Here is a 243,793-nt window from a genome sequence, read left to right as displayed (position 1 = left end):
ACTGTTTAATTTTCCTTTTACTTTGTTTGAAACTTAGTTGTTATTTGTAATCTTTTATTGTAACGTTTCTTTTAAATTCATAATTAAATCAGTAATTGATCACTCAGTTTGTGCAAATAATTTCTTTTATCCATAACAATCTTACAAATTATAAACCCATTACAATACAGGCGATCATGGGAGACTAACTATCCAGATATTTGTTGGGAATCCCTCTCAGGCAAAAGTACTGGGTGCAGAAAATTCTTATATTTTCTTGCTGACAACTTTATCTTTCAAAAGGTAGAAGGGAGAACAAGAGGATCTGCAATCTTGGACCTATGTCTTACCAACAGGGAGCAAATGTTTGAGGAAGTAAATAGGTGGCGGGGAATTTAGGAGACCGATAGTTGTTATCCTCAAATTTTGGATTACAAGAGGAGGAAGACCAGCGAGGGCTCAGACTTTAAGGTTGGACTTCAGAAAGGCAGATTTTAATGGACTCAGAAAGAGGGTAGGAAATGTCCAATGGTTGGATGTTCTAAAGGACAGAAATGTCCAAGAAGGCTGGGAAATTTAGCTAAATGAATTTCTCACCGCAAATTGGTAACAATCCCAAAAAAGAAGGCTGAACTGGAAGAATTTAAAGAGACCATTTGTTAAATAGGAAAAACTAAATGTATATAAAATGGAAATAGGGGGCATATCTAAAGAATATAATGCTGTTTGCAAGGAATGCAGGGCAAGAGGTAGAAGAGCTAAAGCCAGCTAGCTTGTAAGGGAGACCAAAAGCAGTAAAAAAAGGATTTGGGGGTATGTCAAAAGCAAAAGAAAAGTCAAAGATGCTATAGGATTTTTACAGGATTAAAAGGGTGAAGTGGTCAAAAATGATGTTGAGACGGCCAAATTGTAAAATTTCTATTTTGCATCTGTGTTTTCTAAGAAAGCAATTGTAACATCAACTGACCTACACGGTGCAATTGAAGGAATGAAAGAATCCACACTATCTATAAACAGAGATATGGTGGGGGAACACTTAGCTAATTTAAATTTCCTGGTCCAAAAGAATTACATCCTAGGGTACTGAAAGAGCAGAAATTGCAGAACCACTAGACAGAATCTTTGAAAAATCCTGGAAAACAGGAGAAGTCTCAGAATATTGGAGAAGGGCAATTGTTTTCCCTATCTTCAAAAAAGGAAAGAAGATGGAGCCAGGAAATTACAGGCCAGTGAGCCTTACTTCTATACCAGGAAAGATATTTCAAATTATTAAACAGCATGTATGTAAGTACTTGGATAAGAATACAGTAATTAGCCAGAGCCAGAATGGGTTTGTAGCAAACACGTCATGCCAGACTAATCTAAGTTCCTTCTATGATGTAATCGGAAATGCGGTAGGTATAGTATATCTCAACTTCAGCAAGGCATTTGATAAAGCATCTCATATCCTTATTGAAAATATGACCAAGTATGGGATTGACAAGGCTACGATTAGGTGGATTCATAACTGGCTCACTGATCATACTCAAAGAGTGGCAATAAATGGTGCACATCCAATTGGAAGATTGTTTCAAGTGGGGTACCACAAGGCTCTGTCCTGGCCCCAATGGTGCTATTTTTATAAATGATCTAGATAAGGGAACTGAAGGTAAACTAATCAAATCTGCAGATAATTAAAATCTAGGAGGGATACCCAACACTAAAGAAAACAGAGAAAGGATTCAGATAGAATTGTATTTAACAGGGAGATATGCAAGATTCTACATCTGGGCAAGAAAAACAAAAATTACATCTACAGAATGGGAGGAATAGAACTAAGCAACAGTACGTGTGATAAAGATTTGGGTATATTAATAGATCACAGACTGAACATGAGTCAACAGTGTAGCAGCACAAAAAGGCAAACACCGTTCTTGGATGTATTAAGAGAAGCATAGAGTGCAGATCGTGTGAAGTAATTATCCCCATCTGCTCCTCCCTGGTCAGGCCTCATCTGGAATACTCTGTCCAGTTCTGGGCACCATATTTTAAAAAAATACATTGAAAAACTGGAGTAAGTTCAGAGAAAAGCTACTAGGATGGTGAGCAGACTGCAAAGTATGTCCTACGATTAACGGTTAAAGGATCTGGGAATGCTTAGCTTGCAAAAAAGGGTAAGAGGAGACTTAATAGCCGTCTACAAATATCTGAAGTCAAGTCACAGTATAGAGGGATCATACGTATTCTCATTTACACATGGAAACACGAGAAGCAATGGAATGAAACTGAAAGGGAGAAGTTACAGATTAGATATTAGAAAAACTTTTTGACAGTGAGGGTGATCAATGAGTGGAACAGGCTGCCACGAGAGGTGGTGACATCTGTCTGAGATGGTTTAGTGAATCCTGCATTGAGCAGGGGGTTGGACACCATGACCCTGGAGGTCCCCTCCAACTCTACCAGTCCATGAATCTATGAATGTGAGCACGTGGCCTTATTGGCAGGGCTCCTCCATGAGTGTACATACAGATGGACCTCTCCATCACCTGGAGGAGCACATTGTTGAGGCTGGCGGGGGCATCACTGGACTAGTCAGACCTCTCCCTATACTCTCTAGCTGGATTATCAAATTATGTTTTCTTTGAAACAACAGATCGTTTAAGAGTAAAACAAAGCTACAGTTGTTATTGACGTGAACTCGCGCGTCCTGGGATCTGAGCAGCATGAGTTGGAACAGGTTCCCGTTAAAGGGGTATTCCAGAAACAGAAAGTTATTTAGTTGGGCAGATCAATTTGTGGGGCTCCAGCCAGTTGGCCAGGTCCGTAGTCTGTTGCTGATGGATAGGAGGATCGCGGATTTCTTACCTTCCGGGGTCCCCTGCACTGCTATTAGCCAAGCTGGCACATCAGCATTGCGGCATAGATGACAGCCGGCTAATCAAAGACCCCGGAAGGTCAGAGATCACTGACCCCTACGATGGATCGGAGCCACGCCAGTCAGTCCGCCCAAGTATATATATAGTATATAGCTACTACCTGTCCTGGAGATGGGCTAGTGCCCCGTGGTCAGACCCCAGCAGGCTAGAAGTCATCACCTTTCCTGTGGAATACCCCTTCAATTCTACCCTTACTATTCATTGGGACCTTTAAGGACAGCAGCAAGTCTGAGGTAGTGAGAACTATAATGGGAGGACGGGGCATCACATGAATGCACAGAGGACACATCTGCAGAGCACACTGCGCACCCGTCAGGCCGAGCCGCCAGTACTCTCCGACTCTCTGACTCTCTGTTCGTTTTGTCCCTTTTGAATAAAGCTTAGTGAGGAGAGGGACTGCTGGGGAGGGAGAGCAGGGCCGGGGGAGGTGCAGACAGAAGGCGGGAGAGACAGCCGCCGTACGGAGGAGGGGACAGACGACACACAGGAAGCGGTGCAGGGGACACGGACCTCCCGGACCGGCCGCTCGGAGACGGTTGTGCTTGTGTTGTCGCTCGTACATGACAAAGGCCACACAGTGAACTGCGCCGTCTGCTGACACCGACTGGGAGCAGGGTGTCACACTGGGAATGCTGGGCTCAGCCTGGGAGAACGGTGAGTGGTCGGGAGCTAATGTGTGCGGCAGCGCGGCTGTGTAATGTGACCACTGGCCTGGGATGACCCGCACTCCCGCGGGCGTACACCCTGCTCCTAGCTCCTCCCCCTGTGCCCGCTGCAGGGCTGCTCCACAAGCGTGACCAGTGCAGAGCTGTCAGCCGGCCACGCTGTAGTGTCAGGCCATCGGCTGCCTGCCCGGTGTCACTGCTGCCTGTCCTGTCACTGCTGCCTGCCCTGTGTCACTGCTGCCTGCCCTGTGTCACTGCTGCCTGCCCGGTGTCACTGCTGTCTGTCCTGTCACTGCTGCCTGCCCTGTCACTGCTGCCTGTCCTGTCACTGCTGCCTGCCCGGTGTCACTGCTGCCTGCCCTGTGTCACTGCTGCCTGCCCTGTGTCACTGCTGCCTGCCCTGTGTCACTGCTGCCTGCCCTGTCACTGCTGTCTGTCCTGTCACTGCTGCCTGCCCTGTGTCACTGCTGCCTGCCCTGTGTCACTGCTGCCTGCCCTGTGTCACTGCTGCCTGCCCTGTCACTGCTGTCTGTCCTGTCACTGCTGCCTGCCCTGTGTCACTGCTGCCTGCCCTGTGTCACTGCTGCCTGCCCTGTGTCACTACTGCCTGTCCTGTCACTGCTGCCTGCCCTGTGTCACTACTGCCTGCCATTGGCTGCCTTTCCTGTCACTACTGCCTGCCCTGTGTCACTACTGCCTGTCTCTTGTCATCGGCTGCCTGCCCTGTGCCACTACTGCCTGCCATTGGCTGCCTGCCCTATGTCACCGCTGCCTTCCCTGTGTCACTGCTGCCTGCGATCAGCTGCCTGTCCTTTGTCATCGAGGGCCTGCCCTGTCATTGGTGCTTGCCCTGTGTCACTGCTGCCTGCCCTGTTTCATCGAGGGCCCATCCTGTCACTACTGCCTGCCCTGACACAAATGCTTGCCCTGTGTCACTACTGCCTGCCCTGTCATGTCTTACTGCTGTCTGCCATCGGCTGCCTGCCCTTTGTCACAGCTGCCTGCCATCTGCTTCCTGTCCTGTCACTACTGCATGCCATCTGCTGCCTGTCCTGTGTCATCGAGGGCCTTTTCTATGTCACTACTGCCTGCCCTGTCACTGCTGATTGCCCTGTGTCACTACTGCCTGCCCTGTCCTGTGTTACTGCTGCCTGTCCTGTGTCACTACTGCCTGCCCTGTCCTGTGTTACTGCTGCCTGTCCTGTGTCACTACTGCCTGCCCTGTCCTGTGTTACTGCTGCCTGTCCTGTGTCACTACTGCCTGCCATTGGCTGCCTGCCCTGTCACTGCTTCCTGCCATTGGCTGCCTGTCCTGTGTCACTATTGCCTGCCCTGTGTCACTGCTGCCTGTCCTGTGTCACTACTGCCTTCCAAGAGTTGCCTGCCCTGTGTCACTGCTGCCTTTCCTGTGTCACTACTACCTGCCATCAGCTGCCTGTCCTTTGTCACGGCTGCCTGTTCTGTGTCACGGCTTGCCATCAGCTGCCTGTCTTGTGTCACTGCTGTCTGTCCTGTGTCACTGCTGCTTGTCCTGTGTTACTACTGCCTGCCAATGGCTGCCTGTCGTGTCACTGCTGCCTGCCCTGTGTCATTACTGCTTTCCATGAGCTGCCTGCGCTGTCACTGCTGCCTGTCCTGTGTCACTGCTGCCTGCACTGGTGTATTTGGTTCATGTGGTTGTGATATGAATCTGTCCCCAGGTTTATTCTGTGAGACCTAAGAGCAGCTGCTACTGACACACGTTGGGGTGCGGATTTTATTGCCGCGGATGTGTCCGTTGTGGACATACCCTAGCTGAGCATTTATAAGGCTGGGGCTGCATGACCACTATGGGCTCTGGCACTGGTCGTGTGGCCAAAGATCACTGTGTGCTGCTGCCACATCGTAGCGTAATACAAGTGAGAGCAGTCACATTGCCACCCACAAGGTGCTTTGACAGTAGCGAAAAGCCAGGAGCCACTTGGATTTTTTTGTGATTTTTCTCGCCACGGTTGAAGTACCTAGCTGTACCCTATGCTGCAGCATACATCAGTCTCTAGCCGGGTGACCTGTGTCACGTCCAAGGTCACCATGTAGCTCCAGCCTGATACTAGTGCATGAAGAGAGGGGTCAGAGAATGGCAGAGATCTCTGCAGAAAGACCATGCCAGCCATGCCCCCTGCACCAGGCAGAACACAGTTGTTGCCTACATTACTGTAAATAACAAACTAATCTTTACTACTAACACATTAATGTTCCAGCCTCGCCTTTTCTGCTCTTAAATTCTTTGGGGACAGAGTTGTAGACCTACAATGTGACTGCTGCAGCCATTCACTAGCATCATCGGTCTCGTGCTGTCTAGGTTTGCATCACCTTTGACCCTAGTGATTGGCTGCAGTGGTCACATGATATGTACAGGAGGTCGCCGCTGCAGTTCTGTCAGCAAACACTAAGGGCTTGTTCACACTTTGCAGATTTTGCTGCGGATTTTTCTGCAGCGGATTTGGAAAAACCGCAGTGCAAAACCGCTGCGGTTTTCACTGTGGATTTTCCTGCGGTTTCTTCTGCGGATTCCTCTGCGGGTTTTCAACAGCACTTTCCTATTGGTGCATGTTGAAAACCGCTGCGGAATCCGCAGAAAGAAGTGACATGCTCCTTCTTTTTTTCCGCAGCAATTCCGCACGGTTTTTAAAGGGATTTTCCGCAATGTGGGCACAGCGGTTTTTGTTTTCCATAGGGTAACATTGTACTGTACCCTGCATGGAAAACTGCTGCGGATCCGCAGCGTCAAATCCGCTGCGGATCCGCAGCAAAAACCGCAAAGTGTGAACATAGCCTTACAGAGCAGTGGTGAGGCAACACTAGAGCAGAAGGTGATTCAGCAGGAAGGGAATGTTTTTCATGCATTTCCAGCCTTTGACTTTTTTTTTTTTTTTTTTTAATAATAAACTGCCCCTTCAGTTTGCTTTAAGTAGGTTTTCACCTCCAGTTAGTGCAAGTCATACGATATTGTGTTCTTCTTGATTTGAGGACACCATTAGAAGAAAAAGTGGTGTGGGAAAAAAGTCCCCCCGCTGCTCCCAAATTTTTGCAAATGCGCGGTTAGCAATTATTGTTACACGTGTCTGTGCTGTCACCTCTGAAACGAGAAGGTGCACATGTTTATCATTTATAACCTGCTTTGATTAGTGCAATGAAGAGTAGGGTAAATTGAGCTGCCAATAATTAAGGGTGACTTTCTGGGCTGAATGTTGTACCAGGCTACAGTTTATACACTGTACACAAAGCCCATATATCAGTTTCATTGGAGCAACGTAGACCCGTCATCTTGTAATGTTGATGTATTCAATGTTCTTTGTATAGTTAAGAGACGCTGGTGACATGAACCCGAGATGTAGCGGGCTTACATTTCTGTTTATGGCCTGATTGTTCAGTATCTTATGTAGGATGCTTGGCTGAAGATCAATGGAGGCCATGTATGTTCTTGCACGTCACCATAGATGTGCAAAACCTGTGATGTGAGAAATTACTCGTCTGTTCCAATGCACAACTCTGGTGTCACAACTCTGTTGTTGGGTATCCCGGGAGCAGAGGCTCCTTCACTGTCCCTAACGCTAGGGACGCCCTAGCTCGCCCTGCTTACCAGATTACTTCTGACAGTGAAGACGCCAGGGCCATGTATCTTGCCTTAGCTCCTGAATCTGCCCTCAGTCTGTACCCTTCCCCCACCCAGGGAAGAGGGGAGTATTAGTGTACTGTAATACACCAACCAGACTAATGCCTCTTTCACACTTCCGTTTTTTACAATCAGTCACAATCCGCCAAAATGTTGAAAAGATGGATCCTGTGCAGATTGTAAAAAAGGATGCATTGGATCCGTTTTTTTGACGGATCCGTAGCGTTTTCCAAGCGATCTGAAGCATCGCTTGGAAAACTGATTGACAGGTTGGTCACACTTGTCAAAAATAGTGTTTGACAAGTGTGACCAACTTTTTACTATTGATGCTGCCTATGCAGCATCAATAGTAAAAAGATATCTTGTTAAAAATAATTTAAAAAAATCAAATCTTGATATTCTCACCTCACCTCCCTCGCAGCCTTCCCGATGCTCGTGATGCTCCTGTTCCCAGTAATGCCTTGCGAAATGACCCGATGACGTAGCGGTCTCGCGAGACCGCTATGTCATCTCAGCGTATTGTGACAGAAAAAGAAAGACAGAAGTGTGAAAGAGGCCTAACAAGGTAATGCAAACAGGGATACAGGAAAATACCAAACATACAAATATACACACATAAACAGCAGAGGTAAGCATCGGGGAGTGGAGGATGGGGAAAAGCCAAAGTAGGAGAAGAAGGGGATTAGCACACACCCAAAGTCTCGCAACAGTTTCCGATAAATCCACCAAACGCCTTCTCAAACAACTACATCAAATCACCATTTCCAAACTATGCAGCGGGAAGCTATCTCTGGCAAGGAGTGCTTGTCAGGGCCCATATTACATAAGAGATGAGTGGCTAACGGTGAACAGCTGAAAGCCTTAATGCAGGAGAGATGAGTGGCTAACAGTGAACAGCTGAGAGCCTTAATGCAGGAGAGATGAGTGGCTAACAGTGAACAGCTGAGAGCCTTAATGCAGGAGAGATGAGTGGCTAAAAGTGAACAGCTGAACGCCTTAATGCAGGAAAGCTTCCGCTCTCAACTGAGCAGATTAACCACTGTACAGCTAAAAGAAACCTGCACTGTTTAATATGAAGGTGAAGTGCTTGTAATCAATGCAGGAGTAGGAGAAATCGGACACTGCCGTCTTCTGGCTCCTCTCTGTCGCGGTAAACCTGTGACAGCTGGTTAGTTGGTAGCTAGTGATGAGCAAGTGTACTCGTTGCTCGGGTTTTCCCGATCACGCTCGGGTGACCTCTGAATGTTAGTGTTCGGAGATTTAGTTTTCATCACGGCAGCTGAATGATTTACAGCTATTAGCCAGGCTGAGTACATGTGGGGGTTGCTAGGTAATCTCCACATGTAATCATTCTGGCTACTAGCTGTAAATCATGCTGCTGAGGCGATGAAAACTTAATCTCTGAGCAGTCATAAATACTCAGAGACCACCCGAGCGTGCTTGGGAAAACCCGAGCAACGAGTACACTCGCTAATGACTATTGGTAGCCTGTAGATTTGACTCCTGCAATTCTGATTTCTCCATTTCAATATGTGCATTTTCTTTGCTGATTATATATCCAGAAGATAAAATAGTTGTCTCTTCTATAAACTATATCGCCAGATTCACACCCCAGATGAGGATCTTTTTACTGATGAAGCTCAGTGCTGTTTTTTCCTATTTCTCTTTTCAGACCATCATATGAAGCTCACTTGGGTTCAATGCCAATAGTGATGAGCGAATATACTCGTTACTCGAGATTTCCCAAGCACGGTCGGGTGACCTCCGAGTATTTTTTAGTGCTTGGAGATTGTTTTCTTCACCTCAGCTGAATGATTTACATCTGTTAGCCAGCTTGATTACATGTGGGGATTCCCTAGAAACCAGGCAACCCCCACATATACTTATGCTGACTAATAGCTGTAAATCATTCTGCTGCGGCGATGAAAACTAAATCTCCGAGCACTAAAAAATACTCGGAGGTCACCCGAGCGTACACGGGAAATCACGAGTAACGAGTATATTCGCTCATCACTAAACGCTACATTTCAATGTCTTTTGGTGGCTTTTTCCATTCTTTTTTTAGGCTAAGTGCACACGTTGCGGAATTGACCCGGAAATTTCCGCGGCAGTTCTGCAACTCCTACCGCGGGTATATCGCATGCGGAATTGGCATTTTTTATAAACGCTAAACACTAGCGTTTTGCAAGCGTAATTAGCTTGCAGAATGCTAGCATTTTCCAAGCGATCTGTAGCATCGCTTGGAAAACTGATTGACAGGTTGGTCACACTTGTCAAATATAGTGTTTGACAAGTGTGACCAACTTTTTACTATTGATGCTGCCTATGCAGCAATAGTAAAAAGATCAAATGTTAAAAATAATTAAAAAAATAGTTATTCTCACCTTCCGACGTCACCCGATCTCCTCAGCGGTGCACGCGGCGGCTTCCGTTCCCATGGATGCTGTGTGCGAAGGACCTGGGATGACGTCACGGTCACGTGACAGCGACGTCATCCCAGGTCCTTCGCACAAAGAATCCCTGGGAATGGAAGGCGCCGTGTGCACCGCTGAGAGGCGGGAGGACTCCGGGGCCATCGGAAGGTGAGTATATCACTATTTTTTATTTTAATTCTCTTTTTTTTTTAAAACAATTATATGGTTCCCAGGGCCTGGAGGAGACTCTCCTCTCCTCCACCCTGGGTACCATCCACACATGATCCGCTTACTTCCCGCATGGTGGGCATAGCCCCATACGGGAAGTAAGCGGATCAATGCACTCCTATGTGTGCGGAACTCCTGCAATTCAAATTAATGAACATGCTGTGTTTTTTTCCGGAATGCGTTTCCACTCAGGAAAAAAACGCAGCATGCGCATACAAATTGCGGATTGCATTCTTTTAATAGGATGCTTAATGTGAGCGTTTTTTTTCGCGGTTTTATCGCGTTTTTATAGCGAAAAAAAACGCGAAAAATCCGGAACGTGTGCACACAGCCTTAATGTTTTGATCATTATTCTTTTTTGTATTTTTTTGTCATAGGTGATTTTATCTTTTTAAATGCAGCATGCTCTTTATAAAATGTACACAATAAAAAAAACACACAAACCCAAAAGCCTAAACATTTGAAATACATGATGTTTTTAAAGTGGCAAAAAATGGTATGAAGGAACATATAAAGGTGGTTTTCCACACTTGTGACATATTGATTGGATCTCCATTACATGATAAACTAGTAGAGCTGACCTTCCATTCTAGCCACATCTCTGCTCCAAACAAGACATGTGACATTGAGTGCACTCTGTTGCCCTCCTGTCAAATCAAGGGTCATGTCTGAAAAAAAGCTTCTCAGTAAGGTCTCCAATTCTGCATTATACAATCCTCAACATTGAGATTGCAGCACCAAGAAGGAAAATTCGTGGAGTTATGGAAATTATAGAATTAAGACATGTTAATAGTATACAAATTATGAAAAAATGGCAACAATGTTTTCAAAACATCTAAATTTATTTAGTATTGAGTATAAACACCACATTCAGAAATGCACTTCTTTGCATGGTATAAAATGAGATTTCAATTTATCCTATTTCAATCAGGTTATTAATGGCTGTCTGTGGACTGGTCTGCCATACTGAATGCACTTGGGCACACAAATCGTCAAGATCCACTGCTGGCAGCCCCCTTTGCAATTGCAGGTCAATGACGCCCCAGAAGTACTCTATGGGAGGCAAGTTCAGAAACACTGTAGGCAGGGCTGTGGAGTCGGTAAGCCAAACCTCAGACTCTTCACTTTCCCTGACCCTGACTCCCCAGCACTGCCTCACTACTGAGCATGTACATAAAGTGCAGCACAGATTCATCTCGCCTAAACCACTGACTCCCCAGCGCTGCCTCACTACTGAGCATGTACATAAAGTGCAGCACAGATTCATCTCCACTAAAAGCGGAGATCAGGAACAGAACAGACATTTATAGGACATTTCATAACTTTCCCAAATTCTTATGAAAACCTTTACAGCACATCTTGGACTGTACTACTGTACCCAATTTTTTTTATATATTTTAGTAGTTGGTTAATTTTATATTGACTCTGACTTCACCATAATGAACACCGACTCTTACTCCAACTCCACAGCCCAGGCGTTTGGCTATGAACCAGACATCCAGATACAGGTGTTCCATTGACCTCACCCCACCGCATTCAAAGACTATCATTGTGCATAGCATGTCAGCAGTGGAGGCTGGAATGAAGGTCTGTCCTCTTCTGTAATGAATCCTGCTTTTGTCTTGAATGCAATGATAGCTGGAGATTGGTCTGGAGACCACATGAGCAACACCATGAAGAGATCTTCGCAAGGGAATGTGAAAGATGCTGACCTCATCATTTTGGGCTGACTAGCGCTCTCTGCTGCAGTCCAGGTGCCACAATGTTCAAATTCATTACAGGAAGGAGGGAGCAGCGTCTCCTGGACTTCTCCGCAGGCCTGGTATAGAGGCTTGATGAATCGTCATCTCTAAGATCTCTACAGCAGCATGCACAGCAGGCAGCATTCGCTTGCCTTCTGCACATGATCGCAATGCATAATTGAAATCAGCAGGGCGCCACCCCCTGGTCCTGCTGGTGTCAGCTCTCCAGTGCAATCATGGTGGGCAAGGCGAGCTAATGCTGCCTGACATGCATGTTGCTGAAGAGAGAGTGGAGGGGACCAAGCAGCCCACTACAGGGACCGGCCCTTCTGGCATTTGCCCGATAGCCAGTCCGGCCCTGCTATCAACCCATTAATTTCCATAATTACGCCACTTTTCATTGTGTTGTAGTTTCAATGTTCAGTAGTGTATAAAGGCAGGATTGGATCGAGGTGGAGACTTTGAGCTCAGGACATAAAGTTCCCTGCTTAAAGAGGCCGTGTCAGCAGATGATAAGTATCCAGTCTTGCTCCTATTTTACTTAGACTGCAAACTATTGAGAGCAGCATATTTTTTTAGTTTTTAAATCCGTCTTGTGGTTCCAGAGATACAAGCTTGTTTAATTATTGCTCAAAAATATTATGGTCTTATGGTACAACAAGGCAAACCAATATTTCATTGTGTAAAGGAGACTTAAAGGGGTTATGACAAACTAGGAATAGATGATAATTGTATGATTGCTGGTGCATTGCAGTCTGGACTCCTTTTGACGACTTGAATGGGTGTCCCTTGACCATTATTCCTTCATTGACCACAGATCGTAAACCTTTTGAATGGATCAGCATATGCACTGGCATGACTAGGGGGTCGACTGAAGCAGCAGAGCGATGTACACAGGTGCCTCCCTCAGTCCAATAGTCTTTGAATGGAGCAGAGCCAAGGGACGGGACCTCTGCACCCCTCTTCCAGTGATCAGTGGTGGTCTCTGCAGTGGGGATCTCAGCGATCACATATCTATTACCTATACTGCAGATTAGAGGATAAATGCTTTCTATGGCATAACCCCTGTTAGTGCTTTCAGAATGAACAATTCTTAAGGAATTAGTACATTAAGGCATTGAGGAGAACATTCTTCCTATTAAATTGCTAGTATTCCCGTCTAATCTGCATTTACATAGAAGATTCAGCAATTTTAGTTTACGTCAGAAAAAGGCACGTTGTCCAAGAGTGCATGTGATTTACCTGCCTTTTCTTAAGCCAAATATGCTGATAAGCAAGGGCATATTACCTGGTATGGTCCAGCAGTGGGCAATGTATTGCCCAACACAGCACACCCTGACCATTGCACCACTATTCCCCGCTGGGATGACAACACGTGGGGATATGCATCAGATAACAGTGCTGATTATCTGCGTCCTTGTAGAATAGTATAATATAGAAAAAATCTGAACACTGGCACATTTCTCTCTCCTGCCACAGGGGATGTGTTCTCTGTAAAAAAAAAAAAAAAAAAAAAGAAAAAAATAACATATATATAATATCTTGGAGCAATTTCTGCAATGTTATTCCTTCCAGGCAGTTTCTTAAGCATAGAATGGATTGATGCAGAATTCCATAGTAACTGGTACAGTGCGAAGATTATGTCATTATAGATAAAGATCTTTTTAGAGTCACCAGATAGGCAGGAGGGCAATGAGGATTTTTGCCAGAGCTTTCCAGGAGCACAGGAGTCATTCATTTCTAATAACAAATGGATTTATCCATCTTAAAAATTGGATTGAATGCACTGAAATGCCTTGTTTTTAATGTACAATTATTATTTTTTTTTTATATAAAATAAGTTAACTCCTCTGATGCTGGGAAGCATTGGCAAATCTCTTCCAACTTTCTTCTGTCTATCTAGTAACTGATCCAGTTCCTGTTTAGGACCCTGGGGAGAAAACCAAGCTGCTAGCCATGCAAAAGCCTGCTCCTATAAATCCACTATGGGGTTGTGTTCTCAACAGAAACCAAGTTGGTGACTGCATCTCGATATAGACCTACTACTGGACCATGATATTGCAAATAGTTAATTCATGAAAGGGTTCTCCAGTGAAATAAGTTTTCACCTATCCAAAGTCTAGGTGATAACTTGCTGATCAGTGGAGTCCCGAACACTCTGGCCGGCACCAATCAGCAGAATAGGTCACTTATATCTCTGTTATAATGGAGCAGCAGTGTCCATGCTCAACAGCATTCCATCCCTATGGGCAGTCAGTGCTGCGATCTGCTTTTTCCAGCAGCCCCATAGAAAATAAATGTCGCTGCGGTCAGTGCGTGCACTCTGCCAGTTTATTCTAATGTGCCCCGTTCTGCCAGTCAGTGCATGTCCTAGCTGTCGGACCACAACTCATTAATAACTTGTCATCTTTCCTTTGAATAAGTGATAATTTATTTTACCTGACAACCCCTCTAATTAGCCAGAGTGAAAAAATGGCTACAAAGATGTGTCTTGTCTATGTATAACACGACAGCCTATTAATTTCTATGGGCAGAATGGCGTTCCCCTGTTGTGGAGTCCTGGAGAATTGAAAACTTGCTACTGTTCCCTTTAATTGCGGGAGGACCCAGGAGCAAGACACCCTGTAATCAGTAAGGGGACTTCATAAAGGAGCAGTTACTCTGCCATAAAAGTCGGACTACAATGCATTGCCTGGCAGGCGGCTCTCCCAACCGGAACCTGACTTTTTCATATATGTCTATGGAGCTGTCACTCTCGGGTCAGGAGAGCCGCAGCCAATTCATCCATTGCGGTGTGTTCTTCCTCCAATTTATATGGCCGTCTAACTGCGCCCTAGCACACAGAAATTGTCTGCAGCAGGAGAGCTCAATACTTAGGTGATGTGTGCCGAAACACTATGAAATCCTCCTTTCCATTTTCCTATGACTTGTTCACAGTGCAAATACTAATAATTTTGTCTGATATCATGGTTATTTATCAGGAAAATAATTTTAGCACATTTCTCATAGTATCGATTATAGCTATGAACTCTTAGTTTCTTTTTACTTGGCAGGACCTGCACAATGCGTCGAGGAGGGTGGCGGAATCGTGCCAGCAGCGATGATGGCTGGGGTGCCTGCGTATGTCACACTCATTTTTTTTCTTGTATTTTGGGAGTCTTGACTCTCGTTTGGTTACAGCCATTGATCAAATACCGATAATTAAAAATGGGTCCATCTGCATTCCCCTTGTATTCTAGGGATACATTGCGGCTAAGTCACTGAAATTAGATCAGCAGTTTCGAATAGATGCCCCGCTGCAGCAAGAGAAGGATGGAACCGCCACTAGCATCTTTACTGGAGTTTCCATTTATGTGAACGGTTATACAGGTATGGTCCTTGTACTCTTTTGTGGTATATTTTGTAGATGTAAATCAAAGCCAGTTTCCCACCAGAGGACTTTTTGTGCCATTTTATGTAAACTCACCACCTGGATGCTGTTGAGGCTTTTATGTCACTGGTGAGATGGCACAAGGGTTTCCTGCAGTGGCGAGGTTGGAAGACGTTCACAGAAGTCTGTGTCTTTCCTGCATATTTCTAGATACAGATCAGTGATTTCATGGGCATTATTGGTTATCTGCAAATGCCGTCATTCAGAGAACATACTGATCCGTATGGTATAAATGAGATAAATCAGTGCAGTAAAGTAAAACCTAGCACATGTACACATACGCCAAACTATGTGATACAAATGCTGCAAGTAAAAACGTTACATGCCTAGGCATTAACACACATATGGCAAACATGCAAATGTTATCACTGGCCACCATTTCTCTCTTACTTGCCCTGTATGGTTTTTTTTTTAAGCCCCCAAATATATTTCAGCATTATTATTGCCTATGTACAAGGAAACTGATGTAAATCTACATACATCAAAACAAGATTCTTTGTTCTCTGCTGTCCATAAGAGATCTGGTGGATCACTTAGACTGATCTTGGCAATTATCAGCAAATATTTAGTGATCTTTAGCAGGAATGTAAGAGAAAGTAGTCATTGATCATTTACAAAATGTTTTTTTTGTCCATATTCCCTTCTGGTATTTATTGATTAGGTAAATAATAATTTGTATAAATAGATGGGATTGTTTTTTCCCTCTTTTCTGTGCTCTGTAGTTGTGCAGGCTTCCTTGTTGTAAATACTGGGCTTTGTTCAGTTTTCCTATAGCATTGCTGTTTCTCCCCTCCTGATGTGAGTGAAGACTGAATTACATACAAGTCATTGTCACTAGGCTGCGCAGAAGCCGCTGCTGGGTTTCATTCACAATTTTTCAGTGGGCAAACTCCGTATCTCTCTGTAGTACACATTCTGCATGCATCAAACACTCGGCTGCCTAGCAACCCTCGCACAGCACATCCTGTGTGTGACTGCTCATACAGCCCTCGTATTATGTGCTGCGCCTGGAATATTACAGAACAAAGAACACCACATCAGGACATAAGGAAGCCAATATAATACAGTTTACTGTAGCACATCCATATATACATTGGTGTGAGAAATAGTCATTCTCGTTTCATATATATCTTGAACTTAACTGTTGGGGTGTAAACCACTTTTACTGTGTAGTTTTGTATAAGAAGACATTGTATAATGCAGAGGTGTCAAACTGCATTCCTCGAGGGCCGCAAACAGGTCATGTTTTCAGGATTTCCTTGTATTGCACAGGTGATAATTTAATCACCTGCACAGAATGATTCCAGCACCTTGTGGAATGCTAAAGAAATCTTTAAAACACTCATGGTTTGCGGCCCTCGAGGAATGCAGTTTGACACCTCTGGTATAGTGTATATGGATACCACTTGGGGTACGGCCAGATGAAGGAGCACTGACACCACTCAGTTTTTAAATTGGTTGTTAAAAGGGGTCATGATTTTGGAGGAGAACAGCTGAATCAGCCACACTGTTTTGCTAATGAACAGCTGTTCTGCAAAATCATGCATTCCTTTAACATGAAGCTGACACATTTCAGTGTGTTATCTGGCCTTACTTACCTTAATAGTGGGTCCCAATTCATCCACATCATTGTTTAACTGCATAAAAAAGTATACATACATCGATGTAGTCTTTAAACAAATATGGGCACCATTTGTCATTACAAGTTGAGAGCAGGAGAAGGACGGGTTGCCCAGGTGTTGTTTTTGGTAACATAGATAAAATGTGTCCATCTGAAACTGGCCAATGTTCAAAGGGAATCTGTCAGCACAGAATGACTGTTGAAACGAAGAGCAAGCACTTGGTGCCCCTTTGCGTGGCCAAACATCCTAGTGCACCTGCCTACTTATTTGATTTCCATCTGTCTATGCCATTTTCTGGCTCTAAAGCCAGAGCTGTCAATCAAAGAAGAGAGGTCGGTGATCGAGGGAAAACAGGTAGGAAGGTGCTTTTAGATGTTTGGCCACGCCAAGGGTGCACTGAGTGCTTGCACTTGGTTTCAACAGTCATTCTTTGCTGGCATACTCCCTTTAAAAAAACCTCCCATCAATATTTTTATCCTCTTAATATATTGCAATCATCATACTATATAGAAATGTGTGCTTAGATTTGCTTATTTTCCTGTTCTACCCAGCTAATTCTTTTCTATTAGGTCTATGACATCATATGATTAAAAAGTGACTAGCTGAATCCTTCTAAGATCTATATAGAAACAGGAAGTCAATTTTCCTTGTATAAGTCATAAGTCACTGCAAAAGTCCCTGGGGAGGAGGGAGTTACTGGGTCAGGAGTTGAAGATCGGAATGATAACTGCAGGGAAATCAGACTTCCTGTTTCTATATAGAGCAGAGAAAAGAGAAGAATTAACTGGGTAGAAAGGCAAAATGAGCAATTGTAAGTTGTGAAGCATGGCACCGCTGCCACCACATGTGAAGAACCCGCACCTCGCCAACCCCGCCTGATGTCACTATTGCGTCCGAGGGATCACATGGTGCGCTCTCACTTGCTCAACATGACATTCCTCACCCCCTGGGGACACGTAAGGTTAGCTTGGCACAGTTTTACGGAGACACTCCCTGTCCACACGGGCCCAGGGAGGCACGGGGAGTGAGAGGATGCAGCCCACACAGTCACTGACTTGCCACCAAACTCGCTCACAACCCTGATAAGCTGAGAGGCCCCTTTAATTAGCACCAGTGACACATCGCCTTGCCAGCCCAGTAAGACTGCCACTGGGTCCTAGTTGGATATAATCCCGGTCCGTTAATGGGATTATATTGGGCCAGAAACCAGCCCCAGTAGTATGGAAAGTTAAGCCGAGAACACAGACATGTGGATTGAGATAAGAGTAGCCCAAGGTTAATTATATATTTACTCTCCTTAAGGGCACACTAGACAAAACACTATGTTCACAATGGTTATACTTATACAGTGGTCGAGTATGGAAATAGAAATAGTGGGATTACAAAGTATGCAGAATATGAGTCTGTTACTAGTCAGATGAAAGGCCTGGCTTGTGGGGGAGGGGTTGCCAAATGGGAGGCTGGTGGTCCCCTTTATTACTTCACTTCTCTCCACAGGATATGTTGTCTTGACCTCCCCGGAAAAAAAGCAATAGGCCATGCTTTACATGAGAATTTAACACCTTATGCTCACTCTCCTCTTGCCACCTGGACTGGACCTAAATCCTCTTCCCTTGCATCTAGCAGCTAAAAACTCCAAAACCTAAGATGGTCCTAGCAGGCGGTTTTGGCACCATCCGATCCGGCCAGGTCCCTGCTACATGTTGAGACCAAACATGGCTTTGCTACCTGGCTCCTACTAGTCATTTTACGTATCTTGCCACCCTGGGGTGGTAGAACGTATTGAGAGACTGGAAGACTTTCACCATGTTCTAGGGATCTCGGAAATATGCACAATGTATGGCTAGAATGTATAGTATCTCCATAACTCCTTATGGAATTATGTTTCTAGAATGTTCTAGAAGGATTCTTTGGTAGTTTGATTCAGCATGACTCAATATTGCAAGCAAGCCTTTGTTCTGAGCTTAGCTGGCTCAAGGTGTGACATCTGTCACTCACAGCCTTTTCAGGTTTGATCACCTGCACAGCTAGGTGCCAGCCTTCTCCTTGAGGCTTTTAGATTGCTGGATGACCTGCTGAGCCAGGTTTCCTGTCCCTGCTGCACAAAGGAAGGGAGTTTTATAATACCATGCCAAATAGGATAGAAATGATTGACATGAAATTATATCTCCAATAGTCTTCACATAAGTATACAGTGCTATACTTATATAATATGATGATTTCAATATCTTAAGAGGATAAAATCTTTGATGGGAATGCTTCTTTAAATGTGGAGTACATCTGCTGAAATATTTAACCATGTCCATAATTTTTCTGCATTGCAATAATCTGTATCGAATCAAATGCATGTTTAATTTTCTGTTCTATAGGTTTTGCCGCTAAAGCTAATTTTGAGAATGTTATTACCGTAATTCAAATGGGGGTATTTTTGGTGCCAAAAGTGGATGCACATAAAACATATAGTAAGGGTTGGAGCATTGAATGAATGACTACTCTTTTATCTTCGTCTCCTATAACATTAAAACCCACATCGCAGTAACGGTACTATCAAACAGCGGACACCAGTGGCGGCCTAATGGATCCCATCAGGTTCCACACAGGTGTTTTTATCTTTTAATATGATGGTGTCTGATATCGGTCAGATACTTACTGCTCATGTACGTAAGGATCCAGGATCCCAGTTGAGCTACTATGTTTTCTGGAGATTTTTTTTTGTTTTGTTTTCTTCCAAAGATTATACTTTATACACCTAAAAATAATATACGTTAAGTGATGTAATTTATTTGTTATATGAAAAAAAGGGATCATATTGTCTGCATTTAGGCAAAATTCCATGTGGGGGTATTTAAACCCCAAGTTTCTCAGTCTTCTTCTGATGCAGCATTTTGGCTTCTAACAGAGACACCATTTATTACCCACTAGTATTAACATAGAATTTTGCCTAAATGCAGCCAATATGATCCCTTTTGTGCCATGATTTGTATGTGTTTTAGATGTTTTTATATGTGTATGTGCACTCTTTGTTGCTCCAATAAAGTATTTTTTCCATATATACATTAGGTGTGTGCACCCTCATTGCGTCTTCTTTTTCTCTTCTTTCTTTACCATGCATGTTTAAGACGTAAAGGTAGCACCCTGTATATTATTTATAGATACTTACACAGTAGCAGTGCCCGCTTTCTTTCTTACATTGTAATTTATTTGTTGTTACAGATCCAACTGCAGACCAGCTAAGACATCTAATGATGCTTCATGGAGGCCAATTTCATGTTTATTATTCACGTTCTAAAACAACCCACATTATTGCAACTAATCTCCCAAATAGCAAAATCAAAGAGCTGAAAGATGAGAAAGTGGTCCGTCCTGAGTGGATAACAGATAGGTAAGGTAATTTTATTTCCCTTGTATGCACCATTCTGGAAAGCTAGTAAAAACACAGCCAAGTATTGAGTGGTAACTGTACAACAAGTAACATCCTGATTTGCATTTTAACTCTAAAAAAGTGTCTCAAAGTGGTATTCCAACCTTAGATATTTTATAGCATAGTCTGTAAATGTCTGGAGAGATGTGGGTCTCACCTCTTGTCCCATCTGGTGAGGAGACTGCTGGCTGCCATATCCAGGTTGAAAACTAATAAGCGTTGGAGCACACATTCACTTCTGTAGGAGTCACAGAATCAGCCAATCTCTGATGAGAGTTTATGGAGAGACCAACACACATGCATGTCCCTTCCTTCATTCTCCACCTGAAGATGCTATCTGGCTGTGATTTGGGACAAGGGATGATTGGGATCCCTCTTCTGGAGATCAGAGCAGGTCTCACCGATGCTTCCTACATCTATCAGACACTTAGACACATCATGTGGCTATGACGTAAAAGGTTCAGTATACCATGTTTTGCCGTTGAGTTTGCTTAGCTTGTCTATACATCCATTTCTCTCCCGATATACTCAAAGCGTGTCTTGATTTGTCCGCACTGTATTTGGCTCATACTGCTTCAAAATATCTGTAATCATTCAGGAATAAAGTGTGAAATAGTGCAGAAGACAGGGATTCTATTTAATCGCACAGAAGTCTATTGTTCAAAATATCAATCATATGGTGAAAACTAAATAATGGTGTCCGTTGTTATTGACACTGTTTCAATATGAAGCAACCACCATACATTCATGGTATAGGTACAAGCAATTTAGCTTTCTCTCTCTCTCTCTTTTTTTTTTTTTTTTTAAAACAGCATCAAAGCTGGACGTCTTCTTTCTTACGTTCCCTACCAGCTTTATACAAAGCAGTCCAGTGTTCAGAAGAGCTTGAACTTCACTTCCAAATGCAAACCAGAAGACCAATTCCCAAAAGACAGCAACCAAAAGTTGTAAGTATTGTTAGCAATTCGTAATGAAGATTGTAAGTAATACATGTAGCTGTGGTAATGTACTTTTTTCACATAAAGGCAGCTTGTCCTACGCTTTCCGCCTTCATAAATTGGGATGCCAGTGTCACATCACTCATGAAGCTTTGTTACCAGCGCTCTTTACTCCCCACTTATTATAAATTGCCAGATAAATTGTATGCAACCACAATTACTTCTGTGAAGAGCGAATTAGCTGCTAAAAGCTGCTGCCTTGATTAATGCTGTCATAACGTCACACAACTGTGGCCCTGCATGGGACAATGCCAGCACAGACTACTTGATGGAATAGATGAGCAGAGGATTATTACGTAATTTACGATCATGAATTTTAAAGAACCAGATAAGCCCTTTAAGTGTAGGATTGTGTTCAGGCTTGGAAATGCCATTATAGCGTTCTTATGCTTTGTTTTTATGATTCCTCCTTAGAAGCCATTCTACGGAAAGCACCATTCAGGCAAATGGAACAAATGGTTGGGAAGAAGATTGTCAAAAGTCTGATGAGGAAAAAGATTTTAAAGTAGATGGTCTAGAAGATTTTTCTGATTATACTAGAGAACAGAACTGCAAAGACAGCACTGTTGTCATCAATGGACACAACTGTAGCCCTAATGGTGCCTTAAAGCCACTGGATATCTCAGTGCATTCAATTAACTCTTCTACAAGTAGACGTCAGTCAACAAGTCAGCAGGAAAAGCCTAATGTAGGCTGTACGGACTGCACTTTAGAGCAATTACAACCAAACAATGGACACCTAGATACTTCATTGGATCTTCACAGGACAGAATCAAGCTCAGCCTCCTCCTCACATTTGCACAATAAAACTAAACTCAATGGTGCTCACCACTTGCTCCAGGGGCCTTCAAGCACAAAAAGCACCTCCATACACTTGCTTAGTAAGGCAGCCTCTCCACAACTGCCTAAAACCACAGACTCCAATTTTATTTCAGACTTTTATTCTCACTCTAGACTGCATCATATCTCGACATGGAAGTGTGAGTTCACAGAGTTTGTACGTGAGCTACAAAGTCAATATAATGGCAGCTTTCCAGGTCGAGAAAGGTTAAAAAGAATGAAGACAGGTAAAATTCGTTACTAAATATTTTGTGGAGTTCTTGCGCTTTGGATATATTACTCTCTATACTTGTTTCCTTTGTAGTAAACTGCGTATAGGGGTTTTATCATGATCAAAAATTCATCCCATTTAAATGATCTGGGAAATACACATTTTTGATAGAATAAAATTCCAGACATGCCCCCTTTTTCTATATCAGGCTATTTAGCCTGATCACTGATCGTCTAGTTTTCTTCTAATCGCATAGTTTCTGCAAACTTCTGCTGTGGCTGAGTGCGTGCAGATGATATTTGTAGTTGAGTGCAGACGAAGAGCGCACATGGGCCCAGGTAATAATAATTTTATTTATATAGCGCCAACAATTAAATGGGGACATGTACAAACATACAGACATCACAAAATGACACATAGTTGAACAGTTACAGGAGGAGTGAGTGTCCTGCTCTCAAGTTTACAATCTATAAGGAAATAGGGGGGACACAATAGGTAAACGTGCTGGTTATGTATGGTCCAGCCTCCATGGATGCATGGAGGATGTAGACACAGATGAATAGGAGGGACCAGATTCTGAGGAAAATGGAGAAAGATGGAACAGGGAGAGTTAGGTTAGTGAATTGAGGTTATAGGCTTGTCAAGAGAGATGTCAAAGCATGCTACAAAGCGTGGGTGCTAGATATTAGTCAGATAGGCCAGGGTAGTGCATTCCAGAAAGCTGATGCCGCCTGAGAGAAGTCTTGGAGATGGAATTGGGAGGTTAGGATTATGGAGGATGTTAGTCTTAAATTAGTTGCAGAGCCGAAAACACGGGTAGGGTGATAAATAGGGATGAGGGAGGAGATATAGCCCTGTGCAGAACTGTGGAGTGCTTTGTGGGTGAGATAGATAAGTTTGTATTGTATTCTGTAGCAAATGGGTAACCAGTGCAATGACAGGCACAAGGTGGAGGCATCCGTGAAGCAGTTGGACAGAAGTACGACCCTGGAATCCACATTCAGGATGGTTTGGAGAGTAGAAAGTTTGATTACAGGAGACTGATCAGTAGAGACAGTGGAAACCAGGAAGGATTTGTGTAGTTGTTAGCGCTGTTCATGATTGAAGATGCCAATTTCAGAGAATTAATTAAACATGGTTTTATTTGACACATTTCGAAGTATAATGCACGTCTTCCTCAGGAAAAACCATACATGGTGGAGACAGATGAGGTCTAACCAAGGAGGAGTAGAGAGGATAATTATTTCATGTGTTATAGACTCTATGCTTCTCTTAAAACATCCCAGAACTGTGTTTTCCTTTTTGTTGCTGCATCACACAAGTCTTTTTCACGCATGCTGTTTCTTAGTTCTATTCCTCGCATTTTGTAGATGTCATTTTCGTTTTTCTTGCCTAGGTGTAGAATCTTGCATTCCTCCCTGTTAAATTCCATTCTATTAGGCTACGTTCACATTTGCGGTCCTCGCCGCAGCGTCGGGCGCCGCAGCGGCGCCGCATGCGTCATGCGCCCCTATATTTAACATGGGGGCGCATGGACATGCGGCGCACTTGCGTTTTGCGCCGCATGCGTCGCTGCGGCGCCCGCGTCCGGGCGCAGAGGACGCAGCAAGTTGCATTTTTGCTGCGTCCAAATTCAATGAAAAAAACGACGCATGCGGCGCAAAACGCAGCGTTGTGCATGCGTTTTGCTGCGTTTTTATTTGCGTTGTGCGTTGCGGCGCCGACGCTGCGGCGCACAACGCAAATGTGAACGTAGCCTTAGTCGCTGCTCATTGTTCAAGCTTATCTAGATCCTTCTGAATCCTTTCTCTGTCCTCTCTAGTATTAGCTATCACTCCTAGCTTTGTATATTTATGTAACTTGCTTTCATTTCAATATAGAACAACCGTGTATGTGCAATAATTGGCTAAAGTGGCAAGCCATGAAATGTGCTGTTGTGCCACAGACAAAAGAGGTTTCCATATCTCACACTAAAGCAGCTGTGGGATGGTTAAAAATAAGATGCATAATCTAAGTCTACCTTATGAAAAAAAAATCATTTTCATTTATTTTGAATTTTGAATTGAAGCTCAAAATGTTAATAGTGTTTAAATCCTTTGCACATTGGATTTTTCAGTTTTTGAGTTTCCATTTTTTGCTTAATATTTGGTGGCAAAAGCCTTGTTGGCAAGCACAGCAGTCAGACATTTTTTGTAGTTGATAATGAGGTTTGCGCACATGTCAGGAGGAATTTTGGTCCACTCCTCATTGCAAATCATGTCTAAATCATTAAGATTTTGAGGCTGTCGCTTGGCAACTCGGAGCTTCAACTCCTTCCATAAGTTTTCTATGGGATTAATATCTGGAGACTGGCTAGGCCACTCCATGACCTTAATATGCTACTTTTTGAGCCACTCCTTTGTTGCCTTGGCTGTTTGTTTTGGGTCATTGTCTTGGTAGAAGACCCAGCCACGACCCATTTCTTAATGTCCTGGTGGAAGGAAGGAGGTTGTCACTCAGGATTTTATGGTACATGGCTCCATCCATTCTGAAGTAGTCCTGTGCCCTTAGCAGAGAAACCCCCCCAAATCATTGTTTCCACCTCCATGCTTGACAGTAGGATGGTATTCTTTGGGTCATAGGCAGCATTTGTCTTCGTCCAAACACTGCGAGTTGAGTTAATGCCAAAGACCTCAATTTTTGTCTAATCTGACCACAGCACCTTCTCCCAATCACTCCCAGAATCATTCAGGCGTTCATTGGCAAACTTCAGAAGCATCTGCACATGTGCTTTCTTGAGCAGGGGGACCTTGCGGGCAATGCAGGATTTTAAACCTTTACAGCGTAATGTGTTACCAATGGTTTTCTTGGTGACTGTGGTCCCAGCTGCCTTGAGATCATTAACAAGTCCCCCCCCCCCCCCATGTAGTTTTAGGCTGATCGTTCACCTTCCTTATGATCAAGGATACCCCATGAGGTGAGATTTTGCATGGTGCCCCAGATCGATGTCGATTGACAGTCATTGACAGTCATTTTGTATTTCTTCCATTTTCTTACTATTGCACCAACAGTTGTCTTCTTCTCACCCAGTGTCTTACTTATGGTTTTGTAGCCCATTCCAGCTTTGTGCAGGGTTATGATCTTGTCCCTGACATCCTTATAAAGCTCTTTGGTCTTGCCCATGTTGTAGAGGTTAGAGTCTGACTGATTAATTGAGTCTGTGGACAGGAGTCTTTTATAAAGGTTACTATGTAAGACAGCTGTCTTTAATGTAGGTAACGAGCTGATTAGCAGCGTCTAACTGGTCTGTAGGAGCCAGAACTCTAAATGGTTGGTAGAGGATCAAATACTTATTCCTCACTGCAAAATGCAAATAAATGTATATAATTTATACAACGTGATTTATCCTTCACCTCATTGGGGGACACAGACCATGGGTGTATGCTGCTGCCACTAGGAGGCTGACACTTAGGCCACGTTCACACTTAGCGTTTTTTCCCGCGGATCCGCGGCGATTTTGATGCTGCGGGTCCGCAGCAGTTTCCATAGCATTTACATTAACATGTAAACCCTATGGAAACCGCAAACCGCAGTGCACATGCTGCGGGAAAAACAGCGCAGAAACGCAGCGGTTTAAAACCCGCAGCATGTCACTTCTTTGTGCAGAATCGCAGTGATTCTGCACCCATAGGAAAGCATTGAACCGCTTACTTCCCGCATGGGGCTGTGCCCACGTTGCAGGAAGTAAGCGGCTAATGTGCGGTTGCTACCCGGGGTGGAGGAGAGGAGACTCTCCTCCAGGCCCTGGGAAGCATAAATAGTGTAAAAAAAAAAAAAAAAAAAGAATAAAAATAAAAAATCATGTTCTACTCACCTCTCAGTGCTGCACGCGGCCGCCCGGTCTCAGTTGCTGTGCGAACAGGACCTGCGGTGACGTCACGAAGGTCCTTCTCGGCACAGCATCTTTTGGAACCGGAGCGCCGCGTGCAGCGCCGAGGAGATCCGGACATCAGAGGGTGAGTATATAACCAATTTTTATTATTATTAACATTACTATTGATGCTGCATATTGCTGCATATGCAGCATCAATAGTATAGGAGTAATCCCGCAGCGGAAACCGCGGAACAAACCGCGATAAATCTGCAGGGATAACCGCAGCGGTTTTGCCCTGCAGATTTATCAATTCCGCTGCGGGAGAACCCGCAGAGGGACGCCGCAAAGTGTGAATGTGGCCTAAGTGATACAAAGAAAGTTTGCTCCTCCCCTGCAGTATACCCCCTCCTGCTGGCTCTCCACTAACCAGTTCTTGCTTCGTGTCCATAGGAGGCACATGGACGGGTCTGCTATTCAGATTTTTTCCCCGGACGAATGGGGCGACGGATCTTTTCAAGGTTCCGATCACCCCGAACCATCAACAGGCGAGCACGGAAAGTGTCGCCTCTCCGTATCCTCTCCTGCGACGTGCCACGCCTGGGCTGATTCTTAGGGACGACGGGTCCCTTCAAGGGCACCGATCTCCCCACACCCTGAACGGACGAGCACATGGAGTGTCGCCTCCACGTTCCCTCTTCCCCAGCCAGGACTATTGCCGGACAACTGGCCCTGTTCACCCGGGGGCTGAACTCCGTGGATGCACAGAGGCCCCTCTCTTCGGCGTCCGAGCAGCCCCCACTGTCTCACCACTGTTAAAGCGGATGGTACAAGGAGACGGACGGTTCCTCTCCACCTCCCTAACAAATGGATGGTGGACTAAGGTTTGTCTCTCTATCCCTGCACCGTCCACGCTGCAATACCTGACCTGCAGCAGAAAAATAGAGTGCGCGCGCTTTCCTCAGCGCTGAAACCCAGTCATCCTCAGCGCTGAAACCCAGTCATCCACAGCGGCTCCATGCCGGGAAGCGCACCGATGGTGAGTGGATCCAGTCAGCGGTGGGCCTCTGCAGTGGGATATTCACATGCTGACAGGCAGCATCAGCTATGGCTTCCCTGTGGCCCACCTCCCTGAGGTAACGCTCCGGCCGGCTGCAAAAATTCAACCCCCGGCTTCGGCCGATGTGTAGGCCGCATCCCGGAAGCCACACCCGCACTATGGTGCGCTAAGGCGGCTCAGCCCACCTTTTCTGGCGCTTCTCACCTGGCACAGGAACTCTCGCTTCTCTCGACCAACCAACAACGTCCCTCTATTCCTACCCCTGGTATTGCTCCCTCCGGCTGCAGAATTTAGGCCCCGGCTTGGGCCTATTCATGGAGGTCACAGGGGTGATGGTTTTGCATTGGAGGGGCACATGCAACCGGGTAAGAAAGTACTGCTCTCCCCCTGCATCTTCCCCCTGTGCTTAAAGGCACACAACCAGTATTCCCTAATCTTAAAGGCACATGACCAGTTTTCTTGGTCTTAAAGGCACATGACCAGTTTTCTTGGTCTTAAAGGCACATGACCAGTATTACCTGGTCTTAAAGGCACATGAACAGTATTCCCTGGTCTTAAAGGCACATGACCAGTATTCCCTGGTCTTAAAGGCACATGACCGGTATTCCCTGGTCTTAAAGGCACATGACCGGTATTCCCTGGTCTTAAAGGCACATGACCGGTATTCCCTGGTCTTAAAGGCTCAGGACCGGCATTCCCTGGTCTTAAAGGCTCAGGACCAGCATTCCCTGGTCTTAAAGGCTCAGGACCAGCATTCCCTGGTCTTAAAGGCACAGGACCAGTATCCCCTGGTCTTAAAGGCTCATGACCAATATTACCTGTCTTAAAGGCACGTGACCAGTCTTAAACCGGTCACCCTAAATGAGTTCAGGAGCCCTCCGCCGCTGATCCCAGCTTATCCCAGAGTACCTAATTCCCCTCAGTGGGCTTCGTCACTGCCGCAAACCCATGGCTTCTCTGACCAAGAGATTGAATCCCTTCGTGAACCCTCTGTGGCTCGGAGTGCTCGCAGGACCGATTATAGATGGTTCCTCTCCTTCATGCGAGCCGTCGGCTAGCAGGGGCCTCAAGTATTCTAGAATCATACATGCGTCTAGAATCGTACAGGCGTCTAGAAAACGGAAGTTTCATTTTCTGATCCCTCACCAATGATTTGCTGAGGACAAGACTCCGAAAACTGTTATTGCCTTGGTTCTGGCTTCACCAGAACTTCAGAAAAGGATGGATTCGCTTATTTATTTATATCATCAACCAATCTCTGTAGATTGACGAAGACTTCAGTTCTACTCTAGATCACTTGTACAAATAGTCCCCAAAACATAATTATAATACAATTATTATCATGCACGTAGTTGCATATTAATGCTAAATTGCATTATAAAATATAGGGCAAAAAGCGACTCAAACAGTAATTAGCGAAAAGGAGAAAAAATAGAGTCAAAATGCCAGTACTTGCAAAATTTAGTAGAAACTTTATTCAATAGTTGACACAAACATAAAATCAATATGGTGCACACAATGTGCACACAATGTGCACACAGCCGTGAGCAATACAGTAATGAAGTAACACCTAAAGAGTGGTTAAAACGACATTCCAAGAAAACAGAGAGGAAACGGTACACCTAGTCAGTAAAACTGGGTCCTAATATGAGTGTGGCTCATATGTGTATATATAGATCCAAATTTAGGCATAAGGTATAAATAGGGCGCTACATAAGGCTGGTGGGTAGTAGCATATTGGACAGGCTATATTAGAAAAAACTATATGGCAATTGGTCATATCCAGTAGTAGCCCAACACCTGCTGCTGCCGGCCAAATACTAATACTGGCCAAGAGTCTCTAACCAGTCCGTAGTAGCCAAATAGTTATCCCCCAAATGCCAAGATGGAAACATAATATAAAATAATCACAGCCTAACATAAGTATTTACCCATGATGTATCATGGACCGGCGCGACCGTGCTCTCACCCCAACGCACGTTTCGGTGCGGGATCACCTTCTTCAGGGGGCGTCCTTTGGATCTATATATACACATATGAGCCACACTCATATTAGGACCCAGTTTTACTGACTAGGTGTACCGTTTCCTCTCTGTTTTCTTGGAATGTTGTTTTAACCACTCTTTAGGTGTTACTTCATTACTGTATTGCTCACGGCTGTGTGCACATTGTGTGCACATTGTGTGCACCATATTGATTTTATGTTTGTGTCAACTATTGAATAAAGTTTCTACTAAATTTTGCAAGTACTGGCATTTTGACTCTATTTTTTCTCCTTTTCGCTAACTACTCTAGATCACGCAGTGTCCCTCATAAGGAGACTAAACTCCCAGCAGAGCATTTGCCATTCACCCGGACAGGGAGCGTCTGGATAAGCGATTCACTGGACAGAAGCCTCTGCAAGCACGTTATCCTTTTTCAGCCAATATGCGAACACGTGGGGTGTCCCCACGTATACCCCACTAGGACGTGGGATGCCATGCCTGGTCTGATTCTTAGGGGCGACGGGTCCTTTTAAAGGGCACCGATCTCCCCACACCATCAATAGACGAGCACATGGAGTGTCACCTCCATGTATCCTCTTCTGCAGACAGGCCTAACGCTGGACAACCAGCCCTGTCCACCCGGTGACCTAAACTCTGTGGATGTACAGAGGCACCCTTTTTGGCGTCCGAAAATCCCCCTCTGCATCACCACTGTTTAGCAGATGATGCAAGAAGGCGGACGATCCCTCTCCACTTCCATGTTAAGAGGATGGTGGATTGAGGCTTAACTCCGCACCGTCAAAAGAGAGCGGATTGCAAGAGACTTTTTTTCTGACCTTCCGAATGCAGCCGCTCATTCTGCCACTTGGCAAATTAACCGGGTAGAATCTCCTGTGGTATACCTTCCAGTATCCTTGCCCGATGGGTCATCAATTAAAAATACCACAGACTGTCAGATAGTAAATCTGGTTAGTTCCGTCTTGCGGCCTCGGGTTCAGCGCTCTACCCTTCATTAGCCGCCGAATGGGTTGCTACAGCAATGGTCTCCTGGTCGGAGACCTTAACTTCCTTGATTCACATCATTAACATTTTCCCGAAGACAGTACAGCTGGTCAATCAAATTTCTTGAGTGGGAGACTAGCTGCTTCACGCCTCTCGGATGCGACTATTTGTGCGGCTACCAATCTTGACAAGGTCCCACTTCTTCAGATGGAGTTCCTCCGCTCAGCCACTACTTCAACGGGAAAAGGTGGAGTTTCTGGCATCCAACGAAATTCAGGATGCTTACCTTCACATTCCTATTTTTTCCCTCTTCAAAAATTCCTGTGCTTTTCCATTCGCAAACAGCATTTTCAAATCACGACCTTGTCCTTCGGCCTTGCTACCGCAGCCAGAGTGTTCGCAGGGGTTATGACAGCTGTCATGTTCCTCCTGCACCCTAGAGGCATGGTTTTCCTGCTCTATCTGGTCGACTTTTTAGCCACTCTTCCAGGACTGTGCTAAGTCGTCTATATCTCTTGCGATACCCTTTCTCACCTGGGCTGGCAGCTAATCTTGGACAAGTTTTTCCTCATTTCCAGCCCAGCAGATATCCTTTTTGAGGATGATCGTGGACACTTCCAGAAGGTTGGTAATTCTCCCTTGAGACAAGGCCTTGGCCCTTCAACAGGGAGCTTGCGCACTTGTTAACTCATCCCTTCATTCCATTCGATTTGCTAGGAGGGTTCTGAGGGAAAATGGTGACGACAATGGAAGTGGTTTCCTTTGCTCCCCTCGTTTTATGCAGGTCAAACAGGCTTTCAGAGGGTAGTCTATGAGCTCCTTCCTCAACCAGGGGAGATACTTACTTTCTCCCGGTTCAATGGTTATTAGTGACTGCTGATGCCAGTCCTCTTCTCCTGATCATTGTTCTGGGGATCCGAACGGTACGGCAAATTCTACAGCAGATCCACTGCCTACTGGCGGATCACCCGATCCGAATTGAATCGGAAAATGCCACGGCAGTGCCGTACGTCAATCATCTTGCAGGTACCCACCGTCAGGCGTCATGGTCGGGGTACCTCACATCTCGGCACTACACATCCCAGGAGTAGAACTCGAGGCCGGATCCTGACGGCAGTGAGTGGGAACTTCACCCGGAAGTCTTCCATCAGATCTGCCTTCTCTGGAGCACTCCAGATGTAGGTCGGATGGCGTCCAGACTGAACGCCAATGTACTCTAGTTCATGGTTCGGCCTCGCAGTGCATGCTCTGGTTCTTCCATGGTATCAGTTTCCCTAACCCCTCTTCCACTACTTCCGAGAGCCTGATCCCTAATCGCATGCCACGGCGATTAGGGATCAGCTGACGCCGCACAGTCTGAAGAAGGTGGAGGGAGATGAGTGAGAGGCGAAGATATGCACTGCGCATGCCCCGGAATCCCAGCCCCGCAGTGTGAATAAATCAGAAGACACTGCAGGGCGGGATCTCGGGCAGCGTGGCCGCACAGGCGCAGTCAGTCTGACATCAAATGATGTCAGAAGACGGGCAGCGCTAACTGCGCATGCCCAAGGGATAACATAACAGCACAGGCTCCGGGACAGATTCAAACAACGCTGAGGAGGCGGCCCCGGCGCCAAGGGGGTATGAATGACAGCTGTGCTGCGTCTGATTAGGAAGGAAAGTCCCGCCTCCCTGGCGATTTCACGGTATGAGGGGGCGCATTTTATAAGTGTTTATTTCAGCATGTGCAAGGAGCATAACTAAAAGAGCCACCTTGTCCAAATGCAGCATTAGTGCTGCACAAGGTGGCTCTTTTAGTTACAAATGCCTGGGGGGGGGGGGTGACAGGTTCCCTTTAACTGTAGTGGAAATCTCTGCAATAACATTGTCACACTAGTAAGGTTTTTTACAATACCGTAGGTAGCGATGAGCAAGTGCACTCGTTGCTCGAGTTTCTCCGAGTATGCTCGGGTGGTCTCCGACTATCTCAGCGTGCTCGGAGATTTAGTTTTTGTTGACTCCAGCTGCATGATTCGTGGCTGCCAGACAGCTTGAATACATGTAGGAATTCCCTAGCAACCAGGCAACCCCCACATGTACTCAGGCTGGCTAGCAGCCGTAAATCATGCAGCTGCAGGTCGACAAAAACTAAATCTCCGAGCACTCACAAATACTTAAAGACCACCCAAGCATACTCGGGGAAAACCCGAGCGACAAGTATACTCGCTCATCACTAGCCGTAGGACTACAGTTTCAGAGCAAATGTGCTGGAACCAAATTATCCCGGCATATCACTCGCTGCCTGTTTTTGCTTTCACTTGATCTATTTGCTCCCCCCCATTTCTCTGTATATCATATGTTTATGTGTCTATCTGCTTTGCATGTACCTGCTTTATCATAACATCACATAATGGTAGAGATTGCTTCTGGGGTAAATCAAGTACAGTCCCACAATTAGTTAATGGAACAAAACCAGAAATGTAATAACAAGCACAAAACTAGGAGGCCCCCAGAAGTACACGATTGATGATCTTGCACTTTTTTATTACCGTACATGATCTGATTGGGGCAGGAATTTACTACATTTTTTGTGACGCTAATTTAAATTTTATATCTCAAAGTATAAGGTATTTAACATACATGTTTAATGGTAGGCTCTGTTCACAATCTGCATGCTTGGAAAGCCATAGGCCAATAATCACTCAATAGAGACCAATCTATAAACTAACTAGTCTAAAAACTGGTCATCTGTCTTTCTGTTCGGAGGTTTCCAGTAAAAGGAATAGTGTACAGAATATATTCTTCCATGGAAGCCTATGAACGATGTATTCCTATAAAGTGGCCTCCCATCATATACAGAGTCATTGCTGAAAGTGTTGGCACCCTTGATATTGAAAAGTAAGTATTTCTTCCAGAAAAATTTTGCAATTACACGCTTTGTTATGCACATGTTTATTTCATTTGTGTGTATTGGAACTACACACACACAAAAAAAAAAAAACAGAAATAAAGCTAAATTGGGACATAATTTCACATAAAACCACAAAAATGGGCACGACAAAAATATTGGCACCTTTCCAAAATTGTGGAAAAACAACTTTGTTTCAAGCTTGTAATGCTCGTTGAAACTCACCTGTGGCAAGCAACAGGTGTGGGCAACATGAAGATCACACCTGAAACCAGATTAAAAGGGGAGATGTTGACTCAATCTTTACTTTGTGTGTGCCACACTAAACAGGGAGAACAGAAAGAGAAGAGAACTGTTTTATGACTTGAGAGCCTAAATTGTAGAAAAATATCAACAATCTCAAGGTTACAACTCCATCTCCAGAGATCTTGATGTTCCTTTTTCCACGGTGCGCAACGCAATCAAGAAAATTGCAACCCATGTCACTGTAGCTAATCCCCCTGTAAGTTAACAGCATAGAAAAACTGATGAAAGGTTGCAATGCAGGATAGTCCTAATCAAGTTCCAAAGAAATTCAAGCTGTCCTGCAAGCTCAGGGTGCATCAGTGTCGAACTATCCATCGACATTTGAATTAAATGAAACACTATGGCAGGAGACCCAGAAAGGACCCCACTGCTGACACAGAGACCTAAAAAAGCTACATTGAAGTTTGCCAAAATGTGAGTAAGCCAAATTCCTTCTGGGAAAGCATCTTGTGGGCAGATGATACCAAGATAGAGCTTTTTGGTAAGGCACGTCACTCTATTGTTTACTGAAAACTGAATGAGGCCTATAAAGAAATGAACACAATACCTCCAGTCAAATATGGAGGATCTTCAAACATTTTTTGGGTTGTTTTGCTGCCTCTGGCACTGGCTGCCCTGATTGTGTGCAAGACATCATGAAATCTGAAGATTATAAGAGAATTTTAAGTTGCATTGTAGTGCCCAGTGTCAGAAAGCTGAGTTTGGTCCTAGGTCATGGGTCTTTCAGCAGGACAATGACCAGAAACATACTTCAAGAAGCACCCAGGAATGGATGGAAACAAAGCGCTGGAGAGTTCTGAAGTGGGCAGCAATGAGTCTGGATCTGAATCCCATTGAACACTGTGGAGAAATCTTAAAATTGTTGTTGGGAGAAGGCTCCTTCAAATACGAGAGACCTGGAGCAGTTTGCAAAAGAAGAGTGATCCAAAATTCCAGTTGGGAGGTGTAAGAAGCTTGTTGATGGTTATAGGAAGTGATTGATTGCAGTTATTTTTTCCAAAGGGTGTGCAACCAAATATTAAGTTGAGGGTGCCAACAATTTTGTCCGACCCATCTTTGTGGTTTTGTGAGAAACTATGTCCAATTTGCCTTTTTTTTCCCCTCTGTTGTTTTGTGTTGTTCCAATACACACAAAGGAAATAAATGCGTATAACAAAACATTTGTAATTGCAATAATTTTCTGGGAGAAATACTTAATTTTCTGGAACAATTTCATGGGTGCCAACACTTTCTGTTGTGACTGTATCTCCGACAAAAATCTGAACAAAACCTTAGTTTTGTGGGGGTTTTTTGCCCCCCCTTTTGTCAGCAACACTATTCATTATACTATTTGATCCTTTTTTCAAGTATAGTTTATGCATGCCTTTGCCTATGTGTGTTTTCTTTTTTGTTTTTCCGCTTTGTGGACAGAGTGTAGCGATTCCAAATGTTTTCGCCTAATTCAATTGCGACTTTTTAAATCCAGATCAGGCCTCCTCTGGTGTATTTTTTTTGTGGCCAGTATTTTGCCACAATTTTTGCTGCATTTTGCAGAAAGTGAATTTTGGCGCCAAAAAGTCATAAAAACAGTTCAAGACACAAACTAATACCACAATACAAATCGGAAAGGGATTTACAAAAAACTCCGCAAATGATGAATCGTGACCTACATGGTTTATTTGTTTAATCACTGTGATCCTGTTTGTTTGCTTTAATGAGGGTTATCTGGTAGTTCACGTCAACAGGGAAGCTCTTCTTCTATGGGGCTGCTCTGTCAACAGGGATTATCTGCTGACGGCATGCAGATTGACAGTCTTCTCTCCGCAGTTAGGCAGCAGGGAGCCCCGTCAACAGAGCAGAGTAGAAGCAAAGCATCTGCTTTGTTGACATGTCACGGGAAGCCATAGGATCTCCAGCATGAGTTGTCCATAACCACTCTTAGCTGGCAGAGATCATACTACTTGTGTGCAAGTTCTTCGCTCATAAAATAAAATTGATGACTCGTTTTAATATAAAATGAAGAAGGCTCTATGCATGTTAGCATCATAACTTATAACTTGCGTAACAGCCATGACATCTGTGATGATCTGAAGGGACCTGTGGACTAGCGGTGACATTCGATTTCCATTTCTTATAACAAGAATAGCAATGGAGGAGTTCTGATTTTGCCAGGAGAGCCACTGCAGAGCCAAGACCACAATCACAAACAGCACATTTCTCTGATAACATATAGTCCAAAGTTTCTTATATTTGCTTGCATTATTCATTTATGTGACGTTTGTCTCAGACCTTTCAACAATCTAATTGTCCTAGAATTCTTATTGTAAATGTCGGTATATAACGTTGATCCAAATGCTTTTCAGTCCAAATAAATGTTGTTTTTTTACATTTTTAGGAGCCATGCCTGCCTCTGCGAATTCCAAGTGCCAGAACTGCATTATTCATGTTGATATGGATTGCTTCTTTGTGTCTGTTGGTGTTCGCAACCGACCAGATCTAAAAGGTAACGAGTCACAATATCTCCCAAGCAGGCATGAAGTCCTGCTAAACGTGGTCTTAGGGTATTAGAGCCGCAGCGTCAAACACGCAGCGTCCAGATGTTACAGCATAGTGGAGGGGATTTTATGAAATCCCGTCTCCACTATGCGTGGTAACACGCACCCGGCGGCCCTGCGATTCCGGACATGCGGCGCGACTTTTTAGATCGCAGCATGTCCGTGTACCTTGCGGCGCCGCTGCGCCGCCGCAAGGTAAATCACAGGGCCCTATGTGTGGGGTGCGATGATGCCGGATGTGTGCAATGAACACATCAGAAATCATTGCGTCTACAGAAGGGGGCGGAGCTTAGGACGGAGCGGGTTTGCCGCTCCGTCCAAACCGCCAGCCATCCTGAAGGTGGAAACATACCCTTATTGTAAAATGTCATATGTGTTTTATAGTATTTTGCACACAGAATTCCTGTTATGTGAAATACACATTTTATTTTTGATCATTTGGTTTCATAAAAAAAAAAATCACAGAAAAAAGTCAGCCGTATTTACCAACACCAGGTCACAAATCTAAAGCACTACAGGATGCAGCAGACCCACATGATGTAGGCAGAGGCAGAAGCGGTGCAATATACTGAAGAAACCACCACTCACACACCTACCATTCATGTAGCCTATAATTATAAATGCACATGTAGAGGCGTAATGCTCAGTGTCTGCCCAGCAGCCTATTGGTCAACAATAGTTTTGTGTTGAATTTTTTCATACTAATAATGTGTGCATATTTGTTGTAGAACAATACATGGAGAAATTACATTTTCTATATGCAACAATGGCCCATATTTATCAAAAATGTTATATATTTGCACCAAATCTGTTGTGTATTCACTTCAACTCTACCGTCCTTATTTATCAAATGTCTTGTGTTCGTCACTTCCATCCACCATACACTTACAGCGGGAGTGGGCTTATAAGCTAAGCCAACACCATACCTATAACAGAAGAAGGCAGGTTGAAGTTCATGAGGAAACTAACAGATACTGTAAAAAGGAAAAAAAAGTGCTTTAAAAATGCAAATTGCCACCCTTTTTCCCCATTGTTAAAAAAAAATACACGTGGTATAATTTTATCCATAAAAGTGTAATCTATCAAACTATAAAATGCCTTACAAAAATGATCAAAATGCCAAAATTGCTTAAAAATAAAAAATGAAGTAAAAAGCAATCCCATAATGTTATCAATATAACCTCTGGTCACCCTGCAAAAAACAAGCCCTCGCACTGCTCCATCAGACGTAAATTGTACTTACCTGGAGAATCTTGATACCAGGTCATTTGTATTACATAGTGAATGTACAGTGGTTTGCAAAAGTAATCACCCCCTTTAGCTTTTTACCTTTTTTTGTTACATTACAACCTATGATTAAATATTTTTGTAATCCGTTTTGTGTGAGATGAAAAATGTAGGCATTTTATTTAACGGTATGAACATATATTTTAACATCCTATAAGAATGAATAACGAACAATAAAGTGATTGAAAAGGAACAGAGATCAGAGTCGAATATTGAGATTTTCTATGTATGCAATAACATTCTCCTTTCCAGTGTAGAAATCTTTCTTGTCACCAGTGTAAGATGTGAGGGGACATTCCTCAACAATGTGCTGAATTGTTTGACGGTCAGCTCCACAGTCACAGGCAGGAGAGTCAGATTTTCGCCACTTATGCATAAGATCTGCACAGACACCAAAGTTTGTTCTGATACACTTCAGAGTAAGGCTGGTTTCACACTTGCGTTTTTGTCTGCAGCGTTTTTTGCACAAAAAACGCATGCGTTTTTTTTTCCTATATTTAACATTGAAAACGCATGCGTTTTTTTGCACATGCGTTTGGTCGCGTTTTCAAACGCATGCGTTTTTTGTCTGCATGCGTTCATTTTCAAAAATGCTACCTGCAGTATTTTCTTGCGCGTTTTTTTGCCGCGAAAAAACGCATGCGTTTTTTCGCGGCAAAAAAAATGCATTGCTGTTTATGTAAACGCATGCGTTTTTAAGCACATGCGTTTGTTTGCGCTAAAAACGCATGCGTTTTTATAGAAAAAAACCAGAAAACACACTGAAAAGCCACCCACCACCATCAAGGTGATAAAGGGATCCAAACCCTAACCCTAACTCTACCCCTAACCTCACCCCTAACCGTTTAATGAACATTTTCTGACAGTCATATTGCCACGTATTTAAGTGCCACGTATCACGTATTTCAGTGCCACGTATGCCACGTGCCACGTATTTAAGTGCCACGTGCCACATATTTAAGTGCCACGTGCCACGTATTTAAGTGCCACGTGCCACGTATTTAAGTGCCACGTGCCACGTATTTAAGTACCACGTATTTCAGTTGCACGTATTTCAGTGCCACGTATTTCAGTCACGTTTAGGGTTAGGGGTAGGGTTAGGGTTTTCTTGTTTTTTCTTGTTTTCTTGTGTTTTCTTGTGTTTTTCTATAAAAACGCATGCGTCTAAAAAACGCATGCGTTTTACCGCGTTTACATGCGTTTTTCACACATGCGTTTTTTTAAAAAACGCATGCAGATAAAAACGCAAGTGTGAAACCAGCCTAACCCAGGTTTTCCTTCGTAGATTGAAGCCTGGTGGTGGATTTTGTAAGTGAGGAAACGTTTTAAGCTCACCATCTACTGCACTGACCCAAAGTTTTCGCAATTTCTCTTCTAAATTAAAATTAAAAGGTATAGTGTGAACGCAGGATTACCGGGGGGTTGTGGCAGAGGTGTGGCGATGCTGCGGCGGTGGGTGGAGGCCGCGCGTGCGCAGATTGAAATCTCGGCGGCACTCGGCTTCAGGAAAATGGCTGCCAAGATCTCAATCTGTGCAGACCCGGCCTCCGGCGGCCATTTTCCTGAAGCCTCCGGTCGCCCACGGCTGCAGGACGATGGCTGCAGGGAAACCGATGATGCGCTCGGCTCTGCTCACCGTGGACATCGGGTCACAGCGCCGGCATCCTGATGAAGGGACCCTGCTTCATGCTTTTCCTCACCGCCGACATCGGACCCACAGCATCTCGCCCTGGGACTGCAGCTTTACCACACTTCTGTCGCCGCCGGCTTCTTGAGGAAGGGACCAACCCTTCTGTGACCCTGCTGTACCACCACCAGCCCTCAGGTAAGATACCTTAAATTCGGACAATAAGACGGATCCCCATCTTCCCAAATTTATTTTTTTTTCTGCTATTTTCCACCCCAAAATTTGGGGTGCATCTTATGGTCTGGTGCGTCTTGTAGTCCGAAAAATACGGTACATCTAGATCTGCTGGTCAATATATTTTACATCATATTTGATTATGTAGGCATAAATTAAATTTATGGGAGCAAATGAGTATAAAAATTGGTATGTGATTATGTATTCACCACTTTTGCGACGAAGCCCCTAAAAATTTCTGGTGCAAGCAATTACCTTCATAACTTGAATGTTTAGTGAAAGGAAGTCCACCTGTGTGTAGTCTAAGTGTCACATGGTCAGGTTTGGGTTATATATATATATAAAAAAAAATCCCAATCTCTGATGGTCCCCCCGGAGCACCATCAAATCCATTATCAAATGAAAAAAAACATGCTTCCACAACAAATCTGCCAAGAGAAGGCCCGCCACCAAAACTCTCAGCCTGGGCAAGGAGGACATTATTGAGAGAGGCAGCACAGAGGCCAAAGGTAACCCTGAAGGAGCTGCAGAGTTCCCAAGCAGAGACTGGAGTATCTGTCTATACGACCACAATAAGCCTTACTCTCCATAGAGATGGCCTTTATGCAAGAGTGGGCAGAAAAAAAGCTTTTACACACACAAATTGTAAGGCTCGTTTTGAGTGTGCCCAAAGACATGTAGGAGACTCCCCATATGTATGGAGGACCAAAATTCAACTTTTTGGCCATCAAGTTAAATGATATGTCTGGCTCCAAAACAACACCGCTCATCACCACTAGAACACTATCCCCACAGTGAAGCATGGTGGTGGCAGCATTATGCTGTGGGGATGTATTTCTGCAGCAGACAGGGAAAATGGTCCGAGTAGACGGGAAAATGGGTGGTGCAGGGATATTCTTGAGCAAAACCTGTTTGTCCTTCAGTGATTTGAGACTGTGATGGAGGTTCACCTTCCAACTACAATGACCCAAAGCATACTGCTAAAGCATCACTTAAGTGGTTTAAGGGGAAACGTGTAAATGTTTTGGAGTGACCTAGTCAAAGCCCAGACCTTTAATACAATTGAAAATCTGTGGTTGTGGTCAGACTTGAAGATTGCTGTTCACCAGAAAAAAAAACATTTAACTTTAAGGAGCTGGAGCAATTTGGCCTTGAGGAATGGGAAAAAATCCCAGTGGCAAGTTGTGGAAAGCTCATAGAGACTTATCGAAAGCAACTAGCAGCTGTAATTGCCACAAAAGGAGGCTCTACAACGTACTGTAAAATAGAATGTCCGAATTGGATTTTTTTTTTCAATTCTACTTAATTTTTACAGATGGTGTTATGTTTGCATCAAGAATTTGTTGAAATTTTATTGAATCCGTTCTTCCCTCTGCCAGTGAAATGTTCCCCTTCCATTGGCTGCCACACAACCCCAAAGCATGGTTCATCCACCCCCATGCTTAATGGTTGGTGAGATGTTCTTTTCCTAAAATTCTGTGCCCTTTTTTTTCTCTATACACATACCTTTTGATCATTGTGGCCAAATAATTCTATTTTTACCTCGTCGGTCCACACCACTTGTTTCCAAAATGAATCAGGCTTGTTTAGATGTTCTTTTGTATACTTCTGATGCTGAATTTTATGGTGAGGACTCAGGAAAGCTTTTCTTCTGATGACTCTTCCATGAAGGCCATATTTGTTCAGGTGTCTCTGAACAGTAGAATAATATACCACAACCCCAGAGTCTGCTAAATCTTTCTGAATGTATTTTGCAGTCAAGCGGGGGTTCTGATTTGCCTCTCTAGCAATCCTACCAAACCACTTCTAACAGGTGGCGCTATAGAGTTCAAGTCCTCTTTTTCTCTGAAGAGGCAATTTGCATAGCAATCCTAGGAGCAGCTCTCACTGAAATTTTTCTTGGTCTTGCCGACCTTATCTTGACCTCCACTGTTCCTTTTAACTATCATTTCTTAATTACATTTTGAACTGAGGAAAAGGCAACTTGAAAACGCTTTGCTATCTTCTTATCACCTTCTCTTGCTTTGTGGACCTCCACCAGTTTCATTTTCAGGGTGCTAGGCAGCTGCTCAGAGGAACACAAGGCTGCTGATTTTGGCATAAGGTTAGACGAGGCTAGGTTTTTATAAAGCTGGGAAATTTGCATCACCTGACTTTTCCTAAATATGATGGTGAACAAGCCATAACCCTAACAGGCTAATTAAAGTCTGAAACCTTCCTCAAAATTAACTGAGCACACAAATCTCCAATGGTGCCAAAACTTTTGCTTCAGCCCACTTTCCTTTTTTTTGTAATTTTTAAAATGGAAAAAAATGACTTTTCTATATCATTTGCCTAAAATACAAATTAAATGTGTAATCTTTAACTTTAGCTTTTTCAGAAATAATTTCAGCTTGCTTAACTGTTCACAGGAACAGTAATTTTGACCAGGGGTGCCCAAACTTTTACATGCCACTGTATATAGGAGAAATTATTTACTTTGTCAGTGCAAGTCAGAGACATTTCTGACATAAGCCAAAAGGCTAACAAATAATGTGGTGTGACTGATAGAGGGATTATTTATGAAGCCATGTGATACAATTTTACTTTGATCTTCTTATGAAGGTCTGGGTACAAGGCTGAAAACGTTCAACTTTATTATAATTGCAACAATAAAAGAAACTCTATTTCACCGTTCATCAGTTTGAGTGCCAAGTCTTTGTCAGTGCAATTGTACTTAGTATTGCATGTTCGGGCCTGAGATGGCGGTTTCTTTTGGTCACTCTGAGATGATGCAATACTGATGGCTCAATAAACTACTAAAATAAAGTTAAGCATTATTTTCATTTCAGCACTCTAAAGTTAATTAAGTTTAACTGTTTCTAACTCTGAACCAATTTGGCTGTAGACCAGTGTAATGATTAATTTGGCGAAATTATTCTCGTACATTTTATGCATAGTAGTATACTGTCCAGTATGAGATAAGAGCCTGAGATCAATGTGTCAAATGTTCACAGAATTGCATCTTTTTATGTATGTTGGTTGGTGCACTTCCTAAAACTACTGAAGAGGAAGACCAATGTGTCAAATGTGGCACTTTAATGTAGAATTTGGCCCAAATTGTAACATATTATGCATGTTTATTTTTTTATTATTTTTTTTTTAAGACAGCCATGACTAGTCTAGAATATGCAATGTTTTTGTAAAGTTTCTGTAAAAATGCAATCCTAAATATAGCGTACTTCACCTCAAATGGTTATTCTCGCTTGTTGTCAAGTTTGGGCGTAACTACTAAACAATTGTCTAAAGAAATGGTATAAAACAATGATAAATTTGTAGTGCTGTGGAAAACAATTTGTAGGACCTTATTTCAGCTGCCACATTGGTGCTCCTTGGCAATGGGACCAGAGGACTCTGAACATCATGATGCCGGGGCAGAGATGCCGACAGGCTGTAGGAAGTTCACAGTATTCTGGTCTGGCTGCTATGGAGCACAATATTTGCTGCTGGACCAGGATCCTGCAAATTGTTTTGCTCGACTCTACAAAGATGGCTTAGGCATTTACAACAATGAAATATTGCTAGTTGAGCATAACATTTTAGTACAAGCGAGATGATAAATGTTCCCCTGTGTAACATTGTGGCAGAGAACCATGTAAGTGTTTCGTGTTGGTCCGCCATTATGGCTTTTACCCCCTTAACTGCCGATACGCATTAAAACCGCCGCTGCTGAGGGGACTCACAGTGATCAAAATCTTAATAATTTCTAAATCATTGCTGTGTCATCCCCTTAGATTAATTTTTTTAATTTGTTATAACTTTTATTTATTTCAATATTTGCCATTAGGGTTGGGCTTATGGTTTTTCAAAAGTAAAAAGAAAAATTATGATATGACAACTAGTGTTGAGTGCAAGTGCTCCTCAGGTACGCATCAAGTATCGCGAGTGCTCAGGTGACACCCTCAAATCCCCCACCCTGTATGTTTAGTTGTTAGACACCCAGAAAACATGCAGGGATTGTCTGCCATACACAGGTAATTCCTGCATGTTTTTTTGGGTGTCGAACAGCTTGCGGGGCAGGGACTTGATCGAGCATGTCATTCAAGCACCCACTATACTCTATTCATACCCGAGCACCCTAGGGACACCCAAGTAGCGAGCGCTTGCACTCAACACTAATGACGACATATTCAATATGATTACCTAGTGTTCTCAATTTCTGTGTAGTACTTTTGTGTTCAAAATCCTCACTTTACCCTAGATAAAATCCTTGATGGGTGTAGTTTCCCAAATGCGGTCATTTGTGGGGGGTTTCTGCTGTTTAGGCGCCTTAGGGGCCCTGCAAATGTGACATATCGCCCGCAATCTAGTTCAGCCAATTTGTGTTCCAAAATTCAAATGGTGATCTTTCCTTTCCAAGCCCTGACATTTGTCCAAACAGAACTTTTTGACTACATGTGGCTTATCGCTGCACTTGTAAGAAAGTGGGTAACAAACTGCGGGGTCCACTTTTTAGTGTTACTTCTATGAGAAATTGCTGCTAAATGTTTAATCCCTCTAACATCCCAACAAAATAAAATAAAGTATGAAACTTGATGCAGATGGAAAGGAGACATACGGGAGATGTTTTTAAATTATTTTTTATAACTGGTTTAAGGATATAAAGATTGAAAGTTTGAAAATTGCAATTTATTTTTTTTTCTACATTTTCCCCCATATTGTGATATTTTCACAAATAAACGCAAGTCATATCGAACAAATGTTATCACTATCATGAAGTACAATACGTTATGAAAAGGCAACCACAAAATCATTATGATACGTTGAAGCGTTCCATAGTTGTTGCCTGACAAAATGACACTGGTAAGATTTCAAAAATTTTGCCTGGTCATTAAGATCAAAATTAGTTTGATCACCAGGGCCGGACTGGCCATCTGGCAATTCTGGCAAATGCCAGAAGGGCCTGTCTGGTCATGGGCTACCTTGTCTGCTACATTGTTAGCAGAATCGGTGTTCTCAAGATACCCATACTGTTAAGAGTTATGACGGAGCACAAAGTTGCTGACTCCGTCACTTATTCCAGCAGGCCACAGGTATCAATAGAAATATTGGTCTTGTAGTAAATCTTCCTTTCCTCCATCCAGGGTAATATTAGTGATATATCTCATCTGGTTCATGGGGACGGGGACAGCATTGGCCTGTGTGATTTCAAATGCCAGGACTGAATTTCAGCCCCAGTCCGTACCTGTTGATCACTAAGGGGTTACTATCGGCAGGGCTCTGGAGTTGGAGTCATGGAATCAGTATAACATAAACTGACTTCAACTCCTAAAAAAAATACTGGATTGTACTACTGTACCCAATTTATTATGTGCTGTAAAAGTTTTTATAAGATTTGGGAAAGTTATGAAATGTCCTATAAATGTCTGTTCTGTTCCTGATCTAAGGGTCTTCACTTTTAGTGGAGATGAATCTGTGCTGCACTTTATGTACATGCTCAGTATTGAGGCAGTGCTGGGGAGTCGGGAGTCAGGGACATTGAGGAGTCAGATGTTTGGCTAACCGACTACGCAGGGTTATATTTTTGGTCCCGAATGTTTGTTGTAGATAATAGGGGTTTGCAGTTGGATTAATCTGTTCTGCAGTAGATGATGCCTGCTGATAGGAGGCTCAGATCGAATGCTTGATGTGTCTATGAGCAGAATACTAATGGGAAAAAGCCATCAATAACCTTGATCTTGCCATTCTGAGCGTGGGTAAATACCTTTTATATTTTCCCTTGTTCTGATCTAAACATGAATGGCAAGTGCATAAAATAAGAAGGTTTGCTTATAGGGGTTGTCCAGTCCAAAACAATAAGTCTGCTGTCACTCTGTGTGACTTCAGATTTATGATTCTCCCCCAGCGCATGCACTGTGTGTTGCGGGATTCACCGGTTCTGAGTCGCGACCTGAGCGTATGTAGTGAGTTATACATACTTCAGCCAGTGGCCACGGCCTTGCTTCAATACACTTTTATAGATCAAGGCCACGCCCACTTGACAGCCGTGTCACTAGATGGGGTGAGGTCCAACTCAATACAAGCATTGAGGCCAATACCACTAGGTGGCTTCTGCCTGGGAGTATGTTTAAGGCATACATAGTAACTTACCTTCTGGGCCCCACTCAGAAACCGACGAGTCCCTCAGTGCGCAGTGTGTGTGCTGGGGGGATTCATAAGTCTGCTTTCACACATAGTGACTGCAGACTTATCGATTTGGACTGGGCAACCCCTGAATTACACGAACAGCAATTAATTCATATGAATTAAAATGCTAATTACCGTACTTGAGAATGCAGTTACAGAGGGAAAATTTCAAAGTGTCATTGGAGTTTGCTTTTAAAGACTTGAATGCCCAAATGTGCGGTTCAGGGGTTGATCTTACTGACAAGATTTCTTTTAAAGAAGCACTCCCATGAAGGTTTTTTTTTTCACTAGACATGTGTATGTGCATGTGGTGTGTTACTATACTCCCCTCCTGCCATCTTCTCTGGGATCCAGCGCCGTTCTGCTCCTCTATCCAATGTAAGTCTACGGAGCTTCGTTGTGAGCGCACTGTGACCCGGAGCGTCTGTAAAGCGGTGAGGTCACTCAGAAGAGGAGAGATTGGCACTGGATCCTGGAGAAAGTGGCTGTAGGTACGTTTATTAATATACACTACATTATATGCACATAAACACAGATTTATTAAAAAAAATGTTCGTGGGAGGGCCTCTTTAAATTCTATGTCAGTAGGTTTTTTCCCCCCTCCCAGTCATGTACTATTCAATACCATCTCTGGCAGATGACTTTTAAAGGATTTTTCTTTTTTTGCTATAGACAAACCTTCATATATGGCTAACTTAGATTGCGTGACTATACTAGAGGGGAATCCTCTGCTCAGCCCCCTTTCTGACACGGACAATAAATGCAGCACTCCCCTGGAGGAGCTTGGTTCTCTGTTTGATTTTAATGGTGGTAATGCTTCATTGTCCCTGCACTGTCACTGCAGTGGAAAGGAAACCTGACTAGCCACTTTCCCTGCAGCCTAACAGCTAGCTATTGGGGAATCTGGGCAGTGAAGCCACAGAGATCATTTTTAGGCCTTTTCATATGGGCAGATAATCATCTGAATGCTCATTCCCCGTCATTGGCCGGTGTACACAAGCTGACAAACCCGCAAAATGCATATTTGTGGTTTACTGGATTGTTTGTGGGCCAACATATCATGGCTTTTGCCAGGATATTTCTGTATGTAAACTTAGGATGTGCTGCTGGCAATATGCATACTGTATGGAGACAGATCATTATTGTTCTGTCCCCATGCAGTTTATATGCCTTTAAAGGGATTGTCCACTACTTGGACAGTCCCTTCTTGATCTAAATGTTTGGCTCTGATAAAATAAAAAAACCTATATATTGACCTCCCATGCTATTGCCCGTTCCATCATTGTCAGCACTCGTGGCTTGAGTGGTTGTTGTGACCTGTGACCCCAGCGCCCAATCAGCACCTGGCGTCAGTGTCCCCGCCTTTGGACAAATCGAACATGATGAGGAAATCCCGGCTGCAGCTGCTCTCTCACTTCTTCTTCATGTTCAATTCGACAGGCGACGGGGACAGTGACGCCAGCTCTGATTGGGGGCATGGTCACGTGTCACAAGGAGTCCCTGGGGAGAATGAGTGCCGACATCATGGGAACGACGCCAGCACAGGAGGTGAGTATAGGCTTTTTTATTTTATCAGGGCCAAGCGAAGGGGTATGAGAAGAAGTTGTCTAAGTAGTGGACAACTTCTTTTAAGACCTTCAGTCGACTGGTTACACTGTATTTTCAGTCATTGCATGTGGGTCAACAATTTGTCTGTGTAAATGTATCTTCTATAATTGGTGGCTCTTCATTCGAATAAAGGCTGACCAGAATGGACAAAAGCAGCATAAAAGTGTACGAGCTATGGATTTTTGGCAGCTAACTGCCTTTCAGGGGCTACAGTAAGGACTCGCTGCTGTTCAGGAGCCTCAAAGTACGTGGCACAGCTTATTTTTAATATGTAATTGTAGTGCTCAAAACTGACTGAAACTAAATTAGGGGCAGATGATACCTGCACAGCGGTGCCATCCTGCAGGCTGCAATGTCTACTACGTGTTAGATAAGCACACCAACTTAATCGTGTGGCTCCAGTCTGGCACCCGAGTGTGTCACTGAATTCTAGAGACTCGTTTAGTAAGGAATTGGAGATCTTCAGCCACAGGTATGAGGCCCATGAGCCATGTGTGGCTCCACTATGGTTAAATATGTAGTGTGAGTCAATGACCGAAATTTACCCTGTGCCAAGCCTTTAGAAGATCCCAATTGCCAGGGTTGCTAGAAAGTGGCCCGACAACACAGAATTAACCCCATAAGAATGAGAATAAGCTGTAAAATTCTAAAACTATCCCATTTTTTTCACATGCTGTTACTTCTTTTGATCTTTTGGGTTTCTGTAGGTAAACCAGTGGCTGTTACAAGCAATAGAGGTAGTGGTAAAACCTCTTCCCGGGAAGGAGCCAACCCTCAATTAGAGTTCCAGTACTATCAGAAAAAGTTCATGAGAGACAAAACGGGTAAAGCACCGGTTATTTTCCACTTATAGTGATGCATAAAATAGATGAAGGAAATCTAAATATTATACTTTTAACAGTGTGCAGCAAAAAATGTCGCTGTTATTTTGTTACAATGCACTTACCTTGTGTTCGCTTTTCCTGCCTCTTTTAATGCAAATAAGGTTCATTTGGGTCAAAATAAGAACTTTAATGTGAACATGTCAGGTCGGATAGTGCTATTAACCTGCAGATATAGGGTTCATCTGTAAGTTAACAGGGTTTGGAAGGTGCTCATCCGCTGTACTGAAAGTGCGACACCCGGGAGAAAATGAACTTTATTTCTCCCTGGGAGCCGCCAGCTATCAGTCATGCAGGTGAGGTCAGTCACGCAGGTGAGGTCAGTCACGCAGGTGAGGTCAGTCACGCAGGTGAGGTCAGTCACGCAGGTGAGGTCAGTCACGCAGGTGAGGTCAGTCACGCAAGGGAGCCCAGAACAATTAGTCACCGCTCACAGCACTGAGAGCAGTGAATGTAAGCACGCCACGTCACGGACTGACAGCCGGCTCTGCAGTGCATTGGTGCTTTGCCTGACTGTCAAAGTATTTGGGAATACTTACAGCTGCTGCTCTCAGTGCTGTGAGCCGTGACTGTAATTACTCTGGCATGACTGAAAACTGTCAGCTCCTGGGAAGAATAAAGCTAATTTTCTCCTGGGTGCCTCACCTTCAGTATGGCGGCTGGGGACCTTCCTAATACTATTTACCTGCAGATTAACACTATATCTGCAGGTAATAGTCTTATCCAACCTGACATGTTTCTTTGTAGATACTTCTCCACCTCCAAACCATTTATATGTCTGTGTAGCTTTTTAAAAGATAAGCAAGTTGATCTTTTTATGACTCCAAAGCAATGCAGTGCTAAAGGTTGATTAACAGGTCCTTGGCTCCTCTACATGGCAGGGAATACAGCGTGAGACTGAAGAGCTCTAAGTGCATCGTCACACCCAATGCACTTCCGGACATATTTATTCAGAACTTCAGAATGTGATTTCTTTCTTCTAGAGCTGTGCTTTGGGATCATAAAGAGATCAGCTTTCTTATCCTTTCAATTGCTACACTGTCATATAAATGTTGATATAATGGAATATAAATGTTTTGAGCATTTTTTTACATTTAGAAATAAGTATTTGTTTTTATGTCTGTATGTGCATTATCAGACCTATATCAGATGGTTTTAGAAAAGAATAAAACATTACTAAGTCTTCTTTTTCTGGTCTTGTGAAATTCCATGTTACATTGTGCTTTGGAAGTGTGGGATTTTCAGTCTGCATATAAATATATCAGTATAAGCTATTTTTCCCTCTTTCTATTCCATGTTTAGATGAAACTTCACTGGACAATCCAAATTCTGCACAAGAAAATGGACACAATGTGGATTTCTCTTTATGGGATCATCCAGATCTTGCAAAGAAAAATGGCCTGGATATAGATATCTCACAGCTGTCATTAGCTGAAATTGCATCATGTAGTTATGAGGCGAGGTAGGAAACCACAAGATATCATTTTTTTGCATAGAGACTTCAATAATATCCATCTGTTCATCTCTATACCTATCTATCTAATCATGCATATTTCTTACCCGCTAGACTTTTCATGCATTTCTCCTCATTATCCTCCAGGCAGGCTGGTGTGAAGAATGGAATGATGTTTGGTAAAGCAAAGCAATTGTGCCCTGACCTTCAAGTTGTTACTTATGATTTTGAGGCGTATAAGGAAGTTGCCATGACTTTGTATAAAACACTGGCAAGGCAAGTTGTTTTTTTTTTTTTATTGTTTTGCAAAGTATAAATGCATGCGATAGACCAGAGCTAATTTGGTTGCTACTCAACTCGCACTCCTCCGTACTGCAGATGTGCAGTGAAGGGAATGAAGGGGCTTCGGGACCACCATCTGGGGGTTAATAAGGTCCCAGCCTTTGGGCCATCGTGAGCAGTTTTCTATCAGTTGTCACGTGAATAGCTAGTAAATGTCCATTGAACCTATCAATATGCTGCTTATTCTTTGGGTTTCCCATCATTTATGATAATGTTTGTCCTTCTTTGTGCCTTTCCTCCAGCTATACCCATGACATTGAAGCTGTAAGCTGTGACGAAGCCTTGGTGGATATTACAGAAGTCCTTATCGAGACCAAGCTCAATCCAGATGAAGTTGCTAGTGCGATTCGAGCTGAAATTAAAGAGAAGACGTTGTGTGCTGCGTCGGTTGGAATGAGTTAGTATTCACTTTCTTTTGTATCTGTTCATGACATGACCTGTTCTTTGCCCAAGTCTAATAAACCTACACTAAACTGCATCATCCTATTAGCTTCAGCATTGCGCTCAGTCCCTTTTATTTTTGTTTTATAGCCCTTTCTCTAAAATCTTCAAGGTGTACGTATCATTCCAGGTCCTTTTTCAAAACGTCTTTTGTGGTGTTAAATAATCATGGTATTCTAATAAAGAAAGTAGCGCAGATCTACAATAAAAAGTAATTTTGGTAAGTGGCATAAATACATCTTAAAAACAGTGCTCTAAAGCGGCCAATTTAAAGGGGGTCTGTCAGCACCAAAATCTAGAAGTCAACACAGGTCCTTCTAGGAGACCAAGCACTAATAGGAGCCATACCTTTAGTTTAAGAATTGTTTCGGAGAAAATATTCTTTCGGTTCATATGCAAACGAGGTGCTCAAATCATTGTGGGTGGGACCACAGACTCCAGAGAACCCTTCCAACAACAGTTTTGCTGGCTATCCCTACTGCAGCTTCATTGATTGACAGCTAATCTATGAGAGGAAGGATGCTTAGGACCTCACAGTCCCATCCATGGTACTATCAGCCCTTTATTTGCATTGAGTATAAGAATGTTTTATCCAAAACTATCCAGTGGATTTTTAACCAAAGGATATGGCTCCTATTAGGACCTGTGCTTGCTTACATATGAATTCTGAAGCTGACAAAGATAGTAAGTAATCCCCTTATCACAGGACGCGAGCATTACTGATCACTGCGACCCTCAATGATCCTGACAATGAGGCTCTGAAACTTGGGAAGCAATCTCTGCAGAGCCCCATGTTGATTGGACTGGGGGTGCACATGCTTAATCTCCATTCCATTCATAGTCTACGGGAGTGCAAGAGAAAGCACTCCCCTAATTCTGGCAATCCTAGATGGTGCCACAATGGAGTTGCAGATTTTTCAACATTTTCATGATTGTATCGCTGTACCTGATGTTCTCATGTCTTTTGCCTTCACTTTGTATTATTGTGCTGTAAATAGTATGACTTTTCACAATTCTGTTAAATATTTGTGTATGTTGTTCTGTAATGTCTTTGGAATATAAATCTTAATAATGTTATTTTTTTTCTTCCATTTTTAGGCTCCAATATCCTTTTGGCTAGAATGGCAACCAGGAAAGCGAAACCAGACGGACAATATCATTTAAAACCCGAGGATGTTGATGATTTTATTAGAGGCCAACTAGTTAGTACATTACCAGGTATTTCTGTCTTACAAAATTACAAGTCAGTACCTACTGCCCTGTGTTGAATATTTATTTTAAAATGACTATTTATTAACTAGATGGTGGCCCGATGCAAATGCATCGGGTATTGTAGAGTATGCATGTCCACGTAGTATATTGCCCATTTACGTAGTATATTGCCCATTTACGTAGTATATTGCCCATTTACATAGTATATTGCCCATTTACGTAGTATATTGCCCATTTACGTAGTATATTGCCCATTTACGTAGTATATTGCCCTGCCGCGTAGTATATTGCCCTGCCGCGTAGTGTATTGCCCTGCCACGTAGTGTATTGCCCAGCTACATAGTATACAGCACAGCGACGTAGTATATTGCACAGAGCCACATAGTATATTGCACAGCTTTGTAGTATATTGTCCAGCCACGTAGTATATTGCCCAGCCTTGTAGTATACAGCAGAGGCACGTAGGATATTGCCCAGTGACGTAGTATATTACCGAGGCACGTATGTCACAGGTCCAAAAAATAAAAAATAAACATACTCACCTAACGATCCGAGGGCCCCTTGTAGTGTATCATACTCACCATTCTTGTCGCTGCTCCTCTGCGTCCCGCCTCTCCTCTTCCTGGGATCCTGTGCAGATGGTAGTGCTCGGCTTCAGGAAAATGGCCGCGGGATGCCGCGCGTGCGCAGATCGAGATCGCGGCGGCCATTTTCCTGAAGCCGAGTTCCATTGCAAGTGCCAGGGCTGGTGGGAGCAGGACCTATGAAGACGTTGCGGTCACATGACCGTGACGTCACGGCAGGTCCTTGCCGCACACCAGCCCTGGGACGGGACCTCACCGCAAGCTGACTCTTGTAATGGAGCGGTCCGGGGAGCGTGGCGAGGAGCGAGAAAGGCGGCGGAGGGTAAGTATAGCAGGTTTTTTTTTTTTTTATTATCATTTTTAATATGCATATTTTTACTATTGATGCTGCATAGGCAGCATCAATAGTAAATAGTTGGGGGACACACAGGGTTAATAGCAGCGGTAACGGAGCCCGTTACACCGCGGGCCGTTACCGCTGCCATTAACCCTGTGTGAGGGAGATTACGGAGCGGGCGCCGGGCAGTGAGTGCAGGGAAGTAGGGGAGGGACTAATCGGACTGTGGCCGTCGCTGATTGGTTGCGGCAGCCATGACAGGCAGCTGCCGAGACCAATCAGCGAACGAATAACGGTGACAGAAGGACAGAAAGAAGGAAGTACCCCTTAGACAATTATATATATAGATATGTATTTTAAGAGACGATAGTGCAAACCAGAAAACTCATACACTCATTTACTCAGAATAAATGAGATTCGCAATATTTTATGAAACTATGTGAAAATGTCATTGTTATGTGAGAAACTGGTTTTATTATAGATCTAAAACTATATTTTCATTGTCTATATTTTCTAGGAGTTGGTAGATCCATGGAATATAAATTGTCATCTTTATATGTAAAAACCTGTGGCGATCTACAAAATCTTTCAATGTCAAAACTCCAGAAAGAGTTTGGGCCAAAAACAGGCCAGATGTTGTACAGATTCTGCCGAGGGTTAGATGATCGGCCGATTATAAAAGAGAAAGAGAGAAAATCTGTATCAGCTGAAATCAACTATGGTATCCGGTTTACAAAGGTATTGTCTTATGTTAACATCCTTGGATGTTGTTCTTGAGGGTATGAGTCTTAAAAGGGTGCTCCATTTTGACCATTAATGGTATATCGACCATAGGTGCTACAACTATCCTGAAATGGGGCCGTATTGCTTTTATTCAAGAATGAAGTAGTGGGGGGGCTTTGCTATGGCGGCATGAGGCAGCTTGGCTAAGGAGCTCCGTTGTCCCTTCTACCTTTTTGCTGTTTTCCATGCCTAATCATCTACAGTGATATCTGGGAAAAGAAAAGTCGCAAGCTTTGATCATTCACTTCCGAGTCTACGCTTTGGTGAGTCATCATGCAACAAAGAAAGATACATTTCTTCCTCGGTGTCTGACCTACTTTGATCATCCAGTAATGGCACCACTGGTTCCTTACTTAGCCCACGCAAGTGTGCATCCTCAAAGAGGTTGAACACCACTGATCACAGATGAGTGTTGCAACAAGTTGCCCATCTACTTCTGTCTCACCGGCCTTCTGTATTCGACTCCAATCATTTGTGGATTATAGCACACTCTGCAGTATGTTGTTCTATCACATCAATATAGTGGCATAGGGTCCACACAGGCCATCGCCTATTATCCATCCTGAACTACAGCTTCTACGAGACCTAATTTATATGCTTTCAGCCAGACAGGATTCCTAGATGGCAATCCTCTCATTGGCAGGCCCTGGACTCGTTCAGGAAGGAGAATAATGTTCTTTCCTCCAAAACATCTGCTATGGAGGCCACTTCAAGCTCTCTTTTATAAATTGTGTGCTGTGCTCTTTGGAGAATGAAGCAGAACAGTATAGACTTGCTTATAGACGATCAAGAAAACAAGGGGCATAGAAATAAAATCTGTACAAAAAAGGTATACTTGAACAATAAGACCTGACACATATAGTTATCATTATCTTTAGAAGAAGCGCCCATTGGAGGTTTCCTATATTATTGACAGGGTGGATCCTTTTAACCCAGAGATGTCTTGTGTATGCTCCATTACTATATCTGACGCTGTATTGGAGAGGTCTTGGACTGCGGGATCCCTTGTCCCTGAAGGTGTAGAGATAAAAGTGTTCCCTGATGGCTGCAGTCGTACCCTCTCTTTACTAAGATTTGCAAATGTGCTTCTTCCTATAGTGAGGACATGCCTTTCACTTTATTGTCCATAAAGATGGCTCGTCCTTTCTTATGAAAAATCATGCAGATCTGGCTGAACAACTCTGGCTGAATAATTGTTCGTTAATTGTCCAGTGCTGCTACTGCAGAAAGTTAAAAGTCGAAACTGGAATCCTGAGGAGCATACAGTACAAAGTTCAAGTACAATCAATCTACATCGCTCTTACAGTCTGTTCCAGATTTTCCTTCTCCATTTGATCCTTCTCAAAAGATCCCATCAGAACCTTAAATGACTGTCATATGAGTTCTTTCAGTCTGAGTCTAGTAGTGTGTTTCCATTTGGCATCATGACCAAAGACGTTATTTGGGGTTTTTACACTTATACATTATCGTTCTGGGTGGGCATTTAGTGATGCTATATTTCCTGTCAAATTGGCCCTATTCACATGAGAAGACTTAGGAAATAACCAAATTGCTGAAGATAATTGGAGACTTGGAGAGGTTGCATAAACGTACAACAGCTGACGACCTTAAACTTTAACACAAAAAAAGAGATGCTCTAATTTACTCAGTTAAGCAAAAGTTACTCTTTCTAAATATTAAGAAAAAACACAAAAATTGAGCTTGGTTTAAGTTAGTATACATATCTTCCCGGTCAGGGTCACCTTGTCGACAGTGGGATGGCTTTTATTCTATTTTTGATCAAGAACATTATTACTAAGAACCTTGTGTTCTTTAAATGCACTTTTGCTTTTTACTTATCTAGTTACAGCAGGGTCTATGTTTATTCTGCTTCTTGTAGGTTTTGGATCTTTGCAAATATACTGGTCATTATTATGAAAACAGTAATAAAAGTGGTGGCTCCCTGGCTAAAGCACTTGGTGTCCAGTGAGCTCAGCCGTATGTCCACCTCTAGATTTGGTCAATCTCAAATGCACAAATTTCTTCTGCCAGATATAGCTGAGACTTTTAAAACCTTTCTCCTCACTATATTGGACAGATTCTTCTAATCCCACAACCCAGTGAGCAGATTTCCGTTTACTTATACAAAAAATATTTTTTATTAAGGCCTATCGGACTTTACTGATGTGATCTTCTGAGGCTCTCTGGTCTCCAATTTCGGAGATAGTGCTTTGTGCTGCTATCTAAAACACCAAGTCAAAGAAGGCCCCTGGGCCAAATGGTCTTTTGCTGCCTTACTACAAATGTTTGCTGACTTATCCAACACCTTCTTTCTAGTTTAATACCCTCTTAAACATTCCATATTCCCTATAGATTTTTATGGGCTTATATTTCGGTCATTTATAATGATGGGAAGGATCCAACTCAGTGTGCCAGTTACATGCCAATATTTCTCCTCAACATGCATGTGAAATTATTTGCTAAGATAATTGCAACCAGAATATCTCCTCTTCTATCGGGTATTGTTCACCTGGATCAGGAAGGCTTCATGGTTAATAGGGAGGCCAAAGATAATACTATGAAAGCCATTTCCCTTATTTACAGAGTCTGAGTCCAAACAACAACCACTGATGATTCTTTCCACCAATGCCGAAACAGCGGTCAGTGAATTGGGTTTTCTTAGCTGAAACTCTGTTAAGAAGGACTGAGACCTAATATGTTGAAGAGGGATCTTGCTTAGTATAGACTATCAGCTTGTGTCCGGTGAATGGTGTTCTACTGGAGGAGTTTGAGATACATAATGGAAACAGTCAGAGTTGTTCCCACTCTTCACTAATTTATATTCTCACTTTGGAGCCATTCCTGAGAGCTTTAGAGCTTTTCAATTTGCACATTTTTACAGTCATTGCCCATTAGATCTAACTATAATAATAACCTGTTGAAATTACATGTACTTGAAATTGAATTTTACGGCACACTTTAACCCCCAATTCTTTAGTGTTTATGCCAGAAATCTGGAGTAAAACAACTTGTAAAGTTACAAAACAACATATTTGCAACTTTTCTCTTTTTGGTCGCCAGTGTCAGCCAGCTCCGCCAAAATGGAGGGGCTGAAAGGGGGCATTGTGATGTACCTTACATCACAAGTCTTACTTTAGTCTCCACTTTTAACAAATCTTGTGCTTTTGATTCCAATATGCCCCCTCATCTAGAATAGCGACTGGTTTTGAAGAATGTCTCTCCTATTTACCTCTAAATGGCTCTAATCTGCAGCTCCCTTATTTTCTTACGAAATGGAAAACTGATTTGGGACTTTTGCTAACCAATGAGCATATTTGCTGGTGGAAAAACCCTGCTTAGTACAGTATGAAGAAAGTGGATGAGATTTTAGGAAATTGCACTTCAGGTTTGAAATCTACAGCATGTTAATTTATGCTGTGGATTTCACAGTTTGCATGATTGCGGTGGAAAGTCTTAAGTGGATTGGCTTTAGTTTTGTGTAAAATAATGTTGTTCTGTCTGATGAAGCTGGCTTACATCTATCAGAATCTATAGTTTTTGTGCCATAAATAAACCCAATTCATTAGAAGGATAATCCTCGGTTGTTGCCAACTTTGGATGGTACCTCTTTTCCTAGGAGATGCATTTATACTTATTGAGCAGTGCTCAGTACTTCTAATTTAGTTACCTACATGTCAGATGTCAAATGTCAGTGGTGGTTTGGATTTGCTTTTTTGACCAGTTTTGGTCTAGTTTTTTCAGACCCAGGTGACATTACATTGGGACATTATTGTGTTTCCTCACAGTGATTGAATATTTCCAACTAATAAAGTGTTCATTCTTAGACCAGAGAAGCAGAAGCCTTTTTGATGAACCTATCAGAAGAAATCCAGCGAAGGCTAGAATCTGTTAAAATGAAGGGCAAGAAACTTACTCTGAAGATTATGGTGCGAAAAGCCGGGGCACCCATTGAACCTGCAAAATTTGGTGGTCATGGAATATGTGATAACATTGCAAGGTGAATGTCCTAATTGTATTAAACTTGCATCTTTATTGTGATGTTCTATTCTATATCAATAGCTGCTGGCTATTTGCCATTAAAGTATCGTAATAATGGCCATTCAGGAGACTGGAATATAGAATCCGAGAGGGCTCAAATCTTATAATGCAAATACCTCCCCTGAATTGCTTCAACTGGTCGTACTGGCAGAGATAAGTGAATTTATTTGAGTGGAAGTGAATTCTCAAATATTATGAAAAATCGTATTCTACTAAATGCAATTCTTTCTGTACAAATTCAACAATATGGCTTCCACCTGCTGAAGCGTATAGGGCCAGCAACAGGCTTGCCTCACTGCTCCTCTGTGCTGCCGCTCCTGTAGCCTGTCGTCCGGTCATATGGGATTTTTCTTTTTGCCTTCCCCAGTCTTCTATGACTTTCTTGACTCTTGGCCGGGACTTTTGCTTCAACAGTGCCTCCGACATCTCTGCATGTTGTGTCGTTGCAGCAGCACACAGAGGCACTGACTAGGCCTCAGATGATACACATTGCGTTGTGTGCTTTGATCGCAAGCGTGCAGTAAAATCAGAGGCATGGTCGAGCCGCAAGTACTGGCCCAGACTTAAGATGATCTAAGAAGTTGTGGCAGGACAGGTAAACTGTGAGATGAACAGAATAAGGAAAGACATTCAATTTGCAACTATTAACTTTGATGCAAATAAAATTTCCCTGTAAAATCCACATGATTTGCCATCACTCCTAGCAAAAAGCAGTTTCTACACTAGGGCCTTATAGCTTGCTGATACTCCACACAGAAGTAATTATACAAACGGGCACCAGCTATTTAGCATTCATTATATAGCAGTGCCCAGAGAGTACCGGTAGTTACTTCTTCAGGTTTTGTTTTGGTACACCGCTCAGGGTGGTTCTCTTACTTCCGGTTAGTGGCAAGTTGTCTCTGACGGCTTGTCCCTATATAGGCCACAAGGGGCTTCCCTTGATTTTTAAGTTTGTATGTGTTTCTTATAAGGTTTAGGTAGATTTTAATGCCATAGTGAATGAAAATGATCTTATATGCATTTTAACTTCCTTTTCAAGTATTTGCTTCTGCTGACGTTTTGTCTTTTGGTTACTCAGGTCAGTGACTCTGGACCAAGCCACAGATAATGCCTCAGTGATTGGCAAAGAAACGTTGAAGATGTTTCAGTCAATGAAACTGAATGTTGCAGATATGAGAGGGGTAGGTCAATTACACCATAGCACCATATCCCTCCATAGCATATATTGTGTGTATGTGATTACTAACATACTAATAATTATATTTATCTGGCAACACGTATTGTGTCATATCTAGTTTAGGCTTCAATTTCCAAGACGATTTATAAATTAGAACTTCTTGTCTTTATAAGGTTGGACTTCAGATGCACCAGTTGGTTCACACACATGTATCGAATGGTAGTTCCTTGTTATCAAGATCCAGACTGTTACCGGGAGGGTCACGTTCACTAATTGATATGTTTCAAGAAAAAAGGAAAAATAAGCCAGCCCTGGAAGAAGATGGCAAGAGAGGTAAACACTTTCTGACAGTCATCCGGTCAAAATATAATGGGTAATAGCTGCACAAAGCAAGATCTTTCTACGACAGAAGGTATTTTCATCCTAAGGACATCCTCAAGGGCAATGGTTGGAGACATTCAAAGTGTTGCTTAACCTCTTCTTGACCGGAGGCATTTTCGTTTTTGCATTTTCATTTCTTAATCCCCTTCTTCCCAGAGCCATAACTTTTTTATTTTACCGTCAATATGGCCATGCGATTGCTTGTTTTTTTACGGGCTGATTTGTACTTTTGAACGACACCATTGGTTTTAACATATCATGTACTGGAAAACGGGGAAAAAAATCCAATTGCGGTGAAATCACAAAAAAAGTGCAATCCCGCAGTTGTTTTTGTTTTGCTTTTTTACTATGTTCGCTAAATGCTAAAACTGACCTTCCATTATGATTCTCCTAGTCATTACGAGTTCATAGACACCAAACATGGCTAGGTTCTTTTTTTTATCTAAGTGGTGAAAAAAAAATTCCAAACTTTGTTTAAAAAAAGAAAAAAATTGCACCATTTTCCGATACCTGTCTCCATTTTTCATGATCACGAGTTGGGTGAGGGCTTATTTTTTGCGCGCCGAGCTGACGTTTTAATTAATTACCATTACCATTCTGGCTCAGATACGATCTTTTAATCGCCCGTTATTGCATTTTAATGCAATGTCATGGCGACCAAAAAAATGTAATTCTGTCGTTTTGACTTTTTTTTCCTTGCTACGCCGTTTAGCGATCATGTTAATCCTATTTTTATTGATCAGGCGATTCTGAACACGGTGATACCAAATATGTGTATGTTTGATTTTTTTTTTTTATTGTTTTATTTTGAATGGGGAGGGGCGAAAGTGGGGTGATTTAAACTTTTTATTTTTTTCATATACTGTATATATATTTTTTTTTTACTTTTTTTTTTTTTTTTACTTTTGGCATGCTTCAATAGTCTCCATGGGAGACTAGAAGCTGCCATAACCCGATCAGCTCTGCTACATATAGACGATGATCAGATCGCCTGTATGTAGCTGAATTACTCACTTGCTATGAGCGCCGACCACCGGGCGGCACTTATAGCAATTCGGCAGTGACAAGCATAGAGGTCTGCAGGAGACCTCTGGTTGTCATGCCAACCTATCAGTGATCCGCGATCACGGGGGTCACCAATGGGCGAATTTCTGGCGAGCTTGCAGGAAGCATGTGTTAAATGCTGCTGTCAAGAGATTGACAGCAGCATTCAACAGGTTTGCCGCCATGGGAGGATCACGATTCCTCCCGCAGCTGTTAACGGCACATGTCGGCTGTTCAAAACTGCTGACATGTGCCGGATAAGATGTGGGCTCACCGCCGGAGCCCACATCAAAGGGAGGGTGTCCAACATTATTACGCCCGATGTCAGAAAGGGGTTAAAGGAAATCTGTGAGTAAGATCAACCCTCATAAGCTGTCTATATGAGCATGTAGGACATAGAAAGATGAATAAAATGATACCTTGTCATCTGCAAACCAATGTTTCACTCACAAGAAATCTACATTTTTTAAATATGTAAATGAGCTATTATCTATCTGCCAGACATATATATATACTCGAGAATCTGCCTCCAGAGCTTTAAATTAAAGGAGTCGTTACCAGTGTGAGACATGTAGATTTGGAGAGCAGACTGTCAGTCATTACGTGTCTTACTGTGGTAATGACCCCTTTCTTTTAAAATAAGCTCTGGAGGCAGATTCTCGGGGAGATCTTTGTCCGGCCCATAGATCTTAACAGCTCATTTACATATTTTGAAAAATGTTGATTACTCAGGAATAAAACATTGGATTGCAGATATCAAGATATAATTTTATTCAGCTTCATATGATGTACATGCCCATATAGATGGATAGGAGGGTTGATACTACCCACAGATTCCTTTCAATTGGTAAAGGTAAAATGCTATATAGTAAATTACTTAGAAATTTTGAGCGCTTACTGTTAATAATTGTTGTAATGCTTAATAGTTCTACTCTGGAATATCTGTAAAAGACTACTCCTATATTTCCTGATTTTAAAGGGATTGTCTACTACTTTGCAACAGTTTCCCTTTTCTGCCCTCTGAGTTAGCACATATAAAATGAACTGTGCCCTGGCTTCCTGTGATGTTTAGTCCAATGATATTTCCTTACGGCCTCCTGTCCTGGATGGAAAGTCACTGAGAGGCTGTCTCAAATATACTTATGTTCCATCATCTTTGCATACTGGCCATTTTTTGAGGAGGACTGCCCTTCAGAAGACTAGTTGTAGCTATTGTAGTCTCTCCCAAAAAGGTACAGAATCTTGAACTTTTGTTTCCTTACTGTCATGGCAATGCTTCACGTAGTTTAATATAAAAATGTCGTGTGTATATTTTTTTTTCTTGTGCTTCCAGTCATTGTCGCTGCTTTCGATGTTGAAATTTCATCGGCCTCAGACACATGTGATTCAGTTTCATCTGTCCACAAAAATCTCGCTTCTAGTCAGGATCCAAGCACTAGCAAAGCAGAACCTCCTGGAAGGAGAAATGGTTTTCATACCCCAATTAGCATGAAATCAAGAGTTAATTTTACCATTGAGGTTCCATCTCCTTCACAAGTAAGTTATGTCCGTGTGTACAAGACTAGTATGGTTATATATTTTGGGTATTCTGACATTTGCAAAAGCTATTTGAAGTTGATACTTTACAACATTTCTAGGTTTGAAAACAAGATGTGATAAAAATCTTGTATTACAGGTTGACCCATCTGTCTTAGCAGCGCTGCCCCCTGATATTAGGGAACAAGTTGAGCAGACATTTGCCCTCCAGCGCAAACTACACATTAGCGAAGGCAAAAAAGAAAATGGCTGCAGTGCTATTGGGTTGCAAGAAGAGCCAGTCGCAACCGTCCTTCTACAGATCCCACCACTTTCTGATCAAACAGAGTCTGGAATTAATGTTATTGCCCTCCCAGATTTTTCACAGGTAAGCTCATAGCCTCTATGCATTGCATTGTGGAATTATTCTGGTGAAGAACTAAGATTTGAGCCATTTCATGAATCTGAAAGTTCTTGGTGAAAAGATTGATAAAATCTGTTTCCCAAGCAAGGAGGTTCTCTGCACCCAACAGAAGTATCCACTAAATTGAAAGATATACAGTAGTTCAGAACATGTGCTGTAAACCAAATGTGTAAAATAACTATCTGCATATAAATCACTTTCGCCAGGTGGATCCCGAAGTATTTGCAGCCCTCCCTGCTGATCTCCAGGAGGAGTTAAGAGCTGCTTATGGTCAACGAAATAAATCCGAGAGCGGTGTTAATCTGAACCCAACAATAGGTAAGGCAAAGTGAATATTTCTCCAAGATACTTCTTAACCCCTTCATGACCTTGGGTTTTTCCGAGTTCGTTTTTTGCTCCCCTTCTTCCCAGAGCCATAACTTTTTTTTTATTTTTCCGTCAATATGGCCATGTGAGGGCTTATTTTTTGCAAAACAAGTTTTACTCTTGAACGACATCATTTGGTTTTAGCATGTCGTGTACTAGAAAATGGGAAAAAAATTCCAAGAACGGTGAAATTGCAAAAAAAGTGCAATCCCACACTAGTTTTTGTTTGGCTTTTTTACTAGGTTCACTAAATGCTAAAACTGAGCTGCCATTATGATTCTCCAGGTCATTACGAGTTCATAGACACCAAACAAGTCTAGGTTCTCTTTTATCTAAGTGGTGAAAAAAAATTCCAAACTTTGCTAAAAAAGAAAAAAAATTGCGCCATTTTCCGATACACGTAGCGTCTCCATTTTTCATGATCTGGGGTCGGGTGAGGGCTTATTTTTTGCGAGCTGAGCTGGCGTTTTTAATGATAGCATGTTGGTGCAGATACGTTCTTTTGATCGCCCGTTATTGCATTTTAACCCCTTCCCGACCTTTGACGCATACGCTGCGTCATGAAAGTCGGTGCCAATCCGACCTGTGACGCAGCGTATGCGTCATGGAGGGATCGCGCTCCTGCAGATCAGGTGAAAGGGTTAACTCCAATTTCACCCGATCTCCAGGAACAGGGGGAGTGGTGCTTCAGCCCAGGGGGGGTGGCTTCACCCCCTCGTGGCTACGATCGCTCTGATTGGCAGTTTCACTTTCAACAGCCAATCAGAGCGATTTGTAATATTTCACCCAAAAAAACGGTGAAATATTACAATCCAGCCATGGCCGATGCTGCAATATCATCGGCCATGGCTGGAAAACCTAATCTGTCCCCCCCACACCCACCGATCTCCTCCCCAGTGCTCCGTTACGTGGTCCGCCCCCCTAAGTGGTCCTGTCCGCTCCTCCGTCCTGCTGTCCGCTCCCCCCGTGCTCCGGTCCCCCATCCCGGTGCTCCGGTCCCCCCCCCCCGTGATCCGATCACCCCCCTTCATACTTACCGGGCCTCCCCGTGTCCGTCCGGCTTCTCCATGGGCGCCGCCATCTTCCAAAATGGCGGGCGCATGCGCACTGCGCCCGCCGAATCTGCCGGCTGGCAGATTCATTTCAGAAGTATTTTGATCACTGCGATATAGCCTATCACAGTGATCAAAATTAAAAAAAATAGTAAATGACCCCCCTTTATCACCCCCATAGGGACAATAATAAAAATAAATAAAATATATATATATTTTTTTTCTACTAGGGTTAGGGTTAGAATTAGGGTTAGAATTAGGGGTAGGGTTAGGGGTAGGGTTAGGGCATGTGCACACAGTGCGGATTTGGCTGCGAATCCGCAGCGGATTGGCCGCGGATCCGCAGCGGATTGGCCGCTGCGAATTCGTAGCAGTTTTCCATCAGGTTTACAGTACCATGTACACCTATGGAAAACCAAATCCGCTGTGCCCATGGTGCGGAAAATACCGTGCGGAAACGCTGTGTTGTATTTTCCGCAGCATGTCAATTTTGTGCGGATTCCGCAGCGTTTTACACCTGTTCCTCAATAGGAATCCGCAGGTGAAATCCGCACAAAAAAACACTGGAAATCCGCTGTAAATCCGTAGGTAAAACGCAGTGCCTTTTACCTGCGGATTTTTCAAAAATGGTGCGGAAAAATCTCACACGAATCCGCAAAGTGGGCACATAGCCTTAGGGTTAGGGTTGGAATTAGAGTTAGGGTACCGTCTCACAGTGGCACTTTGATCGCTACGACGGTACGATCCGTGACGTTCCAGCAATATCCATACGATATCGCTGTGTCTGACACGCAGCAGCGATCAGGGACCCTGCTGAGAATCGTACGTCGTAGCAGATCGTTTGGAACTTTCTTTCGTCGCTGGATCTCCCGCTGTCATCGCTGGATCGTTGTGACAGCGATCCAGTGATGCGTTCGCTTGTAACCAGGGTAAACATCGGGTTACTAAGCGCAGGGCCGCGCTTAGTAACCCGATGTTTACCGTGGTTACCAGCGTAAAAGTTAAAAAAAAAAAAAACGTACATACTCACATTTCGGTGTCCTTCAGGTCCCTTGCCGTCTGCTTCCCGCTCTGACTGTCTGCCGGCCGGAAAGTGAGAGCACAGCACAGCAGTGACGTCACCGCTGCGCTCTGCTCTCACTGTACGGCGGCACTCAGTCAGAGCGGGAAGCAGATGGCAAGGGACCTGAAGGACACCGAAATGTGAGTATGTACGGTTTTTTTTTTTTTACTTTTACGCTGGTAACCACGGTAAACATCGGGTTACTAAGCGCGGCCCTGCGCTTAGTAACCCGATGTTTACCCTGGTTACCCGGGACCTTGGCATCGTTGGTCGCTGGAGAGCGGTCTGTGTGACAGCTCCCCAGCGACCACACAACGACTTTCCAACGATCACGGCCAGGTCGTATCGCTGGTCGTGATCGTTGGTAAATCGTTATGTGAGACGGTACCCTTAGGGTTGGAATTAGGGCTAGGGTTGGAAATAGGGTTAAGATTAGGCTTGTGGTTAGGGTTAAGGATAGGATTAGGGTTGTGTTGGGGTTATAGTTGTGCGTAGGGTTGGGATTAGGGTTAGGATTAGGGTTAGGGTTGGATTTAGGGTTACGGGTGTGTTGGGGTTAGGGTTGTGGTTAGGGGTGTGTTGGGGTTAGGGTTGTGATTAGGGTTATGGCTACAGTTGGGATTAGGGTTAGGGGTGTGTTGGGGTTAGTGTTGAAGTTAGAATTGAGGGGTTTCCACTGTTTAGGCACATCAGGGGTCTCCAAACGCAACATGGCGCCACCATTGATTCCAGCCAATCTTGCGTTCAAAAAGTCAAATGGTGCGCCCTCCCTTCCAAGCCCCGACGTGCGCCCAAACAGTGGTTTACCCCCACATATGGGATACCAGCGTACTCAGGACAAACTGGGCAACAACTATTGGGGTCCAATTTCTCCTGTTACCCTTGCAAAAATAAAAAATTACTTGCTAAAACATAAATTTTGAGGAAAGAACAATTATTTTTTATTTTCACGGCTCTACATTATAAACTTATGTGAAGCACTTGGGGGTTGAAAGTGCTCACCACACATCTAGATAAGATCCTTTTGGGGTCTAGTTTCCAAAATGGGGTCACTTGTGGGGTGTTTCTACTGTTTAGGCACATCAGGGGCTCTGCAAATGCAACGTGACGCCCGCAGACCATTCCATCAAAGTCTGCATTTCAAATGTCACTACTTCCCTTCCAAGCCCCTACGTGCGCCCAAACAGTGGTTTCCCCCACATATGGGGTACCAGCATACTCACAACAAACTGGACAACAAATATTGGGGTCCAATTTCTCCTGCTACCCTTGTGAAAAAAAAATTGCTTGCTAAAACATCTTTTTTGAGGACAGAAAAATGATTTTTAATTTTCACGGCTCTGCGTTGTAAACTTCTGTGAAGCACTTGGGGGTTGAACGTGCTCACCACACATCTAGATAAGTTCTTTGGGGGGTCTAGTTTCCAAAATGGGGTCACTTGTGGGGGGTTTCTACTGTTTAGGCACATCAGGGGCTCTGCAAACGTAACATGATTCCCGCAGACCATTCCATCAAAGTCTGCATTCCAAATAGTCACTACTTCCCTTCTGAGCCCCGGCATGTGCCCAAACAGTGGTTTACCCCCACATATGGGGTATCAGCGTACTCAGGAGAAACTGGACAACAACTTTTGGGGTCAAATTTTTCCTGTTACCCTTGGGAAAATTAAAAAATTCTGGGCTAAAAAAATATTTTTGAGGAAAGAAAACACATTTATTATTTTCACGGCTCTGCGTTATAAACTTCTGTGAAGCACTTGGGGGTTCAAAGTGCTCACCACACATCTAGATAAGTTCCCTTGGGGGTCTAGTTTCCAAAGTGGGGTCACTTGTGGGGAGTTCCTACTGTTTAGGCACATCAGGGGCTCTGCAAACGCAACGTGACGCCCGCAGAGCATTCCATTAAAGTCTGCATTTCAAAACGTCACTACTTCCCTTCCGATCCCCGACGTGTGCCAAAACAGTGGTGTACCCCCACATATGGGGTATCAGCGTACTCAGGAGAAACTGCACAACAACTTTTGGGGTCCAATTTCTCCTATTATCCTTGGGAAAATAAAAAACTCTGGGCTAAAAATCATTTTTGAGGAAAGAAAAATAATTTTTTATTTTCATGGCTCTGCGTTATAAACTTCTGTGAAGCACCTGGGGGTTTTAAGTGCTCACTATGCATCTAGATTAGTTCCTTGGGGGGTCTAGTTTCCAAAATGGGGTCAATTGTAGGGGAGCTCCAATGTTTAGGCACACAGGGGCTCTCCAAACGCGACATGGTGTCCACTAACGATTGGAGCTAATTTTCCATTCAAAAAGTCAAATGGCGCGCCTTCCCTTCCGAGCCTTGCCGTGCACCCAAACAGTGGTTTACCCCCACATATGGGGTATCATCGTACTCAGGACAAACTGGACAACAACATTTGGGGTCCAATTTCTCCTATTATCCTTGGGAAAATAAAAAACTCCGGGCTAAAAATCATTTTTGAGGAAAGAAAAATAATTTTTTATTTTCATGGCTCTGCGTTATAAACTTCTGTGAAGCACCTGGGGGTTTTAAGTGCTCACTATGCATCTAGATTAGTTCCTTGGGGGGTCTAGTTTCCAAAATGGGGTCAATTGTAGGGGAGCTCCAATGTTTAGGCACACAGGGGCTCTCCAAACCTGACATGGTGTCCGCTAACGATGGAGATAATTTTTCATTCAAAAAGTCAAATGGCGCTCCTTCCCTTCCGAGCCTTACCATGTGCCCAAACAGTAGTTTACCCCCACATATGAGGTATTGGCGTACTCAGGAGAAATTGCCCAACAAATTTTAGGATCCATTTTATCCTGTTGCCCATGTGAAAATGAAAAAATTGAGGCTAAAAGAAATTTTGTGTGAAAAAAAAGTACTTTTTCATTTTTACGGATTAATTTGTGAAGCACCTGGGGGTTTAAAGTGCTCACTATGCATCTAGATAAGTTCCTTGGGGGGTCTAGTTTCCAAAATGGGGTCACTTGTGGGGGAGCTCCAATGTTTAGGCACACGGGGGCTCTCCAAACGCGACATGGTGTCCGCTAAAGATTGGAGCCAATTTTTCATTCAAAAAGTCAAATGGCGCTCCTTCCCTTCCGAGCCCTGCCGTGCGCCCAAACAGTGGTTTACCCCCACATATGAGGTATCAGCGTACTCAGGACAAATTGGACAACAACATTCGTAGTCCAGTTTCTCCTTTTACCCTTGGGAAAATAAAAAAATTGTTGCGAAAAGATCATTTTTGTGACTAAAAAGTTAAATGTTAATTTTTCCCCTCCATGTTGCTTCTGCTGCTGTGAAACACCTGAAGGGTTAATAAACTTCTTGAATGTGGTTTTGAGCACCTTGAGGGGTGCAGTTTTTAGAATGGTGTCACTTTTGGGTATTTTCAGCCATATAGAACCCTCAAACTGACTTCAAATGTGAGGTGGTCCCTAAAAAAAATGTTTTTGTAAATTTTGTTGTAAAAATGAGAAATCACTGGTCAAATTTTAACCCTTATAACTTCCTAGCAAAAAAAAAATTTGTTTCCAAAATTGTGCTGATGTAAAGTAGACATGTGGGAAATGTTATTTATTAACTATTTTGTGTCACATAACTTTCTGGTTTAACAAAATAAAAATTCAAAATGTGAAAATTGCAAAATTTTCAAATTTTTCGCCAAATTTCCGTTTTTTTCACAAATAAACTCAGAAATTATCGACCTAAATTTACCACTAACATGAAGCCCAATATGTCACGAAAAAACAATCTCAGAACCGCAAGGATCCGTTGAAGCGTTCCTGAGTTATTACCTCATAAAGGGACACTGGTCAGAATTGCAAAAAATGGCAAGGTCATTAAGGCCAAAATAGGCTGGGTCATGAAGGGGTTAATGCAATGTCGCGGCGACCAAAAAAAACGTAATTCTGGGGTTTCTAATTTTTTTCTCGCTACGCCGTTTAGCGATCAGGTTAATCCTTTTTTTTATTGATAGATCGGGCTATTCTGAACGTGGCGATACCAAATATGTGTAGGTTTGACTTTTTTTTTTTTAATTGATTTATTTTGAATGGGGCGAAAGGGGGGTGGTTTAAACTTTTATATATATATATATATATATATATATATATATATATATTTTTTTTTTTTTACTTTTGCCATGCTTCAATAGCCTCCATGGGAGGCTAGAAGCTGGCACAACTCGATCGCCTCTGCTACATAGCAGCGATCATCAGATCACTGCTATGCAGCAGAAATGCAGGTGTGCTATGAGCGCCGAACACAGGGGGCGCTCACAGCAGGCCGGCATCAGTAACCATAGAGGTCTCAAGGACCTCTATGGTTACCATTCTGACGCATCGCTGACCCCCGATCATGTGACGGGGGTCGGCGATGCGCTCATTTCCGGCCGTCTGGCCGGAAGCGCTAGTTAAATGCCGCTGTCAGCGTTTGATAGCGGCATTTAACTAGTTAATAGCGGCGGGTGAATCGCGATTTCAACCGCCACTATTGCTGGCACATGTCAGCTGTTCAAAACAGCTGACATGTCCCGGCTTTGATGCGGGCTCACCGCCGGAGCCCTGCATCAAAGCGCGGTATCTGACCTCGGACGTACTATCGCATCCGAGGTCAGAAAGAGGTTAAACTTATTATTACTGCTATCGTGACTTCATACAGCTGATGCGAGTTGCCAATTTTAAGGTATTTTACAGTATATTTTTTTAAACTCCTCTTTTGCAGTTTCCAAAAATCCTTTATTGCAGCTCAAAAAGCCTGCACTGAAAGCAAAGAAAAGAAGCAGAAAGAAAAACCAAGTCAGTCCAACAAAAAAGCTGCATAGTCCTTTAAAAAACAAACTTTTTAGTAGCCCTGCTAAAAACTTTGTAGCAAATGGCAGTCCTCAAAAACTGAAGGAGTCTCCTCTCAAACAAGAAGCCATACCTCTAAGGCATTCTCAGGTAAGCTGGGTTATGGGACTTTTCTATATGTATATATGTGTGCTTTGCTTGTGAAAGACTTCCACAACCAGTGCTGCCTCACTACTGAGCATGTACATAAAGTGCAGCACAGATTCATCTCACCTAAACCTCCGACTCCCCAGCACTGGTCACTACTGAGCATGTCAGAGATGTAGCTAGGGTTTTGGTTCGGGGGGGGGGGGCGAAGCTCCTGAGTGGGCCCCTAACCAGGTAAAGCTACTTTCACACTAGCGTCGTATGACGCACGACGCAATGCGTCGTGCCGATGTACCGACGCATGCTGTGAAAAAAAAGCACAACGGGGGCAGCGGATGCAGTTTTACAACGCATCCGCTGCCCCATTGCAAGGTCCGGGGAGGAGGGGGCGGAGTTTCAGCCGCGCATGCGCGGTCGGAAATGGCGGGTACGACGCACAAAAAAAGTTACATGTAACGTTTTTTTGTGCCGACGGTCCGCTAAAACTCGACGCATCCGTCGCACGGCGGATGCAATGTGTGGCAATGCGTCGCTAATGCAAGCCTATGGAGAAAAAACGCATCCTGCGGGCAACTCTGCAGGATGCGTTTTTTCTCAAAAACTACGCATTGCGACGTGCGTCGTACGACGCTAGTGTGAAAGCACCCTAACCTTCATTACAATTCGGTGATGCGCCCTAATAGTGGAGGAGAACCTCAGCCGATGACCGCACTATTACTGAAGATAATCTCTATATAAAGACCAATATTGATATTACCGCCATATGGTCAGTGGTAGATACCAGCCCTACAGAACATATAAGAGATCACAGCACAGTTACAGATAATGTCTTACAGCTGATGTTCTCTGATGGAATCGTTCACTTTTCAACTGACATGACAACTTCTTCCAGCCAGGACTCTTCTGCAGACTACAACAAAGACACATTTCACTTCTCATATTCCAGCCCCATCACCATCTATTACCTGCACAAACTCCTCATCCTGCTGATACCCCAATACTGAGCCGCTGCTGCCGAATGTGTCCCTATTACTGCCCCTGATACCCCAATACTGAGCCGCTGCTGCCGTATGTCCCTATTACTGCACCTGCTGTGTGGTTCTCTGTGCCTTCTAAATTCTTAAGCACCCCTCGATAATATAGTAATGCCGGGTGCAAGTGCACTAGAAAACAGTGCCCACATTTTGCTCCCTAGAAAGTAATATTGCCATGTGTGCCCCTTTGATAGTCACATTAACCTGAGATCCCCTATAACAAGAAGTGCCCACTTTACATTTAATAATGTCCCGAGTCTGCCCCTCTGTACATCTCCCCTATACAGTATAATGCCCCCTCACTGTATAGTACCATCCACACAGTATACTGACCCCTTAGTAGCCCCCAAACTGTTTGATGGCCCCTTCACTGTAATCTCCACACTGTATGATGGCCCATTAGATGACCTCCATATAGTATAATGCACCAGATCATCCTAAATATAGTATGATGCAATCCCCATAGGTCTCCATATAGTATAATGCACTCCCCATAAGCCTCCATATAGTATAATGCACTCCCCATAGGACTCCATATAGTATAATGCACTCCCCATAGGACTCCATATAGTATAATGCATTCTCTATAGGCCTACTCTATAGCACAAGACAGCACCCCCATAGGCAGACCGTGTAGTATAAGACCGCACCCCATAGGTAGACCCTGTAGTATAAGACAGCACCCCATAGACAGACCCTGTAGTATAAGGCAGCACCCCATAGGCAGATCCTGTAGTATAGGGCAGCACCCCATAGGCAGATTCTGAAGTATAAGGCAGCGCCCATATAGGCAGACCCTGTAGTATAAGGCAGCCCCCCATAGGCAGACTCTAGTAAAAGGCAGCACCCCATAGGCAGACTCTAGTAAAAGGCAGCACCCCATACGCAGACTCTAGTAAAAGGCAGCACCCCATAGGCAGATGCTGTAGTATAAGACAGCACCCCATAGACAGACCCTGTAGTAAAAGGCAGTACCCCATGGGCAGATTCTGAAGTATAAGGCACCACCCATATAGGCAGATCCTGAAGTATTATTCAGCCCCCCCCCCCCATAGGCAGATCCTGAAGTATAAGGCAGCCCCCTATAGGCAGATCCTGAAGTATTATTCAGCCCCCCCCCCCCATAGGCAGATCCTGAAGTATAAGGCAGCCCCCTATAGGCAGATCCTGAAGTATTATTCAGCCCCCCCCCCCCCATAGGCAGATCCTGAAGTATAAGGCAGCCCCCTATAGGCAGATCCTGAAGTATTAAGGCAGCACCCATAAAAAAAAACAATAAACAAATACTCACCTCTCTTCCTCCTGCTCCCGCTCATCTTCTGACAGCGGGCGCCGGGTGGTGACATCATGCCCACTGTCAGCGTCGCCAGACGCTGACAGGGGTATGATGGGAGAAGAAGCGCAGCGCTCCTTCCCTCATCAGTGCGGTGACGGGCAGGGGGCCCACTACTGGCATCGGGCCCCCCTCTTCCCTGCCTGCTCAGGGGCCCCATAGTGGGTGGCAGAGCAGGGAGATCAATTCTCCCTGCTCTGCCGCAGAAGGTAACTGTAGCGTAGCTCCGGGTGGGCCCCCTCTGAGCTCCGCTCCCAGGGTGATGGCCCTCTCTGCCCCCCTGGTAGCTACGCTACTGGAGCATGTACATAAAGTGCAGCACAGATTCCTCTCCACTAAAAGCCGAGGTCCTGAGATCAGGAACAGAACAGACATTTATAGGACATTTCATAACTTTCCCAAATTCTTATGAAAACATTTACAGACCCTCCTGCACTGAACTACTGTACCCAATTTATCATACATATTTTAGGAGTCGTTGCATTTTATACGGACTCCGACACCACAGCCCTCTGTCCACAACACATAAGAATAAGACCATATTCACATCTGCATTAGAGGCATGGAACTTTATTTTTCCCTTCAAAATGATAGACACCGTTAGTGGGGTTCGACAGCCACTTCTGATGTCAGCTATGCGAGAGATCTGGCAGAACATAGTAGCTTCCATTTGTTTAGTTTTATAGCAGATATTTTGTAAAAAGGGGTGAATCATTTTATCACATTTACTGTTTTTAGGTTGAAACCGCTCCCTCAACATCAAAAGCCCAAGGATCCATGACTGAAGGCTGCAATTCCTACAGGCCAAAAGCTCCTAATTTGGCGGGTGCTATTGAATTTAATGATGTGAAAATCTTGCTGAGAGAGTGGATAACTACCATTTCTGGTATGTGCGGCAGAAAAGACAAGCTCTTGAGAAAATCCTGCTTTTACATTTAATACTTGGTAGTATAGGTCTATTATATTAAGCAGGAACACACATATCACTTTTCTTAAATAAAATCCTTTGTATTTTTTCAAATACATGCTAATGTAGATAACGGTAAATCTGTAACTGTAAAGTTTTAGCTCCTAAATATTTAGAGCCTTGTGCATTATACCTGCTTCATGGGACCTAGTCACCCAGAGGTTAGCCTCTAAAAAGGAAGGTCACTAGGATCAATTCTTCCCCAAACTGCATATATGGGCAAGCAGGTCTTTGAAATGTAAATCCATAGATACCTTTATATATTTTATCTGTAGCTGCATTTTTGAGTATTTCACAGTTTAATTTGTTTATAAATGAGGTATTAAGTGCTCTGGGTGTAACAGAGCACTTAAAGAGTAACACTCATTTTAGTGTTTAGTGCATTAATTTATAGTACCAGTGAAAATAAGAAACTTTGTAACATATGACTTTTTGAACCCAAAATTGTCTGGAATCAATGGCGGGCGCCATGTCGCGTTTGGAGACCCCCTGAGGTACCTAAACAGTGGAAACCCCTCAATTCCATCTCCAACCCTAAAACAGCCCTAACCCCAACACACCCCTAACCCTAATCACAGCCACAACCCTAGCCCCATCACTACAACCCTAACTCTAACCCTAAGGGAAAAATGGATAGAAATAATTTATTTTATTTTATTATTTTTACCTAACTAAGGGGGTGATAAAGGGGGATTTGATTTACTATTTTTTTTTATTTTGATCACTGTTGATAGACCCTATCACAGTGATCAAACTGAACCAATAGGAAAAATCTCCTATTGTTACCGGGTGCCGGCTGGTAGATCTTGGTGAGCGCACTGCGCATGCACCTGCCATTTTCTTCCCGGAAGAAGACGCCCGAGGGCCAAAGTCGGAGGAAACCAGGGGGGCTCGGAGGACCTCATTTCTCTCTCCTTTGGTATGCTAGATCATATCAGAGGAGTGAGAAATAAATGGGAAATCTGACTTTTCTTTTTCTATTTGCGATCAACATTATTCAGTGAATATCGGCGATTGCAAAACTGGGCACGGTAAAAACCCGACCCAAATCATGTTCTCCGGGGTCTCAGCTTCCCCCGGTGGCCAAGACCCCAGAGATTTTTCGATACTGGGGGGCGCTATACCCTTATTTCTCAGCACTGTTAAAAAGTGGCGCAGAGGAATAAGTACCCTTAACTGCCGCCGTATAAGGCGTATCGGCGGTTGTTAAGGGGTTAAATTGTACCAATAAAAGACTGCTCAATAAAAGACAGCCTATAAATAAAAACAATCACTACTGTGATCTCATCATAATTCAACAGATCTTGGCAAGAAAGACAATCCCTTACATGGCATACTACTATGATATCACTCCAAAGAAAAGAGTCCAGGGAAAACAAATTGGCCTCGATTCATCTAGACCGGCGATTTTCTACCATGTCTTGATGAAGCGTCGTGGTGGAGTCAGATGCTCCTAATTCATGGAAAGGTGCATGCCTCTTCATGAATCTAGAGTGTCGTGAATGGCTTGAGCTATGCAGAAATCTTCAGTCAGGGACACGAGTGAGATTTCTGAGCGTAGGGAAAATCAGACAAATTGTGGTGTCACACCCCAGATCTGCCCATTTTGGCGGAGCTGGGAGAAACTGGCATTTAAAAATGACAAAAGTTGAAAAATCTTGACGCAACTCCAAGTTACACCAGCATTTTGCGACTTTTCAAAGCTTTTCAACTCTTTTTGGACTTAAAGGTTTTGATGAATTGGGGCCTTTGTATTTTTTCTGGTACATGCTAATGTAGCTAGTACACAGCCTAGCAATAAAAGCAATCACTAGTATGACAACAAAACAATTGGATACAACCTATGAATAAACACACATGATTTCATCATAAAGATGTCATAATGTCTGCTATATTTCTGAACAGATCCTATGGAAGAAGATATATTGCAAGTAGTAAAGTACTGCACCGATTTAATTGAAGAGAAAGATCTTGAGAAATTAGATCTAGTTATAAAATACATGAAAAGGTGAGTTGTTTTTTTTTTTTTTTTTTTTTGTAATTTCTAACATATAGAAACAGCTTGTGTAACATTACAGCGAGGGAAAATGTAGCTGGTGTTTTTTCTTCCACTTTTTGTTACCTCCAATTGAACTTTAGAGTTTTCATTAGTGGATGTACTTCTTCTGTCTGTATGATGTGGCCCAATCATAATAAGGTAGCAACACACAAGGAAAGAACACGCCCCACAACAGCTCAGAACAGGCTACTCCTTTATAACATTTAACGACAGCTTCCTCTTCTCTTACTGCCGAGCCTTTACAAGTTGATGAGAGCACAGCAAGAATTAAGTATGATTAGGGATACGTCAACTATAGACAGGTAGTGAGGGAGGGAAGGGCTTGTACGGTGACCGTGCTATAAGAGGAGGAGAATTCATAAAGGGGTTCTTAATGTGACACAGCTAACCTCAGCCGTGCTGTAATCTAATATGAAATGGTGTTAAAAAGTGCTGCAAGCAGAGCACAAATGACTATTAATGAAGGAGTTTAAGTCCGTCTGACTTTGTTACACACACACTGAGGAAGCTGCTCCAAAGCTTTTGAGGGGTGAGTGTTCTATTTCTTTTGTTGCGTACTAATGATTGGGGAACGTCATACAGGGGGAAGAAGTACACACCACAGTGAAAACTCTAACACTCCCTTGGTCGTAATGAAAATTAATTCATTAGGTGCCTAATAATTTCATCACTAATATCTCTGCAACAAAAAGGCTAAGTAAAAAAATTCCACTCTGCAACTACTATTAGAAAGGGAACCTGTCAGCAGAATTTTGCTAAGTAATCTACAGATAGTATCAGGCTGGCCCTGTTATACTGATTACAATGCTATGCAGTGCATAAAATAGGAGGCAGGTCACTGAGGGATCAGTGACCTGTCAGAAGCCATACACATGAATACCTAATCAGAGCACCCCCCACAGGCTGCCCTAGGGCACGAGCATGTCATTAAAGGGAATCTGTCACCCCATTTTAGGCCTATAAGCTTAGGCCACCGCCATCAGGGGCTTATCTACAACATTCTGAAATGCTGTAGATAAGCCCCCGATGTAACCTGAAAGAGAAGAAAAAAGGAGATTTTTGTGTACTCACCGTAAAATCTCTTTCTCTTAGCCTCTAATTGGGGGACACAGGACCATGGGTGTTATGCTGCTGTCCACTAGGAGGCGACACTATGCATAATCTGAAAAAGATTAACTGTGGCTCCTCCTCTGCAGTATACACCCCTGGACGGCATCAGCCTTCTCCAGTTTTGTGCAAAAGCAGTAGGAGGAACGTAACATGAATAACATAAGTATGCCTGTAAGAAGGCAACTATGTAACATGAATAACATAATTATGCCTGTAAGAAGGCAACTATGTACGAGCTCAAGAAAACAATATGAGAACTCAACAGTTACGACGGCCCGGAAAGGGCAACAGGGTGGGAGCTGTGTCCCCCGATTAGAGGCTAAGAGAGATTTTACGGTGAGTACACAAAAATCTCCTTTACTCTGTCGCCTCATTGGGGGACACAGGACCATGGGACGTCCTAAAGCAGTCCCTGGGTGGGAAGCAATGGACGAATATTGTGCAGACAGGCCCCTATACTTAGGGCACCACCGCCTGCAGGACACATCTACCCAGGCTCGCGTCCGCTGAGGACTGGGTATGAACCCTGTAGTGTTTAGTAAACGTGTGTAAGCTAGTCCAAGTGGCCACCTTACACACTTGTTGTGCCGAAGCCTGGTGCCGAATTGCCCAGGAGGCCCCTACCGCTCGTGTAAAGTGTGCCGTAATACCGGCTGGAAGAGGAGAATTCTTAAGGCGGTAGGCCTCTTGTATGGTGGATTTGATCCACCTGGCAAGGGTAGCTTTGGAAGCTGGCAGACCCTTGTGGCTGCCTTCCGGAAGGAGGAAAAGAGAATCAGACCTCCGGAAGGACGCAGTCCTAGACACGTATATACGCAATGCCCTGACAAGGTCAAGCGTATGCAGAGCCTTCTCCACTCTATGAACCGGAACCGGACAAAGGGATGGTAGTGAAATTTCCTCATTGCGGTGGAAGTTGGACACAACCTTCGGAAGGAAGGATGGGACCGTGCGAAGAACTACCTTGTCCTGGTGAAAAGCCAGGAAGGGCCGTCTGCAGGAGAGTGCTGTCAGTTCAGACACCCTGCGTAGCGAGGTGATTGCCACCAGGAAAACCACCTTCTGGGAAAGAAGGCGGAGCGGGACCTCCTTAAGGGGTTCGAAGGGTGGTTCCTGCAATGCTGTCAGGACCAGGTTGAGGTCCCACGTTTCTAGTGGTCGTCTGTAGGGGGGAACCAATCGGGAAACCCCCTGAAGGAAAGTCCTTACTTGCGGCTTGGTAGCAATGCGCCTTTGAAAAAGCACTGAGAGGGCTGACACCTGGCTCTTAAGCGAGCCCAATGACAGCCTGGCCTCCAGACTCGATTGGAGAAAACCAAGTACTTTGGGTAGGGAATAAGGGAGTGGGATCTGGCCACGAGATTCGCACCAGGTAAAGAAAGCTTTCCAGGTACGGTAATAAATCTTGGCAGAGGCTGGTTTCCGTGCTCTGATCATGGTTCCAATGACGTCCGTCGAGAGCCCTGCCTGGGTTAGAACCCAGGTCTCAAGGGCCACGCCGTCAAATTGAGAGCCCCTGAGTTCTGGTGGTAGAACGGGCCTTGTGATAGAAGATCGTGGCGGTCGGGGAGACGCCAGGGGGCGTCTGCTGTGAGTTGTACGATGTCGGCGTACCATGGCGTCTGGGCCAGTCCGGTGCAATTAGGATGGTTGGAACTCCCTCTTGTTTGATCTTCCTCACCACTCTGGATATCAGGGGGAGAGGTGGAAAAATATACAGAAGCTGGAACTGGGTCCAGTCCTGAACCAGAGCGTCTGCTCCGAGCGACCGCGGATCGTGTGTTCTGGCCATGAAGTTCGAGACCTTGGCATTGAAGTGGGATGCCATTAGGTCCACATCCGGGGTCCCCCAGCGGAGACAGATCTGTTGAAAAATTTCGGGATGGAGAGACCACTCTCCAGAGTCTATTCCTTGTCGGCTGAGGAAGTCTGCTTCCCAGTTGTCCACACCCGGAATGTGGACCGCCGAAAGAACCGACCCTGTGTCCTCCGCCCAGCAGAGGATGTGTGACACTTCTCGCATCGCCTGGGTACTGCGGGTCCCCCCTTGGTGATTCACATATGCCACAGCCGTGGCATTGTCCAACTGTATTCTGATGTGAGAGGCTGCCAGTAAGTGATGGAAGGCCCTCAATGCCAGAAGGATGGCACGAATTTCCAGGATGTTGATGGGCATGGTCGCTTCCACTGGGGACCACTTGCCCTGTGGTGTAGGTGCACCGCACCCCAACCCGTCAGGCTCGCGTCGGTGGTCAGAACCTTCCATTGACCTGTGAGAAAGGATTTCCCCTTTGCTAGCGAGGTTGGCTTGAGCCACCAGTGCAGGGACCTCCTGGTTGACGACGTTAGCTGGAACTCCCTGTCGAGAGAAAAAGGGATTCCTGTCCCAGGACTTGAGAATGGCTAGTTGGAGAGGTCTGAGGTGAAACTGGGCAAATGGGACAGCTTCTATTGCTGCTGCCATCTTGCCGAGGACTCTCATGGCAAACCGGAGAGATCGAGGGGGTTTGCGGAGGAGGGTGCGAACTGCTAGTCGGAGAGCCAGTGCCTTGTCCTTGGGAAGGAGCACTAGACCCCTGGAGGTGTTGAATAACATTCCCAGGAAGGTCAGGGACTGACTCGGGGTTGGTGATGACTTTTGTAGGTTGATTAACCAGCCCATGCGACTGAGAGTATCGGTTGTGATTGAGACGCTGAGCTCGCAGTCCTTGAAGGTGGGAGCCTTGATGAGTAGATCGTCCAGGTATGGAACGACTACTATGCCTCTGGAGTGCAGGACGTCCATGGTGGCTGCCATGACCTTGGTGAACACTCTGGGAGCCGTGGCGAGTCCGAAAGGGAGAGCCACGAATTGGTAGTGGTCCTGGCCTATTGCGAACCTGAGAAACCTCTGATTGGCAGGTGCAATGGGTATATGCAGGTATGCGTCTTGTATGTCTATGGAGGCGAGATATTCTCCCTTCTCCATGGACGCAATGATGGACCGAAAGGACTCCATGCGGAAATGACGGACCCGTACATATTTGTTGAGCTGTTTTAGGTCTAGTATGGGCCGTACGCTGCCTCCTTTCTTGGGAACTACGAACAGATTGGAGTAGAACCCTCGGAAGCGGTCGGTCGTGGGTACCGGTACTATGACTCCTGCTTGAAAAAGCGAGGAGACTGCTTGGTGGTAGGCACGAGCCTTGGCTGGCGGTTTTGGGGGGACAGAGAGGAAGAATCGGTCCGGTGGGTTGGAGATGAAGTCTATTTTGTATCCGGAAGACACTAGTTCCATGACCCACCTGTCTTCTGTAATAGGCAGCCAGACTTGATGAAAGAGCAAAAGTCGGCCGCCTACTGGTGTGGTGTCTTCCGGAGTCCGTGAGTCATGATGAGGAGAAAGTCTGAGATTTTCCTCCTCTGGGCTTAGGCTGGCCTGCTTTTGCCTGCCAGGTCTTGTCCGACCTTTGCGTCGATCGTGAGTTGTCCCTGCGTGGGGAACGGTTACGATTTTGTGCTGGACGCGAGACGGACCAGCCGGAGGAATCCCGAAAGGATCGGAATCGAGTTTGGTTACGCTTCTTGTAAGTGCGTTTAGGATTCAGTTGGGGAAGAGAAGTACTCTTACCCCCGGTGGCGTTGGATATCATAGTGTCCAACTGTTCACCGAAAAGTCTCCCACTGAGGTAGGGGAGGTGCGAGGGACTTCTTTGAGGCTGCGTCCGCTGTCCATTCCCGCAGCCAGAGGATACGCCGAATCGTGATGGCGTTTGATGCTATCCCCGCTACTCCCCTTGCTGAATCCAGAGCTGCATGGAGCATGTAGTCTGCTACAACTGCTATTTGAACCGCTTGGTCCGACAGCTCAGGAGCGGATGCTTGGAAAGCTTGTAAATTCTTTGCCCAGTCCAGAATGGCCTTGGCAGCCCAAACTGAGGCGAACTCGGGAGCCAGGGATGCCCCTGCTGCCTCGAAAATTGAACGAGCCATGCGTTCTACCTGCTGGTCTGCTGCGTCCCTGAGGGTTGAGCTATCTGGCAGTGAAAGGAGGGTCTGTGCTGCTAGCCTAGAGACTGGGGGGTCCACTTCAGGTGGATCTGTCCATTCCTTGGTGTCCTTCTGTGGGAAGGGGTACCTCGCCTCCAGATATTTGTGATTAGCGAATTTTTTCTCAGGCTGTGAGAGCTGCTTTTTAAGGATCGCCTTAAACTCTGGGTTAGAGAAAAACTTAGGCGGCTTCAGAGGTCCTTCAAAGGAAATCTTATGTTCTGGGGCCTCTGGTGGCGGATCAGAAATGTCCAGCACCCGATGGATGGATGAAATTATGTCCTCAACTAGCGCTGTATTGCTAGGAGGGATTGGGATCAGGGACCCCTCCGTTTCTCTGTCTGAGTCAGAGTCGCAGATGCCTTCTGAATCCTGTGTATCACTGAGGCGTCCCCTGCTGAGTGGGCCGGGGAGGAGGCCTCTGGTTGGGGATTGCGGAGATCTGCATTGTCTGTCCCTGGAATGGGACGGTCTAGATGACCTGGAGCTACGGTGTCTATCCCTAGAGGGGGATGACCGTGTGCTATGGGATGACGCAGATGGACTTGATCTATGGGTCCGCTTGCGTCCTGACCTAGACGTGGATGTATGGAAAATGGTGACCACGGCACTCAGGGTTTCTTGGGAGGTGCACAAGTTAGGAATCCAACCCGTAAATGTAACCGAAAATATACTTGGCACTCAGGAGAAATTCGTTGCAAAATTCAGAAATAAATTTTATTTCGGTGCATCCAGCTCAACATATAAACGTTTTCGGTCTCTACAAATGAGACCTTCATCAGATACAGTTGTGAATGCTGCAATGTATATACAAAAAAGACAAGAGAGATACTTTTAAACAAAGAAAATACTGATGCACAATAACAGAGAAAATAAAAAATGAACAGATGCGATCCATACTGTATTATTCAAACAGCCTGCATACAGATATAAGCAATGACATACAGCACGGGTGACGGACTGGGTGAATCCGGCCTGGAACTGCGTGAAGCGTGAATCCTGTTCAGAAGGTGCTGGAAAGTGTACACGTGTTAAGGTAAAACTAGGTGGAAGTAAAATGAACGGGTAACATGAAAACTTTCAAATCTGTGACCACGTGGTGGAACTATAGAATGAATTCGACATCCTAGGTGAAGGATACAAGATGTGGAATGCCCTTCCCCAATGACTGCGGGGATATGCGACTAGGGTGCACAGTGAGCTGCCTGTAAAGGAGAGAATAGGCATAAAAATATTCAGACCAATATGCTACACAGTGATGGGGCACGAGTGCCCTGCACGATACATGCCAGACAATCTAAGGGGTGACCACCAGAATACCCAGTATAACTTATGTGTACAGTTGCAAAAGTAATGGGCTGGACAAGGCCCAAGGGAGAATACCTGGAGACCATAGGTGGTGCGTGTGATTCGCACACTGGGTGTAATGCTAGCCTGGGAACGGGAGCGCAAGGCGCCTGCAGGGTGGAATAGAAATACACATGAAAGCTATAGGGCTGTCAAGGAAGGAACCAATATGATAGGTGTCCTGGGCCTAACCCTCATACCTGGGAGCATGCGGAGTGGTGTGAAGCGCTCTGGCAAAGCGAGGTACTCGCAGGGTGAGAGGCGCTGTGGGAGATAAGTATAGGCAGAGGGTTATCAGGACTGGAGCCAGGCTGGAGGTATAACAGAGCCAGCGCTGGGCTGGGATCGACCGCTGGTTTACCTGAAGGTCACCGATGCCACGGACGGTGTGGGCGCTGCGCTGCAAAGCAGGGAGACAATCCCAGGGCTGCTAGGAGGAACGCGGCACTTCCGGGTATAAGAGCGCGCTGAGGTGTGTCACCTGACGCCTGACGTCACTGGGTCATGTGACCGAGGGAACTGCGCATGCTCAGAAGGTCCGATGCAGATATCAGTGGGGATGAGCGCTGCAGAAGCTGGCGCTTGCGCGGTGGGCCCAGGGAGCAGAGCAGCTAGCTGTTACGCTGTATAGTGAGACACCTGAGTGTCCAGGCTGGGTCACATTGGGCCATAAGAACTGGGGAATCCAGCTAATGCGGGGGTGATAGAAACACCCCGTGGGTATCTGAGCAATGGTCACCCCGGCTATATAGAGAACTGATTAACCCTCTATATAGGCATGTGATGCATACTATACCGTGTGCGGTGCTCAGTGCGATGAGTGCATTTAACGGTTCTGTAAGGAAAGACAGACATGAACATAGATTAATGAAACGAGTATCATGTTATATTACAGTGTGCATCCAAAAAGCTGGATTCCCGAATTTCTCCTGAGTGCCAAGTATATTTTCGGCTAGACGTGGATGTGCCAGGATCATCTTGTTCCTGAGTCAAGCTCTCCCTTTGCTGGGTAACGGTCATAGCCGGGGCATGACCCTGCAGAGCCTGAAGCAATGTGGAGGTTAGGTTATCTATAGACTGCGTCATAGATTGCGATATCTGAGTAGCCCATTCCGGCGTGGCATTAGACACCGAGGCATTGGCAGGGGCTTCTTGGGGCTCTGACACATTAGTTTGTATACAGTTCTGACAATGCTGGTACAAGCTACTACTAGGGAGAGCAGTCCCGCAGGCTGTGCAGAATGCATAATAGCAGTTCTGCCTGGTTCTCTTGGACCTTGAGCCCGGCATAGTGCACAGAGTGCAGAAGTGCTGCCAGCAGAGGACCTTACAGGGGTAGAGAAACCTATAGGGGAGCCTTATAGGTAATATGGATTCACAGCTGAGTAAAAAACCCAGCTGTGATCTTACCCCACCAGTGTGCCCCTAGGTCCAGCGCCGAAGATCCACAGTCCTGTGCCCCCCGGAGACTGGCTGCCTGGTCCTGGAGACCGGGAGATGCAGGGTTAATCTGCAGCCGAAAATGGCTGCTGAGACAGAGAGGAAAGGAGGAGAAGGGGGCGGAGAGCTGGAAAAAGGCGGCAAGGCTGTGTAAAAACGCGCCCTTTCTGTCTCCATCCACCCACTTTATGACACTGTAGAGTGTCATATTTGTCATCCGGGGGGCGGAGAGGAGGCGGCAGCTTCAGCTAGGCCGAAGCCGGGGCCTAAATTAGATGCCTGAGGCCCAGAAGGGCTCCAGGCCGGCGCGAAAGTCCGGGAGGGGGTCGGATCTGAACCGGACCCCTCCGGATTTAAAGGCAGGATGGTGGTGGGGCTATAAGCGGAAGGGGGAGCCCGGTAGGGGTCTCCCTGAGGCAGTATAGAGCTGGTGCTGCCGCAGAGACAGGGGCGCGCAGGGAGCCCTGTGTCTGTCTGTGCCATGCCTGCCTGCACTCCCCCCAGCCCCAACAGGAGCCCGCAGCTGGGCTGGGGTCCCTGGATGCAGGCGCAGTGTGCTGGCCCATTGCTGGGAGCTGTACAGGCCCTACCTGAGGCGTCTCAACCTAATACCCCCAGAGGGGGATAGGGAGGGTGCTGTTGTCACCTTCAGGGGCCTTTATCCTCGCCTAGACCTCAACCCAGAAACCAAAAGGAATTGGGGAAGGAGGGGGGGTCTCGACTTCGAACCAGCACCCGAGGGACTGGGGAAGGAGCAACATGGGGAATAGCCATCTCTACTTCAACTGGGCACCCCATAATAGGGGGCCGAGGAAGGAGCCATGCCGGGAGTCTCACAGGAGACCCTCTTTTCTTCATCTGTAATCCCGTCGGAAAAAACGTAGTAAAAATCTTTTAGGTGTGCCTCCTATGCGACACTAAGCAAAAACTGGAGAAGGCTGATGCCGTCCAGGGGTGTATACTGCAGAGGAGGAGCCACAGTTAATCTTTTTCAGATTATGCATAGTGTCGCCTCCTAGTGGACAGCAGCATAACACCCATGGTCCTGTGTCACCCAATGAGGCGACAGAGTAACCAAGTTATATTATACTCACCCAGGGGCGGTACAGTCGTCCGATGGGCGTTGCGGTCCGGGTCCGGCACCTCCCGTCTTCATACGATGACGTCCTCTTCTTTGCTTGCTGTTGCGGCTCCGGCGCAGGCGTTCTTTGTCTGCCCTGTTGAGGGCAGAGTAAAGTACTGCAGTGCGCAGGTGCTGGGCCTCTCTGACCTTTCCCGGCGCACCACAGTACTTTGCTCTGCCCTCAACAGGGCAGATAAAGTACGCCTGCGCAGGAGCCACAGCGTGAAGACAAGAGGATGTCATCCTATGAAGATGGGAGGCCCCGGACTCGGACTGCAACACCCATCGGACCAGACCGCCCCTGGGTGAGTATAATATAACTTGTTTTTCTTCTCTTTCAGGTTACATCGGGGGCTTATGTACAGCATTACAGAATGCTGTAGATAGCCCCTGATGGCGCGCTGGCCTTAAGGTACCTTCACACTGAGCAACTTTACAACGAGAACGACAACGATCCGTGACGTTGCAGCGTCCTGGATAGCGATATCGTTGTGTTTGACACGCAGCAGCTATCTGGATCCCGCTGTGATATCGCTGGTCGGAGCTAGAAGTCCAGCACTTTATTTCGTCGCTTAATCTCCCGCTGTCATCGCTGGATCGGCGTGTGTGACACCGATCCAGCGATGTGTTCACTTGTAACCAGGGTAAACATCGGGTTACTAAGTGCAGGGCCACGCTTAGTAACCCGATATTTACGCTGGTTACCATTGTAAAAGTAAAAAAAACCAGTACATACTCACCTTCTGAAGTCTGTCACGTCCCCTGGCGTCCACACGCTGCTGCAGAGAGCTTTCCCTGCACTGTGTCAGCGCCAACCGTAAAGCAGAGCACAGCGGTGACGTCACCGCTGTTACTGCCGGCGCCGCTGACACATTCAGTGCAAGGAAAGCTCTCTGCAGCAGCGCGTGGACGCCGGGGGATGTGACAGACTTCAGAAGGTGAGTATGTAGTGTTTTTTTTTTACTTTTACAATGGTAACCAGGGTAAATATCGGGTTACTAAGCGCGGCCCTGCACTTAGTAACCCGATGTTTACCCTGGTTACCCGGGAGATGCAGGGGGACTTCGGCATCGTTGAAGACAGTTTCAACGATGCCGAAGTCGTTCCCCTGATCGTTGGTCGCTGGAGAGAGCTGTCTGTGTGACAGCTCCCCAGCGACCACACAACGACTTACCAACGATCACGATCGCTGGTCGTGATCGTTGGTAAGTAGTTTAGTGTGACGGTACCTTTAGCTTATAGGCCTAAAATAGGGTGACAGATTCCCTTTAATTTTCAGTTTTGGGTTAAACAGCCACAAGACAGATTTCATCAACCAAGGTATCATTTTAATCAGTATAACGGCGCCGACCTAACACTGTGTGTAGGTTACTTAGCACAATCCTGTTGACAGGTGCGCTTTAAATCATGCGTCCAGTTCGAGGTGAAAAATTTGAAAAGTCCTCTTTAAAAAAAAAAAAAAATCAATATAAGACATTTAGTATACAATGAAAGTGTAGCCTTGGCTCGATTATTGTGGATTATCTGTAAGAAAAAAAAAAAAACATTTTCTCCTGTGTTTCAGGTTAATGCAACAGTCTGTGGAATCGGTGTGGAACATGGCATTTGACTTTATTCTGGATAACGTTCAGGTTGTTTTACAACAGACTTATGGAAGCACACTGAAAGTAGTGTAAAAGGCAATGAGAAGCACCCCTTTCCCAGCTAGCTGGGACATAGGTGCTTGTGGAGTATTTGCATGATTTTAAAGATTAAAAACAATTTTAAATTTCTTTTACTGAATAATTTTGTACATTTTCTCATAAAGTGCCAAATTTGTCAGTATTGCATGTAAATATTTGTGTTTCAGATTCTTTTATTGTAGTATAGGCTATTTACAAATTGTTTGTTTATAAGAGTTTTATGGATTTTTACAGTGAAGTGTTCACAAGTGTTTAATAAAGAAAAGTGCTAACATCTGTTTTCTTAATTACTACATAGAAATGTCTAAATATAATTTTTTTTAAAGGAGTCCCTCAACGATGTTAATGTAACCAGGACTACACGGTGCCCGTTTAAAAAATAAAAAGTAATCACTCGAGTCTCCAGGGAACACTGGTACATTGGTATGACGTAAAGTAGAGGGAACAAGGGAGAACAATATCACCTGGTTTGTCCCATATGAGGTAAGGCCAGTACTGTTCAGCCCTGATATACAGCATTCTAATATGCTGTATATCTACCCCTAATTCGGCATGCAAGACAAGAAAAAAGACCTTTTATAAAACTCACCTACGGGGCACTCTGGTCCGATGGGCGTCTGTCTTGGTCCAGTCCCTTCTCTTTTCTTCCGATGCAGTCGTCCTACTTGCTTTGTGTGGATGACGCGTCCTCCTTCATCCAGTGTCCCCGGCTTTGCGCTCCTGCACAGGCGCACTTCTCTCTGCCCTGTCGAGGGCATTGCAAAGTACTGTAGTGTGCATGCGCAGGAAAAAGGCCAAAAAGCCTTGGCGAATGTACACTGCCGTACTTTACTCTGCCCTTGTCAGGGCAGAGAAGTCGCATGTACAGGAGCGTGATGCTGAGGACACTTTGTGGATGATGAGGAACGCCTCATCCACACGAAGCAAGGAGGACGGCATGCAAGAGAGGAGGCATTGGAATAAGACCAGCAACGTCCAACGAACCTGACCGCCCCTTAGGAAAGTATTTTATAGAAGATATTTTTTTCATTTTGCAGACCGGATTGGGGTATATATACAGCATATTCGAATGCTAGGAGGGTTTACAGGTACCTCATATGGGCCACAATCCACCACAACCTTCAGGACGCAGCATACGAAAAAAGCATCTGTAGATTTCAGTGAAGGGAACAATAGATGGCCACCCTGCACACAACTGGAGGGCGGAAGCCCCCACCACTAATGGAATTTGCAGTAAGATCTCATTTATTCATCAGTTCTTCACAGTCTAAGGGGCTGGACATATGTTCATGTATTTTTGTGAACCTAATTCTCCACATCAAAACACAGAGACATTTCTGATTTTGATTTGAGTTATGGCTCAAACTCAACAATACAAGGCTATGGCCCTGAATAATGAAAGCTTTTACACCAGAATTTTGACTCCAGCAAAAAATGTCTTCATGAATCTGAGCCTATGGGTCCATGAAAAAAAGATCTGACAGCCATCACTCTGACACCTGTGTGCTGTCCATGTTTCCACTAACAAATACCGGTAGCTTGAGCAACTTTTTTTAAATTAATTGTTTTAATATAAGAATAATCACTGACGACTGCATTACCCCTTTCTCGTATTTTGGGATCCTTGACAATGTGAATGGCATGGGAGGAAAGCAATCAGTGTAGGGGGAAATTGGGAGAAGAATCAATAGAGTGGTTCCAGTGAGAAAGAAGTGTGTGTACCCAGTATTCTCATGCACCTTGCTCTGATTTCTGAAGAGTGACTGATCTGAACAGAAATGTTCAGATGTTTGAAGTCCAGTATATCCAAAACTGATCCATCCTTCCTAGTACCACAAATTAATTGAGATATTAACACTAATCTATGAGGCCTGAATGAAGATTTTGGTTACGTAAACCCACAATAGACGTAAAAACGAGAGAGCAGCCTCTTGTATGCAAGGTACCTGACAGCTCTGCAAGTTTTGTTTGAACCAGACTCAGACAAGCATATGTAAGTCTGTTGTCATTTAGGATGGGTTTATGCTACTGTCACCAGGAGGCTGACACTAGGCAAAAAAAATTAGCTCCTTGGCAGGGTACACCCACCAGACACAAAGGTCGTCAGGGAAAAAGTAGTAGGAGAAGCAACAACAAATATCTACAGGCTCAACATAGGCATGAAACAAGGGTGGGTGCTGTGTCCCCCACTTAAGGCACCAAGACTTTTTTCTGTGAGTACCACAAATCTTTCTTTATCATTTCATTGGGGAACACAGGTAACCAGAGGCTGTCCTAAAGCAGTCCCAAGGGAGAGAATAGACTATCCTGCTCAAATCAGGTCGGGCAACAAACTACCGCCGCTTACATCATCTTTCTACCTAGGCCGGCATCAGCCAAGGCATAGGTACAGGTGCTTCTCACAAAAATAGAATATCAAAATGTTTATTTCAGTTCTTTAATACAAAAAGTGAAACTCATGTTTTATATAGAGTCATTACAAACAGAGTGATCTATTTCAAGTGTTTACCCCATATATTTTCTATGCGGTTAAGGTCAGGTGAGTTTTCTGGCCAATCAAGCACAGTAATACTGTTGGTTTTAAACCAGGTATTGGTACTTTTGGCAGTGTGGACAGGTGACAAGTCCTGTTGGAGAATGAAACTTCCATATCCAAAAAGCTGGCAGAGGGAAGCATGAAGTGTTCTAAAATTTCTTGCTAGACGGCTGCGCTGACTTTGGTCTTGATAAAACACAGTGAACCTACACCAGCAGATGACATGGCTCCACAAACCATCACTAATTGTAGAAACTCTCAAGCAGATTGGATTGTGTGCCTCTCCACTCTTCCTCCAGACTCTGGGACCTTGATTTCCAAATAACATGCAAAGTTTACTTTAATTGGAAAACAACACCTTGGACCACTGAGCAGCAGTCCAGTTCTTTTTCTCCTTGGCGCATGTAAGACGCTTCTGACGTTGTCTATTGGTCATGAGAGGCTTGACACAAAGAATGCGACACTTGTAGCCCATGTCCTGGATATATCTGTGTGTGGTGGTTCTTGAAGTAATGACTCCAGGAGCAGTCCACTCCTTGTGAATCTTCCCCAAATTTTTAAATGGCCTTTTCTTCACAATCCTTTCAAGGCTGCGGTTATCCTGGCCGGTTGCTTGTGCAAATTTGTCTACCACACTTTTTCCTTCCACTCAACTTTCCATTAATATGCTTGGATACAGCACTCTGTGAACAGCCAGCTTCTTTAGCAATTACCTTTTGTGGCTTATCCTCCTTATGGAGTTCTTCAATCAATGCCTCCTGGAAATCTGTCAAGTCAGCAGTCTTCCCTGTGATTGTGGAGCCTACTGAAACAAAGTAAGGGACCTTTCTCCAGTCACCTTCCACGACAGCCACTTCGGAGGTTGTCTTCCCCGCCCTAATAGGGGACAGGAACACACAGGTTAAATGCTCCTCCCCTTCCTGCAACCACCAGTGTGTTCCTGTCTCTGAAGGTGCTGCAGTGGCCGACAATTTCAGCACCCCACATATAGAAGCCGGGCAGCTGAGGTCGGGGGCTTCGGCTCGCCTCCTCCAGTGCTGCTCCCGCCTCCTCGCTCCGGCAGGACTCGGGACCTTCCCGCCCCTCCTGCGCTCCCTTCGGAGGTAAAGCAGGGCGGTGACATGCGCACACGGGGCCTCTTGCAGCTCCCCAGCTTCCTCCCCCGCTGCTGTTCTCGGAGCGCGTGCTGGCCAGGTGGCGCGCCCCCGATTCTGGGACTGTGTTCCACGCTGTGGTTCGCGTCACTTCCGGTTCCTTCCCAGATGCATTCCACGATGGAGCGCGCACCAGCCGGTGTCTTTTCCCCTGGGCCAAAGCAGCAAAGCCAGGGGCGTTCCACTGAGGTTTCCCCCCTATTGGGCCAGATTTCGGGGAGGAGGAGCACAGAGGACGCCGGACCCTCGATCCTATAAAGATCCGGGTGGGGAGTTACCAGGTAAGACCTACTCTCTGATGCTGACTGTGGACTGACAGACATGGACGATGACAAGCCCCCCTCCTACTGTAAGTAGCAGATGTTGGCCCCGGCTATCCAGTATTTAGTCCCACAAGCGGCTTAGTAAACCAAAGATCAAAAGGGTTTTCCTGTACATAAAAATATACAAAATCTGATTCTACATGAATGAGGCCTTCCTGAAAAAGGACTTAGCGTGCCCCCAGAATTAAAAAAACGCTTCCCCTTGGATGGGGATAACTCCTTATGGGAAACCCTTATCCAGGTAACTAAAAAAACAGCCCTTCCCTTTGAGGACTCCTCCCAGCTCAAAGATCTGATGGATCGAAAAATAGAGAGCTTGTTAAGGAAGTCCTGGGACACCTCCACAACTTTACTAAAAATCAATATAGCCTCCACATGTGTGGCCAGATCCCTGTTTATCTGGTTACGCAAACTGGAGGATCATCTGACACAAGGCCTGGGAGGAGCTGGTACAGTGCCCTACTGACAAGGCCCAAGAAGGCCCCTGGCTTCTACCTCAAAAAGTCGACCTCCTTCACCAAGGTCCTCTACTACACCCAGACCTACACAAACTGAACCTGGCCACATGGTTACTGAGGCCGAGATTCTGAGAGCCAAAGGACTCTCGGATAAAGTAATCCTAACTCTCCAAAAAAGCAGAAAGCCAATAACCAATGCCATCTATGCCAAAGTTTGAAAAAGGTTTTCGTCCTGGTGCTCCCAAAAAAACCTGACCCCTTCCACCCCAATATAGCACAGATCTTGGACTTTTTACAGAAAGGTCTACAAATGGGCCTTACCCCTAGCACACTAAAAAGTGCAAGTGTCAGCTCTTAGCACCTTTTTCGATCTTGACTTAGCCAGCCACCGCTGGATCAAACGCTTTATGGCATTGGCAACCAGGATTCGTCCTAAACTCCGTAGTCAAGTGCCTCCTTGGGATCTCAATATCATTCTTAACAGCCTAACCCAAGACCCATTTGAGCCTTTAGAAACTATGACCATAAAAACTTGACCCTTAAAACAGTCTTAGTCGCAATCACTACTGCTAGATGTATAGGAGAGCTACAAGCCCTGTCGATACAGGAACCTTATCTGACACTCACTGCAGACGGTATTATTCTAAGATTAGATCATTCTTTTCTACCTAAAGTGGTCTCAAACTTCCATAGCGATCAGGATATTGTACTGCCCTCATTCTGCCCAAACCCTGAAGAGCAGACCTTTCACACCCTCGACGTTCGTAGGGTGGTCCTATTTTACCTACAACAAACTGAAGCCTGGCGAATTAACCAGAATCTATTTATCCAGTTCTCAGGAAGGAAAAAAGGCGGCAAAGAACACGATCGCGAATTGGATCAAACAGTCTATTTGCCTGGCCTACTAATCACAGAAGCTGGATCCACCTGCTTCACTGAAGGCACACTCTACCCGTGCGATGGAAACTTCATGGGCAGAGAGGGGGAATGCTTCATCACAGCAGATATGCAGAGCCGCCACCTGGTTGTCTATCCACACGTTCACCAGACATTACAGGCTAAATTTCAATAGGGATTTAACATTTGGCAGACGAGTTCTGCAGGCCGTGATCCCTCCCTAGAGAAATTAGCTGTTGGTACTACTCCGAAGTGGCTGTCGTGGAAGGTGACTGGAGAAAATAGAATTAGTCTTACCGGTAATTCAGTTTCTAGGAACCTGCTACGACAGCACTAATTTCCCTCCCTATCTGATGTTCTTATTGGATGATTCCAGCACTTGTGTTAACTATACATGCTAGTGTGTCCAGGAAAACACTGGTGGTTGCAGGAATGGGAGTATTTAACCTCTTTGTGTTCCTGTCCCCTATTAGGGTGGGGAAGACAACCTCCGAAGTGGCTGTCGTGGAAGGTTCCTAGAAACCGAATTACCAGTAAGACTAATTCTATTTTTTAAATGCTTAGGAGGACCTTGCAGGTGTTTGTTAATTATTCTAGTTTACAAAGATTATGACTTTTGGGTTTTCATTAGCTGTAAGACATAATCAGCAGCAGAAATAAACACTTAAAATTTCTTGTTTGTTGTGACTCTATAGAGTTTCACTTTTTGTATTGAATAACTGAAATAACTTTTTGATCATATTCTAATTTTGTGAGAAGCACTATATAGGCATTATATACCTTGTAGTATCTTGCGACTGTACGAAGGGATGACCAGGTAGCGTCCTTGCAAATCTGGGTTGAATAGGCCTGGTTGCAAACTGCCCAGGGGGCTCCCTCCGCACGGATAGTGAGCACTCACTCCTGGAGGGGGTGGTCAATTCTTAACTGTGTGCCTCCAGTATAACTGAGTGGATCCAGTGGGAGATAGTAGAATTGGAATCATGAAGTCCCTTACGACAACCAGCAGGAATGACAAACCAGGTATCTGAAAGTCTGAAGGATGTGGTCTGTGAGAGGTAGAGGCTAGTGATGAGCGAGTTCATACTAGTTGCTCGGTTTTTCCAGAGCATGCTCAGGTGGTCTCCGAGTATTTGTTAGTGCTAGGAGATTTAGTTTGTGTCGACGCAGCTGCATAATTTACAGCTGCTAGCCAGCTTGAGTACGTGTGGGGTTTGCCTGGTTGCTAGGGAATCCCCACATGTATTCAAGCTGTCTTGCAGCCATAAATCATGCAGCTACGTTGACAAAAACTAAATTTCGGAGCACTAACAAATACTCAGAGACCACCCGAGCATGCTCGGGAAAACCCAAGCAACGAGTATACTCGCTCATCACTAGTAGAGACGTAAAGCTTTGACTAGGTCCAGCTTGTGGAAAGACCTTTCCAGGAAATGGGCAGAAGGACAGACAATATCCTCATTGATGTGGAGAACAAGGAAAGGAGAGCATCAAGAGAGAGCTGCTAAGGCTACATTCACACTATCAGTATTTGGTCAGTATTTCACCTCAGTATATGTAATCCAAAACCAGGAGTGGGTGATAAATACAGAAGTGGTGACGTGTTTCTATTATACTTTATAGTATTATCTAAATCCATCTGGTTCAGTCCCCTGGGGATAAGAGCAAATCACAAGTAACTTGGTATAAAACAGACTGTGTCATAGGTGGACATGTCAGTGAGAGTAAACATCATATATGGGGCTGTCACCGTATCAATGTTTCAGATTCAGACCCTACTAAGACAAATCTAAGTCCCTCTGGTTCAGTCCCCAGGGGATAAAAGACAAGTCTAAGGGGACTAGTCAAAGCAGACCGTATATCATATACGAAGTCAATTTATAAATATTTTAAATTCAGAGTAATAAAAATTATTACTCCAGGAACCTCAAACTTCAAATCAAACTTAATTTTTGTGGCCTTAAATCAGAGTCATTAACTTTTTGTGCAATAACATTTCCCACATGTCTACTTTACATCAGCACAGTTTTGGAAACAAGTTTTATTTTTGTTAGGAGGTTATAAGGATTAAAAGTTGACCAGCGACTTCTCATTTTTACAACAAAATTTACATAACTTTTTTTTTTTTTTTTAAGGGACCACCTCACACCTCAATATATCAGAAAATACCCCAAAATGACACCCTTCTAAAAACTGCACCCCTCAAGGTACACAAGACCACATTCAAGAAGCTTATTAATAGTGATGAGCGAGAATACTCGTTGCTCGGGTCTCCCTGAGCACGCTCGGCTGATCTCCGAGTATTTGTTAGTGCTCAGAGATTTAGTTTTCGTTGCCTCAGCTGCATGAGTTACGGCTGCTGGACAGCCTGAATACATGTGGGGGTTGCTAGGGAATCCTCACATGTATTCAGCCTGTCCAGCAGCCGTAAATCATGCTGCAGTGGACAAAAACTAAATCTCCAAGCACTAACAAATACTCGGAGACCACCTGAGCGTGCTCAGAAAACCCGAGCAACAAGTATACTCGCTTATCACTATTTATTAACCCTTCAGGTGTTTCACGAGAACTAAAAGCAGTGTAGAAGGAAAAAAAAATGAATTTTTTTTTTGCCTCACAAAAAATTAACTTTGGAACCTAACTTTTTTTATTGTTACCAGGGTTTCAGGAGAAAATGGACCACAAAATTTGTTGTACAATTTCTCCTGAGTCCGCCGATACCCCATATGTGGGGGAAAGCCTGTTTGGGTGCATGGCAGGGCTCAGAAGGGAGGGAGCACAGTTTGACTTTTTGAATGCAAAATTGGCTGGAATCAATGACGAGCACCATGTCGTGTTTGGAGACCCCCCCTGATGTACTTAAGCAGTGGAAACCCCCCCCCCCCCCCAATTATCACTCCAACCCTAACACAGCCTTAACCCTAAGCTCCATCCCTAACCCTAGCTATAATCCCAACCATAACCTCCACCCTAGCCCTAAAGGAAAAAGAAACATTTTTTTTATTTCATATTTACCTAACTAAGGGGGTAATAAAGGGGGGGTTTATTTACTTTTTTTTATTTTGATCACTGTGATAGGGTCTATCACAGTGATCAAAATGAACCAATAGGAAAATTCTCCTTTTGCTGCTAGGTGCCGGCTGGCAGACCTCAGCGGGCGCACTGTGCATGCGCCCACCATTTTCTTCCCGTAAAAAGACGCCGGGGGACACAGCAGGTACTTGGGGGATCCAATTTCTCTCTCCCCTGATGTGCTAGAGCATATCAAAGGAGAGAGAAATAAATAGGAAATCGGACTTTTGTTTCGACGCACTTATTCCGTGAATAATGGTGATTGCAACACTGGGGTCCGTAAAAACCGACCCAAATCATGTTCCCCGGGGTCTCAGCTACCCCCGTAGCCGAGACCCCGGAGATTTTCCGACGCTGGGGGCGCTATAACCTTATTTCTCAGCGCCGTTAAAAAGCGGCTCTGGGGAATAAGTACCCTTAACTGGCGCCGTTAAAAGGCATATCAGCAGTCATTAAGGGGTTAATATTTAGGAGTACTATATGTTTTTTAATAATATATTAATAAAAGCTGGGGGGGCGGGGGGTGTCTAACTTTTCTGGTAGTCAAGTGTCCATATGCCATCAGTTGTTTTTCTGCATCCATTGCGTAAAATGTCTAAGCCAAAAATTGGATCAAAGAAGCGGATATTGCTATTTTTTTGCCTATTTAGGCAAGAGGTGAAGGCAGCAAGACTCTACAATGTAGAAAATGACAAACACTACTAATAAGCCCATGTACTTTATTTCTGGCTCTGTAGGTCATGAATACAGTGAGAAGTGTTGGCAGGAACTGTACAAGCACTGAAATGCTGCCCACGGTACACTTTACATCACCAATTAACAAGAAGCAGATACAGAGTAAAGCTTTCCTGCTAACCTTTATAAAATATGTAGGCACAAATCAAAAGAACAATGGAAAAAAGCACAGTCCTGGGGCAGGAAATATGCATAAATAGTGATTTTTTAATTAATTATTTTTACATCAGAAGATCCAAGTTTAGATGCTGCAGAACGTCGATGCTGCAATGCCAATTTTACAAGTAAAAAAAGAGAAAACCTGTAATAAAACATTGGGACTAGTTGTTTCCTTTTAAAACAGAAGCCAGTGTGTGAGTGGTATTTGGGTGGGCAGGCACGCCGGAACTCTGGGGATGTGTAAAATTGAGCACTGTCAAACCAGTGTAAAATTTCTTGGTTTCTCATGGAAAACAAATTTAAACTACGTTTATTTTCTTCTTCCAAACCACAGGTTCAGTATCCTTGGTTCTTCTCTTTGCAGCATTTCACCTCTTTACAAGTTAGAATTCCTCTGGTCTCCAACAGTTGATAAAAAGCCTTAAATGATTTCAAACACTTTTTTCAATTCGACTATGAGTTGCCAGTCTGTTTTCTGCATCTCATCTCTAAACCAATTTTTTAAAGCATCAATCGACTGCCGGGTGATCTGGAAAAAAAGCAAAGCAGAAAATTAGGAAAATACAAGAGAAGAAAGTTACACGAGACAATCAACAGCAACCTCTAGTTAAAGGGAACCTGTCACCTGAATTTGGCGGGACCAGTTTTGGGTCATATGGGCGGGGTTTTCGGGTGTTTGATTCACCCTTTCCTTACCTGCTGGCTGCATGCTGGCCGCAATATTGGATTGAAGTTCAGCAATATTGCCTTGCACAGGCGTGTACTCCGGAGGACAGAGAATGAACTTCAATCCAATATTGAAGTGTTTTCTACTTGAGCCTCAATGGCTAGACTATGGCGAAGCTTGGTCCACACTAGTGGTCCATGATCAAGTCAAAAGTAAAAAAAAAAATGTACATCTCATTTGTCACATGATCTAAGTACCATAATACAATGAGCCTAAAGTGAAGAAAATTAGGCTTTCTGCATATCTATATCCTTTCTGAATATTTACAGCTTCTTTTTTTTTGGTGTAAACCTCAAATGTATTCACATGGTTCCAATCACCAAACAGAGCACAAAAGTGTGAACTTTGGCTTTTATTGGGCTGTTATATTTTTTTCCTTAATCATAGAGATTCACTTTTTGAGCTTAGGAAGTTTAAACATCTCAGATTATGATACATAAGTTTCTATATTTTCAATGTGAGAACATACAGTGCAGTTTAAAAGCAGTGGCTGAGAAGTTAGCTTTAAAAAGTTATTTTATTCCCAAAGCACATGGGATAACTTACTGACCGCTGGGGTCTGAGTGCGGAGACCCTTCAGTGATCCCAAGAATGGGGCTCTAGATCCCAGGAGGCTATACTCTACTTTCTCAGACGCACAGACAATGAATAGCTCATAGGTCGAGCATGCACTTTTCTGCTCCATTTAAAACAAGACTCAGCAGGCCCTAGTTCTCTCGGGGGGTTCCTTACAGATAGGGGACAACTTAATTTTTGGATTAACCCTTTAAAATGACTGGGTAACACCATTGTTTAGCCATCCCAAATTAGCACATTTTTTTTGTCAGAATTATGAGGTATGTAAATTAAATATTGGATTTGTGGACCTGCAGGAATAGGAGTAGACAAAAATCTTAGATACTGAAGTTCTTTCCTACAGTATTTAAAATTGGCATTCTACCGCAATACTGCTTATACCCTGGGAAACTGCTACAGAACGGGACTTTGTAATCACGCTAACAGACTTAATAACTTACCTTGCTAACAAGGAAATCTGTAGCCTCAAAATGTCTTCCAAACATCTTTGGAGACTCCCCAGGGATAGGTTCTATTTTCACACAGACCTCTTGGCCCTTTTTTGCTGCATCTACAGTTTTGTGGTTAATCTCAATGCTGGTAACTATTCCGATATCTACAAACTAAAAAGACAAAAGACAAAAATCGACTTTATAAAGAAGACTGCCAAAACTGAATTTTTTACCAGGTTTTTGACACCTAATTTGAGAGCACCAAAATATAGAGACGGGGACCCTGATTTCAGTGATGTATACCTTACTGGGCTGCTTAGTCTAGACTACATAAAATCACTGAATTATCAGCACGACATTATCATTAAAAGGACTAGTAAACCGGCTGCCAGGAAGTCAAGCATATAGCAAAATCTCGGCACTCAACTTAACGTAAGACAGGTGATTTAATGGTGTCCACAAAATAACAAACATTTCGGTCCTACATCTGGACCTTCATCAGTCACAGTTGAATGTGAGGGAGCGAGTGGACCCACGCATGGACTAGCGGTAGTTTCCGCGTCCCACACAGGCACGGCACTTATGTCCTGATATTTTAAGGTATATCGCTTCATTTGGGCCTATACTGACCACATACAGGCAGCGCTCACACACACGTGTGATCTCATTCCACAATCAGCAATTCTGTGGGCCACTCGCTCCCTCACATTTATCAAATGTGACTGATGAAGGTCCGGATGTAGGACCGAAACGTATCTTATTTTGTGGACACCATTAAATCACCTGTCTTACGTTAAGTTGATTGCCGAGTTTTTGCTATATACTACGGTGTGGGAACCTACTCTGGCACCTCTTTACCGATGTGCACACGTCTATTTTTTCAGGTAGTCAAGCATATACATGAGCTCTACAGAACCACGCCCAAACCATTGATTGTCAGCTTTTAGTGTAATCTGTGTATAGGCAGAAAGTGACCAATCAGTGGTGTGAGCGGGATTATACAGAGCTCAGCATTCTAACAACTGCTGGATCTGCAGCAGATAATATACAGATTACGGTATATCAAAATGACAGCAAGCAACACAGTACGTAATACATCGCTGGAATCAGGGTATCTGCCCCTACATTATACTACTCTCAGATGGGGTACTAAAAACATGGTGAAAGATTCCACTTAAAGGGGATGTCGGTGCCTCTCAGTTCCGCATCAGGAGGTGAGCTGTACGTATAATACATCTGCACATACATGTCAGGACACATGCACAAAAGGAAAGCATTGCTCACCTATCCTAGTCATTAGAATATATCAAGTTTGCATGTGCACCAAATGTATCTAACTTTTAGGGCATACACTTAGCTAAGGTTCAGACAAACAGGTAGTGTGTTGTATACTAACATATCATCAAGTATCGAAATTAGGCACATGTTGTATGCAGAGTAATATTCAAGGCATGAGAAATTAGATATTTCAGGCAATTTTCTTTGCATTTCATAGATGATAGGATAGCATTCACATGAATGACCAAAATGTTGACTTACATTTTTACTAGGTACACATATGGGTGTTCCCTGTTTAAGCTGACCAGCTTCCACAATCACTCCCATGACAATGGGATCCCGAGAATTAAAGATGAACTGTGGAAGAATTCTGATTTTACATGGGAATACAGCAATATGTCTGAAAAAAAGGGTAAAAAGAAAAAAAAGTCACCTAGTCTATATATAAAAAAAGCCACCATTGCAATATCCAAAGCATGCATAACAATTGCTAATTGTGACAGAATAAAGCCATTTAAAAAGGTGCTTTCTATTGAAATCAAACTATTTTGAGAAAAAAAATATCACTTTTGCAATTCAATTTTATTAAAGGGAACCTGTCACCCCCAAAATCGAAGGTGAGCTTAAGCCCACCGGCATCAGGGTCTTATCTACAGCATTCTGGAATGCTGTAGATAAGCCCCTGATGTATCCTGAAAGATGAGAAAGAGAGGTTATATTATACTCCCCTGGGCGGGCGGTCCAGTCCAATGGATGTCGCGGTCCGGGGCCTCCCATCTTCTTACGATGACGTCCTCTTCTTGTCTTCACGCTGCGGCTCCGGCGCCAGCGTACTTTGTTTGCCCTGTTGAGGGCAGAGCAAACTACAGCAGTGCGCAGGAAAAGGTCAGAGAGGCCCAGCACCTGCGCACTGCAGTACTTTGTCTGGCCTGGTGATGGCAGAGCAAAGTACGCCGGAGCCACAGCGTTAAGACAAGAAGAGGAGGTCATCGTATGAAGATGGGAGGCCCCGGACCGGACCACAGCGGGACCGCCCCGGGGTGAGTATAACCTAACCTCTTTTTCTCATCTTTCAGGATACATCGGGGCTTATCTACAGCATTACAGATTTTGGGGGTGACAGGTTCCCTTTAAAAATGATGAGCCATATAGCAGCCATAGCTTCTATAAATCACAGTCCATAGGAAACCGCAAAATGCTGTTCATAACTAAAATTGTCATTTCAATAGGGAAGCTCAGCAGGAGTGGGCAAAGCCTATAAAGTAAACCTGTCATTTGCAATCAAATACTTGTAGTAGCATAGGGATGGGGATCCGCTTCTCCGGCCACTGGGCAGAATCCCGGGGACCGCAGTCTTCAGGCCGGCAGCAGAGTTCTGACTGCTTATGACCTTTTAGTTTCTTCTTATTCTGCGAGCACACAGTGTTCACTACTGAACATTGTGGCACGTGCAATGACAAATTACGTCCTCACACTAACCAGTGCCAGTCTTTGGTCGGAGTTAGAGGGCAATACACTCCCGTCCCATAGAGGAAGACCGCAGTGGCAGAACTATGTCTTCTGTGATATCTATGCCTCAGCCCCAGTCCAGCGTCCCCTGTGGCATCTATGCCGCAGCCCCATGCCTCTTGTGATCTATATACCGCAGCCCCATGTCTCTTGTGAAGTATATACATCAGTCTCAGTGTACCCTATGTGATGTGTACACGGCAGTCTCGGTGTCCCCTATGTGATGTGTACACGGCAGTCTCGATGTCCCCTATGTGATGTATACACAGTGTGCAGAATTATTAAGCAAGTTGTATTTTAGAGGATTAATTTTATTATTAATTAACAACTATGTTCTCCATCAACCCAAAAGACTCAAAGATCAAAGCTTAATATTTTGGGAAGTTGGAGTGGCTTTTTTTATTTTAGATTTGGCTATCTTAGGAGGATATCTGTTTGTGCAGGTAACTATTACTGTGCAGAATTATTAGGCAACTTAATAAAAACCAAATATATTCCCATCTCACTTCTTTATTTTCACCAGGTAAACCAATATAACTGCACAAAATTTAGAAATAAACATTTCTGACATGCAAAAACAAAAAGGAGATTTTTGTGTACTCACCGTAAAATCTCTTTCTCTGAGCCTCTAATTGGGGGACACAGGACCATGGGTGTTATGCTGCTGTCCACTAGGAGGTGACACTATGCATAATCTGAAAAAGATTAACCGTGGCTCCTCCTCTGCGGTATACACCCCTGGACGGCGTCAGCCTTCTCCAGTTTTGTGCAAAAGCAGAAGGAAGAACGTAACATGAATAACATAGACATGCCTATAAGAAGGCCACTATGTACGAGCTCAAAGAACAATATGAGAACTCAACAGTAACAACGGCCCATAAACGGCAACAGGGTGGGAGCTGTGTCCCCCAATTAGAGGCTAAGAGAAATAGATTTTACAGTGAGTACACAAAAATCTCCTTTACTCTGTCACCTCATTGGGGGACACAGGATCATGGGACTTCCCAAAGCAGTCCCTGGGTGGGAAGCAATGGACGAATATTGTGCAGACAGGCCCCTATACTTGGGGCACCGCCGCCTGCAGGACACATGTATCCAGGCTCGCGTCCGCTGAGGACTGGGTATGAACCCGGTAGTGTTTAGTAAACGAGTGTGGGCTAGTCCAAGTGGCCTCCTTACACACTTGTTGTGCCGAAGCCTGGTGCCGAATGGCCCAGGAGGCCCCTACCGCCCGTGTAGAGTGTGCCGTAATACCGGGGGGAAGAGGAGAATTCTTAAGCTGTTAGGCCTCTTGTATGGTGGATGTGATCTACCTGGCAAGGGTAGCTTTGAAAGCTGGCAGACTCTTGCAGCCGCCTTCCGGAAGAAGGAAAACGCAGTCCTAGACACATATATATGCAATGCCCTGACAATATCAAACGCATTCAGAGCCTTCTCCACTCTATGAACCGGGACCGGACAAAGGGAAGGCAGAGAAATTTCCTCATTGAGGTGGAAGTTGGACACAACCTCCGGAAGGAAGGATGGGACCGTACAGAGAACTAACTGGTCCTGTTGAAAAACCAGGAATTGCCGTGTGCAGGAGAGTGCTGTCAGTTCAGACACCCTGCGTAGCGAGGAGATTGCCACCAGGAAAACCACCTTCTGGGAGAGAAGGCGGAGGGGGACCTCCTTAAAGGGTTCGAAGGGTGGTTCCTGCAATGCTGTCAGGACCAGGTTGAGGTCCCACGTTTCTAGTGGTCGTCTGTAGGGGGGAACCAATCAGGAAACCCCCTGAAGAAAAGTCCTTACTTGCGGCTTGGTAGCAATGCGCCTTTGAAAAAGCACTGAGAGGGCTGACACCTGGCTCTTAGGCGAGCCCAGGGACAGCCTGGCCTCCAGACCCGATTGGAGAAAAAAAACAGGTAGTTTGGGGAGGGAAGAAGGGTCTGGCCGTGAGATTCGCACCAGGTAAAGAGAACTTTCCAGGTACGGTCATAGATCTTGGCAGAGGCTGGCTTCCGTGCCCTGATCATGGTCCTAATGACGTCTGTCGAGAGCCCTGCCTGGCTTAGAACCCAGGTTTCAAGGGTCACGCCGTCAAATTAAGAGCCCCTGAGTTCTGGTGGTAGAACGGGCCTTGTGATAGAAGATCCGGGTGGTGCCAGGGGGCGTCTGCTGAAAGTTGTACGACGTCGGCGTACCATGTACGTCTGGGCCAGACCGATGCGATTAAGATGGTTGGAACTCCCTCTTGCTTGATCTTGGCATTGAAGTGGGATGCCATTAGGTCCACATCTGGGGTCCCCCAGCGATGGCAGATCTGGCGAAAAATTTCAGGATGGAGAGACCACCCTCCTGAATCTATTCCTTGTCGTCTGAGGAGGTCTGGTTCCCAGTTGTCCACACCCGGAATGTGGACCGCCGAGAGAACCGAGCCTGTGTCCTCCACCCAGTGGAGGATGTGTGACAATTCTCGTACTGCGGGTCCCCCCTTGGTGATTCACATATGCCACAGTCGTGGCACTGCCCGATTGTATTCTGATGTGAGAGGCTGCCAGTAAGTGATGGAAGGCCCTCAATGCCAGGAGGATGGCACGAATTTATAGGATGTTGATGGGCATGGTCGCTTCCACTGGGGACCACTTGCCCTGTGCCCTGTGGTGTAGGTGCACTGCACCCCAACCCGTCAGGCTCGCATCGGTGGTCAGAACCTTCCATTGACATGTGAGAAAGGATTTCCCCTTTGCTAGCGAGGTTGGCTTGAGCAACCAGTGCAGGGACCTCCTGGTTGACGACATTAGCTGGAACTCCCTGTCGAGAGAAAAAGGATTCCTGTCCAAGGACTTGAGAATGGCTAGTTGGAGAGGCCTGAGGTGAAACTGGGCAAATGGGACCGCTTCTATTGCTGCCCCCATCTTGCCGAGGACTCTCATGGCAAACCGGAGAGATCGAGGGGGTTTGCGGAGGAGGGTGCAAACTCCTAGGCGTAGAGCCAGTGCCTTGTCCCTGGGAAAGAGCACTAGACCCCTGGAGGTGTTGAATAGCATTCCCAGGAAGGTCAGAGACTGACTCGGGGTTGGTGATGACTTTTGTAGGTTGACTAACCAGCCCATGCGACTCCGTGTCGACTGTGATTGAGACGCTGAGCTCGCAGTCCTTGAAGGTGGGAGCCTTGATGAGTAGATCGTCCAAGTATGGAACGACTACTATGCCTCTGGAGTGCAGGACGTCCATGGTGGCTGCCATGACTTTGGTAAACACTCTGGGAGCCGTGGCGAGTCCAAACAGGAGAGCCACGAACTGGTAGTGGTCCTGGTCGATTGCGAACCTGAGAAATCTGATGGGCAGATGCAATCGGTATATGCAGGTATGCGTCTTGTATGTCTATGGAGGCGAGATATTCTCCCTTCTCCATGGACGCAATGATGGACCGAAGGGACTCCATGCGGAAGTGACGGACCCGTACGTATTGGTTGAGTTGTTTTAGGTCCAGTATGGGCCGCACGCTGCCTCCTTTCTTGGGGACTACGAATAGATTGGAGTAGAACCCTCGGAAGCGCTCGGCCGTGGGGACCGGTACTATGACTCCTGCTTGAAAAAGGCTGCGTCGGCTTTCCATTCCCGCAGCCAGAGGATATGCCGAATTGTGATGGCGTTTGATGCTATCCCCGCTACACCCCTTGCTGAATCCAGAGCTGCATTAAGCATGTAATCTGCTACAACTGCTATTTGAACCGCTTGGACTGACAGCTCAGGAGCGGATGCTTGGAGGCCAGCTTATACATTTTTGGCCTAGGCCAGAATGGCCTTGGCAGCCCAAACTGAAGCGAACGCGGGAGCCAGGGATGCCCCTGCGGCCTCGAAAATTGAACGAGCCATGCGTTCTACTTGCCTGTCTGCTGCGTCCCTGAGGGTTGAGCTATCTGGCAGTCAAAGGAGGGTCTGTGCTGCTAGTCTAGAGACTGGGGGGTCCACTTCGGGTGGGTCTGTCCACTCCTTGGTATCATTCTGCGGGAAGGGGTACCTCGCCTCCAGATATTTGTGATTAGCGATTTTTTTCTCAGGCTGTGAGAACTGCTTTTCAAGGATCGCCTTAAACTCTGGGTGGTTAGAGAAAACCTTAGGCGGCTTTAGAGGTCCTTCAAAGGAAATCTTGTGTTCTGGGGCCTCTGGTGGTGGATCAGAAATGTCCAGCACCCGATGGATGGAAGAGATTAAGTCCTCAACTAGCACTGTATTGCTAGGGGGGATTGGGATCAGGGACCCCTCCGTTTCCTTGTCTGAGTCGGAGTCACAAATGCCTTCCGAATCCTGTGTATCACTGAGGCGTCCCCTGCTGGGTGAGCTGGGGAGGAGGCCTTCTCTGGTCGGGGATTGCAGAGATCTGCACTGTCTGTCCCTGGAAGGGGGCGGTCTAGATGACCTGGAACTACGGTGTCTCTCCCTAGAAGGGGATGGCCGAGTGCTATGGGATGACATAGATGGACTGTGGGTCCGCTTGCGTCCTGACTTAGACGTGGATGTGCCAGGGTCGTCCTGTCCCTGAGACAAGCTCTCCCTTTGCTGGGTAGCGGTCATAGCCGAGGCATGACTCTGTAGAGCCTGAAGCAATGTGGAGGTTAGGTTATCTATAGACTGCGTCATAGATTGTGACATCTGAGTGACCCATTCTGGCGTGGCATAAGACACCGAAGCATTGGCAGGGGCTTCTTGGGGCACTGACACAGTAGTCTGAGTGCAGTCCTGGCAGTGTGGGTACACACTGCCGCTGGGGAGAGCGGTCCTGCAGGCTGTGCAGAATGCATAATAGCAGTCCTGCCTGGTTCTCTTGGACCTTGAAGCCGGCATAGTGCACAGGGTGCAGAAGGGCTGGCTATGCAGAGGACCTTACAGGGGTAGCTATGCAGAGGACCCTATAGGGGAGCCTTATAGGGAATATGGATTCACAGCCAAGTAAAAACAACCCAGCTGTGATCTTACCCCACCAGTTTGCCCCTAGGTCCAGCGTTGAAGATCCCAGTCCTGTGCCCCCCGGAGACTGGCTGGCCTGGTCCTACTGACCGGGAGATGCAGGGTTAATCCTTGCTGCAGTAGAAATGGCCGCCGAGGAGAAGAGGCAGGGGGAGAAGGGGGGGGAGAGCTGAGAAAAAGGCGGCAAAGCTGTGTAAAAACGCGCCCTTTCTGTCTCGATCTGCCCCTTCTATGACACTGTAGAGTGTCATATTTGTCATCCTGGGGCGGAGAAGATGCGGCGGCTTCAGCTAGGCCAAAGCCGGGGCCTAAATTTTGATGCCTGATGCCCAGAAGGGCTCCAGGCCGGCGCGTAAGTCCGGGAGGGGGTCGGATCTGAACCGGACCCCCCGGATTTAAAGGCAGGATAGCGGTGGGGCTGTAAGCGGTAGGAGGATCCGGTGAGGGGTCCCCCTGAGGCAGTATAGAGCTGGTGCTGCCGCAGAGACAGGGGCGCGCAGGGAGCCCTGTGTCTGTCTGTGCCATGCCTGCCTGCACTCCCCCCAGCCCCAACAGGAGCCCGCAGCTGGGCTGGGGTCCCTGGATGCAGGCGCAGTGTGCTGGCCCATTGCTGGGACCTGCAGCGTGCTGCCTGTACAGGCCCTACCTGAGGCATCTCAACCTAATGCCCCCAGAGGGGGATTAGGGAGGGTGCTGTTGTCACCTTCAGGGGCCTTTATCCTTGCCTCGACCTCAACCCAGAAACCAAGAGGAATTGGGGAAGGAGGGGGGGGGGGGGTCTCGACTTCGAACCAGCACCCGAGGGACTGGGGAAGGAGCGACATGGGGAATAGCCATCTTTACTTCAACCGGGCACTCCGTAATAGGGGGCCGAGGAAGGAGCCATGCCGGGAGTCTCACAGGAGACCCACTTTGCTTCATCTGTAATCCGTCAGAAAAAAACGGAGTAAAAAATCTTAGGTGTGCCTCCTATGCGACACTAAGCAAAAACTGGAGAATGCTGACGCCGTCCAGGGGTGTATACTGCAGAGGAGGAGCCACAGTTAATCTTTTTCAGATTATGCATAGTGTCGCCTCCTAGTGGACAGCAGCATAACACCCATGGTCCTGTGTCCCCCAATGAGGCGACAGAGTAACCCCAAAAAATTAGTGACCAATATAGCCACCTTTCTTTATGATGACACTCAGCAGCCTTCCAGCCATAGATTCTGTCAGTTGCTTGAACTGTTTACGATCAACATTGCGTGCAGCAGCCACCACAGCCTCCCAGACACTGTTCAGAGAGGTGTACTGTTTTCCCTCCCTGTAGATCTCACATTTTATGGAGGGATCACAGGTTCTCTATGGGGTTTATATCAGGTGAACAAGGGGGCCATGTCCTAATTTTTTCTTCTTTGAGACCTTTACTGGCCAGCCATGCTGTGGAGTAGTTGGAGACATGTGATGGAGCATTGTCCTGCATGAAAATCATGTTTTTCTTGAACGATACAGACTTCTTCCTGTACCACTGCTTGAAGAAGTTGTCTTCCAGAAACTGGCAGTAGGTCTGGGAGTTGAGCTTCACTCCATCCTCAACCCGAAAAGGTCCCACAAGTTCATCTTTGATGATTCCAGCCCATACCAGTACCCCACCTCCACCTTGCTGGCGTCTGAGTCGGAGTGGAGCTCTCTGCCCTTTACTGATCCAGCCTCTGGCCCATCCAGAGTCACTCTCATTTCATCAGTCCATAAAACCTTTGAAAAGTCAGTCTTAAGATATTTCTTGGCCCAGTCTTCACGTTTTATCTTATGTTTCTTGTTCAAAGGTGGTCGTTTTTCAGCCTTCCTTACCTTGGCCATGTCCCTGAGTATCACACACCTTGTGCTTTTTGTCACTCCAGTAACGTTGCAGCTCTGAAATATGGCACAACTGGTGGCAAATGGCATCTTGGCAGCTTCACGCTTGATTTTCCTCAATTCATGGGCAGTTATTTTGCGCCTTTTTGCCCAACACGCTTCTTGCGACCCTGTTGGCTATTTGCCATGAAAGGCTTGATTGTTCGGTGATCACGCTTCAAAAGTTTGGCAATTTCAAGACTGCTGCATCCCTCTGCAAGACATCTCACAATTTTGGACTTTTCAGAGCCCGTCAAATCTCTCTTCTGACCCATTTTGCCAAAGGAAATGAAGTTGCCTAATAATTAAGCACACATATATATATATATATATATATATATATATATATATATATATATATATATATATATATATATATATATATATATATATATATATATATATATATATATAGGGTTTTGACATCATTAGACAACACCTTTCCTCATTACAGAGATGCACATCACCTGATTTACTTAATTGGTAGTTGGCTCTCAAGCCTGAACAGCTTGGAGTAGGACAACATGTATAAAAAGTTATCATGTGATCAAAATACAACTTGCCTAATAATTCTGCACACAGTGTATACAATAGTCTCCGATACGATGTGTATGCTGCAGTCTTGGTGTCTCCTATGTGATGTATATACAGCAGTATTATTCTCCCCTATGTGATGTATATACCAAGACCTCCCATTGTTTGAGTTCTATAAGAAGCAGCTCCAGCCATCCCCTTAGGGGCGAGTTAATTAAATATTTTGTACAAAATTACCCTGCTATATTTGGTCAAAGAGCCCTTGGCAAAAAAAAAAAAAAAAAAAAAGATTCCCCTCTTTTTTTTCTTTTTTTTTGGAGGAGCAAATTTTTCTGGAGATTTTTTGCCCTGTCATAAGCATTTAAAAAAAAATAAAAAATGCAGAGACGATAAGCTGTGGCACTCACCCAACTAAAAATATTAATAGACTTTATTCTAAATTTTCAAATAAAAACAGCATGTAAGTCAGTAAAAACTGGCAAAATGTGGACAACAGACATTTCTGGGACCAGGAAGAAGTGCCAGTTGGGCGCAAAACTTTTGTTGTCCATTTGCAGGTCTATTGATATTTTTACTAGGGTGAGCTTTGCAGTTTATCCTCTCTACAATTCTCATATTGCTGAACTGCCTATATATATGCTGAACACCATGAAATCTAGGGCATGACTGTATATTGTGTGCCGGTATTTCTCATTACCTCAATTTAAAAATTTTTTTTTAAAAAAATTCTTGACGTATGCAGAATAACAAATGATGGCAGGCCCACTTTACGCTTCTCTGCATTCATCATAGTGGAATTCATTTGAACAATATGCTCTAGATTTTTCCCTGTTAAACCTCTGATTAGACAAGTTTGACATTCACACCATTAAAAGTACCGTATATGCTTGAGTATAAGCCGACCCGAGTATAAGCCAAGGCACCTAATATCACAAAAAAACTGGGAAAACTTATTGACTTGAGTATAAGCCGGGTATGCATCATCCCCATCTCCTGGTCTGCGTGGCTCTGTCATCCCCCTCCTGGTCTGCGTGGCTGTCATCCCCCTCCTGGTCTGCATGGCTCCGTCATCCCCCTCCTGGTCTGCGTGGCTCCCTCATTCCCATCCTGGTCTGCGTGGCTCCCTCATTCCCATCCTGGTCTGCGTGGCTCCCTCATTCCCATCCTGGTCTGCGTGGCTCCCTCATTCCCATCCTGGTCTGCGTGGCTCCGTCATCCCCCTCCTGGTCTGCGTGGCTCCCTCATTCCCATCCTGGTCTGCGTGGCTCCCTCATTCCCATCCTGGTCTGCGTGGCTCCCTCATTCCCATCCTGGTCTGCGTGGCTCCCTCATTCCCATCCTGGTCTGCGTGGCTCCCTCATTCCCATCCTGGTCTGCGTGGCTCCCTCATTCCCATCCTGGTCTGCGTGGCTCCCTCATTCCCATCCTGGTCTGCGTGGCTCCCTCATTCCCATCCTGGTCTGCGTGGCTCAGTCATCCCCCTCCTGGTCTGCATGGCTCAGTCATCCCCATCCTGGTCTGCGCGGCTCCCTCATTCCCATCCTGGTCTGCATGGCTCAGTCATCCCCCTCCTGGTCTGCGTGGCTCCCTCATCCCCATCCTCGCCTGCGTGGCTCCCTCATCCCTATCCTGGTCTGCATAAAGTCCCATCAGAAAAACATAAAAAAAATAAACCATCCTACTTCTCGTTCCTGCGCTCCCTCGCAGGGCCTTGTTCGGTTGCCAGCAGCTGCAGTGGGGGGAGGGGGCGAAAACGTGTGCCCGCTACTAAAGAGAAATTAATATTCACTGCGCTCACAGTGAATATTCATTCCCTTAAGCAGCGTACACACTTGATCGCCCAGCCACTGCTGGAAGCCGGCAGCTGCGAATACTGTGTCCGCTATTAAAGAGAAATGAATATTCACTGCCAGCGCAGTGAATATTCATTTCTCTTTAGCATCGGGCAAAGGCTTTAGCCGCAGCAGCCGACTCCTGCCTCGTGTGACCTGCTCCACAGCTGCCCCTCTGTCTTCTGGGACCCTCACTTGAGTATAAGTTGAGGGGGGTTTTTTCAGCACAAAAAATGTGCTGAAAAACTCAGCTTATACTAGAGTATATACTGTAACAGTTATTTTATCTATAAAGAATAAAAAGTATACCTTTCCACAAAAATATAAGTGAGCAGAGCCCAATTCTTGTTAGTGTCATCAATATATTGTGAAGGAGAGAATGGTTAATGAAATCAATTATTAACTTTACATAAGCTAGTAATATATGTGGTGTGGCAAGATGGCGTCTACATTCTGGAACTACGCCCTGGATTCCTTGGAATGTGAGGTGGATACACTGAAGACCAGAGGTGTCAAACTGCATTCCTCGAGGGCCGCCAACAGGTCATATTTTCAGGATTTCCTTGTATTGCACAGGTGATAATTTAATCACCTGCACAGAATGATTCCAGCACCTTGTGGAATGCTAAGGAAATCCTGAAAACATGAACTGTTGGCGGCCCTCGAGGAATGCAGTTTGACACCTCTGCTGTAGACCATATATGGAATAGACCTAGCAGGGACCTAACAGACTGATACAATGGCTGCTGAGAAGCAATGCCCTCTTCTTGCCTGTTACATGATCTTTTGTTTATACTAATGAAGTCTAGTTCTGTGCCAGCTCTTGCTGAGAGAGGAGTGCACATCTGACCCTGCGTCCAATGTCTTTCTTTTATGCATGCACTTGGCTCATATTTATCGGGTCAGGGGCAGGCAATCACTAAGATCTCACTTTAACCCCTCTGTGACCTTAGACGTACTATCCCGTCGAGGTGACCTGGGCCTATCTGACCCTCGACGGGACAGTACGTCATAGCCGATCGGCCGCGCTCACGGGGGGAGCGCGGCCGATCGCGGCCGGGTGTCAGCTGCATATCGCAGCTGACATCCGGCACTATGTGCCAGGAGCGGTCACGGACTGCCCCCGGCACATTAACCCCCGGCACACCGCGATCAAACATGATCGCGGTGTACCGGCGGTATAGGGAAGCATCGCGCAGGGAGGGGGCTCCCTGCGTGCTTCCCTGAGACCCCCGGAACAACGCGATGTGATCGCGTTGCTCTGAGGGTCTCCTACCTCCCTCCTCGCCGCAGGTCCCGGATCCAAGATGGCCGCGGCATCCGGGTCCTGCAGGGAGGGAGGTGGCTTACCGAGTGTCTGCTCAGAGCAGACACTTGGTAAGCCTGCAGCCCTGCACAGCAGATCGCAGATCTGGCAGAGTGCTGTGCACACTGCCAGATCAATGATCTGTGATGTCCCCCCCTGGGACAAAGTAAAAAAGTTTAAAAAAAATTCCCCACATGTGTGTAAAAAAAAAATAAAAAAAATATCCTAAATAAAGAAAAAAAAAAAAAATTATTCCCATAAATACATTTCTTTAGCTAAATAAAATAAAAAAAACAATAAAAGTACACATATTTAGTATCGCCGCGTCCGTAACGACCCAACCTATAAAACTGCCCCACTAGTTAACCCCTTCAGTAAACACCGTAAGAAAAAAAAAAAACGAGGCAAAAAACAACGCTTTATTACCATACCGCCGAACAAAAAGTGGAATAACACGCGATCAAAAAGACTGATATAAATAACCATGGTACCGCTGAAAACGTCATCTTGTCCCGCAAAAAAAGAGCCGCCATACAGCATCATCAGCAAAAAAATAAAAAAGTTATAGTCCTGAGAATAAAGCGATACCAAAATAATTATTTTTTTCTATAAAATAGTTTTTATCGTATAAAAGCGCCAAAACATAAAAAAATGATATAAATGAGATATCGCTGTAATCGTACTGACCCGACGAATAAAACTGCTTTATCAATTTTACCAAACGCGGAACGGTATAAACGCCTCCCCCAAAAGAATAGCTGGTTTTTGATCACTCTGCCTCACAAAAATCGGAATAAAAAGCGATCAAAAAATGTCACGTGTCCGAAAATGTTACCAATAAAAACGTCAACGCGTCCCGCAAAAAACAAGATCTCACATAACTCTGTGGACTCAAATATGGAAAAATTACACCTCTCAAAATGTGGTAACGCAAAAAATATTTTTTGCAATGAAAAGCGTCTTTCAGTGTGTGACAGCTGCCAATCATAAAAATCTGCTAAATAACCCACTATAAAAGTAAATCAAACCCCCCTTCATCACCCCCTTAGTTAGGGAAAAATAAAAAAAATTAAAAATGTATTTATTTCCATTTACCCATTAGGGTTAGGGTTAGGGCTAGAGTTAGGACTAGAGTTAGGGCTAGGGTTAGGGTTAGGGCAAGGGTTAGGGTTAGGGCTAGGGTTGGGGCTAGGGTTAGGGCTAGAGTTAGGACTAGAGTTAGGGCTAGGGTTAGGGCTAGGGTTAGGACTAGGGTTAGGGCTAGGGTTGGGGCTAGGGTTAGGGCTAGGGTTAGGGCTAGGGTTAGGGCTAGGGCTAGGGCTAGGGTTAGGGTTAGGGCTAGGGTTAGGGCTAGTGTTACGGCTAGTGTTAGGGCTAGTGATAGGGCTAGGGTTATTGCTAGGGTTAGGGCTAGGGTTAGGGTTGGGGCTAGGGTTGGAGCTACAGTTAGGGTTGGGGCTAAAGATAGGGTTAGGGTTTGGATTACATTTACGGTTGGGAATAGGGTTGGGTGTGTCTGGGTTAGAGGAGTGGTTAGGGTTACCGTTGGGATTAGGGTTAGGGATGTGTTTGGATTAGGGTTTCAGTTATAATTGGGGGGTTTCCACTGTTTAGGCACATCAGGGGCTCTCCATACGGGACATGACATCCGATCTGAATTCCAGCCAATTCTGCGTTGAAAAAGGAAAACAGTGCTCCTTCCCTTCAGAGCTCTCCCGTGTGCCCAAACAGGGGTTTACCCCAACATATGGGGTATCAGCGTACTCAGGACAAATTGGACATCATCTTTTGGGGTCCAATTTCTCCTGCTACCCTTGGGAAAATACAAAACTGGGGGCCAAAAAATAAGTTTTGTGGGAAAAAAAAGATTTTTTATTTTCACGGCTCTGCGTTGTAAACTGTAGTGAAACACTTGGGGGTTCAAAGTTCTCACAACACATCTAGATAAGTTCCTTGGGGGGTCTAGTTTCCGATATGGGGTCACTTGTGGGGGGTTTGTACTGTTTGGGTACATCAGGGGCTCTGCAAATGCAACATGACGCCTGCAGACCAATCCATTTAAGTCTGCATTCCAAATGGCGCTCCTTCCCTTCCGAGCTCTGTCATGCGCCCAAACAGTGGTTCCCCCCCACATATGGGGTATCAGCGTACTCAGGACAAATTGATCAACAACTTTTGGGGTCCAATTTATCCTGATACCTTTTTGAAAATACAAAACTGGGGGCTAAAAATCATTTTTGTGAAAAAAAAAAAAGGAATTTTTATTTTCACGGCTCTGCGTTATAAACTGTAGTGAAACACTTGGGGGTTCAAAGCTATCAAAACACATCTAGATAAGTTCCTTAGGGGGTCTACTTTCCAAAATGGTGTCACTTGTGGGGGTTTTTAATGTTTAGGCACATCAGGGGCTCTCCAAACGCAACATGGCATCCCATCTTAATTCCAGTCAATTTTGCATTGAAAAGTAAAATAGCGCTCCTTCCCTTCCGAGCTCTGCTATGCGCACAAACAGTGGTTTACCCCCACATATGGGGTATCGTCGTACTCAGGACAAATTGCACAACAACTTTTGTGGTCTAATTTCTTCTCTTACCCTTGGGGAAATAAAAAAATGGGGGCAAAAAGATCATTTTGTGAAAAAATATGATTTTTATTTTTACGGCTCTGCATTATAAACTTCTGTGAAGCACTTGTTGGGTCAAAGTGCTCAACACACATCTAGATAAGTTCCTTAAGGGGTCTACTTTCCAAAATGGTGTCACTTGTGGGGGGTTTCAATGTTTAGGCACATCAGGGGCTCTCCAAACGCAACATGGCGTCCCATCTCAATTCCAGTCAATTTTGCATTGAAAAGTCAAATGGCGCTCCTTCCCTTCCGAGCTCTGCCCTGCGCCCAAACAATGGTTTACACCCACATATGGGGTATCAGCGTACTCAGGACAAATTGCACAACAATTTTTGGGGTCCAATTTCTTCTCTTACCCTTGGGAAAATAAAAAATTGGGGGCGAAAAGATCATTTTTGTGAAAAAATATGATTTTTTATTTTTACGGCTCTGCATTATAAACTTCTGTGAAGCACTTGTTGGGTCAAAGTGCTCACCACACATCTAGATAAGTTCCTTAGGGGGTCTACTTTCCAAAATGGTGTCACTTGTGGGGGTTTTTAATGTTTAGGCACATCAGGGGCTCTCCAAACGCAACATGGCATCCCATCTTAATTCCAGTCAATTTTGCATTGAAAAGTAAAATAGCGCTCCTTCCCTTCCGAGCTCTGCTATGCGCCCAAACAGTGGTTTATCCCCACATATGGGGTATCGTCGTACTCAGGACAAATTGCACAACAACTTTTGTGGTCTAATTTCTGCTCTTACCCTTGGGGAAATAAAAAAATGGGGGCGAAAAGATCATTTTTGTGAAAAAATATGATTTTTATTTTTACGGCTCTGCATTATAAACTTCTGTGAAGCACTTGTTGGGTCAAAGTGCTCAACACACATCTAGATAAGATCCTTAGGGGGTCTACTTTCCAAAATGGTGTCACTTGTGGGGGGTTTCAATGTTTACGCACATCAGGGGCTCTCCAAATGCAACATGGCGTCCCATCTCAATTCCAGTCAATTTTGCATTGAAAAGTCAAATGGCGCTCCTTTCCTTCCGAGCTCTGCCCTGCGCCCAAACAATGGTTTACACCCACATATGGGGTATCAGCGTACTCAGGACGAATTGTACAACAAATTTTGGGGTCTATTTTCTCCTGTTACCCTTGGTAAAATAAAACAAATTGGAGCTGAAACAAATTTTGAGTGAAAAAAAGTTAAATGTTTATTTTTATTTAAACATTCCAAAAATTCCTGTGAAACACCTGAAGGGTTAATAAACTTCTTGAAAGTGGTTTTGAGTACCTTGAGGGGTGCAGTTTTTAGAATGGTGTCACACTTGGGTATTTTCTATCATATAGACCCCTCAAAATGACTTCAAATGAGATGTGGTCCCTAAAAAAAAATGGTGTTGTAAAAATGAGAAATTGCTGGTCAACTTTTAACCCTTTGGTTCCAAAATTGTGCTGATGTAAAGTAGACATGTGGGAAATGTTACTTATTAAGTATTTTGCGTGACATGTGTCTGTGATTTAAGGGCATAAAAATTCAAAGTTGGAAAATTGCGAAATTTTCAAAATTTTCGCCAAATATTCGTTTTTTTCACAAATAAACGCAAGTTATATCGAAGAAATTTTACCACTATCATGAAGTACAATATGTCACGAGAAAACAATGTCAGAATCGCCAAGATCCGTTGAAGCGTTCCAGAGTTATAACCTCATAAAGGGACAGTGGTCAGAATTGTAAAAATTGGCCCGGTCATTAACGTGCAAACCACCCTTGGGGGTGAAGGGGTTAAGAGATCACCCCAATATTCTATATTATTCATTGAAGTAGAACTGGTCAGTGGGTTGGAGGGAGGACATCGGCCGTGGAAAGAAGACGACTGCTAAATAAAGTACGGCACCAAGTTATGGTAGGAACGGCTGAATATTGGGAGCCTCGAGGACTTACTTGAACTCTTCTTGCTTCTGTTTCTTGTAATCCTGTCTATATTTGGTAAAGGCATCAAACAAGTGATAGATGATTTCAGCACTAAAAATCCGTACGCCTAGACTGTCCGCCATTTCTTGAGCTTCTCTTTCAATTCTTACATCAAAGGCTAATATTACAGCATACCTGTGGAGGAGAAAAAAAAAAAAAAAAAGACAGATTCAATGCCATACTATGTAAACTCAAAAACAAACAATTTGCTATAATAGAATTTGCCGGAGACTCATAACATATTTTCCCATTAAATGAATAGCCAATAGCCATACTATTGCTTGCTAAGTGAGAGGAAGCAATAAAAGGCACGTATTGAAATTAATGAGTCAAAAAAGTAATAGACAGAAAACACTTCTTCATAGTGAGATACGTGGCCAGGACTTTACGTTCTACAAGCGTCTCAACGTTTGGGATTCTCCTCTAGAAAAACGTAAATGCCTTAACTACTCCTTCCCGAACCTGACAACATTCCTCCCAAACCAATTGATCATATGTGAACTATTCCATTACAAACTATTGTAAAGTCATGGCGAAAAATTGAGAGACTGACAAATTTTGATTCACAACATTTGCTGCTTCCGTGGTTTTAGTGCAAAAAAACAATTTCACAAGTTTTGTAGAATTATAGAAAAACAAGGTTTATCACTGTAATTGACTTTTTACAAATATCCAAGAAGTATTAGCATGGCAAGATGAGGAGACTTAAAGCCGCAATGCTCCTCAAGGAAATATGCCAATTATGCAAATTGTCTCTTCGGAGAGGAAGAGAACTAGAACTCTAGTGCCACCTATTGGAAGGTAGCAATCCTACAAGTCAATGCTGACTTTTTACATAAACTTTATGTATTTCCCATTAAAGTATCACCCATCCATTCTATAAACTGTACACAAAACATGCATCGAAACTTACTGAGAATCATGCTCCAACATCACAGAGGCCTTCATGACATCTTTTTTATGTACAGGTCCAATATTAATTCCAGCATACTGTATGGATGGAAAAAATGGACATACATCAGATGAAAAATCTACTAAACTAAAACTGCCCACTACAAAACATCATGTAAACCGCAGCCTGTTATAGCACATGAACCCAAAAAAAGGCATAGGAAATAGATGGAATGGTCAATTAAAGGGACTGTCCCATGAAGAAGTATTAAAGTAGCACTCCCATGAATCTGTTTATCTTTCAGTCCCTTTATAACTGTTATATAAAAAGTGCTGCTGTTAATATCCTTTTTTTCCAAATCAGATAGATTTTTATTAACGAAATTCAAACAAGGAAACAGAGTCCAGACATTACAATGTCCAACAAGGTCACATATTTTCAATTACAGCACATCCCCTCCCTCTCCCTTATAGAAACATCAGCAACAAATACTCAGAAGTACATCCTTCCTTTCGGGATCATCGTCTTTCCACCCACAGTGTCCACAATGCATTGAACGTTTTTTCCCTTTTTCTTTTGGCGTAAATACCTTTTTCCATATTTACAATAAAGTCTGATTGTCTAAAAAATTATTGTATCGTTGGCGGTTCTTCATTTATCCAATGCCTAGCTATTAATTTACATGCAATGTATAACAACCTAGCTATCGCCAATATGAACTGATTTTGTATCTGAATCTCCTCCACATAACCGAAAATACAAACCACAGGATCCCTCAATTCTACAGTCATACACTCCCTCTATAGTGTTAATAAGCGTTGTCCAGTATGAGTCCGGTGAGAAGCACTGCCACAACATATGTAAGATCCCAGCCTGACAACGAGGGCATACAGAAGTCTGTCTCGGTCCTGCCCTATATAGTCTTTCAGGGGTCCTGTACGCTCTATGGAACATATATTTGTGAGAGTCTACCTGGCTCACTCAGTGACAATTGGGGTATGTATGCCATAATCACCTCCCACTTATCCTCTACTATCGGTCCCAATTCGTCTTCCCACTTCTCTTTAGCCTTAATCGGGTAATTGATTAAAAAGGTGTGCATTAAGTCCTTAAAAATACCTGCCATAACTCCTTTTGTTCCCCCATCACTACACACATAGTCCACCAATATGTATTTTTGACCATCATAGAAACAGTCTTACTCTGAGCTATGTAAGCGTGACGGAGATGTCTATACTGGAAGCTACAGGTCTCAGATAAACTACAGGAGGAATATGAGTTCTCAAAAGTCACTAGTCCCCGCGAGTCCTGTAATTGGGACAAGTATTGAATTCCTTCCCTCGTCTAGTTTTTAAATTCCCCCATTTTGTCAAATTAGTATAATTAGTCAGGGCCTCCACTCCCGTTATCCTTTTAATCTCCTCCCACACCTTGTGTACCAGGGCCAGGGTGGGGCATGACAGTCCCAGTTTCCTAAAACTACCTGCCTCCAGTCCTTGAACCAATGAGTCTCTCCCCAGTACCCGAGTCAATATCAGCCACATCGAACCCGTGCCATCTGTCTCTCTCCATCCCATCAGCTGTTGGCTGATAATATACTTACCATAGTCACCATAGTCTCCAGTACGGTTCCTACACTGACTAACCGGAATACACAGCATCCCGTGTGCGGAAGGGTAATTACTAGTGATAAGCAAACGAGCTCGGATAACAGGATTTTTGGTTGCTTACCGTAAAATCTGTTTCACGGAGCCTTCATTGGGGGACACAGTAAACCATGGGGTGTATGCTGCTGCCACTAGGAGGCTGACACTATGCAAATAAAAAAAGTTAGCTCCTCCTCTGCAGTGTACACCCCACAGACAGGAAGTAGGATATTCAGTTAGTGAGAAAGCAGTAGGAGAAGCAACGTGTAAAAGAGAAAGAATAATAATATAATAATCTTTATTTATATTGCGCCAACAAATTCCGCAGCGCTTTACAGTTTAACGGTTTAAAACACTCAAAGAGTGTTCAAAGAACTCAAACGTTAACAGTATAACACAATAAACAGAGCTGTTCAACTTGGGAGGGTGCTGTGTCCCCCAATGAAGGCTCCGAGAAACAGATTTTACGGTAAGCAACCAAAAATCCTGTTTTCTCTATCGCCTCATTGGGGGACACAGGAAACCATGGGACGTCCCAAAGCAGTCCCTGGGGCGGGAACAGCAGTCCACTCCAATCTAGGTCAGAGGAACTCACCACCGTCGCCTGCAAGGTCTTCCTACCTAAGCTGGCATACGCCGAAGCTAGGCATGGAAGTTTCGCAACATGTGGAGGACCGATCATCGGTCTGTAGAGGTGCAAGGCAGAAACCCTATATGTGCACTGCCGGAAGGCGCCCACTGCCCGGGTAGAGTGCACCTTAAACTTGGAAGGGAGAGCTCTGCTCTGACCTGGTAAATCTAAACATTGCTGACCGGATTTTGCGGGCATACGTTGATTTGGAGGCCGGAGGGCCTCTACGCCGAGCCCGTATACTGAAAAGGTGGGCCTTAGCTGGATAGATGCACCTCGCCCTGACCCGGTAGCGTGATGAGCGAAAGCTACGAAGGATGAGTCCGAGCAGGACGAAGGGAAGGGAATCAAGAACGATGGACAAAGCCATGGAGAACCTCGGCAAGGTAAGGGCAGAGCACTGAACCTGTGATCCACAGAATGTACAAAACTTCTGCCAGAGACTCTGGAAGTGGTTGAGAGCCTGAAAGGAAGGTATAAAACAAAAATGGACCTGCCCCTCGCAAAAATGCAGGAATGTCCGACGTCTTGAAGAAAAGGAGGGCCTGGAAAAATGCTTTCATAAAATAAAGGAAAGCACATGCGGTCCCAGGAGAACAACGAGGTTTAGACTGAGGAAGAAGAGAACTTGTCCCTCCGATGACCGTCTAAATAATTGGTTCAAGTTGGAGCCAAACTGACAGAAACCCTCGGAAGGCAAGCTGGTGAGGGACCTCCTAGAGGATAAGCCCTGCCACGCCTTAATCAAAGGGGTCCTTCAGATGGGCAGCAGATTGCTGGATGTCCAAGCAGCACCTGCAGCGGCATCCGCGAGGGCGGATACCATGTACTTCCTTGCAAGAGTAAATTAGTCCGCAAGGGAGACAAAGGCAGGGCATAATGTAGCGGCGGACACTTCAATGGTCGACTTCACCATGGACTATTAGTCCGCCATTGGTATCCTTGAGGGATGCTCTCTCTGGGAGAGGAGGACTATCGGTGGAAAATCTGGAAAACGGAGGGTCCAGAGACGGGGAAGAGGTCAGCTCGCAGTAAGTTCAGAAGAGAGGGAATATAGGAAACCGAGACGCTTCCCTCTTTGGAACGGCTGGACTAAGGATTCCAAGAGAAACCCCAGAAAAGACCATGAAATTGAAATGACAAGAAAGGACTTGAGAGTAGGGTACTGAGGACCTGCTAGAGAGCAAAACGCTGAAGACGTACTGAAAAACCTTGGATCTCAACCTAGCAATGTAGGCTCTGCTACATCAACAAAACGGCTCAGAAAGGGAGAACCGTTTGAAGAGACCACCTCTTGCCCATCTAAGTAGATAGAACGGAGACTACCGGAAGATTCCGCAGACTCAGATCCATCAGGAAGCTAAACTTAAGCGCACGGGGATGAAGGTGGTTAACAGGGACTATGGAAAATGTAGACAAAATGGGCATTGATAGGCACAATCGGATATGAGCAGTCAAAGGAGTAGAGTCCATGGAAAACCTGGAGAGTGTCAATTCCATGGGAAGTTGGCCCTAGGAAGGAGTACATAGGCCCCAGAAAAAAACTTGACTGCCAAAAGGAAGATCCTTACCAATGACGACATGAGTGACCCTATCCGACCCGGACCCTTTGGAACGGGGAGAGGGTTCTAGAGTGTGGATCTACTTACCTAGGTATAAGACACCACACAAAAGAGAATAACGGTGAAAAGGATACGAATCCTGCTGAAGGAAGGAACGTATTATCACCAAAACCCCATCACCGGATCCAGGCGTGGAGCAGCCTTCTACACTGGACGATGCTTGCACAGAGTAAGATCCAATTCCTATCCGAGGTGGGAGAACCTGTTCCTGCCATGGTCAGAAATAAAATCCCGAAGCTGCTCGAGGTTTAATCCAGTGTCTGTAAGAAAGAAAAGGTAAGTACTGACACATAAAAGGGAAGCTCTGTATTGAGGTAGTTCAAAGACCTCTAGAACAGTGCAGTGAGCAATCATGAGTCAAGGTATTATATGAGCTCTGACTCCGTAAGAGACAGCCTGAACGTATACTACTGTAAATCATATATGATATGAGTAACGCACTGGATAGTGCAGATAGACCTAGGACAGCACTGTAAACTGACCTACTGGATAGGTAGTGGTAGGCCCGAATAACCAGATGGAGAGGAAGGCCCCTGGGGAGCAACACGTAATTAAGGCCCAGTGCGTGGCTGAAGAAAAACTGTGACCAGTCGGTACCTGACACCTGTCCGACCTACCTGAAAATGGACAGGCCACTTATGCTGCCACTGCGGTCCACCTTGTGGTACGTGGTAGATCTTCTGTACAAGTGCGTCACCGCGGCCTGCAGTGTCCGCCTGCCCAGACTCACATCTGTGGAAGTGTGGGAATTATAGTGCTTCAAGAATGCATGCGGACTGGAGGAATTCGCAAGCTTGTGGCCGTGCTTGCCGATGTCTGGTGTCTAGAGCCCTCAGACAGGGAGATAGGCTGACATCTAGCACGGAAGGACTCCTGGATGGTCAAAAGAATCCACCAGGCTAACATGGCTGATGAAATGGCTAAACCCTTCCTGTGACCGTCAGGAAGCAGTCTTACCATCGAGAAGCCCAAGTAAAGTGTCCAACCTTCGGAAGGACGCCGTCCTCGATACGTACCCACTCAGAGCACTCACTTCTTCCAGATTATGGAGAACCCATTCCGTTTTGTGGACTGGAGCCGAAAGAGATGAGAGAAGGAAGATGCCCCTGCGACAGAGGGAATACAAAACCACCTTGGTAACGAGGGAAGGAGATGGCCTGAGGGCGACCTTGCCTTGATGGTAATAAGGAAAAAAGTCTGAAAGAACAGAGCGGCAAGCTCTGAAGACTCATCAGGATGACAGGAACGCAGAGAAAAAAGGGGAGCGACCTTCCCTGATAGTAAAGTCTGTCCGGGTCAAAAAAGGAGTCTACTGTAAGATCCCCAGGACCATTAAGGTCCCACAGATCTAACGGTACGCGGTAGGGAAGAACTACAGGTGAAGACTCCCTGCTAGAAATTCCATATTCGCAGTTTTGTCGCAATAAGACGGAAAAAATACTAGTACGGCAAGCGAGAGAACCTGACATTGTCAGTGCGGGTCTCCCGGGATCACTGGGGCCCTTCCTGCTTCCAAAAAGATCTCAGAAGTAGTGGAAGAGGGGTTATGGAAATTGGTACCATGGAAGAACAGAGCATGCACTGCGATGGTCTTGGATCTCGAGGTCGAACCATGAACTGGAGTACATTGACCTACATCTGGAGTACTCCAGGGAAGGCAGATCGGATGGAAGACATCCGAGTAAAGTTCCCACTCACTTGAGGAGAAACCCTGACGGCTGAATATGTCTGCCGCCCAGTGTTCTACTCCAGGGATATGTACTGCTGAGATCACAGAGTGATAAATCTCGGCCCATCAGAAAGTGCGAGGTACCTCGGCCACGGCGCTTGACTGTGGGTACCTGCTAGATGGTTGACGTATGGCGCAGTCGTGGCATTATCCAATTGAAGACGGATGGTTGACCCACCTGAAGGCAGTGGACCTGCTGTAGGATCAGCCGTACCGTTCGGATCCCCAGAGCAATGATCGGGAGAAGAAGACTGGCATTGGTATTCACTAATAACCATTGGACCAGGAGAAGGCTCTGGATGAGGAAGGAGCTCAGAGACTGCCCTTTGAAAGCCTGATTGACTTGCTGAAAACGAGCGGAGCGAAAGAAACTGCTTCCATTGTCGTCTTTTTCCCCAGAACCCTCCTAGCGAATTGAATGAACCGAAGGAATGAGTGACCAAGTGCACGAGCTCCCTGTTGAAGGGCCACGACCTTGACTCGAGAGAGGATTACCATCCTTCTTGTGCAGGATCATCCTCAAAAAGGATCTGCTGGGCTGGGAATGAGGAAAAAACTTGTCTAAGTTTAGCTGCTAGCCCAAGTGAGAAGGTATTGCAAGTGAGATAGACGACTCAGCGTAGTCCTGGAAGAGCGGCTAGAAAGTCGACCAAATAGGGCAGGACGCTTCTGGGGTGCAAGAGGCACATGACAACCGCCATGACCCTTGCGACCACTCTGGTGCGGTAGCCAGGCCGAAGGGCAAGGTCGTGACTTGAAAATGCTGTTCGCGAATGGAAGGCGAAGGGATTATTGTAGAGGGGAAAAACAGGAATGTGAGGGTAAAAATCCCGAATGTCGATGGATGCCAGAAACTCCACATTTTTCTGTTGAAGTAATGGCTGAGCGGAGGAACTCCATTTGAAAAAGGAGGACCTTGTCAAAGGTTGTTAGAAGTTTGAGGTCCAGGATCGGTCTTACTTTTCATTCCCTTTTTGGAACCAAGATCCCTTAGATCTAGACTGTCTTGGACAACGCTTCCACTGCTGGTTGGGTCTGTAGAAAAGATAAGATCCCTTGTTAGTCTCCCGCTCAGAAGATGCCAGCTGTACTGTCTTCGGGGAAAGGTTACTTGTGTGAATCGAAGTAGTTAAGGTCTCTGACCAGGAGACTATTGGTCCAGCAACCCATGTGGCGGCTAAGGAAGGGTAGAGCGCTGAACCCGAAGCCACAAGACGGAACGAACCAGATTTGCTATCTGACCATCTGTGGTATTTTAATTGATGATACATCTGGCAGGGACACTGGTAGGTATACCACAAGAAATTCTACCTGGTTAGTCTGCCAAGTGGCAGAATGCGGGGCTGCATCCAGCAGGTCAGGAGAATACAGTCTCTTGCCATCGTCGTACAGAGTAGAAAATTAGGAACCCTCGATCCACCATCCTCTTAACAGGGAGGAATCGTCCGCTTTCTTGCAACAGCCGCTAAATAGTGGTGATACAAAGGGGGGTGCTCGGACGCCAGGGCAGGTTGTCTGGCGATAGGCCTGGATGCAGAAGAGGATACATGGAGGCGACACTGCATGTGCTCGTCTGTTGATGGTGCGGGGGGGGGGGGGGGAGAATCGGTGCCCTTTAAAGGACCAGTCGCCCTTAAAAATCAGACCAGGTATGGCATCCCACGTAGAGGCTTCTGTCCAGGGAACCGCTCGTCAATTTGTTGATGATATAAATAGGCGAGTTCCTCTTTTTCTGAAGCTCTGGCAATCCAGGGCAATATCTGATCCATATTCAGAGCGTTGTTCTCAACAAATCATAGGGGAGAGATCAGGAAATGAAAACTTCCGTTTTCTAGACGCCTGTACATTTTAGAATACTTGCGGCCCCTGCTAGCCGACGGCTCCCATTGTAGGAGAGGGACCATGTATATCGGTCCTGCGAGCACTCCGAGCCACAGAGGGTTCACAGAGGGATTCAATCTCTTGGTCAGAGAAACCATTGACAAAGTCCACTGAGGGGACTAGGTACTCTGAGATAAACTGGGATCAGCGGCGGAGGGCTCCAGAGCTCAGTTAGGGTGACCAGCTTCGGATTGAACATGTGCCCTTAAGACCAGTGAATACTGGTCATGCGCCTTTAAGACTAGGGAATACTGGTCGTGCGCCTTTAAGACCAGGGAATACTGGTCTTGTGCCTCTAGGGGGGCATACTGTTTATGTGCCTTTAAATGGTCATGTGCCTTTAAGAACCAGGGCATACTGGTCATGGGCCTTTAAGACCAGGACATGCTGGTCATGTGCCTTTAAGACCAGGGAATACTGGCCATGTGCGTAAGACCAGGGCATACTGGTCACGTGCCTGTAAGACCAGGGCATACTGGTCACGTGCCTTTAAGACCAGGGCATACTGGTCACGTGCCTTTAAGACCAGGGCATACTGGTCATGTGCCTTTAAGACCAGGGCATACTGGTCATGTGCCTTTAAGATCAGGGCATACTGGCCATGTGCCTTTAAGACCAGGGCATACTGGTCATGTGTCTTTTTTCTTTTTTACGCCAGAGGTGAAGCCCCTTGTAGGGAACTAGGTACTCTGGGAAGAGCCGGGATCGACGGCGGAGGAGGGCTCCTGAGCACATTTGAACTAAGTACTCTGGGAAAGGTGACGGGCTTCTGGCTGGTCATGACTTAAAGAGCAGAGAATGCTGGTAATGTGCCCCTTTTAAACTAGGCTGGTCATGTGTTTTAACAAAGCCAGGGAAAGCTGGACATGTACCTATAAGCCCGCGACTACTGGGCATGCGTCTTTAAGACCAGGGAATGCGGTCATGTACCCTTAAGACCTGTGCCTTTAAGACCGGAGCTTGCTGGACAACCAGAGATTGCAGGTCTTAAGTATTAAAAAATAGGGAACGCTAGTCCCTTTATGCTGCCGGGGTGCGTGCGGGGGAGGGGTGCGTGCGGGGGAGGGGTGCTGAGGGAGGATTCTCCTTACTGAGATTCTGAGTCCCCCGTCTGGAATAGCGCTGTCTTCAGCGCTGAGTACCGCCGGTGCGATGCAGCAGCCACTTCCGGATGAGCTCGTGTCCGGAAATGGCAGGAGGATGAAGATGGCCGCCGAGAATAGAGTTCTCATCCTGAATGAGAGGCGCCTGAATAGGGGGGCGGAGCCTGAAGTGCGGCCTAGCATGGGCTGGAGTTCCGGGTTGCGGCCTATACAAACCCGAAGCCGGGGGCTAAATTTTGAAGCCAGCCGGCGCCGAACGAGGGAAAATGCGCAGAGCCCTCCAACCGCTCGAGTCCCGGCACTTACCCCAGTATGCAGCTCTGTTCAGCAGGTCAGAACGTAGAAAAAGATCCTGTGCTGTTGCTGCTGTTGGACGGTGCAGGGATAAGAAAAAACCCTCAATCCATCGTCCCTTTAGCAGGGAGGAGGAGAGGAACCGTCCGCCTCCTTGTACCATCCGCTCTTAATAGTGGTGGTGCAGTGGGGGCTGCTCGGACGCCACGCTGTAGAGTGCCTCTGAACAGCCGAGGGTAAAACCTGGTGGTCAGGGCTGAATGTCCGGCAATAGGCCTGGCTGCAGAAGAGGATACTGGAGGTGACATACCAGTGCTCGTCTGATAAGGGAGGGGGGAGATCGGTGCCCTTGAAGGGGCCCGTCGCCCCTAGAATCAGCTCAGGCAGTGGCTTCCCACGTCGCAGGAGAGGATACGGAGAGGTAAAACTCCCGTGCTCGCCTGTTGATGGTTCGGGGGAGATCGGAACATGAAAGAATCCGTCGCCCCCTTCATCCGTTGTAAAGGTAAAAAGGTAAAAGTAAAAAGAGTTCTTTGGGTCTGAATAGCAGACCAGTCCGTGTGCCTCCTACGGACACTAAGCAAGAACTGGTTAGCTGAGAGCCAGCAGGAGGGTGTATACTGCAGGGGAGGAGCGAACTTTCTTTGTATCACTTAGTGTCAGCCTCCTAGTGGCAGCGGCATACACCCATGGTCTGTGTCCCCCAATGAGGCGTAGGAGAAAATTCCTTCCCGACTCCACATACAGCAATCAGACTAGTTCCCTGGATCAACGCCCTATCAAGGAATCTAGTGTATATACCCTGTAACATTATACTTTTCCAGAAAGGTATCCAGTTCCCTCTTAAATTTAAGTAATTAATCACTCATTACAACATCATACGGCAGAGGGTTCCATAGTCTCACTGCTCTTACAGTAAAGAATCCGCATCTATTATTATGCTTAAACCTTCTTTCCTCCAGTCGTAGAGGATGCCCCCTTGTCCCTGTCACCGGTCTATGATTAAAAAGATCATCAGAAAGGTCTTTGCACTGTCCCCTCATATATTTATACATTAACATAAGATCACCCCTTAGCCTTCGTTTTTCCAAACTAAATAGCCCCAAGTGTAATAACCTATCTTGGTATTGCAGACCCCCCAGTCCTCTAATAACCTTGGTTGCTCTTCTCTGCATCCGCTCTAGTTCAGCTATGTCTTTCTTATACACCGGAGACCAGAACTGTGCACAGTATTCTAAATGTGGTCGAACTAGTGACTTGTATAGAGGTACAATTATGTTCTCCTCATGAGCATCTATGCCTCTTTTAATGCATCCCATTATTTTATTTGCCTTTGTAGCAGCTGCCTGACACTGGCCACTGAATATGAGTTTGTCATCCACCCAGGTCTTTTTCATTGACGGTTTTGCCCAGAGTTTTAGAATTAAGCACATAGTTATACATCTTATTACTTCTACCCAAGTGCATGACCTTACATTTATCCCCATTAAAGCTCATTTGCCATTTATCAGCCCAAGCTTCTAGTTTACATAAATCATCCTGTAATATAAAATTGTCCTCCCCTGTATTGATTACCCTGCAGAGTTTAGTGTCATCTGCAAATATTGAAATTCTACTCTGAATGCCCCCTACAAGGTCATTAATAAATATGTTAAAAAGAAGAGGGCCCAATACTGACCCCTGTGGTACCCCACTGCTAACCGCAACCCAGTCCGAGTGTGCTCCATTAATAACCACCCTTTGTTTCCGATCCCTGAGCCAGCTCTCAATCCACTTACACATATTTTCCCCTATCCCCATTATTCTCATTTTATGTAACAACCTTTTGTGTGGCACCGTATCAAAAGCTTTTGAAAAGTCCATATTCACTACATCTACTGGGTTCCCTTGGTCCAGTCCGGAACTTACCTCTTCATAGAAGCTGATCAAATTAGTCTGACATGAACGGTCCCTAGTAAACCCGTGCGGATACTGGGTCATGAGGTTATACCTCTTCAGATACTCCAGTATAGCATCCCTTAGAAAGCCCTCCAGGATTTTACCCACAGTAGAGGTTAAGCTTACTGGCCTATAATTTCCGAGTTCAGTTTTTGTCCCCTTTTTGAATATTGGCACCACATTTGCTATACGCCAGTCCTGTGATACAGACCCTGTTATTATGGAGTCTTAATGGTCTATCAATGACTGTACTTAATTCCTGCAGTACTCGAGGGTGTATCTCATCCGGGCCCGGAGATTTGTCAATTTTAGTGATTTTTAGACGCTGCCGTACTTCCTGCTGGGTTAAGTAGGTTACATTTAATTGGTAATTTTTATCACTAGTCATTTTGTCTGCCATGGGATTTTCTTTTGTAAATACTGGTGAAAAAAAGTCATTTAGCATATTGGCTTTTTCCTCATCCTCATCCACCATTTCACCCAGACGATTTTTAAGGAGGCCAACACTATCATTTTTTAATTTCTTACTATTTATGTAGTTAAAGAATATTTTGGGATTATTTTTACTCTCTCTGGCAATGAGTCTCTCTGTCTCAATCTTTGCTGCCTTGATTTGCTTTTTACAGAATTTATTTAATTTTCTGTATTTATTTAATGCCTCCTCACTACCTACTTCCTTTAATTCTCTAAATGCTTTCTTTTTGTCACTTATTGCGCCCCTTACAGCTCTATTTAGCCATATTGGTTTCCTCCTATTTCTAGTATGTTTATTCCCATACGGTATATACTGTGCACAGGTCCTATCCAGGATGCTAATAAACGTCTCCCATTTTCTTTGTGTATTTTTATGTCTCAGGATATCCTCCCAGTTAATTGCACCAAGATCCTCTCATCCGTTGGAAATTTGCCCTCCTGAAGTTTAGTGTCCTTGTCACCCCTCTACTACACATCTTATTAAAGGATACACGAAAACTTATTATTTTGTGATCACTATTCCCCAAGTGACCCCCAACTCTTATATTTGATATGCGGTCTGGCCTGTTGGTTAATATTAGGTCTAGCAGTGCCCCCCTTCTTGTTGGGTCCTGAACCAGTGAACTGTTAATAGACCACAGACGATATTGACCCTGAAACAAACGGTAAAAGTTGCGCCTCTGACTCACCTGAAAGCGGATTGTAACCGCTGTGGCAGCCAGCCAGAAGTGATGGATACCGGGCACCTCTCTCTGAGTGGTGACTAGAGGAGAGCCTAGGAAGATTCTGCAAAGGACCCATAAGAGCGTGATAGAGGGTGTTTCTGACTCACCTGACTCTGGGGCAAGAGAGCAGGACCAATGCAGTACTCGATCTCGGGCATGTCTAAACCACTGGAGAGACAGCAGGTATTGACTAAATGTGTCTGGAAGATGACATCTGGAGGGAAACCTGGAGAAGGGTATCATAGAGAGCCAATTCTGTGTTGCGGTCTAGGTCTGGATACCTGACGGCATTAGGCAGAATAATCGTTTCACGTGTAGAAGGCCGCACCACAAAGTCTGTCCTGAAGCATATACTGTACAGTCAGTTCTCCAGAAGGACGAGCTGTAGGCTTGGAATCAGAGGGAGACTAAACTCTCTCTGTTGTGCACCTGGGTTAAAACCCTTGGGCCTGCGATTTGTGGTCAGCTTCTTTATCCACTGAGCCACGGCAGACATGCTGGAGAATACAGACCTTTACACAGCTGGAAGTTGATCCCCCAACACTGCAATCGTGAAGGGGTAGAAGCAGCTCATCTCTCTGCTTGTAGAGTAACGCTAGCATCACGAGAGGGCTGAGTTGAGATGCAGGGAGGGGGCCTGTTTCCATGCTCCGCTGAACTCATGTAATAGCAGAATTCACAACAGCAGTGTGACGTATCAGAAATATCTGAGAGGAGACTGCAAGGGAAAATTCTACAGAGCAAACGGCATATGGCAGGACTTATAAAGGCCCCTCTCACTGTGGAGGTGCAGAGCTTGGGGAGAACTGCAATACCCGTTGCTGTTGACTGCCCGGTTCTAGAACACTCATTATATGAGCTACTGCATTGCTCCAGAGCATTTAATACACCAGTCACACACTGCTCTATAGTACCTATTACCCCAGTGACTGCCCGGCTGTAGAGCACTCATTGTAAGAGCGACTGCACTACTCCAGAGCATTTAATACATTACACTAGTGACTGTACGGCTCCATAGTACTTATTACCCCAGCGACTGCCTGGCTGTAGAGCACTCATTATATGAGCGACTGCACTACTCCAGAGTATTCATTGCACTAGTGACTCCAGAGCACTTAGGGTACCGTCACACAGTGCCATTTTCATCGCTACGATGGCACGATCCGTGACGTCGCAGCGTCGTATGATTATCGCTCCAGCGTCGTAGACTGCGGTCACACTTTGCAATCACGGCGCTGGAGCGATGCCGAAGTCCCCGGGTAACCAGGGTAAACATCGGGTTACTAAGCGCAGGGCCGCGCTTAGTAACCCGATGTTTACCCTGGTTACCAGCGTAAACGTAAAAAAACCAAACAGTACATACAGGTCCTTCTCAAAAAATTAGCATATAGTGTTAAATTTCATTATTTACCATAATGTAATGATTACAATTAAACTTTCATATATTATAGATTCATTATCCACCAACTGAAATTTGTCAGGTCTTTTATTGTTTTAATACTGATGATTTTGGCCTACAACTCCTGATAACCCAAAAAACCTGTCTCAATAAATTAGCATATCAAAAAAAGGTTCTCTAAACGACCTATTACCCTAATCTTCTGAATCAACTAATTAACTCTAAACACATGCAAAAGATACCTGAGGCTTTTAAAAACTCCCTGCCTGGTTCATTACTCAAAACCCCCATCATGGGTAAGACTAGCGACCTGACAGATGTCAAGAAGGCCATCATTGACACCCTCAAGCAAGAGGGTAAGACCCAGAAAGAAATTTCTCAACAAATAGGCTGTTCCCAGAGTGCTGTATCAAGGCACCTCAATGGTAAGTCTGTTGGAAGGAAACAATGTGGCAGAAAACGCTGTACAACGAGAAGAGGTGACCGGACCCTGAGGAAGATTGTGGAGAAGGACCGATTCCAGACCTTGGGGAACCTGAGGAAGCAGTGGACTGAGTCTGGTGTGGAAACATCCAGAGCCACCGTGCACAGGCGTGTGCAGGAAATGGGCTACAGGTGCCACATTCCCCAGGTAAAGCCACTTTTGAACCATAAACAGCGGCAGAAGCGCCTGACCTGGGCTACAGAGAAGCAGCACTGGACTGTTGCTAAGTGGTCCCAAGTACTTTTTTCTGATGAAAGCAAATTTTGCATGTCATTCGGAAATCAAGGTGCCAGAGTCTGGAGGAAGACTGGGGAGAAGGAAATGCCAAAATGCCTGAAGTCCAGTGTCAAGTACCCAGTCAGTGATGGTGTGGGGTGCCATGTCAGCTGCTGGTGTTGGTCCACTGTGTTTCATCAAGGGCAGGGTCAATGCAGCTAGCTATCAGGAGATTTTGGAGCACTTCATGCTTCCTGGCACCTGCTCACAGTGCCAAAACCACTGGTAAATGGTTTACTGACCATGGTATTACTGTGCTCAATTGGCCTGCCAACTCTCCTGACCTGAACCCCATAGAGAATCTGTGGGATATTGTGAAGAGAAAGTTGAGACGCGCAAGACCCAACACTCTGGATGAGCTTAAGGCCGCTATTGAAGCATCCTGGGCCTCCATAACATCTCAGCAGTGTCACAGGCTGATTGCCTCCATGCCACGCCGCATTGAAGCAGTCATTTCTGCCAAAGGATTCCCGACCAAGTATTGAGTACATAACTGAACATTATTATTTGATGTTTTTTTTGTTTGTTATTAAAAAACACTTTTATTTGATTGGACGGTTGAAATATGCTAATTTATTGAGACAGGTTTTTTGGGTTATCAGGAGTTGTAGGCCAAAATCATCAGTATTAAAACAATAAAAGACCTGACAAATTTCAGTTGGGGGATAATGAATCTATAATATATGAAAGTTTAATTGTAATCATTACATTATGGTAAATAATGAAATTTAACACTATATGCTAATTTTTTGAGAAGGACCTGTACTTACATTCCGGTGTCTGTCCCCCGGCGTTCTGCTTCTCTGCACTGTGTAAGCACCATAGCCGGAAAGCAGAGCGGTGACGTCACCGCTGTGCTCGTTTTCCGGCCGGCAGGCGCTCACAGTGCAGAGAAGCTGAGACGCCGGGGGACAGACACCGGAATGTAAGTATGTACTGTTTGGTTTTTTTACGTTTACGCTGGTAACCAGGGTAAACATCGGGTTACTAAGCGCGGCCCTGCGCTTAGTTACCCGATGTTTACCCTGGTTACAAGCGAACACATCGCTGGATCGGTGTCACACACAACGATCCAGCGATGTCAGCGGGTGATCAAGCGACGAAAGAAAGTTCCAAACGATCTGCTACGACGTACGATTCTCAGCGTGATGTCTGATCGCAGTAGCGTGTCAGACACAGCGATATCGTAACGATATCGCTAGAACGTCACGAATCGTGCCGTCGTAGCGATGAAAATTTCACTGTGTGACGGTACCCTTACACTGTGTTCCAAATTATTATGCAAATTGGATTTAAGTGTGATAAAGATTTAATTGTTTTGTTTTTCAAATAAACTCGTGGATGGTATTGTGTCTCAGGGCTCAATGGATCACTGAAATCAATCTTAAGCACATGGGATAATTAGTTTTCCAGGTGATGCTAATGAAAGGAAAACTACTTAAAAATGATGTTCCTCATTATTAAGCAGGTCACAGTTTTCAAGTAACATGGGAAAGAAAAAGGATCTCTCTGCTGCTGAAAAGCATCAAATAGTGCAATGCCTTGGTCAAGGGATGAAAACATTAGATATTTCACGAAAACTTAAGCCTGATCATCGTACTGTTAAGAGATTTGTGGCTGTATCTGAGCACAGATGTGTTTGTGCTGATAAAGGCATAATGAGGAAGATTTCTGCCAGGCAAGTTCATCGGATTAAGAGAGCAGCTGCTAAAAAGCCATTACAAAGCAGCAAACAGATATTTGAAGCTGCTGGTGCCTCTGGAGTCCCTCGAACCTCAAGGTGTAGGCTCCTTCAAAGTCTTGCTGTGGTGCATAAACCTACTATTCGGCCACCCTTAAAGGGACTCTGTCACCTGAATTTGGAGGGAACAATTTTCAGCCATAGGGGCGGGGTTTTCGGGTGTTTGATTCACCCTTTCCTTACCCGCTGGCTGCATGCTGGCTGCAATATTGGATTGAAGTTCATTCTCTGTCCTCCGTAGTACATGCCTGCACAAGGCAATCTTGCCTTACGCAGGCGTGTACTATGGAGGACAGAGAATGAACTTCAATCCAATATTGCAGCCAGCGGGTAAGGAAAGGGTGAATCAAACACCCGAAAACCCCGCCCCTATGGCTGAAAATTGTTCCCTCCAAATTCAGGTGACAGAGTCCCTTTAAACAGTGTTCACAAACAGAAATGGTTGCATTGGGCCCACACATACATGAAGACTAATTTCCGAACATTCTTGTTTACTGATAAGTGTTGAGCAACCCTGGATGGTCCAAATGGATGGAGTAGTGGATGGTTGGTGGATGGCCACCATGTCCCAACAAGGCTGCAACAACAGCAAGGAGGTGGAGGAGTCATGTTTTGGGCCGGAATCAAGGAGAAACAGCAGATAGGGCCCTTTAAGGTTCCTGAAGGTGTGAAAATGACCTCTGCAAAGCATATAGAGCTTCTGACTGACAATTTTCCTCCATGGTATAAAAAGCAGAAATGTGCCTTCAGGAGCAAAATCATCTTCATCCATGACAATGCACCATCTCATGCTGCAAAGAAAACCTCTGAGTCATTGGCTGCTATGGGCATAAAAGGAGAAACTCATGGTGTGGCCACCATCTTCCTTGACCTTAACCCTTTAGAGAACCTTTGGAGTATCATCAAGCAAAAGATCTATGAGGGTGGGAGGCAGTTCACATCAAAACAGCAGCTCTGGGAGGCTATTCTGACTTCATGCAAAGAAATTCAAGCAGAAACTCAATGGATGCAGGAAGTGTGAAGGTGATATCAAAGAAGGGGTCCTATGGTAACATGTAACTTGGCCTGTTAGGATGTTTTGGAGTTAAATAGCTTTTTGATCAGTGAATGTGACCTCCTAATGCTGCAAATTCAACAAATGAGCATTTTCAGTTCTTTAAAACATATCAAATGTTTAGAAATTCTACTGTGCCTAATAATTTGGAACAGTGCATTTTGAGTTTTTATTCATATTGGAGATTATACTGTTATCATTGGAAGTTTTTTTCAATAAAATTCGATGTATACTCTAACGGGTGATGACTTTTATTAGACTGACTGTCATTTGCACTGACCATTTAGGAAAATCAGAGACAAATGTCATTTGCATAATAATTTGGAACATAGTGTATTTTACCAGCCCCAACAGGAATGATTGTGACTCTCAGTAATAACTGAGCCTGCAGATAGAGTTGCCCGTACAAACTGTATCCTGCTGTGTCTGGCTTTTATACTTTGTACCCCGTCTGTTACCTGGATCAAGTGCTGCCTTCTGGGTCCAGGTGCCGGGAGATGTTCTGCTGCCAGGCTGTAGGGCAATTAGCGCTGAAGATGTAGGTCCCGCAGGAAGAAGGCCATTGTCCGGATCCACAAGCCGGAAAAAGGGCAACCCCAAGAAGACTGACAAGGACCGAGAGGGCAAAAAAGTGTGCCCTGCAGAGATGTACTCTGAAAGAGCCTGATCTGAAGCCGGAGGGGGGCGGAACCAAGCGCTGGCTCCAAGCAGAGAAATGGAGCAGAGAGGGGGGCGGGTCCGAAAGGAAGAATCAAGCGACGGGCGTAAGAGAAGCCCCGCCTGAATTGCAGAGAAGGGGGGGGTGGAGCCAAGCGCCAGGTCCGAGTAGGGGAAACATGGCGCCGGCTTCAAAGAAGCTGAGGGGGCGGTTCCGGAAGGAAGCAACAAGCGACGGGCGGGAGAAAAGCCCGCCCGAAGTGCAGGGAAGGGGGGCGGAGCCAACACCGCAACTAGGCCCGAGTGAAGCCGGGACCTAGATTATGGCTGGTAACCGCAGGAGCATAGGAGAGCGGCGCGGAGCGCCATACAAAACGCTGGAAAAAGGTTTAGTGCCCCAAATACCCCCGCATTTAAGGAAAGAACCCCCAATGGCCCGTGCTGCATCTAGGCCCGAGAAAAGCCGGGACCTAGAGTACAAATGGTGACCGCCGGAACACAGGGAGCGGAGTGGATGGCCCTAAAAAAGCAGCAAGGGTACACGTGAATTAAAGGGGATAGACACCTAATGCCCTCTATTAAAACAAGGAATTTTTTTTTTTTTTTAAATCTTCTTATCTTCTTGGTGTACTGGAGGAGAGGGAGAAAAAATACCTCTTTATCCGGGATAGATTGGACGTCCGATAGTCCAGCATAGTGGGAAGTCCACGTCTCCTCGAACCGACAGGCTCTGGTGGGCGAGTGGGTGGGAGACGGAGGCAGGCCCGGGTCCGAATCACCTGAACACGCTTCTGTGTTAGGGGCTGGGGTCCTGCCAAGTAGACGTATGAGGATACGGGGTGGCAGTGCACGCCGTACTCAGTCTCTTTGTGGGAGTACAGGTGTGACTGTTCACCCTGTATCCCTCCGGAAACCTGAAAAGAAACGACGCACATTGAGGTAGATAAGGGTCTAAAGAAAGACTCATGTCCACCTCCTACTGACACTAAGCTACACTAAATATCCTACTTCCTGTCGGAGTGTGTACACTGCAGAGGAGGAGCTAACTTTTTTTGCATAGTGTCAGCCTCCTAGTGGCAGCAGCATACACCCCATGGTTTCCTGTGTCCCCCAATGAGGCGATAGAGAAAAGGCGTTATCAGGGAACCTTCAGGTGATAAGAGTGTACTCGGCATGCTCGAATACTATGTTCGAGTCCCCGCGGCTGCATGTCTCGTGGCTGTTCAACAGCCACAACACATGCAGGGATTGCATTAAAAAAAGCAATCCCTGTATGTTGAACAGCCACGAGACATGCAGCCGCGGGAACTCGAATATAGTATTCGAGCACGACGGAGACACTGTTAGAACCCAAGCATGCTTGGATAACATTATCAGAGAACGTCCGCTTATCACTAGTAATTCACTTTTTCCAACGCATTCTCCTGACAGCCTTGTTTAGATTCTAGTAGGAATGCACTGAAAAAGAAACTGTCCACAGAAGATGCCGAGTGCTCCATCGAGTCACAGTATGGGTCAACTTGTGAGGATACGGACTAAAGTGGCGCTGGTAATATTTCGTGTAGGTAATAACCCCTTTAAATTAACCATCATAACCATTTCTTAGGCCTTTTATGAGTTCATATATGAATAAAACCATAGCAGAGTATGCTGTATCTACAGAAATTGAAATCCTACAGAGTACAGGTTTTGTGATTAAGCCGTTATTTGTATATGCACAAGAGGTTTTTTTGCGCAGCATAGGTATGACAGACCGTATAGAATATAGAAATCTTACTGGCACTTCTGAGGTTTTCAGAAATTCAAGCAGAGCCTCCAAGGAGCCCAGAGTGGATGCTTGCACATAAACTCCCTTCTCTTCCAACTTGATAGCATTCAGTGTCTGCTTCAGCTCATGGATGAGCTCATCCTTACAAAAGACACATGGTTATAGCTCTTACCATTGGCTCTGAGACACAAGGAATAATCGGAAAGTTGCCTAATGGAAATGTGATCATTTCCAGAACGAAACTTACCCTCAGGACCGGGACTTCATCGTCTTTATGAGCAACCAAAAGTGGCAAACCTGCCAATGTTTTCTCCAAGTCCTTGCCCAAAATCTTCACTCCCTGAGCAGCAAGCACCTCTTTGTGCTTTTCATACTGATTCTGAAACAATGAAGGGAGACGTCATCAACCATCCGGAACCGATCTCACAGTTTCATTCAAGGTGAGACAGACCGGTTTTATGGGGTGATTTATAAACCACGTGGTGTACATGTTAAGGTTATTCTGCCACTAGTAGATATTGCAACCACATTCAAACAGCCAAAACCTTACTTTTTTCTGGCAGCAGAGCTATGCAAGAACATGTTTTTATGGAATAGGCTGAAGTTTTCATTGGATCCATTTTGGGGTACGTATATAAATTGCTTTATTAATTTTCTTTTTTTGGGGGGGAGGGCGTCAGGACAAACAAAACACAGCAATTCTGAAATATTTCACAAACATGCATTAACAATACAATTGCTACAATAATACACAGCAAAAAATCACTTACCTTTACTCGTAATTCTTTCATTGGAGGAGGAAGCAAAAGTCCTCTGATCTGTGTGACAATTGGCCCTTCTACACCTGGAACAATAACAGTATCTCCTTCTTTTAGGCGTCCATTGATCAAGATCACATCAATGGTAGTACCCATGCCAGGAAGAGCCTTCACCTAGTGAAAATATTACATTTGTTTAAAAAGAAGTTACATCTTTTACAATAAACAAGATCAAAGGTAGTTTGTTTGTTTTTTTTTGTTTGTTTTTTAATTTACCTCCATTACTTGAGCTCTCAGCTCCTCTGAATGGGCCAGTCTCTTATTAAGCATAGTCTGAGTGAGATCCACTAGGAGGGAGATCAGATTGCCCATGCCATCTCCAGTATGAGCTGAGGTTGGGACCAAAGACACAAATGTGCGTGGATCTTTATTCTCATAAAACAAGGCGGCATTCAGGCCCTGGATTAAAACAAGAACTGCAAATTACTCCAGAGTTTAAGTTAATTACACAAAAAATAACCATAACTCAAGAAGTCAAATGACACAACCAGCAACCCAACTTACTGGTTCATTGTGTTGTCATATCTGATGCGAATGACTTGATGTTAACCCAATCTGCTGGTATGTCAATGGAGTATAGCCTATTTAAACAGGCTGACCACAGTCATAATCCCCTCGTTTAATAGCCTGGTTAGAACGACCAACCACACTTCGATGAGCACAGAACAATAGCTAAATTGATTGTTCTTTGCAAATAATACATCTGTGCTGCTGAGAACGATTATTTTTAAGTTTGCTTAAAAATCACCTCACAATCAAGCATTTTTTGCCTGTTCGTCAGGCGATTACAGGCATTTCTAGGAACGCTTGTTCCCAATTCTTAGCCTTTTTAAATGGGTCCAAAGTCAAGTCAAATAAAGGGTTGTCACAACAGGAAGAGACATCAAATTATACATTTCTATGAGTGAATACATTTAGAAAAGAATCCCTGTCTGGTGAAGCCCTGCAAGTTTCACCTAACTGCTAAACACATGGTTTAAGTGGGAACCAGTGTTACATGTTATCCCATTTTAAAGAGAATGTCCCACTAAAATCACAATTCTCATATCATTTTTTTAAATTTGTAATAATTAGAAAAAAAATAAATAAATACAAGTTATTGTGTCTCTACTCAGTAAACCTTTTTATTCACCTGCTGTGCAAATTCCACAATAATGGCCTTGGTGCGCTCTTCAAACTCATCCTTAGTATTTTTTTTCTGTTTTTTTAAAGTAGCAGCCACGTCAGTCTCTGGACTTTTCTTCCAGTCGTACAACCTATCAACCTGAAAGACGTGTCACCAGAATTAGAAATATTACAAAATTCTGGCCTCTAATTCAAGGCATAAAATACACCGCTAAAAAAAAATAAAGGGAACACTTAAACAACACAATGTAACGCCAAGTCAATCACTCTTCTGTAAAATCAACCTCTCCAGTTATGAAGCAACACTGATTGTGAATCAATTTCTCCTGCTGTGCAACAGGTAGAAATGATAGGCAATTAGCAAGACAACCGCTATAAAGTGGTTCTGCAGGGGGTGACCACAGACCATTTCCCTGTTCTCATCCTTTTTGGCTGTTTTGGTCACTTTTGCATTTTGTTATTGTTCTCACCCCTAGAGCTACAGTAGCATGAGGCAGTGTCTACTGCACAATCCACAGAAGTTGCTCAGGTAGTGCAGCTCATCTAGGATGGCACATCAATGCGAGCTGTGGCAAGAAGGGTCTGTTAGCACAGTGTCCACAGCATGGAGCAAATTCCAGGGGACAGGCCAGTACACAAGGAGATGTGAAGGGAACTGTAAGAGGGCAACAACCCGGCAGCAGGACCGCTACCTCAGCCTTTGTGCAAGGAGGAACAGGAGGAGCAATGCCAGAGCGCTGCAAAATGACCTCCAGCAGGCCACAAATGTGCATGTGTCTGCACAAATGGTTAGAAACAGACGCAATGACGGTGGTATGAGGGCCCCGCGTACACAAGTGGGTGTTGTGCTTACAGCCCAACATTGTGCAGGGCGATTGGAATTTGTCAGGCAACACCAAAATTGGCAGATTTGACATTGGCACCCTGTGCTTTTCACTGATGAGAACAGGTTCACACTGAGCACGTGACAGAGTCTGGAGACTCTGCGGAGAACGTTCTGCTGCCTGCAACATCCTCCAGCATTACTGGTTTGGCAGTGGGTCAGTAATGGTGTGGGGTGGCATTTCTTTGCAGGGCCGCACAGCCCTCCATGAGCTTACCAGAGGTAGCCTGACTGCCATTAGGTACCGGGATGAGATCCTCAGACTCATTGTGAGACCATAAGCAGGTGCACTGGGCCCTGGTTTCTTTCTGATGCATGACAATTCTACGCCTCACGTGGCTGAAGTGTGTCAACAGCTCCTGCATGATGTAGGCATTGATGCTCTGGACTGGCCCGCCCGTTCCCCAGACCTGAATTTAGTCAAGCACATCTGGGACACCATGTCTCATTCCATTCACCAATGCCATGTTGCACCACAGATTGTCCAGGAGTTGACTGATGCTTTAATTCAGGTCTGGGAGGAAATCTCTCAGAACATCTGTTGCATCATCAGGAGCATAAGGAGATCATACAGGCATGTGGATGCCACACACACTACTAAGAATTATTTCCTTGTCTTGAGGCATTTCCACTGAAGTTGAACCAGCCTGCAATTTGATTTTCCACTTTGATCTTCAGTATAATTCCAACTCCAGACTTCCAAGGGATATTCATTTTGATTTACATTGATCATTTATGCTTTATTGTTTTCATCACCTTAAACTACGTAATGAACAAAGATTTGCAACTGGAATATTTCATTCAGGGATATCTAGGAAGTGGTATTTTAGTGTTACCTTTATTTTTTGAGCAGTGTATAAACAATAGAAAAGTAAGAAAAATAAAACAAAACACATTCCTTACCTTATTTAGCGCTACAACAAAAGGACACTTCTTAGTCTTCAATAAATTTAATGATTCGATTGTCTGTGGCTCCAACCCATGCATGATATCTACTACGAGGATGGCGATGTCACACAAAGAGCTTCCACGGTTCCTCAGATTACTTGAAAATTAACAAACAACATGGTGCGAATTAGTTACATCAGGACCTAGAGGCATGCACAAAGAAACCGAATCAAGGGAAATAGTTCAGGTGCATAACAAATATCACAGCTTTGTCTTCATTGCATACAATTTCGACTAGCTCAAAACAGTAGCAAGAAATGGGGATTAAAGACGGGCCATACACAAAATATGACCGTCATCAGATCGAGGCCTCAGATTATTGCATGGTCGAAAGCCATCTCCTCATACATAGGTATAGACCAGTGCTCATATGTTCTCTAATAGAACAACCGCCGACAGACATGTCTGCCAACAGCTTATCAACAGGAGATCAATACAATCAACAGTCCGAATTTGGACATCACCTATCGACACCTCCATAAACATTAGGGAGTCAGCCGAATACTCCATATTGGAGGGTTCGGCAGAAACAAGTCTGGTGTGTATGTGGGAGGCTAACCTGAGATTAGAAACACGACTGTTTTCTTCCACAAACATTACTCCATGGGCCAGATTCATTAAAGCTTTTGTCAGTATTCTACCACAAAAAGCTTTGAAAAGTTGCATAATTTTGGTGCAACTGGCAGCGGCGCTAAAATTCTGCAGCTAGTGGCGTTCTCACGCCATCTTGTCAGAGCTGCCACAAATCTTGATTCAGAAGGGAGTAGGATCCGTGGTGAGGCGCATACAGAGGTCTACACCACTCGTCCGGCGCTCCCAAATCATGAAGAGGCGTACTCCTCTTCACATATCAGGAGTGCATGACTCCAACACATCTCATCAAGATGGCAAGAACGACGCCCCACCTGTCTAGTATTACAGGAACACACTTTTCTGGAAGAAGGTAGCTATTTTGAGGACAGGTTAGATAACTTTGCGCCATACTATGCTCCCAAGCCTTATCTAACCTGGATGACAGTACACTTTAGTACAAGTCAGAAGCAGTGGACAAGAGGATACCTGAAAGACTCGTGACCTGGTGTATCAATGATGAGCATTCCTGGAATCTTCATATTCTCCTTATCAAACTGAATTAAAGATGACAACATTTAGAAATCCGTTCACTACAGAATGGGTATTAATTAGCCAATATATACATGAATTGCTCAGATAGTTTAATGCAGCTGTCATTTCAGGCAGTACTTACATTTTTAACCATTTTTGTCTGTTCTTTTATAGCATCCAAGGGCACATTCGTGGCACCTATCTGCTGAGTGATCCCTCCAGCTTCACTGTCCTGGACATGAGTGTGACGCAGCTAGAAATTTTTAAAGAAAATACAAAATTTACATTGGTGTGTAGAAATTAATATATTATGGGCTATGATTTTCTTCTCCGAAAAGAGTAAAACTCGGGTTAACATTTTCTCCATATATACACATCCTGGTCAATTTAGATGGTGAGTATTTTTCCACAGAGTGACCATAAGTTGTTTTTTTCCTTTTAAATTCTCATGTGCAAATTCTTATGTATTCCTATACCGGTTACATATCAACGGAATAGCAAACAAGGTTTCAGAAGAATATTCTCATCGCATTTCTGATACCCAGTTCTATTGATCCAATTAACCGACTTCTTTCTAATTGGGATTTTTAGGGCCTTCAAAAGCAAATATTGTTCTAATTATAGTTTTCAGAATATTTCTCTTTCTTTCGTTCCATGACCAATTGCTATGCTATGCTCTGAAACATGGCAACTTAAATTACATTATCATCCCCCTTTCCCTACATAAAAAAAAAATAAAAAATGGTGCCCACTAAGATTTAGCATTGCCACTGAGCACTGGAGATGCAGAACACATAGGTGGCATACGTTTGCTTTGATGACAGGACTGTCAACCACACAACTAGGTTTCCCCCAGCCACAAAAAACTTAGAGCAGGACATGTAAATGTCATAGTCATTATCACTGATAAACTTATAGGGGTTGTCCACTTTTTGTAATGAGAAACTGTCATCAGGATTGTATACCCCATGCTAACTGCATGTATGTACAGGTGCTATAATGCCAAGTAAAAGCTTCCAGTGTTTAAAGAAAAATATTTAGAATTGAGAGTCCTCAGTGGTTGATACCTTTTAATGGCTAACTGAAAAGATGGTAACAAATTGCAAGCTTTTGAGACTACTCAGGTCTCTTCATCAGGCAAAGACAGTCTATGCCTGATGAAGAGACCTGAGTAGTCTCGAAAGCTTGCAATTTGTTACCATCATTTCAGTTAGCTATTAAAAGGTATCAACCACTGAGGACTCTCAACTCTAAATATTTTTCTATCTACTGGCTAACACGGTACCAAGATACATATCTTTCCTATATCCAGCGTTTATAGAAATACGTTTTGCTGTTTGAGATATCCATGGTTGCAATTGTCTGCTAATGTAAGTGCAGTGGGGCGGACTCTGCACTTACATCTCTCCTGCTCTCTCCCTACTCTCCGCATGTTCCCTGCCTCCAGGTCACTCATGTTCCAATTACCTGTCAGTCATAGTGTGAAGGAACAAATTAAGAAAGATTCTCCATTTTGTGCTTTTCGACTCCATTTTGCTGTTTTAAGATAAATTTTGTTACTAGGCTAAAGTTCACAGCTGTTATGAGACCTTGATTGAGCAATCTGGACAGGACATGAGACTGAGGGTGTATTGTTCTATGAGACTTTGACGTACAGACTGTTCCTGCATTCTTATAGGTTAAGAACTGTGAGCGTGTTCTTATGCTGATTGGTTGAAGTATAATTTCTATGATGATGAAAAAGTTATACACAATAAACGGGGGCTCAGAAATCTGCTTGATCCCCCCCAAACAGAGACACACGTCTCCGTCTGGTCATTTTCAGTTGCCGGCATCGCCCTGTAGATTAATTTGGACATCACCGAGTTAACCGTGAAGGATCACTTTAGATCCTCCCTCAACAGTAGATAGGGGGCAGAAGGCAGGGAAAAGGCAAATAAGGAGAGCTGCAAGTGCAGAGCTCGCCCCAATGCACTTGCAACTTATTAGCATGCAAATACAACTATGGTTTTCTCAAAAACCAGCAAACAAATTTCTACAAGATCGATAAGGATTTACTCAACAGTAAAGCATCTCTACATACATGTCATAAGTCTGGGGTATAAAGTCCTGATGACAGGATATCATTAAATGAGGACTTATTTTATTATACTTATTTTACTCCCTTATAAAGGGCCTTGGTTTCCACAGCACACTACAGACATCATCATTATCACTGTCCCCACTGGGGTTCACATTTCCCTATTAGTATGACTTTGGGGTTTTGGAGGAAACTCACACAAACGCAGGGAGAACAAATTCCTTGCAGATGTTGTTCTTGTTAAGATTTGAATTAAAGACCGCAGCGCTGACCACTCAGCCACCATGCTGTCCATCCTTAAAGATCATGAATATGAGGTCAGTGGGGGTCTGACACCCACACCCCAATGAACACATGTTCTCACATCCAGCAGCAGCAGTATGGTATCAGTGTACAGAGCAGGATCGCAAAGATGGTAACATCTGGCCCTCTGAAAAGCTAATAACGAGTAATCGGTGGGGTGCTGGGTGTCGGACCACCACTGACTTTAAATTCATGACCTATCCTAAGGATTGGTCATCATAAAAATTGTAGTGGACAAACAATTTAAAAACAGGTGCATACCTTGTCAAGGATTTTAGTCTTTCCAGTGTCCACGTGACCAAGGACACATATAACTGGTGCCCGGAGAACTTGTGTGTTTATGGTTTTCTGGTTATCCAAACGTCGTTTCTAAAATAAGACAAGTCAACTCCGTTCTAGATAAGACTTGATAAGAGTGGCACTTACACAGAAGTAAACAGAGGAGAACCACTGCACATTTTAAAACTAAAGCTAAGTAAAAAGGTAAAAACAAAAAACACGGTTTAAAAAAACACCACAACGGAAGACTGAACTACAAGCTACTAAGTCAATGCAAACATAAGTAAAAGAAGAGTAACAATGTCAAGTACCTCTATTCGCCTCTTTGCTTTATCATATGCCCGTTCTTCTTTGGTGCGGTCGTCATCAGATTCGGACTCAGACTCAGAACTCTGCTCTACCTTAGACTTTTTCTCAGCTGGTTTGCCTCCAGCAGAGAAAGACACTGTTGGCTTTTCAGGTTTTTTCTCTTCTGAAGATTTTTCATCCTCACTGCTATCAGCTTCGTCATCATCATCGTCATCATCCTCCTCCTCACTTTCTGCATCATCATCTTCATCATCGTCGTCGTCATCCTCATCATCTTCATCCTCGTCCTCTTCTTCATTTTTCTCCTGAACTTCTATGTGAACTTTTTTTGGATCTGTCAAAGAAACACACTAGTTTTATTTTGGGCAGAGTATGTATTCAAAGACGTAAGCTTTCTGGCCAGGTTATTCCCAATTATAAGGGTGGGATCAGCAGTTGAAGATTGAGGGAGCAAAGTCTACACACAAAATTTCCAGCAAATTTACAGTGCAATGATGGTAGATTGGATTTTCCAAACCCTCATTTACGTATAGATTTTTAATCTGCTGCAGATTTGAGACCCGGCAGCATGACTTACATTGCACGTGTGCCATTGATCTTCATGTTTTGCAATTCATAAGGTGAAATCAGAAGCAAAATCCACCAGAGGTATGAGCCTAACTTTACAGTGATCCCAATGTGAACTGTTACAAGGGCACATCTAGATTAATGTGGTGAAAAGGCCTAGTGTTCAATGGAACCACCCTAGAAGAAATATAGATTGCCATCTAAGAAGTCTAAGCTCCTCACAAGATTGCACGCTTCCTGAAGGTTTAAACTCGATTCTGAAGATTTAACAGAATAAATTATATAACTATTGAAACTAATCAAGAAAGCAAATCAGGGAAAAAAATACCTTTCTCTTCATCGCTGATTCTCGCTTCCCAGTCATCTACACCAAAGTCATCTTCAATTTCTAAGAGTAAGAGAGAATATAAAAACCACAATTAGAGTATGATCAGGAATGACACAAATAGAAAAATATTACAATAAACTGTTAAGAGCAATTGGCTACCATGTTTTGCTATCCCATCTTAGAGCAGCATGATGTAGGAGCAGAGACCCTGATTCTACTGCAACTTTGATAAAATCACAGTTTTATCTGCTGAAGATCTACCAGCTCTCTGAATGCTGAGCTCTGCGTAACCCCGCCCACACCACTGATTGGCAGCTTTCTTTGTCCCCGGTGCATATGCAGAAAGCTGCCATTCAGTAGTGGGGGTGTCACCTGGCAGCAGGAAAACAAGTCTTCTAGTGATATTTTCCTGCTCATAAAACAATGATTTTATGAAAACTACAGCAAGCAGCCCAGTAAGTGATACATCACTGGAATCAGAGTCTCTGCTTCTAGAATTAAGTGGCAAAAACCAGGTGACAGATTCCCTTAAAGAGCAAACAAGAGGACTTAAATTATTTACTAAAACTTGTAAAGTCTCCTATAGCCACAAAGGTGTAAGCGGAAACACTCTGCATACTCTACAAAAAATATGTTTTATCCAAGTAATTAGAAAATAGGGATTTTTGTGTTACTCACCATAAAATCCTTTTCTCCGAGACGCTCATTGGGGGACACAGGACTGTGGGTGTATGCTTCTGCCGCCAGGAGGCTGACACTAAGTAAACGTGAAAAAAAGTTAGCTCCTCCTCCGTCTTATACACCCTGGCACTGGCTACCGAAGAATCCAGTTTGGTGCAAAAGCAGTACAACAAAACACAAGAAATAATGTAACAGCATAAATACAGAAAACTTATGTCTAGAAAAGGTCCTACTGACTAAATAGAATCCGAAATAACCAAAGCAGCCATAAGGCTACCAGGGAGGGAGATGTGTCCCCCAATGAGCGTCTCGGAGAAAAGGATTTTACGGTGAGTAACACAAAAATCCCTATTTCTCCTTCGCCTCATTGTGGGACACAGGACTGTGGGATGTCCTAAAGCAGTCCCTGGGTGGGAAATTAACTCACCAGTAATAATTCATCCAGATAACGGTTTTCTATAAGTGTGCCACCGCCGCTTGAAGAATCCTTCTACCCAGACTTGGATCTGCAGAGATCTGAGAGTGGACATTATAATGTTTGACAAAGGTATGCAGACTAGACCAGGTCGCTGCTTTGCAAACCTGTTCTGCTGAGGCCTGGTGCGAATCGCCCAGGAAGCCCCCACTGCTCTAGTGGAATGAGCCTTGATTCCGTCCGGAACCATCACGCCCTTGGCGCGATAGGCCTCCTGAATAGTTGCCCATATCCACCTGGCCAGGGTGGATTTCGAGGCCGCGCAACCCTTCCTGCGGCCTTCCAGAAGGACAAACAGAGCACCCGTCTGGCGAAAAGGAGCCGTTCGGGAAATGTATCTTCTCAGCGCTCTCACCAGGTCCAACATATGGAGAGCTTTTTCTACACGGTGCGTAGGCGCCGGGCAAAAAGAAGGAAGAACTATATCCTCATTAATGTGGAAAGCGGAAACAACCTTCGGCAAAAAAGAGGGTGCTGGTCTGAGCACTACCTTGTCCTGATGAAAAATTAGAAAGGGGGAATGACAGGAGAGGGCTGCCAGCTCTGATACCCGCCTTATGGTAGTTATGGCCACTAAAAATACGACCTTCCAAGAAAGGAACGTTAAGGAAATATCCTGAAGAGGCTCAAAAGGGGCTTCCTGCAATGCCCTTAAGACCAAATTAAGGTCCCAAGCTTCCAAAGGAGTCCTATACGGAGGGACCTTATGTGCGACTTCCTGAAAAAAAGTCTTGACCTGACGGTTAGTAGCAATCGTGCGCTGAAAAAGGACCGATAAGGCCGAAATCTGCCTCTTAAGAGTACTTGGAGCAAGCCCTGAATCCAGGCCTGCTTGAAGAAAAGCCAGAATGTTTGGGACGGAAAAACGCAGAGGAGGCAGGTTGCGTTCTCTACACCAAGAAAGGAAAACTTTCCAAGTGTGATGGTAGATCCTAGCTGAAACAGTTTTACGTGCACTGATCATTGGTATTTGCCACCTCTTGGGAGAACCCTGCCTGAGTCAACACCCAAGATTCAACGGCCAGGCCGTCAAACGTAGGACCCCTGAGTTCTGGTGGTAAATCGGCCCCTGAGATAGAAGGTCTGGACGATCGGGGAGCTGCCATGGAACTCCGGCGAGAAGCTGTACTAGATCTGCATACCAGGTCCGTCGTGGCCAATCCGGGGCGATCAGAATAGCAGGTACTCTCTCTGATTTGATTTTCTTGATTACCCTCGGGAGTAGAGCCAGAGGAGGGAACAGATAAGGGAGATGAAATTGGTTCCAAGACAGTACTAGCGCATCCACGGCTATAGCCTGTGGATCCCGGTACAGAAAGACAAATCTGGGTACCTTGGCATTGCCCTTGGACGCCATTAGATCCACGTCCGGAGTCCCCCAAAGATGGCATATCAGCAGAAAAACCTCGGGATGGAGGGACCATTCCCTGGACGATAGACCCTGATGGCTTAGGAAATCTGCTGCCCAGTTTTCTTCAGCCGGAATGTGGACCGCCGAAATCACAGAGTGATTTCTCTCTGCCCAGAACAGAATTTGTCTTACTTCCTGCATGGCTGCCTTGCTGCGGGTGCCCCCCTGGTGATTTAAGTAGGCCACAGCTGTGGCATTGTCCGATTGAATTCGGACAGGGCGACCCGCCAGAAGATGGTGGAAATGTTGCAAGGCAAGCCGAACTGCCCGAATCTCTAAGAGATTGATGGGGAGATCTGATTCCTGAGGAGACCAGCGTCCTTGAGCTGTGTGGAGAAAGAACACAGCTCCCCAACCCAGACGACTGGCATCTGTTGTAACCACTAGCCAATTGGTTGGGGGAAAGGGCTTCCCCCTGAGTAGGGATGAGCTGTTCAACCACCAAGAGAGGCTCTGCCTGACCTGGAGAGACAACCGAACACGGCGGTTGAGGGAGAGTGGATTTCTGTTCCACACTGCTAGGATTGCCTGTTGGAGAGGTCGAAGATGGAGCTGTGCAAATGGTACTGCCTCTATAGTTGCAACCATCTTTCCTAACACCCTCATACAGTACCGGATCGTGTGAGAGTATGGTTGCTGAAGAATCCTCACTTCCTGCCGAAGGGCAAGGACCTTGTCCTGAGGAAGGATTGATAGGGCTTGAGAAGTGTCGAAGATCATTCCAAGAAATGAGATCCTCCGAGATGGTTGAAGGGATGACTTCCTTAAATTTACTAGCCAACCTAGACGAGAAAGGGTGTCTAGAGTGATGCCGACATTTTCCCTGCAGGATTGAAAAGTTGGCCCTTTGATCAGAAGATAGTCTAGGTAAGGCAAGACAACTATGCCTCGGGAGTGTAGAATGGATACCACCGTCGACATGACCTTTATGAACACCCTGGGAGCGGAGGCTAGCCCGAAGGGTAAAGCCGTGAACTGGAAGTGCAGATTGTTCAAGGCAAACCGGAGAAATTTTTGATGAGGAGGAAAAATGGGAATATGCAGGTAGGCATCCTGAATGTCTATTGAGGCCAAGAACTCTCCCCTTTCCAGTGAGGCGATGACTGACCGGAGCGATTCCATCCGAAAGTGACGAACGCGGACAAACCTGTTTAAGAGTTTTAGATCTAGGATAGGTCTTACTGTTCCATCCTTTTTGGGGACTACAAAAAGATTGGAATAAAAGCCCTGAAACCTTTCCTCCCTTGGGACAGGAGAAATGACTCTACTGAGACAAAGGGACTCTATGGAATTGTACAGGTCTTGTCAGAGGGACTCGGACCTGGGAAGACGGGATGGGAAGAACCGGGGAGAAGGCAGACGGACAAGCTCTATCTTGTAACCTGAAGATACGAGCTCTCCCACCCACCGGTCGTGGACCGCTTGAAGCCAGACTTGGTGAAACAAAAGTAGACGTCCGCCTACTCTGTTGGAGGCACTCAGAGGAGGCCTCCAGTCACTTGGCCGAAAACCTTTGAGTCCTAGATCCTCTGGATCTAGTTGACTGGGAACGCATTCTTCCTCCCTGGTTGGCCGTATAAGAGAACCGAACGTCTCGGTCCTGATTGGGTCGACCCTGCGCAGCAGAGCCCGATGTTGGGGCCCATCTAGCATTGCTAAAGGGTCTGAAACGGGCCAGAAATTGGTGGCGAAAAGGCTGTCTAATCCTCTGCTGAGGAAGAAACTTACTTTTCCCTCCAGTGGAGTCCGAAATCAGCTGGTCCAGTTTTTCTCCGAACAAACGACCTCCCTGATACGGTAGGGTTGTAAGCGACTTTTTAGAGGTAGAGTCAGCCCGCCATGTTCTTAACCAGAGAGCCCTTCTAATAGCAACAGCGTTAGCAGCAGCCGAAGAGGCACAATCTGCAGCATCTAAGGATGCATTAATCAGATAACTACCAGCGAGTGCAATCTGAGAAGACATTTCCACCAATTCCGCTGACAAATCCCCTTCTTGAAGAGCCTTTGTTAAAGCCTCTGACCAAGACATCATAGCCTTGGCAACCCAAGTTGCCGCGAAAGAAGGAAAAAGTGCCGAACTTGAAGCCTCAAAAACTGAACGAGCCAAACTCTCTATAAGACGATCCGTAGGATCTTTAATCGCCGATCCATTAGGGAGAGATAGCAACATGTTAGAGGCTAAACGGGACACCGGAGGATCCACAGCAGGATTTTCTGCCCATTTACTACAAAGCTCAGTAGCAAAGGGATACCTAGCCTTCAGAGCCCTTCGCCCCGAAAAACGCTTGTCCGGGTGCTCCCGGTTACGTCGGATCATGTCCTCAAATTCAGGGTGAGAAGAAAACACCCTATGGGCCCGCTTAAATGAGACCTTATGATCTGAGGAAGAGGCGAGCTCGTCCTCTATCCCCAGGGACTGATTGACAGCCTCAATCAGGCTATCTACCGACTCTTGTAAACCAGGATTTTCAAAATTAAGGGACCCTTCTGACTCATAATCTGTCTCAACCTCCCCACTCTCAGCTGGGGAAGGAGAACGTGACACAGAGCTCCAGGATGCAGAAGCACCTGAGGGCCTGGGCGACGCTGTGCGAATCCGCTTTCCACGTGTCTGCCTAGTGCGAGCGCGGCCCCTGCAGGCCGAAGGCTCCTGAGACCCCCAAGGCCCTCTCTGAGGCGGATGGACTTCTGGCCCTAACAGCCGGGGTCTGAAGGGATTTGATCGCTTCAGTAAGGGACGCCATGGATTGCGTCAAAGACGTAACCCATTCCGGCGGAACCGCCCCAGCCTCAGAGATTGCTGGGGAGCTGGCAGGGGGGGGGGCTCCTGGGCGCGTTCCGAATCGCAGGCCTCGCAAAGAGGGTTACTCTGGGCACGCGGGAATGAGACACGACAAGCTGCACAACCGGTATATAGAACCGTGTGAGCTTTAACCCTTCTAGACATAGTGATCCGTAAGGCTATACCCAGGGCCTGAGACTGGGACAAAAATAGTGCTTCTGTCAGCAGGAGGGAGAAGCACTTACCCCAGTCCTGTGTCCCCACGATTACAGCGACGGATCCGAATGCACGATGCGGAGCGAAATGATGCAGCCTTTATCCTCAGACTACTTCAGGGGGCGGAACCGCCATGCTGCGATGCGGCCTGTAGTAGGCCTAAAGCCGGGGCCTCAATTTCTTCTCTCTCTGAGGGAGGAAAGGCGGAACCGGAAGTGGATGCGCCGGAGCCCAACAGCGCGGTCTGCTGGGCGGAAGTCCGGGCCAAGAGCTACCCGGAAATTTTCCCCACGCCTGCCGGAGACCAGGCAGAGCCTGGGAAGGACCACGGTGCCGCCGTACAATACCGCAAAGCCGGCCGCCGAGAATAGAAAACGGCGCCGGCGGTACCGCACTGCCGCCTCACCACACTGCCGCAGCACAACCACAGCCGCGGCCGACACATGAAAGAACCGCCACACCGCAGAGCACCTGCTATCCAAGATGCCTGCAGCGCCAGGTAAATGCATAGTGCGCCCTGTCAGGCGCTCCCCTCTCCCAGAGTAAATACAGCGAGGGGGAGGCAAATAACGGTGCAGGAACCCTATCTCCGTTATCTACCAGGATAAGGAGAGGGACCGTCCACCACCCCATCTATCACCGCAGCAGCAGCAGGGGTGTAGGAATCAGGGGGTCACACGGACATCACACGGGCGCCTGTACAGCCTAGGGTCTAAATACCTTAGGGTGATCAGGGCCAAGTCCGGTGAAAGATCCCACGTAGCGGGGAAGGATACGTGGGGAGATCCCACGTGCTTGCCCGTTGATGGTTTGGGGAGATCGGACCCTCAAAAGGGTCTGTCGCCCCTTCAATGCATAGACGTTGAAAACAGAGTCCAAAAGATCAGGACCCAGAGATGTGCCTCCTTGAGACACTAAGCATAAACTGGATTCTTCGGTAGCCAGTGTCAGGGTGTATACTACGGAGGAGGAGCTAACTTTTTCACACCTTTACTTAGTGTCAGCCTCCTGGTGGCAGAAGCATACACCCACAGTCCTGTGTCCCCCAATGAGGTGAAGGAGAAAACCAGCAAGCAATGGGTTTGTCTGTACACGGCCCAATGTCTGTCCTTCTATTTTGATCCACCAACTCCAAAAAGCACACGTTCAAAATTGAATATTCTCCAGAAGAAGGAAAAGTGTCCTTAGTGCCACCTATATAAAGGTTCCCTGTAAGTCAATGCCCAACCAATCATGGAGCCTTGAATCAGGACTACGGATATGAGAATATCTGAAGCATCTACAATGGATCAAACATTGGCGCCCAGGGCAGCTTTATAGGTGGCAATGTGATGAGCTTTCTTCTGTTTTGGAGGAGATGTATTTTGATACTATTTGCATTGCTTGTAATACGCCCTATACATGCTGGGTCTCTGCAGAACAGTGCATACCCAGAGATACAGAGCCTATGGGGATAGAAAGCATATGTAAAGAAATAAATAATAATAATTAATATAAATTAAAAGACAGGCAGGAGTACATCAAAAATCAAAATCACACACTCTAGATTTATTAATATTTTACTATAGACATGCAGTGATGAAGTCCTATAATTAGCAAATCTATTAAGCATGCCTTTAGTGAGGTTTGAAACGGCAAAATCTTAGTCTCATCTCTGTCCAGACCATTCTGTAAGATTCCTTCACACAGATTTTCTTTTTGCCAGAAAAAATAAGTTGTATCTAGAGCATTGGAACGTTTAAAAAACACATTTCAAAATAATAAAAAAAAAAGGATCTGTATAATAGAAAAAAGACTTTAAAAGTATAAAAAAAAAAAGTTAAAATGGGAAAAAAACCACTGAAAACGCATTGCAGTTTTTATATAGTTTTTTTTTGAGCCAAGCCAGGAGTGAATACTGGAGAAAGGAGAAGTCTTTGCTACAGAGAAGCAATAATAATAACTGCTGGGCAGTTCAGTCACTAATCAGAGCGGTTTTCATAGATTGTTCATTGCTGTAAGATTTTACCAGCAGAACTGAATTAATAATGTAGGAGAAGGTCGGGCAGTTTTGTAATATACCTCTATGTTGTTTTAAGGCTGCATCTTTACTATTGATATTGACTAAAAGCAATGCAGATTAGCAAATTTAAAAAATAGACAGCGGGCGTATATGGAATACTAATCTAAAAGAGGGGCTGACATGGGACTATAGGAAAGCTAATGGCTATATAACCAAGCTACAGATTAGAAGCAAAGCTCACAACAAACAGAGGTCTCGCCATGCTGAAATGCTCATGTAATACCTTCTTTATCTGTCCCACTATCCTGAGTAGAGTCACACTGGGGAAACAAGTCTGGAAAGTTTGTGAGAAACACTTCAGTTTTGGAAATAGAAAAAGGCAATTATTAAAGCCATCAGGCGAACATACCAATAAGGGAACCTATGTAAGGAATCAATATCAACCACAGCAAGAATAAAGGGACCCTCCGACCGAGGTAAGGAATTTGCCGATAGGTAACTAATGCATAGACACCCTACCTGGTACCCCAGTTTGGATCTCTGCTACTGCCATTCCCAAATGCTGGGGCTAGTCAGAAATGCTCACTGTAGTTACATGGGAAGCGTAGAGGTGTAGGATTTAGATTTTCCACTACACACACTGTGCGGCTGCGGCCGTCACCAAGGAGCCCCGCCGCGGCCGTCACCAAGGAGCCCCGCCGCGCCCGTCACCAAGGAGCCCCGCCGCGCCCGTCACCAAGGAGCCCCGCCGCGCCCGTCACCAAGGAGCCCCGCCGCGCCCGTCACCAAGGAGCCTCGCCACGGCTGCAGCATTGTGGATCAAGCAGCTCTTGAACCTAGCCCTGAAGGACCAGGCAGCATTTCCAGACCTCCATGTTCTTGTTGCCTCATACGTATACAAACCAACAGCACATTTATGTGCTTGAGGAGACGGAGAAACACTGACTGGTGGATTGGTTTTCATTTCTTCGTTAATGCAATTGCCTAGTGTACAATCCACTATTCGGGTGATGTCCGATTTTTCATCTGACAGTACACTGACCCAGAGTCTCCCACAACCTTCACACATCGGTGAAAATGAGGGGTCCGAGAGAGAGATTGGTGAAACTCAAGAGCATGTCTTATTCTTACCTAATGTTGAGAATAAGAATAAGGACATACTCCATTGGTTTGTGTACCGTCTGAAAGAAAAAAACAAAACAAAGGACTACACACAGACAATCACACAGATGTGACGATGTACCATTACATGTAGGGTTCTGAAAATGACTGGTAGCACTTCTTTTTGAGGGTCGAGCTGTACTTTAGAATGACACCATTTATTTTATGATATAGCGTACTAGAAAACTGGAAAAGTGCGGTGAAGTTGCAAAAAAAAAAAAAAAATTCTACTCCACAATTTTTTTTATTTACCATGCTTATCTATATGGTAAAACTGACATGGCAGTATGATTCCCCAGGACAGTATGAGTACGCAGATACCAAACCAGTATATATTTTTTTCTTTTTCTTTAAGCTGTGAAAAAAAAATTCAGATATTACCCCCCCCTTCCTTACCTCCCCCCGACGCACTGTCAGTTATTGACAGCGGGATTTAACAGGTTAATAAATGCAGGTGAAGCACCACTCCACCAGTTAAAGGTACAGCATATGATGACTGATTAAAACAGTCATGTGCGGGCTCAGCATGTGATCCTGTATCAAAGTCAGGAACATAACATACAATGTAAATATAATGTATTTACGATGTAAATTAGGACCTGCGACACCCGGCGAACCGGACCGCCCTGCAAGTGAGTATAATAAAAGTTATTCTTCTTCTTTTACAGGTCGGATCGGGGGCAGATATACAGCATTACAGAATTCTGTATATAAGCCAGGAAAGGGGGTGGCCGTAACTCGTAAGCCAAACCTGGTGACACGTTCCCTCAAATTAGGGAGATAAGTTCTCACAATTAATTTGGGTTCTGCCCAAATGAGAACTTCCAGTGATCTGTTTTTCACCAAGTTCTGGTGATGGCAGAACAGCCCTGGTGCCTCTACAGCACAGGTGCTTGAGGGACGCTGGAGTGGACAATTATTTATAGCGTGCTGCGTTACAAGAAATGGAAGCACTCTACACTACAAGATGTCTTCATATTGTGTGTAACAAAAAGAACTGTAATCAGACAGTGCTCATCACTCACCAGGAGGTTCTGCAGACAAAGGGGGCTCTTCTTTTTCTAGCACTGGAGATTCAGGATCATCAACTGGAGAACTTGCCTCCATTGGTTCTAAAAACAAAATTAAAAACGAGAACACACATTAAAATGTTCAATGTATTAATTATTCTCCCTCAAAAACAAAGTTGATGTAGTGTAATAAAAAATACAAATATTCAATAATCTTCCAAACAATTATACCAAGAAGATCACCACTTTTTACTGTGTCTGATGAAAAATACAAGATTTACAAATAAAAAAATAGTATTAAAAAACTCTGTCTATAAAATGGAAGCCCAAACTTACCCTCCTTATTTGGAGTCTGCTGTTGTGGCTTCTTCTTCTTTTTATCCTCATAGATTGGCTTTTTCTTTGGCACAGAGTCTTTAGATGGCACTTCAACACCTTTCAAAAAAAAAAAAAAAAGATTTCAGTTCGAAAAAAGGAGAAAGAATTGCATGTACTTAATAATTAAAGCTTAATAATACTAAAGTATGCTGAGCAAAAAATACAATACTTCATGATCAGATCTAATGTCTTACTTAAAGGGAACCTGTTAGCAGGATTGTGTACAGTAACCTACAGGCAGTGTCAGATAGGCGCAGTTATACTGATTAACCCCTTAACCCCAGAAGCTCCCCTCCTTCCCAGAGCCATAACTTTTTTTTTTTCATCAATATGGCCATGTGATAACCTGGTTGATGGAATCTGTCTTGTGGTTGTTGTATAATCTGTATTTGTAGTTTTCCCTCTGATCCCACTGATCCCTCAGTGACCTGCCCCCGATTTTACATACTGTATATACTATTGCAGGGTTACAAAAAAAAATTCGACTTCATCAAAATGGAGCATGATGCATGCATTTATGCCTATACTATTGTGGGGTTAAAAAAAAAAAAAGTATCTTCATCAAAAAGGTGGCACCTTCGAAGTAGCTTCTATCGCATTCCTATAAATGCTACTGTGCCGCCGGCGCCATTCTGATGGAGCTAAATATTTTTTCCCCTCTAGCAAAATGGCGGTGGCACCTACACAATAACTCGTGAAAGAAAACAGCAGCCCGGTCAGATACACTGTGAACATTTCAGGTTAATTAACCATCGCTGGTCCGCGGATCTCGGGTGCTGTAGCCAGAGAAACGTGCTGTCATGGATATAAGCGAAAAGAAATGCGGCAGCACTCACCAATCTCCTATGCAGGTCACTTTATTACAACGACATCTTCAGCTTCGTCAGGTGCGAAACGGCCGTCGTTCAGCTTCCACATGTCCTTGTAAATACACCCCCGAGCCGTGAAGATGTCGTTGTAATAAAGTGACCTGCATAGGAGATTGGTGAGTGCTGCCGCATTTCTTTTCGTTTGCACCTGCACAATAGCATCTATCGGAACGTGATAGATGCTACTGCTCAGGCACCGCCATTTTGATGGAGACACATTTTTATTTTGTTTTTTTTTTACCCCACAATAGTATAAGAATAAAGCATAAATGCATATAGGCATGTATCATGCTACAGCACAGGCGCCATTTTGATGAAGTTGAATTTTTTTTTTGTAACCACACAATATGATATGCAGTATGTAAAATAGGGGGCAGATCACTGAGGGATCAGTGACCTGTCATAAGCCATACAGATTAATATGTAAGCAGAGCACCACATGAAGACCTCCAACAGGCCGCCCCGGAGCACGAGCATATCATTAACTGAAATCTACAAATACAGATTATACAACAACCACAAGATGAATTTCATCATCTCAGGTATCATTGTGATCAGTATAATGGTGCCAACCTGACAGTGTCAGTAGGTTACTGAGCAGAATCCTGCTGATGTATCTAATATAGACAGCAAATGACAAGGTGATAGTCAAATACCTACCCTGCGCTTGAAGAACCTTCAAAGTTGCCACAGCACGAGCGCGCGCCTCTTTTTGAGATTTTGTCAGGAGCTTCCCTTCTTTTTTTAGACGCTCTTTCCTTTCCTTCTCTTTCTGCTTTTTCTTTTCTTTCCGTTCTTGCTCCAGACGTTCCTGTGAAGTGCATCAGGTAATTTCAAAATCTATACGCATTACTATGGACCATGTAACTCTATTACCACAATGTTAGGCTGCTAACATGGTCATTATAGATTTCATTTGTATTATAAGCTGTACTCACTGTACAAAACAGATCCAAAAGGGGCCTGCCTGCCTCACTCAATTTCTAATAGGATCCATCTGGGACTGCCTCAATTTAAAAGGAGAAATATTATGCAATTCATATGGCTGTAAATAATGGAAATCAACCAAAGTGGGATGTTGGAAAAAAAAAAATCTGGACACATGCCCCAGGAATTAGAGGGTGACCACCTGCAGACTCCTACAGATAACATCTTCGAAGAGTATTTTTAAAAAGGTTTCAACCTCTTGACAACATGGAGATTTTCCATTTTTGCATTTTCATTTTTTACTCCCTTTCTTCCAAGGGCCAAAACTTTATTTTTTTTTCGTCACATAGCCATATGTGGGCTTGTTTTTTGGCAAGGCAGGGTGTAGTTTAGAATGACATTCATGCTACCATTGTAACCAATGTACTGGAAAATGTGGTGAAATTGAGCAAAACACAAGTCCGCAACGCTCTTTCATTTTTACAGCATTATGCGGTAAACATTATCTGGAACCATGATTCCTGAGGCTACCACGATTCTAACAATATGAGACATGCATAGCATTTTAAGAGTTGGAAAAAAAATTAAGACATTTGTGTCACTATTTTCTGAGACCCGTAACATTTTTATTTTCTGGCCATTGAAGCAGAGGCGGCCTTTTTTTTTTGCATGGTGAGCAGACGTTTATATTGATACCATTTTGGGGTAGATACAATCTTTTTAATCGCTTCTTATTGCATTTTTTGTATAGACCAAAAAAAGAACCTGCTTTTTTTTCTTTACGTCGTTTATGGATCAGGTTAACTTTATTTTGATAGATCGGACTTTTCAAGAATCAGCGAATTTCTCTATATTTATATATATAAAAAAAAAACAATTCTTAAAACTTTCTAAGTTATCTTAGGGGCACTGAACCTGCAATCGTCCAATCACATACTATTTACTGCAATACCACAGAATTGAAGCATGTAGTAATAATCATGGTCTCCTGTGAATGCCAGCAACAGGATGATATTCAGTAAAGCAAGGCACAGCGCATGGGGGGATTTTTAGTAAGCTCCTGGCTACCATATCGACCCGCAGACGCATCGCGGGGGACCAATGGGCACAAGGAATAGTACCTTTTCGCGTGAATTAAATTCCACTGTAAAAGACTGACCGCAGCATTTGGGAAGTTAATAACAGCAGGTGGAACTCCGCTTCACCCACTACTGTTAAAAGCAGATGATGGCTGTGTGACACAGCCAGTCTCTGTCGGCAATAATGCAAGGTAACCAGTGGGAGCCTGAATCAAAGGGGATCTGGGAATCCAACAGTATGTCCAATGTGGGGAAGAGGTTAACTAAGATAAGGATGAACAATCTGGTGAACTATGCAAGAATTGTTAAAATGTTGTCACTGAGAGCACAGAAAGTATGGAGTTATCTGCATTTCCAGCTTAAACTTCATATAAGAAATTCCTTCTGTGGTAAATAAGCCACTGCCAATCAGTTGCCATTATTCTAAAGAGCCAGTAACGTGGCTTGATCTCATTCCCCACATCACAATGCCCTAGAATGTAAGTACCTCTTCTAGACGCCTGGCTTCCATCTCTTCTAGCCGCCTCTGTCGCTCCTCCTCTTCTCTTTTAAGCCGTTCTTCCTCCTCCTTCATTTTAGCGAGAGCTTCCTGCATGGCTTTCACTGTCGCTGAACTAGGGCCCTTCTTTTTCTTGTCCTTCTCTTCTTTCTCCCCTTTCTTCTTTTTTTTGTCTTTTTTCTTCTTGTCACCATCATCATCTGTGAGACAACGATAATAAAGACACGTTATAGGCATCTAAGCATAGGCCAGGAGCCACAATGGCACCAGAGGTTACCATGAGGCAGATAATACACGATACCGAGGATCACAGTATCTACAGAGTATGCACGTACCATCCTCCACTTCTGCAGCTTCTGCTTCTACCGCAGACTTTTTAGATGCCGCCTCTTCCTCAGGCTCTCTTTTAGAGACTTCAGTGTCTTTATCCTTCTGCTTCTTCAATTTGGCCTTTTCTTTTTCCTCCTCTCTTTTCTTCCGCTCTCGTTCCTTTTTTTCTGCTTTCTTCTGTGCCGCTGTCTTTATTTTGAACTCCCCTTCCTCTTCGCTATCAGCTTTGGTAACAGGCTTGGCTTTTGGTTCCTTCTTCTTCCCTTTCTTACCTCGGCTGAAATCATCAGAGTCCTCATCACTATATCCGGGAATATCTACTTTCTCCTTATCATGATCCTTAGCTTCCTCGGAGACCTGTGGCTTTTTATTGAACGCCTCATTTTTGCCTTTACCCTTCTTTGAAGTTTTATTAAAATGACCATCATCATCATCATCATCATAATCTTCACTCTCTGACAAGTTTTTGGTCTTTTCTTCTTTTCTGGGTTTTGCATTTTTGCTTTCCATTTCATCACTATTGTCGTCATCTTCATCGAAGCTGGCTTTCTTGCCCTTCTGTCCCTGCTTTTTCTTCTCCTGCTTTGGCGGGATAGCTTCTGTCTCGTCTAGTTCTGGCTTCTACAAACCAAACAAACTTTGTTAAAGGATCATTTAAACATAAATACTACCACTATACCCAGCGGCCACAATATAGCACTAATTCACCTGCTGAACCCAAAGTATTCATGCATTCTGATGTCCAGACAGGGGAAAGGCAGTGTTATAACTCACAATCATGTTCACAGGGCACATGCTCTTCCAAATGACACCATTTCACTATTGATAAGCTTTAAAAGCCTAACACTAACCCCTACAACCCCAATAAATTACTGAAAGTAACAAACCTGTGCAGAATCCTTATTGGATTTCCCTCCTTGATTTTCCAGCGACAGTTCCTCAAGCTCTTTCAGAATATCATCTTCACTACAAGTGAAAGACAATCATACAGTATAAAAAGCTATAAAAAAAATATCATTTGGATAGAAAAATATTAAGATATTGAGAGTCCTAGGTGGTTGATACCTTTTAATGGCAAACTGAGAAGGTGGTAATAAATAGCAGCTCTTCAGACTCCTCAGGTCTCTTCATCAGGCGTCAGTATAACACTAACAAAATCTGAAGAGTCACATATTCTACACAATAGGACATATAATAGTGCTGTAATGAGACGACAGGAAGGAGAACTAGCAGTATGGGAAGGGGAGAAACAGTACATATTGGAGAAGTTCAGGGATATGGAGTTTGAAAATTTTATTAATCCACCTTAATCGGAGACAATAAAACTTTCACCCTCATCACTGAACCGGCCAGGCTGGTGGCTTAGTAGCATTGTAGCTTTGCAGCACTGGGTTCAAATCCAACCAAGAACAACATCTGCAAGGAGTTTGTATGTTCTCCCCGTGTTTGCACGGGTTTCCTCCAGGTTCTCCGGTTTCCTCCCACACTCCAAAGACATTCTGATATGGAATTAGATTGCGAGCCCCAATGGGGACAGTGCTGATAATGTATGAAGAGCTGTGAAATTAATGGCGCTATATACCGTCTTTTTCAGACTATAAGACGCACTTTTTCTCCAAAAATTGAGGAGGAAAATGGGGGGTGCGTCTTATAAAGCGAACACATGCTTACAGGGGGTTGCGACAGAGGTGTGGCAATGCTGCGGCGGTGGGCGGTGCGGCGTGCACTTAAGCAGGGTCCCTTCTTCAGGATGCCAGCAGCAGAAATGTGGCGAGTCTGGCGACGCCGTGGACCGGTGTCCACGGTGAGCAGAGCCGAGTGCATCACATGTTTCCCTGCGGCCATCTTCCTGAAGCCGTGGGCTGCCGGAGGCTTCAGGGAAATGGCCGCTGAAGACCGCACGTGCGCAGATTGAAATCTCGGCGGCACTCTGCTTCAGGAAAATGGCTGCCAAGATCTCAATCTGCGCATGCATGACCTCCGGTGGCTGGACACCACACCCCGGGACTGCAGCATTGCCCCACTTCTGCCGCCGCCGGCTTCCTGAGGAAGGGACCACGTCCCCTGTGACCCCGTTGTACCACCGCCGGCCCTCAGGTAAGATACATTAAATTCGGACAATAAGATGGACCCCCATCTTATAAAATGTTATTTCTGCCATTTTCCACCCCAAATGTGGGGTGCATCTTATGGTCCGGAGCGTCTTATAGTCCAAAAAATACAGTATGTCAGTAAAATAAATAAAAATTTACAGCCACAACTGTTTCAATCCTTCCCATACAGATAGTTCTCTTTCACATCACTGTATTACTGCACTATTCTTTATCCAGTTGTGTATAAATATGTGACTCTTCAGATTTTGTGCTATACTAATGATAAAGAGACCTTAGGAGTCTAGAAAGCTGCTACTTATTACCATCTTTTCAGTAAGCCATTAAGAGGTATCAATCACCAAGGTCCCAATTTTGTTATACTTTCTATCTACCGGCTAACATGGTATAGAGGTATACTTTTTCTCATTTGGATATCCAAGTAATTTTTGCATCTTCTTTTCAAGATATGTGGTCCTCAATTATTTACTATTCAGTGGGGGGGAGAATACGGTTTTTCACATTTATTTTTACTTTTTATGACCACAAAAGGACCATTAAAATACATTTCTGGTTCTGATTTGTTTTTATTATTTATATTCTACACTGTGCCCACCCATAAGATCATAAAAAACCTTTTCAAGGCATTTCAAAATTTGATTAGCTTAATAAAAAAAAAAAAAAAAACTTACTTCCCCTTTAACTTGAGCTAGTAGATTAGTCCCAGTTATAGGGGAAATTCAGCCTCCTGCTTGCTTAGCAGAACTAAGGACCTGCTCCCTCCCTGGGCTCAGCGATCACACGACCATTGGGTCTAGGTCAGCACTATGTATACAATGAATGGATAGGTAGAAATGGTAATAAACCGACCCTGCCTTCTTAATGGGACAGCGCATTCAGCTGCTATATACTACGCAGTGGTGTTTGCAGAATGTCACACATATGTTTAGAGTCTATGGGTGGCACCAAAATAGTTTAAAGACATTATTTCTATGGTGAACTCTGGTACTCTTCAATGACCATAGAAATGAAGGGGAAGCATCTTGTTGGTTCACCATTTTTCTTGCTTCAGTTCCCTGGCTGAGAAATGTACAGAAAGCTGAAGCAGTGTGCCAATTAAAGGGAATCTGTCAGGAGGTTTTTGCTATGGAATTTGATAGCAACATAATGTAGAGATAGATTCTAGGGATGTGTCACTTACTGGGCTGCTTGGTGCAGTTTTGATAGAATCCCTGTTTTGTCTGTGCACACTGTGAATTCTCAGCAAGCTACCAATCAGCAGTGGGGGCACACATATTAACTGACTGTGGGCGCTACCTCCAAAATCTAATATCTTGCTCCACTGTGAATAACCTTCTTCTACCTGCTGCTATCTTTAACACTGAGATGAGCAAAGACAGAAATTATATCAGCCCGGAGCTGACACAGCCAACTAACGTGAAGGAATTGCACAAAAGCTACAACAGTATGGCTATGTGCACACATTGCGGATTTAGATGCGGATCCATAGTGTTTTTGGACGCGCAGAATTGCATCAAATTCGCAGTGTGGTGCACTACCAATGTTAGTCAATGGGAAATTGAGAATTTGCAGCGTTTTATTTTCCGCAGCATGTCAATTCTTTTTGCAGATCGGCAGCGTTTCTGCACCCATTGACTTCCATTTTAAGGTTTTTAAATGTTTAAAAAACAAACCAGGTTTAACCCCTTAATGACAGCAAATACGTCTTTTAACTGACCTTAGATATAAGAGAATAGCCTCCCCATACAGGTGACAATCCAGCAGCTCTCGGCTGTACACTATAGCTGACAACTTGCTGCATCAGCCACGATCAGTGTTGTCACCGTACATATCTGTTTAACCCCTTAGATGGTGCTGTCAGTAGTGACTACATCAGTATAAATAGATAACAGAGTGTAGGGGCTTCCTCTTTATCCAAATTGGTGTCCTCAGATCATGATTTTGTGGTCCTGATGTTTGTCATGGCAATTCATGACCAAATAGTGGCCTAAGAATCTAAAGGCTGTAGTAATCTGTTCAGAAGTTAGAGACATTTAGGTGATAAAAATACACATTTTCATTTCTGTCATGCCACTTTGCATTAATTCCTGTAAAGCACCTGGAGAGTTAATAAACTAGCTGACTGCAGTTTTCAATACGTCAGGGGGTGGTGATTTAAAAATGGTATCACGTTTGGGGGTTTCCCAATATAGGAGTCCCCTAAAGTCACTTCAAACATGGATAAGTCTCTAAAAAAATAAATTTTGTAAATTTCCTTGAAAAAATGAAAAATTGCTGCTACATTTTTAATCCTCCTAAAATGCTAGCAAAATAAAATAACATTTTACAAATGGTGCTGACGTAAAGCAGACATGTGGGAAATGTTATTTATCAATGGTTTGCTATGGTATGGCCATCTGGATTAAAGGGATAATCATTCAAATTTTGAACTAATTTTTTAACATTTTTCTCAAGTTTTTGATATTTTTTATAAATAAACACACAACATATTGACCTAAATTTACCATTATCATAAAGTATAATGTGTCTTGAAAAAAAAATTTCAAAATCACTGGGATATGTTGAAGCGTTGCAGAGTTATTACCACATAAAGTGACACTGGTCAGATTTCCAAAATTTGACTCCGTCACTAAGGGGTTAAAAAAGATCTGCGGTTTTGCTGCGGATGTGCCTGAGAGAAACGCTGCAGATCGGGAGGGGGGAGAGTGTGTGGGCGGAGAGTGTGTGTGTGTGTGTGTGTGTGTGCGTGCGTGCGTGCGTGTGTGTGTGTGTGTGTGTGTGTGCGTGCGTGCGTGCGTGCGTGCGTGCGTGCGTGCGTTAGTGCGTGCGCGCGCGCATCATCCTATGAGACTACTAGTCCCATCCGGCTATGCCTACTACAGTGACAGCTAGCCGGATGATGGGACAGTAGTAGTCCCATCATCCGGCTACTGTGTTCAAGGGTAAAAGGAAAAAAAAAAAAAAAAACCCACACACATACAGTACATACATATAGACATACAGTACATACTCACCATACAGCTAATCCCCGACGCCCTCGATCAACTGTAAAAAAATAAAAAATAAACAAACAGTATACTCCCTGATCCCATGTAATCCATTTAATAACTAGTGTCCCACGACGATCTCCCGTGGAGAGCTGTCACATCGGCAGATGCGACCACTCTCCACGGGCTCCGGTGATAAAATAACGGAAGGTATCCTTCCGCACTGTACCCCTCCACCGCTGTGAGTGCAGAGTTCATACTGTCACTTGCATGGGAAAATTCTCACACAGCAGTGCCGTAAAGTGAGGGGCCATTGAACCCTCAGTGATAACACTGCAGGAGCCATTGTCTCCTGTCAGTGTGTCACATCTCCTGATGTCACTGTTCTATAGGGGAGATCGTCGTGCGACACTCGATATTAAATGGACTGCGTTGGACCAGGGAGTATGTGTGTTGGTTTATTATTTTTTCTATATTTCCAGGAGATCGAGGGCGTCACATGGATTGGTAGAACAATAAAGATGGCAAAACTGTGTGTTTTATTTCATTAAAATACTTTATTCTGGCTGTTTGTTTATTTAACCCATTAACAACTATAGGATTAGTAATGGATAGGTGTCTTATTGACGCCTCTCCATTACTAAGCCCACTTGATGTCACCTTACAATTCAAAGGTGACATTAACCCCCTATTACCCCATATGCCACAGCTACAGGGTGCAGTGGGAAGAGAGGCTAAGTGCCAGAATTGGCGCATCTTACAGCACCATTTCTGGGGCGGCTATGAGCTGGTGTTTGTAGCCGGGAGGGCAATATCCATGGCCACTTCCTAGGCTATGAATATCAGCCCGCAGCTATCTGCATAGCCTTTTCTGGCAATAAATTATATGGGGACCTCACGTTTCTTTGGGAGGGTCCCCCTATTTTAATAGCCAGTAAACGCTAAATATACAGCTGCAGGCTGATATTCATAGCCTGGGAAGATCCATGGGTATTAACCCCTTCCCAGGCTACAAACATTGGCCCCTAGTCACTGGATTTCCTTCTCTGGCGCAGAAAATTGCACGGGAGCCCACGCCATTTGTTTTTTCAATATTTTTTTTTTATAAATTAAACAAATATTGCATTTAAGGCCGGGGTCACACTTGCGAGAAACTCGTACGAGTCTCTCGCATCAATACCCAAAACTGCCGCCGGCACTTGGGACTGGAGTGTGCGGCTGCATGTATTTCTATGCAGCTGAACGCTCCAGTCCCTAGTGCCGGTGACAGTGCCGGGTACTGAGGTGCGAGACTCGTGCGAGTTTCTCACAAGTGTGACCCCGGCCTAACGCAGAGTGTGTGTGTATGTGTGTGTGTGTTTATTTAACTCTTTATGTACCATTTTATTATGTTTATTACTAAACATCGAGCTTGGTATTAACTATCTATTATCTATAGATTTATCCATCTATCCTTCTGTGTGTGTAAACTTTATTCTTCAATGGAGTATGTAAATGAAGGGGTTGGACAAGAAATGACATCAATTTTTTTTGTTCAATAATAGATCTTTATTTAGCTTTCAAAAAATGCATAAAAATCCGCATGAAGAAAAAATGCATGAAAATCCACATAAAAAATGCATCGAATCTTTGTGGATTTTTTACTGCGTTTTCTGCCAAGAGATGCAGAATCTGTGCTGAAAATTCCACAGGCAAATCTGCAACGTGTGCACATACCCTAAAAAAGGCAAGACTTTTGTTTAAACAAAGTAGCTTAATTTTGCAGTTAGAAAGCAAATCTCAAATGAAAAAAAAATAAAAGCAATGGGGGTCTTCCTCTCATCTATTAGTTTATTTTTGTGGACTGATTGCATTTGTATCATCAGCTATATAGTAGTTATTAAAATACACAAAGATCAAATTATGTGTCTTATGTTAATCATAGCAATTTATTCAGAAAAAAAATCACATTCTATACAGAAGATCAGATCTGATTTTTTTTTGTGCACCCATAAACTTGAATAGGCAAGTGTCATCCAAAATACAGAAGAGACTTGAAAAATGATGCGATTTTTTTTTCTGCACATGGACATTCGGTCCATGATTGAATAACATGCTGTTTGATTCACGGACAGCACTCGGACCAAAAATACGGCTGTGTGAACATGAAGACCAGTGATGAGCCATGGGATGGTGCTGTGTGCTTACCTTATGATTGTCGCCTTACTTCCCACATCTCCCCCCCTCCCTTTTCCACCCTCCTTCTCCCTTTTAACCGCCCCCCCCCCCCCCCCAAAAAAAAAAAGTATTTATTTTTTTTAAGAATTTTATCTTCCTTTTTATTTATAGTTCATATTCACATGGTTTCCCACATATGTTTCTTTCCCTCTTTTTCATTCAAATTTCTTTGTTGGAATTTTCAGACTAATCTCTCATTTGCCAATATGAAAATATTGGTTGCTTGTTGCAATATCGAGCGATCTGATTATATTCTTGTATAATATTGATATCTTTAAAAGCTTTGTATGTCCTGCGTGACTTAATTGATCATAATATATTTAGTTGACTGTAGTGTTATTTGTGTTTTCAATATTGAGTAATAAAAACAAATTCAACATAAGACTAGTGATGAGCGAACATGCTTGGATAAGGTGTTATCTGAGCATGCTCGGGTGCTAATACAGTATCTTCGGTGTGCTTGAATACTATATTTGAATCCCCGCAGCTGCACGTCTGTTCGACAGCCGCAACACATGCATGCAGGGATTGTCTAAAACAAGCAATACATGCATGTAGGGATTGTCTAAAACAAGCAATACATGCATGCAGGTATAGTCTAAGACAAGCAACACATGCATGCAGGGATTGTCTAAAACAAGCAATACATGCATGTAGGGATTGTCTAAAACAAGCAATACATGCATGTGTAGCGGCTGTCAAACAGACATGCAGCTGCGGGCCTCGAACAAAGTATTCGAGCACATAGTAGATACTGCATTAGCACCCGAGCATACCAAGATAACACCTTATCCAAGCACATTCGCTCATCACTAATGAAGACACATTTCAGTATGTAGCAATTTACCGGTGAGAAGAACCCAGCCTAAGAAGACGCTAGTCTGTCTGATGCTCCTACATCAAATGAAACAAAAATTAAACTCACTCATATTCTTGCTTTTTCTTGTTTTTCTTTTTCGCTTTACTTTTTTGCTCTTTGGAAGCTCCAGCGCCCTCTATCTCTGCAGCAAGGGCATCAATGTCAACATCATCCTTGCCGCTAAGGAAAAAAAAAACAAACTTCAGTATGAGATCAGAATGTAACTTCCTTTTAGAATATTGTTTTGAAAAAATTAGGGCTGTTACAAGTTATTAATGCAAAATTCATACAGTTGGCAAAATACTGTAAATATTCAGCAAACACAATACCACTTGTACAGACAACACTGCACTAAAAAACAAGACCAAGGATGGTGTAAGACATATTTCTCGGTCGTCCAATTCTAGTTTTGGCTTCAAAATATCAGGCATGAAAAGCCGTGCTTCACAGACACTGATATTTGGGATCATGAGTGCAAGACAAGACGAAAAATAAGGAAGAAAAATGATAACGTTACATAATGACCAACATGCAAAAAAAGGGAATAAAATAATTAGCGAACAAATATATAAACAAAAGTACTTCTCTGTTCAATCAAGCAAAGTACGGTAAGCATTTTCTCCCACTGCCAGTCAGGAGCTGACAAAGAGCTGCGCTTATCTCGTTATATAGCAGCAGCGCAGAAGGTTGCAAGTGATTGAGTCAGAAAGAGGGAACTTCCCAAACTCAGCAATAAAAGGGCTGTCCCTGCAGTCCATTAACTACCGTAGATAGCCTTTTTTTTTTTTTTTTTTTTTACTTTTTATTGAAAGATTTGACAGGATAAGAAAACATATAATATTGCGGTGTAAGGTCACCTTCAACAATAACATGTAAGTAACATTACAAGCTCAATAATGGGTAAACAAAAAGAAAAGTGAACAAACAGAATGGAACATAGCAAATTAAGACAATTTCCATTACAAAGCATTGCACACAAATTAACAGGATCTTTATCAGAATTATTATTATTATTATAATACATTTTTATAGCGCCATTTATTCCATCGCGCTTTACATGTGAAAAGTGGGCAAATATAGACAAATACTATAAATATGAGCAAAAAACAAGGCACTTACAGGATCAGAACTCACCAATTCGGGTCATAATAAAAACACACCCCTTAAGTCTACATATACCATCACTTTCATATACTGGAAAGGATATACATCAGGGTTCGTGTTGTGAGCTAGATGTAGTCATGGCATTCGGAGATAGGTGGGTTAAGGGTGAATCACACCATCTCTCCCATATCTGGGGACATCCACTATTTCTATATACCGTATATACTCGAGTATAAGCCGAGATTTTCAGCCCAAATTTTTGGGCTGAAAGTGCCCCTCTCGGCTTATACTCGAGTCATGGTCGGCGGCAGGGACGGCGGGTGAGGGGGAGAGAGGACTGTCGCATACTCACCTGCTCCTGGCGCTCCCAACGCTGTCCCAGCCTGTGTCCCATGGTCTCCCGCGCTGCAGCTCTTCCTCTATTCAGCGGTCACATGGTACCGCTCATTAAAGTAATGAATACGGACTCCACTCCCATAGGGGTGGAGCCGCATATTCATTACTGTAATGAGTGGTACATGTGACCGCTCATTACAGGAAGAAGCTTCGGTACCATGGGACAGGCAGGGACCGCGCCAGGAGCAGGTGAGTATGTCATATTCACCTGTCCGCATTCCATCCGCCGGGCGCAGCTCCGTCTTCCCGTCCTCTTGCTGAGATTGTGCAGGTCAGAGGGCACGGTGACGTGTTAGTGTGCGCGCCGCCCTCTGCCTGAACAGTCAGTGCGGAGAGACGGGACGCTGAGGAGCAGCGACGATGTCATTTTTTTTTTTATTGCAGCAGCATTACATGTGGCACAATGCTATATGGAGCATCTATGGGGCCATAAAGAACTGCATGGAGCATTATATGGGGCATCTATTGGGCCATAACTGCATGGAGCATTATATGGGGCATCTATGGGGCCATAACTGCATGGAGCAATATATGGGGCATCTATGGGGCCATAAAGAACTGCATGGAGTATTATATGGGGCATCTATGGGGCCATAAAGAACTGCATGAAGCATTATATGGGGCTCTTGATTCAATATGGATATTCAAAAACACTTAACCTACTGATGTCTCAATTAATTTTACTTTTATTGGTATCTTTTTTTTTTTTAATTTACCAGTAGCTGCTGCATTTTCCACCCTAGGCTTATACTCGAGTCATTACGTTTTCCCAGTTTTTTTGTTGCAAAATTAGGGGGGTCGGCTTATACTCAGGTCGGCTTATACTGGAGTATATACGGTAATATATTCGCATATGGGATTATATCATTCACTCAGTATTTATACATACTTCACTCCAGTATTTATGTATTATCCCACAATTCCAGATAAGATGCCAGAGGTCCGCTCCCGATTCCCCACACCTATGACATTCATCAGTTACCAATCTGCCAAATCTATGTAGTCTACTCGGGGGTCAAGTAGGATTGGTGAAGTATATATAGTTGAATTAACTTGTTATTTGCAGCCGGCGTCACCATCGTATGTGCTTCCAGTGCTTCATTCCACTGATCATCATTAGCCCCCATCTCCTCCCTCTCCTGTCCAGACTTAGCATTGTCACACTTCAATAATACACTGAAGAATGCCCTAGATGAAGCAGCACCTTCTACACGCAGAAAGACCCGACACAGACAACGGCAACCCTGGCACACTATGCAAACACGCTTTCTTCAGCGTTGTTCAAGGTGTGCAGAGCGGCTGTGGAGAAAGTCTCTCTTAGCAGAAGACTTCATCCACTATAAGTTCATGCTCAAAACCTATAACTCTGCCCTTTATCTGGCCAAACAATCCTACTTCACCACCCTCATCACCTCACTATCCAACAACCCAAAACGACTTTTTGAAACCTTAAATTCCCTCCTGAAACCTAAAGTACAGGCCCCCATCACCGATCTTAGTGGTGAGGATCTGGCCACTTACTTCCTAGAAAAAATCAACCACATCAGGATATCTCAGCCCAATCTCCTCAGTGCCTGGATCCCCTTCCCTGCCGCACCTCAAGCTCACTAGACATCTTTGAGCCTGTCTCAGAAGAAGAAGTTTCCAAGCTCCTCGCTTCTGCTCGGCCTACAACCTGCAATAGTGACCCCATTCCTTCACCTCTCCTGCAGTCTCTCTCACCAGTGGTCACCACTCACCTGACTAAAATATTTAACCCCTCTCTTTCTTCAGGTATCTTTCCCTCCTCATTTAAACATGCCATCATAACCCCTTTACTTAAAAAGCCATCCCTGGACCATAACTGCACTGCTAGCTACAGACCTGTATCTAACCTTTCCTTCATCTCTAAACTCCTGGAACGCTTGGTCCACTCCCGTCTAATCCGCTATCTCTCGGATAACTCTTCTCGACCCCTTACAATCTGGTTTCCGCTCTGTACACTCCACTGAAACTGCCCTCACTAAAGTCTCTAATGATCTAATAACAGCTAAATCCAAAGGTCATTGCTCTCTGCTGATTCTCCTGGATCACCAGCTCCTTCTCACTATGCTCCGCTCCATAGGCCTCAAGGACACAGCCCTCTCCTGGTTCTCCTCCTACCTCTCTGACCGCTCCTTCACTGTATCCTTTGCCGACTCCTCTTCCTCTCCTCGTCCCCTTACTATCAGGGTTCCGCAGGGCTCATTCCTAGGCCCCCTCCTCTTCTCTCTATACACGGCCCCTATTGGACAAACAATCAGCAGATTTGGGTTCCAGTATCATCTCTATGCTGATGACACCCAATTATATACTTCTTCCCCTGTCATCACCCCTACCTTAATTCAAAATACCAAGGATTGTCTGTCTGCTGTCTCTAACATCATGTCCTCCCTCTATCTTAAACTTAATCTCTCCAAAACGGAACTTCTTGTGTTTCTCCCTTCTACTAACCTCACTCTACCCAACATCGAAATTACCCTGGAGGGTTCAACCATAACTCCCAAGCAGCATGCCCGCTGTCTTGGGGTCATATTCGACTCCGAACTTTCCTTTACTCCCTATATCCGATCACTCACTCGCTCTTGTCACCTGCATCTTAAAAACATCTCCAGAATCCGACCTTTTCTCACCTTTGAAACTGCTAAGACTCTTACTGTCGCTCTTATTCATTCCCGTCTGTACTACTGCAACTCTCTTCTGATCGGTCTCACTCTTACCAAACTTTCTCCTCTCCAATCCATCTTGAATGCGGCAGCCAGGGTCATATTTCTGTCCAACCGCTTCACCGATGCTCCATCTTGTGCCAGTCATTACACTGGCTACCCATTCGCTACAGGGTCCAGTATAAACTCATCTCTCTCACCCACAAAGCCCTCCACAGTTCTGCACCGCCTTATATCTCCTCTCTCATCTCTGTCTATCGCCCTACACGTGCCCTCCGTTCTACAAATGACCTAAGGCTAACATCCCCAGTAATCCGAACCCGGCACCTCCGTCTCCAAGACTTGTCTCGTGCTGCGCCAGCTCTCTGGAATGCACTTCCCCAGACGATCAGACTGATACCTAGCCCCGACCTATTCAAGCGCGCTTTAAAAACCCATCTCTTCAAACAAGCCTACCACATCAACTACTCAGTAAACTAACTTTGCCCTGTTCCCTCCTTCCAAATATTATTCTAAATCTGCACCCTACTATTCATTTGTCTCCACACCCTCCATGCACATGATAACTGCACTTGATACTTGACTATTGCACTTAAACACACGGGCTGATGACCGGATCATGCAGCTTTATATGAAAATCCCTATTTATTATAATTGCCAGACCTGAAATAACAAGCACTTTTCACCTATTGTGTCCCCCCCCCCCCCCCCCCATTTCCTTGTAGATTGTAAGCTTGCGAGCAGGGACCTCACTCCTAATGTCACTGTTTAAATTGTCTTAACTTGTATTGAATTTGTCTGTATATGTCCCTGCTTAATTGTAAAGTGCTGCGGAATATGTGGGCGCTATATAAATAAAGATTATTATTATTATAGAGGGGATTAACTGCCGCCATTTACTCTCTACAGCAAGTTGAGAAGCAATCCTGGAGTTTAGTAGAAAGGTACCGTATATAGGGAGGATATTATAGCCGTGGGCCCTTGAGTTGTTAGCACTCCTATCAATGGATATCTGTATACACGCATCCTAGGAAAAGGAAATCGGTGCGTTATGGCATGTCTCATTTGCAAATATCTATAAAAATCCCTATGAGGGGTCAGATATGCAAACATTAGATGTGTTACACTCAAAAAGGTATCTAAACCTCGGCCGTAAAAGAGGTCAGCTACTCAAAAAAGGTATCTAAACCTCGGCCGTAAAAGAGGTCAGCTACTCCAAAAGAAGAAACTGGAAAGAATATAAAATTCAATGCAGAAGTGCATTAGGCCACAATACACAGATTTGCACGTCGGTTTTGATCCAGGGTCCAAAATAAATTTGATGCTTCAACAGCTTTGCCAACTACTGCGGTAACAGGCAACTTTTGTTGGGCGTAAACTGTGAGGAGTTTGTCGGCCATGCTCACTTATCCACAGGACACTTCCCTTGGCCAGGTCAGTGACTATACTGTGGCTCTACGGACTTCACTGTCATAGCTTCAGATAACCCATTAGGAAACACATGCACCATCACACCAGCAATACTCTTAAATAGGGTCAAGTTTTACATTGATCTATTGCCTATCAAACATTGCAACATAGCGCTGACAACATTGTAAGTAACATCTGTATTACCGACTAGCCATTGGCCAGCAAGTATTGAATATATTGTGTTTGCTCAAAGGTGACGAGTGGCTCAGTCTCAACTTCCCGACGCATCGTCCAAAGTCACTAAAATTGTTCACACATGATTTCATTGCATCTACTAAAGGAAATCTGTCACCACTTTTATGGCATAGCAGCTAAAAATATTGCCTTATTAAAGGGAACCTGTCACACCCTCTGGCATTTTTAACTAAAAGAACCACCTTGTGCAGCACTAATGCTGCATTCAGTGAAGGTGGTTCTTTTTTTTGGGTACCTCCAAACGCTGAAATATCAATTTTTATAATTTGCCCGCCACACCCTTAGTCTGTCCAGGGGGCACATCTTTTCCCACCGGACACAAACGCCTCCCAGCCATCACTCAGCCCCTCCGTGCGCCGCCTCCTCTGTCTTTGACTCCCATCACATGATGGGAACTTACAGCGAAGGCGCCGGGGAAGTTAATGAAGGCAGAGGAGGCGGCGACCGGCACACGTAGGAAATGAGTGATGGCTGGAAGGCGTCTGTGTCCTGGGGGAAAAGACTTGCCCCCTGGACAGACTAAAGGTATGGCGGGCAAATTATAAAAATTGATTATTGCAGTGTTTGAACGGACCCCAAAGAAAAAGAGCCACCTTCACAGAATGCAGCATTAGTCTACGTTCACATTTGGGGTCTGCGCCGCAGCGTCGCCGCATGCGTCATGCGCCCCTATATTTAACATGGGGGCGCATGGACATGTGTTGCACTTGCGTTTTGCGACGCATGCGTCACTGCGGCGTACGCGTCCGGGCGCAGATGACGCAGCAAGTTGCATTTTTGCTGCGTCCAAAATCAACCAAAAAAAGGACGCATGCGGCGCAAAACGCAGCGTTGTGCATGCGTTTTGCTGCGTTTTTGTTTGCGTTGTGCGTTGCGTCGCCGACGCTGCGGCGCACAACGCAAATGTGAACGTAGCCTTACTGCTGCACATGGTGGCTCTTTTAGTTAAAAACATCAGGGGGGGGGGGGGTGACAGGTTCCCTTTAAGCGTCTGCTATGAATTCCCTACATCATTATAGCACCCCCGACTCCCCTTGTATACTCACAAAAATGGTTTTTATGTGTCCAGCTCTGTATGGTAATTTCTCAGTCCGGACCGACTGGTTTCATGTCTCTACATCACGCCCATTGGCTGTTGGTCGACATCCTACTCCATAGTAACACCTCTTGTCCTGTGCGACAACTCGCGCATGCTCAGAAAAATAGCCTTGTGCGCCTGCGCAATACGCTTTGCCCAACTGCAGGCAAAGCCGAAAAACAGAAGTGCGCATGCGCTGGCAAACGTAGTTCCGGTACATAAGCTCATGGCTATATTTCTGAGCAGGCGTGAGTTGTCACACGGGACAAGAGGTGTTACCTATGAAGTAGGACGGCGACCAACAGCTGATGGGCGTGATGTAGAGACTAGGGATACACTTGTTACTCGAGATTTTCCGAGCATGCTCGGGGGTCCTCAGAGTATTTTTTAGTGCTTGGAGATTTAGTTGGCTGTGAATTGTCATGGCAAACATCAGGGCCAAACGATCATGATCTCAGAGTGCCGATGGGGTTTAAGAGGGAGCCCCCACACTGTTAACCATTTATATATTGTAGTCATTATTAAAAAAACAGCATCTAAGGGGTTAAACATATGTACGGTCCCCAACACTGATCATGGCTAATGCAGGAAGTTGTCAGCTATAGTGGATAGCCAACAGCAGCTGGATTGTCACCTGTATGGGGATGCTAGTCTCATATCTAAGGTCAGTAAAAAGACATATTGGCGGTCATTAAGGGGTTAAAATGCCACACTGCAATAAACACTGTGTCTGAGATAGCCTCAGAATAAGCCAACTAATGGGTGGTCAAATGGAGCACCAAATGTACCATCCAGCATGAGTTAGGCCGGCGTCACACTGGCGAGTTTTACGGACGTATGAGCGCAGAAAATACACCCGTAAAATACGCATAACACACGGCCCAATGATTCCCTATGTCCCAGCTCCTATCAGCCGTATTTTACTGTTCCGTATTATACGGTCTTGTACGGCCGTACAAAATTGCAGCATGCTGCGTTTGTCACCGTATTGCGCAAAAAAAATTGCCAATAAAAGTCTATGGGGCCGAGAAAAATACGGATTACACACGGACCAGCAGTGTGACTTGCGAGAAATACGCAGCGGTGTTAGTGAAAAGCCGGTAATTCAATTGCCGGCTTTTCATTTCTCCTTCCCAAACCCGACAGGATATGAGACATGGTTTACATACAGTAAACCATCTCCTATCCCTTTTTTTTTTGCATATTCCACACTACTAATGTTAGTAGTGTGTATGTGCAAAATTTTGGCGGTGTAGCTGCTAAAATAAAGGGTTAAATGGCGGAAAAAATTGGCGTGGGCTCCCGCGCAATTTTCTCCGCCAGAGTGGTAAAGCCAGTGACTGAGGGCAGATATTAATAGCCTAGAGAGGGTCCATGGTTATTGGCCCCCCTGGCTACAAACATCTGCCCCAGCCACCCCTGAAAAGGCACATCTGGAAGATGCGCCTATTCTGGCACTTGGCCTCTCTCTTCCCACTCCCGTGTAGCGGTGGGATATGGGGTAATGAAGGGTTAATGTCACCTTGCTATTGTAAGGTGACATTAAGCCAGATTAATAATGGAGAGGCGTCAATTATGACACCTATCCATTATTAATCCAATAGTACGAAATGGTTAATAAAACACACACACACATTATTACAAAGTCCTTTAATGAAATAAAGACACAGGTTGTTGTAATATTTTATTATTCTCTTAATCCAGCTGAAGACCCTCGTTCTGTGAAAAAGTAAAAATAACAAATCAACAATATCTCATACCTTCCGATGATCAGTCACGTCCCACGAAGTAAATCCATCTGAAGGGGTTAAATCATTTTACAGCCAGGAGCTGTGCTAAAGCACTCGCTCCTGCCTGTAAAACCCCGGGTACTGAATGGAAAGCAGGGTGATCTGTAGTTACCTTGAGTTGCGGTGATGCGCCCTCTGCTGGATGTCCTCATGAACTGGAGCCTTGGAAAAGTTCCCACGCTCGAGTTCATATGAGGACATCCAGCAGAGGGCGCATCACCGCGACTCAAGGTAACTACAGATCACCCTGCTTTCCATTCAGTACCCGGGGTTTTACAGGCAGGAGCGAGTGCTTTAGCACAGCTCCTGGCTGTAAAATGATTAAACCCCTTCAGATGGATTTACATCGTGGGACATAACGACGGAAGATATGGAATATTGTTGTTTGTTTTTTTAACTTTGTTTCAGGACGATGGTCTTCAGGTGGATTAAGAGTCTAATAAAATATTACAACAACATGTGTCTTTATTTCATTAAAATACTTGTAAATAATGTGTGTGTGTGTTTTCTTAACCATTTCGTACTATTGGATTAATAATGGATAGGTGTCATAATTGACGCCTCTCCATTATTAATCTGGCTTAATGTCACCTTACAATAGCAAGGTGACATTAACCCTTCATTACCCCATATCCCACCGCTACACGGGAGTGGGAAGAGAGTGGCCAAGTGCCAGAATAGGCGCATCTTCCAGATGTGCCTTTTCAGGGGTGGCTGGGGGCAGATGTTTGTAGCCAGGGGGGGCAAATAACCATGGTCCCTCTCTAGGCTATTAATATCTGCCCTCAGTCACTGGCTTTACCACTGGCGGAGAAAATTGCACGGGAGCCCACGCCAATTTTTTCCGCAATTTAACCCTTTATTTTACAAGCTACAGTGCCCAAATTTTGCACATACACACTACTAACATTAGTAGTGTGGAATATGCAAAAAAAAAAGGGATATGAGATAGTTTACTGTATGTAAACCATGTCTCATATCATGTCGGGTTTGGGAAGGAGAAATGAAAAGCCGGCAATTGAATTACCGGCTTTTCACATATATCGCACTGAATTAAATATAAATACAGAATATATATATGTGTCTCAATGACATATATATATATATATATCCAAAAAAGCAGGCAGCACTCCATTTTGTATAAAGTATGCAGGATTTGAATGAACCCACATGTCTCTGCGACGTTTCGGCTTAACTGAGCCTTTCTCAAGGGCTTAAGAAAGGCTCAGTTGAGCCGAAACGTCGCAGAGACATGTGGGTTCATTAAAATCCTGCATACTTTATACAAAATGGAGTGCTGCCTGGTTTTTTGGATATATTGACTGGAGACGACCGGTGGTCTGTGGGCATTGCACCCGAAGCTAAGTATAGGAGTTGTGCTGTACCAATTTTTTGCTTTATATATATATATATATATATATATATATATATATATATATATATATATATATATATATATATATATATATATATATATATATATATATATATATATATATATATATACACACACACACGCACACACACTGTATATATGTTTTAACGAACATTTGAGCCCATAAATCCATTAGATGTCGGTTTTGCAAGCCTGCGAGAAAATATCGCAGTACGGATGCCATACGGATTACATACGGAGGATGCCATGCGCAAAATACGCTGACACACCCTGCCTACGGATGACATACGGATCACTATTTTGGTAACTTTTCTGCGTATTATGGCCATAAAAAACGGACCGTATTTACATACGCTGAGTGTGACGCTGGCCTTAGTGTGATATACTTGGCTCACTTAAAGGGAACCTGTCACACACAAAATCGAAGGCGAGCTAAGCCCACCAGCATCAGGGGCTTATGCTGTAGATAAGCCCACAATGTATCCTGAAAGATGAGAAAAAGAGTGTCGCAGTCCAGTCCGGGGCCTCCCATCTTCATAGGATGATGTCCTCTTCTTGTCTTCACGCTGCAGCTCCGGCGCAGGCATACTTTGTCTGCTCTGTTGAGGGCAGAGCAAAGTACTGCAGTGTGCAGGAGCCGGAAAGGTCAGAGAGGCCCGGCACCTGCACACTGCACCGGAGCCGCAGCGTGAAGACAAGAAGAGGACGTTATCTGATGTAGATAGGAGGCCCCGGACCGGACCGCGACACCCATCGTACTGGGACAGCCCCTGGGTGAGTATAATCTAACCTCTTTTTCTCATCTTTCAGGATACATCGGGGGCTTATCTACAGCATTACAAAATGCTGTAGATAAGCCCCTGATGCTGGTGGGCTTAGCTCACCTTCGATTTTGGGGGTGACAGGTTCCCTTTAATGCTGAGTCTACCTTTAGGTCATGTTCACATGTCTAGTAGTGATCAGTTAGAACTGATCCAGCAGCAGACAACTTTTTAATCAGTTTTTAAAATTAAAAAAAAAAATGAACCAGCAGAGATTAGTTAACACTGAAGTCTATGGAAAATGGATTATTATTATTTATTTATATAGCACCATTGATTCCATGGTGCTGTACATGAGAAGGGGTTACATACAAATTACAGATATCACTTACAGTAAAGGTACCTTCACACGAAACGACTTTGTAACGATATCGCTAGCGATCCGTGACGTTGCAGCGTCCTGGCTAGCGATATCGTTTAGTTTGACACGCAGCAGCGATCTGGACCCTGCTGTGATATCGCTGGTCGCTGAATAAAGTCCAGAACTTTATTTGGTCCTCCGATCGCCGTGTATCGTTGTGTTTGAAAGCAAAAGCAACGATACCAGCGATGTTTTACACTGGTAACCAGGGTAAACATCGGGTTACCAAGCGCAGGGCCGCGCTTAGTAACCCGATGTTTACCCTGGTTACCAGCGTAAAAGTAAAAAAAACAAACAGTACATACTCACCTGCGCGTCCCCCAGCGTCTGCTTCCTGACACTTACTGAGCGCCGGCCCTAAAGTGAAAGTGAAAGCACAGCGGTGACTGTGCTGTTAGGGCCGGCGCTCAGTCAGTGTCAGGAAGCAGACGCTGGGGGACACGCAGGTGAGTATGTACTGTTTGTTTTTTTTACTTTTACGCTGGTAACCAGGGTAAACATCGGGTTACTAAGCGCGGCCCTGCGCTTAGTAACCCGATGTTTACCCTGGTTACCCGGGGACCTCGGCATCGTTGGTCGCTGGAGAGCGGTCTGTGTGACAGCTCCCCAGCGATCAAACAGCGACGCTGCAGCGATCGGCATCGTTGTCGCTATCGCTGCAGCGTCGCTTCGTGTGAAGGTACCTTAAGCAAACTAACAATTACAGACTGATACAGAGGGGCAAGGACCTGCCCTTGCGGGCTTACATTCTACAGGATGGTGGGGATGGAGACAATAGGTTGAGGGTTGTAGGAGCTCCGGTGTTGGTGAGGCGGTAGCTTCGGTAGTGATGAGGAGGCAGCGGGGTCAGTGCAGGCTGTAGGCTTTCCTGAAGAGATGGGTTTTCAGGTTCCGTCTGAAGGATCCGAATGTGGTTGATAGTCGGACGTGTCGGGGCAAAGAATTCCAGAGGATGGGGGATATTCTGGAGAAGTCTTGGAGGCGGTTGGGTGAGGAGCGGATAAGTTTGGAGGAGAGAAGGAGGTCTTAGGAGGACCGGAGATTACGTGAGGGAAGATATTGGGAGACTAGTTCAGAGATATATGGAGGAGACAGGTTATGGATGGCTTTGTAGGTCAGTATTAGTAATTTGAACTGGATATGCTGAGGGAATGGGAGCCAGTGAAGAGATTTGCAGACGGGGAAGAGGAGGAGTAGCGAGGAGAGAGATCAATTAGTCGGGCAGCAGAGTTAAGAATGGACTGGAGAGGTGCAAGGGTGTTAGCAGGCCACAGAAAAGGATGTTGCAGTAGTCAAGGTGGGAGATGATGAGGGCATGCACAAGCATTTTAGTAGATTGACAGTTGAGGAAAGGACGGATTCTGGAGATATTTTTGAGCTGGAGGCGACAGGGGGTGGAAAGAGCTTGGATGTGTGTTTTGAAGGACAGGGCAGAGTCAAGGGTTACTCCGAGGCAGCGGACTTCCGGTACGGGGGAAAGCGTGATGTCGTTAATTGCGATAGATAGGTCAGGTATGGAAGATCTATGAGATGGAGGAAAGATGATGAGTTCAGATTTGTCCACATTGAGTTTGAGGAAGCGAGAGGAGAAGAAGGAGGATATAGCTGATAGGCACCCCGGGATTCTGGACAGCAGAGAGGTGACGTCTGGGCCAGAAAGGTAGATCTGAGTGTCATCAGCATAAAGTTGGTACTGGATTCCATGGGACTTTATGAGTTGTCCCAGGCCAAGTATATAGATTGAGAAGAGTAGGGGTCCTAAAACACAGCCTTGGGGGACTCCAACAGAGAGAGGGTGGGATGAGGAGGTAGTGTGGGAGACGCTGAATGTGCGGTTGGAAAGGTACGAGGAGATCCAGGATAGGGCGAGGTCTTTGATGTCAAACGAGAGGATCTGTAGTAGGAGGCAGTGGTCAACTGTGTCAAAAGCAGAGGACAGGTCTAGAAGGAGGAGTACAGAGTATTGTCCGTTAGCTTTGGCTGTAAGTAGGTCATTAGTGATTTTGGTCAGGGTTGTCTCAGTTGAGTGATCGGGGCAGAAACCAGATTGTAGATTGTCAAAGAGCAAGTTAGATGTTTGAAAGCAGAAGGGAAGGTGCCAGAAGTTAGTGATAGGTTGAAGAGGTGGGTTAGGGATGGTATAAGTGTGGTGGTGAGGTTGGGGAGGAGGTGAGATGGGATGGGGTCAAGCGCACAGGTGGTGAGGTGCGATTTGGAGAAGAGACAATTAAGCCCCCCTTCAGTAATCTTGGAGAGGGAGGTTATGGGGTTTGGGCATTGGTCTGGTATACAAAGGGGTTGTGGTGGTTGAACAATGAAGACTTACCTTGTTTGGTCAATCTCATTTTTAAAGTGTGTGGCAAGCATGCTGATGCACACTAGCCAGATGTAAGCTAGAAGAACGCACTAAGGCCTCTGTCTGGTGAACGGAGGCCTCTGATGATGCTGATGTATTCACTATTGGCTAAGTGCAATAATGCACTGAGCACTAAGAATAACATTTACTATCTCTGCAGAGGAGGAAACCTAAATGTATATAGCTAGAATACCTCTAGCCATATTAGTACACAGGATTTTTTTTCCTGTTCTGGAAACCAGTGGGAAGCATGACATGTATTATACAGCATCAGCAGAGCCCCAGCGGGGCCGGGCAGGAACCATGAGGTCATCACGGCTTTCAACAATGATTCCAAAGAAACACCTAGCTAATGACAACCTACCAACTACAGAGCTGCTCAGACACAGAGCCATCAATGAGTCCACGATTACTATCTGACAATATACCACAAAGCTACAGCACAATTCCATAGCTCCGTAATACACAAGTAAAGAACATTTTTTAAAAAGGAAGATGAAACATGGATTCTAGATACAAAAGGAGGGAGGTGGGAGGCTCAAAACCAGGACCGGTCAGCAAAAAATGCAGGGCCCAGACAGTGTATGGAACGGATCAGGGGTGAGAATGAATCCCTAGGGCAATAAGGGGAGAAAGCTCAGGTTTAGGTGCAGGCCTCACCAGTACAGACGAGCAAGCCATGTCAGAGGTCTGCAGGTGACGGACAGGACCTCTGCTGACAGCACCTCCTGCCTGCCCAAATCCCCAGCTGTTGTGAATTCTGTTCTGGAGCTCCCTCCTGTGGTTGCTAATGGTATTTTTGTGAGTTCTGCCCTTGGGCTCCCTCTGGTGGTTTCAAGTGGAACTGCTGCTCCTTTAGGTAGCTGTAGCAGCTGCCTTCACTAATCGCCTTGCCTGGGTTTGTTATTTAAACCTGCTCTGGGCTTTAGTTCATGCCAGCTGTCAATGTTCTTGGTTGGATTTGGTTCTCTCCTTGGAATTCTCATATGGCCTGTCCTTGTCAGCAAAAGATAAGTTTTTGCTAGTTTTGTTTGTCCATTTGCTTTGGACTCTATTGCTCTGCAAATATGTCTCTTTTTGTCCAGGTTGTTACTATGTTATATTCAGGATAGCTGGATGCTCTGAGGAAGCAGATTTGCCCCTCCACACCGTGAGTCGGTGTGGAGTTCATTTTTGTAAACTCTGCGTGGATTTTGTAGTTTTTAATACTGACCGCACAGTATCCTTTTCTCTCTATCAAGTTTAGTATTGGCCTCCTTTGCTGAACTCTGATTTCATTTCTGTGTACGTCATTTCCCTCTCCACTCACAGTCAATATTTGTGGGGGGCTATCTTTCCTTTTGGGGTTTTCTCTGAGGCAAGATAGCTTTCTATTTCCTTCTTTAGGGGTAGTTAGTTCTTAGGCTGTGAAGAGGTGTCTAGGGAGTCAGGAACATCCCACGGCTATTACTAGTGTTGTTGTTAGGATTAGGGACTGCGGTCAGTAGAGATACCACCTCCTCAGAGCTCGTCCCATGTTGCGTTTTAGCCACCAGGTCATATCAGTGTGGCCTCTTAACCCCTTCCCGACATGTGACGGTATAGTACGTCACATGTCGGGACCCCCGCTTTGATGTGCGCTCCGGCGGTGAGCGCACATCAAAGCCGGGACATGTCAGCTGTTTTGAACAGCTGACATGTGCCCGCAATAGGCGCGAGCAGAATCGCGATCTGCGCGCGCCTATTAACTAGTTAAATGCCGCTGTCAAACGCAGACAGCGGCATTTAACTACCGCATCCGGCCGTGCGGCCGGATATGAGCGCATCGCCGACCCCTGTCACATGATCGGGGGTCGGCGATGCTCCTCCATTGTAACCATAGAGGTCCTTGAGACCTCTATGGTTACTGATTGCCAGTGGCTGTGAGCGCCCCCCTGTGGTCGGCGCTCACAGCACACCTGCAAATCTGCTGTGTAGCAGCGATCTTATGATCACTGCTGCATAGCAGAGCCGATCGTGCTGTGCCTGCTTCTAGCCTCCTATGGAGGCTATTGAAGCATGGCAAAAGTAAAAAAAAAAAGTTTTTAAAAATGTGAAAAAAATAAAAAAAATATAAAAGTTTAAATCACCCCCCTTTCGCCCCAATCAAAATAAATCAATAAAAAAAAAACCCAACCTACACATATTTGGTATCGCCGCGTTCAGAATCGCCCGATCTATCAATAAAAAAAAAGCATTAACCTGATCGCTAAATGGCGTAATGAGAAAAAAATTCGAAACGCCAGATTTACGTTTTTTTGGTCGCCACGACATTGCATTAAAATGCAATAACGGGCGATCAAAAGAACATATCTGCACCAAAATGCTATCATTAAAAACGCCAGCTCGGCACGCAAAAAATAAGCCCTCACCTGACCCCAGATCACGAAAAATGGAGACGCTACGAGTATCGGAAAATGGCGCAATTTTGTTTTGTTTTTTGCAAAGTTTGGAATTTTTTTTCACCACTTAGGTGAAAAATAACCTAGTCATGTTAGGTGTCTATGAACTCGTAGTGACCTGGAGAATCATAATGGCAGGTCAGTTTTAGCATTTAGTGAACCTAGCAAAATAGGCAAGCAAAAAACAAGTGTGGGATTGCACTTTTTTTGCAATTTCACTGCACTTGGAATTTTTTTCCCGTTTTCTAGTACACGACATGCTAAAACCAATGATGTCGTTCAAAAGTACAACTTGTCCCGCAAAAAATAAGCCCTCACATGGCCAAATTGACGGAAAAATAAAAAAGTTATGGCTCTGGGAAGGAGGGGAGCGAAAAACGAAAACGGAAAAAGCTCCGGGGGTGAAGGGGTTAACCACCAGGTCATAACACCCAGCACCTTTTCTGATTTGCAGGCAAAGCTTAACGTCATTGTGAAAGTGATGCACACAAGGCTTCGGGGATTGCGGTAAGTAAGTAGAGGTTCACCTGATCCCCTTACGAAGGTCATGGACTACTGATGTGGATGCTGGACCAGAATTCTGAGAAGATTAGTGTGTCTTTACGCAATACAGGTGGTAAAAATAGGGTAATCATGGGGGCTCATACAATATCTCGAAGGCAAAGAAGTAACTGTAGAAGGCACCTCATACATAGGGAAGAGTCAGACAGGGATTACACAATGCTTGGACTAGCTGTTGGCTCTCCTGACCAGAGTGTGACAGCTGCATAGAAACACATGCTGTCGAGTTTGGATCAGAAGAGCATTGCGATCCCTGACCGAGTCATACGGCCGTCTGACTCTGACCTTACCTTTGGCTCTACAGGACAGTTTAAAGGAAATGCATCATCAAAAAAACTATTGTTTAAAGGAATATTCTGGTCTGCTTACATCATAGAACATGGCCACTGGATACATGGGTGATTGTTGGCCAGCGAGATTCAGACAGCCCCACTGATTGCCAGATTAAAAGACTTGTGTCCCCTCCTCCCCCAACCATAATAACATGGCCAGAAGAGGTTGCATGGAGCAGCATGTGCCCTGCCACTTCATTCTCTGTCTGCGACACTCACAGACCAAATTATTGTTTTCTATGCAGTGGACAAGTGGTCATTTTTGGATAACAGAATACTCTTTTGAATCAATGTAAACATATTTGCATTGTTAGCATTTTGGGGGATTTTATTATTTTTTGGACATTAGAGATCACTGAGCCTCATATTACACTGACACCTTTATAAGCCTGAAGGCAGATATCACAGTAGGCAATGATCACAACTGACCCCTATAGGTCACAAAGCAATAACATAACACTCTTCCAATGAATTGTGACCACATTGTGCCATTAGCATGAACTAAGTATCATCCATGGCTTCTAGAATGCAGTAAGCTTCGTCCATCTGGTTTTCCCAGGTAATTGAGTATGGATTAAATAACTCCAAGAATTATACTAGTATCCAGTGATGGAAATAACATGTCAGGATGGTTACAGAATTGTATTCACACTGAAAGCTGGCATTTGCCCTTCGTGATAAGTAAAATTGTAGTTACTATAATAAACTAAATAATGAGATTAAACTGTCAAAAGTGGGCGAATTTATTCTAGATTATCACATTCAGACGTATCAGAAATGATTATAGTGGTCACGAGGCGAAACCTACAAGTCAGGTCACTAATATAGCGACTGCTCCAGGTACACATGTGAAACTACAGCTGGGAAACCAAGAGATAAAGGAGGAAATTTAGATTTAATCCCAATGAAGAAGTCTACAATAACTGTAACGAATACTGACCGGAGAATCAGGCTGCAGTTACACATCCGTGTGATTTTACCAGCAAGAGGAACGGACGCAGGTTATCTCAGGCATCATTCTAGTCGCATCTACTTTATTCAGCCTTTTCTCACTGGACCAAGCGGACTGCCGGATGTTTCTCACCCACTGACAATATCAGCTAAAGACGGATGAAACTCGCACAGCAGACTGAAGTACAAAGTATATCTGTATCATTACATCCATTTTAGGTAAGATTCAGACACCAGTGAAACCTGGTCTGAGCACAGCCGGCAATGCACAGAGCGGGTGCAGGTCTCCCAACAAAGAATAAATGAAGCGGCCATCCGAAATTCAGGAGACCCGCAGCCGGTGTGTGCAGTGTGGTCCATGTTTGCACAGACATCTCAGCCTTTATACAAATCCTCATACACGTTAAGGCCTCCTTCACATGTCCGTATAAAACACATACATGGAAAAACTGTACCGGTGTCATCACTGTGTCCGTTTTTACCATCAGTGTGTCATCAGTGTGTCCGTTTTTACCATCAGTGTGTCCGTTTTTACCATCAGTGTGTCATCTGTGTCCATTTTTACCATCAGTGTGTCCGTTTTTACCAGTGTGTCATCTGTGTGTCCGTTTTTACCATCAGTGTGTCATCTGTGTGTCCGTTTTTACCATCAGTGTGTCATCTGTGTGTCCGTTTTTACCATCAGTGTGTCATCTGTGTGTCCGTTTTTACCATCAGTGTGTCCGTTTTTACCATCAGTGTGTCCGTTTTTACCATCAGTGTGTCCGTTTTTACCATCAGTGTGTCATCAGTGTGTCCGTTTTTACCTTCAGTGTGTCATCAGTGTCCGTTTTTACCATCAGTGTGTCATCAGTGTGTCCGTTTTTACCATCAGTGTGTCATCAGTGTGTCCGTTTTTACCAGTGTGTCCGTTTTTACCATCAGTGTGTCATCAGTGTGTCCGTTTTTACCATCAGTGTGTCCGTTTTTACCATCAGTGTGTCATCAGTGTGTCCGTTTTTACCATCAGTGTGTCATCAGTGTGTCCGTTTTTACCATCAGTGTGTCCGGTTTTACCATCAGTGTGTCATCAGTGTGTCCGTTTTTACCATCAGTGTGTCCGGTTTTACCATCAGTGTGTCATCAGTGTGTCCGTTTTTACCATCAGTGTGTCCGGTTTTACCATCAGTGTGTCATCAGTGTGTCCGGTTTTACCATCAGTGTATCATCTGTGTCCATTTTTACCATCAGTCTGTCATCTGTGCGTCCGTTTTTACCATCAGTGCGTCATCTGTGTCCGTTTTTACCATCACTGTGTCCGTTTTTACCAGTGTGTCAGTGTGTCCGTTTTTATCAGTGTACGTTTTTACCATCAGAGTGTCTTCAGTGTGTCAGTTTTTACCATCAATGTGTCATTGTGTCCGTTTACCACCAGTGCATCCGTTTTTACCATCAGTGCGTCATCAGTGTGTCCGTTTTTACCATCAGTGATGAGAACAGGCCACGTCCGGCTGGAGACACCGATCCATGTGTAAAACTGATGTTTGTATGGATCAATTATACTATATGAGTCCGTGTACTGAGAATAAACCGGCCCCGGGATGTGTGCCCGGAGCCGCACTGACACACAGCGTACACCACATCCAAATACGGATACTTGCCCTTTAAATTACTGTCAACTTTATACCTAAACCCTAAACGTTCTATCTATAACATGTCCGCGGTTCCGCCAGCAGCGCCCAGATGTAAGGCGGGGGAGCCTGTCACCCCGCAGGGGAGGGTCCTCTGTCCACTCTCAGTAATGGTGGGCCGTAGAGCTGCCATAGCTGGGTATATGGGAGGTGGCAGAGATGGGGGGCAGTACCTCAGGCTGCTTGGGTGGCTGATAACAGAGAACAACAGACTGTAATGGAGCGCAGACACTAGCCATGCAGAATCCTGCCCCTCTGGTGCCTGCACCGGGCACTGCATGCTGCAATACCGGGACACCTCCCATCCCTCAGCCCCGCAGGCGCCGCTCATAGGCCTCGGAGCAGCATCGCACCGGTGCGGCCATTGCCACCCGCCCACACCCGCGGCCCTGGGCGCTCCCCGCTGTTACCTCTCCTCGGCCTTGCTCTTCTGCTTCTTGCCCATGGTGCCTATGCCAGTGTAGCTCTACCACCTCGCTGCATATGGTGCTCACAAGCTGCTAGTGCTTTCTTCTGCGCATGCGCACGGCGCATCGTCACCGGTTACTGCCCGCGTACAGCCAATAGGGTGAGGCGTCTGCTCGCACAAGGTTGCGTCATTGGACTGTACTAGAGAGCGGTCTGAACTGGAAGCGCAGTGTCGGTCAATGATTAATCTGAGCCATGTCGCGAGAAATGCGGCTTTATAATACATCATGAAAAGTGGATGTATGTTCTAGGAAGGAGGGTAAACCTCGATGGATGGGCGCACGGACACAACTGGATAGACATTTTTCATAATTTCGTGCCAGAAAAAAAAATGGCGACGGACGCACTTAAACGTCATGCGTAAGGCGCACGTGACTTCCGTTTAGCAGAGAGCCTGGGTAACACGCCTGTGCGAGGCCTGATCGTCCTGGCAGGAGGGTGGCGACTAGTACGGAGTTGAGGCAATAATGTCACCGGAAGGGGCGGGGCCTCCTTCAGTCCTGTTAAGAGTGGAGACGCTTCCTGCTACCGGTGTTCTGAAAATTGTCGGCATGTCGTAGATAGTAGGGATGGGCGAGGCTACGGAGTCACGTGCCGCAAACTGACCAATCACGGCCAAGCAACAGCTGAAGATGCAGGGTGGAGAGAAGAGGAGCTCTGGGCGGGGCTCTGGGCGGCAACATGCCTGAAAATTTCAGGAACGGGCGTGATTATGGCACCTGGGGGCCTGGTTAAAACCACAATAGTGAGGGAGGGGGCGTGACAAAGGGAGGGGGGCGTTACTATGCTCAGAAATTTCAGGGCGTCTTCATTTCTGCAAAGGGGGGTGATTAAAGCAGCGGGGAGTGACTACATGCCGAGAAGGGGAGTGTATCCATGCCCAGAAATTTCACCAGAGGGACGATGCTGAAGTTGGTTTCTTATTCGTTCAGTTTCTTATTCGGCTATTTTTTATTTTCTGTTTTTTTTCAGGTTTTTCAATAAAAATAAACCATTGTAAGTATATAATATTATGCGGTCATGTGCCCTCTTGTGAATACACTTAAAAACAGATAAAAATATTAGAAGGCTGGCGCAAAAATGGGCATCAAAGTGGGCACTGAGGTATGGTATTAAAGGTGTTAAATGGCTTTGTGCCACTGATCTGACACCTGACTTGCATACCTTGTGATGCCACACATCAAGTTCCTGTCAATCCAGCCTGGCACAAATGGGTTCTGGGCATCAGAACTGGCATCAAAGTGGGCAGAGAACCAATTTTCACACATGCGAATAAGTAACAGCTATTTTTAAGGGGTTAAATGCCTTTGTGCTACTTATTAAACACCTGATTTACATACCTACTGATGCCCCACATGAAATCCATGTCACTCCAGCCTGGCACAAATGGGTTCTGGGCATCAGAACTGGCATCAAAGGGGGCAAATAGCCCATTTTCACAGATTTGAATAAGTAACAGCTATTTTTAAGGGGTTAAATGCCTTTGTGCCACTAATCTAACACCTGATTAACATACCTAATGATGCCCCACATGAAATCCATGTCACTCCAGCCTGGCACAAATGTGTTCTGGGCATCAAAACTGGCATCAAATGGGGCAAATCGCCCATTTTCACTGATTTGAATAAGTAACAGCTATTTTTAAGGGGTTAAATGCCTTTGTGCCACTAATCTAACACCTGATTTACATACCTAGTGATGCCCCACATCAAAGTCAAATCACTTCAGCCTGGCACAAATGGGTTCTGGGCATCAAAACTGGCATCAAAGGGGGCAAATCGCCCATTTTCACAGATTTGAATAAGTAACAGCTATTTTTAAGGGGTTAAATAGCTTTGTGCCACTGATCTAACACCTGATTTACATAACTACTGATGCCCCACATGAAATCCAAGTCACTGCAGCCTGGCACAAATCGGTTCGGGGCATCAAAACTGGCATCAAAGTGGGCAAATCGCCCATTTTCACAGATTTGAATAAGTAACTGATGTTTTTAAGGGGTTAATTGCCTTTGGGCCACTGATCTGACACTTAAAATACACAGAAAGTGATGCCCTGCATCAAACCCAGGTCCCTTCAGCCTGGCCCAAATGGGTTTTGGGCACCAGAATTGGCATCAAAGTCGGCAAACAGCCCATTTTCACAGATTTGAATAAGCAACTGGTGTTTTCAAGGGGTTAAATGACTTTGGGCCACTGATCTGACACTTAAAATACACAGACAGTGATGCCCTGCATCAAACCCAGGTCCCTTCAGCCTGGCCCAAATGGGTACTGGGCATCAGAACTGGCATCAAAGTGGGCAAACAGCCCATTTTCACATATTTGAATAAGTAAGTGATTTTTTAAGAGGTTAAATGACTTTGGGCCACTGATCTGACACCATTATTACATGCATTTTGATGCCCTGCATGAAATTCATGTCACTTTAGCTTTTCCCAAATGGGTTCTGGCCGTGAGAATTGGCATCAAAGTTGGCATTGATTTTAATGATTTGAATAAGTAACTGAATTTTAAGGGGTTAAATGACCTTGGCCACTGATCTCACACCACTATGACATACACAGGCTGGAGACACACTAGCGATTTAAAAATTGGTCCTATTTATTGCAGGAAAGTCTGACGAGTGCAATGCAAGTGTCATGTGAGTGTCAGGCGTTTTTTGTGCGAGTACAATCTGACTTCTCACACCTAACACCCGATCTACATCCGACTGCAGTGCGATTTTAACATGAGATTTTACATACAGAAATGTTATTAATCATTTACACATAGTTTTAAAACGTAATATTCTTCAAAATGTATATACCGTATATATTCTAGAAAGATAGATTAAAAGCCGGCAAATGATCAGCCACGTACATTTTAATCAGAGTGACAGGTTAGATTACGATAGAATAGAGATATACACATAGAATAAATGTGTGGTGTGTGTGTGTGTATACATATATACAGTATATATATATACTGTATATATATATATATATATATATTATAACGCTGATAGCGTCACTCTGTCCAAAGCCTTTATAGACTGCGCAAGCGCGACGCGTCTGCACAGTCTGGATCCCACAGTGTGACGCATCCGGGGAGGAGGATTGTGGCCCAGGAGATCGCGGTATGAGTAAGCACTGAACGCATACCGCTATCTCCAACGGAGAAGCAGAGACGCACCAGGAGGGTGAGTATGAAGGGGGAGGGTGAGCCATGCTATATTCACCTGTCCCCGTTCCACCGCCGGGTCTTCCGCATCCTCTGGCTGTGACGTTCAGGTCATAGGGCGCGATGACGTGGTCAGTGCGCGCCCCCTGCCTCAACAGTCACAGCCAGAGGACACGGATGACAGAGTGGCGCGCGGCGGTGGAACAGAGACAGGTGAATATCGCAAGTGCCGGGTGTGACGGGGCATGCGACAGAGCAGGAAGAGACACCACGCCAGTAATCAATCCAATAAAATTTATCGGAACAGGGAACTGGGACAACACAAATCAAAGTAATTCTGCAGCGTCCGTAATTAGTCTACAATGAGTCCACACAAAGGGAGCAGATCCGGGGGCGCCACCTGGCAATCCGAAGCCAGGCAAAAGAAAAATAATCCTGGGATGGGTTTACTGGATCCAGCAGATGAGGGACACAACACCATTCCACGTGGCAGCTTTTAATCCTCCACACACGGGCACCAGGATCTCGCCTCAGCATACGATCCCAGCCCTTCGCAAGTCACCACACAATTGAATCAGCCAACACATGAGTCTATTGTTCTGTGTCCTGGGATCCATCCCTCCATGAGGGAAAGCTCCCCCTTCTGGTTGTTGACTCAAGCCTGATTACATAGCAGTCCAGGGACACAGGCCGGGGGAGGGACACGCTGTTACACCGGGGGCCTTAGCCAGCGGCGACTCCAGCACCTGACCCCCATAGTGCGCTGGTGTTCCCGCCTGCTTAGGCACTCGGCGCCCAGCGACGAGAGGTGAGTCTGTCATTTTTTTTTTTGAAATCGCAGCATCAGCATACGGGGCATATTATGCTATGGAGCATCTTATGGGGGCCATCAACGATGGGAGCAGCACATGACAGAATGGGGGCGCAGAATGGGTGCAGCACATTACAGAATGGGGCGCAGGATGGGAGCAGCACATGACAGAATGGGGGCACAGGATGGGAGCAGCACATGACAGAATGGGGGCGCAGAATGGTTGCAGCACATGACAGAATGGGGGCGCAGGATGGGAGCAGCACATTACAGAATGGGGGCGCAGAATGGGAGCAGCACATGACAGGATGGGGCGCAGGATGAAAGCAGCACATGACAGGATGGGGGCGCAGGATGGGAGCAGCACATGACAGGATGAGGGCACAGGAAAAGAGTAGCACATGACAAGATGGAGGCGCACAAAACAGGATGAGGGCACAGGATGGGGCTGCACATGACAGGAAGGGGGCGCAGGATGGGAGCAGCGTATGACAGGATGGGGGTGCAAGATGGTAGCAGCACATGACAAGATTAGGGGGCAGGATGGAAGAGGCGCATACCAGGATGGAGACCATATACCAATACAAATGCTCGCCACCCGGGCGTAGAACAGGTTCAATAGCTAGTGGGTGTGTGTATATATATATATATATATAACGCCAAGAAGACCAAAAACGAACGGCACTGTCTGTGAAACGAGGTTATCCAAAAATTTCGGGTTCAGGTATTAATGAATAATAGTCCTAGCATCAGCCATGCATCAAGATCATAGGTGCTCTTCTGAAAATACACGAAAATCCATGACCATATGCAAGAAGAAAGAGAAGGCACTCACCGATCTAAAATTCCCAACTTTATTTCATCTTCATGTTAACAAAATACTGACCCGTGGAAGCGCAAGCACAAACGGCCGTCGTCTATCCCTGCTCACAAGAACTCCGCTCCTCACTCCCCCGGCCATGGAATTTTTTTAACATTAAGATGAAATAAAGTTGGGAAATTTAGATCGGTGAGTGCCTTCTCTTTCTTCTTGCATATGGTTATATATATATATATATATATATATATATATATATATATATATATATATATATATATATATACTGTATATATATAGTCTTTATATTGCAGAGAGAGATACATAGAAGAATAGCCGGTAATTCATTTGTCAGCCTCTCTAAAATCACTGCTGGAGCCGACAGGATAGAAGACATGGTTTACATACACTAAGTAGATGCAGAATAGTTAGATATGTACTGTATATGTCAGTGATCAATACAATTAGTATAGTGTGTGTGCAAATTAGAGGACATGTATGTAATTAATAAAAGATTATTTTGGGGGGAAAAAATGTTGCGGGCTCCCGCATAATTTTCCAATCCAGAGAGGGAAAGCCAGCGACTGGAGGCCAATGTTTATAGCCTAAGAAGGGGTTAATACCCATGGATCTCCCCAGGCTATGAATATGAGCCCACAGCTGTATTTTTAGTGTTTACTGGCTATTAAAATAGGGTAGCCCCCAAAAATGACATGGGGTACCCTTATAATTAAATTCCAGAAAAAGCTATGCAGACAGCTGCGGGCTGATATTCATAGCCTAGGAAGGGGCCATGGATATTGACCCCTCATGGCTACAAACACTAGCTCTCAGCCTCCCCAGAAATGTCACATTTTTAAGATTCACCAATTTCAGCACTTAGCCTCTCTCTTCCCGCTGCCCTGTATCGGTGGTATATGGGGTAATAGTTTGGGGGTTGATGTGACCTTTATATTGTAAGGTCACATCAAGCCCGGCTTAGTAATGGAGAAGTGTCAAGAAGACACCTATCCATTGCTAATCCTATAGTTGTTACAGGTTCAATAAAGACGCAGCCAGGATAAAGTCTTTTAATGAAATAAAACACTAAACACAGTTTTTCATCCTTATTATCCAGCTAATACATACAACGCCCTTGTTCTCCTGTAATTAAAAAAAAACAAAAACAAAAACCCAACAATATACCATACCTGTCAGTCGTTCTGTCCCACGCAGTAATCAATATCTGGGGAAAATACAGTTTGCAACTAGGAGCGGTGCTGAAATGCAACCGCCATGGCTGCAAACTACTGGGGAATGAGGAGATGCTGCCAGTGCAGCTACAGAGACTAGTGCTGATGTCACATAGTCTGCCCTCCCTTCCGGCTTGAACTGCAATGAACTCTGCAGCGTGGGAAAATGAACTGGCATTTTCCCACGCTCCAGAGTTCAGCGCGGGTCAGGCAAGCAGGGAGGGTAGACGCAGTGACTTCACCGCTAGTCACTGAGGCTGCGCTGGCAGCATCTCCTCATTCCCCAGTAGTTTGCAGCTGGGCTGGTAGCATCTTAGTACAGTCCTGGTTGCAAACTGTATTTTCCCCAGATATGGATTACTGCGTGGGACAGAACAACGGACAGGTATATTGTTGTTTTTTTTTTTTTTTATTCATTACAGGAGATCTATAGGATTAGTAATGGATAGCTGTCTTATTGACACCTCTCCATTACTAAGCCGGGCTTGATGTGACCTTACAATTCAAAGGTCACATCAACCACCCAACTATTACCCCATTGCCACCGCTACAGGGCAGTGGGAAGAGAGAGGCTAAGTGCCATAATTGCCATAAATCATGCAGCTGCGTCAACAAAAACTAAATCTCTGAGCAGTCACAAATACTCGGAGATTTCCCGAGCAACAAGTATATTCGCTCATCACTATTAACTACCTGCAAAAAACACTTGATGAACTTTCGATAGTAGTTTGCAAACCCCAAGAAGCGTTGCAAATAGTGATGAGCGAGTATACTCGTTGCTCGGGCTTTCCCGAGCACGCTCGGGTGGTCTCCCGAGTATTTGTGACTGCTCAGAGATTTAGTTTTTGTTGATGCAGCTGCATAATGTATGGCTGCTAGCCAGCCTGAGTACATGTGGGGGTTGCCTGTTTGCCAGGGAATCCCCACATGTAATCAAGCTGTCTAGTAGCTGTAAATCATGCAGCTGCGGCAAGGAAAACTAAATCTCTGATCAGACATAAATACTTGGAGACCACCCGAGTGTGCTCGGGAAAACCCAAGTAACGAGTATACTCGCTCATCACTAGTTGCAAACCCTTCAAGTCACGGGGCTGAACCCAATCACTAATAGCCTGCACCTTCTTGGGATCCATGTGAAACCCCTCATTGGAAACAATCAAACCCAAAAATGATAACTCCTGTACAAAAAATTAACATTTCAAATTTTGAAAAAAGTAGTTTTTCCCTGAGTCTATGAAGGACAGTACGCAAATAGTGAAAATGGGTTTCACTGTCAGGGGAGTAAACCAAGATGTCGTCAAGGTAAATAATCGCAAAGTGACCGATCAGATCAGCAAACACAATATTAATAAAATTTTGAAAAATGGCCAGGGGTGTTTGTTAGCCCGAAGGACGTAAAAAGATTCTCAAAAAGAACTTCTCACGTGAGAAACGCCGTCTTCCACTCGTCTCCCTCTCAAACACTTATCCAATTATAGGCTCCCCACAAATCCAACTTTGAAAATCATTTGGCCCCAGACAACTGGTTACACAAGTCAGGAATGAGAGGAAGTGGGTAAGTGTTTCTCACAGTGATTTTGTTGAGTTCCCGAAAGTCGAGGCAAGGACTCAAACCACCATCTTTTTTCTTTACAAAGAAAAAGCCAGCTGCCATAGGAGAAACATAAGGGCGGATATGCCCCTTACGAAGACTCTCGGCAATATACTCCTTCATGGCCAGCCGCTCAGGACAAGACAGATTAAATTGATGGCACAATTAAAAGATGGATGTGGCGGTAGAACCTCAGCCTCGCTTTCAGAGAACACGTCTTCAAAGACCTTCAGATACTCCGGAATAGCTTCCAGACCGACAGACAACACAGATACACACTTCAAGGACTTAGATAAGGACCATTGAACAATTTCCTCATTAACCCAGTTAATAACAGGGTTTTGATGCTGTAACCAAGGCATTCCCGACACCAACCCACTATATTTGCCCACTTTGATGCTAATTCTGGTGCCCAGAACCCATTTGGGCTAGGCTGGAGGGACCTGGGTTTGATGCAGGGCATCGCTATTTGTGTATTTTAAGTGTCAGATCAGTGGCCCAAAGCCATTTAACCCCTTAAAAACAGCAGGTCCCTATTCAAATCTGTTAAAATTGGCTGTTTGCCCAGTTTGATGACAGTTCTGATGCCCAGAACTAATTAGGGCCAGGCTGAAGAGACCTGGTTTTATTGTGGGGCTCCCTGTTCTATATGTATGCACTCTGGTATCAGTGGCACAAAGGAATTTAACCCCTTAAAAACACCACTTACTTATTCAAATCTGTGAAAATGGGCTGTTTGCCCACTTTGATGCCAGTTCTGGTGCCCAGAACCCATTTGGGCCAGGCTGGAGAGACCTGGGTTTGATGCAGGGCATCACTGTCTGTGTATTTTAAGTGTCAGATCAGTGGCCCAAAGGCATTTAACCCCTTAAAAACATCAGTTACTTATTCAAATCTGCGAAAATTGGCTGTTTGCCCACTTTGATGCCAGTTCTGGTGCCCAGAACCCATTTGGGCCAGGCTGAAGGGACCTGGGTTTGATGCAGGGCATCACTGTCTGTGTATTTTAAGTGTCAGATCAGTGGCCCAAAGGCATTTAACCCCTTAAAAACATCAGTTACTTATTCAAATCTGTGAAAATGGGCTGTTTGCCCCATTTGATGCCAGTTCTGATGCCCAGAACCCATTTGTGCCAGGCTGGAGTGACATGGATTTCATGTGGGGCATCATTAGGTATGTTAATCAGGTGTTAAATCAGTGGCACAAAGGCATTTAACCTCTCAAAAATAGCTGTTACTTATTCAAATCTGTGAAAATGGGCGATTTGACCATTTTGATGCCAGTTCTGATGCCCAGAACCCATTTGTGCCAGGCTGGAGTGACATGTATTTCATGTGGGGCATCAGTAGGTATGTAAATCAGGTGTTAGATCAGTGGCACAAAGCTATTTAACCCCTTAAAAATAGCTGTTACTTATTCAAATCTGTGAAAATGGGCGATTTGCCCCATTTGATGCCAGTTTTGATGCCCAGAACCCATTTGTGCCAGGCTGGAGTGACATGGATTTCATGTGGGGCATCAGTAGGTATGTAAATCAGGTGTTAGATCAGTGGCACAAAGGCATTTAACCCCTTAAAAATAGCTGTTACTTATTCAAATCAGTGAAAATGGGCGATTTGCCCCATTTGATGCCAGTTTTGATGCCCAGAACCCATTTGTGCCAGGCTGGAGTGACATGGATTTCATGTGGGGCATCAGTAGGTATGTAAATCAGGTGTTTAATAAGTAGCACAAAGGCATTTAACCCCTTAAAAATAGCTGTTACTTATTCGCATGTGTGAAAATTGGTTCTCTGCCCACTTTGATGCCAGTTCTGATGCCCAGAACCCATTTGTGCCAGGCTGGATTGACAGGAACTTGATGTGTGGCATCACAAGGTATGCAAGTCAGGTGTCAGATCAGTGGCACAAAGCCATTTAACACCTTTAATACCATACCTCAGTGCCCACTTTGATGCCCATTTTTGTGCCAGCCTTCTAATATTTTTATCTGTTTTTAAGTGTATTCACAAGAGGGCACATGACCGCATAATATTATATACTTACAATGGTTTATTTTTATTGAAAAACCTGAAAAAAAACAGAAAATAAAAAATAGCCGAATAAGAAACTGAACGAATAAGAAACCAACTTCAGCATCGTCCCTCTGGTGAAATTTCTGGGCATGGATACACTCCCCTTCTCGGCATGTAGTCACTCCCCGCTGCTTTAATCACCCCCCTTTGCAGAAATGAAGACGCCCTGAAATTTCTGAGCATAGTAACGCCCCCCTCCCTTTGTCACGCCCCCTCCCTCACTATTGTGGTTTTAACCAGGCCCCCAGGTGCCATAATCACGCCCGTCCCTGAAATTTTCAGGCATGTTGCCGCCCAGAGCCCCGCCCAGAGCTCCTCTTCTCTCCACCCTGCATCTTCAGCTGTTGCTTGGCCGTGATTGGTCAGTTTGCGGCACGTGACTCCGTAGCCTCGCCCATCCCTACTATCTACGACATGCCGACAATTTTCAGAACACCGGTGTTCTGAAAATTGTCGGCATGTCGTAGATAGTAGGGATGGGCGAGGCTACGGAGTCACGTGCCGCAAACTGACCAATCACGGCCAAGCAACAGCTGAAGATGCAGGGTGGAGAGAAGAGGAGCTCTGGGCGGGGCTCTGGGCGGCAACATGCCTGAAAATTTCAGGGACGGGCGTGATTATGGCACCTGGGGGCCTGGTTAAAACCACAATAGTGAGGGAGGGGGCGTGACAAAGGGAGGGGGGCGTTACTATGCTCAGAAATTTCAGGGCGTCTTCATTTCTGCAAAGGGGGGTGATTAAAGCAGCGGGGAGTGACTACATGCCGAGAAGGGGAGTGTATCCATGCCCAGAAATTTCACCAGAGGGACGATGCTGAAGTTGGTTTCTTATTCGTTCAGTTTCTTATTCGGCTATTTTTTATTTTCTGTTTTTTTTCAGGTTTTTCAATAAAAATAAACCATTGTAAGTATATAATATTATGCGGTCATGTGCCCTCTTGTGAATACACTTAAAAACAGATAAAAATATTAGAAGGCTGGCACAAAAATGGGCATCAAAGTGGGCACTGAGGTATGGTATTAAAGGTGTTAAATGGCTTTGTGCCACTGATCTGACACCTGACTTGCATACCTTGTGATGCCACACATCAAGTTCCTGTCAATCCAGCCTGGCACAAATGGGTTCTGGGCATCAGAACTGGCATCAAAGTGGGCAGAGAACCAATTTTCACACATGCGAATAAGTAACAGCTATTTTTAAGGGGTTAAATGCCTTTGTGCTACTTATTAAACACCTGATTTACATACCTACTGATGCCCCACATGAAATCCATGTCACTCCAGCCTGGCACAAATGGGTTCTGGGCATCAAAACTGGCATCAAATGGGGCAAATCGCCCATTTTCACTGATTTGAATAAGTAACAGCTATTTTTAAGGGGTTAAATGCCTTTGTGCCACTGATCTAACACCTGATTTACATACCTACTGATGCCCCACATGAAATCCATGTCACTCCAGCCTGGCACAAATGGGTTCTGGGCATCAAAACTGGCATCAAATGGGGCAAATCGCCCATTTTCACAGATTTGAATAAGTAACAGCTATTTTTAAGGGGTTAAATAGCTTTGTGCCACTGATCTAACACCTGATTTACATACCTACTGATGCCCCACATGAAATACATGTCACTCCAGCCTGGCACAAATGGGTTCTGGGCATCAGAACTGGCATCAAAATGGTCAAATCGCCCATTTTCACAGATTTGAATAAGTAACAGCTATTTTTGAGAGGTTAAATGCCTTTGTGCCACTGATTTAACACCTGATTAACATACCTAATGATGCCCCACATGAAATCCATGTCACTCCAGCCTGGCACAAATGGGTTCTGGGCATCAGAACTGGCATCAAATGGGGCAAACAGCCCATTTTCACAGATTTGAATAAGTAACTGATGTTTTTAAGGGGTTAAATGCCTTTGGGCCACTGATCTGACACTTAAAATACACAGACAGTGATGCCCTGCATCAAACCCAGGTCCCTTCAGCCTGGCCCAAATGGGTTCTGGGCACCAGAACTGGCATCAAAGTGGGCAAACAGCCAATTTTCGCAGATTTGAATAAGTAACTGATGTTTTTAAGGGGTTAAATGCCTTTGGGCCACTGATCTGACACTTAAAATACACAGACAGTGATGCCCTGCATCAAACCCAGGTCTCTCCAGCCTGGCCCAAATGGGTTCTGGGCACCAGAACTGGCATCAAAGTGGGCAAACAGCCCATTTTCACAGATTTGAATAAGTAAGTGGTGTTTTTAAGGGGTTAAATTCCTTTGTGCCACTGATACCAGAGTGCATACATATAGAACAGGGAGCCCCACAATAAAACCAGGTCTCTTCAGCCTGGCCCTAATTAGTTCTGGGCATCAGAACTGTCATCAAACTGGGCAAACAGCCAATTTTAACAGATTTGAATAGGGACCTGCTGTTTTTAAGGGGTTAAATGGCTTTGGGCCACTGATCTGACACTTAAAATACACAAATAGCGATGCCCTGCATCAAACCCAGGTCCCTCCAGCCTAGCCCAAATGGGTTCTGGGCACCAGAATTAGCATCAAAGTGGGCAAATATAGTGGGTTGGTGTCGGGAATGCCTTGGTTACAGCATCAAAACCCTGTTATTAACTGGGTTAATGAGGAAATTGTTCAATGGTCCTTATCTAAGTCCTTGAAGTGTGTATCTGTGTTGTCTGTCGGTCTGGAAGCTATTCCGGAGTATCTGAAGGTCTTTGAAGACGTGTTCTCTGAAAGCGAGGCTGAGGTTCTACCGCCACATCCATCTTTTAATTGTGCCATCAATTTAATCTGTCTTGTCCTGAGCGGCTGGCCATGAAGGAGTATATTGCCGAGAGTCTTCGTAAGGGGCATATCCGCCCTTATGTTTCTCCTATGGCAGCTGGCTTTTTCTTTGTAAAGAAAAAAGATGGTGGTTTGAGTCCTTGCCTCGACTTTCGGGAACTCAACAAAATCACTGTGAGAAACACTTACCCACTTCCTCTCATTCCTGACTTGTGTAACCAGTTGTCTGGGGCCAAATGATTTTCAAAGTTGGATTTGTGGGGAGCCTATAATTGGATAAGTGTTTGAGAGGGAGACGAGTGGAAGACGGCGTTTCTCACGTGAGAAGTTCTTTTTGAGAATCTTTTTACGTCCTTCGGGCTAACAAACACCCCTGGCCATTTTTCAAAATTTTATTAATATTGTGTTTGCTGATCTGATCGGTCACTTTGCGATTATTTACCTTGACGACATCTTGGTTTACTCCCCTGACAGTGAAACCCATTTTCACTATTTGCGTACTGTCCTTCATAGACTCAGGGAAAAACTACTTTTTTCAAAATTTGAAATGTTAATTTTTTGTACAGGAGTTATCATTTTTGGGTTTGATTGTTTCCAATGAGGGGTTTCACATGGATCCCAAGAAGGTGCAGGCTATTAGTGATTGGGTTCAGCCCCGTGACTTGAAGGGTTTGCAACTAGTGATGAGCGAGTATACTCGTTACTTGGGTTTTCCCGAGCACACTCGGGTGGTCTCCAAGTATTTATGTCTGATCAGAGATTTAGTTTTCCTTGCCGCAGCTGCATGATTTACAGCTACTAGACAGCTTGATTACATGTGGGGATTCCCTGGCAAACAGGCAACCCCCACATGTACTCAGGCTGGCTAGCAGCCATACATTATGCAGCTGCATCAACAAAAACTAAATCTCTGAGCAGTCACAAATACTCGGGAGACCACCCGAGCGTGCTCGGGAAAGCCCGAGCAACGAGTATACTCGCTCATCACTATTTGCAACGCTTCTTGGGGTTTGCAAACTACTATCGAAAGTTCATCAAGTGTTTTTTGCAGGTAGTTAATAGTGATGAGCGAATATACTTGTTGCTCGGGAAATCTCCGAGTATTTGTGACTGCTCAGAGATTTAGTTTTTGTTGACGCAGCTGCATGATTTATGGCAATTATGGCACTTAGCCTCTCTCTTCCCACTGCCCTGTAGCGGTGGCAATGGGGTAATAGTTGGGTGGTTGATGTGACCTTTGAATTGTAAGGTCACATCAAGCCCGGCTTAGTAATGGAGAGGTGTCAATAAGACAGCTATCCATTACTAATCCTATAGATCTCCTGTAATGAATAAAAAAAAAAAAAAACAACAATATACCTGTCCGTTGTTCTGTCCCACGCAGTAATCCATATCTGGGGAAAATACAGTTTGCAACCAGGACTGTACTAAGATGCTACCAGCCCAGCTGCAAACTACTGGGGAATGAGGAGATGCTGCCAGCGCAGCCTCAGTGACTAGCGGTGAAGTCACTGCGTCTACCCTCCCTGCTTGCCTGACCCGCGCTGAACTCTGGAGCGTGGGAAAATGCCAGTTCATTTTCCCACGCTGCAGAGTTCATTGCAGTTCAAGCCGGAAGGGAGGGCAGACTATGTGACATCAGCACTAGTCTCTGTAGCTGCACTGGCAGCATCTCCTCATTCCCCAGTAGTTTGCAGCCATGGCGGTTGCATTTCAGCACCGCTCCTAGTTGCAAACTGTATTTTCCCCAGATATTGATTACTGCGTGGGACAGAACGACTGACAGGTATGGTATATTGTTGGGTTTTTGTTTTTGTTTTTTTTTAATTACAGGAGAACAAGGGCGTTGTATGTATTAGCTGGATAATAAGGATGAAAAACTGTGTTTAGTGTTTTATTTCATTAAAAGACTTTATCCTGGCTGCGTCTTTATTGAACCTGTAACAACTATAGGATTAGCAATGGATAGGTGTCTTCTTGACACTTCTCCATTACTAAGCCGGGCTTGATGTGACCTTACAATATAAAGGTCACATCAACCCCCAAACTATTACCCCATATACCACCGATACAGGGCAGCGGGAAGAGAGAGGCTAAGTGCTGAAATTGGTGAATCTTAAAAATGTGACATTTCTGGGGAGGCTGAGAGCTAGTGTTTGTAGCCATGAGGGGTCAATATCCATGGCCCCTTCCTAGGCTATGAATATCAGCCCGCAGCTGTCTGCATAGCTTTTTCTGGAATTTAATTATAAGGGTACCCCATGTCATTTTTGGGGGCTACCCTATTTTAATAGCCAGTAAACACTAAAAATACAGCTGTGGGCTCATATTCATAGCCTGGGGAGATCCATGGGTATTAACCCCTTCTTAGGCTATAAACATTGGCCTCCAGTCGCTGGCTTTCCCTCTCTGGATTGGAAAATTATGCGGGAGCCCGCAACATTTTTTCCCCCCAAAATAATCTTTTATTAATTACATACATGTCCTCTAATTTGCACACACACTATACTAATTGTATTGATCACTGACATATACAGTACATATCTAACTATTCTGCATCTACTTAGTGTATGTAAACCATGTCTTCTATCCTGTCGGCTCCAGCAGTGATTTTAGAGAGGCTGACAAATGAATTACCGGCTATTCTTCTATGTATCTCTCTCTGCAATATAAAGACTATATATATACAGTATATATATATATATATATATATATATATATATATATATATATATATATATATATATATATATAACCATATGCAAGAAGAAAGAGAAGGCACTCACCGATCTAAATTTCCCAACTTTATTTCATCTTAATGTTAAAAAAATTCCATGGCCGGGGGAGTGAGGAGCGGAGTTCTTGTGAGCAGGGATAGACGACGGCCGTTTGTGCTTGCGCTTCCACGGGTCAGTATTTTGTTAACATGAAGATGAAATAAAGTTGGGAATTTTAGATCGGTGAGTGCCTTCTCTTTCTTCTTGCATATGGTCATGGATTTTCGTGTATTTTCAGAAGAGCACCTATGATCTTGATGCATGGCTGATGCTAGGACTATTATTCATTAATACCTGAACCCGAAATTTTTGGATAACCTCGTTTCACAGACAGTGCCGTTCGTTTTTGGTCTTCTTGGCGTTATATATATATATATATATACACACACCCACTAGCTATTGAACCTGTTCTACGCCCGGGTGGCGAGCATTTGTATTGGTATATGGTCTCCATCCTGGTATGCGCCTCTTCCATCCTGCCCCCTAATCTTGTCATGTGCTGCTACCATCTTGCACCCCCATCCTGTCATACGCTGCTCCCATCCTGCGCCCCCTTCCTGTCATGTGCAGCCCCATCCTGTGCCCTCATCCTGTTTTGTGCGCCTCCATCTTGTCATGTGCTACTCTTTTCCTGTGCCCTCATCCTGTCATGTGCTGCTCCCATCCTGCGCCCCCATCCTGTCATGTGCTGCTTTCATCCTGCGCCCCATCCTGTCATGTGCTGCTCCCATTCTGCGCCCCCATTCTGTAATGTGCTGCTCCCATCCTGCGCCCCCATTCTGTCATGTGCTGCAACCATTCTGCGCCCCCATTCTGTCATGTGCTGCTCCCATCCTGTGCCCCCATTCTGTCATGTGCTGCTCCCATCCTGCGCCCCATTCTGTAATGTGCTGCACCCATTCTGCGCCCCCATTCTGTCATGTGCTGCTCCCATCGTTGATGGCCCCCATAAGATGCTCCATAGCATAATATGCCCCGTATGCTGATGCTGCGATTTCAAAAAAAAAAATGACAGACTCACCTCTCGTCGCTGGGCGCCGAGTGCCTAAGCAGGCGGGAACACCAGCGCACTATGGGGGTCAGGTGCTGGAGTCGCCGCTGGCTAAGGCCCCCGGTGTAACAGCGTGTCCCTCCCCCGGCCTGTGTCCCTGGACTGCTATGTAATCAGGCTTGAGTCAACAACCAGAAGGGGGAGCTTTCCCTCATGGAGGGATGGATCCCAGGACACAGAACAATAGACTCATGTGTTGGCTGATTCAATTGTGTGGTGACTTGCGAAGGGCTGGGATCGTATGCTGAGGCGAGATCCTGGTGCCCGTGTGTGGAGGATTAAAAGCTGCCACGTGGAATGGTGTTGTGTCCCTCATCTGCTGGATCCAGTAAACCCATCCCAGGATTATTTTTCTTTTGCCTGGCTTCGGATTGCCAGGTGGCGCCCCCGGATCTGCTCCCTTTGTGTGGACTCATTGTAGACTAATTACGGACGCTGCAGAATTACTTTGATTTGTGTTGTCCCAGTTCCCTGTTCCGATAAATTTTATTGGATTGATTACTGGCGTGGTGTCTCTTCCTGCTCTGTCGCATGCCCCGTCACACCCGGCACTTGCGATATTCACCTGTCTCTGTTCCACCGCCGCGCGCCACTCTGTCATCCGTGTCCTCTGGCTGTGACTGTTGAGGCAGGGGGCGCGCACTGACCACGTCATCGCGCCCTATGACCTGAACGTCACAGCCAGAGGATGCGGAAGACCCGGCGGTGGAACGGGGACAGGTGAATATAGCATGGCTCACCCTCCCCCTTCATACTCACCCTCCTGGTGCGTCTCTGCTTCTCCGTTGGAGATAGCGGTATGCGTTCAGTGCTTACTCATACCGCGATCTCCTGGGCCACAATCCTCCTCCCCGGATGCGTCACACTGTGGGATCCAGACTGTGCAGACGCGTCGCGCTTGCGCAGTCTATAAAGGCTTTGGACAGAGTGACGCTATCAGCGTTATAATATATATATATATATATATATACAGTATATATATATACTGTATATATGTATACACACACACACACCACACATTTATTCTATGTGTATATCTCTATTCTATCGTAATCTAACCTGTCACTCTGATTAAAATGTACGTGGCTGATCATTTGCCGGCTTTTAATCTATCTTTCTAGAATATATACGGTATATACATTTTGAAGAATATTACGTTTTAAAACTATGTGTAAATGATTAATAACATTTCTGTATGTAAAATCTCATGTTAAAATCGCACTGCAGTCGGATGTAGATCGGGTGTTAGGTGTGAGAAGTCAGATTGTACTCGCACAAAAAACGCCTGACACTCACATGACACTTGCATTGCACTCGTCAGACTTTCCTGCAATAAATAGGACCAATTTTTAAATCGCTAGTGTGTCTCCAGCCTGTGTATGTCATAGTGGTGTGAGATCAGTGGCCAAGGTCATTTAACCCCTTAAAATTCAGTTACTTATTCAAATCATTAAAATCAATGCCAACTTTGATGCCAATTCTCACGGCCAGAACCCATTTGGGAAAAGCTAAAGTGACATGAATTTCATGCAGGGCATCAAAATGCATGTAATAATGGTGTCAGATCAGTGGCCCAAAGTCATTTAACCTCTTAAAAAATCACTTACTTATTCAAATATGTGAAAATGGGCTGTTTGCCCACTTTGATGCCAGTTCTGATGCCCAGTACCCATTTGGGCCAGGCTGAAGGGACCTGGGTTTGATGCAGGGCATCACTGTCTGTGTATTTTAAGTGTCAGATCAGTGGCCCAAAGTCATTTAACCCCTTGAAAACACCAGTTGCTTATTCAAATCTGTGAAAATGGGCTGTTTGCCGACTTTGATGCCAATTCTGGTGCCCAAAACCCATTTGGGCCAGGCTGAAGGGACCTGGGTTTGATGCAGGGCATCACTTTCTGTGTATTTTAAGTGTCAGATCAGTGGCCCAAAGGCAATTAACCCCTTAAAAACATCAGTTACTTATTCAAATCTGTGAAAATGGGCGATTTGCCCACTTTGATGCCAGTTTTGATGCCCCGAACCGATTTGTGCCAGGCTGCAGTGACTTGGATTTCATGTGGGGCATCAGTAGTTATGTAAATCAGGTGTTAGATCAGTGGCACAAAGCTATTTAACCCCTTAAAAATAGCTGTTACTTATTCAAATCTGTGAAAATGGGCGATTTGCCCCCTTTGATGCCAGTTTTGATGCCCAGAACCCATTTGTGCCAGGCTGAAGTGATTTGACTTTGATGTGGGGCATCACTAGGTATGTAAATCAGGTGTTAGATTAGTGGCACAAAGGCATTTAACCCCTTAAAAATAGCTGTTACTTATTCAAATCAGTGAAAATGGGCGATTTGCCCCATTTGATGCCAGTTTTGATGCCCAGAACACATTTGTGCCAGGCTGGAGTGACATGGATTTCATGTGGGGCATCATTAGGTATGTTAATCAGGTGTTAGATTAGTGGCACAAAGGCATTTAACCCCTTAAAAATAGCTGTTACTTATTCAAATCTGTGAAAATGGGCTATTTGCCCCCTTTGATGCCAGTTCTGATGCCCAGAACCCATTTGTGCCAGGCTGGAGTGACATGGATTTCATGTGGGGCATCAGTAGGTATGTAAATCAGGTGTTTAATAAGTAGCACAAAGGCATTTAACCCCTTAAAAATAGCTGTTACTTATTCGCATGTGTGAAAATTGGTTCTCTGCCCACTTTGATGCCAGTTCTGATGCCCAGAACCCATTTGTGCCAGGCTGGATTGACAGGAACTTGATGTGTGGCATCACAAGGTATGCAAGTCAGGTGTCAGATCAGTGGCACAAAGCCATTTAACACCTTTAATACCATACCTCAGTGCCCACTTTGATGCCCATTTTTGCGCCAGCCTTCTAATATTTTTATCTGTTTTTAAGTGTATTCACAAGAGGGCACATGACCGCATAATATTATATACTTACAATGGTTTATTTTTATTGAAAAACCTGAAAAAAAACAGAAAATAAAAAATAGCCGAATAAGAAACTGAACGAATAAGAAACCAACTTCAGCATCGTCCCTCTGGTGAAATTTCTGGGCATGGATACACTCCCCTTCTCGGCATGTAGTCACTCCCCGCTGCTTTAATCACCCCCCTTTGCAGAAATGAAGACGCCCTGAAATTTCTGAGCATAGTAACGCCCCCCTCCCTTTGTCACGCCCCCTCCCTCACTATTGTGGTTTTAACCAGGCCCCCAGGTGCCATAATCACGCCCGTTCCTGAAATTTTCAGGCATGTTGCCGCCCAGAGCCCCGCCCAGAGCTCCTCTTCTCTCCACCCTGCATCTTCAGCTGTTGCTTGGCCGTGATTGGTCAGTTTGCGGCACGTGACTCCGTAGCCTCGCCCATCCCTACTATCTACGACATGCCGACAATTTTCAGAACAGCGGGTCTTCACTGGACTGAAGCAGGCCCCGCCCCTTCCGGTGACCTCATTCCCTCAAAAAAATCAACTCCTTTCTAGTCGCTACGGTGCCCGGTGTGTACGCGACGGTGTGGGGATAGCAGGTAATGTGCGGCCTACATAGGAGATACCGGGAGCGGGGGGCAGTGTCCCCTCTGGGGTGGTACCGGACGCGGCCTCTGCACGGCCCACAGCGGAGGCCGTTACCTTAGTGACCGCTGCCTTCTCATTGTCATATCTAGGGTGACAGCCATGATTGTGTCACTTCCGCATCTGACCGTGATTGTTTGTCAGTATTAATGGCGACTGTGATACCAAGTGCCATCCCATGCCCCCCACAGTGAGATCGGAAGTAAGAGGACACTGCCCCCGACCCTGTGCTCTCTGAGAGCCATCTCTGCTGCTATCTCCAACAACAAGAGGGTCGATATTACTGGATACTTCTCTCCCCCGTCACCATCAGTTAGGGGCCCCCATTCACATTATACTGTCTGCCAAACCCACTGAGATCGGCCGATCCGGCTCACTTTAGTCTATGAATGGGGACTTATGATATCCTACATATAAGGTGCTGCTTCCACGGTCCCACAGTGATCCGTGCACACAGGAGACCCCTGCCATGCATTATAATGTGCAAATCAAAATCCCCCCCCCCAACACAGTATGATGCCCCCACATTACATTCCCCTCACAAAATATGAGGACACAGTACATTAGACCCCCTCAGTGCAGTATGGTGTCCTCACAGTACATCAGACCCCTGCAGTGCAGTATGGTGTCCTCACAGTACATCAGACCCCTGCAGTGCAGTATGGTGTCCTCACAGTACATCAGACCCCGCAGTGCAGTATGGTGTCCTCACAGTACATCAGACCCCTGCAGTGCAGTATGGTGTCCTCACAGTACATCAGACCCCTGCAGTGCAGTATGGTGTCCTCACAGTACATCTGACCCCGCAGTGCAGTATGGTGTCCTCACAGTACATCTGACCCCTGCAGTGCAGTATGGTGTCCTCACAGTACATCAGACCCCTCACAGTGCAGTATGGTGTCCCCACAGTACATCAGACCCCCGCAGTGCAGTATGGTGTCCTCACAGTACATCAGACCCCTGCAGTGCAGTATGGTGTCCTCACAGTACATCAGACCCCTCACAGTGCAGTATGGTGTCCCCACAGTACATCAGACCCCCGCAGTGCAGTATGGTGTCCTCACAGTACATCAGACCCCTGCAGTGCAGTATGGTGTCCTCACAGTACATCAGACCCCCCCCGCAGTGCAGTATGGTGTCCTCACAGTACATCAGACCCTCGCAGTGCAGTATGGTGTCCTCACAGTACATCAGACCCCGCAGTGCAGTATGGCGTCCCCACAGTACATCAGACCCCCCCGCAGTGCAGTATGGTGTCCCCACAGTACATCAGACCCCCCCGCAGTGCAGTATGGTGTCCTCACAGTACATCAGACCCCCGCAGTGCAGTATGGCATCCCCACAGTACATCAGACCCCCCGCAGTGCAGTATGGTGTCCTCACAGTACATCAGACCCCCCCGCAGTGCAGTATGGTGTCTCCACAGTACATCAGACCCCCCCGCAGTGCAGTATGGTGTCCTCACAGTACATCAGACCCTCGCAGTGCATCAGACCCCCGCAGTACAGTATGGTGTCCTCACAGTACATCAGACTCCTCACAGTGCAGTATGGTGTCCTCACTGTACATCAGACTTCTGCAGTGCAGTATGGTGTCCTCACAGTACATCAGACCCCCGCAGTGCAGTATGGTATCCCCACAGTACATCAGACCCCCGCAGTGCAGTATGGTGTCCTCACAGTACATCAGACCCCCGCAGTGCAGTATGGTGTCCTCACAGTACATCAGACCCCCGCAGTGCAGTATGGTGTCCTCACAGTACATCAGACCCCCGCAGTGCAGTATGGTGTCCTCACAGTACATCAGACCCCCGCAGTGCAGTATGGTGTCCTCACAGTACATCAGACCCCCGCAGTGCAGTATGGTGTCCTCACAGTACATCAGACCCCCGCAGTGCAGTATGGTGTCCTCACAGTACATCAGACCCCCGCAGTGCAGTATGGTGTCCTCACAGTACATCAGACCCCCGCAGTGCAGTATGGTGTCCTCACAGTACATCAGACCCCCGCAGTGCAGTATGGTGTCCTCACAGTACATCAGACTCCCGCAGTACAGTATGGTGTCCTCACAGTACATCAGACCCCGCAGTGCAGTATGGTGTCCCCACAGTACATCAGACCCCGCAGTGCAGTATGGTGTCCTCACAGTACATCAGACCCCGCAGTGCAGTATGGTATCCCCACAGTACATCAGACCCTCGCAGTGCAGTATGGTGTCCTCACAGTACATCAGACCCCCGCAGTGCAGTATGGTGTCCTCACAGTACATCAGACCCCCGCAGTGCAGTATGGTGTCCTCACAGTACATCAGACCCCGCAGTGCAGTATGGTGTCCCCACAGTACATCAGACCCCGCAGTGCAGTATGGTGTCCTCACAGTACATCAGACCCCGCAGTGCAGTATGGTATCCCCACAGTACATCAGACCCTCGCAGTGCAGTATGGTGTCCTCACAGTACATCAGACCCCCGCAGTGCAGTATGGTGTCCTCACAGTACATCAGACCCCCGCAGTGCAGTATGGTGTCCTCACAGTACATCAGACCCCGCAGTGCAGTATGGTGTCCCCACAGTACATCAGACCCCGCAGTGCAGTATGGTGTCCTCACAGTACATCAGACCCCCGCAGTGCAGTATGGTATCCCCACAGTACATCAGACCCTCGCAGTGCAGTATGGTGTCCTCACAGTACATCAGACCCCCGCAGTGCAGTATGGTGTCCTCACAGTACATCAGACCCCGCAGTGCAGTATGGTATCCCCACAGTACATCAGACCCTCGCAGTGCAGTATGGTGTCCTCACAGTACATCAGACCCCCGCAGTGCAGTATGGTATCCCCACAGTACATCAGACCCTCGCAGTGCAGTATGGTGTCCTCACAGTACATCAGACCCCCGCAGTGCAGTATGGTGTCCTCACAGTACATCAGACCCCGCAGTGCAGTATGGTATCCCCACAGTACATCAGACCCTCGCAGTGCAGTATGGTGTCCTCACAGTACATCAGACCCCCGCAGTGCAGTATGGTGTCCTCACAGTACATCAGACCCCCGCAGTGCAGTATGGTGTCCTCACAGTACATCAGACCCCGCAGTGCAGTATGGTGTCCTCACAGTACATCAGACCCCGCAGTGCAGTATGGTGTCCCCACAGTACATCAGACCCCGCAGTGCAGTATGGTGTCCTCACAGTACATCAGACCCCGCAGTGCAGTATGGTATCCCCACAGTACATCAGACCCTCGCAGTGCAGTATGGTGTCCTCACAGTACATCAGACCCCCGCAGTGCAGTATGGTGTCCTCACAGTACATCAGACCCCCGCAGTGCAGTATGGTGTCCTCACAGTACATCAGACCCCGCAGTGCAGTATGGTGTCCCCACAGTACATCAGACCCCGCAGTGCAGTATGGTGTCCTCACAGTACATCAGACCCCCGCAGTGCAGTATGGTATCCCCACAGTACATCAGACCCTCGCAGTGCAGTATGGTGTCCTCACAGTACATCACTACATCTATATATAGTGAAATAACCGTGGTCACCACTGCCCGGACTATTAGGTCCATTGCTAGCATGACCAGAACAATAAATATGCGAGTGCAGAGCCCTGGAATCATACACTAGTTACACAGCGGACATTATAGCTGAGGTGTGATAATGAGCGGCTCAGAGGGGCGATAACTGCAGAACCTTCAGGTGTTGGGTGCTGGGTACCAGAGTGCACAGCGCTCATCTGCACTGACAGCATCACATACACCAGCACCGCACTGCCTGCACCCCAGCACATTACTGGGCAGGACTCTGGATATTCAGGGGAGAGCACAGGTTACACTGTGCTGGATATATGCAAGGGATTGTTATTTTGGGGGTGATTTGTTATGTGGGATCCTGCCAAGCAGAGACAATTGTGGCTTCAGGCCTGATCATACTCAAGAATCACAGGCGGTATATCCGTATACACTCATTTCACTAATTTATAAACAGAGAAACACATACTGTACATTACACACTACAGATACACTATTACATACCCAAGAAACCTATGCATTCATTTACACACAGGAAAGCATACACTATACACACTATTACATACACTATAAATGACATTCCATATACTCACGAGTGCTGCAGTAGAGACTTCACTGCTTACCCCATCCCAGGACACCAGGGGCAGAGGTTAGTGCTCCATATCGGCCCTAGCACAGGAGGACACAGGGAGCTGCTGCCTCCTCTGAGTCTTTGCAGACAAGATCTCCCCCTCCTCCTCCTCTCGGTCCGACTGCCTCCTGTGATCTCAGGATGGCAGCTGCAGAGGAAGGAGTTATGGAGGGGACAGCGTACAGAAGCACCAGCAGGCAGTGTCAGCTGCTATTCTTAGGAATGGTGGGGGCCAGAGGGGGAGAGAAGACAGAGGAGGAGCCAGTGCTGGAGACGGCACCCAGCTCTGCCCAGGAGCAATGCTCAGGACTTTGTGCATCGGGTCTCCTGCCCTGAGCACTCCCACTGCCGCCCTGCAGGTGGCGCTGCCTGAGGCAACAAGCTCAAGTTGCCTCATTATAGGTGCGCCCCTGTGCATTTAAATACTGTACCCAATTAATTATGTTTTCGGAGTCGGTCCACTTTATTCCGACTCCACCAAAATGGACACAGACTCCACTGCTGTGTTCCCCAATGTACATCAGACCCTTGCTGTGCAGTATGGTTATTTTTCTTGCTTATGTAGTACCTTCACAGCGCTTTACAGAAATCATCACCACTGTGCCATATGCTTGGTTGTTGCAAACCCTTCATTAATTACTCAATACAAATTTTCAACCCACCAATCCTTTGTTCATAATTTGATCTACCAGTGCATGTCAGAGCACATTAAAGAAAATGTGTCGCTGAAAGTGACCTGTTTTTTAAATCATTTTTTTTGTCATTTTTTTCCATATCCTATTTCTAATAATAAAAAAAAAGAGTAATCTTTCAATGTTCACATTTGGCACTGGAGCTATTTAGACTCGTAAGGCTTTTAGGAAAGCCAGTTAGTACAGGGTTAAGTAGCTTCATGGTCTGTCAGTCTGCTGTATGCATAGTACAGTTCTGTGCTACTGGTGAGAGACCAGCCAAAATGTGAACTGTAATTGAGCGAGAAATGCCGGGGTCTCTCTGAATGGAAACTTCAATAAGCAGTCTGTTTATGAGAGCTGCAGTGACCCATGTGGAAGCTGCAGCCTGTTCAGTGTGAGTTGTGCCCAGAGTTACACATTTCTGGTTGGCGCTGGGAGCTGCTGAAGCTCAGGGGAAGGGGATACCTAGCCTGGTGGGATCGTGGCTCTTGTGTGTATGAAGTCTTCTCAGGGAGAAAGGACTGTAATCTGACATGTGATCATGATTAAGTGTACGGCCGTGTGCAGAGAACCGCAAGTATCAGTGGTTGCTATAAACAATATCTCTTTTGTGTGACCGAGCTGGGGCTAGCTCAGCAGTTTGAGTAGCCAGGGTCTTTGGTCTTTTCTGGACAAGGCTAGGGATTTATGTGAGAATTTGTTTTGGTGCTGTGCAACCTAGGGAAAGCATTAAAAATAGCATGTTTGTGTGGACTAAAACTGCATTGATTGTGTGAAGGCTACCTAATACTGACCAGAGATAGTAAATCCCTACAGGCTCCATACATATGACTGCCAATTATTTTGTTTTTTAGATAATTGGTACCAGAGGAGTCTGATAGAGAACACTGGAGATTTTGGTTGAGACGAGTGCTTCTGCGTTTGGGAGGATTTGGGGGGAGAGCCATCATTTGACTAGAAGCTATCTATTGTGTATAGGGGAGGCTATATCTTAAGGATAGGTCATCAATATAAAATTAGTGGGAACCGCTTCTGAGTACAGTACAAGTGGAGCATTAGTGATTTGTTTGCTTTTGGTTTATAATAGATTTTTTTTCAGGCTAAAGCAACTTGCTGAAAAGATGGCAGCCGACATGTTTGCCAAAGTCATGGAGAACCAGTTACTGCAAACTGCCAAACTGATGGAAGAACAATTAGATGCAGAACTGGATAAGCTGGATCAGATGGATGAAGATGAAATGGAACGTCTAAAAGAGAAGCGTCTGGAGGCATTAAAGAAGGCACAGCAGCAAAAGCAGGTAACTTACTCTGGTCACAATGTCAGATATTTGTCTCGTAAGGGCAACGTCTGTCCATGAGCCATATTGGTGTATATGAAGATCAAAGAGGGGATTTCCTACTTTGGACCGTTCTCTCTGCGCAAGAAGAGCGATAAGATGTGTAGGACTTAAGCTGTGCTTGCATTACAAGGTTGGCCTGTCAGTTGAATGGACGCCATGTAATACTACATTTCCGATGCACTGGTATATGCCTGCCTAACGGAGACTACACCCCACTACCATCATTACCAGCTGTTTGCCGCAGTTTCTTTGTAGTTCAGCATCTAGGGGCTTAATGGTCACTACTGTTTCAGCAGACCTTGCATAAATCAATAATGCTGGTGGCAATAAGAAACTTTGTAATGCACCCTTACAGGGCAATATCTTACTTCCATTGGCCCTAATATTATCATTCACTCTGAAAAACAGCTTAAATCTGTCTTTGTCAAAGCGGGCCTAACTCCCAGCTTACTGTGATGTCTGTGGAAAGGGAAGGGAGGAATGAAGAGCACTCAACATGTTGAGAAACTCGCAGATTGTGCTGCAGTGTATATCAAATGTTTTACCTAATTCCTGTGCTGCATTCTCAGCCACAAAGCTGAGTACTGCTGTATTCTATCTTCAATTTGGCTATATAATGTCCTCCGTGCTGCTACTGCACTTGGACACATCCTACTCGGGTTAAGAAGAAAACCTAAAAAGATGAGCTGGGATACAAACTGGTGTGCATGCAGCATGTAAGCGCACGTTCACACTGGCCATTGAACAGAAAATAAACCGGAGACAGAAACATAATGATTGAATACCCTGCAGTAAATAAATAAACCGCAATAGTGCATTGAAATAATATACGGTACTGAGCATGTTGTTGTTGTTTTTTTTTGTGTGTTTTTTTTTTTAATTTAAAAAAATACAAATACCATCCCACCACTTCACGGTGACCCCAATTAGGACAGTCCTAACACTAAATATTAAAAACCTTACCGCTTTTGTCAAACGAGAATCTGAATCCCTCTGGTTCTGTGTATGAGAGTCATCATAGTAGCTAATCTCTCCAGCTCAAAGACAACTGAAAACTAGAGAGAGCACCGGAAGGGGATAGATTGTGCATGAGGAATAAAACCAAACAAAAGTGTATTTGGAAACCTTTCCTAAGACAGTTCTTTATCCAGATTAGTGATGAGCGAATATACACGTTACTCGAGATTTCTCGAGCATGCTCAGGTGTCCTCCGAGTATTTTTAGTGCTCGGAGATTTAGTTTTTCTTGCCGCAGCTGAATGATTTACATCTGTTAGCCAGCATAAGTACATGTGGGGGTTACCTGGTTGCTAGGGAACCCCCACATGTACTTATGCTGGCTAGCAGATGTAAATCATTCAGCTGCGGCAAGAAAAACAAAATCTCCGAGCACTAAAAAATACTCGGAGGACACCTGAGCATGCTGGGGAAATCTCAAGTAACGAGTATATTGCTCATCACTAATCCAGATAAATGACCAAGTGCCATTATAAAGCTCTGGTCCTTGGGATTTAGCAGGACAAAGCCGGAGACCCTGGGAAGAAGACCCAAGTGGTTGATTACATAGCACTCAGTGCCGATGCTGCCGTGTGACCTGGTGATCACATGATCGCTTGGTCTCTGCCCTGCACATCAAGGCTACTGGGTAAAAGCTGACCTTGATCAGCTCAGCCAGTGTCTTACAGTATATCACTTTAGGGTGCTGTTTTGCCCTGTAACTGGAGCTCCTATTAATGCCCCAGTTAGTGAGTGGGAAAAGAAAAGCACATGTTCCCCAGAGATCTCTTATGATCTCGGTAGGGACAAATTGTTATTAAAAAAAAAAAAAAAAAAAAAAAAAAAGAGTATACAATGAAATATGTGTTTTTACATAATTGCTTACATGTAATAAAAAAAATTGCACACATTAGGTATCCACGTGACTGTAGAAAACTGAATAATTTATTCAATAGGTTATATAGTGTGACATGTGAACAGTAAAAATTATAAACTAAAAAAAAGTTCAACCCAAACAAGGTGCCATTTTGTTGCGCGCACACGCACGCACGCGCGATGGTGGCCCGATTCTAACGTATCGGGTATTCTAGAATATGTGGGTACTGTATAGCACAGGCCACGTGGTGTATAGCACAGGCCACGTGGTGTATATAACACAGTCCACGTAGTATATAGCAATGTGGGCACTATATGCGTGGTAAAAAAATAATTAAAATAAAAAATAAACATATACTCACCTTCCGAAGGCCCCTTGAAGTTCTGGTGCCTGTGTGCGGTGCACGCGGCAGCTTCCGGTCCCAGGGTTGCTATGCTCTTAGGCCTTGTGAAGACGTCGCAATCACATGACCGTGACGTCATGGCAGGTCCTTCTCGCATTGCATCCTTGGCACCGGAACCTGCCGCTTGCACTGCTGAGGACAGCGGGCCACGTCGGAAGGTGAGAATAACCATTTTTTTAATTATTTTTAACATTAGATCTTTTTACTATTGATGCTGCATAGGCAGCATCAATAGTAAAAAGTTGGTCACACAGGGTTAATAGCTGCGTTAACGGAGTGTGTTACCCGCTGCATAACGCGGTCTGTTAACGCTTCCATTAACCCTGTGTGAGCGTTGACTGGAGGGGAGTATGAATGGGAAAAATAGCAAAAGGGACAGATCGCCCCAAAATCTCTCTTATTCAAATGGCCAATAGCATAGAGAAAACAAAAATATAAAAGATAACTTTTATTATAACCTTTTTTAAAAAACTACCTCATAAAAACTAGTCCAAGTGCAAAATTCCCAAACTCTTGGCCATATATGTCCAAATGGACCAAACAACATAGGAATCCTGAATAAAAATCCACAAGATCCTATTTGGTATATTTGTGACCAGTACCAATTTCAAACCACATTAGGATTAGATGTCAAAATCATGTGTTTTTCTTAGACTGTGCAAAAAAAGATCTTTTTTGTCATGTACGACATTCAAGTTACACCAGCCACAGTCTCTATGTGGACTAGCTTATTTGGGTAGGTCCACATATACCCATAATATTTTGCAAAGCAAATAAGTTGGAAAGATCTCACCCGTTAGTAGCTCTGGTGCCGATCATTCATTCTTCCCCTCCAAATCATCGCTCTGCAAGCTGGGAGAGATGAGGTCCTCTTGCCCTGTTTTGCCCTGTATAGGCTATTGCGGCCCTGACCCCAAATTACTCCCGCCCTTACAAGGGCAGTCCACAGCTGACCCTTTTTTATCAAATAGCCCTAACCATCCCTGTACGTCCCGACACGTTTCGTCAGTGTATAGACTCTTCAGGGGACCTCACACTACGTTAGGGTGCATAACTAGCTGCGAGAGGAAAAACAGAGGTTTTTCCTCTTTGGTTCATGGGCTTAGCGTGGTCACACAGGGTTAATAGCAGCGTTAATGGAGTGTGTTACCCGCTGCATAACGCTTCCATTAACCCTGTGTGAGCGTTGACTGGAGGGGAGTATGAATGGGACACTGAGTGCAGGGCAGTAAGCAGCCGCCATTTCGCTGCTGGACTGTGCCCGTCGCTGATTGGTCGTGGGTTTTTTTCCAGGACCATTCAGCGACTTTGATTTCCGTGACAGACAGAGGCCGTGACCAATGAATATCCGTGACAGACGGAAGTGACCCTTAGATATATATTTTATTTTTACTAAAACATTGATACTTTGCGCCTTTTCAATTGTTAAACAATATTTTTGTGGTTGACACGTTCCCTTTAAGGCAACTGACATATAAATGCAGTTGGTCAGGCCCTGTTCACTCTGCATATACACAGAGTTCCAAATTATTATGCACAAAGAGTTTAGGAGTGATAAGGTTAGAATTTTTTTGTTTGTCATTTAAACTCTTTGATGGTGTTGTGGGTCAGGGCTCTTTATATCACTGAAAGCAATTGCAGATACCTGTGCAAATTAGTTTGGCAGGTGTGTCCAAATAAAGGCAAGACTACTTAAGAAGGCTGTTCCACATTATTAAGCAGCGTACATTTTTTGCCAAAATGGGAAAGCAAAAGGATGTGTCGGCTGCTGAGAAGCAACAAATTGTGGAGTATTTAGGTCAAGGCATGACTACAATCAACATTGCCAAGACACTTCATCGCGATCATCGCACAGTCAAGAAGTATGTAGCTGATTCCCAGCACACACGTGTGCGTGCTGATAAGGAAAAATTGAGGACTCTTTCCAACAGGCAATTGCGTAAGGATAAGGCTATGTGCACACTTTGCGGTGTGCTCTGCGGGTTCTCCCGCAGCGGAATTGATAAATCTGCAGGGCAAAACCGCTGCGGTTATCCCTGCAGATTTATCGCGGTTTGTTTTGCGATTTCCGCTGCGGGATTACTCCTATACTATTGATGCTGCATATGCAGCAATATGCAGCATCAATAGTAATGGTAAAAATAATAAAAATTGGTTATACTCACCCTCCGATGTCCGGATCTCCTCGGCGCTGCACGCGGCGCTCCGGTTCCAAAGATGCTGTGCCGAGAAGGACCTTCGTGACGTCACGGTCATGTGACCGCGGCGTCATCACGGTCATGTGACCGCGACGTCACCGCAGGTCCTGTTCGCACAGCAACCACACCGGACGGCCGCGTGCAGCGCTGAGAGGTGTGTATAGCATCATTTTTTATTTTAATTCTTTTTTTTTTTTTACACTATTTATGCTTCCCAGGGCCTGGAGGAGAGTCTCCTCTCCTCCACCCCGGGTAGCAACCGCACATTATCCGCTTACTTCCCGCATCGTGGGCACAGCCCCATGCGGGAAGTAAGCGGTTCAATGCATTTCTATGGGTGCAGAATCGCTGCGATTCTGCACAAAGAAGTGACATGCTGCGGGTTGTAAACCGCTGCGTTTCTGCGCGGTTTTTCCCGCAGCATGTGCACTGCGGTTTGCGGTTTCCATAGGGTTTACATGTTAATGTAAACGCTATGGAAACTGCTGCGGACCCGCAGCATCAAAATCACCGCGGATCCGCGATAAAAACCGCGAAGTGTGAACATGGCCTAAAAGAGCAGCTGCAAAAATGCCTTGTCATAGCAGCAGACAAGTTTTTGAAGCTGCTGGTGCCTCCAACATCCCCAGAACAACAAGATGCAGGGTCCTTCAGAGGTTTGCAGCTGTGCGTAAGCCATCCTGTCGACCACCTCTATCCACTGCACACAAGCAGAAACGGCTCCAGTGGGCCAAACGATACATGAAGACTGACTTCCAAACTGTTTTGTTCACCGATGAGTGCCGTGCAACGCTCGATGGTCCAGATGGATGGAGTGGAGGATGGCTGGTTGATGGACACCCCATGAAAACACAGCTAAGGCGCCAACAAGGAGGAGGTGGAGTAATGTTTTGGGCTGGAATCATGGGGAGAGAGATTGTCAGCCCCTTTATGATCCCTGAAGGGGTAAAGATGAACTCCATAATCCTATGTGGAGTTTCTAAAACAACACTTCCTGCCATGGTTCAAGAGGAAGAACCGTGCTTTCCGCAGCAAGATCATTTTCATGCATGATAATGCACCGTCTCATGCTGCAAAACACATCTGCATCTCTGGCTGCTATGTGCATAAAAGAGGACAAACTTATGTTGTGGCCACCATCTTCCCCTCACCTCAACCCCATTGAGAACCTCTGGAGCATCATCAAAAGGAGTGTCTATGATGGCGGGAGGCAGTTCACATCTAAGCAACAGCTCTCGAGGGTATTCTGTCCATATGCAAAAGAATTGAAGCAGAAACCATCCAAAAACTGACAAATTCAATGGACGAGACAGTTCAGAAGCTTCTTTCGAACAAGTGCAACATGTGCAAATGTAACATCACCTAGAATAAAGTTTTCACTTGAAAACTGTTTGATTTCATTTTGTAATAAGCTGATAATGCTTATAACTTCACAATTGACCATTTTTTTGTTCAAAATAAAATAAAAAAGGTTGAAAACTCTGCTGTGCATAATAATTTGGAACATGCATTTTGAGTGTTTATTTTTTTTTAAAAAGATACTGTTTTCATAGGCAGTTTGTTCCAAAACATTGCAATCATACTAGAATAGTAGATGACTGGAAAATAACAATGACTGCAATTCAGATAGGTAATTTAGAGAAAATATGAGGAAATATTATTTGCATAATAATTTTGAACACAGTGTACAGTGCGTCCAGGGTTTTTTCTGCGATTCAGACAGCTATAGACTGCAATGACATGGACTGAGTTCAAATGGTCTGTGTTTTTGTTTGTTTTTTTTTCTCTAAAAGTGATCATGGATTCAGACTACGTATTTGTCCCCATCTGTAAAGACTGACACTGTCCAAATAAAAGTATAATTTAACCCCATTTATGCCATTGCAGTGTATTGTTGCATCAGTGGTTCCAAGTGAACTTAGTTTCCTATATTGCAGAATTGCAATGTATCCGTAAAAATCTGATGCTGTATTGTGTTTGTGTGGCATCCACATTTTTTTTTTTTCTTTACTCCTCCATAGATTTGAGTTTGCAAGTCTCATCCGATTTATGAAAGCAACTGGTGCATGCTGGTTTTTTGTTTGTTGTTTTTTTTTTTTACACGCAGATTTGGTTTGTGGGAAAAAAATGGTTATAGACAGTGCCCCATGGAATAACATTGATCCGGGTGGGGCGTGGCCTAGCGCAGGATGTGAGAAGACATGCGGCTGAGCTCTCCTGCCACAATCTCCCTAAATATTGGTACCTGAGGTGCCGCCGAACGCTGAAACCACTCTAAGGAGTGTGCAGGGACCCGGGGAGCAGCAGTGAGCGGTGTGCTTTCGGGTGGAGAGGAGTCCCGCATGAGGATGACGCGCAGGAGACAGAAGGAGCCGGCAGCGTCTGGACTCTGGAAGCTCTCAGGCCCAAGATGGCGCCGAGACTGCAGAAGAGGCGGCAAGGGCGAGCGCGGCATATCTAAGGAAGATGGAGGTGATCGCTCGGCTGGAACGCTTTGCGAGGTCAGAGGAAGCTGCTAATGAGCCGTCAGCGGCTGAAGGTGAGAGACCTGAAACAACATATGTCCCTGGGGAACAAGAAGAAGGAGGGGGCCAGTCTCAGAGCAGTGGGGAGGAACAGAGATCCCCTGATGTGGCTGCACGTGCTGACCAGCTTGAACAGCCATACACACTAGACATAGCAGAGTCCACGCTCAAAGATATATTCTCTGTGGTGATGTACAACAAGTCTGCCCTTGCAGCTCTGAACAGTCGTGTGGATGAATTAAAGGGAGAGATGGGTGCGATTAATGCTGCAGTGCGCAAAGTTGAACAGAGAGTGGAGGTGGTGGAAGAACGTGTGGGGAGCGCTGAAGATCAGGTTAATGAACTGTTGAAAAGGGGAAAAAAACTATGTGCAGCGTATAGCTGAACTGGAATTTAAAACTGATGATCTTGAGAACCGCTCCCGCAGGAGTAACCTGAGGATTGTGGGGGTGCCAGAAAAAGCGGAAGGAAATAACCCCACTGAGTACATTGAGTCATGGCTGAAAAACACTGTAGGAGGGGTTGGTCTCACTAAAGTTTTCCGTTGAAAGGGCACATCGTGTGCCCACTAGACCCCTGCCCCCAGGATCAGCCCCAAGAGTCATCTTGGCTAAAGTTCTGAATTATCGGGACCGGGATACCCTGCTGAGGAAAGCCAGGAACTGTGCGGATCTAACCATAGACGGCAATCGCATCTCCATCTACCCAGATTATTCTGCAGCCTTCCAAAAGCTCCGAATGACGTTTGGAGAAGTCAAAAGGCGACTACGAGACTTGGATTTGCTCTATTTAATGATTTACTTAGCTAAGCTGAGAGTCGCTGCCTTGGATCTGGTGCACTTTTTTCAGAATCCAGAGGAAGCGACACACTGGCTGGATTCTAACACCAAAAATATTAGAGAGGAATAGTCCCGTTGAAGCAGACTGAGTGATGTTGAAACAGTGATTAGCTGTTATTCAGTTTGAATTTGATAAGTTAATGGTCATCTCTGAGATGACATAATGCTATGCTGGTATATGTGGGTTGTGTTCGGCGGCGCAACGGACATTGCAGTTTGATAAATGTGGATGGGAGAGTAGTTGGAGTATTGAGCTTGTATTGTTAGGCTGTAAAAACGCCCTCCTAGATCTCAAATAGAGAGGGAGAGTGAATTCTTATCAGCTTAAAAGTTGTGGGAGACAAACAGTTTTTCGGGAGGGGGATGGAAGGGAAAGATGGGAGTTATTTCATTTGGAAGGTTGGGACGGGGGGTGAAGGCGGGAAGATGGGGGGGGTGAAGGCGGGAAGATGGGGGGGACCGAGACCTCCTTTCTTAATGAGTCAAACGTTTGGTGCTGTGATATATCATGGGGGGGGGTAGATTTAAAATTCTAAGCTGGAATGTTAGGGGACTCGCCAATGTCTCAAAGCGGGCCGCAATTCTACAATATCTGTTGAAGCTGAGGCCCTCAGTGATTTGCCTTCAAGAAACACACCTGGTAGAAGACAAAGTAGCTATGTTACAAAAAAGATGGGTGAGAAAGGCTTATCACTCGACGTACTCAGCCTATGCTAGGGGAGTGTCGGTATTAATCCCCACTTCTACTCCATATGAAGAAGTGGAGGTTATAATAGACAAAGAAAGACGGGCAATACATGTTTATTGTATGTAAGATATTGCATAGATTATTATGTATAGTGTCTTTATATATCCCTCCACCATTTTTGGGGAAAAAGATACAGGAAATTCTGGACATATCGGGAAATCGACTGGAGTCCCGTTGCTTGTAATAGACGTGAATAATATTGCAAATGATCATTGGGGTAGGGCTAAACATACAGGGAACAGAGAGGAAGGGAATGTAACACCTTTTGGAAACTACATGAGGGAAATTGGATGGATAGACTTGTGGAGAGTTCGAAATATGGAGAACTACACTCACTTAGGGTACCGTCACACAGTGCCATTTTCATCGCTATGACGGCACGATTCGTGACGTTCTAGCGATATCGTTACGATATCGTTGTGTCTGACACGCTACTGCGATCCGGATCCCCGCTGAGAATCGTACGTCGTAGCAGATCGTTTGAAACTTTCTTTCGTCGTCTAGTGTCCCGCTGTGGCGGCATGATTGCATCGTGTGACACAGGTTGTATACGATGTGCGCACAGTAACCAACGGCTTCTACATCGCAAATACGTCATGAAATTATCGCTCCAGCGCCGTGTATTGCAACGTGTGACCGCAGTATACGACGCTGGAGCGATAATCATACGACGCTGCAACGTCACGAATCGTACCGTCGTAGCGATGAAAATGGCACTGTGTGACGGTACCCTTACTCGTGCTACTCGGCGACGTATGGTTCCTTGTCTCGCATTGATGTGGCTTTGGGAAATGAATGGATGGATAACTTGGTGCAGGAAGTGGAATATTTGCCCAGAGTTCTATCGGATCATTGTCCTCTGATGGTATTTCTACAATTGGGAGAACAGGGGAGGTTGGCAGGTATGGGATGGAAAATTCACCCCTTTTGGTTACGGTTGCTGGATATGGGAAAGATAGAGGAACTGGGTGAATTCTTTAGGATAAACGAAGGTAGTGCAGAGGGTCATATAGTTTGGGATACTATGAAGGCGTTTTTGAGAGGGATCTTATTCAGAGAAGTATCTCGATATGACTAGGTCTCAAAAACTCGATAAAGCAGTGATGGAGGAATTAAGGGCAGCGGAGGAGGCATTGAGTGCGCAGTGTTCCAAAGCTACGCAGACCTGCATGAGAGTGGCCCAGTCGGAGGTTAATAAACTTCACATCCGTAAGGCAGAGAGATTGCGGGCATTTCAGAACGAGGCATTCTATGTGGAGGGTGAGAAAGTGGGGCTCCTGCTCTCAGTGGTAGCTTCGGGACAACGGGAATCCTCGCATGCATATGCAATTAAAACAAAGGAAGGTAATGTGGTTACACAAGGGGATCAAATTTTGGATGTATTTAAACAATTTTACAGTGAGTTATACTCCTCTAAGATACATAAAGGTCAAGAGGAGATGAACAGGTATATGAGTGCGATTAAGCTTCCTAGACTAGGTGAGGAAGATAGAGAATGGATGGATAGGCCGATGGCAGCGGAGGAACTGAGTGTGGCACTGGCGGACATGGCGGGTAATAAGGCCCCGGGGGCGGACGGCATTCCGGTAGAGGTGTACAAAATTTTTAATGAAGAAATAATAACTAAATTGGAGAAGGTATTTAATGAGTCGTTGGAGAGGGGAATACTACCTACATCTATGAGAGAGGCCATTGTTGTGGTCATTCCTAAAGCTGATAAGGATCCGCTGAATCCGGACTCCTACAGACCAATCTCACTCCTTACGGCGGATATAAAGATTTCTTTCTCGCTTCATTGGGGGATACAGGTAACCATGGGGGTGTATGCTGTTGTCACTAGGAGGCTGACCCTATGCAAATGAAGAAGTAGCTCCTCCCCGGCAGTATACACCCTCCGACAGGCACCAGGCAACTCAGTTTTTGCTTAGTGTCTGTAGGAGGCGGACCTGGATCTAACCCCAGATCCGCATTTCTTTTACAGGGATGTGTTTTGTTTATTAACCTTTTCCCTTTCTTTTTCAGATTTTTCCTTCAGGGTAACAGGGTGCAGTTTTCTCACCCTGTTTTCCCCACTTTGAGCGACCGAGAGAGCAGTGTGGTATCACCCACATCGCACCCTCTCGGACCCGCTGGGCAGGATTTAGTCCCCTGTCACCCATTCGGGTGTTCAGGGTGACCACCTTCCTCGGTGGCCAGTCCTGCCTGTTTCCCCTCCTCATCCCTCTCCTCGGAGTGGGCTGAGAGGAAGACGGCGGTCACTTCCAGTGACCCTCTCCCCCTGGTTAGGGGTCGACGCCGTCTTCTGCGCCGGAGAGTTCGTGGCGCGGGAAGGAGGACTTCTTCCAGGACCCTCTAGTCTACAAGGGATCCTGATGGTTCTTCATCTCCAGGTAAGGGATCTTCAATCAACAAAGCCGCCCCCCTTCCTTCCCTCTCCCTGCCCTGCAGCGATCTCCATATAGCTTACCAGGCTTCCCCTGTGATAGGAGAGAGGGTCGCATTTTCAGGCGTGGGACAGAAGTTTTTCGGGGGAACACAGGCACCTGCAGCTGTCACTGGTTTTTCGGCAGGCTCAGCGCTACTGCTCTCTCGGGCTCTACTCCCGGCAGTACTTCTCCGCTCCTGGACAAGGTAATATCAACCTATGTCCAACCCCCCCCGGCCTTTGCCACTACGGCCATCCATTACGCCTGCGCTCACTGTAAGAAAAAGTGGGCCTCAGGTCAGCCTTCACCCTTCTGCCCGTCCTGCGTTCTTCCCATCATGTCAGCCCCTCAAGAAGCTCCTAGGTCCCGGGATGAGTGCACCCCCTCCCCCAGAGTGGGCTGTTGCAATGTCTCAATCAGTGTCCGACCTGACTAAGGTTTCTCAGTCCCTGGTCCAAGCACTTGAACGTATCCCGCTTCTCTTCAAAGCCACCAGTGCCACGAACGCCTCACACGGCAATTCGCTCGCACCTGTCCTAGACCCTCACAGAGGCAGACCGGACAAAAGAGACAGAAAACGGACCTTATCTAGATCCTCGTCCAGTTCCCTGGACGGGATTCCCCTATCTGCCCGTTCCCCCTTCTCGCAGGCGGATGTCGGGTCTGATCTATCCTCTGTCGGAATCTGACTCTGATGCAGATCAGACTTCCGAAACACAGGAGATGGTTGATAGCCTTATTTCGGCTATCATTCAGACGCTTGATCTTAAGGAGGTTCAAGCGAGCTCTCAGGACGTCTCCGTTGCGTTTAAACGGATTAAACGTCCTTCTAGGTTTTTTCCTAATCACAGGGAGTTTGACAACACTACCTCTACACACTGGGAAAACCCTGGCAAGCTTTTCCCTGGCAGGAAATGGCTTGACGTGTTATACCCTTTTCACTCCGACCTTGTCTTCAAATGGTCCGAGTCTCCTAAGGTTGACCCGCCCGTCTCCAGGCTATCCTCGCAGACGGTTCTGTCTTCCCTTAAGGACCCCACGGACAGGCAAATCGAGGCATTAGCAAAATCGTCATTTGAGGCTTCCGGAGCCTCCCTTTGCCCTAGTTTCGCCTCGTCCTGGGTAGCCAAGGCTGTGTCAGCCTGGGCCAAAACCCTGCGCAGGGGCATTTTGGCCTCTGCTCCTGCTGAGGAACTGTCTGAGGAACTGTCTGATTTGGCGGATCAGATTTCTCTTGCAGGGAAATACCTCATGAATGCCTCCCTTGATGCAGCGGCCTGCTCCACCAGGGCTAACAGCAACATTGTGGTCATTCGCCGGATTCTCTGGCTAAAAGCGTGGAACGCTGACCCCGCCTCTAAGAAATCTCTCACTGGTCTGCCCTTCCAGGGTTCCAGACTCTTCGGCACGCAGCTGGATCAAATGATCTCGGACGCTACGGGTGGTAAGAGTACCTCCTTACCCCAGTCCAAGCCTAAACGTCCCTTCAACAGGAGGGGCCCCCCAGTCCTTTCGGTCCTTCGCCTCCTCAGGAAACCCCAACCAGGATCGTTCTTCCTCGCAAGGGGACCGAAGGAAACCTTCTTTCAGGCCTCCACCGTGCTGGAGAGCTAAGAGCCACCCCGCAAGACCATCTGGATCTCGGGGCCACAGGTCCTTTAATAAATGACGGGTCGCCCCCACCTGGAAATCCCTCCAGGGTGGGAGGCCGACTTCTCCTGTTCTCAGAGGTGTGGCTATCGGTAGTCGACGACGCCTGGGTCAGGGAGATCGTCACTTTGGGCTACAAGATAGAATTTTCTTCGCCCCCAGGAAGACGTTTCCTGCTCTCTCATCCTCCCAAACAGCCCTCCCACCTCTCAGGACTTCTCCAGGCCGTCGAGTCGCTCCTCGCCTCAGGAGTCGTAGTTCCGGTGCCTCATCGCGAGAGGTTTTGGGGTTTTTACTCAAACCTGTTCGTGGTTCCAAAAAAGGACGGTTCTCTCCATCCAATTTTGGATCTCAAGCGGCTGAACCGCCATCTCCGGATTCGGCGTTTCAGGATGGAATCTCTACGCTCGGTGATCGCGTCCATGGAACCGGGGGAGTTTCTGTGTTCCGTGGATATCCGAGATGCGTACCTTCACGTCCCTATTTGCGTACGTCATCAGAGATTCCTCTGGTTCGCGATCCAGGGTCATCACTATCAGTTCACGGCCTTCCCTTTCAGTCTGGCATCTGCGCCCAGGGTCTTTACGAAGGTCATGGCAGCTGTCATGGCCATCCTACGTTCAAAGGGGATTCTGGTAATCCCATACCTCGACGACCTCTTTATCAAGGGTCCGTCCCGTCGGGATTGCAGCCAGAGCCTCCAGCTTACTCTGGACACGCTTCTTCGCCTCGGCTGGATAATCAACAACCAGAAGTCTTCCCTGATTCCATCTCAGCGGCTGGAGTTCCTGGGCATGGAATTCGATACCTCTCAGGCTCAGGTCTTTCTCCCCGAGGAGAAGTTCCTTTCTCTTCGTCGGGGGGTCAGAGCACTAAAGAACCCGAATCCTCCGTCTCTCCTCCTCGCCATAAGGGTTCTGGGAAAGATGGTCGCCTCCATGGAGGCGGTCCCCTATGCCCAGTTCCACTCTCGTCCCCTCCAGCTGGCCCTTCTGTCGGCCTGGGACAGGAATCCACTTTCCCTGGATCGCCCGTTTTGCCTCTCAAAGTGAAACAGTCTCTCTCTTGGTGGACACTGTCCACATCCATGCTGCGCGGGAGGTCATTTCTCCCTCCCCACTGACAGGTGATCACCACCGACGCCAGTCTCCAAGGTTGGGGAGCAGTTTTTCTCCACCTCACGGTCCAGGGCCGCTGGACTGCTCAGGAGGTGCGCCTCCCTATCAACCTCTTGGAAATCAGAGCCATCTTCCTAGCCCTCATCCGCTGGGAGTCTCTCCTTTCAGGGAAACCGGTCCACATTCAGTCGGACAACGCCACGGCCGTGGCTTACATAAACCATCAGGGAGGGACTCGCAGTACACAAGTCATGGCGGAAGTGGCAAAAATTCTGCGTTGGGCGGAGGGTCACGTTCCCTCTTTGTCAGCCGTCCACATCCCAGGGGTGGACAATTGGGAAGCCGACTTTCTAAGTCGCCAGGGCATCGTGGCGGGCGAGTGGTCTCTTCTTCCCGCAATCTTCAGCCAGATTTGCCTGCGGTGGGGCGTTCCAGACGTCTACTTGATGGCCTCCCGGGCAAACCACAAGGTTCCCCGGTACGTCTCCAGATCTCGGGATCCGATGGCCGTCGGATGCGACGCTCTCGTAATCCCGTGGACTCAGTTCCAGATGCCCTATCTGTTCCCATCCCTCCCCTTGATCCCAAGGGTCGTAAAAAAGATCAAGACAGAAGGGGTCCCCGTACTCTTAGTAGCTCCAGATTGGCCTCGCAGGGCGTGGTATGCGGAACTGGTGAATATGCTATCGAACGTTCCGTGGAGGCTTCCGGACCTTCTTTCGCAGGGGCCCCTCTTCCACCCGAATTCTCGGTCTCTGAATTTAACAGTATGGCCGTTGAGGCCGCGGTCCTGAAGAACGCTGGTTTTTCTCATAGCGTCATCCAGACTATGATTAGGGCGAGAAAACCGGCTTCCTCACGTATTTACCACAGGTGTTGGAAGGCTTTTTTCCGGTGGTGTCAGGACAACAATTTGTTTCCTATGACCTTTTCCCTTCCTTCCGTCTCAGCTTCCTTCAAACGGGCCTAGATGCGGGTCTTTCCCTTAGCACCTTGAAGGGTTAGATTTCCGCTCTGTCCATTCTTTTTCAAAGAGACCTGGCTTCCCTGCCTCAGGCGAGGACCTTCATCCAGGGGGTCGCTCATATAGCTCCCCCTTATCGTTCTCCTGTCGAGCCTTGGGATCTCAACCTCGTCTTAGACGCCCTCCAGTGTGCCCCCTTTGAACCGCTTCAGGACGTTTCCTTCTCGCGTCTATCCTGGAAGGTAGCATTTTTGGTCGCCATCACTTCCATTAGAAGGGTGTCAGAGCTGGCGGCATTATCCTGCCGTTCTCCCTTTGTAGTCCTGCATCAGGACAAGGTGGTTCTTCGTCCGGTTCCTTCCTTTTTACTGAAGGTTGTCTCCTCTTTTCACATCAATGAGGACATTGTCCTCCCTTCCTTTTGCCCTTCCCTGGTTCATCCCCTGGAGAAATCTCTTCACAGGTTGGATGTGGTCAGGGCTATCCGAATGTACCGCGCCAGAACTGCCTCTTTTCGTCAGGCCGAACCTCTGTTCGTCGTCTCGGATGGGCGTCGAAAGGGACTCCCCGCCTCCAAGTCCACAATTGCTCGTTGGATCCGTTCGGCAGTTCTGGAGGCATACCGTGTTCAAGACAAACGGCCCCCTTCGGGTGTAAAGGCTCACTCTACCCAGGCTGTGGGAGCTTCCTGGGCAGTTCGTCACCAAGCTTCAGCCTCGCAGGTTTGCAAGGCCGCAACGTGGTCATCCATTCACACCTTTGTAAAATTCTACAAGGTGCATACTCAGGCTTCTGCGGATGCGAGCCTGGGTAGGAGGATACTGCAGGCGGCGGTTTCTGACCGGCCAACCTAACTCCTCTTTTTCTGCAGAATATCCCACCCTAGGGACTGCTTTTGGACGTCCTATGGTTACCTTTGTCCCCCAATGAAGCGAGAAAGAGGGATTTTTGGTTCTTACTGTAAAATCTTTCTTGGAGCCTTAATTGGGGGACACAGCACCCTCCCTTGAAGTTGTACCGTGTTGGCCAATTGGCCGTTGTTGTGGGTTGGTACATAGGTTGAGTTTTATATTACCTGTTCCTACTACTGCTTTTGCACCAACTGAGTTGCCTGGTGCCTGTCGGAGGGTGTATACTGCCGGGGAGGAGTTACTTCTTCTTTATTTGCATAGTGTCAGCCTCCTAGTGACAACAGCATACACCCATGGTTACCTGTGTCCTCCAATGAAGGCTCCAAGAAAGAGATTTTACGGTAAGAACAAAAAATCCCTCTTTTGGGGAAGGCCTTGGCCAACAGACTAACCCATGTGATGCCCAACAAATCTACAGCAATCAATTTAAGGAGACTATATTTAAATATGCAAATTCCAGCCGAAAATGCTGGAAAGAGAGTGGGTGGTGTCTTTGGATGCCCATAAGGCCTTTGATTGTGTAGAATGGAATTATTTGTGGTTGGTTTTGTTGTGCCTTGGGTTCGGGCCTAAGTTTATATCTTGGGTGGGGTTGCTATACTCCTCTCCAATGGCAAAAATTAGAGTAATAAATTATCTGATAGTTTCTCATTGCATAGGGGTACAAGGCAGGGGTGCCCATTGTCTCCGTTGCTATTTCCCCTAGCTGTGGAACCCTTGACCACTAAAATAAGGGAGGCACGAGAGATAAAAGGATTTGTCTATGGAATGAAGGAGGAGAAGATGATTGTGATGCCGCAGTTGTTATATGTACTGCATAATTCTCCAATTTGGATTCCGCAGAGTAGGTTCCGTAAAATCAAATTGCTGTTTGGCGTACTAATATGGGGGGGGGGGGGGAAGCCCAAGGTTTAAACAAGAAACTTTGCAGAGGCGGAAGGGGGCTTGGCGCTCCCTAACCCTTGGGTATATTTTTTTATCAGCACAATGCCAGCATATTGGAGGATGGGGGGAGAAGATAGGAAAGGGGCAATCGCCCAGTAGTTTGAGATATTTGGAAAATGGCCTCTGGGTGAGAGTTTGGAAGGGGGGCAATTTTTGAAACTGGGTTCTCGGTTTCCTACTGTTCTAATTCATAAGGTATGGGAAAAAGTTAGATTAGGGGTGTCACGGGCCTTACCAAATACTCTCCTATATGGGATAATATAAACTTACAAGAATTTAAGCAAATGGAAGGATATGGGCCATGGAGAGAGGCAGGAATTAGAAGGATGGGTCAGCTACAGGGTCAAGGGGGACTTAAGTCATTCGTGGAGTTACAAACAGAATTCCAGTTATCACATTTAAATTTATATAATTATAAAAGAATTCAGCATGCGTATCAGTCGCAATGTCGGAGAAAACTTATTGAGATCCAGATTGATATCGCACTGGCTTCCATTTTGGAGAACAGCGGGACAAGGGGGGCAATTTCAGAAGTGTATAGAGATTTATTATTCACCTTTCTAGTCAAACATCCCATCAAGTGTAGAGTGAAATGGGAAGCTGAATTGGGAGAGTTAAATGATGATAGATAGGAATCTATTTTAGAATATGTGACTAAGATCTCTATGAGCGAACCTGGGAGGATGTCTCAATTATATGTGATTCATAGAGCTTACAGAACTCCCGATAGACTGTTCAAGATGGGTTTGAGGTCTGATTCCGAGTGTCCACGATGTTCGCAGGAACGGGCAGACATGTTACATATGCAGTGGCATTGCCCTAGATTGTCCGCCTTCTGGACAGGTGTATTGAATCGGATTGAATTGGTATATAGGTGTGTCATTCCCAGAGACTCTTTGGTCTGTATATTAGGCTATGTGGAAGAAATAGCAGTGGTATCTATGGTTAAACTGTCGATTGCTACTGTTATTCATAGCAAGGAAATTGATAGCTCGGTTCTGGATCAGAGAGGAGCCTCCGACTAGACGAGACTTTCTTACGCAGTCGGATCATATAATTTTATTGGAAAAAAGTATCTATACTAAGAGAAATAAACTAGATGTATTTCAAAAGCTATGGCAGCCATGGATAGAATGGAATTAGAATTGTGGGGAGGATGCATAATGTTATAGATGATGTTCATACTATACAATTGTATTTGAATTGGGGAAGGAATATCAGATGGGAAATTGGGAAGGCATTAAAGGGGTCTCGAAGGGGGGGGGGGGAGTTTCTTTATCGCCTCATTGGGGGACATAGGAACCATGGGGTGTATGCTGCTGCCACTAGGAGGCTGACACTATGCAAATAAAAGTTAGCTCCTCCTCTGCAGTGTACACCCCACCGACTGGCATTATACTCTTCAGTTTAGCTTAGTGTCAAAAAGTCCTGCCTTATTCCTTCTCAGCGCATCATCTTTCTGGGCATGCTCTTTCGACACTCGTCAGACCAAGGTCTTTCTTCCCGAAGACAAGAGATCCATTCTTCGTCGGGACATACGCGTGCTCCAGGGCCCTCGGTCTCCCTCCTTCCGATCGGCCATGAAGGTTTTGGGGAGGATGGTAGCAACATTGGAAGCGATTCCCTTCGCCCAATTTCACTCTCGACCTCTTCAGCAAGCCATCCTGTCTCAGTGGAACAGGTTTGTCTTCTCCCTGGACCGCCCGATCCGACTCTCTCCCGGGGTCAAACGGTCTCTCAACTGGTGGCTCATGTCACCTCTCGTCTCCCTGGGCAGGTCCTTCCTTCCAGTTCACTGGCAAGTGGTGACGACGGATGCCAGCCTGCTCGGCTGGGGTGCGGTGTTTCGCCACCTGACTGTACAGGGCCGCTGGTCGGCGCAGGAGTCAACCCGATCTGCTGTCTCAGGGTCCGATCTGCCACCCGAATTCTCGGTCGCTCAGTTTAACGGCGTGGCTGTTGAGACCGCAGTTCTAAGAGCATCCGGCCTTTCGGACCGGGTGATTCATACCATGATTCAGGCTCGGAAGCCTTCGTCTTCCAGGATCTACTATCGTACCTGGAAGGCTTACTTCCGTTGGTGCGAGTCCAACCGCGTTTCATCTATGTCTTTTTCCCTGCCTTCCATTTTGGCCTTTCTTCAAGCAGGACTGGATTCGGGCCTAGCTCTTAGTTCCCTGAAGGGCCAGGTCTCTGCGCTTTCCATCCTTTTTCAGAAGACTTTAGCTTCCCGACCACAGGTTAAGACCTTCCTTCAAGGAGTAGCCCACGCTGTCCCTCTGTACAGGGCCCCTGTGGATTCATGGGATTTAAACCTGGTACTGGACTTTGAGGGTTTCCCCCTTTGAGCCTCTCAGGGAGGTCCCCCTGTTAGTTCTATCTTGGAAGGTGGCCTTTCTTGTGGCCATCACTTCTATCCGCCGCGTTTCCGAGTTGGCGGCCCTGTCTTGACGTCCTCCGTTCTTGGTCATCCACCAGGACAAGGTGGTCCTCAGGCCTCCGCCTTCTCTTCCTAAGGTGGTTTCCACCTTAACGAGGACATCGGTCTACCTTCCTTTTGTCCAGCTCCGACTCATCCTCTGGAGCGATCGTTGAACAAGCTGGACCTCGTCAGGGCAGTGAAGATCTACCTGGATAGAACATCCACTTTCCAGAAGACGGATTCCTGATGGTTTGCGCAGAGGCCAACCGGCTTCTAAGGCGACTATTGCTCGCTGGATCAGAACGGCTATTCTGGAGGCTTACCGGGTCAAGAACAGAGTACCCCCTCCTGGGATCAAGGCTCACTCTACCCGGGCAGTCGGCGCCTCCTGGGCAGTACACCACAGGGCTTCCGCCCTACAGCTTTGCAAAGCGGCAACCTGGTCTTCCATCCACACGTTCGCCAAATTTTACAAGGTCCATACCTACGCTTCGGCGGACGCCAGCCTAGGCAGAAGGATCTTGCAGGCGGCAGTGGTGAGTCCTCTGACCTGATGGAAGTCTGTTTTTCACGCCCCAGACACTACTTTGGGACGTCCCATGGTTCCTGTGTCCCCCAATGAGAGGCGATAAAGAAAACAGGATTTTTGGTTGCTTACCGTAAAATCTGTTTCTTGGAGCCTTCATTGGGGGACACAGCACCCTCCCAATGTTTCTCAGTTTCTATTGTTTTATGTTCTATGACTGTTCTCGCATTTACAGTTCTCAAGTTTGTGGTTATGGTTTTTCAACCTTGTTATTTATCTCCTACTGCTTTCTCACTAACTGAAGAGTATAATGCCAGTCGGTGGGGTGTACACTGCAGAGGAGGAGCTAACTTTTTTATTTTCATAGTGTCAGCCTCCTAGTGGCAGCAGCATACACCCCATGGTTCCTGTGTCCCCCAATGGAGGCTCCAAGAAACAGATTTTACGGTAAGCAACCAAAAATCCTATTTTTGTTCATAAAATATATGATTAACAGCTTGATGTCATTTGTTATAATTGTTTTTCCTTAACAATTTATCTGATTTAAAAAAAAAAAAAAAAAAACACTGATCCAGGTGCTGTCCATTTTTTTATTTTTTTTTACAGACAGCACTCTTAATTAAAATACAGCTGTGTGAACAATCCTTTTAGCAGGAGAGGCAGTTTTCCAGTTCTATCTCCTTCTGCCTCATCCTGATGTTGTAGCCCATTACTTTGTGTTTAAGGAAAATTGCATCATTGCTTAGAAGTGGTGTCAAATAGAATGATTAGCGTCCTGACTATTCTTTCTCTTTTTTTTTTTATTTATCAGGAATGGATATCCAAAGGGCACGGAGAATACAGAGAAATATCTAGTGAGAGAGAGTTCTTCACGGAAGTGAAAGAAAGTAAAAATGTGATCTGCCATTTTTACAAAGATTCTACTTTCAGGTATTGCAAAAATGTACCCATTTTAGTTTTATTACTTTAATTATGACACAGGACTACTAAAATGCATTTAAAATGTGTGTGGCCCTTCTGAAGCAATTATTTAGATTCTCTTTACCAGACAAATCTTTTTATTGTTTTTTTCCATAGATGGGGTGATATGCGAATCCACATTTCCTTCCTGATTTTTATTTCACATATTGGGCCTTTTTATAAGGTAGTAAAAGACCTTTGAGGGCATCTCAAGATTATATATGTATATGTATGTATATATATATATATGTATGTGTGTGTGTATGTGTATATATATATATATATATATATATATATATATATATATATATATATATATATATATATATATACATACATATACACTCGAGTATAAGCCGAGATTTTCAGCCCATTTTTTGGGGCTGAAGGTCCCCCTCTCGGCTTATAATCGAGTCCTACCCGGGGGTCGGCAGGGGAGGGGGGGCTATCTAATTATACTCACCTACTGCTGGTGCGGTCCCTGCGCGTCCCTGCTTCTTCCAGCGCTGCATATTCTTCCTGTACTGAGCGGTCACATGGTCCCGCTCATTACCGTAATGAATATGCGGCTCCACCTCCCATAGAGGTGGAGCCGCATATTCATTTCGGTAATGAGCAGTAACTGTGACCGCTCAATATAGGAAGAAGCAGGGACTGCACAGCACCAGCAGTAGGTGAGTATACAGCGCTGCGCGATATTTACCGCTCCTCGTTCCGGTGCGGCTCCGTCATCGGGGTCCTCTGGCTGTGACGCTCAGGTCAGAGGGCACGGTGACGTAGTCAGTGCGTGCCCTCTGCTGAACGTCCGTGCTGAAGACGGAGCCGCACGAGGAGCAGGTAAATATTGAAAGTGCCGGGGGTCTTGAGCGAAGAGAGGCGAGTATGTGATTTTTTTTTTTTTTTTTTTATCGCAGCAAAAGCATATGGGGCAGTGACTGTACGGATCATCTGTATGGGGCCATAACGGTTGTGCAGCACTATAAGGGGCAGTGACTGTACGGATCATCTGTATGGGGCCATAACGATTGTGCAGCATTATATGGGGCAAGTGACTGTACGGAGCATCTTATGGGGCCATAACGATTGTGCAGCACTATAAGGGGCAGTGACTGTACGGAGCATCTGTATGGGGCCATAACACTTATGCAGCATTATAAGGGGCAGTGTCTGTACGGAGCATCTTATGGGGCCATAACGCTTGTGCAGCACTATATGGGGCAAGTGACTGTATGGATGATGTTATGGGGCCATAACGTTTGTGCAGCACTATAACGGGGCAAGTGTCTGTATGGAGCATCTATGGGGCCATAACGTTTGTGCAGCATTATATGGGGCAAGTGTCTGTATGGAGCATCTTATGGGGCCATAACTTTTGTGCAGCACTATATAGGGCAAATATCTCTATGGAGCATCTTATGGGGCCCTTATTACCCTTTATGCAGGATTATATGGGGCATATTTTAATATGGAGCATCTAATGGGGCCCATCAAACTTTATGGAGCATTATATGGGGCTCCTGATTCAATATGGATTCAAAAACACTTAACCTACTGATGTCTCAATTAATTTTACTTTTATTGGTATCTATTTTTACTTTTGAAGTTTACCGGTAGCTGCTGCATTTTCCACCCTAGGCTTATACTCGAGTCATTAAGTTTTCCCAGTTTTTTGTGGCAAAATTAGGGGGGTCGGCTTATACTCGGGTCGGCTTATACTCTAGTATATACGGTATATTTTCCTCTAATGGGGTTGGCATATTGGCCTCAATAGCATGGAAAAATCTGTCTCCTGCCCACACTGCGGAACTGATCTGGGTCTGCTATAACACTGCAGGTTCTGCTCCCTCCTGGCAATCACACCATCACTAGGAAGGGAGCAGACATTTCTTTCAGTGCTTCCTAAACTGAATAACCAAAATTCATTAAAAATTAAATCCTATTAAAGTTGTATAAGCTAAATCTGTGTGAATGTATCTGTAGTGCAGGTGCATTAATATACTCCCAGATTGCTTCACCGGTCTCCATCAACACATCGGTCATCTTCTGGGCTATTCCCACTTGCTGGATCACACAGAGCTCTATGCGTGAGCCGAATGTTGCTTTTATCATAGAAGCCTATGGAATGTATGTGTATTTCTAGTCACTCACAGAAATCCAAACTTTAAAAAAAAAAAAAAAGAGAAATCAATATATGGAAGGAAGTATCAAACTTATTATACACTGATTAGAAAAATCATGGTAAATGATTACTGAATTTTTGCTCCTTTTTCAATAGATGTAAGATCCTGGACAAACACCTGGCAGTTCTCGCCAAGAAGCATTTCGAAACCAAGTTCCTGAAACTGAACGTGGAGAAGGCTCCTTTCTTATGTGAACGACTGCGAATTAAAGTCATCCCAACTCTGGCACTAGTGAAGGATGGAAAAACGAGAGATTATATTGTTGGCTTTACTGACTTGGGGAATACAGATGAGTTCACTACAGAGACTTTGGAATGGAGACTTGGATGTGCCGATATAATTACTTACAGGTAGGAAATATTTCAGTCTAGGTGCGGGCTCTTTTTCTGTTTCCATTTACTGTTTGGCTATCATTTAGTGTATTGTTTCTATAAGTTTGATACAGAGTTCAGTTGGACTTACAGCCCAACTTAAAAGCTACATGGTGTCGGTATACGATACAAGACCAGACATACCTTATTCTTTACCTTGTACCTGCACATCTGGCATGGTGCTTAGCTCATAGATGTTGGGCGGTACAGTTACTGTTGAGCGAATTGGGCAAGGATCTAATTAATTAGGGTGAGATCAGCGCACAATACTCTTCTGGCATGGTACAGTTGTCACAGTGACTTTATTGCCCATTTTTTGGGAAAGACCAGCTACAAATTTCTTTTAGACTAGTGATGAGCAAACATGCTTGGATAAGGTGTTACTCATATCCGAGCATGCTCAGGTGCCAAGTGTCTTCAACGTGCTAGAAAAATATCTTCGATTCCCTGCGGTTACATGTCTCACGGCGGTTCAACAGCCACAACCTATGCAGGGATTGCCTGTTTGTTATGCAATCCCTGCATGTGTTGCAGATGTCGCAAAGCCGCGAGGACTCTAAACATATTATTCAAGCATGCCGAAGACACTCGGTTAGCACCCAAGCATGCTCGCATAGCACCTTATTCAAGCACATTCGCTCATCACTCTTCTTTACTTTGGGTTTAAAATGCTTTGTAAGGGAAAGAAAAAAAAAATAAAGCACCTAAATATTTTTAAGATTGTATGCATCACCAGGATTCTCGTAGTGCATACAAAAGGACAACCCTTCTAATCTCTTGACTGTAAGATGTATGCATACATTAAGGCCAGATTATTACCTCTGTGTATAGGGTTTTTTTTTTTTTAATTATTATTATCCTGCGGCTATTTATGGTTTTGCTTTTTTTAATTTTTCATTCTAGTGGAAATCTTATGGAGCCTCCTTTTCAAAGTCAGAAGAAATATGGTTCTCACTTCACAAAGGTGGAAAAGAAAAGTATACGAGGAAAGAAATACGATTCAGACTCCGATGATGACGATTAGGCATACATCTTCATGTTCCTCTGTGACTGAGCCTTCTTTATATGTCAGATTCTAAAATGATATAGGTCATTGATCATCGTTCCCTGGGGATATGCAATCCATCCATACAGAAGTGCAAATACCTTGGCCTATTAAAAAGTATTCATACAAGCTCGGTTTATTTGTTGAGGTTGGCAGTTGACGTCCTGCTCTAAAATGCAGGACTTTTCTTATCAAAAGTTTTTTAATCCCAGCTATTTATATACAACAAACATGACATATACATGAAGGGTCCCTTTATGGCTTACATTATTAGAATACATCTACAGCAAAATGTTTTTGTTTTTCTTAATTTACACCCATGAGTTATTAGAGAGATAAACTAATGCAATAATAATAAATTAACACTTAGGTTCCCTATAAACAATTTATATGGTATTTGTTAAATCAGGAAATTCCACCAGCTTTGTCATGGGGGCATGCACTTTGTGGATACAGTCACTTCTCAATATACTGTCAGCAGCTTCTGTAGGCACACTCCTGATTTTTGATTGACAGCTCACCCTGAACAGCTAAAGTGTCAGGGCATGCTTGCTGCCACCGCTAAGAGTTAACTGAGCATGGTTTGAGTAATGTCTTTAATCATCCCCTACTTCTTAGAGGTTGTCTACTACTAATTTAACCACCTTTCATATGTCCTAACTCTTCATAATAATCAGTTTTCTAACATCTATTACCTGCCCTGTTTCGGTAAGTTCATCTCGGAGCAGGTCTTGTAGTAATCTGTTGTAATGCAGACACTGCCAATTCCGATCTGGCGACCGGAATTGGACACAGTGAGTAGCGCACGTCATTGGTGATGATGGGGCTACCTCTCAGTGAGTGACAGCACTCTCCTCCTCTGCCTGGTTCCTGCTGATGCTTTTGAGTGTAGTCCCTTCAGCTGTGTGTTGCTGATCATTAGAAAATATGTCAGGATTTTCAGCTGAAGGGACATAACTTCAAAGCTTTTGCAGAGTATGGGTATGTGCCCACGCTGCGGATTACTCTGCAGATTTTTCCAGGCTGATTTTTGTAAATCCGCAGGTAATCCGCACTGCAGATTTCCTGCTTATTTACCACGGGTTTGGTTTTTTTTTGCAGGTTTTTGTGCGGATTTCACCTGCGGATTCCTATTATGGAGCAGGTGTAAACCTCTGCGGAATCCGCACAAAGAATTGACATGCTGCGGAATAAACAACGCTACGTTTCCGTGCGTTTTTTTCCGCAGCATGTGCACTGCGAATTTTGTTTTCCATAGGTTTACATGGTACTTTAAACTCATGGAAAACTGCTGCGAATCAGCAGCGGCCAATCCGCTGCGCATCCGCAGCAAAATCCGCAGCGTGTGCACATACCCTGAGTATGCACCATGCATGACCAAGCTCGGATAAGGCTTCACTCTCCTCCTGTCTGAATCCTGCCAAAGCTTTGAAGTGCTGTCCCTTCAGCTGACAAGCCCTGTGATATGTTTTATAATGATCAGCACATCACAGTGCTTGTCAGCTGAAGGGTCGGTACTCCAAAGCATCGGCAGCATCCAGGCAAAAGAGGAGAATGAAGTCTTATCTGAGCATGCATGGTCAGACTGCATTGCTGTCACTCAAGTAAATAAGGCAGCACACTGCAGCGCTGAAACATGCAAACATGAAAACTGAACTGCATTACTGCACTAGAAATATGAAAAATGAGAGCATTTAGCGCATAAAAATGGCCAATTTTATGTGTACCTGGTAGCCACTTTAGGGCATCTCTCGTATACCAGGTCCTACGCTTTCCTTTCCTCGCTGAGAATAAACGTCTCCATCTGAATGGGTACCTGTGAAAATCTCTTCTTAGACTAACATTCTCTCTCTCTCTGTGGAGGGGTAATGGACCTGTTGCGATTAAAATACCTGTGGCTAAGAGGCGGAGTGCTCAGTCAGAAGGCTAAAGAATACATTTCAAAAAACTGACCGTCAGATCCATACATAGACTAAGTGTGAACAGGTGCTGAACCTAGAGTAACCAACTCATATACAGTCAAGTAAATAAGGCAGCACACTGCTGCGCTGAAACATGCAAACATGAAAACTGAACTGCATTACTGCACTAGAAATATGAAAAATGAGAGCGTTTAGCGCATAAAAATGGCCATTTTTATGTGTACCTGGTAGCCACTTTAGGGCATCTCTCGTATACCAGGTCCTACGATTTCCTTTCCTCGCTGAGAATAAACGTCTCCATCTGTATGGGTACCTGTGAAATGCATTGCTGTCACTGACTGAGCGGTAGCTCCACCCCCACCAATGACGTGCGCTACTCGGTTCGTCCGGCTCTGGTACCCAGATCGAAAGTAGCTGTGGCTGCATAGCAACCGAGGACTAGAAGAGCCACACAGAGATGAGTTTACAGCAGCAGTGCAGGTAATAGAAGTATATTAGAAAACGGATTATTAGTAAGCGTTAGGACATGTGAAAGGGGGTTAAATTCATAGTGTAAATCCTATTTAAAGCTTGCGGCTCCAGGGAGGAAATAAGTTAATTTTCTCCAGGTATCCCAACTTTCAGTAGATTGGCATTGTAAGGGTATGTGCACACGATGCAGATTTAGTGCAGAATTGGTGCAGAACTGCACTGTGATTTACAGTACAATGTAAATCAATGTGAAAAAAAAAGCTGTGCACATGGTGCAGAAAAATCTGCGCAGAAACGCTCCAGATTTCAAAGAAGTGCACGTCGCTTCTTTTGTGCAGTTCTGCAGCGATTCTGCACAGATTTTTCTGCACCATGTGCACAATTTTTTTTTTTTTTTCACATTGATTTACATGAAACTGCATAGAAACTGCACAGAAACTGCATCAAATCTGCAGATGCAGATTTAGTGCAGAAAATTCTGCACCACATTTCCTACGTGTGCACATAGCCTAAGGCTATGTGCACACTTTGCGGCGTCCTCTGCGGGTTCTCCCGCAGCGGATTTGATAAATCTGCAGGGCAAAACCGCTGCGGTTATCTCTGCAGATTTATCGCGGTTTGTTTTGCGGTTTCCGCTGCGGGTTTACTCCTATACTATTGATGCTGCGTATGCAGCAATATGCAGCATCAATAGTAATGGTAAAAATAATAAAAATTGGTTATATACTCACCCTCTGACGTCCCGATCTCCTCGGCGCTGCACGCGGCGGTCCGGTTCCAAAGATGCTGTGCCGAGAAGGACCTTCGTGACGTCACAGTCATGTGACCGCGACGTCATCTCAGGCCCTGCTCGCACAGCAACCCGGACCAGACGGCCGCGTGCAGCTCTGAGAGGTGAGTATATCATTATTTTTTATTTTAATTATTTTTTTTTTTTACACAAATATGGTGCCCAGGGCCTGGAGGAGAGTCTCCTCTCCTCCACCCCGGGTACCATCTGCACATTATCCGCTTACTTCCCGCATCGTGGGCACATCCCCATGCGGGAAGTAAGCGGTTCAATGCATTCCTATGTGTGGAGAATCGCAGCGATTCTGCACAAAGAAGTGACATGCTGCGGGTTGTAAACCGCTGCGTTTCTGCCCGGTTTTTCCCGCAGCATGTGCACAGCGGTTTGCGGTTTCCATAGGGTTTACATGTAAATGTAAACGCAATGGAAACTGCTGCGGCGGACCCGCAGCATCAAAATCGCCACGGATCCGCGGTAAAACCCGCAAAGTGTGAACATGGCCTAACACTTTTAATCTGCAGCTTAACCTCATATCTACAGGTCAATAGCATTTTCCGAGATAAAAGGTTTCATTTACATGTACCAAGAATCAGTCAAGTAGAATTGAAGGGGTGCAGTGCTCAGCTGAGTTAGACTGCTCCTTCATTTAAGTTATACCCTGATTCCCTTCTGACAAGCCACAGACGATTTATGGCAGGTACAGTACTTTAAATAAACTCCTACTTGTGTGCTTCACTCTAAAACGTGTTTACATAAAGGTAATGGGTTTCCACTTGGGACTGAACTTTTATAGGCTTCAAATAAATTCAGTTTCTCTTCCATGTTACCTTCTGTACGTACCTTGGGCCTTATTATAAGGATCAATATGGCAGTGCAAACCATTTTCATAACTAAATACTTTAGCTCTTTTTCTAAACAGACTAAAAATAAAGATGAAACTAAAGAATTAAATTTTCCTTGTGTTTATTCACATTTGATATCCGTTTCTAATTCTGGCAATGTCCAGCTTATCACCAGAATGGTCAGTATGTTAATAGCTGCTCTCCTGGGTTTAGAGACGATGAATAGTGATGAGCGAGTATACTTATTGCCCGGGTTTTCCAGAGCACACTCGGGTGGTCCGAGTATTTGACTTCTCGGAGATTTAGTTTTCCTTGCTGCAATTAGATGATTTGCGGCTACTAGACAGCTTGATTATATGTGGGGATTCCCTAGCAACCAGGCAACCCCCTTCATGTGCTCAGGCTGGCTAGCAGCCGTAAATCATTCAACTGCCGCAATGAAAACTAAATCTCCAAGCAGTCATAAATACTCGGAGACCACCCGAGCGTGCTCTGGAAAACCAGAGCAACGAGTATATTCGCTCATCACTAGTGTTGAGCATTCCGATACCGCAAGTATCGGAATTCCGATACCGAGTTACAATATTTTTGTGATATCGGAATCGGAAGTTCCCAGTGTATGGTTCCCAGGGTCTGGAGGAGAGGAGACTCTACTTCAGGCCATGGGATCCATATTCATGTAAAAAATAAAGAATAAAAATAAAAAATATGGATATACTCACCCCTCCGGCGGACCCTGGACCTTAGCGATGTAACCGGCAGCCTCTGTTCCTAAGAATGCAGTGAGTGTAGGACCTGCGATGACGTCACGGCTTGTGATTGGTCACATGAGCGGTCACGCGACCAATCACAAGCCGCGACGTCATCGAAGGTCCTTCACTCTGCATTCTTAGGAACGGAGGCAGACTCTTGGACCGGTGAGAGCCAGGGGCCGTCCGAGGGGTGAGTATATTAATAATTTTTATTCTTTATTTTATACATGAATATGGATCCCAGGGCCTGAAGGAGAGTTTCCTCTCCTTCAGACCCTGGGAACCATTCCGATATTTTGTGTCCCATTGATATGCATTGGTATCGGGTATCGGCGATATCTGATATTTTTGGGGTATCGGCCGATCCAATCCGATACCTTTGCATATCGGAAGGTATCGCTCAACACTACTCATCACTAAAGATGAACCTACTGCAATCAGCAGATCACCTATTAGGACTTTTCCTGTAAAATACCAGTATTGTGATACAAAATCTTTGAAAAGACGACAACTCATTGAGACATTGTCACAGCATTGCCAGTTAGAGGACCATCTAGTGGTGTACACAGCAATAGTGTGGTGCCATTCTAGATCTGGTGAGGACACATTTCTTTAACCCCTTAGTGACAGAGCCAATTTGGTACTTAATGACCGAGCCAATTTTTACAACTCTGACCACTGTCACTTTATGAGGTTATAACTCTGGAACGCTTTAACGGATCCCACTGATTCTGAGATTGTTTTTTCGTGACATATTGTACTTCATGTTAGTGGTAAAATTTCTTCGATATTACTTGCGATTATTTATGAAAAAAACGGAAAAATGGCAAATTTTTTAAATTTAGCAATTTTCAAACTTTGAATTTTTATCCCCTTAAATCAGAGAGATATGTCATGCAAAATAGTTAATAAATAACATTTCCCACACCTCTACTTTACATCAGCACAATTTTGGAAACAAAAATTTTTATTTTTTTTTGTTAGGAAGCTATAAGGGTTAAAAGTTGACCAGCGATTTCTCATTTTTACAACAAAATTTACAAAAGCATTTTTTTTTAGGGACCACCTCACATTTAAAGTCACTTTGAGGGTGTACATGACAGAAAATACCCAAACTTGACAATATTCTAAAAACTACACCCCTCAAGGTGCTCAAAACCACATTCAAGAAGTTTATTAACCCTTGACGTGCTTCACAGCAACTGAAACAATGTGGAAGGAAAAAATGAACATTTAACTTTTTTTTGCAAACATTTTACTTCAGAACCAATTTTTTTTTTTTAATTTTCACAAGTGTAAAAAGAGAAAGTGAATCACAAAATTTGTTGTGCAATTTCTCCTGAATACGCCGATGCCCCATATGTGGGGGTAAACCACTGTTTGGGCGCACGGCAGAGCTTAGAAGAGAAGGAGCACCATTTGACTTTTTCAATGCAGAATTGGCTGGAATTGAGATCGTACGCATGTCGCGTTTGGAGAGCCCCTGATGTGCCTAAACAGTGGAACCCCCCCACAAGTGACCCCATTTTGGAAACTAGACCCTTTAAGGAACTTGTCTAGATGAGTGGTGAGCACTTAAAACCCCCAGGTGCTTCACAGAAGTTTAAAACGTAGAGCCTTGAAAATAAAAAAATCACGTTTTTTTTACAAAAATGATCTTTTCTCCCCCAAATCTTTATTTTCACAAGGTAACAGGAGAAATTAGACCCAAAAAGTTGTTGCGCAATTTGTCCTGAGTACGCCGATACCCCATATGTGGGGGTAAACCACAGTGTAGGGGCTTGGAAGAGAAGGAGTTCTGTTCTTTTTCAATGCAGAATTGGCTGGAATTGAGATCGGACGCCATGTCGCGTTTGCAGAGTTCCTGATGTGCCTAAACAGTGGAAAGCCCCCACAAGTGACCCCACTTTGGAAACTAAACCCATTAAGGAACTTATCTAGATGTGTGGTGAGTAGTGTTGAGCGATACTTTCCGATATTTGAAAGTATCGGTATCGGATGGTATCGGCCGATATCCGAAAAATATCGGATATCGCCGATACCGATACCCGATACCAATACAAGTCAATGGGACACAAGTATCGGAAGGTATTCTGGATGGTTCCCAGGGTCTGAAGGAGAGGAAACTCTCCTTCAGGCCCTGGGATCCATATTAATGTGTAAAATAAAGAATAAAAATAAAAAATAGGGATATACTCACCCTCTGACGCGCCCTGGTAGTAACCGCTGTAACCGGCAGCCTCCATTACTAAGAATGAGCGAGTGAAAGACCTGCGATGACGTCGCGGCTTGTGATTGGTCGCGTGACCGCTCATGTGACCGCTCACGCGACCAATCACAAGCCGCGACGTCATCGCAGGTCCTAGACTCCTCATTCTTAGGAACGGAGGCTCCCGGTTACATTGGTAAGGTCCAGGGGCCGCCAGAGGGGTGAGTATATCCATATTTTTTATTTTAATTCTTTATTTTTTACATGAATATGGATCCCAGGGCCTGAAGGAGAGTCTCCTCTCCTCCAGACCCTGGGAACCATACACTGGGAACTTCCGATTTCCGATATCACAAAAATATCGGAACTCGGTATCGGAATTCCGATACCGCCAGTATCGGCTGATACTCGATACTTGCAGTATCGGAATGCTCAACACTAGTGGTGAGCACTTTGAACCCCCAAGTGCTTCACAGAAATTTATAACGTAGAGCCGTGAAAATAAAAAATCCTTTTTTTTTTCCTCAAATGATTTTTTAGCTTGCATTTTTTTATTTCCTCAAGGGTAACAGGAGAAATTGGACCCCAAAATTTGTTGTCCAGTTTGTCCTGAGTACGCTGATACCACATATGTGGGGGGGACCACTGTTTGGGCACACATCGGGGCTCAGAAGGGAAGTAGTGACGTTTTAAAATGCAGACTTTGATGCAATGGTCTGCGGGCATCATGTTGCATTTGCAGAGCTCCTGATGTACCTAAACAGTATAAACCCCTCACAAGGGACCCCATTTTGGAAACTAGACCCCCCCAAAGAGCTTATCTAGATGTGTGGTGAGCACTATGAACCCCCAACTGCTTCACAGAAGTTTATAATGTAGAGCCATGAAAATAAAAAAAATCATATTACTCTGTCTCCTCATTGGGGGACACAGGACCATGGGTGTTATTCTGCTGTCCACTAGGAGGCGACACTATGCATAATCTGAAAAAGATTAACTGTGGCTCCTCCTCTGCAGTATACACCCCTGGACGGCGTCAGCCTTCTCCAGTTTTTGCTTAGTGTCGCATAGGAGGCACACCTAGGATTTTTTACTCCGGTTTTTTCCGACGGATTACAGATGAAGAAAAGTGGGTCTCATGTGAGACTCCCGGCATGGCTCCTTCCTCGGCCCCCTATTACGGGGTGCCTGGTTGAAGTAGAGATGGCTATTCCCCATGTTGCTCCTTCCCCAGTCCCTTGGGTGCTGGTTCGAAGTCGAGACTCCCCCCTCCTTCCCCAATTCCTCTTGGTTTCTGGGTTGAGGTCGAGGCGAGGATAAAGGCCCCTGAAGGTGACAACAGCATCCTTCCTAATCCCCCTCTGGAGGCATTAGGTTGAGAAGCCTCAGGTAGGGTCTGTACAGGCAGCACTCTAACTCCCAGCAATGGGCCAGCACACTGCGCCTGCATCCAGGGACCCCAGCCCAGCTGCGGGCTCCTGTTGGGACCGGGGGGAGTGCAGGCAGGCATGGCACAGACGAACACGGCTCCCTGCGCCCCTGTCTCTGCGGCAGCACCATCTCTATACTGCCTCAGTGGGACCCCTCACCGGGCCCCCCTTCTGCCTACAGCCCCACTGCTATCCTGCCTTTAAATCCGGGGGGGTCCGGTTCAGATCCGACCCCCTCTTGGACTTTTGCGCTGGCCTGGAGCCCTTCTGAGCATCAGGCATCTAATTTAGGCCCCGGCTTCGGCCTAGCTGAAGCCGCCGCCTCCTCTCCGCCCCCCGGTCTGCCCC

At 45.2% G+C, this 243,793-nt stretch overlaps 3 protein-coding genes across 7 annotated transcripts; 2 read left to right on the top strand and 1 right to left on the bottom strand.

The window, feature by feature from the left end:
- The first annotated feature begins 3,296 nt into the window (after positions 1–3,296).
- On the top strand, positions 3,297–85,102 carry REV1 (REV1 DNA directed polymerase). Its single transcript, XM_077296543.1, has 23 exons — positions 3,297–3,548; positions 14,652–14,718; positions 14,838–14,967; positions 19,864–20,032; positions 20,884–21,018; positions 21,484–22,136; positions 35,585–35,692; positions 47,373–47,489; positions 48,849–49,008; positions 49,147–49,275; positions 49,584–49,738; positions 50,881–51,000; positions 52,433–52,653; positions 56,523–56,695; positions 57,815–57,917; positions 58,087–58,246; positions 60,672–60,874; positions 61,014–61,241; positions 61,484–61,595; positions 68,490–68,707; positions 71,810–71,957; positions 73,944–74,046; positions 84,711–85,102. The coding sequence occupies exons 2-23, from the start codon at positions 14,662–14,664 to the stop codon at positions 84,820–84,822; spliced, it is 3,714 nt and encodes a 1,237-aa protein (XP_077152658.1). The 5' UTR covers positions 3,297–3,548; positions 14,652–14,661; the 3' UTR covers positions 84,823–85,102.
- An 8,871-nt stretch (positions 85,103–93,973) lies between these two features.
- Positions 93,974–184,966, bottom strand: EIF5B (eukaryotic translation initiation factor 5B). Of its 3 annotated transcripts, none has more exons than XM_077296544.1 (25): positions 184,816–184,966; positions 164,887–165,000; positions 157,534–157,612; positions 156,652–157,267; positions 156,305–156,516; positions 154,472–154,622; positions 152,901–152,999; positions 152,580–152,666; positions 150,677–150,727; positions 142,827–142,886; positions 141,934–142,265; positions 141,605–141,712; positions 139,103–139,213; positions 138,916–138,983; positions 137,812–137,953; positions 136,033–136,164; positions 135,117–135,299; positions 134,853–135,014; positions 134,330–134,461; positions 134,092–134,223; positions 114,682–114,758; positions 113,739–113,903; positions 97,436–97,574; positions 95,906–96,067; positions 93,974–94,691 (listed from the first exon to the last, which is right to left on the bottom strand). In XM_077296544.1, the coding sequence occupies exons 1-25, from the start codon at positions 184,848–184,850 to the stop codon at positions 94,584–94,586; spliced, it is 3,657 nt and encodes a 1,218-aa protein (XP_077152659.1). In that variant the 5' UTR covers positions 184,851–184,966; the 3' UTR covers positions 93,974–94,583. The 3 variants fall into 3 exon arrangements, with proteins under 3 accessions (XP_077152659.1, XP_077152661.1, XP_077152660.1); XM_077296546.1 differs by lacking the exon at positions 184,816–184,966 and adding an exon at positions 165,403–165,427; XM_077296545.1 differs by lacking the exon at positions 150,677–150,727 and having other exon boundaries at positions 184,816–184,947.
- Positions 184,967–185,001: 35 nt separating this feature from the next.
- TXNDC9 (thioredoxin domain containing 9) lies at positions 185,002–235,158 on the top strand. Of its 3 annotated transcripts, none has more exons than XM_077296554.1 (5): positions 185,002–185,132; positions 210,686–210,884; positions 231,285–231,403; positions 233,709–233,963; positions 234,888–235,158. In XM_077296554.1, exons 2-5 carry the CDS (start codon positions 210,708–210,710, stop codon positions 235,006–235,008), a joined length of 672 nt encoding a protein of 223 aa, XP_077152669.1. In that variant the 5' UTR covers positions 185,002–185,132; positions 210,686–210,707; the 3' UTR covers positions 235,009–235,158. The 3 variants fall into 3 exon arrangements, with proteins under 3 accessions (XP_077152669.1, XP_077152667.1, XP_077152668.1); XM_077296552.1 differs by having other exon boundaries at positions 185,097–185,113; XM_077296553.1 differs by lacking the exon at positions 185,002–185,132 and adding an exon at positions 204,588–204,711.
- Positions 235,159–243,793: the final 8,635 nt, after the last annotated feature.

The sequence above is a fragment of the Ranitomeya variabilis genome, chromosome 3 (assembly GCF_051348905.1).
Source record: "Ranitomeya variabilis isolate aRanVar5 chromosome 3, aRanVar5.hap1, whole genome shotgun sequence".
Taxonomy (NCBI): domain Eukaryota; kingdom Metazoa; phylum Chordata; class Amphibia; order Anura; family Dendrobatidae; genus Ranitomeya; species Ranitomeya variabilis.
This window is presented reverse-complemented; position numbering and strand designations above follow the sequence as displayed.

Bases quoted from the DNA above. Each gene is read 5' to 3' on its own strand.
- TXNDC9 (XM_077296552.1), top strand. The intron at 210,885-231,284 runs GTAACTTACTCT...TTTATTTATCAG, and splicing joins AGGCACAGCAGCAAAAGCAG to GAATGGATATCCAAAGGGCA. The intron at 233,964-234,887 runs GTAGGAAATATT...TTTTCATTCTAG, and splicing joins GCCGATATAATTACTTACAG to TGGAAATCTTATGGAGCCTC.
- EIF5B (XM_077296544.1), bottom strand. From the start codon at position 184,850: ATGGGCAAGAAGCAGAAGAGCAAGGCCGAGGAGAG. The intron at 152,667-152,900 runs GTAAGTTTGGGC...TTTTGTTTTTAG, and splicing joins GCAGACTCCAAATAAGGAGG to AACCAATGGAGGCAAGTTCT. The intron at 135,300-136,032 runs GTGAATAAAAAG...GTTTTAATCCAG, and splicing joins TTGTGGAATTTGCACAGCAG to GGCCTGAATGCCGCCTTGTT.
- REV1 (XM_077296543.1), top strand. From the start codon at position 14,662: ATGCGTCGAGGAGGGTGGCGGAATCGTGCCAGCAGCGATGATGGCTGG. The intron at 21,019-21,483 runs GTAAGTATTGTT...ATTCCTCCTTAG, and splicing joins AAAGACAGCAACCAAAAGTT to AAGCCATTCTACGGAAAGCA. The intron at 74,047-84,710 runs GTGAGTTGTTTT...CCTGTGTTTCAG, and splicing joins GTTATAAAATACATGAAAAG to GTTAATGCAACAGTCTGTGG.